The sequence below is a fragment of the Symphalangus syndactylus genome, chromosome 13, assembly GCF_028878055.3.
Source record: "Symphalangus syndactylus isolate Jambi chromosome 13, NHGRI_mSymSyn1-v2.1_pri, whole genome shotgun sequence".
Classification (NCBI taxonomy): domain Eukaryota; kingdom Metazoa; phylum Chordata; class Mammalia; order Primates; family Hylobatidae; genus Symphalangus; species Symphalangus syndactylus.
In genome coordinates, this window is record NC_072435.2 from 90978208 (window position 1) to 91222000 (window position 243793).

Sequence of the window (243793 nt, forward strand, 5' to 3'; positions counted from 1 at the left end):
CCAGTCGTTGGATGTGGGCCACCCTGGAAAGGGTGTGACTTTGGGCAAGGTTGCTCTCTGCTTCTGAGGCAAGCTGGGAAGTGAATTTGTGACAGCTGAAGGCTAATAGGGTTGCTAACACAGGGTAAGGCTATCTGCCAACAGAACTAGCAGCTGTCCTTCATTGAAGACGCCTCTGAGTGGTTATCACAATGCCTACCTCACGCACCGTTCTTATTTTTGGGATCAGCTTCTCAGAGTTTAAAACCATTATGTGTCTTTTATTTCTCTTCAGAATTGATGTAGTGTGTATCAGTATGATAATTCGATGAGAAAATGTGAAATATGGTTTATTAAATGTTAGCTATCATTATAATTATTGATATTGTTATTCTCACTTAGCAAATGTCTTGAAAAGACCTGGTATTGTTTCCCAAGCTTTGTTTTTATTAAGCATGGGCAAGATGCTTAATAAAAACAAAGCTTGGGAGACAGATCTGATACTAGCTGAAAAGAATATTGTTACATTTCTGTTGTACATACATTATGTAGAGTTGGCCCTGAAAAAGTTTCAAATTTGGGGTTGTTTTCCTGTAGTATGAGTGCTAATCCCTTTACACATGGTAATGAAAATTTTAATCTTCCCTTTTGCTTTTATGAGATCGAATTCAGTGTCATTCAATGATTCCTAAGGAACTCTCTTTCCCAGCTTATTAAGGGAAAAGCCAGGCCGAGGCTTTTAATTCATCCGCCTGACAAATGTAACACCATCAAAAGTCCTAATATTAAATAAAAACTTGGCTCCTGCTCTAGGAAGAATAAGCATGTGAGACTATTTTGTTATTGCTGTTGACATTTGGTTTTGTATTTGACTGCTATGCTGATGAAAAATATCTGTTAACTAGGAAAAATGATACTAATATGAATAATAGAGGTTAGCACTTATTGAGCTCTGTACTAAGTATTTTACCTTTATTATGTCATTTAAGTATCTTCTCAGTCTTAAGAGGCTGATAAATTTTTTTTTCTTTTTTTTTTTTTTGAGATAAGAGTCTCACTCTGTCACCCAGGCTGGAGTGCAGTGGCACAATCTGGGCTCACTGCAACCTCCGTCTCCCGAGTTCAAGCAATTCTCATGCCTCAGCCTCCTGAGTAGCTGGGATTACAGGCTCCTGTTACCATGCCCGGGTAATTTTTGTATTTCTAGTAGAGACGGGGTTTCACCATGTTGGCCAGGCTGGTCTTGAACTCCTGACCTCAGGTGATCTGCCCTCCTCGGCCTCCCAAAGTGCTGGGATTATAGGCGCGAGCCACTGTGCCTGGCTGAGGCTAATAATATTATTGACCCTCTTTTACAGATGATAAAACTGTGGCTCAGAGGGGGATGTTGCTTAAGGTCAAACATCTAGTAAGTGCAGAGCAGGAATGAGAACCCAGGTTAATTGGACTGCCAGATTCATGCCTCTCTCCGTTCCATTTTATTGACATTAAGGACTGATTTGAATACATTCCTTTCAAATGGTCAATCAAGTCTTTATTTAAAACATACTGTGGCCGGGCGCGGTGGCTCACGCTTGTAATCCCAGCACTTTGGGAGGCCGAGGCGGGCGGATCACGAGGTCAGGAGATCGAGACCACGGTGAAACCCTGTCGCTACTAAAAATACAAAAAAATTAGCCGGGCGTAGTGCGTAGTGGCGGGCGCCTGTAGTCCCAGCTACTCGGAGAGGCTGAGGCAGGAGAATGGCATGAACCCGGGAGGCGGAGCTTGCATTGAGCCGAGAGCGCGCCACTGCACTCCAGCCTGGGCGACAGGGTGAGACTCCGTCTCAAAAAAAAAAAAAAAAAAAAAAAAAAAAAATACTGTGAGCCCAGCACAGCCAGGATTGGGGGAATAAAAAAATTATAAGCGTTTTCTGTGCATTTAATCTAGCTGAGGGATCACAAGATTATCAAGAAGAATGTTTCCTAAACCTTAGTTAGTTATTCATCATTTTTCTGTCGTTGTTATATTTGTGTACCACATGAAGTGTTACTTCCCCCTTTCTGAATTCTCTCATCTCCTAAACTTCACTTGTACACTCAGATCTCTCAACTGTGTTTAACAAAAGCTGAAAGAAAATGCAGATAGTTTTTCATTTATCTTTTATACCTCCTTGAAAGATGATTTAATACTTTGGGTAATACAATTATAAATTAATATATTAGTGGTAACTTATTTCACTATTGTATTATCCTTCTAAGCAATTCTACAATTCTTCCACTTTCTTATTATTTTAGTTTTAAAAAAAAATCATAGTTGAGAAAAACTGATCAGAAATGGTGAACGAATTCCTAGGATAATGAAACAGCAAAATATTTCAAAATGTGAGAAAAACAAGATCACTAACATCTCGTAATTTATCCTAGCTTTTACAAGGGTCCAGTTTGCATATGGCAATTGCAAAATAGAATACGTTTTAGCCTATTAAAAACAATTTAATTGCACATTTAAAAATAACAAACAGAGTATCATTGGATCGTTTGTACCACAAAGGATAAATGCTTGGTGATGGATACTCCATTTACCCTGATGTGATTGTTATGCTTTGCATGTCTGTATCAAAATAGCTCACATACCCCATAAGTATTTACATCTGCTGTGTACCCACAAATATTAAAAATAAAATAGAGAAAATTAAATTCAAAAACAAAGAGCAAAATTTCTCTTTGTTTTTTGAAGAACTCTAAAACCAAAGTCAATCTTCCTAGACGAAGGTCTTTATGAAAAAGTCAATCCTTACAAATAGAATAGCTCAAAAAATAAATTTATTTTATGTTTCTTGTTTTTTGAGATGGAGTATCGCCATATCACCCAAGCTGGAGTGCAGTGGTGCCATCTTGGCTCATGGCAACCTCCACCTCCCGGGTTTGAGCGATTCTCCTGCCTCAACCTCCTAAATAGCTGGGACTACAGGCACATGCCACCATGCCCGGCTAATTTTTGTATTTTTAGTGGAAACAGGGTTTCACCGTGTTGGCCAGGCTGGTCTTGAATTTCTATTTCTGACCTCAAGTGATCTGCCCTCCTCGGCTTTCCAAAGTGCTGGGATTACAGGCGTGAGCCACCATGCCCAGCCTCAAAAAAAAAAAAAAAAAAAAAAAAAAAAAAATCAAAAAATGAGTTTAAAAGACACTGACGTACCAAGGGCTTAATTTTGTAACAATTTTACAAGATAGATATTATTTTTATCCCCATTTTACAGATTAAAAAAACCTCAGTGTTCAGGGTTAAGAAACTTGCAGCCTGTCTGGATGCAATGGCTCACTCCCGTAATCCCAGTACTCTGGGAGGCCAAGGCAGGCGGATCACAAGGTCAGGAGTTCGAGACTAGCCTGACCAACATGGTGAAAGCCCGTCTCTACTAAAACTACAAAAATTACCCAGGTGTGGTGGCACGCACCTGCAATCCCAGCTACTCAGGAGGCTGAGGCAGGAGAAATGCTTGAACCTGGGAGGTGGAGGTTGCGGTGAGCCAAGATCGTGCCACTGCACTCCAGCCTGGGTGACAGAGCGAGACTCCATCTCAAAAAAAAAAAAAAAAAAAAAAGCAAACAAACAAAAACCCCCTTGCAGCCAGTCTAACCCCAGAGCCCATGCTCGTAATTACTTACTATTCAATCTCCCCAGATAAATTAGTCCTCCTATTTTTTTGATACGGATTCTCCCTGTTGTTGGCTGGGCTGGAGTGCAATGGCACAATCTTGGCTCACTACACTTCCGCCTCCTGGGTTCCAGGAATTCTCTTGCCTCAGTCTCCCGAGTAGCTGGGATTATAGGCGCCCACCACCACGCCTGGCTAATTTTTGTATTTTTGGTAGAGATGGAGTTTCACCATGTTGGCCAGGTTGGTCTCAAGCTCCTGACCTCAGGTCATCCACCTGCGTCAGCCTCCCAAAGTGCTGGGATTACAAGTGTGAGCCACCGTACCCAGCCAGTCCTCCTATTTTCATCATTTATGTTATCCTACAATTTTCCTTAAAAAACTATATAGTGATATATATATATATATATATACACACACACGCACACATATATACATGTGTATATATACACACACATATATATACATGTATGTTATATATATATATGTATATATATGTAGCTGGGATTACAGGCTCCTGCCACCATGCCTGGGTAATTTTTATATTTTTAGTAGAGACGGGGTTTCACCATGTTGGCCAGGCTGGTCTTGAACTCCTGACCTCAGGTGATCTGCCCTCCTTGGCCTCCCGAAGTGCTGAGATTATAGGCGCGAGCCACTGTGCCCAAGTAGCTGGGAATACAAGCTTTTTTTTTTTGTAATTATACCTTAAGTTCTAGGGTACATGTGCCCAACGTGCAGGTTTGTTACATATGTATACATGCGCCATGTTGGTGTGCTGCACCCATTAACTCGTCATTTACATTAGGTATATCTCCTAATGCTATCCCTCCCCCTCCCCCAACCCCATGACAGGCCCCGGTGTGTGATGTTTCCCTTCCTGTGTCCAAGTGTTCTCATGGTTCAATTCCCACCTATGAGTGAGAACATGTGGTGTTTGGTTTTCTGTCCTTGCGATAGTTTGCTGAAAATGATGGTTTCTAGCTTCATCCATGTCCCTACAAAGGACTGCATAGTATTCCATGGTGTATATGTGCCACATTTTCTTAATCCAGTCTATCATTGATGGACATTTGGGTTGGTTCCAAGTCTTTGCTATTGTTAATGGTGCCACAATAAACATACGTGTGCATGTGTCTTTATAGCAGCATGATTTATAATCCTTTGGGTATATACCCAGTAATGGGATGGCTGGGTTAAATGGTATTTCTAGTTCTAGATCCTTGAGGAATCACCACACTGTCTTCCACAATGGTTTAGGAACACTTTTACACTCTTGGTGGGGCTTTTTTTTTTTTTTTAAACTATACATAAGGACACTATGTTTGTTTTGCTGGCCACAGTATCTCATTGTATATAGCGCAGTACCTGGCACAGAGTCAATGCAGGGTAAATATCAATTAGGCTAAATACTTGGACAATTATTTAATCATTATGCTTAGCATCTAATCAGCATGGGCAAAGGTATCAAAATGCTTTATTTGTTGAGTACATACTCTGTCTATAGCAAGTTGTAGGCTCTGAGATAAGAAGATCAAGACATGATCTTTGCCTTCAAGGAACCTCCAATCCTTAGTGGGGTTTAGGGCAGGGACAAGGACAAGGGCATAAAAGGATTAATAATAATGCAGGTGGGCAGGTGTAGACAACTGACTATAGATAGTGTCACCACTTTCTAGGAACTTCACAGCTTCATAAAAGAGTCATCATGGAGGCTTCCATTCTTTGAAAGGCAGAGAATGCTTTCATATATATATATATATATATATATATATATATATATGTATTTATTTTTTTTTTTTGAGAGAGAGTCTTGCTCTGTTGCCAGGCTGGAGTGCAGTGGCACGATCTTGGCTCACTGCAACCTCCGCCTCCTGAGTTCAAGCGATTCTCCTGCCTCTGCCTCCCGAGTAGCTAGGACTACAGGTGCCCGCTACCATGCCCAGCTAATTTTTGTATTTTTAGTAGAGATGGGATTTCACAATGTTGGCCAGGATGTTCTCAAACTCTTGACCTCGTGATCCGCCCGCCTCGACCTCCCAAAGTGCTGGGATTACAGGTGTGAGCCACCGCGCCCAGCCTCTTTCCTGTATATTTAACTGTAACTTCTCTTAAGCATTTTTATTTTTAAATTTTTATTTACTTATTTATTTTTTGAGACAGGGTCTCACTCTGCCTGCCCAGGCTGGAGTGCAGGGGTGTGATCTTGGCTCACTGCAACCTGCACCTCCCAGATTCAAGCGATTCTCCCGCCTCAACCACCCAAGAAGCTGGGATTAGAGGCGTGCGCCACCAAACCAGGCTAATTTTTGTATTTTTAGTAGAGACAGAATTTCACCATGTTGGCCAGGCTGATCTCAAACTCCTGGCCTCAAGTGATCCACCCGCCTTGGCCTCCCAAAGTGCTGGGATTACAGGTGTGAGTCACTGCGCCTAGCCTCTTAAAGATTTTTAGAAAGAAAGTTTTATATTCTCCTCTTTCTGATCTATCATTTTTTCCAGGAAATTCTTTCAACCTAAATCTTATATAATCAATTTCAGTAGACACCCTCCTTTTCTGTTGTTAGAGAATAGGAATTGATAGTGAATATTCATCTACAGGCTTTGAGGATCATTATTAAGTTACTTTCCAGTGACTTAATTTTTAATTTGCTTAATTATTAAGTCACTCTCCAGGCTATACAACTTTATTTCATTATTTTTTCTTTTTTTTTTTTTTTGAAGACGGTTACAGGATTTTGCTCTGTTGCCCAGGCTGGAATGCAGTGGTGTGATCTCAGCTCACTGCATCCTCCAACTCCCAGGCTCAAGTGATCCTCCCCCCTCAGCCTCCTACATAGCTGGGACTGTAGGCATGCATTACCATGCCAGGCTATACAATTTTACTTTTTAAAAAATTTTCAGCCAGGTGCAGTGGCTCATGCCTGAAATCCTAGCACTTTGGGAGGCTGAGGTGGGCAGATTGCATGAGCTCAGGAGTTTGAGACCAGCCTGGGCAACATAGTGAGACCCCATCTCTACTAAAATACAAAAAATTAGCTGGGCGAGGTAGTGCAGGCCTGTAGTTCCAGCTACTTGGGAAGCTGAGGTGGGAGGATCACTAGAACCAGGGGATAAAATTTTCAGTGAGCCGGGATTGTGCCACTGCACTCCAGCCTGGACAACAGAGTCTTGCTCTGTCATCAAAATAATAATAATAATAATAATAATAATAATTCATTCTGTTTTCTTTTCCTATCTTTCAGTCATAATCATTGCTCTCTTCTACCTTATCTCCAAGATTTCCAGGTTTCTTTTACATTGTGAAGCTGAGATTTGATCATGTTCCTTGTAATAGGATTATTTTTACTATTTCTGCCGACTTTCCTTTTTCTTTTTTTAAAGAAAAAATTTTTATTATAAAATTTTCCTGTAATTGACAATAGCATATAATTAACTTTGCACAAGTCATATCCCCTCTGCAGCAGATTGAACCACATCTCCTGATATTCATACCCTCCGTAGTCTTCTCTTGAATCTGGGCTGGCCGTGAGGCCTGCTTTAGCCAACAGAACACAGAGGAAGGCTTAATCCTTAAGAAGACCTAGCAGCTTTCTCGGGGAAGCCAGCTGCCATGTAATATGTCCATCCTAAGACCGCCATGCTGTGAGCAGTTGTCCTCCACATGGCCTCTCCACGAGCCCAACCTAGCCACATGGAGAAGCCATGTGGTGGAGAACAAAGTCCCTGGCCAACAGCCTCAGCTGATCTTCCAACCGACAGCTAGCACCCACTGGCCTGGCTATGAATGAGGCCATCTTGGAAGTAGATTGTCTAGTCATAGTTGCGCCATCCCAGCTGCCGCCATGTGGAGCTTGACAAGCTCTCCTTGGCAAGCCCTGCACAATTGAAGAATTGTGAACAAATCATTTATTTAAGACAGTATTTTTTGGAGTAATTTGTGAAATACCGAGAAATAATTGAAACATTCTCTCTGGGCAAGGCTTTCTTTTTTCCACCTGTAAAGTGAATTAGTTGGACAAGGTAATCTCTACCTCTTATAACCTATTATTTGGAGTGTAGTCTGTGTTGTTCCATTGCTGCTCAACTTCTGCCTACAACCCAATATTGGTCCCGTATATTCTTATTTGATACTAACTTGTGACTAGGCTTGTTGAAATTTATTCTCTTTTTCTCCCCCCTTAGATTCAAGTCTCTAACTTGCCAGAATCATTTTAAATCGGTATTTTAGGTGCTGATTTCCATCCTGCAGTGTGTTAATACTGCTCCCAGCTTGGTGATATGTCCACTTTATGAGCTTGCCTTCTCCTTCATCATTTCCTTCAGAAATCTCACAGCTGTGTTCTCACAGCTGGGCTGGCAGATTCGCTGTCCTTTTTGGCCCTCAGAAAATCTTATTGGCATAGTTTCTAGGATTCAAAACTCTGAAACTTGCCTTTCCCACCCATTTTGCTGTTTCTGGCTCAAGCATATTCCCAAATTGGTCTATTTTCCAAGATATAGCATGCCCATTCCTGTGAATTTCTTGTGAATAACATGTGCTATTAGGAAGTTAATGAGAAAAATTCTTTTCTTTTTTGGTGGAGTCTTGGCTCAGAATATTCCTGAAGTAATCATCATCAATTAACTATGCGTCAAGACTTCTGTGATAGGGATGTAAAGCCAGTAATTCTTTTTCACATCACGTTGAATTCATGTCTCAGAATATTACAGCACATCTGTTCTCCTTGAGCTGAATTTATTCCAGAAGGAGCATGTTTCCTAATAAATATTGTCCAGTCATTTTTGAAGGACCTTTAAGCTCGGAGAGCATTAAAGTAATTGATTCTCAGCATTTTTCAAACTACTTTCAGGTTTAGCCACTGCTGGCCATCTGTTTATTCAGTTTAGAAGGAGTTCCAAACATAGCCTAGAGTCATCATGAGTAATCTTAACAGGCTCACTGGAGCATATGCCATAACTCCCATCTTCCCAGGATTTCAAAAAGTGCTGTTGAAAAGAACTGCATGCCTTTTAGGGCCCACCTCTCCTTTCTTACAGATGGTAGACTATCTAGGCGCTAAACACGTTACCTGAGGCAACAACAGAATAGAAGCGTTGATCTATGGGGCAGGCAGACTGTAAGGTTCACACAACACAAATTCCCATGGTTACTAGTTCTAGGGCAGAAGGCCACTGTTTCTCCAACTTACCCCTCAACCCGCTCCAATTGGAAAAGCACTCATTGTCACAGGCCCCTTACACATTTGCCTAAACACTTTCTGGGGTAATATGATTTACCCCAGAGATCATGACTATGTTCTTTCCTACGTAATGGGTCTTTTTTTGTTTTTTTGTTTTTTGTTCAGCATCCTTTCTCTTCAGGAAGTGTCTTTCCTCTACATCCTGTGATTCTGATGGGCTACAATTCCCAGGCATCACTTATTTCACTATAGTAACAGCACATGATCCAGGCTTGACCAGTCATGGTAACTTCTTCGTCTGGACATGGGATTGGTTCAGGTGTTGGCAATTGATCCAAGTAGGGCCAATCAGAGACTTGGCTGAACTGATAGATGGATGATGGTGGAAGATTCCCCTGCAGAAGATGCTACATTAGAATGCAGCATACAACCACACATAGTAATCGTTCTAAGCCACACGGAGTCTGCCTTATATTAAGAGAAAACTAGGCCAGGTGCAGTGGCTCATGCCTGTAATCCCAGCACTTTAGGAGGCTGAGGTGGGTGGATCACGAGGTCAGGAGATCGAGACCATCCTGGGTAATACGGTGAAACCCTGTATCTACTAAAAATACAAAAAATTAGCCGGCTGTGGTGGTGGGTGCCTGTAGTCCCAGCTACATGGGAGGCTGAGACAGGAGAATAGTGTGAACCCAGGAGGCAGAGCTTGCAATGAGCTGAGATCGCGCCACTGCGATTCTAGCCTGGGCGACACAGCGAGACTCCGTCTCAAAAAAAAAAAATTAAAATTAAAAAATAAATAAATAAATAAATAGAAAACTAACACATGGGAGCAGAGTGGAAACAGAGAAGATGAGAAGTGCCAATATTGGTCTGGCCCCTGGATACAGCTATAATTGAACTTCTAAGACCTTCATTTACTTTTTTACTTTAGTGCATTTAAGTTGTGTTTGTCTCATTTGCAATCCAAGACTCATAATTAACAGCAACATAGTCTTTAAGAAAAATGTATGCAACCTTAAAAATAGCTTCCTCCTTAGAAATGTAAATCACAGGTGTTGAAACTTTAGAACAGGTTTTCATATAATTTGGTAATTTTTTGAATAGTGAGAATTTTTTAGAGGTAAGCGTGGTTTCCTTAATCCGGGCAGGTGGTGCCTTGTCTGACAAGATTCTCCATTCAAATATTTCAAAAAAATATATTATGACTGAATGGGAAGTTTTAGTTCAGGGAATAGAGTTGTTGCTTCACTCTTTCCCAAAATATTAGGAATATAGGACCCAAGGAAATAAATGAAAGAACTGTGGCCCATGTATCTTTTTAGGAATGCAGGTTGATTTCAAGATGTACTGACGATATGATGGATAAATCCACTGAGCGTAAGCTATTTTCTGTTGGGTGTGTTGGGAGCAGTGAAAAGGACGCTTTAAGCACAGATGATCAGTAGTTTTGTTTTTAGTTTGTTTCTCACTCCAAGCTTTGTAATTAAGCATTTTTATCTTTACGAAGCCAACTGGCATCATCCGCTTTAAGGTTTTCTAAGACGTTTTGGAATGTCTCCTTCTTCCTACTTCTTCTCTTTTCTCCTTTTTACTTTAATTTTGTCTTTTCACTTGGATTAGTGATTTTCAGTTTAAATTTTATCTGTATTTTATATTTTAAGGTATGTTAAACATATTTTGGGGTACACCAGATACACACGTACATACTAGATAGGGCTGGAGACTTCTGGCAAACTAGGTGGAAATATTAATGAAATTATGCATTGCATTTGGACTCAACTTTATCCTCTAAAAATCAACAAGCACATTAGAGAACTTAGTAAAATTGATCCTTTTGATAAGTATACTATAATATTATTGAACAGCTGTGTGTAAGGAATTATGCCAAATATTGAGAATGAGAAGAAGAAAATGATTTGATTCTCTGCCCTTGAGGAATCTACTACAGGAAACAGATTCAATGTCCTAGACAGGCAGAAGGAATGCTTCTTCTATTAGGCTCACATTACACCTGTCTTGATTATAGCATATATCATAATTATTTAGGTATTCATGTCTTCCTTTAGAATAAAAACTCTATGTTGAGCCAATTGGCTGTCTTCTTCATTTTTATATTCTCTGTGCCTAATATTGCCCCTGACACAGTAGTTATGTTTTTATTTTTTTGAGACAGGATCTCATTCTGTTGCCCAGGCTGAAGTGCAGTGGTGTGATCTTGGCTCACTATAACCTCGACCTCCTTGGCACAAGAAATCCTCCCACTTCAGCCTCCCGAATAGCTGGGACCACGGGCTTGTGCCACCACACCTGGCTAGTTTTTATATTTTTTATAGAGACAGTGTTTTGTCATATTGCCCAGGCTAGTCTCAAATGCCTGACCTCAAGCAATCTGCTCGCCTCAGCTTCCAAAGGGCTGGGATTACAGGTGTGAGCCACTGTGCCCAGCGGTAGTTACTTAATAAAAGCTTGATGTTGATGCAATTTTTGGAAAGTGCAACTCAAACTGACTTTAAAAATGAGGAAGTCTGCCAGGCTCAGTGGCTCACGCCTATAATCCCAGCACTTTGGGAGGCCAAGGCGGGCGGATCACGAGTTCAGGAGTTTGAGACCAGCCTGACCAACATGGTGAAACTCTGTCTCTACTAAAAATGAAAAAATTAGCTGGGCGTGGTAGCAGGTGCTTGTAATCCCAGCTACTCAGGAGGCTGAGGCAGGAGAAGTGCTTGAACCCAGGAGGCAGATGTTACAGTGAGCCGAGATGGCACCACTGCACTCCAGCCTGGATGACAGAACAAGACTCTGTCTCAAAAAAATAAAAAATAAAAATAAATAAAATAAGAAGGATGTAGTTTCCAATGCTGACCCAGATGCTGCTATAGAGAATAATGGACACAAAAGATCCTCCCAGACAACAGAATTCGGGGTGATCAGGTGGGTCAACCAAGGAACTTACTCTCTGCCAGGGCAGGGAATCTTTGCAGCTTCTGCTCATTAGGATTTCACAATTGCTGAGGACGAGTGACAACTGTGTATTTCCCATTCTTCCCTTGTCTGACTTGGAGTTTTACTTGTGGTTATCCTGTCTTTGTCACAGAAGTGGAGAATGGATATTTAGTAGATGAGTCACTTCTCCTAAAGGAGCCACATCCAAACTCGATGGAGAGGTCTTGGACTCTGAGGGGTAACTGGGTAGGACTTTGGATTGGTTTCCTTGGGAAAGAGATGAATGTGTTCTTATGTTTCAGAAGGGTATGCACTGATTCTTGGGTGGCCAGAAAGGTGGTCTATAGAACCTGCTAATTGGCCTCTGATATCCATTCTCTCAATCTTTTTTTTTTTGAGACAGTCTTGCTGTGTTTCCTAGGCTGGAGTGCAGTGGTGCAATCGTGGCTCAGTGCAACCTCTGCCTCCCGGGTTCAAGGGATTCTTATGTCTCAGCCTCCCAACTAGCTGGGACTACAGGCATGTGCCGCCATGCCCACCTAATTTTTGTATTTTTAGTAGAGGGGTTTCACCATGTTGGCCAGGCTGATCTTGAACTCCTGGCCTCAAGTGATCTGCTGGCCTCGGTCTCCCAAGTCCTGGGATTACAGGTGTGAGCCACTGCACCTGGCCCCAGCTAATTTTTTAATTTTTGTAGAGGTGGGGTTTTGCCATGTTACCCAGGCTGATCTGGAACTCCTCAAGCAATCCACCCACCTCGGTCTCCTAAAGTGCTGGGATTACAGTGTGAGCCATCATGCCCAGCCAAGCAAACATATTCTTATAGCCAGATAGGAAATATTTTGCCATGCAAGTCATAGGGTCTCTGTCCCAGTGACTCAATTCTGACTTTGTAGCTCCAAAGCAGCCATTGACAAGACTTCTATAATGGATGTGGCCGTATTCCAGTAAAATTTTATTTACCAAAACTGGTGCCTGCTAACTATAGTTTGTTTATCTCTGCATCTCTGCTCTGGTAGAACAATAACATTCATGAACTCTGGTTCCCTGGATGCCCTGGAAAGAGAGCTGCCCTACAGTCCAGATCACCTACTAACTCTGATGTCTATGTGAAGGAAAAATAAGGTGTTTTGTTTTTGTTTTTGTTTTTTTGTTTGTTTTGTTTTTTGTTTTTGACAGAATCTCACACTGTTGCCCAGGCTAGAGTGCAGTGGCAGGATCACAGCCCACTGTAGCCTCAACCTCCCTTGGCTCAGGTGATCTCCCACCTCAGCCTCCCATGTAGCTGGGACTACAGGCATATGCCACCATGCCTGGCTGATTTTTTATTTTAAAAATTTTTTGTAGAGAGAATGTATCACCATGTTGTCCAGGCTGGTCTTGAACTCCTGGGCTCAAGCAGTCTTCCTTCCTTGGCCTCCTCAAGTGCTGGGATTACAGGCATGAGCCACTGTGCCCAGCCTGATAAATAAGTTTTGAACTCTTATTTAAGTCACTGTTATTTTGGATTCTGTTAAGGTGTTCAAACCGATATCGTAATGCAACTATATCTTCCGGTGAGAAGTATCTAAATATGGATGGTTACAGTCCCCTGGGAGTATTATTACTTTATTTTAGTCACTAATCTAGTTCTAGAAAAAAGTGATGATTGGGAAACTCATCTTTTCAAAATCCTGTAGCAAGTCTGACATGGTACTGATGTGGCACTATATCCCTTGATTCTGAAGATGCCAGTTGGAAGCAACAACTAAAGATAATGTTTCTTTGCTTTTGTTGTTAACCTGAAGTCATTGTAAAGAGGTTGAATGACCTCTTGACATTTAGGAGATGTTAAATGACCTCAGAGCCAGTTTTTTACTAGTAAGGATATAGTAAATAACTTGCATTAATAACTTGCATTTCACTAAATGCAAGTTAGTTGCAGGTTCCAACTTGCAATTCTGGTTAAACATAAATATCCTAAAGGCAGTATACTTGTAAAGAAAATTTCCATATATTGCATAACATATTCACACTTTGCCCATCATTCAAGGCATTGCATGTGCTATTGTCAACTTCCCTAACCACCTTTTAAATTTATCATCAATATAAAATTAAGAAGAATAGTGAAATTCTTTTCATATTGATGACAGTCCACTATTTTCTAAACAGCAAGATAATCAAAACAAAATAATTGGTCATTTTGAAGAAGAAATTTACTAAATGAAGCAGTTGGAAAGAATGGATTACAGTTGTTTTTGAGATAGTTTACATCAATTGTTCATATTAAAAATATATCTTCCAAGTATCTTCTCTGCTTTCCTTCGTCCTTTTAGCAAAGGCATCTGTGTTTATTTATTTACCTAATAAGTAGTTATTCTCTAAATTCTTACCTCTAAGTTCTCTAACTTATTCTTTAAGTTCTTATCTCTAAGAACATTTATTCACCCAATTATTTATTCATTTACCTAATGTCATCTTTTGGTCCCATAATTTTAAATATGTGCAAAGTGAGGTTTATACTGCCAGTTTGGAGTTTTGCAGTAGCAGGTGTGATTGTCTTATAAAAGCGCTTTTGATATAGCCAATGTCATGTTCCTTATTCGTGTGTTATTTCCGAAATGTATTCAAGGCAGCACCACCGAGACAGCTGTGACAATAATGCCCCCCCTCCGCCCCCCACCCCATGACAACAGAGGAACCGTGCCAAAACTCAGCAAAACAAAATTTACTTGGCAGGGGAGAGAGAATAGAGGCTTTTCACAGCTCTTTGGAAATGCTAATAAGGTCTCAACCTTGAACCCTGTTTGCTTTTTATCTGGGAAACCCTTTCCAGTTACGATAGCATTGATATACTAAGAGATTCCAAGTTAGGAGTTTATGCAGTAGGTTTATGAGACAGGTAATCCAAAATTCAGGTGCTCCCTCTTCGCTTGGAAGAACAGTGCATTTTGGGACATTTTAAAGCACATCGTCAACTTCTTTGGCTTTTTTTTTTTTTTTTTTTTGAGTTGGAGTCTTCACTCTGTCGCCCAGGCTGGAGCGCAATGGCGCAATCTCGGCTCAATACAACCTCTGCTTCCTGGGTTCAAGCGATTCTCCTGCCTCAACTTCCTGAGAAGCTGGGATTACAGGCACATGCCACCATGCCCATCTAATTTTTATATTTTTAGTAGAGATGGGGGTTCTACCCTGTTGGTCAGGCTGGCCTCGAACTCCTGACCTTGTGATCCACCTGCCTAGGCCTCTCAAAGTGCTGGGATTACAAACGTGAGCCACCGCATCTGGCCAGCTCCTTTAACCACTACTTATAGCAGGCTTACAGGCTCAAGGTTGGCAGGCTTTACCGCCAAGCGTAATGTTGTGTTAATGTGGGTGAAGCACATTTGCAATGTGTAAATAGTTGACTCATGGCTCTAATTTTGTCCTTCTGAGTAGCTCTTTTAAGCTTCCCTGCCCTTTTTGTCCTATGTTGCTTAGATGACTGGAGAAAAATATTATTATTATCTGATGGCTCAATTTAAAGACCCATGCTAAACCAACTGAGCTCAGCCTTCACATTCACACCCACCTTTAAATATCTGGCACTAATCTTTTAAATACCTTGTCAGAGGAATACTGTTTCCTGGGTGTGTTCAAACTAGTCATGTTGTTATGTCCCAACAACAGTGGGATCCTTTTCAGACGAAAAACACATGAAGGCTCAAAGCCAAGCTGCTGTGTAAAAGCTTTCCTTTTCCTTCCTCTGACCCATCCCCTTTGGAATAATTAGATGAATGGTGCTATTCTTCTGTGATTTATCTGTGTTTTTAAAGGCAAAACTCCCATGAAGAGATGGGCTATTAAGAATTCTCACAGTTGGCTGGGCATAGTGGCTCACGCCTGTAATCCCAGCTCCTCTGGAGGCTGAGGAGGGTGGATTGCTTGAGATCAGGAGTTCGAGACCAACTTGGCCAACTTGGTGAAACCCCCATCTCTACTAAAAATACAAAAAATAGCCAGGCTTGGTGGCAGGCGTCTGTAATCCCAGCTACTCAGGAGGCTGAGGCAGGAGGATGGCTTGAACCTGGGAGGCGGAGGTTGCAGTGAGCCAAGATTTTGCCACTGCACTCCAGCCTGGGCAATGGAGCAAGACTGTCTCAAATAGACAAACCAAAAAAGGATTCCCACAGTCAACACTTTCAACTATTTGTTTGAAAATTTTATTCCTCTTTTGCTGTTTCTAAAAGACTAAGAATCTTGAGGAGTTATGTATAAAAAGCTCTAACTCTCCTTTTGATAATTTTTAGTTAGTAATTTATAGCCTAAAGAATTATATAAGGCTGGGCACAGTGGCTCACACCTATAATCCCAGCACTTTGGGAGGCTGAGGCGGGTAGATCACTTGAGGTCAGCAGTTTGAGAACAGCCTGACCAACATGGTGAAACCCCATTTCTACAAAAAAAAAAAAAAAAAAAAAAAAAAAAAAAAAAATTAGCGGGATATGGTGGCACATGCCTGTAATTCCAGCTACTTGGGAGGCTGAGACAGGAGGGTGGCAGAGGTTGCAGTGAGCAATGATTGCACTATTGCACTCCAGTCTGATCAATAAGAGTGAAACTCTGTCTCAAAAAAAAAGAATATATAAGGTGACATCATTTAATATAAACACAGGTAATATAGGATCTTGGAAAATATTGAGTCATATCAGTACTTAGCAGCAATCAGGTCATTTACTAGTTATGAGTAATTGACTCAAAATATATCTTTTTCTACAAAAGAAACAATATTATGAGTAGCCTGCTTAGCATGCATATTATCATTTATTTAGTACTGAATGTCATAGTGTCTGTCTTTTTATTATTCTCATGTTTCTAAAGCAATAAGAAAAGCAGATGGGATAGGCCAGGCACAGTGGCTCATGCCTGTAATCCCAGCACTTTGGGAGGCCGAGGTGGGCGGATCATGAGGTCAGGAGATTGAGACCATCCTGGCTAACATGGTGAAACCCCATCTCTACTAAAAATACAAAAAAAATTAGCTGGGCGTGGTGACAGGCACCTGTAGTCCCAGCTACTCGGGAGGCTGAGGCAGGAGAATGGCGTGAACTCAGGAGGCAGAGCTTGCAGTGAGCTGAGATCGCGCCACCGCACTCCAGCCTGGGCAACAGAGCGAGACTCCATCTTGAGAAAAAAAAAAAAAAAAGGAAAAGCAGATGGGATAAAAACAAGAGAATAATATTATCCGTGTGTTTATGCAAATAACATGGCTTAAACATTTTGTGATAGCTAAGTTAGTGCTCTGAATAATAATTTGTATGCACTGAGTAGTCAAAATTTAAAAATGTGGAAACTTACATTTATACTGATTTCAAATTAAGTTGATTTAGGAACCAAAGTATACTTTCATGATGAAATTATTTTTTAGTGTTTCAACAACTATACCTACTGTTTTTTTCACCCTTTTCTTTTAAAATAAAAATACATGTGTGCATATGTATTTAAATAAAATAATGCTTATTATAGAAAATTTGGAAAAAAAAAACCCTGAAATTGCATCAGATAATTACTTCTGATAATTAGAACATTTTGATATCAAAATCAGCATAAACTCACGTGTTTTACTATCTGCTTTTCCTCCCACCGTATGTTGATATTTTATACATTTTATTATTTCTTTAAATATTTGCTTACATGATTTTGAAGCTTAATCAAATGAACATACCACAGTTTATTAAACAAAATTTCTATTGTTGGACATTCAGATTGGGTTCAACTTTTTCTTTTTATAGTAACATTCAGCAGAACACAATTGAACATAAATCTTTGAATGTGTCTTGATTATTTCCTTAGGATAAACCCCTAAATCTAAGATTACGAGGCCCAGAGTTACTTCAATTTTAACTGGTGAAATAATTTAAAAATTGTTATTTTCTCCTTCTTTCTTCCTTTCTTTTTTTTTTTTTTTTTCTTGTTTGAGATGGGATTTTGCCCAGGTGCTATCTTGGATCACTGCAACCTCTGCCTCCTGGGCTCAAGGGATTCTCTCGCTTCAGTCCCCCAAGTGGCTGGGACTACCGGCATGTGCCACCATGCCCCAGCTAATTTTTGCTTCTTATGTAGAGACAGGGTTTCACCATATTGGTCAGGCTGGTCTCCAACTCCTCAGCTGAAGTGATCTGCCCATCTCGGCCTCCCAAAGTGCTGGGATTATAGGCATGAACCACCATGCCTGGCCCCCAAAATTGTTATTTTCAAGTCTAAAATGTCTTTCAGCTTCTACATGACAGATAATTTTCCTGACAAAATAGTCTTCTTTTTTAAAAAATGTGAAAGATAGTTTTGACTTGTCCAGTAAATGAAGCTGTATCAGTGGTTGTGTGTATGTGATTTTGTGATTTTTTTTTTTGTTTTTTTGAGACAGAGTTTCACTCTTGTTGCCCAGGCTGGAGTGCAATGGTTCACTGCAAACTCTGCATCCCGGGTTCAAGCGATTCTCCTGCCTCAGCCTCTGAGTAGCTGGGATTAGAGGCATGCACCAGCATGCCCAGCTAATTTTGTATTTTTAGTAGAGACGGGGTTTCACCGTGTTGGTCAGGCTGGTGTTGAACTCCTGACCTCAAGCGATACACCCGCCTCAGCGTCCTAAAGTGCTGGGATTACAGGTGTGAGCCACTGCACCAAGCTGATTTTGTGAATATTGCAAATGTATTTGTGGAACGAAATGGCTTGGAGTCCCTCTTAAATGAATGCCCCGTTGTTCTCATCATAGCAATCCACCTACTGCTGTAGGCTTGATGTTATCACTTCTGCCTCGGGTGTCTGGAGGGTGAAAGTAGGGACAAAGACCTTAGAAAAGTGGCAGGGTGATGAGCGATAGATTGGGAATTAATACCAAATCAGGAAAGAAGCAATTAAGTAAATGACGAGAATTGAGGCTGATTAGAGTAGGTCTGAGAAGCAGAGCAGATACTTTTCTCATTTTAATGAATGCTAATCAGCTGGCCTAGTGAAAACCTCCTCCTGATATGCCAAAACACAATGGCTTATACAAACATTTGATAAAGCATTCTCAGGTGTGTTAGTCATTAAGCCATGACCTTGGGAACAGATTGCATGGCTATATTCCTCCTTAGTCATTTACAGTACACACACAGGTCCATAAATGCAGCTGTGTGAATATAATTAATTACTAACAATTCTTATTTTAGAAGTGGTAGTATCTTGAGAGTAATCCATAGGGAGTGGACAAGAAATAATTAAAAGCTGTTCTGCATTGAACCTAGCCAGAAGCTCTAAAAGCTATTTTGTGCTTGTGCTATACTGTGGGAAAAAGGGGGGTTTTAATTAATTAATTTATTCATCTTTCTTTTTTTTTGAGATGGAGTTTTGCTCTTGTTGCCCAGACTGGAGTGCAATGGCGTGATCTCGGCTCACCGCAACCTCCACCTCCTGGGTTCAAGCGATTCTCCTGCCTCAGCCTCCTGAGTAGCTGGGATTACAGGCATGCACCACCACATGCAGCTAATTTTATATTTGTAGTAGAGACGGGGTTTCTCCATGTTGGTCAGGCTGGTCTTGAACTCCTGACCTCAGGTGATCCGCCCACCTCGGCCTCCCAAAGTGCTGGGATTGGGAGTTTTCTTTAAAAGGGATAAAGGACAAGCCCACTGAGAAAGTTATCTGTTGTTACCTAGGATAGTCTTCCTGGTGGTAAAAATCCTTTGGAAACTTTTTTTTTCTTTTTCTTTTTTGAGACGGAGTTTCACTCTTGTTGCCCAGGCTGGAGTGTAATGGCTCGATCTTGGCTCACCACAACCTCTGCCTCCCGGGTTCAAGTGATTCTCCTGCCTCAGCCTCCCGAGTAGCTGGGATTACAGGCACTCACCACCACACTTGGCTAATTTTTGTATTTTTAGTAGAGACAGGGTTTCACCATGTTGGCCAGGCTGGTCTCGAATACCTGACCTTAGGTGATCCGCCCTCCTCGGCCTCCCAAAGTGCTAGGATTACAGGTGTGAGCCACCGTGCCTAACCTGGAAACTATTTTCTTCCATCTAAAAATCAAACAGCTGAAATAAATCCGTTTTCCCAAGTTAAAGCATACATCAGGAGGATAATGGGAATCTTGTGAGTCAGAGTTTATCGGAAAGATGAGATGGCCAGGGATGAGGCCAGGCAGGGAGAGGCAATGCTATTAAGACCAACAGATGTAGTCGCTGTTGTCACTGACTCTGGTCTTCTGGCCAGGATTGGATCTTTTAGAGCAGCAGTTTCCACATCCAAGCGTCAGACACACTGAGGTGTTAATATCGATTAAGTCAAATTCTTTGGGAACAGGGCTTGAGAATCTTTAAAAAAAAAAAACAAAAAAAACTTTTCACTGGGTGCAGTGGTTCACACCTGTAATCCCAGCACTTTGGGAGGCTGAGCAGGGAGGATCAGAATTTTTGGGAGGGCTTTAGCCCAGGAGTTCAAGACCAGCCCTTTTTTTTTTTTTTTTTTTTTTGTAGAAATGAGGCCTCCCTATGGGCAACATTAGCTGGGCGTGGTGGTGCATACCCTAGTCCTAGCTATTTGGGAGGATTTCTTGAGCTCAGGAGGTTGAGGCAGCAGTGAGCCATGACTGCGTCACTGCACTCCAGCCTGGGTGACAGAGTGAGACCCTGTCTCAAAAAACAAAACAGCAACAGCTTTCAACTCAGCCAGGTTAGAAGCTACTATCTTGGAGCTTTCCCATTTTCAAGTTGTTCGATCAGTGACTGTGGCTATTTGGCGTAGTGGGGGTTTCTTAAAACAACAGCCTCCAAAGGGAGGATGTTGGAAGAAAACATTAGAAATATTTATATATTTAAAAATCTCATCCTTAGCCAGGAGTGGTGGCTCACGCCTGTAATCCCAGCACTTTGAGAGACCGAGGCGGGCGGATCACTTGGGGCCAGGAATTCGAGACCAGCCTGGCCAACATGGCGAAATTCTGCCTCTACTAAAAATACAAAAATTAGCCGGGTGTGGTGGTGGGCACCTATAATGCCAGCTACTTGAGAGGTTGCGGCAGGAGCATTGCTTGAACCTGGGAGGCAGAGATTGCAGTGAGCCGAGATGGCACCACTGCACTCCAGCCTGGGTGACGGTGTGAGACTCCATCTCAAAAACAAAAACAAAAACAAAACCTCATCCTTTAAAATGTTTTGTATTTTTATGTTTTATCAAATGCATAATATATGAGGTCATATTATATAATTTAGAAATAAATGTACATATAGTGGGATTTGTGCTCAAAATGTTTTATTGGTAGAGTTGAGCAGTCAAAAAAAAAAAAAAAATCTTGGAACCACTACCTTGGAGGGTTTGAAAAATGAAAACTTATCCTTAAGAGGCAGGTATCCAAAAGCGATGTTTGGCCTTCAGAAGTAGATATAATGGACAATATACTTTTAGAGTCACATGACCAACCCAGATAGGACCAGGATAAACTTCCTGGACAGAATAGTGGCTGTAGCCACTGGTAGCTAGAGAGGCAGCTTGATGTAGCCAAAAGAGAACAGGCTTAGGAGTCAGCACATCTGACCTCAACTTGGAGTTCCACACTTCGTAGCTGGGTTTCCCTGATCTCAGTCCAAGTTTTCCAATCCGTAAAATAGGAACAGAAATACTTAAGTTGCAGGAACGCCTTGAGAATTAAGTGAGATAATGTATGTATTTAACAGAGGTCAGCATGTAGCTGGTACACTATAAGATGGTAGCTCTTGTTACCAACAGCTATTATTGATGGTACTATATGTATAGAGGCAGTATAAGGTAGTGGTCGATAGTACGGGTTCCGAATGTCTGAGTTGGAATTTTGGCATGGTCACTCGTTAACTGTATTAAATTAGGCCAGCTGATGGTAATAATAGTATAATATAATAGTATGATGTCTGGCTCATAATATATGCTTGTTTTTTGTTTGTTTGTTTGTTTGAGACAGAGTCTCACTCTGTTGCTCAGGCTGGAGTGCGGTGGCACAATCCTGGCTCACTGCAACCTCCGCCTCCCGGGTTCAAGTGATTCTCGTGCTTCAGCCTCCCAAGTAGCTGGGATTACAGGCCTGTGCCACCATCCTGGCTAATATTTTGTAATTTTAGTAGAGATGGGGTTTTGCCATGTTGGCCAGGCTGGTCTTGAATTCCTGAGCTCGGGTGATCCACCTGCCTTGACCTCCCAAAGTGCTAGGATTCACTGCACCCACCCAATATATGCTTAATAAATATTAGCTGCTATCAACATCATCATCATTGTTATCACCATTATCATCATCATTACATCAATTTTTGGTTTTTCTTTTTCTTTTGTTTTTTTTGGTGATATGGTCTTACTCCTGTCTCCCAGGCTGGAGTGCAGTGGTGCAATCATGGCTTACCATAGCCTTGACCTCCATCCCTGACTCAAGTAACCCTTTCACCTCAGCCCCCCGAGTAGCTGGGACCACAGGCACATACCACCACACCTGGCTAATTTTTTTTTTTTTTTTGTAGAGATGAGGTCTTCCTGTGTTGCCCAGTCTGGTCTCAAACTCCTGGGCTCAATGTTTTAATTGTAATGTGAGGCAGTATCAGACTGAATAATCCTGGACCTGCTGAAAAAAGAAAAAAGATAATATGAGGCGGTCAATGATAAATAACTGTAGACATGTGATTACAATTCTGTTATTAATCACCAAGTAAAATGACAGGGAAATCTGCTGGTATGGTTCCCTGATGGCATCAGTTCCTATACTTTTGTGTACACTAAAATCATCTGCAGGGCTTCTGAAGAAGGCAGCCAAGTCTATTTCCTGAATCAGAATTTTTAGGGTGGTGCTCAGGCAGCTGTGTTTTCCATGAGACACATGAGTGATTCTTATATATAACAAACATGAGAACCACTGATTATAGTGTCCTCCTTTCAACAGCTTGAGTTCTCCTCAATTACTTCCAACACTTCCCAAGCCCCAAGAAGCTCATTAAGATAGTGTTATATTACAAGTACCTCCAGGATCCAAATGACCATCTGGCTATTACTTGGTGCTTCAGTAGGTCGTATTCTTAATTCAGATGATTAGGCCACTGCATGTAAGTTTTAAAATGCTTTTCTTTCATTTGGGGGTTACATTTTGCTTTTTGACTTTGCTTACCACCATCTCATCTACCTTACTGTTCAAGACAAATGAACATATTCATAGTCAGAACTGGAAGGGAATTTAGAGTAACTGGTCCAATATCCATATTTTACTGATTTTAAGAATGAGGCTGGGGCCGGGTATGGTGGCTCATGCCTGGAATCCCAGCACTTTGAGAGGCTGAGGCAGGAGGATCGCTTGAACCCAGGATTTCGAGACCAGCCTGGGCAACATAGTGAGAGCCTGTCTCTATTAAAAATATCTAATAATTTATTTATTAAAAAAAGAGAAAGAGACTATACTTTTCCCTCTGTTAGCACCAAAACCAAGATTAAAATTCAGTTTCTTTCTTTTTTGAGACAGACTCTCACTCTGTCGCCCAGGCTGGAGTCCAGTGGTGCTATCTCAGCTCACTGCAACCTTCGCCTCCTGGGCTCAAGCGATCCTCCTACTTCAGCCTCCCGAGTAGTTGGGTCGACAGGCGTAAGCCACCAACGCCCGGTTAATTTTTGTATTTTTTGTAGAGACTGGGTCTTGCCATGTTGCCCAGGCTGGTCTTGAACTCCTGAGCTCAAGTGATCCACCCACGTTGGCCTCTCGAAGTACTGGGATTACCGGCATGAGCCACCATACCCGGCCAGAATTCAGTTTCTTGATTTCTGGGTTTGTGTTCTGCCTCCACCATGTTAATAACCATCTGGCACTGAAAAAAGACAGCATGTTCACCTGTTGGAACTCTGTTTCTTTCAAGTCACTAAAATATCACTTAGAAAATGATCTCTCCCAAAACCTCAGAGGTATGAAAGAACTAGTGTTTTCAAAATGAGAGGACCATTTCTAAAGAAAAACTAAAATGAGGTTTTCTTATATTAGTTGTCCTCAATTTTAAGCTTTATCATTAAATGGAAATGATGGAAATTTACTTCTCATTAACACAACTCAGTTGAAATGTTTATATGTTTAAAATATCTACTGAATTCTACTAATTCTTAAAAGCACTGTCCCACAGAAAACTTTGGACATTAGCATTTATCTACTTGGAATAACTCTTATCTATAGTGGAAGACAAAGCTAACACGGTATCAGTTATACTGTGTTAGTCACTGTTGTACTATTCTGTTGTTAGTACACCATAATATAGTATAACCTTCCTTTTAAAAAAAAAAAGCCTGGGCCGGGTGTGGTGGCTCAGGCCTATAATCCCAGCACTTTGGGAGGCCAAGGTGGGTGGATCACGAGGTCAAGAGATCGAGATCATCCTGGCCAACATGGTGAAACCCCGTCTCTATTAAAAATACAAAAATTAGCTGGAAGTGGTGGCATGCACCTGTAGTCCCAGCTACTCAGGAGGCTGAGGCAGGAGAATTGCTTGAACCTGGGAGGTGGAGGTTGCAGTGAGTGGAAATTGCGTCACCGCACTCCAGCCTGGTGAAAGAGCGAGACTCACGTCAAAAAAAAAAAAAAAAAAAAAAAAAACTGGTCCAAAGGTACTGTACTATTTCAACCAATTGTTCACAGTCAGTTACAGATTGTCTTTTCCTCCTTCTCACTACTGCACTTGACTAGTCTTTTTGTTTGTTTGTTTGTTTGTTTGAGACGGAGGCTCGCTCTGTCATGCCCAGGCTGGAGTGCAGTGGCGTGATCTTGGCTTACTGCAACCTCTGCCTCCCAGATTCAAGTGATTCTCCTGCCTCAGCCTCTCTAGTAGCTGGGATTACAGGTGCCTGCCACCATGTCCAGCTAATTTTTTGTATTTTTAGTAGAGACAGGGTTTCACCATATTGGCCAGGCTGGTCTCGAATTCCCGCCCGCCTCGGCCTTCCAAAGCACTGGGATTACAGGCATGAGCCACCACATCTCGCCTTGACTAGTCTTAAAAAAATTATAATAATAAAATATTTTAGGCATATAGAAAATAATATGACATCCATAGTGTAATGGTTAGCATTCTGGACTCTGGAAATAATATGACAAATAATATATACCCATTACCCAGTTTTAACAAATCTTAGCATCTCGCCATAACATGTTTCTTTCAGATCTGTTTGTTTCCTTCGAAGGAATAGCAGCACCAAAAAGTAAGATAGAGTTGAAATACCTGGTATATCTCTCCTCAATCCTTCTCTTGTTAACCACTATCCTTAATTTGTTATTTCTCATTCCCATGCCTGGGGTATTTTATTTTGTTTGGGGTATTTGTATGACTTTTTTATACTCTTTTTGTTGTTTTTGTTTTTGAGACAGGGTCTCACTCTGTTGCCCAGGCTGGAATGCAATGGCATGATCATAGCTCACTGTAGCCTCTGCCTCTTGGGCTCAAACGATCCTGTCTCAGCCTCCCAAGTGCTGGGACTACAGGTGCACACCACCACATCCAGCTAATTTTTATAGGAAGAGACAGAGTTTTGCCGTGTTGCCCAGGCTGGTCTCAAATTCCTGAGCTGAAGCAATCTGCCTGCCTCAGCCTCCCAAAGTACTGAGATTACAGGTGTGAAACACCACACCTGGCCTCTGACATCTTCTCTTTAGATGTTTATTGATAATTCTTCCAAATTATTTATTTTTTTCTAAGAGCTTTAAAGCTTTGCTTTTCATATTTAAATCTTTATACTTTCTGGATTTTGTGTGTGTGTGTGTGTGGTATGAGTTGTTTTTTTCTAGATGTATAATTATTTATCCTAACACCTTTTATTGAATAGTACATTCTTTATAAACTAATTTATAATGCTATCTCTGACAGCTATCAAATTTTCAGAAATGAACCTAACTGCCTTTTAAACTTGAGGTAATAGGAAACAGTTTGAAGGAATTTGCACAGTGAAAATATTTCAAAGCTATATCATAAAAATTCAGTAAAGGAACAAACCAACCAAACTGGCAAAATACAATTTTGCATCATTAAATAAATTTTTGTCCTTTTTTATTTTTGGCAAATGTATATCAATGTGCGTCTTCACCAGACAATTTTGGCAGTCTTCTATATTCTCCTTATTGCTTAGAAACCATAGAATGCAAACAAGTGCCTTACACAATTCTGTACCCCACAAAAGACCCGTGGCAGAACCAAATACTGCTTATTAGGTGGTATAGGGAAGGAGTAAGATGACGTTCCTTTTCTTTTTTTTTTGAAACAGGGTCTCACTCTGTCGCCCAGGCTGGAGTGCAGTGGCGCAGTCTTGGTTCACTGCAACTTTTGCCTCCTGGGTTCAAGTGATTCTCGTGCCTTAGCCTCCTGAGTAGCTGGGACTACAGGTGCCTGCCACCACGCCCAGCTCATTTTTTGTATTTTTAATAGAAACAGGGTTTCACCATGCTGGCCAGGCTGGTCTCAAACTCCTGACCTCAGGTGAACTGCCTGCCTCCACCTTGCAATGTGCTGGGACTACAGGCATGAGCCACCATGCCCAGCCTCTGTCGTTTAAAATCAATTTCGGGCTGGACATGGTGGCTCATGTCTGTAATCCCAGACTTTGGGAGGCCAAGATGAGAGGATTGTTTGAGGCCAGGAGTTCAAGACCAACCTGGTCAACATAGTGAGACCCTATCTCATATTAATTTAAAAACAACAGCAACAAAAATCAGTTTCAAAAGGTTACACTTTATTGTGGCATTGAAAACAAAAGTTACTGTGTATTTGGAAGGGCATGGACATACAGCTATGAGATATAAATTTCTTATAAGGGAACAAAAGTTATCACTGGAAGACTGGCTTCCTGTTCATATTTCTTGATTAGCAAAAATCATATGCTTTATTGCAGTGGTCCCCAACCTTTTTGACATCAGGGTCTGGTTTCATGGAAGACAAGTTTTCTATGCACTGGTGGGGAAGGGGAATGGTTTTGGGATGAAACTGTTCCACCTCAGATCATCAGGCATTAGTTAGAATCTCATAAGAAGCGCGCAACCTAGATCCCTCTCATGCATAGTTCATGATAGGGTTGGAGCTCCTATGAGAATCTAATGCTACTGCTGATCTGACAGGAGGCAGAGTTCAGGCAGTGATGCTCACTCACTGTTCACTTCCTGCTGTGCAGCCGGTTCCTAACAGACCACAGACCAGTACCAGTCCATGGCCCGGGGGGCTGGGGATCCCTGCTTTACAGGTTCCAAGAAGGGGAGCCACTCACAAATACATTGTTTGATTTTGTCACTGTGATGCACAAAGCGATTATGTCGAGGGCCTGGCAATGCAATGAAAGGAAATGGAAGTTGCCAAGTATAGGAGACATTGGTATGACTGATCATATATCATGAAAGACTTAGGCACTAGAATATGTCAACATTTTCTAGCTAATATTTTAAGAAAGCTGCCTAACTTCCAGTCACATGTAATTTTACTGAGAAATAAAAACAAATACAGAAAGCAGAAACAACGTGGTTTTTTTTTTTTTTTGAGATGGAGTCTTGCTCTGTCGCCCAGGCTGGAGTGCAGTGGCATGATCTTGGCTCACTGCAGCCTCCGCCTCCTGGGTTCAAGCCATTCTCCTGTCTCAGTCTCCCAAGTAGCTGGGACTACCGGCATGCACCACCACTCCCAGCTAATTTTTGTAATTTTAGTAGAGATGGGGTTTCACCATATTGGCCAGGTTGGTCTCGAACTCCTGAACTCAGGTGATCTGCCTTCCTCAGCCTCCCAAAGTGCTGGGATTACAGGCGTGAACCACCGCTCCTGGCCACAACCTGGAATTCTTTAATATGCCTTGACATTATCCTGTTAGTCCCCAAAGTGGTAAAGATGAGCAAGTTTTATGGTACATGGAGTGTCGCCACTCGATGCCAGGCACCATGCTGTCCATAAGAAGTGATTCGGAAGTTCATGAGGAAGAGGAGCCTCAAACTTTGATTGTAACAGAGCACAACAAAGTGGAATATAATTGCATGAATAAATATATACTGTGGTTGATTGGTAAAACATTTTTGTGTGCATTTAACATACTGGTCATTTTTGGAAAAAATAACAACCCTGCATCATATTGATGGTCTGTCTAAAAATCGATCACATTTTAGGATCAAAGAATTCAAAATGTCTCTTTTCTAGGTATGGGGCTTTCTCTTCTGTTACCGCCTGCTTTTTCTTAAGGAATTCTGCTATATTTCTAGTTCAAGGAAGGGATATAGGCTTTATCTTTTTTTTTTTTTTTTTTGAGATGGGGTCTTGCTCTGTTGCCCAGGCAGTGCAGTGGTGTGATCATGGCTCACTGCAGCCTTGACCTCCTGAGCTCAAGTGATCCTCCAACTTCAGCCTCCTAAGAGGCTAAGTAAGGAGCACACCACCATTCCTGGGTGATTTTTATTTTTTAAAATTTTTTGTAGGGACAGGGTGTCACTACATTGCCCACATGGGTCTCGAACTCCTGGACTCAAGTGATTCTCCTGCCCTGGCCTTCCAAAGTCCTGGGATTACAGGTGTGAGCCACCACACCTGGCCTTACGCATCATCTTTATATTATAATTGAGGAGAAACTATAAAAAAAACTGGGTTAGACTTGAGCAAGCTCAGCTGGGACTGTCAAGGCCTGACCTGAGGTGTTATTTAGGAAAAGAATAATCCCGACTTTTGGAAGCATATTAAAGTGATTGTCCTGAGTCTCTTGGAGCAAGATCATACCTTTGTGGATTTCGGAGGTGGTCTCCATCACGGCAGTGGTAATTCCCAGGTCAGTCATCTGGGAAGAAACAATTCCTGGGACTGGAAATAAGGACTTGGGCAAGCCTTAGCCTAAGGACAAAAGAACTCTTTCTCTGGGTCTTTTGGCATTTTGCCTGGGAGGGCTTTACTGAGCAGACATACCAGTATACTTCCAGTGGTGGGGGTGGGACAATGTTTGACAGAATAACGCAGGTTGAAATCTATGCATGGAAGGTTCCCCCGTGTTGGGACCTGGTTTTCTAGGCGCTAAGAAGAGCCACATCTTGTAACAGTTAAAAATTACTCTTCATGTCAGTGGTTCAAATATTAATGTGCATGGGCCAGGCGCTGTGGCTCATGCCTGTAATCCCAGCACTTTGGGAGGCCGAGGCAGGCGGATCACGAGGTCAGGAGATGGAGACCATCCTGGCTAACATGGTGAAACCCCGTCTCTACTAAAAATACAAAAAATTAGCTGGGCGTGGTGGCGCATGCCTGTAATCCCAGCTACTCGGGAGGCTGAGGCAAGAGAATGGTGTGAACCCGGGAGGCGGAGCTTGCAGTGAGCCGAGATGGTGCCACTGCACTCCAGTTTGGATGACAGAGCGAGACTCTGTCTCAAAAAAAAAAAAAAAACACAAAAGCAAATATTAATGTGCATAAATACCACCTGGGAAGTTTGCCATCTATGCAGATACCTGACCCACTTCCAGAAATTCTAATTAAAATGTGAAGTATTTAATGGGCATGGTGGCTCACACCTGTAATCCCAGCACTTTGGGAGGCCGAGGTGGGAGGATTGCTTTGAGGCCAGGAGTTTCAGACCAGCCTGGGCAACATGGTGAAGCCCTGTCTCTATAATACACAAATTAGCTAGGCGTGGTGGTGTGCACCTGTAAGTCTCAGCTACTCAGGAGGCTAGGGTAGAAGGATAGATTGAGTCTGAGAGGTTGAGTTGCAGTGAGCCAAAATTGTGCCACTGCGCTCCAGCCTAGGCAACAGAGTGAGACCCTGCCTCAATAACAGTAATAATAATAATAAATAAAATTCTGAATGCGGTCCTTAATCTTATCTATAACAAACACCCTAGATAATTCTAATTCATTTAGTTCACATTTTAGAAGATAGGTTATCTTATATTGTCTCCAGTTGGTTGCTTTTGAACCTTTGTGGAAGCCTTAAGGCAGTGTTCTGCTGTGATGAGTCTGTCGCTAGAGGGGCCTGTTGTGGGGTTACAAAGGTGTGGCGAAAGTGAGGACAATGCCTCATCCCATGGTCAGAGCAGTGGGAGCGGTGGTGAGCAAGCTATGTTCTGTAGAGTGGCTGTCTCACTAGGGACATTGTGAGAGGCAGTGGCCTGAGTCAAGTTCCCGGGGAGGTGGGAAAGTTGAAGTCTGCAAAGGTTTTTCAGAGGAAGAAATAAGAAGAATTAATTTTGGAGTAAAGGATCCAGGCAGTGTAGCATAAAAGGGCTCAAGAGCACAAAGTGGTCTCCAAAAGATGGAAAAACTGCCAGTTAGCCAGGCGTGGCGGTGCGCACCTGTAGTCCCAGCTGCTTGGGAGGCTGAGGTGAGAGGATAGCTTGAGCCTGGGAGGTTGAGGCTGCAGTGAGCTGTCATCACGCCACTGGACTCCAGCCTGGGCGACAGAGCGAGACCCTGTCTCAAAAAACAAAGCAAGACTGCCCTTCCTTCCCACTCTATCCCCAGATGTTAAGTAGTCAGCAAAGACTAATTTCAGTTTCCCTTAAGGGTGACAATCAGGAAGAGAAGATACTGCTGCTTTTGGGAACTGCTCTTATTAACTAGGGCTGCCTTGGCAGCAACCAGTGGTGCTGTGTCTTGACAACCTTCTCCTGTTTTTGTGTTTGGTAACTACCCCACCCCAACCCCAACCCTCCACCGCCTACGCCTCCTCAAACCTCCTCAAGCAGCCCAATGACCAGACACTGCAGCGTCGCCTCTAGAGGGCACTTGAGTCTCTACCAAATCCCTGAGTGGCCTCACTAGTGTGGGATTCCATTTACATTCCAAGAAATTCCTTTTTAAAGGTTACACAAGAGAGGCAGGCCTGTGGAGCCCTAATTGGTGTTCTTCAGTTGCCAAGCCCAGGGCTAGGTTTTCTCTCTCCTTGAGGTCAGGAAATCTTTTTTTTTTTTTTTTTTTTTTTGAGTCAGAGTCTCGCTCTTTCGCTCAGGCTGGAGTGCAATGGCCCGATCTCGGCTCACTGCAACCTCTGCCTCAGCCTCCTGAGTACCTGGGATTACAGGCGTCTGCCACCACGCCTGGCTAATTTTTGTAGCTTTAGTAGAGACGGGGTTTCACCACATTGGTCAGGTTGGTCTCGACCTCCTGAGCTGAAGTGATCCACCCACCTCGGCCTTCCAAAGTGCTGGGGTTACAGACCTGAGCCACCATACCCGACCTAGGAACTATTCTTGAATTTTCCAAAGGTACTCCCTTTCCAGTGCTCCCACCTCCTCCCTGCACCTACAGGGTGTTGGCGATGGAGACTCCCACCGTCTTCCGGCAGGACATATTCTCAGGAGTCTAGTGGTCTTGGTAACAGCCCTAATCTCCTCTTTCTGTCTTTTCCCTAGAAGGGTGCAGGACCCTAGAGGTTGCCTGGGCTCAGGGATTGCTATAAGGGTGGATCTCAGAGCATCCTAAGGTAGGTCTGCAAACTAAACCCTGAAAATCACCCCCCGGAAGTCCCAGTAATGTCCATTTCTAGGCAAGAATAATTAAAAAGTTCTTTTATGTCAACCCAAAGAAAGGCAGTTTTGACCTTTTTGTCCTCAACACATTGTTTGCTTGAAGTAAGAAATGTTCACATGGAATAGCTGCCATTAATATGGGTGACCTCAAGGTTAGTATCGCTCAGGGAATGCCTTTCATTGTTCTGTATTGTTTGTTTCCCTTTTGTGAAATTCTGTGGCCAAGGGAACTGCATAGTTCCAGTATGCGGTCCAGTAGCACATTACTAATTGCATACTTTAAAATACAGATTTATGCTGCTTCGTTGGGCCATACCAGGAGAGAAACCAGTGCAGGGGGCTATAAAGCGTCAAGGTTATAAACTTCATGGGGCTTTCAGGCAAATGAGGAATTTTTATTAATTCTTTAAATGCAAATGTCCAGTAATGTCTCCACTTGCCCCACCCCCTGCAGCGCTCCAGGTAGGAAAGAATTGCAACCTGCTAGTTGGTGGCCGAATGGAAAAAAGAGTGATTTTTCGTGGGGTCTCTGATGTCAAATAGTACATAGAGCTGAATATAAAAGACCCTCCTCCCCCACACCCCACTCCTTTGCTAAGAGCACAGGTATGAAACACAAATGCAAAGTGGAGGAATCCCTCTCATTTGTCCCCCTGGCAGGCACCCAGCATATCAGGTAAATTGTTAACTACCCTACTATTCTTTTACAAGAGCAAAATTGAGTGTGATATTAGAGCAAAGCCTCTTTATTTTAAATTACTAGTTCATAGTCTTGCTTTAGAGATCTCTAAAAATTCCATGCTAAGAACTTTGAAAAGCAGGCTTTTCTTTTTTCTTTTTGAACAATAGACATAAAAGTACAGACCTAGAGTGACAAATCAACATGTATCAGTTACTTTCATTGTCAAGGGCATTTTGGGTGTTCACACTTTATCACATTACTGGTAACCAAGTATTATTCCTGACCTGTGTTTTTGTTTATAGTGTATACAGCAGAAGTTTGCTGGCTAAAGAAGGAAGCGATTGCTAATTCTGAGGAGTCAGAGACAGGGTGCTCCCATCCACCTGTGAGCCTTGTCTGTGGACTCAATAAATAGCACATCTTGCATACATCTGTGCTCGATGAGGTCAGGCGCTATATTGGTTTTACCTTTGTGTCTTCAGTGCCTACCTCAGTGCCTCCTACATATTAGGCATTCCGTAAGTCAGTAAATTCATAAAAGGAATAATAGACACGAGTTTCCTATCTGCAAATGCTGTTGTAATAAAATACAAATTTATTTTATTTTATTATTATTTTTTGAGACGGAGTTTCGCTCTTGTTGCCCAGGCTGGAGTGCAATGGCATGATCTCGTCTCACTGCAACCTCCGCCTCCTGGGTTCAAGTGATTCTCCTGTCTCAACCTCCTGTCTCAGCCTCCCGGGTAGCTGGGATTACAGGTGCATGTCACCACGCCCGGCTAATTTTTGTATTTTTAGTAGAGATGGAGTTTCATCATATTGGTCAGGCTGCTCTCAAACTCCTGAGCTCAGGTGATCCGCCCGCGTTGGCCTCCTAAAGTGCTGGGATTACAGGTGTGAGCCACTGTGCCTGGACTTCTTATTTATTTATTTATTTCTTTATTTATTTATTTGAGACAGGGTCTCCCTCTGTCACCCAGGCTGGAGTGCAGTGGTGCCATCTCGGCTCACTGCAACCTCAGCCTCCCAGGTTCAAGTGATTCTTCCTCCTCAGCCTCCTGAGTAGCTGGGATTACAGGCATGCCACTGCAGCCCAGCTAATTTTTTCTTTTTTTTTTTGAGATGAAGTCTCGCTTTTGTCCCCCAGGCTGGAGTGCAATGGTGCTATCTCCATACAAAGATAACTTTTGTATTTTTAGTAGAGATGGGGTTTTACCACGTTGGCCAGGTTGGTCTCGAACTCCTGACCTCAGGTGATCCGCCCGCCTTGGCCTCCCAAAGTGCTGGGATTACAGGCATAAGCCACTGCGCCCAGCTGTCATATTTTTTATTGTAATAACATATAACATAAAACTTACTATTTTAATCATTTTTAAGTGTACAGTTATTGTGGCATACTGGTTCTAAATAGATTCTAAGAGTGCAAATACTACCCTGGGGGGTGGGGGTCTGAAAATTCTTTATGCTAAGGATCTTCAGACCTACTATGGTTGGAAATCATTGGTAGTCTATTTCCTAATAAGAAGTCATCTAATCTTGCCAGAGTTTGAGACCAGCCTGGACCACATGGTGAAACCTTGTCTCTACAGAAATTACACAAATTAGCTGGCATGGTGGTGCGTGCTTGTGGCCCCAGCTACTTGGGAGGCTGAGGTGGGATGATCCTCTGAGCCCAGGGAGGTCAAGGCTGCAACAAACCCTGATCGTGCCGCTGCACTCCAGCCTGAGTGGCTGAGTTTGTTTGTCTCAAACAAACAAAAGCAAAAAGAAGTCATCCAAGCGTGACTATTTGCATTGTCGTGTGTCTTCAGGGAGTGATATGTTTTATGCAGATAAAAGTGTTACAATGTTCTTCCTTGTATTGAATTGAAACCTGTCTCCCTGTATTTTCCCGTTGGTCTTATTGATTTTAGTTTGAGGAAATGGGATTAGTACATTATGTCTTTTTCCAAAGAACAGCCTTTATCAGTGGCTGGCTTTTCTTTTTTTTTTCTTTAAAAGCAACTTATTATAAACTAGAGTCTTGGTCAAATCTAACCAAAATTCCTCCTATTGTAATTTAAAATGGAAGAAAGTAAAAATTTTGCTCTTTCTATCAATTCTGGACCTTAAAAAATATGGCTATTAAAAATATATATAGGGTAATTCAGGGCACTGAACCCAACGTGGCAACCCTCGCACAGCATGCGCTACCTCTAGCGCATGCTTTATTGTCAGAAACTTAATTCCCAGAAGTAGGACAAACACAGGAGATGAAGAGATGTATTTTCGAGTGGAGAGCTGTGGTCCACTCCCATTCCCTTTATCTGCAGACACTTCTTGCTTCCTTCCCACCTAGTGAGATTTGTGCCTTCTTTTTGAGGCGGGGGGTGGGACTCAACTCCGGAGGCAAGGCTTGGACACTGGACCAAACTGAGGACCAGCTAGTTCCAACCCATCTGGTCTGCTGATCTGGAGAGTGAACACGTCCTGCCTTTGGGCCCCTTAGACCAGGTATCCAGAGATTTTTACTCCTCCAGTGCTAGGTGGGGCCGACTGCCCATAAACTCAGTAGGAAGCAGTTACAGAAGATGGACCTCCGCCCTTCTGCAGCCCCCCTGAGATTAAGAAGGAGTATCTAGGCCGGGCGCGGTGGCTCATGCCTGTAATCCCAGCTCTTTGGGAGGCCGAGGCGGGCGGATCACGAGGTCAGTAGATCGAGACCATCCTGGCTCACACAATGAAACCCCGTCTCTACTAAAAATGCAAAAAAAAAAAAAAAAAAAAAAGCCGGGCGTGGTGGCCGGTGCCTGTGGTCCCAGCTACTTGGGAGGCTGAGGCAGGAGAATGGCGTGAACCTGGGAGGCGGAGCTTGCAGTGAGCTGAGATCACACCACTGCACACTGCACTCCAGCCTGGGCAACAGAGCGAGACTCTGTCTCCAAAAAAAAAAAAAAAGGAGTATCTAATCTCTGAGCAGGGAGTGAGGCAGGAGGAGGACTCAACTCTGGAGGTGGGGCTTGGACACTGGACCAAACCAAGGACTAGCTAAAACAGGTCCTGCCAGGCACAGTGACTCAGGCCTGTAATCCCAGCACTTTGAGAGACCGAGACGGGCGGATCATCTGAGGTTGGGAGTTCGAGACCAGCCTGACCAATGTGGAGAAACCCCATCTCTACTAAAAATACAAAATTAGCGGGCGTGGTGGCCCATGCCTATAATCCCAGCTACTAGGGAGGCTGAGGCAGGAGAATTGCTTGAACCCAGGAGGTGGAGGTTGCAGTGAGCTGAAATCTCGCCATTGTACTTCAGCCTGGGCAACAAGAGGGAAACTCCTTCTCAGAAAACAAAAAACAAAAAACAGGTCCTGGTGGAAGCAGCTTTCCATAAGACACACCCACTAGTGTGCCATGTCAGATTACCATTGCCATGGCAACACTCATGTTGAAGCTACTGCCCCTTTCTATGGCAACAACTCTGACAACCCGGAAGTTACCACCCTCATCCTAGAAAGGTCTGCATAAACTACACTTTAATTTGCATATAATTAAAAGTAGGTATAGATACGAGTACAGAACTGCCTCTGAGCTGCTCATCTGGGCACACAGCCCATGGAGCAACCTTGCTTTCTAACGCCTCCACTCACCCTTGAATTCTGTGAACCCCATATATCTGAGACAGGTCTTAGTTAATTTGGAAAGTTAATTTTGCCAATAAATAGGTGACACAGCCTCAGGAGGGCCTGATGACATGTGCCCAAGGTGGTCAGAGCACAGTTTGGTTTTATACATTTTAGGGTGATATGAGACATCAATCAACATATGTAAGATGAACATTGGTTTGGTCCAGAAAGGCGGGACAACTCTAAGTGGGGAGGGGGCTTCCAGCTCATAGGTAGATAAGAGACAAATGGTTACATTATTTTGAGTTTCTGGTTAGCCTCTCCAAAGGAGGCAATCAGATATGCATTTATCTCAGTGAACAGAGGGGTGACTTTGAATAGAATGGGAGGCAGGTTTGCCCTAAGCAGTTCCCAGCTTGACTTTTCCCTTTAGCTTAATGGTTTTGGGACTCCAAGATTTTCCTTTCACAATTCTTTCCTGGGTGAAGCCAAGAACCCTCCCGGGCTAAACCCCAATTTTGGGGCTTGCCTGTCCTGCATCATTTTCAGCCATGTGATAGCCCTCCCATTCAACTAGACTCCTGGCTTTACATTTTGATGAGGAATTATTATACTCAGAACACAGTGGGCCTGGTGCTAGGTCCCACTCCAATGCATGCCAAAGGAAGGTTGACTACTGAGTCAAAGACAAAGTGACAAAACAAGCTGGTTGGAGCTGCCAGTCCTCACTTGGCTGCCTCTTGTGTTTCTCTGATTACCAGAGCCAGGATTAGCTATGAGTGGGAGACTACACTCTTTTTCTCCACCTCCCACTGCTTGTTGATTCACGTGGGCATTTCAAAAGGATCCCAAGTCCAAAATAATTTGCAATGAATACAAATAGTTCATTTCTAATTTTGGTCTTTTTTTTCAGTTCAGTATATGAAAATTCATTTATTTAGTGAAACCCTACATGAAAGCATCCCAACACAAAGCAGATTCGACTATAACATTGGCTCATCTCATCAGCTTGCATGATCAGTATGTTAACATACAACAGGACTGTACCCTTTTACAGGATTGACTGTTTTGGATCTCACTCACACATGAAAACCCTGCCATAATGCTGTATCAATTACAGCTGTTCAAATGTGAAGCCGCACTGGAAAATGGGAAACTTTATCACCATACATACGTATATTTTTTGAGGTGGAGTTTCGCTTTTTTGCCCAGGCTGGAGTGAAGTGGTGCGATCCCAGGTTTTATTAAAGTCTGCAAAGGGATTTTGTACTTGATAGTTAAATAAAGTAATTAAATAAATACACTTTATTTAACTGTATGGGAACCAATATCTAAATGTGACTTTTAGACTTGCTTTCAGAAGTCACTTCTTGGACAAGATCTTGAAAGTTTAGCACCTTGGTAGTTATTTCCACAAGTGATCCTTTGGCACAACTTACCTATACCGTGGTATGGAATCAAAAGGAGCTATCTTCACCTGGTTTTCTTTTCTCTCATCTCGAAAAACCACTTCTGCTCATTCAGAATTTATCAGTATCCCTGTAATTCTTTTTAGTCTTGTTCTAAGAATTACCTGACAGAATTAATAAAGGCTGACTAGCTTTAGCTATGACTCCAGAGTTGGATTTGGCTAAACCAACCCAATTAGGCCATCAGTGCTAAGGGCAGCATCGGCCTTCCATAGTGACAACCGGCCTATCCCCTTCCTTTCCACCAGGCAGGAAGGAAACACTCTTGTCATTTCTAACCAACAAGGAAACATTTTCTGGTTGCTCCTTAACAGAAAACAGGAAATTCTGTTGGTCATTTTCCCATGGCAGTCATCTAAATACCTATCTCTTGATAGATCCCAGATAATTCTAGGACTGGAAGAGAAGCCTCAGATCATATGGTCCATTTCCATGACAGCCCTTTGTACCCATATTGAAAAGTCTAAGTCGGCTCTCAGCCATCTCCTCACCATATTATGTGGTATTTTCTCTATGGGAGATAGTATTCATCTCCTCTTTTGGAAACAAAAAAGCATTCCTCTTACTCCTCTCTGAAGCACTGGAGAGTGTCCCCAGTATAGTATTTGAAGTCTTTGCATATAGAGGGACAGTTTTTTCAAAGCAAAAGATAGGGGAGAGGTGATGGGGAAGGAGGAGAGAAGAGAGAGTGGGAGTGGGGGAGGAGCAGGGGAAGGGGCAGAAGAAGAAGAAGAGACTGTTGCAGATAAAAAGAGACTTGAGGCCAAGCGAGGTGGCTCACGCCTGTAATCCTAGCACTTTGGGAGGCCAAGGCAGGTGAATCACCTGAGGTCAGGAGTTCGAGACCAACCTGGCCAATATGGTGTAACTCTGTCTCTACTAAAAATACAAAATTAGCCAAGAGTGGTGGCATGTGCCTGTAATCCCAGCTACTCAGGAGGCTGAGGCAGGAGAATCGCTTGAACCCAGGAGGTGGAGGTTGCAGTGAGCTGAGATCATACCACTGCGCTCCATCCTGGGTGACAAGAACAAGAAAACTCCGTCTCAAAATAATAAATAATAATAAATAAATAAATAGAGGCTTGAGAGCCTTATCAGCTAACTGCAATTGATGGGCCTAGTTTAGATCTCGATTTGAGCAAAATAATTGTAAAAGGATACTTTCGAGACAGTTGAGAAATTTGCACATGGACTAGGTACTAACTAGATGATACTAAGAAATGATTGCTAGTTTTGTTTGACACAATCATTGTATTAGAGTTATGTTAACAAAAACTTCTTTTCTGTTAGGGATACAAACTGAAAGATTTATAGTTGAAATGATAATATATCTGGTATTTGCTTTAATATATTCCAGAAAAACAAGATAAAATAAGATTGGATAAATGCTAGTTACTGAAACTATGTACAATTAACTGAGATTTATTACTTGCTTTACAATTATTTGTATATACTTAAAAATTTCCCAGGATACACTTTTCCGGGTTGTTTTTTAAAAGCAAGAAAGAGCACATCTTTCTTTCATTTTTTCCCCACTGTTAATTTTTTATTGTGATTTTTCTAGTGGCAGAGAAGAAATATTATTCAATCCAGGTCTTGCCTGTATTATTTATTCATTTATTTATTTATTTAGACAGTCTTCCCTCCGTCACCCAAGCTGGAGTATGGTGGTGCGATCTCGGCTCACTGCAACCTTCACCTCCCAGGTTCAAGCAATTCTGTGTCTCAGCCTCCTGAGTAGCTGAGACTACAGGTGTGTACCATCATGCCTGGCTAATTTTTGCCTGCATTATTTATAATAATGATAAAGTAACTCAGTAGTTGATCACTAAATCAAATAACTACAATGGCTTTTTTTTTATTTTTTTAGTGCTAACTACTATATTTCATGTGCTTTATATTTAATTAATAAGCATAGAGGTTATTTTATTTTCCTTTTGCAGTTGAGGAAACTGAGGCTCAGAGAGGCTACAGTAACAAGTGCAAGGTTAATAGAGCCAGCAGATGATGAAGCCTGAGATTTGGAAACAGATCTCGTTCCCAAACCTGTGCTTTTTGCACTAACATTCTTACTTCTCATTCTGTTTGTGGTTTGGGGCCTTGCTAACTAGTGACAGCCAAGTCAGCTGGCAACTAAGAGTGAGTCTCTTAAAATGTAAATCAGACTATGTCACTTCGCTACAGAAAACCTTCCAAAGACTTCCAGACTGAGTAAAATCCCAATTATTTTCAGAAGCCATAGGGCCCTTCCTCATCCCCTCCATCCCTGCCACCCCACGTGCCTCGTCTCTTTCAACTACCACTTAGCTCGCTCTGCTGCAGCCTGGCGCAGTATTCTAAGAATTTTTCCTTAACTGTCTAAGCTTCCTGCTCAGGCCCTTCCCTTGATTTTCCCTCTGCCTGAAATGCTCTTTCCCAGATATCACATGGGTCACTTTCTTCCCTCTCCCCTCATTTCCTTCAGTCTTTGCTCAAATGTATTCTTCTTCTTTTCAAATACATATAAATTTAAATTTTATTCATTTATTTATTTTTGAGACAGGGTCTCACTCTGTAGCCCAGGCTGGAGTGCAGTGGCACAATCTTGACTCACTGCAGCCTCCGCCTCCCAGGCCCAAATGATCCTCCTGCTGCTCTGTCTTCAGCCTTCCGAGTAACTAGGACCATGGACGTACACCATCCCACCCAGTTATTTTTTATTTCTATTTTTTGTAGAGACAGAGTCTTGCTATGTTGCCCAGGCTGGTCTCAAACTTCTGACCTCAAACGATCCTCCCACCTTGGCCTCCCAAAGTGCTGGAATTACAGGCATGAGCCACTGCCCTCTGCCCTTCCTTATCTGGGTTCACAGCACTCATCACTACCTGACATTATTATGTACTTATTTATTTATCTATTACCCCTAAGTAGAATGTAAACTTGGTGAGGACAGCAGTTTTTTCCATTCACTGCTGTATCCCTAGCACCTAGACCAGTGCCTGGCACATAGTAGCTGCTCAGTAATACTTGCTGAATCACTGAATGACTCTCAACCTCATGAGTGCAGTGCTGTGAGTCACCGGGTTACTACATCATGCCCAGACTGGGCAACCTGGGGGCGCTGAAATGGAATCACCGGTAAAGATCTGCAGCTTCCTCTGTGATGTGGGTGTGGTGGGAAGATTTGCATTCTGAATCCATCATTTCCTTGCTGCTGGACTGTGAGCAAGTTTCTCAACTCTCTATAGTCTTCGTTGTGTCATATGTAAAATGGAGATAATAATTATTAGATAATTACATAATTATCAGATAATTATGTAGAATACTGAAGAAGTTATCCAGTTCAAACCTCCTTTTTATGGTAAATCAGAAGTCCCCCCCTCAGCTCCATAAACTTTCTTTGCTTTCACAATCCCAGACATCTGATTAGGCAGCCAAGAGCTCTGAGAGGCCTTTGGCCGGAAACTAAGGATTTATGAGAGCCAGTGTTCTCTGTCTCTCTTGTTTGAGCATGTAGATGACATGGAATAACCTCTCTGATGTATTGAATTTGTTTCTCCAGTGTCGTTTATGCTGCCAGATGATCACTTCCCAGTTTGATAAAAATCACTTCATAATGGGGATTAGATGGTACCAAAATGACAGTGGTCTCTGCTGGATCTGACAAATTCTCTCTCTCTCGTTTTTTTTTAACCCCAAATCTCTAGTATGCCAAAAGTTTGCACAAAGACTTATTGTTGTTATAATTGTCTAGGACTTAATAAATTAGCTATTGTCCTGTGATAACCTCAAAACTCCTGGCTAGGAGGTTAAAAACAATTTTTAAGGGAGCACAAATATGGACACACTGGTAAAAAATTTTTTCATCCCATGTAGTATTTTTTTCAGGTTTGAGTGGAAAGTGGTGTGTGACCACAGGAATGTACATGAACAAACGCAGTAAGCTAATTAAATAACACACAAATGTTGTATTGTCTGGGTATTAATTCTTTAAGGTCATGTCTTAGTTTATAATGGCAAAGAGACTTTATTAAGGGAGAATTATTTGACAGGAATCTTTTTGTTATTATAAGTTACATGCAGGTTAAGATAATCAACAATATTTTTTCTATGAGAACCATAAACAAGAGAAATCCTGCAACATATGCTTCTTGCTTATTACATTATGGTGTTTAGCTTATAGGAACTTGGGAGGAGATAAGAAAAAGAAGAGGAGAGGAGGCAAACACTCATTGGGCGTCGTATTCGTCTCTTTTCATGCTGCTGATAAAGACATACCCAAGACTGGGTAATTTATAAACGAGGTGTAATGGACTCACAGTTCCATGTGGCTGGGGAGGCCTCAAATCATGGCAGAACGTGAAAGGCACGTTTTACATGGTAGCAGGCAAGAAGAGAATAAGAACCAAGCAAAAGGGGTGTCCCCTTACAAAACCATCAGATCTTGTGAGACTTAATCACTACCATGAGAACAGTATGGGAGAAACCGCCCCCATGATTCAATTATCTCCCACCAGGTCCCTCTCACAACATGTGGGAATTATGGGAGCTACAATTCAGGATGAGATTTGGGTTGGGACACAGCCAAACCATATCAGATGTTAAACTGGAGGTTAATGTTCTAGTCAGTTGGCTACAGCGAGGGAGACTGAGAGGTGCCCTAGTTTCTGAGGTTTAATACCTAACCGAGCAGGAAGCAAATGAGCACTGAGCCATGTGTGCACCTTTTTCCTGCCATCCTTAAACAAACATAGCTGCAGTCCAAGGGCGCAAAGGTGGGTTTCGCACTGGAGCTGGGTTTCCTGGTGACTTTACTCTGTCTTGGCATTTGGTCTGTGTTTATAGTCAAAGCAACAGACATGAGGTAATGAAGCAGAGAAGGGAATCACAGAATAATGACCATAACATAAAGGCACTGTTTACTCTGAACCTTTTGAAGGATGGAGGAGGATGGGAGAGTCAGCTGCATTGCGTCTGCCTTGGGGTCATCTGTGGCCTAGACTTGCTCTATTCTGTGTCGGTGATTACCCAGTATTACACCACAGCTATTGGAGGTCAAGGGGGCTGTGAAAAGCATGTGATGTAATCACCCTTCCAGGGATTCCTGTTGAGACTAGTAGTGATAGCTTAGTGCCAGGAACTCCTTGGTAGTGGGCATAAAAAGGTGCTTAATAAATAGTTGAGTAACTTGACTCTTACACAGTCTATAGTCATGGACTCCATTGCTTTAAAAATATAACCCAGGGTATGGTAGGGCTACACCCGGGGAACTGAGAGACTGGGGGCTAGTGTTACTAATGCATCCTTGTTTCATCTGGAGGTGACAGTAGGGATAGGATTGATTTAGGAAAGGCCAATAACATACTCAAGGACATGAGGCTACAAGAGAGTCAGTGGGGCCATATCCCACCTCAGGGACCCAAAGGACACAGTCTAAGTGGCAGCTTCAAGCACGACAATTTGAGATGGAGTTTTGCTCTTGTTGCCCAGGCTGGAGTGCAATGGCACGATCTTGGTTTACTGCAACCTCCGCCTCCTGGGTTCTAGCAATTCTCCTGCCTCAGCCTCCCAAGTAGTTGGGATTACAGGTGCCTGCCACCACGCCCGGCTAATTTTGTATTTTTAGTAGAGACGGGGTTTCTCCATGTTGGTCAGGCTGGTCTCGAACTCCCAACCTCAGGTGATCCGCCCACCTCAGCCTCCCAAAGTGCTGGGATTACATGAGCCACCGTGCCTAGACCCCCCTACTAATGTTTTAGGGACTTACACGTGTTTAGTTCAAAAAGACTTTTTGGAAAGAGCTGAAATATAATCTATTGCAGCAGTATGGAGACTCAGTGGAGAAACAGCTATGAGCTACCCTTTGACAAAGGTACTGCAGAGCACCTCTAAGAAGTAACTCTTTTTTTTTTTTTTTAGAAAAAAACTTCTGTTTTAGGTTCAGGGGTACCTGTGCAAGTTTGTTATATAGGTAAACTTGTGTCACGGGGTTTGTTGTACAGGTTATTTCATCACCCAGGTACTAAGCCTAGTACCCAGCAGTTATTTTCTGCTCCTCTCCCTCCTCTCATCCTCCACCCTCAAAGGAGACCCCAGTGTCTGCTGTTCCCTTCTTTGTGTTTATGCTTTCTCATCGTTTAGCTCCCACTTATAAGTGAGAACATGTGAGTATTTGGTTTTCTGTTCCTGTGTTAGTTTGCTAAGGATAATGGCTTCCAGCTCCATCCATGTTCCTGCAAAAGACATGATCTGGTTCTTTTTTATGGCTGTATAGTATTCCATGGTGTATATATACCATAGTTCCTTTATCCAATCTGTCATTGATGGGCATTTAGGATGATTCCATGTCTTTGCTATTACGAATAGTGCTGCAATGGAAAGCAGTGTGGCAATTCCTCAGAAAGCTAAAAGCAGAACTACCATTCAACCTAGCAATCTCATTATGGGCATATACCCAGAGTACTATAAATCATTCTGTCATAAAGACACGTGCAAACGTGAATATTCACGCAGCACTATTCACAATGGCAAAGAAGTGACTATGAGATGTTAGTGACTAACTGCCAAGGCAACAAGGGACATCAGAGCACATGAAGCTTTGCCAGTAGGGGAGGCCATGGCGGAAGGGAACAGCATGGAGCCTGAGACTAAAGAGCCTGGTCCCTGTTGGGCACAGTAATCCAGTCTGGTTATCACAAACTGAAATAAATCCAATAATGGAATCGTCAGAGAGCAGAGTCTGGAGTTCAAGTGGTTTCTGGACCTGCCTAATGTAATGTAATGTAATGTAATGTAATGTAATGTAATGTGAGAACAAGCAGCTCAGAGTGGCTCTGTCACCAGGCAAGTAGCATGGCTGCTCTCAGAGGCAGAGATCACTAAAGGATTCAGTAGCAAGGAGTGCAACTAGAACCCAGTGGTGGAATCTGAGAGCGTGCACGTGTCCCTTTACACGGGAAAAGACTTCCCAGGGAGCCCTTTTGGCAAAAGAGGCACCAAATTGAGGAAAACAAATTGTTACTTAATGGAAGTGACACAGAAGAGTTAGCAGTTTCTGATTTTGCCAAATCCAATCCTTCGTTAACAGCACAAACCAGGTTAAAGTGGAATATTTGTTTTCACGTTGTTTTTTGTGATTTGAACACTGACGTCATTACTTCCTCATTTCTAGTTTTATATTTTTCTCTATTTCCCACTGGAACCAGTCAGCTAAAGAATATTTGGCTGGTGGGCAATAGGAAAATACCATGCATAGCAACTGAAGATGTATGTGCTATGGAAAAATCTCCTGGCCCTATAAAATCAACAAGGAAAATTCCTAGCACAGATGCAATAATGACTTCTCACGTTAACTATAGTTCATTTCACGTAATCCTTATGTTCTAGAAACAACATCTGTTCATCCTGCTGTAGATCTGTTGGAAGCCCAGGCGTGAGAATGCAGGAAAAATTTTCCAAGCCAAATTACTATGTAATACTAATAGTGATACTTCATTATGTGAGACGCTTGTTGGCGTATTTTTCTTTTAGGCTTCTTGCAAAATGGTGCAGATGGTGTCACATAGTGGAGGTAGTGACTGCTTCTCGGGATCAGGGCTTGCTTACATGCTCTCCCCACCTCAACTTTCTGCTAAGAGTCACTAGAGGGGCCAAGTGAGACTTTAGATAGGACCAGCATTTGCACAAGGTGGAAGATCTCTCCAATACCACACCTGAGGTGAGACAGGAAGAAGAATAGAGCCTACGCCAGCAAGTCAGGTGTGCTGTTACCATGCTTTGAACTCCATGGATGTTTAGCAGGCTGTGAAGGGTCTGGGAGGGTGGACAGGAATGGGACCTGGGGAAGGAGGGCAGCAGGAACTTGGGGGGACAGAGATGAGCAGCAGCCTGGAATTGTGAGCCTGGTCCAACAGGCCAGGCTGTGGTTCCCCTCGAACACAAGAGGGAAGGAGATACCTCTGCTTTTCCTAAATGAGTGAGTGCTGGGATGGAAAGTGGAGCAGAGGGTCAGGACCCAGATTGCGATTAGAAAGTTATCATAAAGCAACTAAGGTCAATCAGGCAAGGAGGAAGCAAGCAAGAAAGATGCCAACAACTAGTCGGGCATGGTGGCTCACGCCTGTAATCCCAACACTTTGGGAGGCTGAGAGGGGTGGATCTCTTGTGGTCAGGAGATCGCGACCAGCCTGGTCAACATGGCGAAGCACCATCTCTACTACAAATACAAAAATTAACCGGATGTGGTGGTGCACGCCTCCAATCCCAGCTACTTGGAAGGCAGAGGCAGGAGAATCGCTTGAACCTGGGAAGCAGAGGTTGCAGTGAGCCAAGATCACACCACTGCACTCCAGCCTAGGAGACAGAGTGAGACTCTGTCAAATCAATCAATCAATCAATCAATCAATCAATCAATCAACAACTGCAAACACCAGCAGCTTAGTGTAAAAGGACCCCAGGCCCTCTAGAGAAGTTAAGGTCTGGCCAAGAGGCCAGACCAACAGAACAGGGATAACTGGCTTTTTTGCCACCACTTTCTTCTCTCTCTAAGCCATCTTGTATTGCATTTGGATTTTTCTTCCTAAAACAAAACTCAAGGTACATTACTCTGTGCTCAGAGAGGTTTGGATGACTCCCTTTTGCCCAATGGACCAAGTCCAACTCCTTAGCCAGGTATTCAAGAGCTTTGACAATCTGGCCTTCAAAAACCTTTCCAAACTTATCATCCACTGCTCACCTTCCTAATCCTCCTATTCTGGACAGAGTGGTCTTTTCTCATTGTCCACACAGAATTTGCTTTCTTGCTCTCTGAGAACCCAGGATGAGATGAAAACCGTCTCAACTGTCTTCTCGTCTTGCCATAGGAAATCTGGATTTGTCGACCAGGCTGCCAGTTATGGTAGCCACTTCTTTACTCACATGTGATTTCACTTCTCGGCAACATTTGACAGTCTCCTTCCTGAAATCTCACTCTCATTTCTCTCTCCTTCTCTTAATTATTCTCCAACGGCACTTGCTGCTCTTTCTAAATCCTTGTTTGTTTTTCTTCTTGTGGTTGAGCAGCAAATGCAGAGGTACCTTAGGGATTTGTCCAAGGCCCTGTTCTTTGCCTACATTCTCTCTTTTTTTTTTTTTTGAGACAGACTCTCACTCTGTCATCCAGGCTGGAGTGCAGTGGTGTGATCTTGGCTCACTGCAACCTCCGCTTCCTGGGTTCAAGCAATTGTCCTGCCTCAGCCTCCCGAGTAGCTGGGACTACAGGCATGTGCCACCAGACTTGGCTAATTTTTTATATTTTTAGTAGAGATGGGGTTTCACCATGTTGGCCAGGCTGGTCTCGAACTCCTGACCGTGTGATCTGCCCTCCTCAGCCTCCCAAAGTGCTGGGATTACAGGCATGAGCCACCGTGCCCAGACCTGCCTACATTTTTATCCTGGTCATTTCATCTGTGGTGGACTACATTATGGATCCCAGTTTTATCCTCTCTCCCACTTCCTGCATCCAGGGTGTCATCTCAGGCAGAATATACTTCTCCTGCCCTTGATGTGGGACTTGGACGTGTGACTTGCTTTGGGTAATAATATATTGACAGGAGTACAGGTGTATCATGAGCCCCCACCTTTTATTTATCATAAATTTTTATTTTTATTTTTTTTGAGACAGGGTCTTACTCTATCACCCAGACTGGAGTGGCACAATCACAGCTCCCTACAGCCTCAACCTCTCCGGCTCAGTCAATCCTCCCACCTCAGGCTCCCGAGTAGCTGGGACTACAGGCATGTGTCATCAGGCCCAGCTAATTTTTGTATTTTTGGGTAGAGACAGGGTTTTGCCATGTTGCCCAGGCTGGTCTCTAATTCATGGGCTCAAATGATCCTCCTCCTCCTCCTCTTGGCCTCCCAAAGTGTTTGGATTGCAGGTGTGAGCCACTGCGCCCGGTCCCCAGGTCTTTCTCAAGGCCTCCAGTGCTTCCTCTTGAGCCATTGCCATTGCCTGGCTGGTCTGTTGGTCCCAGCAGGATGAGAGACAGAGTAGAGCTGCCCACCTGACCCCCAGACCTGCAGACAGAAGCAGAGATGCTTAACTTGAACCCCAGGCAATCTGCAGATGGCAGCAAAAATCAATGGTTTTACAACACTGAGTGTTGGGAATGGTCATGTAGCGATAGCAAATCAACATATTATTGGTTTACTTATGGCTTCCAAGTACAGATGTTTAGCCTTTGATGTTGCTTCTTTTGTGCTCTAGACTTGTGTATCTGGCTACTTGGCATCTCCACTCACTGGCTAACATGCATCTCAAACCAAAAGAATCCATGATGGAACTCTTTATTTTCATGCCTAAATCTGCTCTTATACCATCATCCAGTTATCAAGCCAAAAAACTAGGAGTCAGTCTTGATTCCCTTTTCCTTCATTTCCCACGTTTAATCCATTAGCAAGCCCTGTGGGTTTTCCTACAGAGCACTGCATATAAACACAGCCACTTTTTTCTATCTTCATCCACATGCCACCTCGTGTTTGGAAAACTTTGATAACCTTTTAATTGTTCTTTCTGCTTTCATTTTGGTTCTTTCTTCAATCCATTCAGCTAGCGGGACCTTTTAAAAAAAATAAATCCTTCCCATTGCTACTCATCATTTTCTAGAATAAATCTAAACTCCTGCAAGGTTCTCATGTTCTGGCCCTTGCTGGCGTCCTCAGACCTCATTTTATGCCATGCTCTGGCCTCGTGGGTCTTCTTGCTGTCTGCACTTCAAGTGCTGCCAGCTTGTTCTGACCTGGGGATATCACACTTGTTATTCCCTTTAATAAGAGTGTTTTCTCCCATCTATTTATTTCTTCTATCCATCTATCTATCTATCATCTATCTATCTATCTATCTATCTATCTATCTATCTATCTATCTATCTATTATCTATCTATCTATCTATCTATCATCTATCTCTGGAAGTCTACCACCTTCTCATCATATGGTTATCAGCTTAAATATTACCTCCTCAAAGAGGTAATATTTAAGGTATGATTATTTTATTTTAGGTAGCTCCCACTCACACTATCTGCAAACTGAGTGTGTGGCTGATACTCCTGCAATGGAGGCCTGGCTGCTCCAGCTGCTGGGAGGGCCGGTGGCAGTCTCCAACTGTCAGCCCCTATAGGAATTGCTTCAGCCACAGAGAGATTTCCCCAATGCCATGCCCCATCCTAGGGTGGTCAGCATCCAGTGGGATATCTGAAGGCCTGTCTGCCTCGGGTCAACTTGGGATGATCCTGAAGGATCATTCCACTTCTGCATTCCTCCTGGGGTTGGCTGGGGCTATGACTAGGCATGCTTTGCAGCTCACCTTCTCTCTCTGCTCACTTCCAGTTTCTCCTCCCCCTCTCCACTGACATTCACACTCCTTAATAAACACTCTGCATGCTAAACTCCGTTTTAGTGTGGGTTTCTCCACAGCAGTGAAGCATCGTTTCCTTCTCAGTGTTTACAAATCTTTGAAATTTTGTTTATAGGTTGGTTGTTTTTTTCTCTTACTAGAATCTAAGTTATATGCATGTAGGGACTTATCTGACTTCTTTACTCCTGTGTCCCTAGTGCCCTGACCAGCCTGGTATGTCATTATCATCACTGTAGCAAACATCTAGTATTGATTATATGCCAGATACTGTTCTAAATATATTCATCCACTTTATCTTCACAACAACCTTGTGAGGTAGGTGCTAGTATCTTCTCCACTTAGAGACTGGGATGCTAAAATACAGAAAGCTTAGTTGGCTAGCCCAGGGTCACACAACTGGTAAGTGACAGGGCCAGTGTTTGAACCCAAGCAATCTGGCTCTAGATTATATGTACATAACTGCTCCATTATGCTGGTTTTTTTTTTTTTTTTTTGCAGCTGTTCAATAGATGTTTGTTAAATGATTGCATAAATAAAAAAATAGCTGGGTGTGCTTTTGTAATCTGAAGACATCATCTAATTATTCATTTAACAAATATTGTTTGAGCACCTACAATATGCCAGACACTGTCGTCTGCCTGGGGATGCAATGTGAACAAAGTAAATGGGACCTCTCCCTCAAAGAGCTTGCACAGCATGAAGGAAGAGAATAGACTATATATGACAATGATCATATTATTGCACATTGTTAACTACTGGCCGTCATCCTAATGCACGGTTTCCTTTTCGGGCAATTGGAGTACCACTCATCCACCCAGACCTCTTCTATAGGGTATACTATCAGGTAACAGGACCATAGTGACAGCATTTCCTACAGTCAGTGATTAAAAAAAAAAAATTGAAGGGCACTCACCTTTCTCAGCCTTAGCAGGAAGAAGAGAATGGGGATGATGAAGCTTCTATTGCTGATGGTGACTAGCTGTAGGGCAGAGGTCCCCAAACCCCATTAGGAACCAGACCACACAGCAAGAAGTGAGTGGCAGCAAGCAAGCTAAGCTTCGTCTGTATTTACAACCACTCCCCATTACTTGCATTAACCCCCGAGCTCCGCCTCCTGTTAGATTAGTGGTGGCATTAGATTCTTATAGGAGCGTGAACCCTACTGTGAACTGCTCATGCAAGGGATCCAGGTTGCGCATTCCTTATGATAATCTAATGCCTGATGATCTGTTGCTGTCTTCCATCACCTCCAGATGGGACTATCTAGTTGCAGGAAAACAAGCTCAGGGCTCCCACTGATTCTACATTATGGTGAGTTGTATAATTATTCCATTGTATATTACAATGCAATAATAATAGAAATAAAGTACACAAGAAATGTAATGCACTCGAATTATCCCAAACCATCACCAACCCACTGCCCCCCAACACACCCCTGCCCTGTGTCTGTGGATAAACTGTCTTCCATGAAACCAGTTCCTGGTGCCAAAAAGGTTGGGAACTGCTGCTGTAGGGAGTCACCTACAGCTCCTAACTCAATTCGTTGTCTCAGGCCTCAATTCCTGAATCATTCCAGCAAATGATCCTGAGGGAAGAGAGAGATCCAGGGGGAGCCAGGGTCATTAGCTACCTCTGCAGACCGAGGAAGCGTGTGCTGGGGAGGAGGTGTTGCAGTGTGATGACTGAGAGCACAGACTCTGGGGTGCAGACCTGGGCTTGGACTTTGGATGTGTCACTTACTAACAGTGATACAATAGCCCACTTACCTGAACTTCCCTTCCTTATGTGTAGAATGGGAATAATAATAACAGCACCTGCCTCAGAGGTTACCATCAAATTGTGGAGATAACTCATATAAAGCAGCCCTCAGCGACAGCAATATTTGGATTGCAGGGGAGTCTGGGTGTCTGTATCACAGTTGTCATAAACCACAACAGGGAGCTCTGTCCCCCTTGCCTAGTGAGATTCAAAAGCTGGGAAGCTGATGCTAGACCTAGTTCAGATCGTCTTCTCTAGAATGTCTTCCACAGTCTCATTTGGGGCTTCCTCAGCACTGACTTGTAACTTACTGATAGCATTTCTCCCAGGGCACCATATTATTGCTTGTTTGCGTTGTTTCCCCAGTCAGGCCTCTCTTGGCTAGTGTTTGAATTGTGTTAGTCTTTTCTCCTTTTCCACCCCTTAATTTTTCATTCCCAACTGTTGGCATGAGGACGTTTGCATTCTATATGGAAGGAATTAAGTGCTAATCTGTGGTGCCATAAAGAAATGTCTTCTCTTTGTAGGGTGTAATAATGATCTCTGCCGTGTTAGCAAGGTCAGTGCTTTGGACTCCTAGGACTAGTCGCCTAAATTTGCACCAGTTCTAGATGCTCAGGAACACTACTTCTTATTCTTTCTTCTCCCGTCTTCTCTTCTGTTCTTCCCCCTCTTCTTCTCCTCCTCCCCCTCCTTCTCCTCCTCCCCCTTCTTCTCTTCCTCCCCCTCCTCCTCCTCCCCCTCCTTCTCCTCCTCTTCCTCTTCCTCCCCCTCCTCCTTTCTTCCTCCTTTCCTCCCCCTCCTCCTCCTCTTCTTCCTCCTTCTCCTCCTTCCTCTCCTTCCTTCCTCCTTCTTCTCCTTCCTTCCCCCTTCTTCTTCTCCTTCCTTCCCCCTTCTTCTTCTCCCTTCCTTCCCCCTTCTTCTTCTCCCTTCCCCTTCTTTTCTCCCTTCCCTTCTTCCTCCTGCTCCTCCTCCTCCTCCTTCTGGAGTCTCACTCTGTTGCCCAGGCTGGACTGGAGTGCAGTGATGCTATCACTGCTTACTGCAGCTTTGAGCTCCAGGGTTCAAGCCATCCTCCCACTTCAGCCTCCCCTGTAGGAGGGACTACAGGTGCACACCACCATGCCCAGCTAATTTAAGTTTTTTTGTTTTTTTTTTAAGACAGAGTCTTGGCCGGGCATGGTGGCTTACGCCTATAATCCCAGCACTTTGGGAGGCCAAGGTGGGCAGATCACTTGAGGTCAGGAGTTCAAGGCCAGCCTGGCCAACATGGTGAAACCCTGTCTCTACTAAAAATGCAAAAATATTAGCTGGGTGTGTTGGTGCATGCCTGTAATCCCAGCTACTTGGGAGGCTGATGCAGGAGAATCACTTGAACCTGGAAGGTGGAGGTCACAGTGAGCTGAGATGGTGCCACTGCACTCCAACCTGGGCAACAGAGCAAGACTCTGTCTCAAAAAAATAAAATAAAATAATAAAAATAAAATAAAATAAAGACAGTCTCACTGTATTGCCCAGGCTGGTCTCAAACTCCTGGCTTTAAGTGATCCTCCCACCTCAGCCTCCCAAGTTACTGGGATTACAGGTGTGAGCCACCATGCCTGGCCTCAGGGACAATTTTTTTCTTTTGTTTTTTTTGAGACGGAGTCTCACTCTGTCAGCCAGGCTGGAGTGCAGTGGCGCGATCTCGGCTCACTGCAAGCTCTGCCTCCTGGGTTCATGCCATTCTCCTGCCTCAGCCTCCTGAGTATCTGGGACTACAGCTGCCCGCCACCACACCTGGCTAATTTTTTTGTATTTTTAGTAGAGACGGGGTTTCACTGTGTTAGCCAGGATGGTCTCGATCTCCTGACCTCATGATCCGCCTGCCTTGGCGCCCAGAGTGCTGGGATTATAGGCATGAGCCACCGTGCCCGGCCTTTTTTTTTTTTGACAGAGTCTTGCTCTGTCGCCCAGGCTGGAGTGCAGTGGCATGATCTTGGCTCACTGCAACCTCCACCTCCCAGGTTCAAGTGATTCCCCTGCCTCAGCCTTCTGAGTAGCTGGAATTACAGGTGCCTGCCACCATGACCCGCTAATCTTTGTATTTTTAGTACAGATGGGGTTTCACCATGTTGGCCAGGCTGGTCTTGAACTTCTGACCTCAAGTGATCCGCCCGCCTCGGCTTCCCAAAGTGTTGGGATTACAGGCGTAAGCCACTATGCCTGGCCTCAGTAACACTTCTTAATGATTTTTTTTTCTTGCCTTAAGAAAACTTGAAGCAAGTTCTTTTGTTAGTCTTTTTATTCTTCTCCCTTCCTTCACTATCGTTGTTATTATTTTAGAGTCAGGGTCTCACTCTGTCATCCAGACTGGAGTGCAGTGGCATGATCATAGCTCACTGCAACCTCAAAGACTCCTGGGCGCAAGGGATCCTCCTACCTCAGCCTCCAGAGTAGCTGGGACTGTAGACATGCACCACCGCATCTGGCTAATTTTAATTTTTTTTTTTTTTTTTTGAGACAGCGTCTTGCTCTGTTGCCCAGGCTGGAGTGCAATGGCACGATCTCGGCTCAGTACAAACTCTGCCTCCTGGGTTCAAGCAATTCTCCTGTCTCAGCCTCTTGAGTAGCTGGGATTGTAGATGCCCACCAACATGCCTGGCTAATTTTTATATTTTTAGTAAAGACAGGGTTTCACCATGTTGGCCAGGCTGGTCTCGAACTCCTGATCTCGGGCAATCTGCCCACCTCGGCCTCCCAAAGTGCTGGTATTACAGATGTGAGCCACCACACCTGGCCTTAAATTTTTTTTTTAGAGATTGGATCTCACTTTGTTGCCTAGGCTGGTCTCAAACTTGTGGGCTCAAGCAAGCCTCCTGCCTCAGCCTCCCAAAGTGCTGGGATTATAGGTGTGAGCCACTGTGTCTGGCCCTCCCTTCCTTTATAGAGGAAGAAATAGGCACAGAAAAGTTAGGAGGTAAGCAGGAAGTGAGTCTTCTTAAATGGAATCATAGGTGAGTTTGAGATTTACAGGAGAGGCTCAAACAGGGGTGATTTGGAGGATGCACTTGGGCCTAGAAAAAGACACAAGAACATCTGGCTGTCTGGACTGTATAAAGGAGTGAAGACTTCTCTTTACAACAACCGTAAATAGTTATGGATGTGAATTTCTGAAGCTTAAGGAATAAAATATTCAGCAAAATCTCTGGGTCACAGATGATTGGCTCCTTGCTCCGGAATAACAATGCTTAATGTTGGGAAGCTTCAAACCTTTGAAATCTGTCATTGCCCAAAGCCTGAGAATAACTCACTAAATCCCAGGTTGACCTCCCTATAGAATCAGCTTGCAGTTCATGACAAATAAGGCAGGGAGAGAATTTATAGAGTTAATTACTAGGCTTGGGTCTATTAAATGTGCAAAGCACACATGCAAGGGGCTGGAGCTTTGACATGAGTGGAGAGACTTGAATTCTTTCGCAGCTGGAATGTGCCGGAACTTCCCAAAGGCTTGAAAGAATGCCTAGAATTTATTTTTTCTTTTATGGTCACTGTTATTTCTCACAGAGGCAAGTGAATCTTCCCAAGCTACCATAACGGGAGTCGAGGAGCTCCCGGCAGGCTTGTGGTGAACAAAGCCAGCCAGCTTTCCATGGCTTGGGTGGGCAGGGATCCCTGACTTTCTCTCACATGGGGGGCAGACAGGAGCTGTTGTACATCTTTAAAGCCAAAAGGAAAATTAATGAGCGCAGCACAGAGCAGGACCTTGTCAGCTCGGTAATGGGTGGTGGGAGGAAGAATTCCGCTGCTTCCTCCTGGGCATTAAGCGTAACTCAAAAACTCCTGTTTTGTGGCCATTGTCCAATTATAACAGCTTTCTACTCTGGAGAATTTAGTCATTGACTGCTTTCAAGTCACCTGGGGGAAAACAGTATTCAATATGATCAAGAGGAGGAGGTCTCTTGTTTTGAATTTTTCCTTTAGTGATGGAAACAAAATACTTCTCTGAATCCATTTAGGGCATCGAGCATCCCAAAAGAAGCCCTACGATGGAGAGAAAGAGCAGGGATTATTAGAGCGATGTTCTGAAGAACCACCCCCACTAGAATGGAGAGTGTAGAATGCAGAGAAGGTATTTTGTGTCATGCACTACTATAGCTCCAGAACCTAGAACTGGACTTATCTCACATGAGGCTGACAAGGAATAGGTGCTAAAGTAACAAATGAAGATCTACAATCCAACAGAGGACACCATTTGGGAAGCTCAGAGCTTTAAAGCAGTATGATGTAGTTATAGGGTGTAGAATCAGGCAGATACAGCATTGTTGAATTGTAGATCTTCATTCATTCATTCATTCACTCAGCACCTATAGACTTATTTGTTAACACAGCACCTATAGATTTTGGGTCTGCTAGTTTGCTGGCCGTCTGGCCTAGGGCAAGTTACTTTACTCCCCTTAATCTCGTGGTCTTCATCTGTAAAATGAAGTAATAATCCCAACTTCAAAGTTGTTCTGAGGATTCCTTGAGGTGATGATTGTGATGGTGTTTGACACTCTGAAAATGCTGATCCCAACCCTATCTCTCCTTAAATCATGTCAGTTCAGTAAGGAATTTACATAATAAATTACCTATTCAGTGGGAGAGTTAGAAAGTGGAAACATCTATTTATTGCCACAAAAATTTATAGATTAAGTTTAGGCAACATAGGGAGAACCTGTATCTTCTTAAAAAAAAAATTATCCGGGCATGGTGGCAAATGCCTGTAGTCCCAACTACTCGGCGGGAGGATCACTTGAGCCACTGGGGGTCAAGGCTGCAGTGAGCTGTGATCTTACCATGGCATTCCAATCAGGATGAGAGCGACACCCTGTCTCAAAAAAAGTTGATAGTTTATAAATTTATTTATTCATTTACAGATTTGTAGATTACAAATTACTCTTGATGTTTTAAGGTATTTATTGTTTTGTTTTTACATGTGTGTTATTTTGTGTTTACAAAAGGCAAAGACATTTCATAAAGCTATTGAGTCCCGAAAAGTCAACTTTTATTTTATTTTTGTTTTTTGAGGCAGGGGCTCAATCTGTTGCCCAGGTTAGAGTTAGGTGGCATAATAATCGTTCACCGCAGCCACGACCTTCCGGCCTCAAGCAATCCTCTTACCTCAACCTCCCAAGTAGCTGGGACCATAGGTGCGTGGCACCATGCCCGGCTAATTTTTAAATTTTTTGGATTAATTAAGCGGGATCTCTCTAAGTTACCCAGGCCAGTTTTGAACTCCTAGGGTCAAGGGATCCTCCTGCCTCAGCCTCCCAAAGTGCTGGGATTATAGATGTGAGCCTGACCAATATGAGGCTTTAAACACTACTTCTCAAAGAGCCTTAGCCAGTTCTGGTAGGATAATATCCCGGGGCAAGTGAAAACTTGGAGAGGCAGGTTGTTCCTAAACTTAATCTTCTCTCCTGAAGCAGTTGGTGAAACCTATAAAATTTGGGGGCATGCAAATTAAGTGTACTTGTAAATATGGTTTGAAAAAATGCATTCACTGTATTTTTGCTTCACACTGTTTAGTATAACATTTATCAGAGAGGCAGAGAACATGCGGATAAAAATATCCAGTTGTGTATTCTCAGTTGGTATCAAAAGCTAGGTCACTCAAGGTCACTGTCTAGCAAGTCCCCATGTGTAAGAGAGTGTTGGTATGTAAGAGTGTTTCTGATGGTAAGGAATTCTGTTTGCTGTGATGCGAGTTGTGTATATCTCCTTGATTTTTCTCCCCATATGTAACCAAAAAAATGCTATCCTGGATTTTATTTCTCTTTCACAGGAATGGGAAGGAAAAGTGTGGAGTCCATGTGGATTTCTCTTATTTTATTTGTGGCTTGAATGTACATTTCTGAGAGAGGGTAAGTGAAGCCACCCTCCATGTTTTCCTTTCTCAATGTCACTTCCTGTTCACCTTTCTCCTTACTTCTTAAGCCTCTGAGGGTTACAATGGGGTGTGTGTGTAGGACTGCCACTGCCTAAGGGAAAATTAGGAAGCTGCCTAGGCAGCCTGATTTATGAGGCATTGAAAGGCACATCTGACCAAAAATATCTCCCCCACTGGCCTGCCACCAGTGCCTGAAATACCTGTGATTAGAATCACCCATTAAAATGTTTTCTGCAGGCCGGGCATGGTGGCTCACGCCTGTAATCCCAGCACTATGGGAAGCCGAGGCGGGCGGATCGCCTGAGGTCAGGAGTTGGAGACCAGCCTGGTCAACATGGTGAACCTCCATCTCTATTAAAAATACAAAAATGAGCCAGGCATGGTGGCAGGCGCCTGTAATACCAGCTACTTGATAGGCTGAGGTATGAGAATTGCTTGAACCTGGGGGGTGGAGGTTGCAGTGAGCTGAGGTTGGTCCACTGCACTCCAGCCTGGGTGACAGAGTGAGACTGTCTCAAAAAAAAAAAAAAAGAAAGAAAGAAAAAAGAAAAAGTTTGCAGACATGCCTGGCTTCTTTGGGTCATGAAGGCATTGTATTAGGAGAAAATTTGGAAGTGGGAAAATGGGAAACTATTGCATTATAATGATTTATCTTATGAACCTATCAATCTCTTGGTCAAGAGTAACATCTTGATAAGTAAGTAGACTGTTTAGGCTGGAGGGAAAGTTGGGAGTTGAGTTTTGTCCAGCATCTTGGTGTACACCCTGTGCAGGATGAAGTCGACAGGCAGCTGGGGAGAGATTGTACAAAGTGGATTGAGGGGTAGAGATAGCAAAGACAAATTTAGGTATTTCACAGGTCTGTTTAAGGCCAGGTTAGGAAGTAAGGGTACATAATTGCTGGAGGAATCTCCTTTCTGACTGACTTTAAGGAATCTCTCTTACCGACTCTACAGGGCTGTTATGTGAGGTTCTTTCAATTTTCCTTTTCCACCATCTTAGTTTTGGGGTAACCATAACAGGACTAATGATTCTGTTATTCATAAAATAATATTTGTGACAAAGGCCAAGTAGATTTTTATCCGACAAATCCAAGTGGATTTGTCGAGACTATTCTGTAAAAGTGTCCAGAGCAGTGCTTCTCAAAGTCTTGTCTATAGACCACTTCTATCTGAGTTACCACTGGTGCTTATGAAAATCTCCCTCCCCGGGCCCCATCTAGACCTTTGGAAACAGACTCTCTGAGGTAGAGGCCTGGGTCTCTGCATTAAAAACAGCTGTGTGGCCGGGCGCAGTGGCTCACACCTGTAATCCCAGCACTTTGGGAGGGCAAGGTGGGCGAATCATGAGGTCAGGAGATTGAGACCATCCTGGCTAACACGGTGAAACCCCGTCTCTACTAAACATACAAAAAATTAGCCGGGCGTGGTGGCGGATGCCTGTAGTCCCAGCTACTCGGGAGGCTGAGGCAGAAGAATGGCGTGAACCCAGGAGGCGGAGGTTGCAGTGGGCCGAGATTGTGCCACTGTACTCCAGCCTGGGCAACAGAGCAAGACTCGGTCTGAAAAAAAAAAAAAAATCAATTTTTGTGTATGATAAAAGTAATGGGTTTCCCTAATTTCCTGGTTACCATTGTTTATGGTTTCCGTATTATTTCACCTTCTGTATTGTAGCTTTTCTGGCTCTTCAAACACAACTAACAGCAAGAAAGTTAGACGGAAAATTTTTGTAATAAATATTCAGAAATACCTTACATAAATCATGGTGTCTAGCAATGGAAGGATTAACTGAATATATTCTACCTTGGAATATTCTGCATAGTTTTACTCGAACAAACTGCCTTTTTTTATTTTTATTTTTCGATTTGAGACAGAGTTTTGCTCTGTTGCCCAGGCTGGAGGGCAGTGGTGTCATCTCGGCTCACTGCAGCCTCCACCACCTGCAAACTGCCTTTTTCTAGCTGTTGCTTTCCTTGATTCTCTTATATCATTATCTTTTGTTTCCTGCCCCTATCTCCCTCCCCTTGGTTGACAAAGTGCCTACATTCTCTATTTTTTCCTATTTCCTTGTCTCTCTCTGGTGTAATTCCTTCTCATTCATCTTGCAAGCAGAATTTCTCTATACAGCAAAGGTCAGAGCTAATAGGACTGATTCGAAATGCTGTTGAATTTCATAGTTGCTCATTCAAGATCATTACTGATACATGCAAAAGTGGACCTTCTGCCAAAATCGACCTCAGAAAATCAGACCAAGAGGAAAAGGGCAAAGGTAAAGAGACTCTTGTTGGGCAGTGGTTGATGCCTGTAATCCTAGCACTTTGGGAGGCTGAGGAGGGAGGATTGCTTAAGCCCAGGAGTTCGAGACCAGCCTGGGCAACATAGCCAGAACCCAGTCTCTACAAATAATTAAAAAACAATCAGCTGGGTGTGGTGGTGTGCATCCAGCTGGGACCACAGGCTACTCAAGAGGCTGAGACAAGGGGATTGCTTGAGCCCAGGAGGTTGAGGCTGCAGTGAGCTGTGATCACGCTACCACACTCCAGCCTGTGTCACAGAGGGAGACCTTGTCTCGAAAAAATTAAAAAAAAAAAAAAAGAAGGCACTCTTACCATTTCCATTTCCTCTTAATGTAAATGACATTAGGCAGCATTACTCTGATGGCGCTGTAACCATAGGAAAGAGAAAATGACACAGCTGCATAGTGGCGTGATAGAATACATTACAATTTGGAGTGTGAAGAAAAAAAAAAAACAGAAGAAAATGCTGATTTTCAATTCTCTTCCCTCAACTAAAGAAATAGGCGTGAAGGAAAATGGTGCAGTTGGCATTATCCCTCACATGGACTCCTTTCTAAATGCAAGAATGCCCTTTTAGGGGCTGAAATATGAACACTGTGAGTTAGAATGCATGGGTTCAAATTCAGACTTCACAATTATTATCTGACTGTCCTTGAACAATTTAATCAGTCTCTCTGCTCCTCTGTTTCTTCATCTGAGAAATGGGAATAATAATAGCATGCACCGCAGGGGTGGTTAGGAGCATAAAATGGGAATAACACCTGTAAAGCACTAAGAAAAGTGCCTTGCATGTAGTAAACTCTTAATTGCTGCTTGCTATCATTGATATATTTTTTCTTTTTTGAGACAGTGTCTTGCTCTGTTGCCCAGGCTGGAGTATGGCGGCAAGATCATGGCTCACTGCAGCCTCGACCTCCTGGGCTCAAGTGATCCTCACCTCAGCCTCCTGAATAGCTAGGATTATAGGCACACACCACCATGCCCTGCTAATTGTTTTATTTTTTTGGAGAGACGTGGTCTCACTATGTTACCCAGGCTGGTCCCGAATTCCTGAGCTCAAGCAATCCTCCCACCTTGGCCTTCCAAAGTGCTGGGATTATTTTGTATTCACCAAGTTTGAAATCTTTGGTAGTGTCCTAGCTGAGGAGGCATCCAGGGAGTTTCTGGGCAGAATATTTAACCGATACTGTGAAAATCTGCTAACAGTGGTTGTTTTTCTTTCTGGGAAGCAGGGTTCCTTGTCTGGCTGCTGTTTCCCCCTGGTCACAGGGGCACACTATGATTAAATAATTCCTAGTAAATCTTGGATATTCTTGGATTTAATAATAAATTCATTACTAATGATCACACTTTGGAACATGGTCCCCTACCTGTGACATACTAAGAAACTAGAAATGTATTCAGCATTTACCAGAAACACTTTTTTTTTCTTTTAGACAGGGTCTCACTCTGTGGCCCAGGCTGGAGTGCAATGTTGCAATCATGGCCTTGATCTCCCAGGCTCAAGCAATCCTCCCACCTCAGCCTCCCAGGTAGCTGGGATTACAGGCACGCACCACCACACCCAGCTAATTTTCTGTGGTTTTTGTAGAGATGAGGTCCTCCTATGTTGCCGAGGCTGGTCTTAAACTGTTGGGCTCAAGTGATCCGCCCACCTTGGCCTCACCAAGTACTGGCATTACAGGCGTGAGTCACCGCACCTGGCCAAAACCCTCTCTTAATGGAACATACATCTCACATTCTGGAAATATCTATTAGCCCAGTGCATATTTCTTTCTTTCTCATGACTAACACTCTGTTTTTTTGGTTATTCACATACATAAACTGACTGATAATAAATCTAGGAATTTGTCACTTAAAAAATGCACATTTCAAACACAATCAGTAATCCTCAAAAAGTAGAAACATGTTTACATTTCTTTGGTGAAAGTGTAGGAACACAGGGACTAGGGAATCATTTTTTAAAAAGTATTTTCAGACAAATCATTTTCTGAGAGACTTAAAAAAAGAAACTGTCATTCATTTGAGGCACACCCTTTTGCTTCTATTCCATTTTTATCATACCAATCTCCCTTGCAAAATTGAGGTTATTCATAAATATTTTCCTTCCAAACTGTGAGAAATAAGATGTGAATTTGGCCCTTTGATAAAGTTAGGTTCAGGGACTGCTTATCATTGAAACAATGAGCACAAAAGCGATTCAGTCCGGGGACTTCTCACAAAACTCAGCAGGCCAGGCGGTGCTCACTCTTGTTCTCAGGCATTCCAGGGGAGTGGCAGAGGGACGGCCAGCACGAGACATTTTCAAGGTTCTTTTTCCCACCCTTTAGAATTGGTAAGTCTCCGATCATTTAGAAAAGGATTTGTTTTGCAAGAAACTAAAGTGTCCCCAAGAACTATGTTTACCCATAATAGGACTTGCTCTCTGTTTAACATAGCCAGATGGACACTGCTATTTGGCTCATGGTCATATCCCCACAGATTTGACCTCATTTAGAGGACACTATTAAAAGATTATCCTATTATTGAGAATTTCCATTGCATCAAATAGTAAATATTAGTAACATTCCTCTACAGGGAAAATGATGTAAGAAGAGGGCAAGACTGTGTTGACCTCAGGCAAATCACATGGATAGGTATGTGACAATTATGAAACTCAGTGCTGACTAATAAAGCCCAGCGGCACACAGAGTAAAGGTCCAGGAGCAGAGACTTTCCCAGTAGCTCTCAAAGGAAGTGTTCAGGTTCCACTGAAGCCATAGATGGAAGTCTTATTTGACTCTGTTGTCTTAGTACCGAGGTGGTTATTTTGAAAGAGGCTAAGGAGGAGAAAGTGCATGTAGCAGGATGGCAGGATGGGATGTGGGGATGATGGGATGATGGGATGTTGGGATGTTGGGATGATGAGATGTTGGGATGTTGGGATGATGGGATGTTGGGATGATGGGATGTTGGGATGTTGGGATGTTGGGATGATGGGATGTTGGGATGATGGGATGTTGGGATGATGGGATGTTGGGATGATGGGATGATGGGATGTTGGGATGTTGGGATGATGGGATGATGGGATGTTGGGATGTTGTGATGATGGGATGTTGGGATGATGGGATGTTGCGATGATGGGATGTTGGGATGTTGGGATGATGGCATGTTGGGATGATGGGATGTGGGGATGTTGGGACAATGGGATGTTGGGATGTTGGGACGATGGGATGTTGGGACGATGGGATGTTGGGATGATGGGATGATGGGATGATGGGATGATGGGATGTTGGGATGATGGGATGTTGGGATGATGGCATGTTGGGATGATGGGATGATGGGAATGGGAATGGGGTCATGAGGGGGCCAGCTCCATTTTCTTCTTTACATTTACAGAATGGGGAACATAAGGTTTCTTTCTTTTCCTTTTCCTTTTTTTTTCCACTTTGGAAGCCAAATGATGTTCATAGGAAATTTAAAACTGCACCGGAAGGCTGCAAGTGATTTGAGAATCAAGACCTTAAGAAACGATTTAATAATAACCTATCTTTTTGAATGTTGCTGGAAAAGGTACTTGAAAGAGCAATGAAGGAAGCAGATTCTAGTCAAAGAGGACTGGGAAGACACTGGGACCCAACAATTTGGTAAACTAGACAAAATTAAACTTTCAGTTCTGATTTTACTTGAACACACTTTAAAAACAATTGGTTAAATTTTGTTTTATAAAATAAATTACAGGCTGGGTGCAGTGGCTCACGCCTGTAATCCCAGCATTTTGGGAGGCTGAGGCAGGTGGATCACCTGAGGTCAGGAGTTCGAGACCAACCTGGCCAACATGGTGAAACTCCGTCCCCACTAAAAATACAAAAATTAGTCGGGTGTGGTGGTGAGTGCCTGTAGTCCCAGCTACTCGGGAGGCTGAGGCAGGAGAATTGCTTGAACCCAGGAGGCGAAGGTTGCAGTGAGCCAAGATCAGGCCACTGCACTCCAGCCTGGGTAACAGAGTGAGACTCTGTCTCAAAAAAAAAAAAAAAAAAAAAATTACAAAAGTAGTACATTATTAGTGAAAGAAAGTCGAGCAATACAAATGTATGTAAAATAAGAAAGGAAAAATCTCCTTCCTTCTTTGCCAGACAGGGACCAATACTGTTATAATCTATCTCTCTTTCAGGACTTTTATTTATGTATTTGAGACAGGGTCTTATTCAGTCACCCAGGCTGGAATACAGTGGCATGATCATAGCTCACTGTAACCTTGAACTCCTATGCTCAAGACATCCTGCTGCCTCACCCTCCTGAGTAGCTGAAACTACAGGTGTGCACCGTCATGCCTAGCTATTTTTTTTTTTTTTTTAAGAGATGGGGGTCTCACTCATTGCCCAGGCTGGTCGCAAACTCCTGGCCTTACGAATCCTCCCATCTCAGCAAAGTGCTATGATTGCAGTTGTGAGCCACTGTGCCTGGCCCTCTTTCAGAACTTTAAAAACACTATATATGCTATAAATGTGTTTTTGGGGTGGGGCTAATTATGTATGTTCTGCAATTTTTTTAACTTAATGTTTTTTGGACTTTTTTCTACTCTTTTTAAAAAATGTCTACTCTGGCTGGGCATGGTGGCTCATGCCTGTAATCACAGCACTTTGGGAGGCCCAGACGGGTGGATCACGAGGTCAGGAGATTGAGACCATCCTGGCTAACACGGTGAAACCACGTCACTACTAAAAATACAAAAAATAGCCGGGCGTGGTGGCGGGCGCCTGTAGTCCCAGCTACTCGGGAGGCTGAGGCAGGAGAATGGTGTGAACCCGGCAGGCGGGGCTTGCAGTGAGCCGAGATCGCGCCACCGCACTCCAGCCTGGGGGACAGAGCGAAACTCCAGCCTGGGGGACAAAGCGAGACTCCCTCTCAAAAAACAAACAAAAAAAAAAAAAGAAAAAATTTCCACTCTTTTTAAAGTGGGTATTTGTTATTTTAAACAAAGTGAAATGGAAAATTCTGTATCTGATGTATTTAAAATATTTTTTTTTGGCATGCTATACTTACCAACATGTTTTTTAAGTTGCTTCTAAATGATAACCATACTAGATAGTGGTCCACCTACCAGGATAAGATAGGATAGGTAAGAAGCTAAGAGACATGCTCCAGGTGAAAAAGCAGATTTCATCAGACTATGTTTAGTATAATTCCAATTATATAAAACGTATATATGTATGCACATTAAACAGTCTACGTTACAGACACCAGAGTGCTAATGGCTCTTATCCCAGGATGGCTGGAGTATAAATATTTTTTCCCGTTATGCTTTTTCTGTATTTTCAACAATGAACATTTATTACTTTTAAAATTAGTTTAAATTAATGTAATCTAAAAATCACAATGTATCTGATGAAAAAAGTTTGTGTCTAAAGGCTACAGAAAATAAATCCATCTGAGTTAGCTTCCACTCCATTCCAAAACCCCGGAGTAACAGAGAGGGAGTCAGGTCTTCTTTTATTTTCTTAAATTAATGAATTAGATTTAAGTTCCCTCATTATGAGAAGATAATCTTTAGCATCACTGAAAGAGTTAAGAAATGAGACAAAAATCAGGAGATCGTATTCCTTTATTACATATATGAAATATAAAAACAAATTAACAAAGCAATATATATATATATTTTTGCAAGTCCACAGGACTTCAGGGAAAAAAAGGTTCTGTATGTGAAATTATTCATATGGCACTGTGTTCCTGTTTTGTATATTCAAGTACTAAAAGAAACTATGTATAGTGGTCATGCATGGGTACAGAAGATGAATAATAATGAAAAACTGTGATTTGTTGACTATCACATACATTGTGTTAAAAAAACAGGTAAATATAATGACTATTACTGTTAAGAAAGACAAGGAGGAAAACTGTTTCAATGTTCAGGTTTAAATACTAAGCACAAAAATATAACAAATTCTGTGTCTACAATAATTTTTGAAGTGTACACAAGTGCATTGCAAATGAGCTCTTTAAAATTTAAAGTCCATTTCCCCTTTAGCCAAGCATATGTCTACATTTATGATTCCTTTCTCTTATTTTAAAGTCTCTTCCGGTTTAGTGTTTTTAAAAGTTTCATCATGGCTGTCATCTTGGAATCTAGCCTCCAGCTCGAAGCTGAGACTTCATGCATACATATTCTCCTTTCTGGTTGCATCTTCACCTAGTTTCTCCAAGTATTCAGAGTTAAATAGCACAACTTCTTTCATATGGTCACTTTTGTCCACATGTAGTGGCAACGCTGCTGCTTCAGTAGGCTGTCTCACACACCCTTTTCCTTCTTTCAACAGCAGTCTCCAAACGTTCACAACACAAGTGGTAGGTAGTAAAGTGCTTTATACAAGGAAATACTATATACACATGGAGAGGTTCCATTTAACACCTACAGACCAAAGTTCATGCATAACACAGAAAAGAAGGCTCTTTTTTTAAGAAACACCTTTTCTGATAGTAGGGTTGGGGATTCCTTAAAACCTCATTCATTACTTTAAGTATCATCAAACGTAAGTAACATAGCTGAAGCTGGAAGGCGTCCTTGTTAGAGGCACTGCCCTTAATGGATTACTGCTAAATATCATGCTCCTATTAAAATATTCTTAATAGTTAAGAATTTCAGAATCAGTCCCATAGAAAACAGATTATCAGTGTAGGGGTTTTCATTTCTCTTCATGAAAGAAAACTATATTTAAACATGGGTCCAGAAGAGATAAGTTAGATGAGACCCATGCATTCAAACATTTCTATATGTTTTGGCACTTTAAAAAATTCCAGTTTCCTGTCTGAGGTCTTCTTGCTCTAAAGTTTGTGTTTTGTACATAGACAAGTGCCATTATGTGCTATCCATCTTAATGCTACTTGCATTCTCTTTTTAAAATATCCATGACTTTTCTTCCAAGAGACGGTTTCCAGCGCTGGACAAAGCTTTTCATATTCACAATTAGTTTGCCTGTTCTTACATCCTCATGTCCTGCTACAAGGTATTCCAAACCTAAAAGAGAACAAAATTAGGGGCTATATAGTATCATACTCTGTTGAAGGGAGAGATGTGACTCCAGCAGGTTTTCTTTTGCATTTATTTTGAGACAAGTTCTTGCTCTGTTGCCCAGGCTGGAGTGTAGAGGCATAATCCTGGCTCACTGCAGCCTCAATCTCCTGGGTTTAGGTAATCCTCCTTCCTCAGCCTCCCAAGTAGTTGGTACTACAGGTGTGCGCCACCACTCCCAGCTAATTTTTTCATATTTTTTGTCGAGATGGAGTTTCATCATGTTGCCCAGGCTGGTCTCGAGCTCCTGAACTCAAGCCATCTGCCCACCTCGGCCTCCCAAAGTGCTGGGATTACAGGTATGAGCCACCACGCCTGCCTGGCTCCAGCAGTTTTGTATATTCAGGGTTGGAATAAGGGGTAAGAAACATTAATAGCTGCCGTTTAGTAAGCATTTACTATGCTTAGCGCATGTATGCTTTACATGTATGATCTCATTTAGCTTTGAAAATAACCCTGTGAGGTAGATATTTTTTTCTGTCTTGTTTTGCAAATGAGGAAACTGAGGCTCAGCAAGGCTAGGAAACTTGTTTGATACCTTTTTGTAAGTATAGCAGCACCTGGACTCAAACTCAGGTCATGCTGAGTCTAGAACCTTTCCTTTGTACTATACCTTGCTCTATGGCAAAGAACTGAGGGTTCTAAGGACACTTACCATACTGCCCTAGATCAGTATATCTTGGAGACTCACTGTGTATGGTAGTGTATATTAAGGAGGTTTTTTTGTTTTTGTTTTGTTTTGTTTTTGGATGGAGTCTTGCTGTGTTGCCCAGGCTGGAGTGCAGTGGTGCCGTCTTGGCTCATTGCAACCTCTGCCTCCTGGGTTTAAGCAATTCTTGTGCCTCGGCCTCCCAAGTAGCTGGGATTGCAGGCATGCACCACCATGCCCGGCTAATTTTTGTATTTTTAGTAGAGACAGGGTTTTACCATGTTGGCCGGGCTGGTCTCGAACTCCTGACCTCAGGTGATCTGCCTGCCTCGACCTCCCAAAGTGCTGGAATTATAGGCGTGAGGCACGGTGCCTAGCCTAAGGAGGATTTTTAGAAAAGTGAAACAAGCATTTGGGAAAACATATAGGAAAGAAGCTATGAATTATAGAAAATAACACATATTCCCTATATAAAGCCTATGTGTTTTTGGAATAGGATGTTTTTTGTCATACATTAAAAAAAAAAAAACTAAATAAATGATGAAACTTGCCTAGATCATGTGATGACCTTGTATTCAAAATTCCTTTCAAGCTTTAGATAACAAATGTTAGCTAATATATCCAAGAAATGAAAGGACAGTCTCATTACCTATAGATTATTAAAAAGAAATACAATAATTGCCCTCAGTTAATGTTTGTAATAATGTAGATTTTGGTATTTAGAAACAATTTTTAAAAATTATAGGATAGATAAAATAATTATGTTTATAAAATAAAAACTTTCCAATATGAAATAGAGACATACTTTTAAAAACTAAATGAAGTGAATGCTAGATGCTAAAATTCAACTGAAAATATCATTCATTGTTCATTTTTCACTGAAATGACTGAGAAAAAAACGTCATCCAAGTAGTAATGAACACCTGTAACAACCATACAGGCTTCTTGGAAAATGGCTTATTCCAGATTCAGGGTAGGAAGTTGAGCATGGGACATCTTATTGTGTTAAAAAACAAGAAAGCTTTCAAAGATTAATGTGTGTCTTTTTAAAAGGACACAGCAGCTAGCAGGAAGGGGTTATAACTTGTCAAAGTTGTGATAAGTTGAGCACCAAGAAACATAATAATTGTGTTTATGAAAACACATTAAATCCATAGAAATCCATAATTCCAAAATGACACTAAAAAATGAGAAAGCCAGAGAAAAATTAACTTGTCATCTTTAGAGGTAGCTGTTAAAACCATTTCTTACTCTGAAAATTAGAAATTAAAGGGAAAGAATGTAGCATTTATCCCGTCTTTACAATAAGAACTGTATTTCATGATAATCTAGTTACCCAGCTTGGGAGAGAAAGCCCTCTTACAGCAGAACGCCAGCTAACAAGAGAAGAGAATTCAAAAGAATTAGAAAAACATCATTTCTCAGACTCTAATGAAATTATTGATTCAGGAAAGGATTATCAATTGGCGATAAAGTCATTAAATGAATGGTTAATGGAAAGCTGGATGCTTGTAGAATGCTACATAATATCACACTCATTCTTTCCTATCTCTAAAGGTAAAACAAAACTTTGGCAATGGAGAGATCAGACTGCCTTCATTGGAATCCAAAGGTCAAGCTTAGAGACACTGATGGGAGGTTATCCAGGTACCATGTGCATTTGACATGATTCAACATGAAGCACACAATGATCTCTATAATGGATTGTAGCCAAAATGTTTGTCTTGAATCAATCAAGCCTTTCTTTAGAGATTACAGGAGATAGAAGAGATAGAGGAACAAGCTAAACACCACCATCAATGAACCATGTTGATGGTCAGATAATGGATAGGGCATCTGACCTGGTTTCCTCAACAAGTCATAAAAAAGAAACTGTGCTAGACTAAAAGAGACTTGAGGGACTGAAAAACTAGATATAATGTGTGATCCTGGATTGAATACTGGCAAGGACAAATCGGCTCTAGAGGACATTTTGGGATCAGTTGGGAAATAGAAACATGACCTGAGTATTAGATAATATGAAAATCAACTGAAATTGAAGGTAAAGCTTATTAACAGAATAATGCAGGCTACAGAATGGAGCATATACTATGATACCATTTTGGTTAAAAAATACAATACATACACACAGAGGAAGACTGGAAAGGATTTGCCTAAGCTCTTAACAGAGATGATCTCTGGGTTCCGTTCTTCCTTTTCCTTTCTTTTTTTTTTTTTTGACAGGGTCTCACTCTGTCACCCAGGCTGACGTGCAGTGGCACCATCTCAACTCTGTAGCCTCCATCTCCCTAGGCTCAGGTAATCCTCCCACCTATGCCTTCTGAGTAGCTGGGACAACAGGCTCATGCCACCATACCTGGCTAATTTTTGTATTTTCTGTTAGAGATGGGGTTTCACCATGTTGCCCAGGCTGCCCTCGAACTCCTAGGCTCAGGCGATCCACCCACCTCAACCTCCCAAAGTGCTGGGCTTATAGATGTGAGCCACAGCACCCTGCTAAAAGATTATTAAAAGAAACTCATCCTAAACCTTAAAAAAAAAAGCTATTATGGTGTTTTCAGAAAAAGAGAAAAAGGAAAATAATGACAGAGAGGTTTCAAACACTGGAGAGTACAATGTAAAATGAATGAAAAGGCATTTAAATTATAAAAGACAACCTTAACTTCTGCATGAAAAAGAATCTCAATATTTAAGTAACAGACTGGTTAAAAATATAATAGCCTTAAAATTGTTTGTATAATGTCTAAAATAATAAACTCCTCATTTAAAAATACAATAATCGATTTTTAAGAAACTTCAAAGTTAGGGCTGGATGCAGTGACTCTCGCCTGTAATCCCAGTGCTTTGGGAGGCCGAGGTGGGAGGACTGCTTGAGGCCAGGAGTTTGAGACCAGTTTGAGACCATAGCAAGACCCTGTCTACAAAAACACAAACAAAAATTAGCTGGGTTTGGTGGCACGTCTGTAGTCCTAGCTACTCAAGAGGCTGAGGCGGGAGGATTGCTTGAGCCTGGGAGGTCGAGGCTGCAGTGAGCAGTGATAGTACCACCACTCTAGCCTGGGCAACAGAGCAGAGAACCCTGTCTTTAAAAAAAGAAAAAAAAGAAATCAATCTCAGGGTTAAGTCTAGTATTTTTACGTGAATTTACTTTGAAACTACAAATAGAATAAACAGGAATTTACCATTAAAGTATAAAGATAAGTTAAATTGATAAAAACAATATTGAATAAAACCACAAATTATGAAGCAGCATCACACCAAAAACAAACATGCAAAACAATGTTCTTTTACACCTCTTATTAGCATTTATATTTTATTTTCCTAGCTCTAGGGTTTTGACATCTACTTTGCTACACATTTGAGAACACGAAGTTTATTTTGTATCCATAGAAAAAGAAAATACAATACTTTAGTGCTAGCTTTGGTGTTCTAAAATATATGACTGATGAATGAGTAAATGTATGCATGAATTAAGAATGAATGAATATGCAGGAATACCCAATAGGATTGTTTCTTTTCCAAAGTAGCCAAGGAAGCAGGTTGGCGTGTAAGGTTTCAATTTTCTTATCAGCTTTCTTTGGCCTTAGCTGTTGAACTTGTGGAAATGGAAAAACAAAGTAAAATGAAAGAGTGTCTGGTTTTGCTTTGGCAAGTTCCAGTCTTTTCTTCAAAGCAAGTAAACATGTTTTCAAGAATTCTTTGAATAATTGCGCTTATGTTTTCAATTGTGATGAACTCAGTTGATTCTTTGACTTGGCTTGGCAGAAACCTGATTAGGAAGTATAGTTCACTTCCTGGAGGGTGGCTCACATGGTCAAAGCTTTTGTTTTTAATGTCTCACTAAACTGGGCAGACTTTTTTTTTTCTTTTGCCAAGACAGTAGGAAAGCTCTTATAAGAGATGCCTCTGAGCACAAATCACTGGGAAATAGAACTTACATGAATTAGTTTTAGTTCCTGTATTCAAAGCCCAGGATTCTTATTACTTCAATTTGTTCTTTGGAATTTTATTTATGTATTTTTAATTTCTTTTGAGATAGGGTCTTGCTCTGTTTGCCCATGCTGGAGTACAGTGGCTCAATCATGGCTCACTGCAGCTTTGACCTCCCGGGCTCAAGTGATCCTCCTACCTCAGCCTTCCAAGTAGTTGGGACTACAGGAATGTGCCACCACACCCAGCTAATTTTTTAAAAATTTTTTTGTAGATACTGGGTCTCACTACGTTGCCCACACTGGTCTTGAACTCCTGGGCTCAAGCTATCCTCCCACCTTGGCCTCCTAAAGTGCTGAAATTACAGGCGTGAACCACCAGACCCAGTCTATTTATTTATTTATATAATTTAAAACATTATTTTTCACAGTTTCCTTATTAAAATCTAAATTAATTTAAATATATTATTGAAAGGGTAGAAAAGGATGTGAGAGATTGGTCAACACTTGGCCAAAATCAAAAGTTCTGTATCAGTGTTGAGTTTGTTTAGACTGAGGGGATATTTTATTGTTAGTTTATGCTCTCTTTCTCTTTCTCAGTTATCTGTTTCTCTCAAATTTATTAATCAAAGACCGAAAAAGACTTTTCTTTTTTTTTTTTTTTTTTTTTTTTTTTTGAGATGGAGTCTTGCTCTGTCACCCAGGCTAGGGTGCAGTGGCGCGATCTCAGCTCACTGCAACCTCTGCCTCCTGGGTTCAAGTGATTCTCCTGCCTCAGCCTCCTGGGTAGCTGGGACTATAGGCGCGTACCACCACAGTGGGCTAATTTTTGTATTTTTAGTAGAGATGGGGTTTCACTATGTTGGCCAGACTGGGCGCAAAAGACTTCTTATTAACATAACAATGGGTTTATATGGGGAAGGAATTAGACCAAGAACATAAATAATGCACCTGTTTCATCAGTGCCACTAAGACACAGATGACAATCACACAAGCAGGGAGAGGCAGAGGATTTTTTGAATTATGATTTGTTTTATTAGAACCTGCTAAGTATTATGTTACCATTATCTGGGTACTAATGGTAGGTATTGAAGATACTATGATCCAAAGCCTAAATCCCATCTTCAAATTTGATGAGGGAGACAGAGAAATAAGCAGCTTATAACTCAGGATAACCATGTGCTTGGGGCAAGAACCCCTGTGCTTATTTATTTGTCTTCACTTCTGCTATAACATTTAAAGGTGCAAATCAAATTTCTCTCCATTTCAAGTTGCTCTAGAATCCTACAGTTTTTGTTTTGTTTATTTCTGCTGTTTCTAATTTGAAACCAGAAATATCATTTCATGAAAAACAAGATGATGAGAACTTGAGAGCTGTTTTCTCTCCAGGAGAAACAGATGCTTTTCAAGCAATAGTCGAAATGAATTCAATATTATTTCCACAGATGGAATTTTGCATTTGAACTTCCTTGGGGAACAGGTTCTACTGTAATAGGACCTAGCTTTCAGATAAAGAGTAAGTGGCAGATAAATTCATGAAAGTGCTTTCTATGCAACTGGCACCTGGAACCAATCTGAGCCTCTTCTTTTAGGATAGAGAGTATTACATTTCTGGATTTTAAAATATTAAACTTTTATAGAGCACATGGAAGAGAAATAATTTTTCGATTTTGGATTTTCCGCAGGAGTCAGATGGGGAAAAGGAGAGATGTTCTTGCTGAGTTTGTTTATGTTGTGCTTCAGAGGATGTAAGACAAGTAGCAAATCAGCAAAGACAAGGTAGGTACTAAGGAAAGTCTAATACTCACCAGGATTGAGGATTGGACAAGTGCATCCTCTGTCTGTCCATGATTCTGGATATAATGTTCGCTTTCCTCGGAAAATCTTCAGTTTGGTAGATTTTAAGACCTTTTTAATCTTCACGTTGACCTCAACATGAGTACCTTTATCATGAGCTGATAAAATCTTTATTTTTAGCACTGTTAACAACACAGAAGTCAAAACACACAGAATTTCCTATTATCATTTGAAGTTTGAACAACACTGAAATATGCATTTCAGAATATAATGGAAAGGTGAATTGATGATGAGGATGTGAAAATTTGCTTTAAAAATCATTAGGCATTAACTTGGATAGAGTTAGAAGCCATTATTCTAAGGAAAGTAACTCAGGAATGGAAAACCAAACCTTATTATGTTCTCACTTGTAAGTGGGAGCTAAGACCTAAGAATGATATAACACTTAGTTTGGGGACTCGGGGAAGGGTGAGAGGGGGTGAGGGATAAAAGACTACACATTATACTGCTTGGATAAATCTCAGAAATCACCATTAAAGAACTTATCCATGCAACCAAAAACCACCTGTTCCCCCAAATCTATTGAAATAAAATAAAAATACTAAATTAAAAAAAATCACAGGCTCATTCAGTTTTGCACTGGCTTTATCTCATTTATCTGTATTAACTATATTCTTATTTGTTAGGCAATTTCAAATGTGACTCCCTCCAATATCATTATCCTAAGAGAATATCAACCATTTGCCTGTTGCAATTATAATCTTAAATACATTCAGCTACCACATCTAAATAGAGAGAGGAAACATAGGAAGTAGAATTATCCTGGCTTTTATTTAGGTTCTGACTATATTATGCTTTTGTGGCTGATTGTGTTTAATGTTATGATAGAGAGCAAAATGCTACTGCTAGAATACATTTTGCATATTCTAAAGAGATTAAATAATATGATTGACTACTTAATATTCTTCTCCTGGCATAAAATGCAAGCTGACTGGAGTTAGGGAAGCTGTCCCTTAATGGGTGTCCAACCTCTTGACTTCCCTGGGCCACACTGGACCACATATAAAGTACACTAACACTAATGATAGCTGATGAACTGAAAAAAAAAAGTCTGTGCATAATTTTTGTGATATCCGCCACCACAGATAAACCAAAAAGTCTTCACGTTCAAAGGGCTGGACACCCATGCATGACGATGGAGCTCCAGTATTCTGTATGACTCATGATTCTATTACGCCCTCCCATTGATGAAATTGATATGGCTGGGGATTAAGTAATGGAATAATTTGGGGTCAGAAAGAAAGTAAAGCTAAGAATCACTGAGCTACTCAGGAACACTAGGGAACATAGAGAAGTTCTTTTTATTTTTTTTGAGATGGAGTCTTGCTCTGTCATCCAGGCTGGAGTACAATGGTGCGATCTTGGCTCACTGCAACCTCCGCCTCCGAGGTTCAAGCAATTCTTCCTGCCTCAGCCTCCCGAGTAGCTGGGATTACAGGCCACCATGCCCGGCTAATTTTCATATATATATATTTTTTCACAGGGAAGTTCTTATCAGCTTATCCACATCTCCACGGAAGAGTGTGTGTAATGAGAGCACTCTATCTTGGCTGGTCTCATACTCTGCGAATACAGCGTCAGACAGCTATCTTTATGGAGTCATCACATTTTAGACTTCTAAGGGGTCTTAAAAGCTCACGTATTGTATACATGAGGAAGCAAGTTTTAAGAAATTAAGGCCAGGTGCAGTGGCTCACGCCTGTAATCCCAGCACTTTGGGAGGCTGAGGTGGGTAGATCACCTGAGGTCAGGAGTTTGAGACCAGCCTGGCCAACATACAGTGAAATCCTGTCTCTACTAAAAAATACAAAAAAAATTTAGCTGGGCGTGGTGGTGCATGCTTGTAGTCCCAGCGACTTGGGAAGCTGAGCCAGGAGAAATGCTTGAAACCGGGAGGCAGAGGTTGCAGTGAGTTCAGATCACGCCACTGTACTCCAGCCTGGGTGACAGAGCAAAACTCCATCTCTCAAAAATAAATAAATAAATAAATAAATAAAACAAATAAAGTGAACCGTTCAAGTTCACATAACTGGTTGGCTAGAGGTAGAGTTTGGGCTGGAACCCTGATGAGATAAATGCATGAAGGACAGGGAGCATAATGCCTGGCGTGTGGCTAACGCTCAGTAAATGTTCGCTATTATTATTCCACTAGACTTGTAAGCTCAAAGAGAGCAGGGACCTTGTCTGTCACTTCTATTGCTCAATAGATATTTGCTAAAGGAGTAAGCCAGTAAGTGCTTTTTTTTTTTTTTTTTCCTCTATTAAGCCAGGGAATGGGGAGGAGGAAACCAATTTTTTCCAGGTCTGTAGCAGTTTTGCACTTAATAAGACCAAGATGTTTCATTACATTAAGAGCGTTCAAATTCTTCTTAAGTAGAAAATTAATGCAGTTGTATTAAAAGATTGGTTATTTGTAAATTCAGAGAGCTACCAAGTTGATGTGATAAGGAAAACCAGTTGATATTTTCACTGAATGAACTTTGAACTAAATTATCATATTCTTTGCTCTTAATAGTCAATGCCATTCCCTCTAAACTGCCTTTCCTTTATTGAGAGCTGTACATTTCAAAAGTTTTCTTCTATTATTTAGCCAAGTTAGAAAGTAGAGAGGGAAGTGTGCATGTAATTTTAGATAAGATTCATGAGGTTTTTACCACTTATTTACTTTTTAAAATCTTACATGAGATTAGAGACAATGTTATCCAGAACCTAAATACTTGGTTTCATAAATCATGACTTAAAATTTTCTCCTCATTGTAGTGTATATTTCAGGCCATATATATTATAGACCAATAAAAAGTCTCAGGCTGGGTGTGGTGGCTCATGCCTGTCATCCCAGCACTTTGGGAGGCTGAGGCAGGCAGATCATTTGAGGTCAGAAGTCCAAAACCAGCCTGGCCAACATGGTGAAACCCCATCTCTGCTAAAAATACAAAAATTAGGCTAGGCACAGTGGCTCACGCCTGTAATCCCAGCACTTTGGGAGGCTGAGGCAGGCGGATCACGAGGTCAGGAGTTCGAGACCAGCCTGATCAAGATAGTAAAACCCTGGCTCTACTAAAAATACAAAAATTAGCCAGGTATGGTGGTACATGCCTGTAGTTCCAGCTACTTGGGAGGCTGAGGCAGGAGAATTGCTTGAACACGGGAGATGGAGGTTGCAATGAGGCAAGATTGCATCATTGCACTCCAGCCTAGGTGACACAGTGAGACTCCATCTCAAAAAAAAGAAAAAAAGAAAAAAAAATTAGCTGGGCGTGGTGGCATATGCTTGTAATCCCAGCTATTCAGGTGATTGAGGTATGAGAATCACTTGAACCCAGAAGGTGGAGGTTGTAGTGAGTCGATCGTGCCACTGCACTCTAGCCTGGGCAACAAAGTGAGACTCTGTCTTAAAAAAAAAAAAAAAAGTCTCAGACACTAGGCAAGAATGTGTTGGCAAGATATGATATCTTAATATATTTAATAGTAAATATAAAGCCATTTGAAGATAGTAACAGTCTTTACTTAGGCAGTGCCATTTTCCTTTTTGTACAGGATGTATTTTCCTGTTATTTGAAAGATAGGGGTGTCTAGAGTATACAGAGAGGGTGGGGAAGAGACCCAGGTGGACAGCTGGTCTCAGTGCCTCACAAATAAAACATCGTCTCCCTCCCCCTACCATTTACCGAGCATCGAATATGTGCTAGGTAATGTGCTGCATGCTTTTCAAACATCTCATTCCACGAGGAAGGTGGCACGATCCCTATTTTACAGATGAGGAAACAAGTTTGGAGAGGTTAAGTCTCCCACCCAATAAGCCAGAAATCAGACTCACATAGGTCTGAGTCCAAAGCCTGTGCTCTCAACCATAGTGAAACGCTGCCTTAAACTGATTTCTACTCAGTATTACTGCATGACAAACGAGCTCAAGAGTCACTGAAGTGGCTAGAAATGTCCCTTTTGGATGAATAAGGCAAGAAGTATCCACGAGAAAGGATTTCATATCATGATTTCTTCTTTCTGCTCTCTGCCTCTTTTTCTTATGGTCTAATGACTCTACCTTTGCTCTACAAGCATCCTGTCCTCCCTGGGACATCCAGCACCATCTACATCGGGAAAATCTAGCTCAAGACCAGAACACTGTGTTTAGTGTTATTATGTAAGACTAATGCTTTGTGCTTTCATTTATACACAATGTCATCAGTCAGGCCTCCCATTTTCTTAAAAATTCTCTGAACTTAGTGTGAATAGGTTCTCAGAAGCATTTAAGGATTTCAGACTCACCATATGAATATTTCATTCCACAGAATGCCTTGGCATTTCCTAATATCTGTTCCTTACATTCGCATTTACCTACGGAAAGTAAATTAAAAATGGTGTTGGTTATTAGAAAAACAAAGAAAGAAAAAATAAGAGATCAGCAAGTGCATCCAGATAACACATCCCTTAAGCCTTGAGTGATACATACAACGTAATCTGTAAGTACCGAGGAACCACGAAAGTCATTCAAAAGAAATAGAGTCTCTTTCTAAATTAGTTATCTTCCATTAAAGTATTCATCCAAGAGAAATACAGAAGGTAGAAACAGTGATATATTTCAATGCTTGTAATTGATGTTGTGATACATACAGTCTAGTATTAATATTCCATGCTAATAGAAAGGAAAAACTGAATGGAAAACAATTGTCTTTCTGCAGTTAATGTTCACCACAACAAAAGTGAAATTAAATAAACTGATTGGGCAGTCCCTTGAAGGTAATGTCGCCCAATTTTTTTGTTGTTATCCATTTTAAAAGTATTTATTGAGCACCTTTGGTATGCAAGGCATGGTGCTTCACACTGCAGCACCATAAAGATAAGCAAGATACAATTCTTGCCTTAAGGCTTGCAATTCAGTAAGGTGAAGAAACCAAGTGTATAAAAAGTGATAAAGTGAGAAGTTGTCTGGGAGAAGTACAATATACTTGGGTGGAAGAGTCAAATATGTCTGGGAAGATGGGAAAAACTTCTTGGATCAAGAAGGATTTAAAAGGGACTTTGAAGAATAAGTAGAATATTTTCTCCCAATAGTTTAGTTTAAATTATATATTGCCACTATTACATGTGAGAGATTTGCCAGGCCTTGTGGAAGACTTTCAAAATGCCTTTGTGCATAGTTTATTTTACGTATGTATGTATGTATATATTTATTTATTTATCCATCGAGATGGAGTCTCGTTCTGTCACCCAAGCTGGAGTGCAGTGGCACAATCTCAGCTCATTGCAACCTCTGTCTCCCAGGTTCAAGCAATTCTCCTGTCTCAGCTTCTGGAGTAGCTGGGACTACAGGTGCACACCACCATACCTGGCTAATTTTTATATTTTTAGTAGAGATGGGGTTTCACCATATTGGTCAGGCTGGTCTCGAACTCCTGACCTCAGATGATCCACTTGCCTCAGCCTCCGAAAGTGCTGGGATTATAGGTGTGAGCCATCGCACCTGGCCTGTACATAGTTTATATGTAGCAGGGGACCTCAAACCCCTGGCCGTGGACTGGTACTGGTTTGTGGCCTGTTAGGAACCAGGTGACACAGTAGGAGGTGAGCAGCTGGAGCGTGAGCTGATTTTCATTTGTATTTACAGCCACTTCCCATCACTCAAATTACCGCCTGAGCTCCGCCTCCTGTTAGATCAGCAGCGGCATTAGATGCTCATAAAAGTGGCCACCCTACTGTGAACTGTGCATATGAGGGCTCTAGGTTGTGCTCTCCTTATGAGAATCTAATGCCTGATGGTCTGAGGTGGAACAGCTTCATCCTGAAACCATTCCCCTGCCCCTGCCATCCATGGAAAAATTGTCTTCCATGAAACCGCTCCCTGGTGCCCAAAAGGTTGGGGACCACAGATATATAGCATTCTCATACTCATTTATACATTCATTTCTTCTCTAGACTGTGTCCCTTCAAGACAATGGCTATATCTTATCAACTTTACATTTCTGGAGCCTAGCACGGATAGGATTTTCACTCACTGATTTAACAATTAGATATACTTTTTCCCCTTTCCTCTCTCCTCCTGCCCTCATGCACTGCATTTCAAAGGCATTGAGTGGTCATAACAGCAGCTAGTGCTTACTGAGGAGCACTTACTGTATATCAGGCGGTTTTAAGCATTTTACATTAATTTACTCATTTAATATTCTCATAGGTAGAAATCTGGTAGGATTATAGAGATAAAAGGGTGAGCAGCCAGGTGTGGTGACTCATGCTTGTAATCCCAGCACTCTGGGAGGTCGATATGGGTGGACTGCTTGAGCCCAGGAGTCTAAGACCAGACTAGGTAACGTAGTAAGACATTGTCTCTATAATAAAGATTAAAAATTGTCGAGCACGCAGGCGCAGTGGTCGGGTTGCGGGGGCGGGGGGAGGGAGCGAAGGGAAGGGGGGCAGGGGGCGGGCTGTGACTCTGGAATCTGTGAACCCCAGCCGGCACCTCCTCCCAAGCCCGCCGCCATGGCCGCCTACAAACTGGTGCTGATCCAGCATGGCGAGAGCGCATGGAACCTGGAGATCCACTTCAGCAGCTGGTACGACTCCGACCTGAACCCGGCGGGCCACCAGGAGGTGAAGCGCAGGCGGGCAGGCGCTGCTAGATGTTGGCTATGAGTTTGACATCTGCTTCACCTCAGTGCAGAAGAATGCGACCCGGACCCTCTGGACAGTGCTAGATGCCATTGATCAGATGTGGCCCACCTGTAATGAGGACTTGGCGCCTCAGTGAGAGGCACTATGGGGGTCTGACCGATCTCAGTAAAGCAGAAACTGCTGCAAAGCATGGTGAGGCCCAGGTGAAGATCTGGAGGTGCTCCTATGATGTCCCACCACCTCTGTTGGAGCCTGACCATCCTTTCTACAGCAACATCAGTAAGGATCGCAGGTATGCAGACCTCACAGATGATCAGCCATCCTCCTGTGAGAGTCTGAAGGACACTATTGCCAGAGCTCTGTCCTTTTGGAATAAAGAAATAGTTCCCAGATGAAGGAAGGGAAACGGGTACTGATTGCAGCCCATGGCAACAGCCTCCGGGGCATTGTCAAGCATCTGGAAGGTCTCTCTGAAGAGGCTATCATGGAGCTGAACCTGCTGACTGGTATTCCCATTGTCTGTGAATTAGACAAGAGCTCGAAGCCCATCAGGTGCATGCAGTTCCTGGGGGATGAAGGGACCCTGCATAAAGCCATGGAAGCTGTGGCTGCCGAGGGCAAGGCCAAGAAGTGAAGGCTGGCGGGCAGTCTACTGTCCCCAGGAGTACCGTCCTTGCCCGGCATGTCCCTCTGCCCCTCCTTTCTGCACACGCCACACTGACCACATCTGTAGGCATCTTGAGCTGTAGCTGCAGATGGGGACCAGTGGCTCCCATTTTCGTTTTAGCCATTTTTGTCTTCTGCACCCACTCCCTTCATACATTCTAGTCAGAATAGCACTTCTAGGGCACAGGTTCTCTGTCCAAGCTGTGGAAAAGCTCCCCGTGTCCAAGAGAGTTTAAAGGTAGTGACTTTGGTTTTTGCGACTGCTTTGTTTACTAAGAACTTGTGGGTCAGGAACCATGCTAAGCCATGACCAGTGAGGAGAAGCAAGAGAGCCTGTCTGTCCCCAAGAGCCAGTCCTCTGCTCTTCTGTAGTCAGGCCACTCCCTGGGGGCTCTAGTCATTCCAGTGGAAGATGAATGTAACCTGCATGGTGATGTGACAGCTGTTTCCTCCCTGACCCCAGAGGATCTGGCTCTAGAAGGTTGGGATCAATCCTGAATTTAGTTTAGGTGTTGCATTTACTTTTATAAAAAAAGTATAGTATATGTAAATAATACAAAACCATAACCCTTCTGGGATCTCTCGTGGCAGTTGAAATAGTCCCACATGTGGTCATCAGAAAATAAGCCATTCCTCATACTAATATGGGATAAGCTCCTTGACCTCGGAGGAGTAGGAGTGCTTCCTGCTGTGTGTTTTAGAATCCCTCTGCTGCCTTGTTTCATGGCAGTGAAATCCTCTTGGTCCTGTCCAAGTGTGTCTTTCACTGACTGATTTCTGAATCATGTTCTAGTTGCTCGGCCACATGGGTCCAGTGTTCATTTGAGCATAACTGTACTAAATCCTTTCTCCAGGAATGAGTATAATAAAGGAGTTATGTGCAATTAAAAAAATTATTAGCCTGGTGTGGTAGTATGTGCCTGTAGTCCCAGCTACTCGTGGAGGGGAGCATTGGTGGCACTGAGGTCGGAGGATTGCTTGAGCCCAGGAGGTCAAGGCTGCAGTAAGCCATGATGGCGCCACTGCACTCCAGCCTGGGCAACAAAGTGAGACTCTGCCAAAAAAAAAGAAAAAAGAAAAGAAATTGTAGTAACCTAAGTGAACAGCCTATGGCCTTTGATAATTCCACAAAGCAGAAGAGTACAGTAACTACTGTGCTATAAAACCTAATGGAACTCCAAATGGCATATACTGTTCCTCAACGTAATGCTCTTCTCTTTAACCCTTCAGCCTAGAAGAGCAGACATAGGTCTATTGTTTGATGACCTTTCTTTGGCTGCTTTCCAATACTTCTTTTTCATATGCTTAGAGCTCAAACAATATTTGTTGATCAGGCTTCAGCCCAGATGTTTTCTTAAAAGAAATCTGGAAGGGAAGAAAAGCTTGTTTAGTTATACTAGGTTATTAGGACATTAAAGAAAAAAAGAGAGCATTGTTTACAGTTCTGTGGTACTAGTTAAGGCCAGTTTTGTTATTCAGGAAGTGAAATTTTACATCTGGTGTAAGAAGTGGTAGAAATTAAGGGTGTTTTGTTGTTAAAGTATATTATACACCTAGTTGAAAGCTGTTTTTATGGAAACTTATGGGAGGTATATAGGTAGGTAGATTTTTTTTTTTCAGTGCTTAGAACACTTTTGTTGAAAAAGGTGCTCAGAAGCACCATTCTATACCCAATGCAGGGAACTGAATAAAGTCTTCCTCAATCTGGCGTTCATCCAGATGAATTTCAGAGACTCTCTGGGGACATCACAGACCTAACAGCTGCTGTGGACATGAGAGTCTGGAGTCACTCTGGTGCCAGCACTTTATGTGCTAGGCTGGAATGCTGCCAACTCTCTAATAACACGCGTGATGGGCTTAGTGAATGTCCTATAGTCCTAAAAACTGGATTATTACAGATTTGGTTTAGCAAACTTGGAGAATTATAAAAAGTCATTGTGTGCTTAGAAAAATAGAAGAACACTTTTAAAAGAAGTGGCTATTAAAGTTAAAATAATAAAATTCCGACTACGTAGCATTAAGGCCAAAAAATTCAGAGTAAAGACTTGTTTTCTTTTTCAAATGCTGAAAAGATAAATATGATAACTTCATATTGCCTTTTCTTTCACATCTTCTTTCCTGTTGTGATTGAACATGAAGCCGTTAGGAAAATTATCATAAGATTATGTTAAGTGAAAAAACCATGATACAGATGGACAAATAACCTTGTTTCTCAGATTTAGGTTCTTGATTCTTGAAGGGTCCATATGTTCTCTATGAGAAGGTTTTAAAACTGTGATTTCTTTCTGATCTAAAATGTGGATTGATGGGTGGATAGAATTTAGGTGGCAGTTATGTGAGTGCGCAACTTCTAAAACTTTTCTGGATGTCTGAAAATTTTCATAATAAAATGTTGGGAAAATTATCACAGACATTCTCAATCAACACAACTTTGTGAATTCATACTTTAGCACATCCCAGCTCCAAGCACAAAGCAATATTAGATAAAGGATGGAAAAAAAGACATAGCCTGCATCAAAAACTAGATATGTATCTCTGTGGACTAGAAATGAATGTTTTCAGTTTGTTGATACTTCTTCAATTAAAAAAATGTAAAAAAAAAGAAATGAATGAATATGCATTCAGGGTATGGGGCCTGAAATAATAGGTCTTTGGGGTCTGCTTTCAGAATCAGGCAGCAGTGTTCAGGAGTTCAGATACAAAGGAGTTAATAGGACAAAAAAGAGATCACAGTCAGACTCACTTTTTAAAGACAGAGACTGGGTAAGGCTCTCCTTGCTAATGAAAGGAGGCTGGGAAAAAACAATAAACCAACCACATACAGAAAACTCCAAACTATTATTCATGGCCACTTGATGAAATTCTTAAAAAGGGCTCTGCATTTCATCCAGCATCTAGTCCTGCAAATTATGTAGATAGTCCTTAAATGACCTAGAAATGAATCCAAGTTGCCCTCCTGGTTTTCAAAGAATAGATATAGTACAATGAAATTAGATTACAGATCATCAGTAAACAAATATTCTTTTTTGTTTTTTTGTTTTTGAGATGGAGTCTACCCAGGCCGGAGTGCAATAGCCTGATCTCAGTTCACTGCAACCTCTGCCTTCCAGGTTCAAGTGATTCTCCTGCCTTAGCCTCCCAAGTAGCTGGGATTACAGGCGTGTGCCACCACACCCAGCTAATTTTTTTGTACTTTTTAGTAGAGACAGGGTTTTTTCATGTTGGCCAGGCTGGTCTTGAACTCCTGACCTCAGGTGATCCACCCACTTCGGCCTCCCAAAGTGCTGGGATTGCAGGCGTGAGCCACCGTGCCCAGCCCTGGGTAAAAAAAATATTCTAAAAACCCTAATGTTTGAACAATTAAATATCTTAGACAACCCAATGGATTAAAGAGAAATTCTTAATGGAAATTAGAAAAACATTAGAACTTGAATGATAATGAAGATACTACATATAAAGGCCAATAGGATCCAGCTAAAGAGATCTTATAAGGAAATGTATAACCTTAAGAGTGCTTGTTAAAAATAAGAAAGACTAAAAGTAAATGAGTTAATAATCACTGGACTCACAAAGGTAGAAAAGGAATAAAAAAGCAAACTTAAAGAAAACATAAAAAAATAAAGATAAGAGCAGAATTAGTGAAATAAAGAAAAATTAAATAGATTGGATCAAGTTAACCAAAAGTTAATCTTTGAGAAAAGCAAATTAAGATCAGTACAAGAGAATAAGAAAAAAGGCACAGATAAGCTTAGGGACAAAAAGAAGATTAAGGACAGATTGAGTAAAGGTTTAATAAATTATGAGTGAATACCATGTATAACTCTATGCCAATACAATTTTTTAAAATTAAAATAATTGGTGGCTGGGCAAGGTGGCTCACGCCTGCAATCCCAGCACTTTGGGAGGCAGAGGTGGGCGGATCTCGAGGTCAGGAGATAGAGATCATCTTGGCTGACACTGTGAAACCCCATCTCTACTAAAAATACAAAAAATTAGCTGGGCGTGGTGGCACGCACCTGTAGTCCCAGCCACTTGGGAGGTTGAGAATTGCTTGAACCCGGGAAGCAGAGGTTGCAGTGAGCGGAGATTGCGCCACTGCACTGCAGCCTGGGTGACAGAGCAAGACTCCATCTCAAAAAAAAAAAAAAAAAAAAAAAAAAAAAGGTAATTTTCTAGAAAACTTTGATTAAAAACACCAAATCACAAATAAAACAAATTAATAACCATGACAGATATTGAATCAGTAATACATTTGTCTACTCATAGACACTGTGTCTCAATGGTTTTATAGATAAATTCTAACAAAAATTCAAGTAACAGATGTTCAAGTAACAGATGATTCTATTTTTATATAAATAATTGCAGAGAATAGAAAGAAACATAGTGGGTAAGGGGACCTCCTAACTTACTCAAATATACAATGCAATACATTATATTATAGGCCAGTATCAATTATAAACATCAATATGAAAGTCCTAAGCAAGCAAATAAACAAATAAATAAAAGATAAAAACCCTAGCAGATCAAATTCAGCAATGTATGAATAAAAATACATCACAGCAAATAAAACTTATCCTAGGACTAATAGAATAGCTTGATAATAATTGCCATTCTGACAAACAACAGATGCTGGCAAGGCTGTGGAGAAATAGGAACACTTTTACATTGTTTGCGGGAGTATAAATTAGTTCAACCACTGTGGAAGACAGTGTGGTGATTCCTCAAGGGTCTAGAACCAGAAATACCATTTGGCCCAGCAATCCAATTACTGGGTATACACCCAAAGGATTCTAAATCATTCTACTATAAAGACACATGGACACGTATGTTTATTGCAGCACTATTTACAATAGCAAAGACCTGGAGCCAACCCAAATGCCCATCAATGATAGACTGGATAAAGAAAATGTGAAACATATACACCATGGAATACCATGCAGCCATAAAAAAGGATGAGTTCATGTCCTTTGCAGGGACATGGATGAAGCTGGAAGCCATCATTCTCAGCAAACTAACACAGGAACAGAAAACCAAACAGCGTATGTTCTCACTTATAAGTGGGAATTGAACAATGAGAACACATGGACGCAGGTAGGGGAACAACACACACCGGGGCCTATCAGATGTGTGGGGGGCGAGGGGAGGGACAGCATTAGGACAAATACCTAATGCGTGCAGGGATTAAAACCTAGATGAGGGGTTGATAGGTGCAGCAAACCACTATGGCACATGTATACCTATGTAACAAACCTGCACACTCTGCACATCATGTATCCCAGAACTTAAAGTAAAAAAAAACACACAAAAAAACTTAATGCCGGAAAAAAATTATTTTCAAATACCACGTTGATAGATTACAGGAGAAAAACCATCTGATTTTCTCAAAAGATGCAGAGAAGGCATTCAGCTAAACACAAAACTCATTAACAAAATTAGAAATAGAGGAGAATGACATTTACTTGATAAAGGCTACCTATCAAAAATCAATATCAAGTTTTATAGTGGTGAAAATTTCAAACTATTTCCATCAAATTTGGGAAAATATTGTACTGGAGTCAAAAAAAAATGAGGCATGAGAACTACACAAGTGAGACAAAACTGTCCTTATTTCTCAAGAATATGATGGCCTACATTAGAAAATCCAAGATAATCCATACATACTGGAATCAGTAAACAAGTTCAACAAAGTCACTGGATACAAGCTCAAAATACAAAAAAAAAAAAATAGTACTCCTTTATATCATTAATAATCATTTTAAAAATTCAGGTAAAGAACACTTTCCCAATAGCAATAAAATCTAAAGGTATCTAGGAGTAAATTTAATCAAAGACAGGTAAAACCATTTTGGAGAAAAGTGACAAATGCTATTGAAAGGCCTTAAAGAGGACCTTAATATATAGAAAGGTATCTTCATGTTTGGGACTACTCAATATTACAAAGCTATCACTTTTTTCAAAATGATCTATAAAGTCAATGCAATTGCAATAAAAACCCCAACAGAGCCTTTTGTGGGATTTAATAAACTTAATCTAAAATTCACACGAAAGGCAAAGAACCAATAGCTAAGATAATTTTAAGAAAGAACAATGAAATGAAGGAACTTGCCATCTCAGATATCAGGACTCATTATAAAACTGTAATAATATATTGTGGTATTGGCTCATGAAACATGATAGAGAGACAAGATACAGATCCATTCATATATAGAAACTTGATACACAATAAGGTAGCATTACAAATAATGACCTCAGCCGCTCATTCCCATGACCATATCTTAGACATCGCCGTTATCGATAACTGCTACTCTTCCAATCTCAATTTCAAGCATCCCATTCTTTGACCTCTACATGCTATCCTAGCTTGCTTCCAACTTCAACAATCCTTTGAAACCCTATAATCCTTGATCCTACCTCATTTCACCCTCACGTCCCTATTTACCCAGTTTAAATTCTAAGAACAATTATTGCCCTCTCTTGCTTCATTCTTGCTTGGAAAAACCTCAACCCAGCTTAAAGTCATTTCTTTGTGTATGCCTATATCCACAATGCTGAATGTGACTGGGGAAAACACACAACCATGCTGACCGGTGTCACTCTAAATGCCACACCTCTGCTTGAAATGCTCCAGTGGTTTCCATCTTACTCCAGGTGAAAGCCAAGGTCCTTATACTGGCCTCTGCAGCCTCCTTATATTTCCTCTTCCACTTGTCTTCCCAGCTTACTCTGCTCCAGCCACACTGGCCTTCTTGCTGTTTCCTGAATTCCTCCTCAGGGCTATAAAGACTTGCTGTATCTTCTGCCTAAACTCTCTTTCCTCTGCCACCTGTATAGCTATCCTTCTTACCCCCTTCAGATTTTTTTTTCCCCTCAAATGTCAGTTCTTTCATAGGGCTTACCCTGATCACCTTATTTAAAAGTATGTCCCTCTAAAACATATCTTATCCCCTGTCCCTGCATCATTTTTCTATTATACTAAACATTTTTTATACTAAATATTTTATTTGTTTATTAGCTGTTTTTCTTCACTAGAATGTAGGAGACACAGAGGCAGAGGTTAATCTGTTTTGTTCACTTACTCTATCTACAGTGCTGCCACATGACAGAGGTACTTAGTATTTGTTGGATGAATGAATAAATTTATAAAGAACTACTACAAATTAGTAAGAAAATTACAGATAGAAAATTCACAGAAAAGGAAACCTGAATGGCCAAGAATAAAGACAGGTACTTCTATAAACATTTAAAGTGTAAGCATTTAAAACTGTGAAAACCATTCTTAGGGCAAGTAGCCTGCAAGCTATAGAAAAACAGGTGGCCGACTTGGCCTGAGGGCTGTGGTTTGCCAGCCCCTGGCCTGGTGAAACACCTTCTCAACTGCACAAAGTCACATACAAGAGAACATTTAGGGAAGCGTTATTTATAATGGTGGAAAATTAGAAATTGGAGATAATCCTAAATGGCAAACAAATGAGAGAATAAAAATGGTATATTCATATAACCGCTTTTATATGAATTTTTTTGAGATGGATAAACCTCAAAAAACTACATAATCAGGTAAAAAATGTTTTGCTTATTTACATTTCAGAGATGGGCCCTTGCTATGTTGCCCTGGAGTTCAGTGGCTATTTACAGGTGCTTTTATGGTGCACTACAGCCTCAGACCTCTGGGCTCAAGTGATCCTCCTGCTTTAGCCTCCTGAGTAGCTGGTACTACAGGTGCACGCCACCAAGCCTGGCTACCAAAAACATTTAAAAAGAGTAGATAAGGGCCAGGCACGGTGGCTCATGCCTGTAATCCCAGCACTTAGGGAGGCCGAGGCGGGTGGATCATGAGGTCAGGCATTTGAGACTGGCCTGGCCAACATAGTGAAACCCCGTCTCTACTAAAAATACAAAAAATTAGCCAGGCGTGATGGTGGGCACCTGTAATCCCAGCTACTCGGGAGGCTGAGGCAGGAGAATCGCTTGAACCCAGAAGGTGGAGGTTGCAGTGAGCCAAGATCATGCCACTGCACTCCAGCCTGGGTGACAGCGCGAGACTCTGTCTCAAAAAAAAAAAAAAGAGTAGATAAGATATCATGTGCATGGAATTCTGAAATACTCAATATATATATAGGTAATAAAATAGTAAAGACATGAAAGTGGATGATCAATACCAAGTTCACCATTGTGGTTATTCTGTGGACAAAGGGAGGCAACTGAGCTTGTGGCTGGTACATTAGGGACTTCAAAAGCATCTGTAACATTTTATAACCTAAATGAGAATATGAAACAATTATGGCAAAGTGTGAGATTTGCTAACCCTTTGAAGGTGTGTATGGGTGCTCATTGCATAACATTTTTACTACTTGTAATGTTTCATAATAAAATATATTTAACTTGCTGTGAGTTTAATTTGGAGCATTCGGTGAGCACTTTACAGCCAAGTGTTGACGCAAGGTTTCATGCCACATTTGAGTTTGTGTTAAGGAGTAAGTTAGTGTTAAATATAATCACTTGCTTTTCTACAAGAAAAGAATAGAGGCAAGATGAACACAGAAACTGAGAATTCATACCACTAGCACGGCATGCCCTTCAAAAGAAGAAACAGAACAATGTCATAGGGAAACTGAGTCAGAGGAAATAGGAGCCCATATTGAGTAAACTCAAAGAGCTATATTTATGTCGTGAGCAGTGTTTTGGCTTTGGTACAAATCATTTTTCATATTCGGTTAATGTCATTAATTTGATTTTTTTGGCTTCATTATTTGGCTTATATTTAGTTTGTAGAATTAATTTTGCTTTCTAGTTGTAAAAAAGCTATAAACTTAAGGAGTTCACATCTGGCTTTTGCTTTGTACCTATTAAGTTAAGCTAGGTTTATAAGAATATTTTTCCTTTCAACGGATCTGTAAGTTTCCAAACCTAATATATTCAGTAGACATTTTTTTTTTTTTTTTTTTTTTTTTTTTGAGACAAGGTCTTGCTCTGTTACCCAGGCGGAATGCAGTGGCACGATCAGAGCTCACTGCAGCCTTGACCGCTCAAGCGATCCTCCCACCTTAGCCTCTCAAGTAGCTGGGACTTGACAGGCGTGCGCCACCACACTGGGCTAACTTTTTATTTTTGTAGAGATAACTCTTGCTATGTTTCCCAGGCTGGTCTGGAACCCTTAGCCTTAAGCAATCCTTCTGCCTTGGTCTCCCAAAATGCTGGGATTATACTCACCCCACTCAGTAGGCTCTTAACTGTGTTTTAGAGTGAGAAAAACATACCAAAGTATTAACAGTGGAATAATGAGATTTTGGGTGACCTTTTTTTTTTTTTTTTACTATGATGTTTTGCATTTTCCAAATTTTCTATACCAACTACATATATTACTCTAATCATCAGAAAACAAACAAAAATGTGTTAAAATACCCCTTAGCTATATTTTACAGTTTCATACTTATGGGATCCACTACTTTATTATACCATGAAACCCCAGAACTAAAGAGTTCCCCTCATAGGATCCAAAAGCTGGACCCTGGTTTGTCATGTATCACTGTTACATAAGACCAGACCTGAAAATATGATGCCTGGTTACATCCATCTCACCTGAGTGTAGAAGTGCAGAAAACCCCTGCGCATCCTCCCACTCCCAGGCTGGTTCACTCTTATTGTGCACGGGACGGAAGTCAGGAACTTCATGATACCAGTCTATGTCTGTGTGGCTAACAAAAGAGAAGATGATAAAGAACGTATTCAGGAATTTTTTAGAACTTGTATAGAAATGAACCTATAGAGATTTAAACCTTATCTTCTACCTTCCCATTCTTCCTTTTTCCAGAAATAGTGTTTTAAGGAACTATTGTGAAGACAAATAATTATTCTGCAAAATGAACTAGATGATCTCTAGAATCTTGCAAGAACAAATTACTTGAGTTTGTAATTAGACAAAAATTATTGGTTATGTTTTGTTTTGTTTTGTTTTAAAACGGAGTTTTACTCTTGTTGCCCAGGCTGGAGTGCAATGGTGCAATCTTGGCTCATTGCAAACTCCACCTTCCAGGTTCAAGTGATTCTCCTGCCTCAGCCTCCTGAGTAGCTGGGATTACTGGCACCTACCACCGTGCCCAGCTAATTTTTTTTTGTATTTTTAGTAGAGATGGGGTTTCATCATGTTGGCCAGGCTGGTCTCGAACTCCTGACCTCAGGTGATCCACCCGCCTCAGCCTCCCAAAGTGTTGGAATTACAGGTGTGAGCCACCACGCCCAGCCTGACAACAATTATTTGAAAGAGATGTGCAAATACATCTTTGCTCCATTAACAGAATGCAAGATTTTCCAAATCACTATAGGTTTTCAAAAGAGCCTGAAATACATGCAGCTGAGAGCAAGAGCCTTGCACATTCACCTGCTGATGCAGTCTCCGGTGATAGGGTCACAGCTCCCCGCACAGTCACATGGTCGACAGCCATAGTCTCCGAAGCCCCAGTATCCCACCATGCACCTGTCACAATGTCGCCCTGCCACCCCAGGCTTGCAAGGGCAGTCACCATTGCTGGGGTCGCAGAAGGTCACTGAGTTGGCAGGAAGGACAGCTGATCCTACTGGATGGCAGGAACACGCTACAACAGAGAGGACAGAGAGGACACGCAAGGATCAAAGACTGACCGTAGATCACCCGTGTGAACATTAGGCTTGACCATCCCCAAGTGGCTTCCCTTTACCACACAGCATATTTCTGAGACTCCTCCTTTAGCCAGTGAGTGTATGCTCAGAGAATGAAAGCTAATTAAATGAAAAGCATGTCTGCTGCAAAAATAAACACATAATTTATCCTAATATGGAAGGCATGAAATATGAATGCCCTTTGGTTGGGGTGATGAGGACGAACCAGCAAAGAAGACAGAGTGGAAGGATTCAGTGAGAAAGGAAAAGACGTCATGAGAGTATAGTGTTCTGGAAGCCAAAGAAGGTTTCAAGGAGGAGGGCAGCATCAGCTGTGGCAGATGTTGAAAGGTCAAAGAAGATGGGGTATGTGATGGAGTATTGCATTGAACAGCACGAAGGCTGTTGGTGTTCTTCACAGGAAGAGTTTGAGTGTAATACATAGTGAGAGGGGAACCCAGTGGAAGAGGATTCAGGGGAGAATGGGAGTAGAGGAATTCGAGCATGTGAACAGATAGCTCTTTTGAGGAGCTTTTCTTTTTTTTTTTTTGAGAGAGGGTCTCACTCTATCACCAAGACCAGACAGAGTGCAGTGGTACCCCCATGGCTCACTGCAGCTTCAACCTCCTGAGCTCAAGCAATCCTCCTGCCTTAGTCTCCCGAGTAGCTGGGACTACAAGCTGGCACCATCATACCTGGCTAATTAAAAAAAAAATTTTTTTTGTGGAGGCAAGTTCTTGCTATGTTGCCCAGGCTGGTCTCGAACTCCTGGCCTCAAGCAATCCTCTCACCTTGGCCTCCTAAGTGCTGGGGATACAGGTGTGAGACACTGTGCCTGGCCATAAGTCTTTAATACTAGTCAAAAGTCCTTCTCCTCAGCCCTTTCCCTACTCCCGGAATTGCTTATTGCTCACAGTCTGACAACCTGTAGCAGTTTCTTTGTTCTTGGGATGGCAAAAATAGTTGAACAAAGTGTATATATAGGTGTTTGTATACATACATATATACACACTTTTTTCATATATATATGTATGTGTGAAATGTGCTTTTTGGGCTTATCACAAATTAATGAGCCCTAACTTCAGTTGGTTCTCCAAACCAATGCTCATCAACTCTATTTTTGCTTTTTTGAGACAGGGTCTTTTCTTGTTCCAGGCTGGAATGCAGTGGTGCTATCTCCACTCACTGTAGCCTCAACTTCTTGGGCTCAAACAATCCTCCTGCTTCAGCCTCCCAGGTAGCTGGGACTACAGGCACACGCCACCACGCCCAGCTAATTTTTGTATTTTTTGTAGAGATGGGGTTTCACCATGTCCAGGCTGGTCTCAAACTCCTGGACTCAAGCGATCTGCCCATCTCGACCTCCCAAAGTGCTGGGATTGATTACAGGCGCGAGCCACTCTGCCTGGCCCATCAACTCTATTTATTCAATTTTACCTGGATTTAAAAATATATGTATTTCTCACAGTGGCTGTCTCAGAAATTCCCTAGGCTTCTCAATCAACCTACCCACTTAGTCTGATTCTAATTCACTGGTAGGGTCCTCTGGATAATCTTTTCTCCATTTCAAAATCTTTTTCATCTTCCCACTGCTTTCTCTGAGAATCAAGTGAGAAATGCTGGGAGAAACCTTGGTTGACGGCTCTGCCTCCCAGAGCCTCTGTGACCTCAGGCGAGAAATAATAACTTTCCTGAATCTTGGTTTCCTTATTGTGGTATCTACATCTCATGGAGAGTTCATGCAGTTGACATGATTTTAAATGAAACTACTTCAGCAAGGTGCATCGCACAGTGTCACATACTGAAGAAGCCAGTTCTTCATTCTGCACCTTCTCAACTAATATTCTCAACCCTGTTCTCTACTTTTTCCCCTTGGAAACTTCTTTTATTGATTATTTTTCCTTTAAAATATCAGTTTGGCTTCAAATATCCACTACTGACTAACTGTGTGACTTTGAGCAAGATACCTAGGCTCTCATCTCAGTTCCCTTATCTGTAATGAAAATAAAAATAGGACCTATCCTCATGCAGTGGTAAGGATAAAAAGAGATTATGTATGCAAAGCAGCTAGTGTGATGTCTGGTACATGATTAATAGTAAATTAATTAACTAATTAATCCAATAGATAATTTTTTTTTTCTTTAGAGAAAGTTTCACTCTGTCACCCAGGCTGAAGTGCAATGGTACATCACTGCTCACTGCAGCCTTGACCTCCCAGGCTCAAGAGATCCTCCCACCTCAGCCTCCCAAGTAGCTGGGACTATGGGCACATGCTAGCACACCTGGCTAATTTTTTATTTTTTTTATTTTTATTTTTTGTAGAGACAGGGTGTCACTACGTTGCTCAGGCGGTCTTGAACTCCTGGGCTCAAGCGATCCTCTTGCCTTGGCCTCCCAAGTGCTGGGATTACAGGTGCAAGCCACTGTGCCTGTCAGATAATTCTTATAGAGATATAGGACCTATGTTTATCTGAGAAATGGTGCCAGCCCTCAGGGAACTTATAGTCTTGTGGGGGAAACAGAGAATTAAATAAAAGATTTCCATACATGTGATGTGCTGTAACAGAGGTATACATAAAACACTGTGGGAACACAGAGGAAAGGTGAAGGCAATACAGGCTGAGGGAATCAGGTGGGATCCACAAAGGAGGGGTCATTTAGTGATCTGAGCCAGTTCGTAAAAGATGAATAGGAGTTTGCAAGTTGAAAAGGAGGGCAAGGGGCTGGGCGTGGTGGCTCACACCTGTAATCCCTGCACGTTGGGGGGCCAAGGCAGGTGGATCACTTGAGGTCAGGAGATCGAGGCCAGCCTGGCCAACATGGTGAAACCTCATCTCTACTAAAATACAAACACTAGCCGGGCGTGATGGCACACGCCTGTAGTCCCAGCTACTCGGGAGGCTGAGGCAGGAGAATCGTTTGAACCTGGGAGGCCCAGGTTGCAATGAGCTGAGATTGCACCACTGCCCTCCAGCCTGGGTGACAGAGCGAGACTCTGTCTCAAAAAAAAAAAAAAAAAAAAAAAAAAAGAAAGAAAAGAAAAGTAAAGGAGGGCAAGGAAGGCAATTGCTGATTCCAGCTCAGTCTTTAGACACTTTCCCCAGTGCATCTTTTTAAAATAAATTTTTCATAAATACATTGTGGTAAGAAACACACACCATACAGTTGACCGTCTTAGCTATTTTGGGGCGTACCATTCATCCCTACTGCATTTTACGTTTCTGCATTGTGTGGCAGCTCTTACTGCTTCCTGGAAATGCTACACTCTCTGATGCCTCAGTGCCCCTGGCCGTTGGCCATGCCTGTGTGGCCTTTCCCCGCCTTGTCGATCTAGATTCTGACAGGATTTCTTGTCCCACTCCCTCCAGACAGCCACTCTCTCCTCTATGCTGCCTCTTTGCATATATTTCTATTTTGTGCCTATCACAGTGCATCATCGTTTTTTTTTTTTTCATTGGAAAAAGATTTTATTTCACCATAAAAATGCAAACTGGAATAAACATCATCTTTCCTAATGCGAATGTTACAGCTATTTTTAAGTATTTTTGAGTTTCACTTTGAAAAGCAAATGATTATAAAATTTAACAAGTTTGCAGCCTTAAATCTGTTTGAGACATTCCATGTAAAAATAATTTAGGGAAAAAGCCTTTTTTTTGTTGTTTTTTTGTGATGGAGTCTTGCTTTACTGCCCAGGGTGTAGTGCAGTGTTGTGATCTTGGCTCACTGCAACCTCTGTCACCCGGGTTCAATCTATTCTCCTGCCTCAGCCTCCCAAGTAGCTGGGATTATAGGTGCCCACCACCATACCTGGCTATATTTTGTATTTTTAATAGAGATGGAGTTTCACCATGTTGGCCAGGCTGGTCTTGAACTCCTGACGTCAAGTTATCTGTCTGAGTCAGCCTCCCAAAGTGCTGGAATTACAGACGTGAGCCACCACGCCCAGCCACAAAACAGCTTCTTAAAAAAATTATTTGTTGATATGCCTGTCTCCCTTACTAGTAGAGTCTGAATTCATTGACAGAAGGATCTTTATCTTCTTATTTTTGTTTCTGGGGCCCCAGAACAGTGTCTGGTACATCATAGATGCCCTAATTAGCATTTGTGGAATTGACCTGGAGGACATTCCAGGCTGTGGGAATCCTATGTGAAAGGGCCCATGTGGGGAATGTGAGAAGTTTAGTGTGCCTGAGTGTACACTGAGTAGAAAGCAGTTGAAGGAGATGAGGCAGAATAAAAGCTGTAGAGTCAGGTTGGATGGTGATAGGATTCCAGGTTGTGGAATTGCCTGGCTTCGGAGGTTGAATTTTGTCCTGTGGGCATAATGAATCATAAGAAGTTATAAAGCAGAATTATGGCACGGTTACAATTGAATTTTGACAGACACTTTGGAGGCATTGTATAGACTAGAGTGGGGAGAGGCTGGTGGCAGGATAATCAAAGAAAAGAGAGACAGCAAGGAAATGACTAAGCCAGTAGGTGTGGGAATAGGAGGTAAGTTTGGATATGAAAAATTATTTTTTAAAGTTAGAATAAATAGGGTTTGGAGATCATCTGGAAGAGGAAGAAAGAGTTTTTGAGGGACAAATAGAAGTTGGGGAAGACTTTCAGGTGTCTAGTTCATGAAACTGAATGATTAGTGACATTATTCACAAAGATCTAGAAGAGAGGACTAGAGAAAGTTGGGGCAGATAGATCTATGTTGAGGGTGGAAATAGGGAAGGAAGGGAAAAAGAATGAGTTTAGGATCAAACACATTAAGCTTGAGATGCTTCAAGGCTATCTTAAATATATCCTGGAAATATTCTGACAGGAGAAAAGTTGGGGTCACAAATAAAGTTTTGAGAGTTGTCACCCAATGGCAGTTGAAATTAGGAGGGCTAGATGAAACTTTCCAGGGACGGTGTGTAGAGTGAGAAGATGATCAAGGATAGAACACGGTGGAAACATCCATAGGTACTGGCAGTTGGAGGAGCAATAACTTGCAAAAAGATTATTAAGGAGAAGGTAGAGAAGGAGGAGAAAAAAAAAAAAAGAAGCCAAAGGATGAGAAAGTTTCAAGCAGTTAACAGTGTCAAACAATGCAGAATGCTCAAGTCACATACGTTGGACAATAGGCCAGCAACACCATCAATCAGGAGGTCATTGGCGACTTTTGTGAGAACAGAAGCTGGAGAAATACAGGCCCTGATGGTGTACTGTGCTACTGTTTAGATCTCTCTTTCATCTCTTTAACCAATAATCATTAGAGCCATGGTTCTCAAACCAGTATGAATGTGTGAGGTTTGTAAAAAATTTCTAACATCTGTGCAACCTTCCCCCACCCACCCCTCCCCATAAGCTCTCTTTCATTGAGAACCACCATAATAGAGCATGAAATGTTGCTTCTTCTGCAAAATGAATTATCTTCTTGGATAACCTCATATTCATTCATTTATTAGAATCTCATTGATTCACTCATTCAACCAACAAATGTTAATAATAATAATTCTAATGTTTATGAAGCATTTGTAGTTTCCAAAATGTGGTCACTCCTTAGCCAAACATGTAAGGTCCTTCATAGCAGAGCCCTAGCCTACTTTTCCAGTCCTTCCTCTCATTATTCTCTTGCATATAGCCCTTGTTCTAATTAATTGGGACAATTTCTAGACACACCCTCCATCTTTCTTGTTTCTTTGCCTTTATTAATTTCAATAGTAAAATCTTTCTTCCCGTAACAATCTTTCAAAATTCTATATGTCCTTCAAAACCTGTATCTAATGTCATCCCTAAGGGTTGCTGCAATTCAACCATCTGGGGGGGTTAGCGTGCTCAAGGTAGGAGCTCTGTTGGTATCTTCCATGTTAAAGACAGAACTTTTGACATACAATGATATTCAGAAAAGAAAAGTTGGGTTCAGCACCCTTTCCTCTGCCACCCCCTCCCACCTCACTAAATGTGAAGCCAGGGCAGTAGCTCCACTTGCCCACAAGGGAAAGGTCCACATTCTTTTAGAAATCATTCCTTATTCCAATGCAGTTGAGTATGATTTACCCTTTCTTCGTAACCCTCCAGTGCTTTAAAGAAACATTTCTTCTTATAGCTCTGATCACATTCTACTTTGCATTAGGCAATTGGGGGTTTTCTTTGTCTATCACACCAGTCTGTAAGCTCTTTGAAGTGGAGCATGGGCCTCACTCACCTATCCCCTGCGGTGCTTAGTGGAGGCAGACTTGAGTTTAACTCCTAGCTGAAATTTATTTTACCTTTCTGAGCCCCACATTTCTATTTTACCAGGTTTTGTTGAGGACTAAACCAGAGATAATGTATGTCACTAGCACTTAGTAAGACATTAGCAAATGGTAGATTACAGCTGCTCAGAAATGACCCTTGAACTGAATTAAAAGGCCATGATATAAGCACTATTTACAAAGGACAATGGAGGAAAACGGCATAGGAGACATTGTTTGAAAGGCTAATAATGTGTGTATTTAAGGCAGCGTTTATTTACCCATTCACTTACTCAACAAACATTTAATGAGCACCTGCTATGTGCTAAGTACTGTGCAAATTGCTAGGGATCTAACTTGAATAAAATAGTCTTGGTCCTTGAAGAGATCCCAAGTTTAAAAGAATTATTCCAAGATTTTAAAAAATCTTAATATCAGAGGAAAGTAAAGATTTTGCCTCTAAAACATTGAGGTTCTAAGGAGAACATCTTTATAATCATACAGTTATGGTAATCACTGTCTCTACATTAAATTTCCTAATTTTTTTTCTTCACTTGGTTTTTATTATGAGAACATTTAGGCATTTTTCTCTTAAAGTATCAAAGCACTATTGATTTATGGTTTGTTTCTAATTAAGAAATAATTCATTTGGATTATATAATATGCAATATGAATATATCAAAATGCTATATTCAAAACAGCATAGACATTACTTAAAATGAAATGACATAATCTAGTATGAAAATAATATAATTTTGAGATGACAAAACCTATAGTTACTATATCACTCAGTCAAGTCAATTTGGTTCTTAAAGCAGATAGGAGAGATTTAGCCAGAAGAAAGATATTATAAGAACCCCTTCTATGGTAATATATGGTAGTCCACCACTCCTATCTTTTCCTCTAATAGAAAATTCAAGCGTTTCCAGGAGTTGACCTCTCCCTTCTACCATATATTTTAAAAGCTACACTCATTTCAGGAACGGCCAGAGAAGAATGTGTTTCTGTCATATGTGCTAGTAGATTTCTGTCAGTGTGACTTCTCACATAATTACACGATAAAGATACCATTTGGAAACTATGCAGAACTAGCTCCAGGCCGAAGGCCCTGACATCTTTCATGGCATACGTTTTCAAGACTCACACCGAGGTCTGCCTTGCATACTTATTTCCTGAAGCTTGATAGGAGTCAATATGACACATACAATCTACATTTCTTATTTTCTTCTAAAATGGAAACATATTTTCTTCTTGTTTGGAAGGAAAAAGGATCTCCTCAGGTTCTGGTTCAGTTCTGATTCCCCAACATATATTTCTTACTAATTATTGATTCTAAAACGCAACCCAATAACTTATTTTTTTCACAATAAATGTCAAAGTTATGACCAAGAATGACATAAGTTCTTAACTTCAGCTTTGTCTTTGTTGTTGTTTGTTTGTTTTTTGAGACAGAGACTTGCTCTGTTGCTCAGGCTAGAGTGTGTGGCGTAATCTTGGCTGACTACAACCTCCGCCTCCCAGGTTCAAGCTATTCTCATGCCTCAGCCTCCTGAGTAGCTGGGATTACAGGCATGTGCCACCACGCCTGGCTAATTGTGGTATTTTTAGTAGAGACGGGCTTTTGCCAGTTGGTCAGGCTGGTCTTGACCTCCTGATCTCAAGTTATCCACCTGCCTCAGCCTCCCAAAGTGTTGGAATTACAGGCATGAGCCACCATGCCTGGCCTGTCTTCTTGTTAGACCCAACAGTTGAACCATCATCATATACTATTATGCTGACATTAATTATTCTTTTCATTATAATTTTTAGTGTTCACAGCTGTGGTGAACTGTCCTTAAGAGCCAAAATATTACATTGAGTGGTAACCAGGTATATTTAGAAGCTGTATGGCTTGTCTAGGTGGCGAACCATTCATCACTGGAGTCATCATTTTCCCCCCAAAACATCTGCCCTAACCTGCTCTCACCCACAACCATGGTAGCAAAACAAAATTATTTAAAATGTCAATTAAATATCCGGATATTTTCACAAGAGTTCATCAATAATGCATGAGGCTTACTTTGAACAGTACCTTTTTTTTTGGGGGGGACAGAGTTTTGCTCTTGTCGCCCAGGTTGGAGTGCAATGGTGTGATCTTGGCTCACTGCAACCTCTGCCTCCCAGGTCCAAGTGATTCTCCTGCCTCAGCCTCCCGAGTAGCTGGGATTACAGGTACCCACCACCACGCCCAGCTAATTTTTGTATTTTTAGTAGAGATGGGGTTTTACCATGCTGGCCAGACTGGTCTCAAACTCCTGACCTCAGGTGATCCACTCACCTCAGCCGCCCAAACTGCTGGGATTACAGGCGTGAGCTACTGTGCCCAGCTGGTACCTTCTTTACTCAAGTGTTCTACTGGAAGAAAATCGATGGTAACAGTGCAAAAGTTTTGAAACAGATGAGGTAGAGGAAATGAGTACTTTACAAAAGATTTCACAACAGATTCCTTTCAAGTAATGAATTTAGATAATTGCTGAATACAATAGAAATTTTATCTATAGTTATATGTTTGCAGCAATATATCTGAAAGTGAAGCAGGGCCCCTGCAGCATTTACAGAAAAGGAGGCAATGCTGCTGTGTAGGACTTTCTAGCAGGAAACACATCTGTTAATGAAACGATGGATGGACACATTTTCAAATATCTTGTGTGTGCATAAGGCTCTAAAACTAATATTTGTATCAATCACAAAGGCTGACAATAAATACAGTTGTTTGGAAATTTGCTGTAAGATTTCTTAGAAGACAGAAAATAAAATAGAGGCAATATAATAAAGTTGGTAAGAATATAAGCTTGGGAATCAGACTAGATGACTAGATTCTAACCAGAACTAGATTCTGGTGATGAGGCTTATTATTTACAAGACTTCGTGAAATTAACTTCTTCAGCTGTCAGTTTTCTCATTAATGGAGGAAGCCACAGGGATGTTTTGTGAGGTTTGAGATCATGTATGTAAATATTTAGCAATGTATCAGGCATCTAGTGGCACCAAATGCTAAAAAAAAAAAGGATATTATTATCTACATGAAACGTATTTGTATAAAAATGCTCACCACTCATTCATTCATTCACTCGCAACTTTACCAAAGGGTTATTGAAATTTAAGGTTAACATGAACTATGCTAGGGGCCGAAGATACAAAGATGACTACAAAAAGTCATATCTCGTGAGTGAGGGAAGAGAGAAGTGTAGATAATGACAGGGCAGTAAGCATTATACCCGAGGTAGTTCAGGGTGCATGAGAATACAGGAGCAACGAACTGCCTCATTGTAGATATGGGTTTTTTTAAAAGGAAACTAATGATCTAACTGGCTTTCAAAACAGCCTCCTTGCCTTTGTATCAGAGAGGAATACTGCTTTCTTGACTACTCTAAGTTCTATGGAATTAAGTTACTCTCCTGTTATACATTCCTTTCCTTGGACAAAAAAAATTAACCTATTGGCCAGGTGTGGAAGCTCATGCCTGGAATCACAGCACTTTGAGAGGACGAGACAGGCAGATTGCTTAAGGTCAGGATTTCGAGACCAGCCTGAGAAACATGGCAAAAGTCCGTCTCTACTAAAAACACAAAAACAGCTGGGTATGGTGGTGCGTCCCTGTAATCCCAAATACTCAGGAGGCTGAGGCAGGAGAATTGCTTGAACCTGGGAAGCGGAGGCTGCAGTGAGCCGAGATCATGCCACTGCACTCCAGCCTGGATGATAAGAGTGAGACCCTGTCTCAAAAAAAAGAAAAAAAATTAACCTATTACTCTCATTTTGTGGATCAGAGTATGTTGAAAAAAAGGAGGGTGTGATCTATGGTCCTGCTGCCCTGAAATGTCATATAGGACAAGAGTCACAGCGACCAACCTGCATGAATATAAAAAGTATACAAACATAAGCACAAAACAGGAACATAATGGAACCATTATGGCTCCCTTTATTCTGAAGGGATTGCTATAGCCTTTGATGGTGGAATCAAAGGAGGTAATTGCTGCCGGTTCATCTTTATTCCCACCTTCCACTAGAACTCTAGGAGTCGGCCTGTCTTCCACTGAGGGAGTGATCTGTGATCTCAGGCTCACTGTTGAAACCACCAATGGAATTCAGCATCTTACCGCTCTGACACTGGCCTCCCTTAATATTACCTGATGGCTCTAACTTTTGTTATTTTGTTATAAAAGCCACACTGGGAGAAAAATACCCTAAAAGTATTTGCTCCTGATTTAGCTTTTCTAAAACTAGAACTCAAAGTTCAAGGCCCTTAGCTGGGAAAGAAGCTGCTTGTCAAGATCTTTCACCACGACTCCGGCAGCCACTCCCTCGGTGCGGCCACTCCCTCGGCAGCACCTCCAGGCTCCCAACAATTGTTTTCTCCTGAAAAGGCCAAGGCCCTACGGAATTTCTGAGGGGGATTTTTAATAGCGAAGTCATTCCAAAAGCTGCCCAGCTGCCTGCTGAATTCTTAGAGCAAAGGGGACTTACGGGAGATGATTTCGAGACACAGCTTTAAGAAGAAAGGACACAATTTGAACTGTTATATATAAATAAAGTGTGAAGTTAAATAGTAGAAAAAATGAGATCTTTTATCTTTTTTTCTTTTTGGCACTGTTTTATTCTTTCCTTCTGCTATCAACTATTTTTGCTAGTGGATGAAAAGCTATAAAAAAAAATAAGAAAAAGTTGTAAATGTGCTTTACTCTGTGAAAGGCCATATGGTACCCCTTTACTACCCTAGGGAACATTTTTCTATTGATCCTTGCAATGTTATATACATTATGTTCAATGGTAGCTAGTTCCACAATATTCAAGGGGCATTTAATTTCAAATCAAATTATGGCCAGGCGTGATGGCTCACGCCTGTAATCCCAGCACTTTGGGAGGCCAAGGCAGGTAAATCACTTGAGGCCAGGAGTTCAAGACCAGTCTGGTCATCATGGTGAAACCCCGTCTCTACTCAAAATACAAAAATTAGCTGGGCGTGGTGGTGCAAACCTGTAATCCCAGCTACTTGGGAAGATGAGGCACAAGAATTGTTTGAACCCGGGAGGTGGAGGTTGCAGTGAGCTGAGATCACGCCGCTGCACACTAACCTGGGTGACAGAGCGAGATCTCAAAAAAAAAAAAAATATGCTTGAATCAGTCTAATAAGAAAACAATCTGAATTATGATTTGCCTTTCATTTACTGAAGTTCAGTGTCTCCTGAGTTTTTGTACATTCTACCTAAAAGAGGGGTAGGATGCATGAGATCTGCCTCTAAAGCTTTAAAAAATAAATGTACAGTATTTAAGTATGTTTCCTGTCTTCTATACACATTTAAATGCATAATGCAAATAAATACAAAAGTCATAGCCTTTATTTTATTTTATTTTGAGACAAGTCTTGCTCTGTCGCCCAGGCTGGAGTGCAATGGCGTGATCTTGGTTTACTGCAACCTCCACCTCCTGGGTTCAAGTGATTCTCATGCCTCAGCCTCCTGAGTAGCTGGGGTTACAGGTGTATGCCACCACACCTGGCTAATTTTTGTATTTTTAGTAGAGACAAGGTTTCACCATGTTGGCCAGGCTGGTCTTGAACTCCTGACCTCAAGTGATCTGCCGCCTCAGCCTCCCAAAATGCTGGGATTACAGGCGCCCAGCCATATCCTTTATTTTTAATGCTTTGCTATGTGACTACTGCTCAGATTCCCTATTTAATTTCTGTATCATTCCTTTCCTGTTTACTAGTTATAGCTGGGCCAGTTACTATTTATTCCTGGGTATATCTAAGAGATCTTAGGCAGCTAAAAAGCCAATTTTATATTCCTGATTTGCTACTTCAATTATAACTGAAGAAAGCACTTTTGCATATACAGACATATTTTTTCACAGGAAAGTTTGGGTGCACCATTCTCTCCCTCCCTCCTTCCCTCCCTCTCTTCTTTTCTCTTTTCTTTCTTTCCCTCCCTCCCTCTTTCCTTTTCTTCCCCTTCCCCTTTTCCTTCCTCCCTTCCTTCCTTCCTTCCTTCCTTCCTTCCTTCCTTCCTTCCTTCCTTCCTTCCTTCCTCCCTCCCTCCCTCCCTCCCTTCCTCCCTTCCCTTCCCTTCCCTTCCCTTCCCTTCCCTTCCCTTCCCTTCCCTTCCCTTCCCTTCCCTTCCCTTCATTTTTCCACCTGTTCAGCCTCCTGTATTTCCAATCCATGCAGGCACCTAGCCAGGAACTGGAGTTATCCCTAGCTCCTTTTTCCTTTGGAGAAACAAACCCTATTGACTATGTCTATCTTCAGTCTTGCCTTTGAACTGACGCGATTCATCCTGCCATGATCTGTCATGCTCTCCTTTTTTTTTTTTTTTTTTTACAACACTTATTATAGCTTTTAATTACATATTAACTTGGGTAAATTTATTTAGAGTCTATTTCCATGAGGATAGAGACTATTTTGTTGTGTAGATAGTGACTAGAATAGGCCTGCCACATGAGAGGCACTGAATAAATCTAGGTTGAGTTTTTTAAATTGAATGATTTGTGTCATTTAAAAAATATTTCTTAGTAATTGATGATCTTTTGGCCTCCAATAATCTTGTTCTGATTTTTCACCTCACTGTTGTCACTGTAGTACATTGTGAAGGGCTAGAGGATAGGAACCACATCTTTTTATCACTGTATCCCCCAAACCTAGGACAATGCCTGACCCATTTTAGCAACTCACTGATCTTTGTTGCATTAATAAATGAATGTGCCTCTTAATAAGCAACAACCATGAAATGATTTTATATTTTGATGAACCTCCTAGAAGGTCCATACTACTCTTTATAGGTTTCTATTAATAGTATCTTAATATCACAGGATTGCAATACTGGATACTGGATACTAGAAACAGAAAACCACCCCAAAAAAATCTATGATAAACTCAAATGGTCAAAACAAAGCAGATTGTTCTGCACCTTCCCAGAGCAAGACTATATCCTATATTTAATGCTTCAGTCAGTCCAGCTTTATTATTTATTTTTTGTAAGAAAAGTTCTTTCCAGGCGTGGTGGCTCACACCTGTAACCTCAGTACTTTAGGAGGTTGAGGCCAGAGGTTCACTTGAGCCCAGGAGTTCAAGACCAGCCTGGGCAACATTGCAAGAGCCCCTCTCTACAAAAAATAAAAAAAAGAAACTAGCTGAGTGTGGTGGCATGTGCGTGTAGTCCTAACTACTCGAGAGGCTGAGATGGGAAGATTATTTAAACCCAAGAGGTCAAGGCTGCAGTGAGCTGTGATCATGCCATTGCACTCCATTCAGCCTGGGTGACAGAGCAAAAACCCTGTCTCAAAAAAAAAAAAAAAGTTATTTATTCTAACTTGATAGGGGACATTCTCCACCCTAAGTACCTTTCACTGGCAGCAAAATTTCTTTCACATTAATCAATCTGAAATTCCTTTCACCCAATTATATTAATTAGAACTCTTTGTTCAAGGAAAGTATTTTTTGCCACACCTCTACTTCCCCCTTACACCTTTTGAGTATTTATAGAAAGTTGCTGTAGTATCCTTGAGAAATTTCCTGGTTAATCTGACAATATTTATCATCTTTCACACTTATTCATTAGTATCTCTCTTTTCTCGATGGTTTTTGTTGGCCTATCTGGAATATTCTCCAGTCATTTCCATCTTTCCTGTACTAAGATTCCTTAGGATGAATTCAGTTCTTTAGATTCAAATACTACATGGCTATTTATCAGTAAGCAGGGCCTTACAAAACTAAAGGCTTTTACTTTTTTTTTCTAGATTCTTTAAAAATTATTTTTGCCTTTAAAATATATATCTTATTATTTCTTCCTTTGGGTTTTGATTCTGTTGTCATTAACTGGGTCACAGTGTGTAATACAGTTCTTTGGATCTTTGTAGGTCATTGGATCTTTGTAGTCAGACTAACCTGGGTTCAAATCCCGGCCTTGGCACTGACCAGCTATGTGAACATGGGCAAATTATATACAGTCATCCCTCAACATCTGTGGATTCAGCATCCATAGAATCAACCCACTGCGGATCAAAAATATTTGAGAAGAAACCCAATAAAAAATAGCAATACAACAATACAACTAAACACTACAGTATAACAACTATTTACATAGCATTTACATTGTATTAGGTATTATAAGTAACCTAGAGATGATTTACAGTACACATGGGGGTGTGCATAGGTTATATGAAAATACTAAGCCATTTCGTATAAGGGACTTGAGCATCCATGAATTTTGGTATCCTCGGGGATCCTGGAACCAATCCCTCAGGGATACTGCAGATGGAGGAACAGGGATAACTGTAATCAATTTAAGTCTCAGTGTCTTCATTTGTAAAATAGAAAATATAGCACATAAAGCTATAACTTAGCACATAAACATTGCTAAATTACCTAGCATGAGGCCTGGTCCATGACAGCCATTCACCAAATGCTCATTCTCTTCTTTATGTTCCTTCTAATTTTGTCCAGACTTTCTGAAGATTTTGATATTTTCTAATTGTTTGCTTGATTATTACATGTCCTCATCAAAAGTAGAATGGTATACTATTTATTTATTCAGTGAATTGCTGAATTCCACTTTCTGCTTGGAAGACATTTTAGAGAATTTCATGACCTCGTCCACTTCTCTTCCCAAATGTGACTGATTTTGTCACATTGGTAAAGTTTTGCCTGGGTGTAGTGGCTCCAGCCTGTAATCCCAGCACTTTAGGAGGCCAAGGTGGGATGATCACTTGAGCTCAGGAGTTCAAGACCAGCCTGGGCAACATAGTGAGACCTTGTCTATACTAAAAATAAAAAATAAAAAAATTAGTTGGGCATGATGGCACATGCCTGTAGTCCCAGCTACTCAGAAGGCTGAGGCGGGAGAATTGCTTGAGCCCAGGAGTTTGAGGCTGCAATGAGCCATGTTCATGCCACTGCACTCCAGCCTGGGCGATAGAGTGAGACTCTGCCTCAAAAACAAAAATAAAAAATTAAAAAAAATCGTAGCTTCTCCTTTTTTGGTGAATTTCAATATGTGTTATTTAATCTTTTTAAAGGATTGCCTTAGTATGATGATTATGTTATGACATATCTATTTTCTCTATTTCTCTCACTTCTTAAACTCTGGTTTTACTTCTTGGATTTAAAAAAAAAAATGCTGAGATTAAAGTTTCCCAACTATTACTGCCAAGTTACTGTTCTATTTAAAGTGTGGTTTCCACAAACAGTTACTTCATATTGATTCTATGCTGGAATCACTCACAGTTGCTTTCAATATAAAACAAGGATGTCTATGTTGTTTATATGGTGTAAAATGAACTCATGTGACTTTGCCAAACCTACAATTTGAAAGAAAAAGCCCACAAGTTACTATTTGAAGAGACCTCAATAACCTTTGGGAAGGAACGGACTGGTTCACAGGCATGAGAATAAACAAATGAAAGGTGCTTATGTGTTCTTACATGTGTAATTGTGGTAAGGTATTCTGGACTTAATTAGTGTAAAAATTGTACTTGAAAGATAGACTGAAATGAAAGCATCACTATACAAGAGGTAAAATGAAATAACTGTTCAACAGAGATCAGTGCAAACAGAAATGCAGAGACTCTTCCTGAGAGCATCATGAGAAGGGGCTATTTGAGTAGAGTGTGAAGAATGGCAATAGAGACTGAGGCAAGAGAGTCATCCACCCAAAGCACCTGCATCTCCATCAGTTGAGTAGTTTTCACCTAAGCCAGAAAGAAGGAAAAAAAAAAGATCTGGATCATATAACCCTTTCTTTGCAAAGATAGTTGGTTCATTTGGGTAGGTAGCCATGAAACCAGATGCTATCTTGGTAAATGCTTGGTTTGGGTTTTAGGGCAGAGAGACCAAGTTTATTTTTATTCACTCTGTGCTAAAAGGCAATTGACTACATTTATTTTGGCCCATCAGGGAGGAAGGAAGGGCATGCCAATCTTTCAAGAGGTTGTTTACATTGACAGAGAATGAATTCTGCTTTCTTTTCCATTTTCTGATTTTTCTTTTAATATGGAGAAAGACTATGTAATAGTTTAAAATATGTGTCTTGGCATAAAAGTCAATAAATTTATTGCAAAGGAATTAACTGGTTGTTTCCTAAAAAGAGTTAATTCTGTTATACGGCATTTCCTTAAACACCTGTTTCAAACAGTGTATTCTTCTAAAGTGAGGATTTTTTTTTTTTTTTTTTACTTAGGGTCTCACTCTGCCACCCTGGTTGTGCAGTGCAGTGGCGTGATCATGGCTCACTGCAGCCTCAAACTCCTGGGCACAAGTGATCCTCCTGCCTCAGCCTCCTGAGTTACTGGGACTACAAGTGCACACCATCATGCTCAGCTAATTAATTTTTTTTTTTAAGAGAGCTTATGCTAGAGACAAGACTGCTATAAGCAGTGGTTTTCAAATGCTGGCCAGGAGACCAAAAGGCTGAATCAGAATCACCAACGATGCTTTTTAAAGGAATGCAGATTTCTGTCCGGACGCCCTGTTGGAGATTCTGATTCAGTGTATTCTGGGCAGGACTCTAAAACTGCATATTTTGAGTAAGTGCTCCCTGGTGATTCTGACCCACAGCCAGGTTTGGGAACCAATGACTTCAGGTGAGAAAAGTGGGGCTGTGGAAGTGGAGGCAAGACCTTGTCCAAACCATTCTACTTTTGACTCAGAGTCTGAGTCTGACTTCCTGATGAAAAATGACCTGAGAGTTTGAAACTGGCCATGGTGAGAATGTTTCAACCACAGAAATTGCTAAATGGTGTGAATCGGGTTAGGGTTCCCTCCCACCACGAACACTGGCGCAAAAGCCAGTACACAATTGTCTAGGAAGGTTATTCTCTTTTTTTTTTTTTTTTTTCTGAGACAGAGTCTCCCTCTGTTGCCCAGGTTGGAGTGTAGTGGTGCAATCTTGGCTCATTGCAACCTCCGCCTCCTGGGTTCAAGTGATTCTCCTGCCTCAGCCTCCCAAGTAGCTGGGACTACAGGCACCCCCCACCATTCCTGACTAATTTTTGTATTTTTAGTAGAGACGGGGTTTCACCATGTTGGCCAGGCTGGTCTTGAACTCCTGACCTCAGGTGATCTGCCCACCTTGGCCTCCCAAAGTGCTGAGATTACAGGCGTCAGCCATCACCCCTGCTGTCACATTTTTAAAATATGCCTGCTATAGAAAAATCTACCCGTGTTACAGGTTACCAAAGTCACATAGGTGACTTTAGAGTTTCAAGTGAGTTACTCTAAAAGAGACTATCCTCTTTTAGAACAGAGAGATGAGATTCCTCACAGTGCCTCAGTACACAGTGAGAATTACATTCCCCTTTTTCTTTCTGTGCCTTAGCAACGAGTCACTTTGAGCTTCCATTTCTGTTCTCAGCCCTAGGTTCAGCTGGAGAGATTCATGTTTTCCCTTGTGTTTACAGACCTTAAATGCACTGTCCTTTAAAAAATTTTTTTTCCTAAGCTGTAGAAATAAATTCAGTTTCAGCGATCTCCCTAGTCTTAAAAAAACAAACAACATCCCTGGAATCCTCAGAAGTGATTTCTTGGCATGGTAATATGTAGTTGATTGTGCTGGGCCCAACAGTAGACTCTGATTAAGGTTGAAATACAGAGGAAGTGAGAACAGGGATGATTTAATTGCTCACAAGAAATAAATCTATTGGCTAGAAGATTTGGTTCAGGGCCTCATTTCTTCAGGTTTGATGAATTTATAACCATTAAGTAAAAATGTACACATAAGAACCATAGCATTTAGCATGGTGTTTCTCAGGAGACTGGGAGGAAAAAAAATCTCCTAGAACATTCATGGAACCAGTAAGTCCTTGGCTTACCTGGCAGGAAACTAGCTACCTAACTGCAAACAAAACCCCAAGATTAATGCCATCAATATTTGTTGAATGAATCAACACGCCCAGGTAAGTATTTTATTACATGTATCATAGATGCTGTGAGGAAGAACATCATCAATTTGTTTCCTTTTCTAGATCAACTGATTAAAAACGACTGAGATTAGAAAGCTAGACAGACTGGTTGGGCGCCGTGGCTCATGCATGAAATCTCAGCACTTTGGGAGGCCGAGGAAGGTGAATCACTTGAGGTCAGGAGTTCGAGACCAGCCTGGCCAACATAGGGAAACCCTGTCTCTACTAAAAATACAAAAATTAGCTGGGCATGGTGACGAGCGCCTGTAATCCCAACTGCTCGGGTGGCTGAGGCAGGAGAATCATTTGAACCTGGGAGGCAGAGGTTGTAGTGAGCCAAGATTACACCATTGCACTCCAGCCTGGGTGACAGGGAGAGACTCCGTCTCAAAAGAACCAAAGAAAAAAAAAAAAAAGGAAAGCAGGACAAACTGTGTTTCAGCAATTTTACAGGAAAAAACAGAAACAGCCATCTAAGAAGTAGGGAGGGATCTTTTCAAAGAAGTCTTCCCTAAATTGTCCTCACTCACCCCCACACTCTCCCTAAGGCACTTGCTGTATCTTTTTCATTGCACTTTCCTCTTGTAAAATGAGTGGTAATAATGTTACCTACATCAAAGTGCTTTAGTGAAAGTTAAAAAAGTGAAAACATACACAGCCCTTTGTATAGTGACCAGAAAATAGTATGCACTCAACATACGTCAGCAATTGCTATGATATTGTCATCATCATCACCACCACAGAGTACTGAAATGATCTATTATTATACATTTCTCCCCATCTAGAATGTAACATCTCTTAGGGAAGATCTTCTCATTTTCACAGACTTAGTGTTGACACAGGGGAAGCACTCAATAAATGTTTTCTGAACTAAACTGAGCTACAACTTATGTGCTTCTAGTAAATTTATCTCAGCTGTTGCTTCAGGTTTTCAATGGTTTTTTTTTTTTTTTTTTTTTTTTTTTTTTTGAGACATAGTCTTGCTCTGGAGGCTCCCAGTCTGGAGTGCAATGGTGCAGTCTTGGCTCACTGCAACCTCCACCTCCCAGGTGCAAGTGATTCTCCTGCCTCAGCCTCCTAAGCAGGTGGGATTACATGTGCCCGCCACCATGCTCGGCTAATTTTGTATTTTTAGTAGAGACGGGGTTTCACCATGTTAGCCAGGCTGGTCTCGAACTCCTGACCTCAGGTGATCCACCGGCCTTGGCCTCCCAAAGTGCTGGGATTACAGGTGTGAGCCACCACTCCTGGACCAGTTCTAACTTTTGAGAAGATAGATAAAAACTGGAAAAGAAGAGAGAGAAGAAGAAAAGGGCTGTCATATGTTCACTGCTGGCAGTCCAATAGACTAGATTGCCCAAGCCTAGTTAATATTATGTTTATGATTATTTCACTGATAGAAATGTAAGCTTCATTATTTCCTTGATATGCATTTGTAGGCTCTAGCACTTGGAAATGGGGAACAAATACATAGAAAAAAAATTTTCTAGGATGTGTCTTCCCAAGTAAAGTCTTCATATAGATATGGCCAGTATAACAACATTTTCCAGTGTGTGCCATAGAACACGGGTCCCAAAAGATGCTTTGAAAGAAAAGCATTCTCTGGTTAAATTGGAGAGATGTCAAAACTCCGAAACAGGTTTATAACAAACATTAGCATATTAGGCTCTGAGACATCCTGAAGTGAAGAAACCTTTGATTAATTTATTTCCTAAATTTGAAGGCCATAGCAAAATTTCCCCTCACATAATTTCTGTTAACATTTCATGGAATTAGAGCTCTGCAGATCAAACTCTGGAAAATGCTGTACCACAGAAACATATTTATTCAGATTTCCATTTTTTCTCAGTAAACCTCTATATAATTTATTCTAAAATATTCTAAGTCTATATGCACACAAATAGAGATGTACACCTTCGTTAATTTGGATGTTTTCTTAACTAGGCTGTTCTGGCTAACTCCGAAAAGTTTAACTGTAGATTAAGTGCATAGAACCCTTGTTGAAAAGCATTCAATAGCACTCTCAACCTTAAAAAAAATTTTTAAGAGATGGGAAATTTCTCTGCTGCCCAGGCTGGAGTGCAGTGGCATGATCCTAACTCACTGCAGCCTCGAATTTTCGAGGCTCAAGTGATCCTCCCTCCTCAGCCTCCTGAGGAGCTGGGATGTCAGCTGTGCGCCATCATGCCTGGCTACTCTGAACCTTTAATACGATTCAGTAGCTCTGGGGTGGGATCAGAGGTTCTGCATTGCTAATCAGCAACCAGATGATGCCATTGCGGCTGGTCTGCAGACCACACACAGAGTAGCAGTTTGCTTTTCTGCCTTGGTAAGCTCAGTAAAATAAATATAATAAAATTGTTATTTTGAATAACATTGTACATGTTGTTGATGGAACCACATACTGAAATAGCTTAAATTTTTAAAATATCAACTTGTTTTCTTAATACTACCTTCCTCATAAAAGTAAAGTGGGAAATAATGGGGGGAAAACATCTAGCTATAAGAATATCGCTGTTAGTACCTCACATGAAATCTGGTAATTATAGGTACTTAATAAATGTTAAGTATGTTAACTTATTTGTCATAAGCTTTATTATCAGTTATAACTGAAGCAGTGACAAAAAGGTGACATAGGTATACATCTACTAAGGAGGGAATTAATGATATGAAAATACTACTAAGGAGTAATGAAAATGCTCTCAAACATACTGCCAATCAAACAACGTAGGAAGAGAGTACGTAGGTAGAGAGAACTGGATGTGCTGATAAATGTTGGGATCTACTGCAGGCTCAGAAAAAGAGAAGAGAAGAACCAGAATAATATTCTGGAAGCAGATGCCAGTAAGGAAACGTAAGCTAGGGAAGCAGACACAGGCATCTCTGCCCCGAATGTATCCTAGAATAGTCATCAAGTGAATGGAGATAGGCTTTCCTAGGGAAGCCTACCCAGGGATCAGGGAGCTGTCTGGAGAGAGAAAGAAAGAAATACAGATCTTCCCTATGAACCCATCTACCTCCTATATGTTATGCTAAAAGAACTAAATTGGTGTTGGTTATTTTCATAATTTTCCTACTTGGTGCATTAAGTACCATCCAAGTATTTGTTAACTAGGAATGATTACTAATATGACTTAGTAGTAGTAGTTTTTAGCTTCAAGTTTTTCAGTAGCCAGATGTAGGTGAATCCATAACAACATAAGGGGATCAGAAATTTGTTAACAATCATGTTAGAATTACAGACAAATATGTTACAATTACCTTATTACGTTTCAGGGCATTTTTTTTAAGAGTACCTTAATGTGGTCTTGATGGAGTTTTCCTTGAAATGACTTTGGAGCCTTTGGTCTTCTGGTACTTGGGTATTTATAAATATACTTGGCTATATCTATAAATATCAACCAGGCAATTATAGTAGATGACGCACATGGACTGATTATCAGCTACTTGTTGGTAGTTCAACTCGAGAGTTACTCTTGCTCCCTGACTGAGATGTCCAAGATGCAGGCACTTTCAGCCAACCACTTACCTGCTCTACTTCCCCCATCCTCACACTGCTTTAACCACCTCCTTGCTCTTTCCTGTCTCTATGGCCATTCTGAACCTTTTTCAGTTGTCGGAATATGCTATATTCTTTCTTCCTTCTGTTCCTTTTTGGCAAATCCTGTTGATTTTTCTCTCTGCTGGGAATATCTCTACTCATGCTTTGATAATTTCCATTAAACTTCAGGTCTCAGGTTTCAAAACTCAGAACACTCCACTCCTGCTAACTGCCCCTCTGATGTGCTCCCCTCCACACTCTGTAACACAATACTTACCATACTTCTGTGTATGAGTGTGTGTGTGTATACCACTAGTTGCCTATATACACATGTGTATGTATACATTACAGATAACTCACTAGACTTTGTTAGCTTTGTCAAAAGACTGTGTCTCTTTTGCTTACAGTTGCAATTCCTAGGAACTAGCACACCTAGCACATAGTAGCACTGAATAAGAATGAGTTGAGTGAAAGAATAAGCTTTAAAAAATATTCTAATTGCTCAAGTTCGTTGATGAATGTTCAGACATTTTTGTGGATTGAAAAAATAATAAAAAGTTATGGGTGTTGTTTAATTTTAGCTGCATTCTCACAATTTACTTATGTTTTTCACAGACCTGGTAGTTTGGGAACCAAAACCTATAAAACTTGTTATGCACAAGTCTCTAGATGAGCTGTATAAGTAACAGTAACTACTAACAAGAGGTCACTTTTTTTCCTAACTCCTCTTTCATATTCTTTTTATAAAACTCTGAAGCTATGAGTGTTCTAGGATTTAAAAAGCTAGGGCTGGTGACCTTTTTACATTTACTAAGAATATGAGCCATAGCTTGAACATAGAACAGTAACAAAAAACAAAACTAAAACAAAATAAACAAAAAGGTATTTATTTTGGCTCCAACTTTACCAGTAAATGTTTTCTTTTTTCTGTTTTTAATTGGTTGGACTTAGGCACTATAAAAGGACCTTATCTGTTTTAGTTCTTTGTACATTTACCTACCTTATGAATTTACAAAGCCAAACAATTTAAAAATCAGTAAAGTAAAATGCAATGAATAATACGTAATGCTTTGAAATTAATCTGAGCTACACATCATTAAAATACATTGCAAATATATCACACTATACTAACTGAATTATTGTGATGGCTCCTAGTACCCTAGAAAATAAATACCAACATTTTTAGGTTGGCAGTTAAGGCCCTCTAAAATCTAGCCCCAATCAATCCTCCAACATTTTCTTGCACTATTCCCCTTGGTATTCTACTCTTTATTCTAATGGAAGTGACTAGCTGTTTGCTACACCAGCACATAGAAGAGGCTCAAATGTTAGCAAAATGTTAGAAACTGGCTTTGTTAACCAATGTAAAATTTGGGGGGGAGGGGTGCATGCTTTATTGAGATCAGTGTTTCTCAAACTTTACTGTGCATCAGAATCACCTGGAGGGCTTGTGAAAACTCAGATTGCTGGGCCCCATCTGCAGAATTTCTGATTCAGTTGATCTGTCTCAGGGCCCGAGAATTTGCAGGTCTAACACATTTCCCAGGTGATGCCGATGGTGCTGGTCCAAGAACCACGCTTTGAGAATCACTAGTTTGGTTGCTAACTTCAACTAAAGCTGAATGCTGAAAGTGCAAGTTCAATATGAATTGAGCTGCCTTTGTGTACCACGAGAACGGTCTTTTGAAAACTAAGTCAGATCATGCCACTTCTCTGCTGAAAACCCTTGCTGTGGCTCATCATTTTACTCCAAGTAAAAGCTGGTGAACTTACAGTGGCCCATCAGTACATATTAGATTTTCTCCCCTCCCCAGTCACCTCTCTAGTCTCATCTCCTGACACCCCCAACTCTCATTCTGATGCAGCCACGCTGACCCCCATGTTATTTCCTTTGTCACATCAGGCACCTTCCTGTCTTAAGATGTTCACTTTAGGTATTCCCTCTCCTTAGAATGTTCTTTCCCCAGTTAACTCTTTGGCGAACTTCTTCACTGTCTTCAAATCTTTGCTGAAATCTCACCTTCCCAGTGCTAGGGCCTCCCTCATCATCCTGTCCCGTACTGTACCCTGCCACTCCTCTTCCCACCCCAAGCCCTTGGCTCCCTGGATCCCTTCCCTCTTATTTTTTTCTTCTTTGATGATACTAGCCCTTATGAACTTCTCACATACTGTATATTTCACTTATTAGTTATATTTCTTGTCTGTCTCCTCTATCAGAATATAAGCTCCTTGAGGGCAAGGATCTTTGTCTTATTTTCTGATGCATCTTAAGCACCTGGCACATAGTAGGCCCTCAATAAAAGTAACTGGATGAATGAATACATGAACATATTAGGTGTACTGTACAGCATACTGTTTCAAGGAAATGCTATATAACAGTATCTTTTTGAAAATGTTACCTGTTGCCCTACAAGACAACTTATCCAAGTTAATGACAAATTATTTTTCTTCTTTTATCTGCATAGTAGTTCAGACATTCTCATTTTTAGACATTTCTACTAGTGGTCTGAGGCTATGGGATACACACGTATATATATCTATTCATTTAAACATATTATGTACAAAATGGTGTCAGGACTAACTATGTTCTAGGTTGAAGCAATATTATAAGCAGAGACCATTTTGTTAGCACATGGAGATTAGGATCTATATCTGAGACCCTAAGGAGCTGCAGATTTTAAGGAAGTAACTATCTTTAGCATAAGGTATTTTTGATCAATAAAGGGTAGAAACCCTATAGTATTATTTTCCACCTTCTGGCTTATAGGACATGACAGTTATTATAATACTAGTTTTCATTTTTATTTCTTTATTGTTATTTTATTTATTTATTTATTTTTGAGATGGAGTCTTGCTCTGTTGCCCTGGCTGGAGTGCAGTAGCACAATCTCGGCTCACTGCAAGCTCCGCATCCCGGGTTCATGCCATTATTCTGCCTCAGCCTCCCGAGTAGCTGGAACTACAGGCGCCCGCCACCACGCTCGGCTAATTTTTTGTGTTTTTAGTAGAGACGGGGTTTCACCGTGTTAGCCAGGATGGTCTCGATCTCCTGATCTCGTGATCCGCCCGTCTCGGCCTCCTAAAGTGCTGGAATTACAGGCGTGAGCCACTGCGCCCGGCCTCTTTATTGTTATTTTTAAATATAATATTAAAAATAGAGACAGGGTCTTCTTCTGTTGCCCAGGCTAGTCTCAAACTCCTCGGCTCAAGTGATCCTCCCACCTCAGCCTCCCGGAGTGCTGTGATTACAGATGCGAGCCACCCCACCTGGCCTAGTTTTCGTTTCTTGAGGGCTTACTCTACAATAGGCAATGTGCTAACCCTTTTATCTTATATACATACTTTGTCTTATATAGTTCTCATTACACTACAGGCAGAAATTTTACATATGAAGAAAGGGAAGTCCGAAGAGCTTCAATAGCTGGCATAAGGTCACACAGCTGGCAATTGGCAGTGAAGGCATTGAATCTACATCTGTTTGAAACCTATTAAATATTACAAAGTCTGAGTACAAACAAGGAGAAGGAGTAAAACAGGATGCTGGGAGAAATATTATGACACAGATCCAGATTTGGAGCTTGGTGTGGAAAGTGAGCAGTACTATATTTTATCTGCCATTATTTAAGAGAAAAAGCTTTTAACAAGCAAGCCCGTTCGAATTGCACATTGATATCTTCTCCCTGATGTTAAAAAATACTTTTAAAGAGCAATATAGTTTTTCTTTTAAAAAACTCGCAAATAACCCCAAGGTTTTAAATGCTTATTTCCCATTGTAGTGCTTTCTTCCTGTCACTGTTTTTGAGCTAGAACATGGAGTCCTTGGTAGGGAAAGGAAGGGCATGATCATCAATCTCCATTAATAGTCTTGAGTGGCTTCTGTTATCTAATGATTTCTGAGCTGATAGACGGTAAATACTGATGTGATTAGATGAGCTATTCATCCACATTTGGCATTTACGTAAGCTCTGCATGCACCCTTTATATTCACATATTTCAGATAATGTCCTATGAATTGGGTAGATCTTTTCAAATTCTATTCTTTTTTCAAATAAACCCCTTTTTATTTTCTTTCCTTTCCTTTCTCTCTCTCTCTCTCTCTCTTTTTTTTTTTTTTAGAAAGGTTTGGCTCTATTGCTCAGGCTGGAGGGCAGTGGCACCATCTCAGCTCATTGCAACCTCCGCCTCCTGGATTCAAGCCATCCTCCTACCTCAGCCTCCCAAATAGCTAAAACTACAGGCATACAGCACCATGCCCAGCTATTTTTGTAGTTTTTGTAGAGACGGGGTTTTGCCATGTTGCCCAGGCTGGTCTCAAAGTTGTAAGCTCAAGTGATCTGCCTGCCTTAGCCTCCCAAAGTGCTGGTGTTACAGGCATAAGGCACCATGCCTGGCCTCCAAATAAACCTCTTCTCAGAGTTATGTCAATAAAAAAGCAGAACCCATGCTATAAGAGTTTAGTATTTTTGGGGAGAGCATAAAATTATGATTTCCTAAATCAGTTATGATAGAGAGGATACATTAGAGCAGTGTCAATCAAAATGGATTTATAAGGAAACCAAAACTAGTCTTTTTTCATGTTTAAGTTCACTGTTAAGGTAAAAGAATAACCCAAGTGCAGTAACTACCCTTTATTTCATCAGCTTAGTCCATTTATTGCCTACTTCTACTCACAAGTAAAGTCTTAAGATCTTAAAAAGCTCTCCCTCTTCATCACTCTTTTTTCTCTTTTATTAGTCATCCTGTTTTCCAAAATGCGGTGCTACAGGAAATAATTTTACTTTATGGAGAGTGAGAAAGGAAATTATTTTGATGAATATTATACTGTTTTCACCCAACAGGTTGAAAATTCTTGTCTCTTATCGATGAAGAAATTAAGTGATATCTGTGAGTGTATTATCTGAGAACCTCAATGACCTCCTTCTCTTGGGTTAGCAGAATGAGGGATAAAGAGATTCATCTCTTGTACAAATCAGCCTATTTTCTGGAAACCACAGGTTACTTACGTTTGCAGGCATCTGGAGCTGAGAAGGGTCTCCGCAGGTCACGATAGAAGCCTGGCTTGCACCTCTGGCAATGCTGTCCTTCTGTGTTGTGCTGACAGTCATCACAGACACCACCGCTACGATTCCCTGATGCCTCCCACACATTAACGTCGAAGTGACAGGTATCAGCATGCCCATTACACTTGCAGGCTGGAAATAAGAAGCATGGAGAGAAACGTAAGTAAAAATAAAGTGATAGGTTATCTCATATTCAGGTAGTTAAAAATAGGATGAGTTTGGTCAGGCGTGGTGGCTCACGCCTGTAATCCCAGCACTTGTGGGAGGCCAAGACGGGTGGATCACCTGAGGCCAGGAGTTTGAGACCAGCCTGGCCAACACGGTGAAACTCCATCTCTACTAAAAGCAAATAAATTAGCCAGGTATGGTGACACATGCCTGTAGTCCCAGCTACTTGGGAGGCTGAGGCAGGAAAATCGCTTGAACCCAGGAGGCAGAGGTTGCAGTGAGCCGAGATTGCGCTACTGCACTCCAGCCTGGGTGAGACAGGGTGACTCTGTCTCAAAATAAATAAATAAAAATAAATAAAAATAGGATAAACTGATTGTTAATGTTTAGTTTTAGTTTCTGAGTAGTTAACAATACAAAAATCAAAGCAATATAGAAAGGTATCCATTGAGAAATCTAGCCTCGGCATTCCCATTTACCCTGTTTTCTCTGATTTCAATAGGTTACTACTTTTTTTTTTTTTAAAGAGTTCTTGTGTAGCCTTCCAGTTTTTCATTATAGGCTGTTAATGAAAAAAAAATAAGTTTCAGGAGATGCGTGAAAATCAACAAAGTATAGATTTGTCTAGTTGGGCAGAGATATGATGATGAACTTACCAATGGGGGTTGACATTTATTATGGAAAGATTACTGGAGTGACCACCAGTTTTTTACCCTCTCTTTTGGTAACACTTCAGAATTCCCATTCCTGTTACTTCTCAAGGGTCATCCTTGTGGGTCTCCTGTCCTTGCTAAGAAAAGCTGAGATTGTCAGGCCTTATGTGGAAATGAGCATTCATATTGCAGATGCAGGCATGAATTCATGCTTACTAATGAGCCTGGAAGGAAGCTTCTGGTGGACAGAGCTTAGTAAGTTGGCAAGTAGATTGATTTATTTTTCATGAAGTACTGTTCTTCAGCTGTTGAACTGGTAGTGGAAGGTGGACTCCTATTGAAGCCTCAATTTTCTTACAGAAGAGGCCTGCAGTATTTATTATATAACAATTCTTCAAAGGCATTTCTAAGATTATAAGTCAACAGCATCAAGTGACACGTCTCTGTGTTCTATATGTATTTAGATAGGCAGCTGATTTCTGTGGAAAGACCTAGAAAGGCACCCTAGGAATTCAGGAGAAATTCTTTAGATTCTCTTCATGAGTGATTTAGAATAAGAATCCAGATTTTTGTGGAGGTCAAATGTATTTGCAAATGTTTGTGCTATTGTTTTTCATTGTTTCCTTGATGTGTTATGAAATTCTGACCAGATTCATATCTTTTAAAAGTATATTACAAGATAATTTAAGATTTATTCTTACAGGAAATCCTTTACATTTCCTAGAAACAAAAACAAATCAATTATGACTCCAAATTACGTATGGGAAGAGACTTCTCACAATTTTACCCACAGAACTGCTTTTAAATCTTGTAAAAGAGAGGTTTGTGCGTGTTAACATTGTGATGGGCACGCGCGTTTCTCTGAACATTTTAAATTGCAAAGAAAAAAATGGCTCATGTTCCTATATTTTTACCTTCCTATTTAATCTCCAGCCTCAAACCTCAAGTTAGTTAGTCCTCGTAGGGAAATCTCATTCTTAACTTACTGGCTTAATTTCAAATCTAATCTTTCATTTCAAGCATCATAAAGTGAAAAAAAAGGCAATGTGGTATTATGGGAAAAAGTACCTAATTTGGAGTCTTGAGACTTGGGATCAAGTCCCAACTATCATTTACTAACTTTGGCAAATCACTTAATCTTACTGAGCCTCAGTTTCCTGATCTTTATAATGGGATTAACACCACCTGCTTTATCGGGTAGTTTTGAGAACTGAATTCAAAATAGCTATTTTCATGTTTATAATTCACCATCTCAGCAATGAGAGTAATTGTACAACAGAATCAGATGTTCTTGTGTCTACTCGTGTTTTTATTTATTTATTTATTTATTTATTTATTTATTTAGAGACAGAGTCTCCCTCTGTCACCCAGGATGGAGTTCAGTGGTGTGATCTCAGCTCACTGCAACCTCCACCTCCCAGTTTCAAGTGATTCTCGTGCCTCACCCTCCCAAGTAGCTGGGATTACAGGTGCATGCCACCATGCCTGGCTAATTTTCTCTTTTTTTTGTTTGTTTTTTGTATTTTTAGTAGAGATGGGATTTCACCATGTTGGCCAGGCTGGTCTTGAACTCCTGGCCTCAAGTGATCCACCCTCCTCGGCCTCCCAAAGTGCTGAAATTATAGGTGTGAGCCACCCTCCTGTTTTTATTATGTCAAATTATAAAAGGGTTCTTAGCTCCCACAAAGTGTCCAAGCAAATAGGCAACATATTCTTGGCAAAACAGTCACATTGGCAATGTAATGAACAGTAACTCTTTTCAGTGGCTGAAGCCTCAGTGGGCAGTGATATGGCTATGTTTGTGTAGGTTCTGTTGTTGTCACCTACCACTTTGTGTTGTGTTTCTAGAGACAACAAGGAGTCCACAGATAAGCTGACTTTATAAAGAAAGCTTTTGAGTATCGTGGGCTTGTTACTTACTTCTGCACTCGTTGGGAGCCCCCGTTTTGCCATCAGCTGCCTCCCATGGCCGGTCGTTGTATAACGGGGCACAGTGCTGGCAGTGGCTGCCTGCTGTGTTGTGCTTACACATACACTTCCCATGGACCTACAAGCAACATCAAGTGAGAGCTATGAGCACAAATGTCGCCAAAGAAGAACTTGCTTCCCACAATCTGATCTCATGGATTGGCTTTAGTCATAAGATGTTCATTCACTTTTCTGAAGAAGTTAGCCATCAAGAGGAGAGATGCTTTCTTTAGTTTGTCTTATAATCTTTTGAAAAATTCAAAAGATTAAGTAATACAGTTTCTTGGCCAAAAGGTATATGACCCTACAGAGCAATTCTAAGGTACTGGCTGAGCAAGCACTTGAATTCTAAAGTACTGGCTAAGTTTTTAATATCTTTAATTTTTAAAAATTCTTTATGCAAAAGTAACATACCTTCATTCTAGAAAGTTTAGAAATCCATAATCTCATTGCAAAATGACATTAATATCAACATTTGGAGCACATATTTCCAGTACTTAAAAAAATTATATTTACAACCTTTTTCACATAATATATTGTGAATATCTTTCCATTTTGTTAAATATTCTCATATAATACACCCTCTAATGGCGCCCCTGTATGATGTACAATTAATTTATCTGGCCACCTATTTTATTGTAATTTAGGTTTTTAAATATATGTATATATTATATTCAATGCTATAATGAATATCATTGTAGCTAAGTATTTGAGTGCATCTTTAATTATTTCCTTTGAATGTATTTTCCAGAAATAATATTGAAAGGTCAAAATATGTATATTGTTAGGGCTTTGAATACAGTTTGTCCTAATGACTGGGCATTTTTTTTTCCCTCCCCATAGTTCAGAGTAGTATAGGGTTTATTTAAATAGTATTTCTCCCAGAGAGAAATACTTCAGTAGAATTCTTAGAAACATGGGAATTTTAATATTTTTTGTATTGTTTGACTGATAACTTCTAAAAATTAATATTTGGAATCATCTGAACTATCTCCTAATAACTGAGACTTGCAATGAATTTCAACCAAGATGCATTCCAGTACCAAGATTATTTATTTACATGATGTCATGACTGTACAAAGGAAAGGTTTGCAAAGTAGCTCAGAATGGGGTCCATAAGTGTGGATCTATGAGGTTTTATATTTTTTCCTTGAGAAACAGTGTTAAAGGTAACATAAAGGTAACAAATTATATCAACTAGTCAACAAATATTTAATGGGTACCTACAAGGGAGAGTCACTATGCTAGGCCATGTTTGGTACACAAAGCATTAGAAAACTTTTCTGTCTTTAAGAAAGATAAAATGTATAATAGCTGGAGAAAAAAGAGTTACATAGAAGAAAATAACAGACAAACAAGACAATAAACAAATACCTAAGAAGCAAAATAATGCCGGTGTTCAAAAGATGCAGAAATCACCACAGGTTGACAGCTGTAGAGGGCTTTATGAGAAAGGTGGGGATTGGAGCTGGCCCTTGACACATGGGTGGCATTTTTAACAGACAGAAGGGAAGAAACTTTTCAGGAAAAGGAAACAAAATGAGCCAAGGTGTAAGGAGAATCTGTGAGCTAGGTTTATTTCAATGCATCTGAAATATTTTGATTGTGACAAAAAATGAATTACTAAAAATGACATGTGCTCAGAGTCGCCAAACCAAAATGAGTCCCTAAGGTAAAGTTCAACAAACCTGAAAACAGCCACACCGATACACTGATGTACTTGACCTAAGATAACACTCAAGTAACTTGTGTCATCTCATCCAGGACCTTCTTTCTTTTAATACTTTCCTACCACTGGTGGAGGCACTCTGCAAATGGCCTGTACAATTATCCGAGTGTGCTATATGACTGCTATGGGCCTTATGCTCACATAATGTCCAAGTTCAGGAGTTACACACAGGGCTGAGAGGACTTCGGGCTGCGTGTGAGTGAACATGACGCCTAAGAGTTAGCTGGAAAATTTCATAAGCAATATGTTGGTGGCCATCTTGCTAAATTTCATTTCAGTGTATTGTCATGTAAGGTTTTCATGCTTCATGAAAATTATAGAAGTTCTTCTAATTCTCAGGGATTAGTGAGTATATAGATTTTTTAAAAATAGGGTAAATTGGCTTCTTGAAAAAAGATGATGTTGCAAACATTTTTGTTAGTTTTCTTTATAGAAATGCAACTAATACTATAGATTCAATTCACTGGTTTCGGTCTTGGAATGCCCAAGTATGAATTGAGTTATAATAATCTACCTTCTTGGCCTTCTCTTCATGGCTCTCTGATATGAAATGTTTATGTATCGAAATTCCATGGAATTATAAGGATTCACTACAAATCTCCATTCACACATCCAGGTAAGCTCTAAAGACAAATCTGCACTTAAATTTTGAGAGCTGCAGGAATTCAACTTCTACTGCTCTATAAAAATGAGATTTTTTTCATCCTAGCTCCTGGGTATCTGATTTTTCCTATCCATTTTTTATTATAAAATATATGAAGTAGAGGTGCCTCAGTCATATTACTTTTATTGAACCTTTTTAAATTCAGTGTTCTCTCTCATCATGAAAAAATATAAACTCTTGTCAATCAAATAACTTCTATGTGGCAGATTTCTGTAAAAGCTCTCAGGAAAGTTGATGATTCTTTGTTTTACTTGTAGTACTAAATGCTGATTTCAAAGAAAAGGGAGTCTTTGAAAAAATGACTGTGTAGGAAAAATCTTCCAAGGCTGAAGAATTTAGTAAGATGAAGGCATCCTTATGTAGTTGGCAGACTACATAGTAGCACAATGGAGACTAGTAGGAAAAACAGTTTTGTAATTGTCTAAATCCTACATGTCAAAAAAAAAAAAAAACAAACCCACACACAAAAAAGCAAAACATACATAAAAAACACATAAATAATTGATAGAATTGGAGTCAGAGTTCCTGCTGTTAAGGGAGTTCTATCTAAGGAGGGCATTAGGGAAAATGTTAAGGGGTGTAAAGTAAACATGATAGAAAACAAGGTTAATTAGTGCTGTCTGTATAAAACTTCTAAGTGTAGTCCCTGAGTCTGTGTCCTGAAGGGTACATGGGATTTTCCTTGGGGAGCAAAGACAAGAATATAAAAACCCTAAAGGAATAGTCAGGGACAGTCAATAAATAAACCAGAGGTATGTGTTCGAGAGGTAGGTTCAATCCAGATCACGGAACACACTAAACATGAGCTTAAAGAGGCTGAAATTTATCCTGTAAATAATGCAGACCCATTGAAGATTTTTGAGTAAGGAAATGATGTGAAAGGTATATTAAATACACTTTCTTTTCTTCTCTTTTAAAAAAAATTATTTCTACCTCTCTCTTGTCTTGCCTGTTATGTTCTTTCTTCCCTTTCTCCTTTTATGGTTTCTTCTCCAGCTTTCCCCCCAGCTCATGCCTTACAATAACTAGTGGCACCCACATGTATTTTCTGAAAATATTCAGAAGTTGAAAAGGTTGTTAATTTCTTTTTCCTGATTTTCCAGTTACATCATGTTAATTCTTATGTACTGGTTTTTTGCATCCTCTCCATTTTTTAACTTTACTTATTTATTTTTAATTTTTTTTAGAGACAAGGTCTTGCTTTGTTGCCCAGGCTGAAGTGTAATGGTGTGATCACAGATCACTGACACCTTGAATTCCTGGGTGGAAGTGATCCTCCCATCTGAGTCTTCCGAGTAGCTTGGACAACAGGCACATGTCACCATGCCCAGCTAATTTTTGTATTTTTTGTAAAGATAGGGTTTCACTACATTGCCCAGGCTGGTCTCCGATTCCTGGGCTCAAGTGATCCTCCCACCTCAGCCTCCTAAAGGGTTGGGATCACAGGCATGAGCCCCTATGCCTGGCCCTCTTTTCCACTTTTTAACAACCATTTATTGAATACTGTATGAAGATAGATGCTGCAAAGTACTGTGAGTACTCTTCAAAGGTGCTCAACCATCATCCTAGGTTCAATTTATCAGGTTTGGTCTTGGAAAGCCTAAGGCCTATACGTAATATCACCCAACACATGGGTTCATCCTGCCACAAATCCCAGGCCTCAGGAGTCCTCAGACATTTAGAGTTACCTCATCAAACATTCACATGTATCACAAGATAATGTTGGACAGGTCAATTCCCTCTACAGCTAGGATTTCAGAGCGTTCCCTTGATCCCACATGCCAAGAATTAGGATGAACCTCCCAGGGTCTGAAAGATGCTAGCCCAGCAAATTTTTCTGCTACAGAAAAATTCAAGGAGCTGTCATTTTGAGAATTACCCAAAATAGCTGTAAATCATTACCTAGACAATTTGAAACAAGAAATCCTTCCTCAGCAATACAACTGTTGCTGTTCAAGCTTGAAAGATCATCCACTATTTGATGCTCGTGAAAAATGTGCAAGTAAAACTAGGTCTTCATTGAAAAAAAAAAAACAAACCCAGAAAAAGGAAACTTTAGTAATAGCTTAAACATAGCTCTTGTTTGGTATACAAACATGAACTAGATAAGGAGCAGGAAAATGGGATTATGTATTTAAGGTTTAGTTGAAGAAAAGCGGTGTCTAGTTATCTAATTAAAAAATGAGTAATTTACCTTAACGGCAAAACTACAACTTCTAATGACCCAAGAGGTGAATAGAATTTCGGATATTCTATGATTTCCATAAACTTCCCTGTTATGCTAAGAATACTCTTCTCTGCCAATGTCAAAAGTTTTCACACTCGTATTTAGTTGAGTTTATTTGCTACTAATATTAACGCACTTGCCAGTCATTTTTAGCACATTTATCTTACAGGAAGGGACTCATACACACATTGAACCAGTCAGTCAAGGAATTACTGGAACAGCATGCTCGTTAAGAGCTGTTTACTTTGGTGATAATATCATATATTAAAGCCAAATAGGCATGGAAGAGAAAATATTATTTCCTCATATTTGAGGCAAGAGACGTAAGAATTTAGGTCAGGGGGAGGTGAAATGGGGAAATTATTATCTTTTAGATTCATAACTGGAAGATACATGGGACTTGCCTAGAAAAGCTGCTTTTTCATTGTCCTTCCTTTTGGGGCAGAAGGCTTTCAGTAGTCAGCAATCGTGTGGTTGAGTTTGAAACTGACCAGCCAGGAGGTTGTGGGAAGCTGGTCATTGACAGCATCAAGCATATGGGATGGACGCTTACCAAGATTGTTGGAGAATATTTAAACGTTGGGTGGAAGATTGGCTTAAACAACTTTTAGGTTGCTTCTAGTCTTAAGGTTCTATGATTTCAAGGCCTGTTTCTCTGTATTGTAAATACTATTTGGTTGCAGGAACTACCCAAAATCCTTTTTGAGCCCCCAGATTAGGCTTAAATGACATATAGCTGGGTCCTATTGCCACTTCACCAATGCAGAACATTCCTGGAATCATCTGAAAATCAAACAAGGAAGAGCTAAGAGAGTATTTCCTCTTTCCTGCAGAAACTACCCAATGTGACACAAATGGAAAAGTAAATAAATACTAATAGTCTCTGAAGACAGACTTTCATTCATCTATATTGACTATACTTAAATGAAAATAAATATAATCCTTTTTTATTTCTCTCCTTCAGCTTTCTTCTCTCTCTATTGCATGTTTCCCATTGCTTGTGATTACAGTACTCTTGGACTAAATGTTATTCTAGTTCCTCCTCCCAAATAAAGATGTACTTTATCTCCAGTGATGTTTACCACAGACGTTGACCATAATGGACTTACAAAAGCAGAAAATCCACCTGGTTAATGCTTTGAAGGACTTACATTAACTAAATTATTCTAGGAATGTCTGATAAAATTTGCTTCCCAATTGCTTTCCAAGAAAGAAAGGAACAACTATTGTTTGAGTCTCTTGTTGATCATGTCCTACTAAAAATTATAATGAAAGTTAATGAAAAAAAAGATTTGTTTTAGAGCAAAGTACACAGAAATCTTTGAATTTCATCAGTTGAGTAATTTCCTTGTGCTACTGTGCCATTATTATTTATATATATGATTTTATTTCAATTCGTTACCATGCAACTTTTAATTCCAATTGAAAATAAATATTCTCTTAGACCATCATGGGAACTTTAAAAAAATGTTTGTGAAAAGAGGATACAACAGTGCTTATTCTATGGACCATAGAAAAATGCCCCCTTAACGGCAGCTGCAGCAATTCATGGACATCTATAGCTATGACACATAATTTAGAGAGTGAAACAACGCTATACAGCAATTGAAGACCAAATGTGAAGGCAAAAACTGATTAATTTCTAAAGAGATAGTATGCCCCTTTTAGAGAAAAGGATTAAACTTCTAAAATAATGAACTTGTTATTCATGAAAAGAAATAAATTCTAATAATGGGCTAGCCTGTTAGAACCTGCTGCTCTTATTCAGGACAAAAACATGCACAACAAATGCTACAACACAACCTTTGAATAGAAAGCATTGTGATAAAAACATGTTTCTTCATTAATGAATAAAATATGCCCTTTCCCATTAAAGGTTTGCATGTTTTAATTTAACAGAAGAAGTAGAAGTTCTATGGTGAATATCAAGCATAATAATTGAGTTTGGTGAAAAGGAGGCCTGAAACCTACCGTCAGAATGGGGCAAAATAGGTTGAAGGCTGAGTGTTTCAAACCCTTGCCCAATAATATAAGTAGTAAAAATGCAAGCAGAAATGAAAAGCTTTACTGCTTATTCTTTGGTCTATACTTGAACACTAGAGGAAACCCACTTATAAAAAAGCATGGGCAATAAAATAAAGATAGGCATAGGGTGAAAACAATTATGATTAAAGAATAAAAATTAGCCAGTACTTAAGGCTTCATTTCCCCCAGCTAAGCTGTAACCTGAAATTCTTTCTGTAGAAATTCATTCCTTTAGCTCTAGAATGATGTTTTAGGTTCAAGACCTCCTTACAAAAATGCATTTACCCTCAGGAGGGGCAAATCCTCATATTATTAGCAAAAACATGTCAGCAGAGATTATAATCATGTTTTCAATCCTAGAACTGGGACTTCCCGGAGGAGGGAAAGGGAATGTCTTAAGGGGAGAGAGGAGCCAAAAACAAACTGTGCCTACTTCACTAATTTGCCAAGACCTTGCTCTGATGGACAGACCTGAAAAAACCATGAATGGAGCCAATGCAAATTCCCTAAGAAAACGGCATTTAGTGTACAGCATGGGAATCATACATTATCCGCCTCTCTCTACTAGATTGTAAGACCTTGCAGGGAACAAATAGTGGCTTAAATGTCTTTGAATCCCCGGTAACTGACATACAATGGGTTTCCAATAAATGTGTATTTTTTTTCATTCAGGGAATATATATATTATGAAGCCTTGAGAACTCAAGTTACTGAGCTTAGTCTCATTTTTAAAACTGCCAGGAAGGCAGGGTGATAATTATGCATTTGAAGTGGGAATGAGATAATTTCACTTGTCACATTTAGCTTTGTCCAGTTTGCTTCCTATAAGGGGTATACAGGCTTATACCTGGGCAAGGCATGTTGATAAATATGTCCTCATGCACAGTGGTCATCTCCGGGAGATCTACTGTAAGCTCAAGGAATGGGGGTCAGTTATGGACCTGATGATGAATAACAACAACAATAGTAATAGTACCTAACACTGAGTAGCTCTTACTATATACCCAGGCACCGTTCTAGGCATTGTATAAAGATTAACTCAATTTCTTCACACGAAAACCCCATACAGTAGGTATAACTATTATTGCCCAGTTTCACAAAGGAGAAAATGAAGGCCCAAAGAGTTTAAGTAATCGGCCCAAGGCCACAAAGCCAATAAGTGGTAAAGGTACCTGAACTCTAGCAGTCTCACTCTAGCATCCTCATCTTAACCCCTAAACTATGCTATTGTAAGACCCTCGGCAGAAGGATTTTGAGGGGTCCACTTTGGCCGAGTCTCTTCAGTATAACACTTTTATAAATAAAATTGGTGTGTCCTCCCAAAACTTGTCCTTTAAGTAAGAGCTGTCCAGGACAGAGTCTGGTTTGGACTTATGGTGAGCCACTTCATGAGTGTTCTGTGCTTGAATGGATTATCGGTTCTGTTCCTCTGGAAGAAGCCAAGCAGCTTTGAAGATAGGTGAATACAGGGAGACTGGCCCCAATTTCCCACACCTGGCATAAAGTTCAGGCAAGTAAGGGTAGAGAATACTTTTTGATCTTCACTGGTTCTATTTAAAACCTTTCTATCTGTGCACTGGAGATTCTGATGCCTTCTAGGGGAATTTCCAGGCCACTGCAAGCCTCAACAAGTCCTTATTAGGAACTCCTTTGAATACATTTACAAACAGAGATGACAGCAGGAATATAAATAAACTCTAATTAAAGATTTGCTCTTTGCGGATAGCACCTCCTTTAGGTTATTTACCATCCCTATTCGATACGATCTGGTAAGAATGGTAAGAGGTAGTGTGATGACTTCTAGTCAGTTTAAATTTAGTTATGAAGAATAAGAAGTACACTGTGCATAACCGAATGATTTAGGTAAATTTTTAAATTGAGGTTGCTGGCTTATTTCCATTTTTTCATGTACAAAATTTTATATGTCCCAAAGCTTTGAATTGTTTATCTAAGTCCAAGTTCATCTGTGCCATGGCACATGCTACTTACCATAAGAAATCAGGAGTTGAAGAGTATTCAGAAGCGCAAGTGTGCATGTGCATGCACACGCACACACACACACACACTCAAACACAAATTTCCAAATGCGACCCATCTGTGTATATTGATTGGCCACATCTGTATACATCTATATATATATATATATATATTCCGAGACTGTTTAAAGTTGTGATTCAGTAGATCTTTTTTTTTGTTTTTTTGTAGTATTACAGCTAGAACTAAGATCTAAAGTCAAGTTTTGTGGTTTATCTTTCTTTATATAGCATGGCCACTTCTGTAAAAATTAGATGATTAGCCAAAAATGAAATAAAGCAAAAATAAACCCCCAAACCCACCCATCTGCAGGAAGGAAGGCAGAAACTGCTCAAGGGCAGAGAAAACCGCAACTTGGCCTTTTCAAATAAATCACAAAACATGTTTGAGTTTAAAAATAGTGTTGATAACATAGCCTCACTTAGGCTGGGCGTGGTGGCTCACACCTGTAATCTCAGCACTTTGGGAGGCCATGGAGGGTGGATGGCTTCCACTCATAAATTGGAGACCAGCCTCGGCAACATGGCAATACCTCATCTCTACAAAAAATACAAAAATTACCCAGGTGTGCTGGTGAACACCTATAGTCCTAGCTACTCGGGAGGCTGAGGTGGGGGATCCCTTGAGCCTGGGAGGCAGAGGTTGTAGTGAGCCGAGATTGTGCCACTGCAATCCAGCCTGGGCCACAGAGCCAGACCTTGTCTCGAAAAACAAAACAAAAACCTCACTTAAAAAGTCAAGTGAAAGAAGGTTTTAAAATATTTCCATTATTTTAGGCCAGGTGCTGTGGCTCATGCCTGTAATCCCAGCACTTTGGGAGGCCAAGGCGGGCAGATCACTTGAGGTCAGGATTTCGAGTCCAGCCTGGCCAGCATAGTGAAACCCTGTCTCTACCAAAAATAATAAAATTAGCTGGGCATGGTGGTGTGTGCTGTAATCCCAGTTACTTGGGAGGCTGAGGCAGGAGAATCGCTTGAACTCGGAAGGCAGAGGTTGCAGTGAGCCAAGATCGTGCCACTGCACTCCAGCCTGGGTGACAGAGTGAGACTCTGTCTCAAAAAAAAAAAAAAAAAAAAAAAAAAAAAAAAAAAAAATCCATTGTTTTAAAACTATATAATTGGCTCAAGAGTATTTTTTGCAAGTGAGCAGTACAGTTTAAATTTGGGCTGAGTAATTTTAGGTATGAGTCTCTCTTACTCTTCAGAATAATGACTTCCTAGAACAAAACAAATCTCTCTTTTGTGAGGCCAGCGATAGAGACTACTTTTATTTATAACTGTGGACTTTAGGTTCAAATATAGAATCTTTTGGGAAACCTCACTACCAAAATTACCTTTCCCGCTGTCGGGGAAAAATAGTGAAAGACTCCGAGATCCACTCCCCATGCCCCCCACCAAGAGATTATCAAGTGTGTTACGCAGCACACCCTTACTAGGTTTTCTTGGCCTTTGATCATCATTCAGCAATTTTACAACTCTGTTAAGTTGTAGGAAATGATTAATAATGCAAATAATTTTTGTCCCTAGAAATGCAAATCAGTTGTATCTGGTAGAATGCAATTGATCGTTGCCCTTCATATTGACTTGTTTTCCATCTATTTGTAAATACATTTCAGCATTTTTTTGGGGGGGGACACAGTCTTACTCTGTTGCCCAAGCTGGAGTACAGTGGCGCTATCTTGGTTCACTGCAACCTCCGCCTCCCGGGTTCAAGCGATTCTCCTGCCCCAGCCTCCTGAGTAACTGGGATTACAGGCGCCACCAAATCTGGTTAATTTTTGTATTTTTAATAGAGATGGGGTTTCGCCATGCTGGCCAGGCTGGTCTTGAACTCCTGACCTCAGGTGATCCACACTCGGCCTCTCAAAGTGCTAGGATTATAGGCATGAGCCACTGTGCCTGGCCTATTTCAGCATTCTTTATTTGCCTATATATGTGTGATTCTTTGAATTTTCCTTTGAACTGTTTGTAATGTCTTACTGGCCTGTCATTCATTAATGAGTTAAATACATCTTTGACTCATGTTCGTTTTATATGTATATGAGAGTCATGACCCTTCTTTTTACAAAGTTATTTTTTAACACTACCATTTCTTACCCTTCACATGTTACCTAAATTTTTTTTTTTTTTTTAATCAAGAATACTTGAGGATTTACTTCTAAAAATGGAATTTTAACATGTTTTGTATAGTGGGGTTGGAATGCCTTATATTTTCACAAGATTAATTCTACTAGCTTCCTCTTTTCAGTATCATCACACACTTCATCTTCCCTCTGGGGACTGTAATAAATATTTCTGCCATAAAAATGCAAATAGCATTAGACTAAGATTGTAATGCCCAGGAGGCTTAAGAAGATTACATTTAGATAAGATCATACTATTACCAACTTATGAGATTTTTTCCATCATTACTCCACTCTATAGAACTATTTCTTATTCTTTGTTTCCAATAGGTTTTAAAAATTATTTCGGACTACTGGCCTTTTAAAAATGATTTCTGTCCAACAGGGATACTTACTTGACTAGATCCTACAAGTGAACTGAGCTGGTATATGGGCTTAACTTGGCTGCAGATTTGCATGTATGCAATGGCAATAAAGTAAGGCACTCTGATTTTAAGACATTTATTTCAATATATCTAAGACTTCATTGCATTAGAATATCAAATTGGCTCCTTTTCTCCTCTATAACAGCTATAGTTTGTTCAGCTGCAAATATAGAGCAAAAGATGATCAACAAGTATTACAACAAAAATACTAGATTTTTGCTGTAATTCCTGTCTATAGACAGACTTTTCTATAATACTATATGTGAAACTATCTCAATACACAGCCAAGTAATTTGAAATTTCTTTCAAGCCAAATTGCTACTAGGTCACTATGCTCAGTTACTAAGACAGTAGCTACATAGTCATTCTACCTACTCCATCTTTGTTCTTCATTTGATCTCAGTCTTGTTTTCATAACTTTCCTTTGCACTTGTCTTTTTATACTTAAACTTTCCCAAGGTCAGAAAGCAAACCAATGACAGAATAGGGAACAGAACTCCCAAGAGAGTCCTAAAATATTAGAAGTTCCATCTTAGAACAGTGATGTCATCAGGAGGATTTTTTTTTTTTTTTGCTTTCCACAAACACCTAAAATAACTTCTTATAATAGAATCTCTTGGAGGGAAAAGGGGATTACATCGATTTCAATCTCTTAGTACCTATTTAATTTTAATAATTTTAGAAAGAGGCAGCAAAAACGGAATTAACAATATATAACTTCTTTTTTTTTTTGAGACGGAGTCTCGCTCTGTCGCCCAGGCTGGAGTGCAGTGGCGCGATCTCGGCTCACTGCAAGCTCCGCCTCCCGGGTTCACGCCATTCTCCTGCCTCAGCCTCTCCGAGTAGCTGAGACTACAGGCGCCCGCCACCACGCCCGGCTAATTTTTTGTATTTTTAGTAGAGACGGGGTTTCACCATGGTCTCGATCTCCTGACCTCGTGATCCGCCCGCCTCGGCCTCCCAAAGTGCTGGGATTACAAGCGTGAGCCACAGCACCCGGCCAACAATATATAACTTCTAGTAAGCTGTTTAAACTCTTAACACAACTATTAGGCAAGAACCTGGGAAACTGCGTGAAAGCAAAAAACGAGTAGAGCTCACTTTGTAGGTAACCTGTCTGTCAAGTAGTGTTTGAGAATGAAGGAAGGTGTTGTAGGGTTTTATTCACTGTCTTCTAGGATTTAGAAGAGTTGTTATAATTAGTTGGGGGCCAGGTAAATTCTATTAGAAATGCTGTGAGGATTATTAAGTACTTTTCACCCATTGAGATTCATTTGCTCAAAGTGTTTGCATAGTTTCTTGCTGTTTTAAAGGAAAAAAATTTCTTGTCACAGGCTACTATGTATTCTCTTACAAAGATTTTTTTAAAGATCCAGTCTAGTTCACGTTTCCTGCTGTTTCCCTTCTTTTTTGACAGCACTGTCTGACTGTCATCAGTATTCTATACAGGGCACAGGGTATTACAAAAATTGACATGTTTAAGATAAATGAGCCCCTGATTGTAGTACAAGAAGCCAGTTACTAGCGCATGTTGTTTTCCGTTGTTTTTTTGTTGTTAATTCATTCAGATGCTTCTTTTCATATCGGGAAACTGCTTGTTTCTAGGCGAATCTTGTAAAACACAGTCTTCATTATTGAGTATGCGCACATGAAAAATGAAGGTGGAATACTGGTTTATTAAAAAGTTATGCTTGTTTAGAAACTCTATCAGAATACAGAGCCATTCAGAAATATGTGATTATCTGTATATGGCCAGAAACAACAGCCACAGCTGTTGAAAGAATTGGTTTTCTTCAATGCTCAACCATCCAAAAGCTATTGCTTTTGAAATCAGTCACTTTAATGACTGGTCTTGAAAAGAAATATATTTATTCTATAAAATTCCTATGTAACCCACCATGTTTGTTTTTCTGTTTTTGTTTGGGTTTTTTTTTAAGCTATTGATTTTTTTCTTACTGAGATAACATTCACATAACATAAAATTCACTATTTTTAACCATTCTAGTGTACATTTCAGTGGTTTCAGTATATTCAAAATGTTGGACAATCATTACCACCACCTAATTCCACAGCATTTTCACCACTCCAAAAAGAAATCTCATGCTCACTAGGCAGTCACTTCTCATTCCCCCTTAATTGCCAGTACCAGCCAATTGCCAACCTATTTCATCTTTATGGATTTGTCTATTCTGGGGATTTCATATAAAAGGAATAATACAATATGTGGGCTTTTGTGTCTGGGTTTCACTTAGCACAGCATTTTCAAGGTTTATCCAAATTATAATGTTTATCAGTATTTCATTCCTTTTTATGGCTGGATAATAGTCCATTGTATAGATATATCATAGTTTGTTTATCCATTCATCAAGTGATGGACATTTGAGTTGTTTCCACATTTTGGCTACTATGAATAATGCTTCTATGAACATTCATGTACAAGATTTTGTGTAGACATGTTTTCAATTCACTTGGGTATATACTGAGGGGTAGAATTGCTGGGTCATATGGCAACTCCATATTAAAATTTTTGACAGGGCCGGGTACGGTGGCTCACGCCTGTAATCCCAGCACTTTGGGAGGCCAAGATGGGCGGATCATCTGAGGTCAGGAGTTCAAGACCAGCCTTCAACATGGTGAAACCCTGTCTCTACTAAAAATGCAAAAATTAGCCAGGCATGGTGGCAGGCGCCTATAATCCCAGCTACTCAGGAGGCTGAGGCAGGAGAATGGCATGAACCTGGGAGGCAGGGCTTGCAGTGAGCCAAGATTGCACCACTGCACTCCAGCCTGGGAGACAGAGCAAGACTCTGTCTCAAAAAAATGCCAGACTGATTTCCCACAGCAGCAGTAGCATTTTACATTTCTACCAGCAATGTATGAAGGTTCCAACTTTTCCATATCATCCCCAACACTTGTTATTGTTTGTCTTTCTGATCATAGCCATGGATGTAAAGTGGTATCACAATGTTGTTTTGATTTGCATCTCCCTAATGACTAATGATGTTGAACGTCTTTTTATGTGCTTATTGGCCATTTGCATACCTTCTCTGGGTGGCTCAAGACCAGTCATTCAAATCTTTTACTGATTATTAAACTGAGTTATTTGTCTGTTATTGAGTTGTAAGAGTTCTTTATACATTCTGGATACTAGAACTTTTTCAAATATATGATTTGAAAGTATTTACTCCTATTCTGTGCATTGTCTTTTCAGTTTCTTGATAGTATCCTTTGATGCACAAAAGTTTTTCATTTTGATGATGTCCAATTTATTTGTTTTCTTTATTTGTTGCTTGTGCTTTTGGTGTCATATCTAAGAAACCATTGCTTAATCCAAAGTCATGAAGATCTACACCTATGTTTCTTTATAAGAGTTTTATAATTTTAGCTCTATATTTAGGTTTTTGATCCATTTTGAGTGAATTTTTGTTAATTTTGGCCACAAATGTATGAGTTTATTTCTGAACTCTCTCTCCTATTGATTTATATGCCTATCCTTTTGCCAGTACCACACTGTTTTAATTACTATAGATTTGAGGTAAGCTTTGAAATTGGAGAGTGTGAGTTCTCCAACTTTGCTGTTCTTCAAGATTGTTTTGGCTATTTGAGGTCCTTTGCTTTTCCACATGAATTTTAGGTTCAGCTGGTCCATTTCTGCAAAAAGGGCAGCTAGAATTTTGATAGATATCACAGTGAATCTATAGGTCAGTTTGGAGAGTATTGTCATTTTAATAATATTAAGCCTTCTAATTAATGCATGAAGTCAAAATGTCTTTCCCTTTACTTAGGTATTCTTTAATTTTTTTTAACAATGTTTCAGGGTTTTCAGTGTATAGGCCCTGCATTTAGTTAAGTTTATTTCTCTCCATTTTATTCTTTTTTGATGCTATTGTAAATGAGATTGTTTTCTTAATTTCATTTTTGGATTGTTCATTGCCAGTGTATAAAAATATAATTGATTTTTAAAATGTTGATCTTGTATCTTACAACTTGTTTATCAGCTGTAATAGTTTTTTGGTGAATTCTTAAGAGTTTTCTATAATCTAAGATTATGTCATCTGTGAATAAATATAGAGTTACTTCTTCCTTTCTAATCTGAATGCTCTTTACTTATTTTTTTAGCCTAATTGCCCTGGCTAGAACTTCCAGCACCATATTGAATAGAAGGGGTGAAAGCAGACATCCTTGTCTGATTCCTGATCATGGGAGGAAGTATTTGGTTTTTCACCATTAAGTATGATGTTAACAGGGGACTTTTCATGGATGACCTTTATTACATTGAGAAGTTCCTTTCTAACCTTTATTACATTGAGGAAGTTCCTTTCTATTCCTGGTGTGTTAAGTTGAATTGAATTAAGTTATAAATTTGAACTAAAAGACAAATAGGCTACAGGATTTTTTGCCTCTGTTCAGCCTATGGAAATACTATGATCCTGTGTTCTCTTTAATTTTAATGGCTACTAGGTTCTTATCTGGGAAACAATAAAATCACTGCCTTTCAGAAATTCTGAGAGCTCACTGAGCCAGCTAAGTTACATGCCTGGTAGTGTTGCCCTCATATGGTTTGGATCTGTGTCCTCATCCAAATCTCATGTCAAACTGTAATCCCCAATGCTGGAGGTGGGGCCTGGTGGGAGGCGATTGGATCATGGGGGCTGTTTCTCATGAATGGTTTAGCACCATTCCCCTTGGCACTGTCTTCAGGATTGTGAGTTCTCAAGTGATCTGGTTGTTTAAAAGTCTGTGGAACCTCCCCTACCCTTGCTCCTGCTCTTGCCATGCCAGAGGTCTTGCTCCCGCTTTGCCTTCCATGATTGGAAGCTTCCTGAGGCCTCCCCAGAAGCAGATGCTGCCACGCTTCCTGTACATCCTGCAGAACCGTGAGCCAATTAAACCTCTTTTCTTATAAATTACCCAGTCTCAGGTATTTCTTTACAGTAGTGCAAGAATGGACAAATACATGCCCTTAGAGATGCAAAATTGAAAGTCAAGACACTTGATTCGTGTTTACTTGTACGAATTGCATAATGTTTATGTTATATATAAAATATTTAATAGTAGAACAAATATAATAATTTTTTCCATTATAATATGTGAGCTATCTTAAAGCTAAAATATATTTTGTCTTGGTTTTTAAAACCATAATTTTCTCTATTTTTGTTCTACCTAAAGACAAGCAAAAGAGCTAAAAAGACGCCAAATTAGAATCCCATATTAAAAAAAAACTTTTACGAGTTAACAAATATTATAGCCCTTCTATATTCCTATATGTGTACTAATTTACTATTTTATTCCATTAAAATATTTACATTGCTGAGATGTAATGCAATCGTAGTCCCAATTATATTATTAAGGTTTTGAATGTCAACATTAATAGATCTTGTTTTCCTTACTATTGGAAATGGCTGTGGGTTTTTTTTCCATCTTCTGGAATTATTATAAAGAGTGTGTGTGTGTGTGTGTGTGTGCATTTTAACCTTACGTGTCTTGTCACTAAAAATTTCCCTTGCAAGGGAGAATAAGGACTTAAATCACAGTTTATCTTCTACTGAATATAACTGTTTCAGGACAGATTGAAGTATGCTTCCAGCTATTACAAAATTGGCAAGACACAAACAAAATACCGCGGAGACACGATTTGTGCACCGAAGTCGGATATCTATCAGTAACCTCAGCTTTTCTCTCCCCATGTAGCTTCCTCCTCCCCATGAACCCATTATATTAGCAGTGAAATTGGAAGGCCAGGTCTTCCAGACACAGAGATCTGACTCCAGGCTCCCAGCTATTCACAGATGGACCCAAAAGTGTTATACTGAAAAGGAACTATTCATGAGAAAATTTGCAAAGTGAGATATGCCCTGAATATTTGGGGAGTACTTTATAGTAAGAAAAAGGTCAAATATGAGTTGTTCCTTCCCAAATTTATAGAACGAGTATTTCAAACCTGTTAGATTCATTTTTGCACTTTTACAATGCCCCAATTTTGACCTAAATATATATGTTTTCTGGAAAAACATTCACTTTCTGGAAAGCATGTTCATGAAAAGTTAAATGAACAAATATTATATTTTGGAGAATCAACCTTACTTTCCCATTGGCTTCTATTTCACTTTTAGAGATGTCAGCTCTGATACCAACATTTTACCTTTCAGGTATTTTTATCCTTTCACCTCTCTGTGAAATAAAGGCCTATAAATAAATATCTAATTGTTCTGGGGGAACTCTTGAAAGGAACCCCACAGGAAATCCTTCCATGGGTGCCAAGATTATTTTAGAATGCCTCTGGTCCCAAAGTCTTCTTGTTTCCTGATCATCAAATACAGTAATCCAGGGCAATTTTTGCCATTAAAAGAAAGTATATCTTACTGTGTGGAGAGAAAACACAGTCAAAACACTAACAATTTCCCGCCATGAACATGAATTTGGCTTGCCCTTCTATTAGGAAATATGAGGTAGTAAATAAAGTAAAATCAACATTCTGTACACCTTCTATAGCACCTGTGGTTACTCAGTGCTAAGGGACTACCAGTAGAACTATGCCATGCTAACACAGGAGCACTGAAATAAGGATTGAAGATAGGCTGACACTAATTGCATCAAATTGGCAGGCTTTACATTTTGTTAGTATTAGGAATATGTTGCACCTCCTTTGGTGACAGGATTACCTATTCCTCCAGATCCGAATGTGACAAATTAAATGATAGAGGTTGCTGGTGCTTTTCATCAGCAGCAAAAATGATTTAGGGCTAGAGAGGGAAGTAAAGGATGGTAGATCCAGAAATCCCTCTTCCTAATAAAACCATAGATATCCATACCCCTCCAAAGACAGTCACTTCTAAATTATTTGCTTTGTAGAATATCCAAAGTTTTTGCTTTTATTCTTTCTCTTTTTCTTCTCTTTGGAGCCATTTCACTAGTTGTTAATGGAAGAGAATCAATGCTAATTTCTGGTTACATTAAAACGTAGAGGACTTGGATAGTTTACCTATCCCTGTAAGAGCAGTCATACCTTCTAGGGTTATAGTAAAGATGGAGTGAAATAAGGCAGAGGAAAGGACTTTATAAAATATAAAACAGCTAGGCCGGGCATGGTGGCTCACACCTGTAATCCTAGCACTTTGGGAGGGCGAGGTGGGCAGATCACCTGAGGTCAGGAGTTCAAGACCAGCCTGGCCAACATGGTGAAACCCCATCTCTACTGAAAATAAAAATTAGCCAGGCGTGGTAGTGGGCGCCTGTAATCCCAGCTACTTGGGAGGCTGAGGCAGGAAAATCGCTTGAATCTGGGAGGCAGAGGTTGCAGTGAGCCAAGATTGCGCCACTGCGCAACAGAGCGAGACTCTATCTCAAAAACTAATAATAAAAATAAATAAATAAATCAGCTGATCTTTGGGGATGAGAATTGTCTTTACTCTCTCACTTCCCTCCTTAGTTTAGATTCTGTGGTTATCATGATGATCAATCCCTTGAATCCAGCCTCATCGCCCCTGCCCTCTCCAATCCTTTTTCCCTCTCCCTCTCTTTTCTCTGTTCTAGGCACGATGTCAACCCTGGTTAGATCCAAGTCTTTCACAGCACAACACCAACAAAAAGAGAATGGGCTTTAGTGTCTGACAGGTGAATGTAAATTGTGGCTCTACCCTTCATTCGTTTTGGAAAAGTCAACATTTTCAAGTCTCGGTTTCGCATCTGTGAAAGAAAATAATGATGATACTCCATGTAGTTGTTATGGAGATTAAATTCAATAATACTTGTAGCATGACAGCACAAGACCTGGCACATAGTAGGCATTCAGTAAGGGTAACTGTTGTCATCAGTATTTATAATCCATGATAGCTTTTTTCTGTGCTAAAGCCGAAAACTAATTTACAGATGTACATTTCCAAACATACATGCATGTTTTACCATTTAAAGTATTTTAAAATCCTGATTTTATAGTCTAATTTAATAACTTTATTGTTTTTTAAATCTCCTGTTCGTTTCCTTAACACCCTAAAGATTGAAGAGCTTTCTTTTCTCTCCCTTTCTTTTTCTTGTCTTTCTTTTTCTTTCTCTCTCTCTCTTTCCTTTCTCTCTTAAAATCTTGATTTTATAGTCAAATTTAATAACTTTATCGTTTTTAAAATCTCTTGTTCATTTCCTTAACACCTTAAAGATTGAAGAGCTTTCTTTTCTCTCTCTCTCTCTTCCTTTCTTCTTTCTTTCTTTCTTTTTTTTTTTTCATATGGAGTTTCGCTCTTGTTACCTAGGCTGGAGTGCAATGGCGCAATCTTGGCGCACTGCAACCTCTGCCTCCTGGGTCCCAGCGATTCTTCCGCCCCAGTCTCCGGAGTATCTGGGACTACAGGCATGCACCACCATGCCCAGCTAATTTTTGTATTTTAGTAGAGACGGGGTTTTACCGTGTTGGCCAGGCAGATCACTCCTGACTTCAGGTGATCTGCCTGCCTCGGCCTCCAAAAGTAATGGGATTACAAGCGTGAGCCACCATACCCGGCCTGAAGAGCTTTCTAATGATACTTTTGGCTTATTCATAGAACGTGAATAAAATTTAAAATAAATTTTAAAAAGAAGACGAAAACTGTAGTTTTAAATCTGTCCTAATTTATAAAACATGACATATGATATATGAAAACATAAATACATGAATGAATGTATCCGGATTCCTCGGGAAACACTTTTATAATGAGACTATATGAATGATTCTAAAACCTGCCTTACACAGCTAGGTAGCTAAGAAACATTTTCCTCAAACCCCATTATATGGTTCCACAGGTCTCAGTGCTTACCCTCAGACTTAGACCCATCAGTCAAAATATTGACCATCTTTTAAAATAAGTTCCAAATTACAGGAGAAAAATCCGCCTTAACAAGTGCAGCTCAGGGCATTTAATATTTCTCACAGTATTCTAAGGCCTCCATGTTATCCAGTGGATGATAATTGAATAAAATAATGAAACATTCCATATTCCCTCTTATTACCATTCATCACCCAACAGCTGTAAAATCACCAGCTGCTAGGAAAATGAGAACTAAATCAGTCCTCTACAGCTGCAAAGAGAAAAAAGCTTAAGATCTCTTCACACAATTTCTGGGATTCCAGCAGGCTGGAGTCAAAGTACAGTTTTCCTTGCCACAAAACCCTCAGCCTTGTAAACACGCCAAATAGCACATAAGCTGTGATTTATTTTTGTCATTATTGGCAAAGAAGTGTATGAAGGAGAAGAGTAGAGGTGGCTGAGGTAATACAATAGAATCATGACAGCAGTGTAAGTAGTGTCTACCATATCCCGGGCACAGAGCATCAGACTTTTAAATCCTTACCATAACTACAAAAGGTAGATATTATCCTCATTTTATTAGAGAACTGAGGCTCAGTGAGACCAAGTAACTTAGTAAATGCTGTGGTAAGTCAGATTTAGCTGTGTTTGGCTCCAGTACCAGGGTCTTAATCATCATACTGTTCTGCCTTCCAGTAAAATAGATGAAGGAAAACTGAACTGGTGAGACTAAGTGGAATGGATCTGGAGAGAAGGGGAAACATGGGGGGAAGGTGATGCTGTGTTAAAAGACACAGGAGGGGGCTGGGCGTGGTGGCTCATGCCTGTAATCCCAGCACTTTGGAAGGCCGAGGCAAGCAGATCACTTGAGGTCAGGAGTTGGAGACCAGCCTGGCCTAGAGGACGAAACCCCATCTCTACTAAAATTACAAAAATTAGCCGGGCATGGTGGTGCGTGCCTGTCATCCTAGCTACTTGGGAGGCTGAGGCATGAGAATTGCTTGAACCTGGGAGGGGGAGGTTGCAGTGAGCCAAGATCACGCCACTGCACTCCAGCGTGGGTGACAGAGCGAGAGCGAGAGCGAGACTCCTTTTCAAAAAAAAAAAAAAAAAAGGAATGTATTAAGGTAAATGAGGCTCCTAGTTTGAATGTCTTTTCCTATTCTTTTTTTTTTTGAGACGGAGTCTTGCTCTGTCGCCCAGGCTGGAGTGCAGTGGCGTGATCTCGGCTCACTGCAAGCTCCGCCTCCCGGGTTCACGCCATTCTCCCGCCTCAGCCTCTCCGAGTAGCTGGGACTACAGGCGCCCGCCATGGCGCCCAGCTAATTTTTTGTATTTTTAGTAGAGACGGGGTTTCACCGTGGTCTCGATCTCCTGACCTCGTGATCCGCCCGCCTCGGCCTCCCAAAGTGCTGGGATTACAAGCGTGAGCCACCGCGCCTGGCCGTCTTTTCCTATTCTTTTCGATAGTTTAAGAAATAGGGTGCCATTTCCATTAACTTCCCTAATTTGCCATTATCAGCCATAAAAAATCCTAGCCCACAAAATCAGGTTTCATTAATTACTCATTTTAGCAACAATATTAGCCACAGATGAATTGGCATAGTCTGTAAAGCAACGGTTTTCAAACTTTAGCAAGCATTAGAACACCCGGAGGGGTTGTTAAACATAGATTCTTATGCCTCATCTCTAGAATTTCTGATTCAGTAGGTCTGGGGTAAGGTTAGAGAATGTGTATTTCTCACAAGTTGCCAGGTGAGGCTGATGGTGCTGGTTCAGGGACCACACTCCACTGCTGCAAATAAAAACTGTGCTACTATTCACAATAGCAAAGACTTGGAACCGAGCCAAATGTCCAACAATAATAGACTGGATTAAGAAATTGTGGCACATATACACAATAGAATACTATGCAGCCATAAAAAATGATGAGTTCACGTCCTTTGTAGGGACATGGATGAAGCTGGAAACCATCATTCTCAGCAAACTATCGCAAGGACAAAAAACCAAACACCACATGTTCTCACTCATAGGTGGGAATTGAGCGATGAGAACACTTGGACACAGGAAGGGGAACATCACACACCGGCGCCTGTTATGGGGTGGGGGGAGGGGGGAGGGATAGCATTAGGAGATATACCTAATGTTAAAAGACGAGTTAATGAGTGTAGCACACCAACATGGCACATGTATACATATGTAACTAACCTGTACGTTGTGCACATGTACCCTAAAACTTAAAGTATAATAAAAAAAATACAATCTATTTTATAATTGAAAAACCAAAACAAAACAAAAAAAACTGTGCTAAAAATTTAGATTTGTGTGCACATACCTATGTAAGCTGACCTGCAAAAGAACAGCATTTCTTAAGAAGCTACCTTCCATTCTGCAGGCACAATCAGATTTCAGTTCTTCTACAGCCGTGTACATAAAATGAATGGTGTCCAGAGACACACAAATGTGGGACAATTAATCTATGCCTATGTTCCTAATAAGGCAAAGGGCTATACTTTCAATGTGCGATACGCTCAGTGAAGCAATCATAGGAATTAAAACATCACATTCAGGCTGGGTGTGGTGGCTCTCACCTGTAATCCCAGCACTTTGGGAGGGTGAGGCGGGCAGATCACCTGAGGTCAGGAGTTCAAGACCAGCCTGATCAACATGGACAAACCCCGTCTCTACTAAAAATACAAAATTGGCCAGGCATAGTGGCACATGCCTATAGTCCCAGCTACTCCGGAGGCTGAGGCAGGAGAATCACTTGAACCAGGGAGGCGGAGGTTGTGGTGAGCCGAGATCCTGCCATTGCACTCCAGCCTGGGCAATAAGAGCGAAACTCCATCTCAAAAAACAAAACAAAACAAAAACCACATTCAAAAGAGGCAACCATTTCCAAATTTAATACAAGCTCTTTTATAATTCAGAAAAAAGTATAGATAAAAGTCAAATGCACCCAAGCTTAAGGGTGGAAAAATCAAAAACCAGAATAATTCACATTTCCAACCATGGCCGCTATTGGTCCAATTGCTTATGGGTTCTTTTTCCTTCTTTTTTCTTTCTTCTAAAGAGAGTAGGGATAGCAAGAATTGTCATGGAACTGGATCCCTGGAAGCTAACACAGTCTTGGCCACTTAGGCTGTTTTTTACCCCCTACCTGGCCTTATCCACAGTTTTGGCTTGGCTTAGCTCCATTCAAACACATGCTTAGTAATGGCACTAGGGGCTGCTACCACTGCTGCACAAATTGAAATCAGTATGAAAATGGAATAGAAAGATGTCAGCAAACTAATATTATTTTAAAAGGAAATTGCTTCCAATTTCAAAGCAGCAGGAGATTAGTAAGAAAATGAGGTTTCCATTCCATAGGGTCTTCTAGGATGAGATGTCTCATTCTCACATCCTTTTGAAATGGAAAAACACTTACTGTATAGTCTCCTTTACTTGGTTATCCCGAACCTCTTTACAGGCTGATAATTTTCTTGCTGGCAGTATATTAGATAGAATAGTTGTATTTTAAGACTTCTTCAAAAGTGTCTGTTAGCTTTGAGTAATTATCCGTTGTTGAATTTGGCAGAACAAAGAGAAACTTCTAGAATTTTTATCTTCAGCCTTAGAAAGTGTTGTTAACTCTGAAAGTTTAGAGGACTTACTTTAAAAAAAGAAAGTAATACTTTTAAATGCATGCTCATGATTTTCTTTTAATTTTTATTTATTTATTTTTTTGAGACAGAGTCTTGCTTTGTCACTCAGGCTAGAGTGCAGTGGCACGATCTTGGCTCACTGCAACCTCCGCCTCCCAGGTTCAAGTGATTGTTGTGCCTCAGCCTCTCGAGTAGCAGGGATTACAGGTGCCCACCACTATGCCCAGCTAATTTTTGCATTTTTAGTAGAGACGGGGTTTTGCTGTGTTGGCCAGGCTGGTCTGGAGCTCCTGACCTCAGGTGATCCACCCGCCTTGGCCTCCCAAAGTGCTGGGATTACAGGTGTGAGCCACTGCGCCCGGCCACCTGAAGTTTTTATAAGGCCCTTGAGAACTCTGGCACTTTGTTGTGGTTGATCAGAGCCATTCAGGTAGTCTCATAGGTCCTTCAGTCCACAAATATTGAGGGTCCACCCTGTGCCATGTTATGGGGGCCTCTGTCATTTTGCTCAGGACTCTACTCTGAGATGGTCCTGTATGGCTTGGATTATAAGAGACAGTTGAGGAAACAAAAGATCTGCATGCTCTCCTTTCGCGAATTCACTAAAATATCATGGCAAAATATTTTGAGCACTCTACCTCACATAAGCTTTCTAGTTCACAGTCTGGTAGGTTGACGTGTCTCTAAATATTTGTTATTTTCTGATTGAATCCTACCTGAACCCAGTTAACTGAGATACACTAAATCATAGCCCCCTTTATGTGAAACAATACTGTAGGATTTAAAAGATCCATCAGTGTCTAGAAACTAGCAGGTATCTGTTGAATGAATGCTGCATTTTCTTCAACTCTGGGAGCCCAGATTAACTTCTACAAGTAATAGCACTGTTTCTGTTTTGGTTACTTTCCGGCTACTGTCCTGGTCATTTTAGTTACCCTGATGCTGCCCCAGCGACTCAGCCCAGCCAGCTGCTGGTGGCCTATCCTATACTAGGGCTGAGAGAAAGAAGAAAGAATAGGGACGTCTACCCTTTAGCAAATGCAGTAGAATATTCTACAGCCTTTTCCATTTTATTCATATTGCTTTGGTTTGCTCAGAAGTATCAGAGCAAAATATAAAATTGAATAACTGGAGCGCTCATCCTTATTTTCTCCTTGCCCAATCCCCATTCATAGTCTCTGGATGTGTCCCAACAAGGTGCTTACTGCTGAGCCACTTTGTATCTTTTCTGGAAGTCGGGGAGGTAAGGACAGATAAACAATGACACTAATTTTTCATCATCTCCCTATTCCTATGTTGCTATCATTCAACCAAACACCTACTGAGCACCTACTTCTGGCCCAGGTAATACACTTGGTCCTGAGGATACAAAGATCATACAGTTCCTCAGAGAGTTCGCGGTCTCCTGGGGGATGCAGAGAAGTAAAAACTCAGAGGAAAGCCCAGGAGATGTGTGAACCTAGAGGAAAGAGAGTTTAACTCTGCCTTAGGTGAGGAGGGGGTCAGTCTTTTTCACAGAGGAGAAGTTTATTCATTCTGCTAGCTGGACAGCAAAGATACCAGGCATAAAATAGAGGTTCTTGTTTTTCCCACTTTAAAATCTACTCCACAATGGTCCTCATTTACTGTCAAAGCTGGTTTCTGTGTGAGAATACCACTAACACGATCATGCCATCCTCTTGCTTCTGCTCACTTTACACTTTATATCTGAAGGTCACCATACTAAAAACTGGCATGAGTGTTTTCCAAGGAATCTGGTTATCATGCTTGACTACAACTCTAAAACTGAAGATTAAAAGACAAGTTAATAGGCACTTTATAGGATGGGTATGGAGTCGGAGCTGTGATGGGCAGAGGAAAAAATTAGCAGCACTATGTTAAGCATATACCAACCAATGCCCAAAGCTGAAGGTAACTTACGATTTGTTTTTCTTAGGGGAGGACTTGTTTCACCTACCATGTGGAATGTTCCTGGGGCCTTGACGGGCCTGAAGCCATGAACAGGTATGCATTGATCAGCGTGGCCATTGCAGAAGCAGCTTCCCTTGACAATGAAATCATAGACTGCATAGTGTGTAAAATGTTGAGGCTCTTCGTTCAGGTCATTTCTCTGACAGGGACAAGACTGTCGTTTTAGCAGCTGCACGCGAAGGTTGGTGATCTTCAGCTGCTCCTGAACTTTGGCGCTGTAAGGGTTCTCTGTATCGTATGGTGGTGACAAAGCTTTGAAAATAACCTGTAAGGAGAAAGAAAATACCACGCGTTTATAGGACTGTGTGCAAACCCTGAATTGTTTGCCTAATGTAGTCCCTGTTTGATTTATGCCTTATGTCATCTGTGAACGATAAGATAACAAGAAGTTTTTAGACCTTGAGCACACCTGGGAAAGAGCTGTGCTGTTATTCTAAGGAGCAGATGTGCTGCCTGTTTGTACACAGAAGTATACATTGAGTGACCAGCAGAGACCTGACTCTTGAGATAAAGGCAGCCATACAAAGATCTTGCTGGGAAGAGCATTCTGGGCAGAGGGAAGAGCAAGCTTAAAGGCTTTGAGGCAGAGTGAAGCTTGGCTTGTTCAAGGAAGAACAACAAAGTCAGTGTGACTGGAGACCAGTGAACAAAGAGAGTGGCTGGAGAGGCGGACAGAGAGCAGGTGTGAGATAGACATGAATGAAGCCCTGTGGAAGTCACAGTAGAGTTATGCTGACTGTAGTGGAAGCCACTGGGACACTGTAGGCAGAGAGGTGATATCTGATTTACCTTGCCTAAAAATATAACTCTGTCTTTTTGGATATAAAAGTATCACCTTAGAGATCAATTTCATACCAAAAGTATGAAAAGGAAAGAATCGACTGCGTAGGATCACATCTCCAAGGTCTACTGGTACAGACCTGTCCAAATATAACTTTGGGGGAAAGGGTAATAATTCAGCCGACATTTGCCCTCTGCAGCCCATTGTCCAGCCAGTAGCCAGAGTGGTTCTCTATAAACAAAGATTGGATCGTGTCACTCCCTTGTTTAAACCACCCCCACCCGGAGACCTCCCATTTTCCTCAGAACAAGATACAAAGTCCTTATAATGGCTCTGCCTGGTTTTTATTCTTAGTACTTATCACCATCTGACATTATATTTGTAGTGGTTTAGTGATTTACTGTCTTCCCAGTCCAGACCAAAAACTTCATGTAGGCGGTCACGGATGTATCCTAGGACAGTGGCTGGCACATAGTAAGTATTCAATAAATTTTTGGTAAACAAATTAATTAATTTAACATTGTTCTTGGCATTTGTGTAGTAGGTGAGAATTCCAAATAACTTCCTTATGTCGGGTCTACATTCATTCACATACTGAATTTCACGTTAAGCACCAGTATTATGACAATAATAAGAAATAACAGAATAATTAACCGGTGTTTGTATTTCTAGCTATTTTTGAACTTGTAAAGCTTAAAAAACATTGTATCTTAAACTCAAACCACATTCTGTCCCATTTATCCACATGCAAAGTGGTGGAAGGAAGCTTATCGGAAAATAAAATTTTCCAACAAACAATATGTCATATATTCAAAAGTCAGTACAGAAGTAACATCTTTTTCTTTTAACAACAGCTAGAACATGATTTTCTGTTTCGAAGCATTTTTTAAAATCCATTATGGGCTTTATATGGAACTTATTCTCAATATGACTTCTAAACACTGGCATTTCTGTTAGACACTCAGGAAGAACCCTTGCTCTAAATGATATCAATAATGTGCTACCTCCTATTTTATCGACCACAGTAATGCAAGGACATGGAAAAGGACACACCAGTGCTAACCAAATAAGGGCTCCACTGAAAAGTCTGTGGTGTCCTTCTCCTCGTTTTCTGCCCACCCTTCCTTTTCCTGAGCCTCGGTGGCAACTGTTCGGTCTCTCTCTGTCTCTGCCACATATTTACCCTTGACATTTACCCTAGTTCCCTCTCTCACCCCATTCCATCTCCCCCTCACCCTGAGAATTGTTCCGCACAGGCAAAGCTAGAGGAAGCTCTGTCAAGGTCTGTAGGAACTTTGAAGCTCTTCTGCTTCCTGAGCCCAGACAGTGGGAGCTGAATGGCGGCTCTGTGCTTGGTGTGCATGACACCACAGTTGGCACGCGGATATCAGTAGGGAAGGGACGTCATGACCCCTGAGGCTGTGTGCTGGAAAGGAGACAGCAGAGTGCCACAGACACAAAAGTGAACGGGAATTTAAACCATGAAATCTTTTTTCCAGAAAGGAGACGCCTTAATCTGATACCCTGGGAATGGATCTACCCTGCGTCAGGAAACAAAGAGTGCGCCAATCCAGATGCTTCCAACTTCTGGCAGGTCGCCCTTTGGGTCCCACCCAGTTTTTCTTCAAACTTCCCCAGAAGAAGCCTGTATGGCATGAGTGAAATGAAGTAAGAAAACACGTAGAAGCCCTCAGGATAGTATCAGCCTCTTCTGTTTTTTGTTCCCATAAGGAAGGGAATGTATCTACAGGCCCATCACTGATCCTCTGTCTGCAGCTGCCTCTTAATACACACTCCCAACAAGATATATTAATATTTAGAAAGCCAGGGATTGAGCTTTTTGACCAGGTTCAAGCATACTTCAGTATTTCTGGCTTGTTAGTGCTATTGGCCAGGACTTCATGATCTCATTTTTTAATTAAGAAATTTTATTATGTTTTGGTGGTTAATATTATGCTCATTACAGAAAAATCTATCATGCAAAATATTAAAGATAATAAGTACCTACAACGTGATCTATCTCCAGAGATAACCAGGGATGCCAACTTGATAATATCTTTCTACCTAAACTTCTGTATGTATGCATACATATAAAATACAACATAAACATCTTTATATACCTTGTGAGTATTCTTCCAAGTCAATAAATGTATCTCTACATCAGAGGTTCTCAAAGAGTGGTTCCCCAGACCAATAGCACCCCTAGGGAACTTGTTAGAGATGCAAATTCTTGGACCCTATCCAAGATCAACTGAATCAGAAACTCTGCAGGTGGGGCCCAGCAATCTGTGTTTCAACAAGCCTTCCAGGTGATTCTGATACATAACAAAATTTGAGAAACACCGTTACATAATTTTAAAACCTGCTTAGAATTACAGTGTGTGGATATGACATAATTTATTTAGCCAGGCTGCTATTGTTAGGCAACTAGGTTGCTTCCAATTTTTCAGTGTAACCCACTGCAGGGAACAATCTTGTAGCTAAAATGTGGATTTACAGACAGTAGTCCGCCCTTATCCTCGGGGAATGACTTCCAAGACCCCCAGGGGATGCCTGAAACTGCAGACAGTACCGAACCCATAGAGACTATGTTTCTCATATATATATATATATATATATATACCTATGATAAAGTTTAATTTATAAATTATATATAATATAATAAATTATAAACAGGGATCCTGTTTGTCTGGTTCACAGCTGTGCTCCCCAGCATGTCCCACAGTCTCTGGCACATTGTAGCATTTCATAATGACTGTTGAATGAATAAATGAATGAACTATTTCTCTAAGTATCATTCTAAGAGGAGAAGCCAAACAGGGTCTAGAGTTTAGAAGAACACAGATGGCAAAATGCTCTTACCACAAGTTCTGCACTCTTGATGAGAACGATGTGAACACACACATCTATGTATAAACATTATGTAAAAATTATATATATATAATTATATATATAATATATAATTAATTTATAAATTAAACTTTATCATAGGTATGTATGTATAGGAGAAACCTATAATGTAAATTAATTATATATAAATTATATATATATATATATATATATCCTCCATGCCAACATGGAGGATTATTATATCCTCTTGATGAAGTGACTGTTTTATCTGTGTATGTCCCTTTTTATCCTTGGCAATATTCTTTGATCTAAAATCTACTTTGATAGTAATATAGCCACTCAAGCTTTCTTTTAAAGTATTTTATATATATAAATTATATATAATTAATTTATAAATTAAACTTTATAATAGCACAGTAAGAGATTAACAACAAATAATAAAATAGAACAACAAAAAATAAAATAGAACAATTGTAACTATACTGTAATAAAAGTTATGTAAATGTGGTCTCTCTCGCTCTCAAAATATTTATTGTACTCGCCTATTTTTGGACCATTGTTGATGGTTACTGAAACCGCGGTAAGTGAAACTGCACATAAGGGAGGACTACTGTAATAATTTCCAAAGCTGAAATCAATGGGTAAAGGAAATGCATAATTTAAAAAATATCTGACCCTCTGAATGAATCATGGACCCCTTCCTACCTAACCTTTGGAATCTTCACATTTTCCTGGTCTTGCCTTATTTCTCTAAGCCTCGAATCCCTTGAACTTCGCCTGAGGATGAGGATTCTTGGCTCAGGTTCTGCCATGTTTTTGTGCCCCAGTGTAACAGAGAAATCCATACAAAGTCCTGAACAGGTGAAAATGACCTATATGATCTTTCTATTCTAGAATACTCATAAAAAATTCTCAATAAGAAGATGGAAAATTAGGCCAGGTGCGGTGGCTCATGCCTGTCATCCCAGCACTTTGGGAGGCTGAGGTAGGTGGATCACAACGTCAGGAGTTTGAGACCAGCCTGGTTAACATGGGGAAACCCCATCTCTACTAAAAATACAAAAATTAGCCAGGTGTGGTGGCGTAAAAAAAAAAAAAAAGCATTCTATATGTCTTATTTATGCTTTGAGATGAAAATTCAAACAGAGCATCAATACAGTGTGAACAGAATAAGGAGTAAATATTAGGTACATAATAGTCAAGGAATTCTTTGAGAATCAAACTCATACCTTAACATATTGCTCCATGCCTAACATTGTATTGCCCACGTTGAATTATAAAAATTTGTAATAATAAATGTGATCATATTTTTAAAAATTCTTTTTAGCTGCTAGCTTGAGGAATATTCAAGGTCGTCCTGTGGACTCCCTTGGAACTCGTTCCTTCCATGATGGCACGCTTACACTGGTCTATTGTTGTTGCCTATTTACTTGTCTGTATCTCACATCAGACTCAGTGCTCAGAGGGCAGGGATCCTGTTTGTCTGGTTCACAGCTGTGCTCCCCAGCATGTCCCACAGTCTCTGGCACATTGTAGCATTTCATAATGACTGTTGAATGAATAAATGAATGAACTATTTCTCTAAGTATCATTCTAAGAGGAGAAGCCAAACAGGGTCTAGAGTTTAGAAGAACACAGATGGCAAAATGCTCTTACCACAAGTTCTGCACTCTTGATGAGAACGATGTGAACACACACATCTATGTATAAACATTATGTAAAAATTATATATATATAATTATATATATAATATATAATTAATTTATAAATTAAACTTTATCATAGGTATGTATGTATAGGAGAAACCTATAATGTAAATTAATTATATATAAATTATATATATATATATATATATATCCTCCATGCCAACATGGAGGATTATTATATCCTCTTGATGAAGTGACTGTTTTATCTGTGTATGTCCCTTTTTATCCTTGGCAATATTCTTTGATCTAAAATCTACTTTGATAGTAATATAGCCACTCAAGCTTTCTTTTAAAGTATTTTATATATATAAATTATATATAATTAATTTATAAATTAAACTTTATAATAGCACAGTAAGAGATTAACAACAAATAATAAAATAGAACAACAAAAAATAAAATAGAACAATTGTAACTATACTGTAATAAAAGTTATGTAAATGTGGTCTCTCTCGCTCTCAAAATATTTATTGTACTCGCCTATTTTTGGACCATTGTTGATGGTTACTGAAACCGCGGTAAGTGAAACTGCACATAAGGGAGGACTACTGTAATAATTTCCAAAGCTGAAATCAATGGGTAAAGGAAATGCATAATTTAAAAAATATCTGACCCTCTGAATGAATCATGGACCCCTTCCTACCTAACCTTTGGAATCTTCACATTTTCCTGGTCTTGCCTTATTTCTCTAAGCCTCGAATCCCTTGAACTTCGCCTGAGGATGAGGATTCTTGGCTCAGGTTCTGCCATGTTTTTGTGCCCCAGTGTAACAGAGAAATCCATACAAAGTCCTGAACAGGTGAAAATGACCTATATGATCTTTCTATTCTAGAATACTCATAAAAAATTCTCAATAAGAAGATGGAAAATTAGGCCAGGTGCGGTGGCTCATGCCTGTCATCCCAGCACTTTGGGAGGCTGAGGTAGGTGGATCACAACGTCAGGAGTTTGAGACCAGCCTGGTTAACATGGGGAAACCCCATCTCTACTAAAAATACAAAAATTAGCCAGGTGTGGTGGCGTAAAAAAAAAAAAAAAGCATTCTATATGTCTTATTTATGCTTTGAGATGAAAATTCAAACAGAGCATCAATACAGTGTGAACAGAATAAGGAGTAAATATTAGGTACATAATAGTCAAGGAATTCTTTGAGAATCAAACTCATACCTTAACATATTGCTCCATGCCTAACATTGTATTGCCCACGTTGAATTATAAAAATTTGTAATAATAAATGTGATCATATTTTTAAAAATTCTTTTTAGCTGCTAGCTTGAGGAATATTCAAGGTCGTCCTGTGGACTCCCTTGGAACTCGTTCCTTCCATGATGGCACGCTTACACTGGTCTATTGTTGTTGCCTATTTACTTGTCTGTATCTCACATCAGACTCAGTGCTCAGAGGGCAGGGATCCTGTTTGTCTGGTTCACAGCTGTGCTCCCCAGCATGTCCCACAGTCTCTGGCACATTGTAGCATTTCATAATGACTGTTGAATGAATAAATGAATGAACTATTTCTCCAAGTATCATTCTAAGAGGAGAAGCCAAACAGGGTCTAGAGTTTAGAAGAACACAGATGGCAAGATGCTCTTACCACAAGTTCCGCACTCTTGATGAGAACAATGTGAACACACACATCTATGTATAAACGCTATGTAAAAATATGTAATACATTTCAAAATGCTTTATGGATTTCTCTTCAGTAGCATACAAGATCTTTCATATTCTTAAGAAAATGGATCAGGCAGGTATAGCAAACACTCCAAGAAATACAAATCTTTTCCATAGTTTCTGATCTAGTTTTCTTATTTACTAAAAATAGCAACTTCAGGAACATAACTGCATTTGTTCTTTAATAGTTCTTGAAATACTAGACGTCTTCACGTTCTTAAAGAAGCAGCTTTTTGTTTTAATGATTTTTCTCCATTGTTTTTCCGTTTTTCTTTTTCATTGGTTTCTGCTTTTATCTTTATTATTTACTTTCTTCTGCTTAATTTTTGTTTAATGTGCTCTTACTAGTTTCTTAAAGGGAAAACTTAGATCACTGATTTGACTTTTTAAAAATAATTCACTAAGCAGTGAATTTTACTTTTAAGCTCTATTGGACTTGAAGATCATTGATTTGAGATGTTTCTTTTTCCCTAAGTGCTTCTATAGTTGCATCCCCCCCAAAGTTTGATACACTGTGTTTTCATTTTCATTCAGTTTCAAAATACTCCTGATTTCCTTTTGATTTCTTCTTTGAATAACTGGAATAAAAAGTTTGTTTATTTGGGGATTTCCCAGATACCTTCCTGTTATTGATTTCTAACTTAATTTCATTGTGGTCAAAGAATATATTTTGTATGATATGAATCCTTTTACATTTATCAATACTTGTTTTATGACTCACTGTATGGTCTGTCTTGATAATGCACCTTGTATCCTTGAAAAAGTATTGAAATATCCAGCTATAATTATCAACTTATTTTATTTCTCCCTGCGGGTTTTGCTTCATGTATTTTGAAGCCCTGTTGTTGGGTGCATAAACATGGAGGATTGTTTGTTTTTGTTTGTTTTTTGAGACGAAGTCTCACTCTTGTCCCCCAGGCTGGAGGGCAGTGGTGTGATCTTGGCTCACTGCAACCTCCGCCTCCTGGGTTCAAGTGATTCTCATGCCTCAGCCTCCTAGGTAGTTGGGATTACAGGCGCCTGCCACCACGCCCAGCTAATTTTTGTATTTTTAGTAGAGATGGGGTTTCACTATCTTGGCCAGGCTGGTCTTGAACTCCTGATCTCAGGTGATCTACCCGCCTTGGCTTCCCAAAGTGCTGGGATTACAGGCATGAGCCACCGTGCCCCGCCAACATGGAGGATTGTTATATCCTCTTGATGAAGTGACTGTTTTATCAGTGTATGTCCCTTTTTATCCTTGGCAATATTCTTTGATCTAAAATCTGCTTTGATAGTAATATAGCCACTCGAGCTTTCTTTTAAAGTATTAGTAGGGTATATCTTTTTTTATCCTTTTACTTTTAACTTAGCTATGTCTTTATATTTAAAGTGGGCTTCTTATAGGCAGCATACCTAATCTTTTTAAAAAATTTCGCCCAATATTATAATCTATGCCTTTAATGGGGATGTTTGCACCTTTTACATTTAATGCGATTGATGATATTTACCACTTCACATATAGTATAAGAAACTAAGAATAGTATACTCGCGTTTCCTCCCCTCAACCTGTGCACTGTTGTCATGCATATTACCTCTATGTATATGTTATAAGCTCCACAACACACTGTTAATACCTTGGCTTTAAAAAGCCAACTAATTATCTTTAAAGAGATTTTAGAAATAAAAAAAGGCATTTCACATGTATTCACCTACTTTTCCTTTTTCATGATCTTCATTCCTTTTTGTAGGTCCAGATATCCACCTGGTATCATTTTTCTTCTGTCTGAAGGATTTCCTTCAATGCAAATCTGCTGGTGAAAAACTTTTTTTTTTTTTTTTTGGCTTCTTTATGTCTGAAAATGTCTTGACTTCAATTTTGTAAACTATTTCTTGCTGGGTATAGAATTCTTTTTTTTTTATTATTATACTTTAGGTTTTAGGGTACATGTGCACAATGTGCAGGTTTGTTACATATGTATCCATGTGCCATGTTGGTTTGCTGCACCCATTAACTCGTCATTTAGCATTAGGTATATCTCCTAATGCTGTCCCTCCCCCCTCCCCCCACCCCACAACAGTCCCCGGAGTGTGATGTTCCCCGTCCTGTGTCCATGAGTTCTCATTGTTCAATTCCCACCTATGAGTGAGAACATGCGCTGTTTGGTTTTTTTGTCCTTGCAATAGTTTACTGAGAATGATGGTTTCCAGTTTCATCCATGTCCCTACAAAGGACATGAACTCATCATTTTTGATGGCTGCATAGTATTCCATGGTGTATATGTGCCACATTTTCTTCATCCAGTCTATCGTTGTTGGACATTTGGGTTGGTTCCAAGTCTTTACTATTGTGAATAGTGCCGCAATAAGCATACATGTGCATGTGTCTTTATAGCAGCATGATTTATAGTCCTTTGGGTATATACCCAGTAATGGGATGGCTGGGTCAAATGGTATTTCTAGTTCTAGATCCCTGAGGAATCGCCACACTGACTTCCACAATGGTTGAACTAGTTTACAGTCCCACCAACAGTGTAAAAGTGTTCCTATTTATCCACATCCTCTCCAGCACCTGTTGTTTCCTGACTTTTTAATGATGGCCATTCTAACTGGTGTGAGATGGTATCTCACTGTGGTTTTGATTTGCATTTCTCTGATGGCCAGTGATGATGAGCATTTTTTCATGTGTTTTTTTGGCTGCATAAATGTCTTCTTTTGAGAAGTGTCTGTTCATGTCCTTCGCCCACTTGTTGATGGGGTTGTTTTTTTCCTGTAAATTTGTTTGAATTCATTGTAGATTCTGGATATTAGCCCTTTGTCAGATGAGTAGGTTGCAAAAATTTTCTCCCATTCTACAGGTTGCCTGTTCACTCTGATGGTAGTTTCTTTTGCTGTGCAGAAGCTCTTTAGTTTAATTAGACCCCATTTGTCAATTTTGGCTTTTGCTGCCATTGCTTTTGGTGTTTTAGACATGAAGTCCTTGCCCACGCCTATGTCCTGAACAGTATTGCCTAGGTTTTCTTGTAGGATTTTAATGGTTTTAGGTCTAACATTTGAGTCTTTAATCCATCTTGAATTAATTTTTGTATAAGGTGTAAGGAAGGGATCCAGTTTCAGCTTTCTACATATGGCTAGCCAGTTTTCCCAGCACCATTTATTAAATAGGGAATCCTTTCCCCATTTCTTGTTTTTGTCAGGTTTGTCAAAGATCAGATAGTTGTAGATCTGTGGCATCATTTCTGATGGCTCTGTTCTGTTCCATTGATCTATATCTCTGTTTAGGTACCAGTACCATGCTGTTTTGGTTACTGTAGCATTGTAGTATAGTTTGAAGTCAGGTAGCATGATGCCTCCAGCTTTGTTCTTTTGGCTTAGGATTGACTTGGCGATGCGGGCTCTTTTTTGGTTCCATATGAACTTTAAGGTAGGTAGTTTTTTCCAATTCTGTGAAGAAAGTCATTGGTAGCTTGATGGGGATGGCACTGAATCTATAAATTACCTTGGGTAGTATGGCCATTTTCACGATATTGATTCTTCCTATCCATGAGCATGGAATGTTCTTCCATTTGTTTGTATCCTCTTTTATTTCATTGAGTAGTGGTTTGTAGTTCTCCTTGAAGAGGTCCTTCACATCCCTTGTAAGTTGGATTCCTAGGTATTTTATTCTCTTTGAAGCAATTGTGAATGGGAGTTCACTCATGATTTGGCTCTCTGTCTTTGATTGGTGCACAAGAATGCATGTGATTTTTGTACATTGATTTTGTATCCTGAGACTTTGCTGAAGTTGCTAATCAGCTTAAGGAGATTTTGGGCTGAGACAATGGGGTTTTCTAGATATACAATCATGTCATCTGCAAACAGGGACAATTTGACTTCCTCTTTTCCTAATTGAATACCCTTTATTTCCTTCTCCTGCCTGATTGCTCTGGCCAGAACTTCCAGCACTATGTTGAATAGGAGTGGTGAGAGAGGGCATCCCTGTCTTGTGCCAGTTTTCAAAGGGAATGCTTCCAGTTTTTGCTCATTCAGTATGATATTGGCTGTGGGTTTGTCATAGATAGCTCTTATTATTTTGAGATACGTCCCATCAATACCTAATTTATTGAGAGTTTTTAGCATGAAGCGTTGTTGAATTTTGTCAAAGGCCTTTTCTGCATCTATTGAGATAATTATGTGGTTTGCTGGGTATAGAATTCTAAGTTGACTTCTTTTTTTCTTTCAGCACTTTAAAGTTTCTGCCCCCACTGTCTTCAGGCTTACATTGTTTATGACAAAAAGCTTTTGTCATTCTTAGATTTGTTCCTCTGTGCGTAATGTGCCATTTTTTCCTCTGGCTGCTTTTGAGGTTTTCTTTTTACCATTGCTTTTTAAACAATTTGATTGTTATGTGTTTTGGAGTAGATTTCTTCTTGTTTCTTGTGTTTAAGGTTTGTTGCACTTCTTGGATCCATGGATTTATAGTTATTACAAAATTTAGAAATTTTCAACCATTATTTCTTAAAAATTTTTGTTCCCCTCCTCTCCCTTCTTTCCTTTGTTGGTTCCAACTACATGTACCAAATTGCCTGAAGCTGTCCCAGAGCTCACTAATGCTATATTTATTTGGCGTTTTTTTCTCCCTGTGTTTCATATTGGGTCATTTCTATTGCTATGTATTAAACATCACTAATCTTTTCTTCTACAATGTCTAGTCTACTAATCCTGTTTGGTGTGTATTTTTCATCTCAGGCATCAGAATCTTCAAAAATGGTCATTCAATTTTTTTTTTTTTTGCTATCTTTTCCATGCCTCTGCTTAATGTGCTCCACCCTTCTTCCACCTTTTGAACATAAGAAATGCAGTGATAGTAACTGTCTTAAAGTCCTCAGCTACTAACTCTATCATTTGTGTCATTTCTGTGTCTGTTTCTATTGATTTGTTTTTCTTTTTATTATGAGTTGTATTCTCTGTTCCTTTGCAGGTATTGATTAGCTGCTAGGTATTGTGAATTTTACCTTGTTGGGTGCTGAATATTTTTGTATTCTTGAGCTTTTTCTTGGGATGCAGTTCAGTTTCTTGGAAATAGCTGGATCCTTTTGAGTCTTGCTTTTACATTTTGTTATGTGGGGCCAATGCATTTTCTAACATAGGGCTAATTCTGCCCCTCTACTGAGGTGATACCCTTCTAATTACTCTAACAATGAATTACAAGGTTTTCCACACCGTCTATCTGTTCCTGGCTCCATGTTACCTCTGGGGATTGTTCCCTCCCTCCTTCAGGGTGTAATGCCCAACTTTGTTTTTACTAACCCTGTTCTTAGACTCTCCCTTTCCTTTAATCATGTAGACTTGTTTCCACCTGAATTGACTCTCCTTTCGCTAAGAGAGCCAGACAGACTCCATCTTGGCTCTTTCACTGGCAGCCCCTTCCTCAAGGGCTTAACTTGCGCAAGCTGACTCCCAGCACATCCAAGAATGCAATTAACTGATAAGACACTGTGGCGAGCAATCTCCGCAGTTCCCAGGAATTCATCCGATTGATAACGCCCAAAGCCCCGCGTCTATCACCTTGTAATAGTCTTAAAGCCCCTGCACCTGGAACTGTTTACTTTCCTGTAACCATTTATCCTTTTAACTTTTTTGCCTACTTTACTTCCGTAAAGTTGTTTTAACTAGAACCCCCCCCTCCCCTTTCTAAACCAAAGTATAAAAGAAAATCTAGCCCCTTCTTCGGGGCCGAGAGAACTTTGAGCATTAGCTGTCTCTTGGCTGCCGGCTAAATAAATGGACTCTTAATTCATCTCAAAGTGTGGCGTTTTCTCTAACTCGCTCAGATACAACAAGGGTGTTTTCTCTCTGGCCTCAGGTAGTTTTCTTGAACATGTGTTGAACAGTTCTCAGCTGGAGACTTGAGAAGGACCATCTGCAAATCTCTGAAAGTCTCTTCCAATATAGTGCTCTCCTCTCTGGAACTCTACCTTGCAAACTCTAGCTCTTTTGGTCTTTCCCAGATTCTCGAGTCCTTAAGTCAGGAAATCCATCAAGCTCTATCTAGGTTCCTCTTCCCTGCACTGCAGACTGGACACCCGCTCTAGGCAGTAAGCTGGGGTAATTGTAGGGCTCACCTCATTTGTTTCCCTTCTTTCAGGGATCATTGTCCTCTTCTGCTTGATGTTCAATATTTTAAAACAATTGTTTCACATATTTTGTCCAGTTTTTTAGTTGTTTCAGGTGGGAGGGTAAATCTGGTCCTTATTACCCATCCTGGATGAGAAGTGACATGTAAAAACCCAAGGCGGCTTAACTTTTATAAAACACAGTTTACGAAACTGTGCATAAACTAAGCCTTTATTTTTGTACTCAAATATATAGAAATGGCATATTGGATGTTTTATAATAAAGTTAGAAGTATTAGTTATATTTAGTAGATACAAAGGCATGAAAAATCAATGTTTTCCTGAAAAATTTGAAAAAGAAAATATAAGCATCTAAACTTTGTACATTTATTCAATAATTCTGTTTTAGTAATTTGTGTCTGAATATACCAGTAAACTCCCATTATAACTTTTCAAATAATTTATGAAACCTATATTAAACCTATTATATAATAATAAACCTATTATTATGATGGCCTATATATGTATGTATTGTTTTCTTTTTTTTTTCAGAGACAATGTCTTGCTTGAGTCTAGTGGCGTGATCATAGCTCACCACAGCCTTGAACTACTGGGCTCAAGTAATCCTCCTGCGTAGCTGGGATTACAGGTGCATGCCACCATGCCCAGTTAACTTTTTTATTTTTTGTAGATACTAAGTCTCACTATGTTGCCCAGGTTGGTCTCAAACTCCTGGCCTCAAGAGATCTTCCTGCCTTGGTCTCTCGAAGTTTTGGGATTACAGGCATGAGCCACTGTGCTTGGACTATTTATATTTTGTGTGTGTGTTTATGCTATGTTTTGATGCATCCTTACATATCCCCAACATCTAATACAATGTCTTATGAATTCTCAATAATGTTACTGAATGAGTCAATCTGAATCATGTCAATACAGGTTTATTTTGATTTTCCAATATAAAAATAATGGAATAACTATAATAAAAATTTATTTTTATAATGTACATTTCATTAATAAGCAAAAATTCTAGGTACATATTGCCTCACAATAAACTTTATCACTTTAAAAATATCTTAGTTTTTATGGTAATCTTACACCCCCTTCAACATAACTAGCACAATTTTACTTTATAGAAAAAATATATTTAATATGCCAGGCATGGTGGCTCACACCTGTAATCACAGCACTTTGGGAGGCTGAGGTGGGCGGATCACAAGGTCAGGAATTCGAGACCAGCCTGGCCAATATGGTGAAACCCCATCTCTACTAAAAATACGAAAAATTAGCTAGGCGTGGTAGTACGCGCCTGTAGTCCCAGCCACTCAGGAGGCTGAGGCAGGAGAATCACTTGAACCCGGGAGGCGGAGGTTGCAGTGAGCCGAGATTGTGCCACTGCAATCTGGCCTGGGTGACAGAGCAAGACTCTGTCTCAAAAAAAAAAAAAGAAAAAAAAAGAAAAAATAGATTTAATATTATTTATTCATTACACTATTCAAATATGGCATTCAAAAAGTATTGAATATTTGAATATTTTCAGTAATAAATTTATACCAACTGCAGGAATGACTACATTTAGGGAGAAATCCCTGGAACTTTTGCCTAATATCATCTAATAAAAAGACAAATCACCTCCATAGTAAAACCTATTTCTTTTCTTTTTTTTTTTTTTTGAGATGGAGTCTCACTCTGTTGTCCAGGTTGGAATGCAGTGGCATGATCTTGGCTCACTGCAACCTCTGGGTTCAAGTGATTTTCCTGCCTCAGCCTCCAGAGTAGCTGGGATTACAGGCACACGCCACCATGCCCGGCTAAGTTTTGTATTTTTAGTGGAGCTGGGGTTTCACCATGTTGGCCAAGCTGGTCTCGAACTCCTGACCTCAGGCGATCCGCCCAGCTTGGCCTCCCGAAGTGCTGGGATTACAGGTGTGAGCCACCATGCCTGGCCCTATTTATATATATATATATATATATCACATTTCTTCCCTACTGTGTCCAAGCCCGGTTAGAACAGGATCTATAGTGAGAAACATTTCCACTTGTATTATAAAGCCATCATTTGTTTTATGTGGTTGTTTACTAGTTATTTACAAACAGCATCTGGTTAATTCAGTTAAATCTTGTCACTACACATTCACAACTGTTCTGATTATTCTTAGGTTGATAATACACCTAAAACCCAAACACAGAAACAGACACATTTGCCTCCATTTCTATTGTTTATCAAGTTATGTAAAAACTTAAATCTGTCATGCTTCTTAGGTTCCTAAAATATATGTAATTCTCAGACTAGTTTTTGTATTGTCACCTCACTTGAAGAGGAAGGTTATACTTCAATTGACTTGTGAAACCAATTTCTGGCATCGCCTAAGTTGACGTTTTGGTACCAGAGTTGAAAAACCCAAAGAGCATACATTCTGTCAGATGAGTACATGTATCCTAGTATGTTCTGAAACGGGCTTTCTGCTTCCATGGATAGGTGGCCACTTGGAAAGTATGTGAAGTTTCCAGGGTTGCAGTGAGTGGGAGTTCTGGTTTCATGGAAAGAGAAGGCTGGACTAGAAGATAGCATAATTGACATGTGGGCATCTGCAGCTGGTTGGTTTAATTTTAGAACATTTGTCCTTGACTGTGCCCCTTTAAGTGAAGTACCTACTTGTCTTAGAGAAGTGTGTCTGTCTTTTGGGCAGCACCAAAATCCTTTTGCTTATACTCTGGAGCATTCGGCACCCTGTTTCATCAGATAGCCCACCCTTTAAAGTGGGAAAGTCTTATCTTCTGAGATAGGACAATATAACCTAATAAAGCTCTCAATGGAGCAAGCTGAGGAATGCAGTGCACTCAAGTGACTTACTTGTACGATAATAACCTCAATTTGTAAGTACACAAAAGCCTCTTTGCATGTTTCAAGGGCATATTTACAGTTTTAAAGTGATGCAAAGGCAGCTTCGTAAATATCTTCAGGGAAAAGGGAAATGACAGAACTGTAACTGAGGAATGAGAAACAAGATAGAAAACCAAATTAAAAATAAAGACTGGGGCTAAAAATACATTTTAAAAATTCTTCAATACATGTGGAATCCTAGCCTTTTTTCTTTTTGCCCTCAGAACTTGAAGTCAAAGGATCTGAGTGTCAGAAACATCCTTAGCAATCAATGGGCTAGTCCAGTTAGAGGAAACTGAGGCTCTGAGAACTTGAAGTGATTTGCCAAGTGTCAATCAATAGGTTGGTGACAGAGTTAAGACTGGAATCCAAATCCTAACCTCCAATCTAATGATTTTTTCACTATATCCCATTTTATACTTGTTTTGCAGCTAGCCATTCCTGGATTAAAATTAAATTTAAAACATAGGATTAAAGAAAATATTATATATGATTGATACCATCAGCACTTGTCAACCAAATAATGGATAGGATGAACTGTGCCACCTTTATTCTGTTAATGGATGTGATTAACTGTACACTGGTTAAAAGTAGTAATACCTGCTTCTGCCTGGCTCGCAAAGATGTAGTGAATGTTTTCTTCAAAGGTCTGAGATGTGGAAATGCCTTGAAAAATCACTGCCCTTTATAAATAAAATTGATTGGTGTGTCGCTTTTTGCTGGGAACCTGCCTTGTTTTTGTCAATCTCCCTTCTTTGGGACTGAGTCCTCCTGGGGAGTACAGCTCGGTGACTAGGATTCATGGACACGTCTCTTGGATGCTGTCGGCCTACATTGGTAACTTCCCAATACTGATCACCTCAATTTCCTATCACCATACTTGGCCCACACTTAGGAATACCCCACTACTTCATCTTGGATGATCAATCTCTTGCTTGCTTGACCTATGCTGGAAATTGCATGTATGATCTTTTTTTTCCCTGCCCATCCTTCCGCACTCTTTCTCCCTCTCTTTGTACCCAACTTTATACTCCAGCCATACCGAGAACCCCTTTCTGTTCCTGGAAAGCTTCATGAATTTGCTGCCTGCCCAGCTGTTGCCCATGCTATTCCCCAGCTGGATCACTTGCCATACCTCTCTGTCATTGCCACCCATTCCGCTCCCATCCTCTACTTGGCCAGCTCATGCCAATCTTTTAGATGTCATCTTCGACGTAACTTTATTCAGGAAGCTCTCTTAATCATCCCTGTTCCTTCTATGTGCTACTTTAAGCACCTGTTATTTCTTCCAGACTTAGAATATACCATGTCTATTTTTAAATTTGCTTAATTGCTTGTATTTCTCTCTAGACTGGGAGTGAGACATGAGTGCAGGGGACCTTGTCTGCTTGCCCATCAGTGTGTAGGCAATGCTTGGTATATATGAGTTAACACGTATTTGTTGAAAACTCATATTCATGCTTAATAATGGCTTACATTTTATAAACTGTCTTTATTTTTATCTCATTTCATCCTTATAGTAAATCTATGATGTGGTATTATCCATTCCCATCTTTCAGATACAGAAACTATCCAAGATCACCTAGCTAGTAAGTGGCAGAGCCAGTACTTGAACCCAGGTTGTTGGAGTCCGAGTTCAGTGCTATTACCATTACATCACAGCTGACTTTGTTTGGTTATAGAATACATAGCAAGTGATCAGGGAAGTGAAATGACCAGATCTTCCCTTCAGGAGAATTCATATGGCAAAGAGAAGACTCTGAACCATGGTAAAGGCAGTTTGGGGAATAAGAGATGTAGTAGGGAGAAGGGGACAAACAGCCACGTGTGAGAGGCAAAGAAATGAATGTTGGCACAAAAACAGAACTAAAGGCTGAGCTTTGGGGGCCATCTATGGTTAGAGGTCAGAAAGGAGAAGAGCCAAAAATAATACAAAAAAAAAAAAAAAAGGATCCGTGAGCAATATGGGAAAATAGTGAAAATTCATTATCATAGAAGCCCAAGGAAGTGAGAATGCAAAGTAAAAAAAATGTCATTAACAATGGCAAATGCAATTTATTAGAAAAAAGGAGATTACAAAAACCTTTCTGGGTTTGGCTGGATAACAGAAGACTATTGAGAGCTTAGATGGAATAAGGGACAGCTATAAAGGATTCAGGAAAGAGCATGAGACAAGTAAATGGAAGCAAGAAAGAACTGATTGAAGAATTTTGGCAGTTTATTCATTCATCAGTTGATGGATATTTGGGTTGTTTACAGATTCTGGCTATTATGAATGAAAGTGCTATGAACATTCACACAGAAGTCATTATAAGCATGTAAGTTATTTTTCATGGGTACTTAGGAGAGGAATTGCTAGGTGGTATGGTAAGTGGATATTTATAAGGAACTGCCAAAGTGTTTTCTAAAGTTGTTGTACTATTTTGCATTTCTAGCAGCAATGCATGATGAAAATTTTAGTTGCTATACCTCCTCTCCAACATTTAGTGTTATCAGTCTTCTGAATTTTAGGCTTTATAGTGAATGTGAGCAGTGTCTCCCTGTGGTTTTAGTTTGACTAATGATGCTGAGCATCATTTCATGTGTTTGACATGCACCCTCTTCTCTGGTGAAGTGTCTGTTCAAATCTTTTGCTCAGTTTCAATTCTTGTTTTCTTCTTACTGAGTTATGAGTTCCCTATGAATTATGATATGTAAATATATATTCAGTTTGTAATGATTTGCAAATATTTTCTATCTGTGGCTTCCTTTTAACACTTTCCTTAACAGTGTCTTAATAGCAATAGTTTTTTATTTTATTTTATTTTTTGAGACATGGTTTTGCCCTGTCACTTGGGCTGGCTGGAGAACAGTGGCACGATCACGGCTCACTGCAGCCTCAACCTCCTGGGCCCAGGTGTACCTCCCACCTCAGGCTCCCGAATAACTGGGACTACAGGCAGGCACCACCACACCTGGCTAACTTTTTAATTTTTTGTAAAGATGAGATCTCCCTATGTTGCCCAGGCTGGTCTCAAACTCCTGGGCTCAAGTGATCTGCCCACCTTGGTCTCCCAAAGTGCTGAGATTACAGTCGTGAGCCATTGTGCCTGTCCAGTTTTTAATTTCTATGATGTTCAGTTTACCAGTATTTCTCTTTTACGGTTTGTGCTGTTTGTGTCCCATTCTAAGAAATTTTTGCCTAAACTCAAGGTCATAAATATTTTCTCCTAGAAGTTGTATAGATTTCAGCTCTTACATTTAGGTCTATAGTCCATTTTGAGTTAATTTTTCTCCACAGTTGAACTAAGTGTTGAGGTTCTTTTTTCTGTCCCTTCACATATGAATGTCTAATTATTCCAGCACTGTTTATTAGAAAGATTAACCTTTCTTCACTGAATCAGCGTGGTAACTTTGTTTGATGTGCTTTTATTTACAGTTTGTTTTATTTTTTACTTGGGGTTTACTGAGCTTCTTAGATCTGTGGATTTATAACTTTCATCACGTTTGGAAATTTTTTTTTCCTGTTACTCCTACAAAGACGTTTTTTGTCCTCAGCTTCTTCTTTTAGACTCCAATTACTTGAATATTAGACCACTTAACATTGTCCCACATTTCACTGATGCTCTTTTTACTTAATCATCTTTTCTTTCTGTGATTCATTAATTAATAATTTCTATTGTTATACCTTCAAGTTCACCAAACTTTTCCTCTGCACTATCTAATCTACTGTCAGTCCCTAGTAGTATTTTTTTTTTCTTTTTTTGAGATGGGGTCTTGCTCTAACTCGGCTCACTGCAACCTCTGTCTCCTGGGTTCAAGCGATTCTCCTGCCTCAGCCTCCTGAGTAGCTGGGATTACAGACACCTGCCACCACACCTGGCTAATTTTTGTGTATTTTAGTAGAGATGGGGTTTCACTGTGTTGGCCAGGCTGGTCTGGAACTCCTGACCTCAAGTGATCCATCTGCCTCAGTCTCCCAAAGTTCTGGGATTACAGGTGTGAGCCACCACACCTGGCTCCTTGTAGTATATTTTTTATATTTCAGATATTGCATTTTTCATCTTTAGAAGTTTCACTTACATCTTTTAAAAATATCTTCCATTTCTCTCTTCCACATGTTCATGTTCTTGAACATATGGAGTATATTTATAGTAGATGACCTAATGTCCTGGCTTGCTAATTCTACCAGCTGTGTCATTTCTGGATGTTTTTATTCATCAATTTTTCTTTTGGTTAGGAGTCATATTTTCATGCCTTGTAATTTATTAAACATTAGACATTGTGAATTTTATATTGTTGCTTGGATTTTGATATATTTCTCTAAAAAGAGTTAGACTTTGTTTTGATATGCAGTTAATTTATTTGAGATCATGTTCAGCTTTTTGAAGATTGCTGTAAATTTTTATTAGGGTGAACCCAGTTTTGCCTTTATTTTAGGGGTTAATTTAACCCTATTATCTGAGAGCTCTACCAGATGCCTGTGAATTATGAGGTCTTTCCAGTCCAGAGAGTGAGAAGGTGAACTATTCCCAGACTCATAGGAATACCAAGAATGATTCAGCTACTACTTTCTGACAGTTCTTTCTTCACTCTTTTAGAGTTTACCTCACACATATGCAGCTCAGTATTTAGCCAAAAACTTAAGGATACCTTTGTGTACAGATCTCTGGACTTCTCTTATGTAGCTTGCTCCTCCCCAGTATTCTACCCAACAAATTCTAGCTGCCCTGGCCTCCTTGAGCACTCATCTCTGTCTCCTCAGCTTAGTGGGCCCACTGGACTCTGGGTTCTCCTTCCTATGTGGTGGCTTGGAAATGTCCAATCAGCAAATTGGGGCAATTGTAGGGATTGTTATGTTTGTTTCTTCCTTCTCAGAGCACGGTCTTGTGCTGCCTGTTGCCAATGTCTGAAAACAATTGTATTATCTTTTTTTTTTTTTTTTTGGTTTTCTCGCTTAAGCTGTGTGTTTGCAGTGGGGAAAGAAGAGGGGGGCAGTCATTCCTGTAGCAGTTAATCCCTCATGAGCAGAAGCAGAAATCTCATTTCAAACTGATGTTTTAAGAGGTTGGGACTTTTGGAGTGTCAGAAGTGAGACAAAAGGAAAAATCAATCTGATTTTAAGGAGATTAGTTTGAATACTAAAATGTAATTATTCTTTCTTTCTTATTCCTTTTTTACTCCATCTCCCTTTCTTCCTTAAAGGGGAGAGGATTCTACTTGAGATTTATTTTCCTTTCAGCAAATGAAAGTTGCAAGAATTGCTTCCTATATAATTTGTTGTATCAGGAGGTATGCACAGCATATAAATAGCAGAAACTATAGTGTTGCAGATATCCTTTTTCTCCCCCTGAAGTAAATGAAAATTACAACAGCTCTGGGTAGATATTTCACTTCTTGGGTTAAAAGTTCCTAGACTTTCATTTTGGTCCTGCTGTCATTCAACAGGATCAGAACAAAGCTATGTATACTCTTCCATGCTTCAGTCAATTACCTGTAATATCAAGGTATTTTAATGCAGAATGTAAAATTCTGTGCATAATAAAAGTGAATTTTCCTGAGGCAGGACAAAAGAGATATTCTTTTTTTTTTCGAGACAGAGTCTCGTTCTGTCTCCCAGGCTGGATAGAGTGCAGTGGCACGATCTCGGCTCATTGCAACCTCCACCTCCCGGGTTCCAGCAATTCTCCCACTTCAGCCTCCAGAGTAGCTGGGATTACAGGCACTCATCACCACGCCCAGCTAATTTTTTTGTATTTTTAATAGAGATGGGGTTTCACCATGTTGGCCAGGGTGGTCTCAAACTGCTGACCTGAAGTGATCTGCCCACCTTGGCCTCCCAAAGTGCTGGGATTACAGGCGTGAGCCACTGCGCCCAGCCCAAAAGAGATAGTCTTATAAGTGCATCAAAAGACATTAGAAGAGTCACCTAGGTTGTCTAATTTACCTACAAAACCTGGTCACACTAGGAAAACGATAAACCATGAACACATAGTTATGAGCACCCAGAATAATTCTTTAAGTCTACCTAATTATATCTACATTTCTATTAACACATAGCTTTTTTCTTTTATCCCTCTCTTTAAGAGTAAGACAACTCTTCAGCTGTAATGAGACCAAATGCTAGTGAACTTATCCATGGTGGCAAAAGCTTTTAGCCATTTTGTCATGTTTAAGTCATTAAAATTATTTTATTACCTCCTGTTTATCTCCTCAATTAATCTTCCTTATAAAAATGCATATATATACATATACATTATTCATATTATATATGTTAAACACGTTCCCTGACTGGGTGCCACAGAAAACCACCACAGTTGGCAATTAACTTGATGTTAAAACTAATTGAGTTTCTTGCTGAACATGTGTGTGCCTACTGGGGATTTCCAAAATGAAAACTTAGACTAGAATGTACTTTCCATTTTTTTCATTCAAGAGCCTTTATCAGGAGCAACCCCAATGTGCTGATTAAGGTTTAAAAAAATTTCAAGCTTTAAACCCTGTTACCCTGGTGGAGAGATCCTGGCTACCAAACAGACTTCAAAGGGACCTCCAACTTGCCCTAAGCTACAGACAAATATTTGCTGTTACTCTAGTACTAGGCAGCATAGGGCCACTTTGTCCTTCACTTGTAGGAGACCTTGAGGATAAGTATTAATCACATCATGAAAGGTTTTCTCAGTAGAGATGAATCTCACATATCTTTTCCCATTAAGTTTCAGTCTGAAGTATGAGGATTAGTTGCAAGTGTTGAATTAAGAAAGAGAACTGAAAGCTGAGTTAGAAGAGAAGACTTGCAGAAATAAAGACCAGCAATTGGCTTTAAAAGTAAAAAGCAGATATTTTTCTCTCTACTTTGTCCTACATGTACTGAAATACGATCAGTGCAACTGAAAGACAGGTGAGTCTAATTCACATGATTCGTATAGAGACAGAAAATAGTAAATGCTATGAGATTAGTCTCTTTCCTTCTGCTCATGGAGTAGAGATTTATATAGGAGAGCTGAAAGTACAGAATTTTTCAGGATGTTTAAGCTTTGGGCTTGCAGAGCAAGAAAGCTCACAATAGAAATTCTGGGCTCGAAAGAGAAATTGGCAAACAAACTAACTCTCATTTCGGCTTCTAAAACTGTTTCTTTCCTATACATTTAGATAAGAAAAGGCATTTCTAACATGAATCAATTGCAAATGTGGCTCATACAAATTCCGACTGTGCCTCTCATCATCAGTGTCATTTTTATTTTTAAATAATGACAAAGCCATAATTAAATAAGATAAAAATCCTAAGTTTTTGTGACCTTAAGCCTTTTCATAAAGAAATACTTACTAGTTCAAACTTTACTTATTGAGGAAATGCTTTGTATGAGGCACTGAGACTCTGGATACAAAAATGGATAAATTAATAATGCATAAGATTCCAATTGTCCCCTAATTCTTGAAAATTGATCTCTATCAAAAGTGGTATTAGAAACAGCTCAAAGAATTTTTAATAATCAAAAGAGAACATGAGGCCATTTAACTCAAATTTCTCAATGCAAGAAGTTCCTCTACATTGGCTGATACCCATTCATTCTCTGCTAGCTCCTACAGCCTCATCAGGCAGTGTGTTTCAGTTTTAGAAAGGTCTAATTATCAAAAAGTTCTGTGTTAAGCTAGAGTCTGTTCCCTGTAACTCCTAATACCGGCCTTAGAGCTATACAAAACAAGTCTACTGTATCTTCAACATGGAAATCCTTCAAATATTTAAGGGCAGCCATCAACTTAACTTCTATTCTCCAGGTAAATTACCTATAATTTCTCATATCACATAGTTTCTACACCATTTACCACTCTTGCTAAGTAGCAAATGACCTCTCTGTAACTTGTAAGCACATGTTACTAATGATGGTATTTTCTAGACATTTTCCTCTCCGCGATGTCAAGCGAATTCTAGCCTCTATTTCTAAACCTCTCTTTTTCCAATTTTATTCTTTTAATCCAAATACATTTCAAAGATTTTTCCATAATGTAATATTCAGATTTTAAACGACCTAGAGTACTTTCAACACAGCTGTTGGGGAAGAAATGAAGCTGACTGAGTGGAGACAGTAGCATGAGACAGAAAAATATATTTTTATGAGACCTATTACTTACATAGCCTCTTGAGCACCCACTTCTAATCATGGTAAAACCGGAATGCAAGACTGAAGTTCCAACATTGTTATTTTGGAAGGTGAGAAAGGGGAGGAAAGAGTCACTTCCACATCTGAATTAGAGGGTTTTGATATGACCTGCATATTTCTACAACATCTGTCATTGCATCATTTAGTTCATAAGAAAATAATATTTCTGGTTACATGCCAATGAAACTGACAGGCAGACTAGTAGTCAAGGCTGAGTCACAGAGGGGTGGGTTTGTGGAGAGCTGCAGCAGTAAAACATGTAACTGTCCCTTAAGCAGCTGAAGTGATGCAGGAGGCTGGCTGGAAACTGAGCAGGAGATTAAAATGGCCTTTGTGGATGACAGCAATTGGAGTCAGCTCTATAGGTAACAGACCCTCTTGGCTATACTCACAGCACCTGCCAGAGCATCTAGAAGTAGCTAACTGCTTTATTAAGTGGGCTTCTAAAGTAGGAGAGCTGGCCGGGCATGGTGGCTCACGCCTGTAATCCCAGGACTTTGGGAGGCCGAGGCCAGCAGATCACCTGAAGTCAGGAGTTTGAGACCAGCCTGGCCAACATGGTGAAACCCCGTCTCTACTAAAAATACAAAAGTTAGCTGTGCGTGGCATCAGGCACCTGTAATCCCAGCTATTCAGGAGGCTGAGGCAGGAGAATCTCCTGAACCCAGGAGGCGGAGGTTGCAGTGAGCTGAGATTGCACCACTGCACTCCAGCCTGGGTGACAAAGCGAGACTCCATCCCCCCGCCCCAACCAAAAAAAAAAAAAAAAAAAGAGCTAAAAAAGCATGAGAAATAATACATCACTGAACTCCTGGCTGTCACTTTCTACCTGTGCCTGGTGCATGTTTTATAAAGTTCTTTGAAAACGAGTGTGTGTGAGAGTTCTGATTACAGTACTTCAAATTGAGAATCTTTTACACATGTTATAACTCCCTAACTTGAACAGGACCTTAAGAGAGATTTTTTAAAGCATATTAACCTGTCATATAAATCATGAGGAGTGTCTATCCCTAATAAAAGAATAAAGGCAAGTCCTGAAAGAGAAGCCAGAGGAGGGCTAGAAATCTAACTCGTTCACTCACTCACTGTAGAGCAACCTCTTAACAGAATCACTTGGAAATTCCTTCATGAGTCTGAAATACCAACCAGATGTAGGTGGATACATTTCTTTCAATTTTGATAAGACATTTTACTTTAAGCTCATACTTGTATCTTACCATAACATTGCTGTCTAAAAATATCTTCAAAAACATAGTTCCTTATCTTGTACTTGACATTCATAACACAGTTTAAAAAGAATTTGTAAAGTCTCAATAAATATGTCAAACTAAATATGGAATGAAGAGACATGAATTGTTCTTTGTACCTCTGATTTGTTCACGTTTATCTAAATCTAACTCCCACTCTATTATTGCCTATGTAGATGACCGGGCTACTGCTTTAATGAAAAGATACAATTCTTGTGTTCACATTATCTACTATTAAATGCCAAGGCTGATGTTGTCCTCTAACTCAATGTCTGTCCAAAAGCACTAAGCAAAAATGTAGACCCTCAACGTTCTTGGAGACATTGACAATTGACCAAAGTTAGTACAGGAAGTCCCTAACTTACAACTGGGTTGTGGTCTAAAGATGTATTTGTATGTCAGTTGTCTGGGCTTTAGAAGGCATTTTGTGTCTATTTTGTTTACTACCATATCCTCGGAGCCTGGGAAGGTGCTAGACACATAGAGGCACCCACATATTTGCGGAGTGACAGGATGAACTGGCCCCAAAAGTCTACTTCACTAATAATGTAATAATTATATGATTATTAATAAAAGCACTTCTCTAGTACTTAGCCATTTATAAAACACGTTTATATATGCCTTATCTTATTCTTTCTCACATTGATCCAACTTACAAAGGAAGAATCCAAGGCCCCTAAAATACAGAGACAGCCTTTTAGAGTACTTTCGAGATTTGAGTGTGCAATGAGAGAGATGGAACTAGACAGATAATAGTGGAAGTGGAGAACCAACTTAACAGCTGGCACCACCAGAGCCCGGTGACAGACTAGAGCCCAATTCCTACACGCAGACTGCCATATTGTGTCTAGTATCATTATAAATATAGATAAAATGTCACCCATTAATACAAAGCGGAGACTCAGAAAGACTCAGGGACACCTTTCCTTTTTCCTCTGCCTTCTTTTTCTTTGGCAGTTAAGTGACATCCTTATGTTCAGTGGCTAAAAACGGTGCTCCTCTTACCGTAGCAAGAAATAAGATTTCCCTAAAAGAGTTTCACCAAAATTATGGGCTCCTGCAGCTAGCTGAAGACTCAGTGATCTTGCTAAGCAGTGTCCAACACAAGCCCTCTTCTATTGGAGTCGTTGGATGTAAAATATTTTCTTAAGTCATAATCTATATTCAGAGTTAAATGGGACATTCAAAGGTCTTGACCTAAGCCTCTGAATCTGGACGTAAATCCTCTCTGTACCTTTTCTCAGTGTAGATCATTCAGCCTTTGCGGAAACATTTCATGGGATGAGAAACTGAAAGGAATTCATTTGGTCTTTGGATACAACAAGTTTTTTAGAAAGTTATTTGGTCATACTCTTGCCTTTTGAAAGCATCAGAGCCCATTTAATCCCTCTTCAAACATCTAAAGAATGCTAGCAATTCCTGAACATCCATAAATCCTCTCTCATAGGTGAAATATCCCAAGTTAATTGTTCATTATATAACGAGGTTTCTCATTGATCTCACCAGTTCTGCTCAGCTTTCTCTAAATAGGAATATCTTGACCTGCGCATAATATTCTAGCTGTGCTTGCCTAGACAGGAAGACAGAAGGGCTCTTCTCTTCTTTTATTTGGAGCATTATTCTTCCACGAATGTAGCCTAAGATTGCATTCGCTTTTTTGGCAGTCATGGTATACTGTTGACTCACACTGATCTCAGTCAACTAAAACCTTCAGGTCTTTTTCACATGAATGGCAGATAAGTCACACCTCTCTGGTGTCGTACAGTTGATTTTTGTAAAAAGGAATTTATATTTATCACTGTTATGCTTAATCTCATATATTTTACTCAAGAATCTTTCACACTGTCCCCTGAGTTTTCTTTCTTAAACAGTTCTGATTATGTTATCTCTACTCAGAAGAACTGTTGATGGATCTCCACTACCCACAGGATTGAGCCCAAACTGCTCCCCGTGGAGCACCCAGGGCTAGCTTCATCTTCCTCCGTCTCCCTTTCTTCCCCACCCCCCACCACACCACCCTCTCCAACCACTCTCAGGATTGGCTTTCCTTACACAGGTGCACTTTTCCATGGAACTCTCTGCTCTACCTTTCAATTATTACCCATCCTTTAAGAGACAGCAATTTAAAAGTCCCAATCAGACTGTTAACTCCTTAAAGACAGGAATATACTATAATGAGGTGCAGGTAATAGGGAAGAGGCACAGCTCAGAAATTTCTCACAAAAATAGTTTATTTTGTTTGTTTTGGCAAGGAAAATAATATTCAAACCTGTCTCACCGAAGAAAGTTTTCGCCCTTAACTAGTTTCTTCTCCCAGCTCCAAAAACGCAGGTGAATTGAATGTAGCTTAGCAGTGCTTACGGAGAGAAAGTAACAAGCTTGGCCATTTATCCCAGTAAGCCAAATAGCTGCACAAGCTTGTCCACAGTGTCACAAGGCAGTTGTTTTTCAGAATCACAAAACAACTCCCCTTGCAACCAACTCAGCATTGTGACAAAGAGCCCCGCTGGGAGCATGAGGCACCCTTCCCAATCATTTCCCATATTGATGAAAAACTAAACAACCCCCCAAGTGAGACTTCAGATGCGCCTTGCACTTTTCCAGGAGGTGGTGATAGATCTGTACCTTTCCATCTAAATGTGAACTCTTTGTGCTAGGCCTTCTCAGACTGGGAATAGAGCCTGTGGTTTGGATTTGCAGGGGGATGGAACCCATGACATCGTCCTTGTTGAGAAATCACAACGACCAACTGCCTGCCCGAGGATCTGTCATCCTAAATGGCTAACTTATGAGACACTTAGCAAGTCATCTCTCCAACACACTGTTTAGTGTGTCTGCACATCCCTTATTCTGCCATAAAAGTGCTTTAAACCATATGAAGCAATACAAAGTTGTCAGTAACAATAACAACAATAGTGCAAGAGTTGGTGTACTTGACCAATAGCTATTGAATACTTCAGGCAGCACGTGAGATGCTAAGGCAGTGTTTCTCCAAGTGTGGTCTGGGCTACCTTAGGGAGCTCGCTAAATAATGTGATAAGTGCTATGACAGAGGTGAATGTAGGATACTGTAGGTGCACACATGTGATGCACGTGTACACCCAGAATCTTGGTGCAAGGTGAAGTTTAAGCAAATTCCTTACGGATGAATGGGAATTATCTAGTCATTTCTCCATCTACCCCCAAAATATCTGAGCGACTTAATTAACTTAAATGAATGAGAGGCAGGATTAGGGGGAGGGGATCAGAAAAGGAGAGCCCTCCCCCACCAAGCCAAGGAGGGTCAGAAAGTGAGAAAGAACATGGCATCTGAGAGTGATCCAAGCAGCTCAACAGATCCAGCTAGAGGCTACAGCTCAGGAGGCAGGGATGAGACAGGAGGCCAGGGGGCCATTCAGACAGGGCCTAGCAAGCCACATTGAAGAATGTGGACTTCATGATAATGCACCTGGGGAATCACTGAAGAGTTTTAAGCAAGGAAGTAGCATTTTGTATTTTTTAAATATCCTTGAGAATGCAGTATAGAGAATAAATTGGGGAGCAAGCGAGACAGAACAGAACATTCAGGAGAATGCCACAGTTACGCAGAAGAAAAATAAGGGTGGTTTGCACTAAGATAGTAGCTACAGGGATGGAGAGAGGCATACCCGCTAAAGAGAGACCCAAGTAACACAATGGGATAGGACCTGGTGGATGATCGAAGCTGGCTGAAGGAGAGAAAGGAATTGAGAGAAACTCTCAGCTTTTCGCTTTGACGGGCTTCTCTGGGTTAGACAGCAATGCCATGTATACATCTATTTTCTCTGTGAAGCAGGAGGCAAGCTCTTTAGCTGAGAGTGAGCAGGGGGTTTGCGGAGGGGTCAGGGAGAAGAGAGAAGCTTTGAAAGAGTCTCTACAGGGAAGAAAGAGAGTGGAAGGGAAGAAGGACTTCCAGGGAAGTTTTAGGGCAAACTTGAGACCGGAAAACATAAAGACATCTCTCAGTATGATTGTGTTGTTATTTTCTCCAGTAGAGTTCACCTGTCTAGCCGAAGGAGCAAGCAGATGAACAGTGAGATTGAGCTGGGATTGGGATGCGACGGAAGGATGAGGGGGCAGTGGAATTGTGAGAACTGATAGAAGATTCCAGAGAAAGTTGTAGGGACAAGCTAAGTATCATGTCCAGTTTTACAAATAGGAGCCAGAACAGAGATAAAATAAGTGGTCTACTGGGACATAAGTTGGAGTCTTAAAAGAAAAACTTCAGCCGAATTAAATTTAAAGGAGTTTAATTGAGCAATGAGCGACTCGTGAATTGGGCAGCCCCCGGAATCACAGTAGATTCAGAGATGCCACCACAGCCAGTGGTGGAAGAAGATTTATAGACCAAAAAAAAAAAAAAAGGAAATGATGTTCAGAAATTGGAAGTGAGGTACAGTAGAGCTGGATTGGTACAGGTTAGCGTTTGCCTTATTTGAACACAGTTTGAACATTTGGCAGTGTTTGAATGGTTGAAGTATGGACGTTGGGATTGGTCAAGACTCAGCTGTTATTACAGGTGCACACTCCTAAATTAGGTTTTCAATCTTTTTTTTTTTTTCTTTTTTGAGACAGAGTTTCACTCTTGTCACCCAGGCTGGAGTGCAATGGTGTGATCTCTGCTCACTGCAACCTCCATCTCCTGGGTTCAAGCGACTTTCCTACCTCAGCCTCCCGAGTAGCTGGGATTATAAGCATGCGCCACCACACCCGGCTAATTTTTGTCTTTTTAGTAGAGGTGGGGTTTCACCACGTTGGCCAGGCTGGTCTTGAACTCCTGACCTCAGGTGATCCACCAGCCTTGGCCTCCCAAAGTGCTGGGATTACAGGCGTGAGTCACCACTCCCGGCCGGTTTTCAATCTTGTCTACTTATTAAATTAGGTTACAGATTGTCCACAATGACTCAGATATAGAAGTACAGAGTCCTTCTTAGGCCATATTTAGTTTCCTTTAACAGAAGTGGAAATTAGAAAGAAAAATGGCCAGAAGCGACAAACAGGAATGAGTAAGAAAGGTGGGATGTAGGGGCTACCAATCACCTGGTTTTGGTTTCTGCAAACTACACTTTCTCACTACACTCCCCTCCTTCAAGAGGGTGTTCCAGTGGGCTTACATTCTTCTGAGCTTTCATGATCATCAGAGAGGGAGCTATGGTTACAAAAGGAAGAGTTTTGCACCCATTTGGATGTGTTAGGATGGAGGGCAAGGATGAGGGTTCCTGGAGAGTGAGGTGCCCGGCTCTCCTGATGCAGCACCAGTTTGACATGACCTCCATTTACCTTTACTTTTTATTTGGAGATGGTGGTGGGATCAGGGGCTATTTACTGGGACACAGAATATGAGAGAAGTGTAGGCATCTGTTACAAAAGAAACTGGTGGAAAACCTCAAGGGCCTCAGAAGGGCCAGACAGGTGAAATAAAAAGAAACAGAAGTTCTTGATATAGATTAAACAGTGTAAGAGGGTGATCACATCTTCTCTCTTCAATTCAACTTTAAAACAGAGAAGCCTTTTTCAGTAGCAGCCAGAAGACAGTGTCAGCACAAATGAACATGATGTCATGTAGAAAGCATGTGAATATTTTTCATAATTATTTTTTGTTTTCGGAACTGGGATTATGAAGTGTAAAGTAACATCAGCAAACATAGCGGAGGCCTGGGAAGACTTCTGCTCCTCTGCCAGTGGCAAGAAGGGGAAGAAGAGAAGAGAAATATGACACAGAAAGAAGGGTGTTGTTTTGTTTTTGTTTGCTCATTAGCAAGATGAACCATCCAGGAAAAGACTGTGTTTCTTAGAGATAAACTGAGTGTATGCAAACTGCCTGGCACAGAAACTGTTGTATTCTACGATGATCTCTCAATGTTGGTTTTCTCTTGTCCTCCTTAACAGAACAATTAAATATTAATATATTCAATACTAATCAGAAGATTACTAAATTTTTTTTAAAATTCTGCACACGAACTGAAATTGTGAAAGTATAAACCCTTTTACTTAAATGGGATTGTCAAGGTAGATGCTCTCCATCAAATTCTGTAAATCAACTTTCATAACATTAAGCGGGAAAGCGTGTACAATGCTCTATTTTAACTTTGTTTACAATATGGTGATAGTCCAGGGGCATTCCAAAAAATTGCCCCTATCGCTGAAATTTTGAGAGTCAAAAAAGGATGAAAATTAGATAATTGCAACATGAATATTGATAATAAAATAGATAATTTCAACATGAATGGAATATGAGGCCCTCCAAATCTGAAGTTCTCTAAAATCAACATTTCTCTTTCAGCACAGTATTTTCAAAGTTTTCTTCCTCCTTCAATATAGCATGCCAACTATTGCTCCCTCTCCCTTTTCCATCATTTGTTATCCAGTTAGTACTTTGCCTTCTCCCTGCTTGTTTTAGGTCATGTTTTGAAAATGTGAAATTGCCGTTCCCAACTTCTCTCTCACCTGTGATTTTAGAGTTTGCACCCACCATTCTGACTATGGTAACCCAACATAAATCAATTCATGTTGTTGCTTAACTGAACACAAGTTGGACCCATAAATTAGTGAGATTGGTTTTCTTTCTTTTTTTTTTTGAGACAGGGTCTCACTCCATTGCCCAGACTGGAGTGCAATGGTGCGATCATAGTTCACTGCAGCTTCAGCCTCTCTAGGCTCAGGTGATCCTCCCACCTCAGCCTCCCAAGTAGCTGGGACTACAGGTGTGTGCCACCACATCCAGGTAATTTTTGTATTTTTTGTAGAGACAGGGTTTCGCCATGTTACCCAGGCTGGTCTCGAACTCCTGGGTTCAAGCAATCCACCCACTTCAGCCTCCCAAAGTGGTGGGATTACAGGCATGAGCCACCACGTCCACCCAAGATTAGTTGCAAAAGTGTTTTCAATAACGGCAGCATCAATGGACTAACTTTAATCCTGCCCTTGGCTCAGTTTTTAGAACTTTCTCTTTTTTTAATCCACACTCACTCCCTTGGCAATCTCATCCAGCTTCATAGCTTAAAATCTCACACATCTATTTGGTCCAGCCAGCTTTTCTGAACTCTAAACTCCAGTGGGCTCCTAAGTATCTCCATTTGGATATCTAAAAGGCAACTCATACTGAACGTGTCTGAAAATGAGTTCCTGGTCTTCCTCTCCAAATCTGTTCCCCGGCATGTCTTCTCTATCTCAGTAAATGACCATTGCATTCTTCCAGGTGCTCAAACTAAAAACATACTTACTTCTTTCTCTTACACTCTACATTCAATCTGTCAGCAAATGCTGTTGGCTCTATCAACAAAATAGATCCAGAATAGATCCAGAATTCAACCACTTTTCACCATTTCTACCTCTGCCCTCTGTCCCATGCACCATCAAGTCTAGTCTGAATTATTGCAACAGGATTCTAAATGGTCCCCCTGCCTCTTCCCTCACCCTCCTTCCCTCTTTGGGCTTTTCTTAACACACAAGCCAGACTAATCCTACTAAAAATAGATAATATCACCCCACCACTTAAAATCTCAAAATCTCCAATGGCTTTTTTTTTCTTTCTTTCTTTCTTTCTTTTTTTTTTTTTTTTTTTTTTTTTGAGATGGAGTTTCACTCTTTTGCCCAGGCTGGAGTGAAGTGGCACGATCTCAGCTCACTGCAACCTCTGCCCTCTGGGGTTCATGTCATTCTCATGCCTCCGCCTCCCAAGTAGCTGGAATTTCAGGCACCTGCCACCACGCCCGGCTAATTTTTGTATTTGTAGTAGAGACAGGGTTTCACCATGTTGGCCAGGCTGGTCTCAACCTCCTGACCTCAGGTGATTCACCAGCCTTGGCCTCCCAAGGTGCTAGGATTATAGGCATCAGCCACCGTGCCCGGCCTCCAGTGGCTTCTAATATCACCCAGACTAAAAACAAATGACTTTATAAGTAAGCCCAAAATAACATATGGTTCAAACTGGGGCTCCTTTGAGGGAATGCTAAAAATAATGAACAGGATTGAATTGATCTAGGCATAAGTTTGGGTCATCCTGGGCACCTCTTTTTGAGGGCCCACATGCCCACACCTCCCCATCACTCTGATCTCACTTACTATGCTGCACCTGGACCCCTTAGCTTTGGTACCAACCTCCTCGCAGACTGGAAGGTGCCAGGTGGACTTCCTCAAGGCCTTTGTTCTTCTCTATGTATGTCCACAACTCACCTCTACTTTCCTTTGGGTCCTTATTCGAACATCTCAATGAGGCTTTCTCTGGGAGCCCCATCTCAACATAAGCCTCTTCCCATAGCACCCATCTCTGCTTTATTATTTTTTTCTTTGCACTTATCACTACGTAACATTCTACATATTTTACTTATTTACTTTATTTAGCACCTTACGTTTAAAATATGATGCAAGGTGAAACATTAATACATTAGATGACTTCATTAGAAATACTACTTGAAGTAGGTACTAACTAGATAAAAAGTACTTCCCCTCCCCGCAAAAACCAAACCAATCAAATAACAAAGTATGCTAAGTGGTACTGAAGAACTGTGATGTTCATTCCTATACGGCTTATTTTAAATGCTCTTGGATAACACTAAGTGCAAAGAGTCTTCACTTGTTATAGATACTTCTTCTATCTAATGTAAAAGCAATAACTTTATTATGCAAAGTGCATACCACCATATTACAAATTATCAGTTAAACTACATGTTGTATACAATACCTACTAATTACCAGGGAAATTTACTTTTAGTTTTTCTTTTTTTTTTTTTTTTTAAATGGAGTTATAATAAAGCCTAATCATTTAAATAACTTCAAGGCAAACTAATCATCCCAACTCTGGAATAGGTTAGCTCAGTAATTTTAGCTATTATTTGACTCTGCATTATTTCAGCTCACTAGGTTTCAGTCTCTTTGTCTGTAAAAGAGAGTTAATATTGGTGCTTAACTAAGGAGCTTCTTGTGAGAATAAGGGACACAGTGCACTGGGAGCACCTGGCAGGTGGGAAGGCTTCAATAGCTATTAGCAGCCATCATGACTTGTGACTACTGCTACCGTGGAAATAGGCATGAACAGATTTCGCCAGTTGAAGACTACAAGTAGTTAACTGAACAGTCATGCTTAGAAAGCATGACTTCTACTCATATACGACTTTGTTTTATCTTTTGAGAAATTCTAAATATTGTTTAACATATCATAAATGTAAATGCCCAAAACCCCAATTAAGTAATTTATCATTTTCTGCACACTTGTGCCATACTGACTTTATCACAAGGTATTGAAACACAGCCCTTTCCATGGCCTAGAGACAAATGAATACTTGGATCTTGAAAGGCATATTATCTACACCACATATTTGGGGGATTAAGCATGCACTATCTCATATAATTTAATGAATCAGTCCATAAATTATCATGTTTACTCTCTCACCCAGTAGGTTATAAGGAGTGTGAAGGAAAGGAATGTATATAGTTTTTGTATCTTTCATGCTACTTGACTTGGCACAAAGGCATTTCAACTTAGTATAGTGGAAACAGCACTGGGCTAGAAGTCAGGAAACACAGATTTCAGCTGAGTAATTGAAGACAAGTCACTTCAACTATCTTTAGACTGCAGATTACTCATGAGTAATATTCTTTTCCATTAATAACATTTAGATTCCTTTTCAAATGCTCTCATTCTAAGGAACACTAGCAAAAGGGGTTTTTATCAATGAATGTTGGGTTAATTAATATCCAACATCATTTTCCCATACCTTAAAACATACCATTACCGAGGCTTGGTTCCAAGATGGCCGAATAGGAACAGCTCCAGTCTACAGCTCCCAGCGTGAGCAACGCAGAAGATGGGTGATTTCTGCATTTCCAACTGAGGTACCAGGTTCATCTCACTGGGACTTGTCGGACAGTGGGTGTAGGACAGTGGGTGCAGTGCACTGAGCATGAGCCAAAGCAGGGCGAGGCATCGCCTCACCCCGGTAGTGCAAAGGGTCAGGGAATTCCCTTTCCTAGCCAAGCAAAGCTGTGACAGATGGCACCTGGAAAATCGGGTCACTCCCACCCTAATACTGCACTTTTCCAATGGTCTTAGCAAACGGCACACCAGGAGATTATATCCCGTGCCTGGCTCGGAGGGTCCCACGCCCACGGAGCCTTGCTCACTGCTAGCACAGCAGTCTGAGATTGAACTGCAAGGCGGCAGCCAGGCTGGGGGAGGGGTGCCTGCTATTGCTGAGGCTTGAGTAGGTAAACAAAGCAGCTGGGAAGCTTGAACTGGGTGAAGCCCACTGCAGCTCAAGGAGGCCTGCCTGTCTCTGCAGACTCCACCTCTGGGGGCAGGGCATAGCCGAATAAAAGGCAGCAGAAACCTCTGCAGACTTAAATGTCCCTGTCTGACAGCTTTGAAGAGAGTAGTGGTTCTCCCAGCACCGAGTTTGAGATCTGAGGACAGACAGACTGCCTCCTTAAGTGGGTCCCTGACCCCTGAGTAGCCTAACTGGGAGACACCGCCCAGTAGGGGCAGACTGACAACTCACACGGCCGGGTACTCCTCTGAGACAAAACTTCCAGAGGAACAATCAGGCAGCAACATTTGCTGTTCAGCAATATTCACTGTTCTGCAGCCTCCGCTGCTGATACCCAGGCAAACAGCGTCTGGAGTGGACCTCCAGCAAACTCCAACAGACCTGCAGCTGAGAGTCCTGACTGTTAGAAGGAAAACTAACAAACAGAAAGGACATCCACACCAAAACCCCATCTGTATGTCACCATCATCAAAGACCAAAGGTAGATAAAACCACAAAGATGGGGAAAAAACAGAGCAGAAAAACTGGAAATTCTAACTATCAGAGCACCTCTCCTCCTCCAAAGGAATGCAGCTCCTCACCAGCAACGGAACAAAGCTGGATGGAGAATGACTTTGATGAGTTGAGAGAAGGCTTCAGATGACCAAACTTCTCTGAGCTAAAGGAAGAAGTTCGAACCCATTGCAAAGAAGTTAAAAACCTTGGAAAAAGATTAGATGAATGGCTAACTAGAATAACCAATGTAGAGAAGTCCTTAAATGACCTGATGGAGCTGAAAACCATGGCATGAGAACTACGTGATGAATGCACAAGCTTCAGTAGCCGGTTTGATCAAGTGGAAGAAAGGATATCAGTGATTGAAGATCAAATGAGTGAAATGAAGCGAGAAGAGAAGTTTAGAGAAAAAAGGATTAAAAGAAACGAACAAAGCCTCCAAGTGGGACTATGTGAAAAGACCAAATCTACGTCTGATTGGTGTACCTGAAAGTGATGGGGAGAATGGAACCAGGTTGGAAAACATTCTGCAGGATTATCATCCAGGAGAACTTCCCCAACCTAGCAAGGCAGCCCAACATTCAAATTCAGGAAATACACAGAACACCACAAAGATACTCCTCAAGAAGAGCAACTCCAAGACACGTAATTGTCAGATTCACCAAAGTTGAAATGAAGGAAAAAATGTTAAGGGCAGCCAGAGAGAGGTCAGGTTACCCACAAAAGGAAGCCCATCAGACTAAAGCTGATCTCTTGGTGGAAACTCTGCAAGCCAGAAGAGAGTGGGGGCCAATATTCAACATTCTTAAAGAAAAGAAGTTTCAACCTAGAATTTCACATCCAGCCAAACTAAGCTTCATAAATGAAGGAGAAATAAAATCCTTTACAGACAAGCAAATGCTGAGAGATTCTGTCACCACCAGGCCTGCCCTACAAGAGCTCCTGAAGGAAGCACTAAACACGGAAAGGAACAACTGGTACCAGCCACTGCAAAAACATGCCAAATTGTAAAGACCATCGAGGCTAGGAAGAAACTGCATCAACTAATGAGCAAAATAACCAGCTAACATCATAATGACAGGATCAAATTCACACATAACAATATTAACCTTAAATGTAAATGGGCTAAATGCTCCAATTAAAAGGCACAGACTAGCAAATTGGATAAAGAGTCAAGACCCATCAGTGTGCTGTATTCAGGAAACCCATCTCACGTGCAGAGACACACATACGCTCAAAATAAAGGGATGGAGGAAGATCTACCAAGCAAATGGAAAACAAAAAAAGGCAGGGGTTGCAATCCTAGTCTCTGATAAAACAGATTTTAAACCAACAAAGATCAAAAGAGACAAAGAAGGCCATTACATAATGGTAAAGGGATCAATTCAACAAGAAGAGCTAACTATCCTAAATATATATGCACCCAATACAGGAGCACCCAGATTCATAAAGCAAGTCCTTAGAGACCTACAAAGACACTTAGACTCCCACACAATAATAATGGGAGACTTTAACACCCCACTGTCAACATTAGACAGATCAACGAGACAGAAAGTTAACAAGGATATCCAGGAATTAAACTCAGCTCTGCACCAAATGGACCTGATAGACATCTACAGAAGTCTCCACCCCAATTTAACAGAATATACATTCTTCTCAGCACCACATCACACTTATTCCAAAATTGACCACATAGTTGGAAGTAAAGCATTCCTCAGCAAATGTAAAAGAACAGAAATTATAACAAACTGTCTCTCAGACCACAGTGCAATCAAACTAGAACTCAGGATTAAGAAACTCACTCAAAACCACTCAACTACATGGAAACTGAACAACCTGCTCCTGAATGACTACTGGGTACATAACGAACTGAAGCCAGAAATAAAGATCTTCTTTGAAACCAACGAGAACAAAGACACAACATACTAGAATCTCTGGGACACATTTAAAGCAGTGTGTAGAGGGAAATTTATAGCACTAAATGCCCACGAAAGAAAGCAGGAAAGATCTAAAATTGACACCCTAACATCACAATTAAAAGAACTAGAGAAGCAAGAGCAAACACATTCAAAAGCTAGCAGAAGGCAAGAAATAACTAAGATCATAGCAGAACTGAAGGAGATAGAGACACAAAAAAACCTTCAAAAAAACAGTGAATCCAGGAGCTGGTTTTCTGAAAAGATCAACAAGATTGATAGACCACTAGCAAGACTAATAAAGAAGAAAAGAGAGAAGAATCAAATAGACACAATAAAAAATGATAAAGGGGATATCACCACCGATCCCACAGAAATACAAACTACCATCAGAGAATACTATAAACACCTCTATGGAAATAAACTAGAAAATCTAGAAGAAATGGATAAATTCTTGCACACATACACCCTCCCAAGACTAAACCACGAAGAAGTTGAATCTCTGATAGACCAATAACAGGCTCTGGAATTGAGGCAATAATTAATAGCTTACCAACCAAAAAAAGCCCAGGACCAGGTGGATTCACAGCCAAATTCTACCAGAGGTACAAGGAGGAGCTGGTACCATTCCTTCTGAAACTATTTCAATCAATAGAAAAAGAGGGATTCCTCCCTAACTCATTTTATGAGGCCAGCATCATCCTGATACCAAAGCCTGGCAGAGACACAACAAAAAAGGAGAATTTTAGACCAATATCCCTGATGAACATTGATGCAAAAATCCTAAATAAAATACTGGCAAACTGAATCCAGCAGCACATCAAAAAGCTTATCCACCATGATCAAGTGGGCTTCATCCCTAGGATGTAAGGCTGGTTCAACATACGCAAATCAATAAATGTAATCCAGCATATAAACAGAAGCAACGACAAAACCACATGATTATCTCAATAGATGCAGAAAAGGCCTTTGACAAAATTCAACAGCACTTCATGCTAAAAACTCTCAATAAATTAGGTATTCATGGGACATATCTCAAAATAAAAAGAGTTATTTATGACAAACCCACAGCCAATATCATACTGAATGGGCAAAAACTGGAAGCATTCCCTTTGAAAACTGGCACAAGACAGGGATGCCCTGTCTCACCACTCCTATTCAACATAGTGTTGGAAGTTCTGGCCAGGGCAATCAGGCAGGAGAAAGAAATAAAGGTATTCAATTAGGAAAAGAAGAAGTCAAATTGTCCCTGTTTGCAGATGACATGATTGTATATTTAGAAAACTCCATTGTCTCAGCCCAAAATCTCCTTAAGCTGATAAGCAACTTCAGCAAAGTCTCAGGATACAAAATCAATGTGCAAAAATCACAAGCATTCTTATACACCAATAGCAGACAAACAGAGAGCCAAATCATGAGTGAACTCCCATTCACAATTGCTTCAAAGAGAATAAAATACCTAGGAATCCAACTTACAAGGGATGTGAAGGACCTCTTCAAGGAGAACTACAAACCACTACTCAATGAAATAAAAGAGGATACAAACAAATGGAAGAACATTCCATGCTCATGGATAGGAAGAATCAATATCATGAAAATGGCCATACTACCCAAGGTAATTTATAGATTCAATGCCATCCCCATCAAGCTACCAATGACTTTCTTCACAGAATTGGAAAAAACTACTTTAAAGTTCATATGGAACCAAGAAAGAGCCCACATTGCCAAGTCAATCCCAAGCCAAAAGAACAAAGCTGGAGGCATCACTCTACCTGACTTCAAACTATACCACAAGGCTACAGTAACCAAAACAGCATGGTACTGGTACCAAAACAGAGATATAGACCAATGGAACAGAACAGAGCCCTCAGAAATAATGCCACGTATCTACAACTATCTGATCTTTGACAAACCTTACAAAAACAGGAAATGGGGAAAGGATTCCCTATTTAACAAATGGTGCTGGGAAAACTGGCTAGCCATATGTAGAAAGCTGAAACTGGATCCCTTCCTTACACCTTATACAAAAATTAATTCAAGATGGATTAACGACTTAAATGTTAGACCTAAAACCATAAAAACCCTAGAAGAAAACCTAGGCAATACCATTCAGGACATAGGCATGGGCAAGGACTTCATGTCTAAAACACCAAAAGCAATGGCAACAAAAGCCAAAATTGACAAATGGGATCTCATTAAACTAAACAGCTTCTGCACAGCAAAAGAAACTACCATCAGAGTGAACAGGCAACCTGTAGAATGGGAGAAAATTTTTGCAATCTACTCATCTGACAAAGGGCTAATATCCAGAATCTACAAAGAACTCAAACAAATTTACAAGAAAAAAACAAACAATCCCATCAACAAGTGGGCGAAGGATATGAACAGACACTTCTCAAAAGAAGACATTTATGCAGCCAAAAAACACATGAAAAAATGCTCATCATCGCTGGCCATCAGAGAAATGCAAATCAAAACCACAGTGAGATACCATCTCACACCAGTTAGAATGGCCATCATTAAAAAGTCAGGAAACAACAGGTGCTGGAGAGGATGTGGAGAAATAGGAACACTTTTACACTGTTGGTAGGACTGTAAACTGGTTCAACCATTGTGGAAGACAGTGTGGCGATTCCTCAGGGATCTAGAACTAGAAATACCATTTGACCCAGCCATCCCATTACTGGGTATATACCCAAAGGATTATAAGTCATGCTGCTATAAAGACACATGCACATGTATGTTTATTGCGGCACTATTCACAATAGCAAAGACTTGGAACCAACCCAAATGTTCATCAGTGATAGACTGGATTAAGAAAATGTGGCACATATACACCGTGGAATACTATGCAGCCATCAAAATTGATGAGTTCATGTCCTTTGTAGGGACATGGATGAAGCTGGAAACCATTATTCTCATCAAACTATCGCAAGGACAAAAAACCAAACACCACATGTTCTCACTCATAGGTGGGAATTGAACAATGAGAACACCTGGACACAGGAAGGGGAACATCACACACTGGGGCCTGTCATGGGGTGGTGGGAGGGGGGAGGGATAGCATTAAGAGATGTACCTTATGTAAATGACGAGTTAATGGGTGCAGCACACCAACATGGCACATGTATACATATGTAACAAACCTGCACGTTGTACACATGTACCCTAGAATTTAAAGTATAATAAAAAAATTTAAAAACCCCATACCATTACCATAAAACAAATGTGACCCTTAATTATAGGTTTTGTTCACTCATGAAAACTTGCCAGGAACGCATAGTCCTTGTCACTGTCCTTTCTATCACACACAAATCCTTCAATCTGTTTTAAAAATAGCAAACCTGGGTGGGAGGAGGGCAAGCATCAGGAAGAATAGCTAATGGATGCTGGGCTTAATACCTGGGCAATAGGATGATCTGTGCAGCAAACCACTATGGCACACATTTACCTGTGTAACAAACCTGCACATCCTGCACATGTACCCCTGCACTTAAAAGTTGGAAGAAAAAAATTGTTAAGTTTGACTCTCTCATCTTACCATGTCATTTCTGTTTCTCCATTTGTTTATGTACCCCATTTCTCTTTTTTCTGCTTTAATTGAATAAAAGTAATAATTAAAAAAATAGAAAAATAAAAATAGCAAACCTTCCCCTGCCAGCATTCCCCATCCCCTGCCCCATTTTGTTTTCTCTCCTTAGTATTTACCACACTATGACATAACATAGATTTTACTTATTTGTTCTCTATCTCCCCATTCCCACATTAGAATCTGAGTTTCATGGGTACGGGGATTTTTGTGTGTTTGGTTCACTGCCATGTCTATGCCACCTGGAATGGGATCTGACACATAGTAGCTTGAAAATTATTTGAATAAATGGGTGAATAAACATCATTTAAGATCCTCTATTGGTTGCCCTTCCTATGCCATAACTAATCTCATATGACTACCAACTCAGCTTCTCCATGTTAACCAAGGTTTCTGATACTCATCCCCTGCCCAAGGCTTATTCATTTCTCCCCCTGTCATTTCTTCCTGCTTGTTATATCACTCATTTATTTATTCAGTTACAGATTTATTGACTGCCTACTGTGATCCAAGCAATGTGCTAAATGCTAGGGACATACAGATAAATAAAACTGACACAAGCCTTACCCTCTTTAATAATCCTTTACTTTTTATTTTCTTTTTTTTGAGACAGAGTCTCACTCTGTCGCCCAGGCTGGGGTGCAGGGGCGTGATCTCGGCTCACTGCAACCTCCGCCTCCCAGGTTCAAGCAATTCTCGTGCCTCAGCTTCCCAAGTAGCTGGGATTACAGGTGTGTGCCACCACACCTGGCTAACTTTTTAGTATTTTTAGTGGAGACAGGGTTTCACGTTGGCCAGGCTGGTCTGGAACTCCTGACCTTAGGTGATCTGCCTGCCTCCCAAAGTGCTGGGATTACAGGCGTGAGCCACTGTGCCCAGCCTAATAATCCTTTTCTATTCAAAGATTACTTTGAGACCCAGCTACTCCTTCTGTTCTTGGCTGCTCTGTACTGCTGTCTCTGACTTTACAGTCCTGCCTTTGAATGGTACATTTTCATAATGCCCTGGAGAAAAATGTTAAAAATCTGTGTGCTTCGGTTGGTTGCTATCCAATTTTGAATGGAGTTCTTTTAATAGAGAGTTAATAGAGCAGGGAGCAAGTCATGCTCACTTCTAAGGAGACAATAACTACATCCCTTTAGAGTTGATTTTGGGCCACACTGGAACAGATGCTGTTTCCTAACAGTGATCATTGCAATTCCAGTCTCATGAGGCCTGAGGTGTGTGGCATCTAAGATGGTTTGCTACATCTCCCCACTTCCTTGTGTTTGCTGTAGCCAGAGGTAATCTGAGAGTGCTTCTTTCACATCCTGAAAAAGCCTAATTAACCCATCATTTTTAGCCTCAAGGTTATTATTATTGACTGCTCCAACTACATAGGAGGCTAAGCTCCCAATGGATAGGGTCTTGATATCCAAGGATGCCTAGCCCCAGGCCTGTCTGTGCCTTTCACCAGGGTTTTGGGAGCACTTAAACCTCCACCCCAGCATTTCCTATGCTGTGCTCTGTGGATCATTAGGGTCCTGAAAGATAGTAACGAATTCTGCAAAAAGAGGGTTTCATAGCCAAGTAAGTCCAGGAATGTCACATCCTAAATCTCCCATTTGGGGATACAGGGTACATAATGAGAATATTAATGTATTTATAAATGTTTCAATTTGTTAAACCCAGTCAGTATTTCCCAGCCTAAGTTAACAATGGGATCTTTTATTCTCAGTATACCACTGCCATCTCAGAGGACATCACTGCTCAGGAGAAAACAGTTTGGCAAATTCCATTTTACCTTCATGTCATCTCCAAATGAATAGCAGCAAATGGCTTTAAGAGAGTGAAGGAGGAGGGAGATATAAGATATTCCCTGCCATTAGTTCTTGGGGGTCACTAATAGAGGGAGAGAACTTGATTTTATGGAACAAATACTAGATTTAAGGTCAGAAGACGTGTGACTTAGTCCTAGCTCTGTCACGTAACTAACGGTATGTTGTTGGGCAAATCATTTTAACTCAAGCCTCAATCTCATCTCCCAGGAAGGAGACACGTTTTAGGATAGCCATACTCCATTCTTTGAAAGAGCTGGGCAGTTTAGGAAGTTTCTATACATCAGGTTTAATGTCTATTTAAAAAGTGTTCTTCTGGGTGAATTTTTGGGCCCATGTTTTTGAAGTCCCCTTTCAGATGACTGGTGACTTCCACTCTGTTGATGGAGGTATCTGACTCTTTAGACATGAAGCTCCAGGCTCTCAAAACCCAAAGCAGTATTTCTGAATGAACATTGGAAACAAATTGAGTCTGGCATATATTTATGTTAGCCTAATTAATAGGATAATACCTAGAGAAGTCTTAAGCCTTATATAGAATGGAGGAAAATATAGGTCTATAATATTACAAATAAGCCATAAATGAAATTTGAGACTTCTTATTTTTAAACTAGGTTGACTAGCTTCTTTTTCTGAGCACACAATTTTCAAAGATGTAAATTGGTGACATGGAGTTGAAACTGCAAAATAAATTTGTAGCACTGTACTGATTTATATTCTAACATGACAGAGGAGAGGAAGGCAATAATCACTTCTGGGGATGCTTCCTGTGGTCCTTGAGTTAGAGAAAGACTCTTCTATTCTTTAACTCAGGAGAGAAAGATTAGTTCCCAAACCTGTCCTCTGTAAAGAAGAAATTCTATAATGACTTCTTTATACTTTACACTTGCAAATAATGCTCTAGAGGGAACTAGGTCACACTTGATGCTTCTCTTGCCATTAAAATATGTCTGCTGAGGCCGGGCACAGTGACTCACACCTGTAATCCCAGCACTTTGGCAGGCTGAGGTGGGCGGATCACTAGGTCAGGAGTTCAAGACCAGCCTGGCCAATATGGTGAAACCCCATGTCTACTAAAAATACAAAAAAAAAGCTGGGCGTGGTGGTATGCACCTGTAATCCCAGCTATTCAGGAGGCTGAGGCAGGAGAATTGCTTGGAGGCAGGAGAATTGCTTGATCCCAGGAGGCGGAGGCTTCAGTGAGCCAAGATTGTGCCACTGCACTCCAGCCTGGGCGACAGAGCGAGACTCAGTCTCAAAAAAAAAAAAGTCTGCTAAAATAACAACTACAATTAAAAACACTTACGAACTAGGTTTAGAAGGTAACTGCACATTGAAATAACTTACATAAATGTTAGTCTCTATCTGCTTGGAATTTGATATAAACATTGATGACAACAAATAGTCGGTTTTAAAAAAGACAAGATTGTATTTCCATATAGGTTAGTTCAAAGTTACTGTAGTCATCTCTAAATAATTGCTGGACTGTTGCAATAAATTTGCAATAAATTCAATGTGATATTTGCTAAATGAGCATGCCTGCCATCTGGTTACTCAGACTGTATTTTTGCAATTTCATAGATAAACAAGGCCCAGCAGAGATTACTATAGTCATTTTTAAATAATTGCTGGACTGTGGCAATAAATTTGCAATAAATTCAACGTGATATTTGCTAAATGAGCATGCCTGCCATCTGGTTACTAAAACTGCATTTTTGCAACTTCATAGATACACAAGGCCCAGTAGCACTGAGATGTAAGGAGCCGATATGAGTCTGAGGATCAATTCCAAAGCAATTTGAGAGTTCAAGCTCTTCATTTGTTTTCAGCACAAAGTGTTCTCCACATAACAAAACAATGAGTCTAACTTATCTGTCTCTTTCCTGTCCTGGTATCTTTAAAAATGTCCATCCATCATGACAGGTTGCAAATGGGCTTACAATATTCAGCCAACTTTGGCGACCATGAAGAAGAATGGAAAACAGTCGGTGTGCTGCTTGCACCACGTCCTACTTGGTTCTGGTGCCAGCAGCACTATTCTTGCTGGTCTCTTCAAGGTGCACACAGAAGAAGCAGCTGAATGATATGGCAAAAGTCTCCATGTATCTATGAAAGTGGGGAAAGGAGGTCCCAAACCAGCCTTTTCATCAGGCCCCTGGCAAGTACCTCCCCACACCACACTAAAAGCAGAATTAGTAGCATTGAATACAGTGCCTGAGGGGGTCGATACATGCTGATTATACACAACTACCTGGGAAGTCTGAGAATAGTTATATAAAGGATGCTAGAAGAGTGCTTATCCTAGTTTCTGTAGCCATTGTGATCCATGTATTGGGTGTATGCCTAATAGTCCAGGCTGTCTCAACCTCGGTACACTGACATTTTGAGCTAGATAATTTTTGGTTGGGGATGGGGTGGGGAATGCTATTTTGTGCACTGTCTGAGGTTTAGCATCATCCCTGGCCTCCACCCCCTAGATGCCAGTGGTGTTCCTCCTGCTAGCAAAAATGTCGCCAGATCTTGCCAAGTGTCCCAATGCCCCCAGGGAAAAGGGGCCAAAAATCACCCCTAGTTGAAAGCCACTTATCTAGTCTGTATATTCATGACACGAACCAGAATTAGAATGATTATACTCTCTTCTCTTTTCCTGAATCAGTATTTCTTCATCTACTTATTGAAGTATTATATTCTCTTAATCTGATCTTATTCAGTTTTCTCTATACTCATACACCTGAGGGTTGGGGGGAGCCTTTCAAGGTATCGCCACGTAAGTTAAGAAGAGCTAAAAAAGACCTGTTTCTCCCTTAGGAGAAAGGAATATTGAAGAGAAAACACTCCACATAGAAATTGGATCAGTAGCTAAGGAGGCTGTTTTGCAGAATGACTTTCAGATGGCCTAAGCTGAAATTCATGTGTCTGTGAGCCCAGAAGAACCTTTGTATGTTAAAAGAAACTACTTTCATTTGTTTGCTACTGTCATGCAAAAGTGTCCTTCTGTCAAACAGATTTTTTTTCTCTTTCTTGGCTTTGTTTTTATTTACTTCCTATTTATATTAACAGTATCAGGAAGATACCCCTGTGGGCTCCAGGAACAGACTGTCTCAGTAACTCTTCCCCCTTTGAAAGCACAGTAAGTAGTCCTGAGAACTGAGGCAATGAGGAGCCTCTAGAGTGATGATTTGTATCTGCTCTTTTTATATAATGTGAAAAATGTGAATCTTAGAATACTGACTTAAACCCAGCCAGTGGGCGATCTTCTTGAAAATGACTACACATTCATATGTAAGGGTAAGAAATAATTTACGACAAATAAAGCTCATGAAAAATTCTAATTTCATTCATGTTGCTACAAGTATAGCTTCATGCTTTAAAAAAAATGCGGGCTGGTAACATTTTTCTATCTTACTTACAGGGTAGAGTTAAACAGGTGCCCTTACCTCTCCTCCAGTGCATGGAAAAGGACTGGAGTATTTCGAAGTACAAATAGCTCCCTTCTTGACAACATCATCTTCCAGGCCAAATGTAGCAGAGCAGTTAGTCGCAAAGTACTTATAAGGCTTCCATGTTTTCCCAAAGTCCTGGGAGCGGTCCAGCACCATGGCAGCTGGCCTGGGGGACTTGAACATCATAATTAGGTGAGTAAAGTAGAATTCAGCTTCCAGGTCTAACTGGATCTTTTCTCCGTGCACGTCCTCCGCAGACTGCCACCACGTGCGAGGAAACCGGAAGGACGAGTCTGCCATGGCAGATGGCAGGTGAGCCAGGTGAGGATGGGCAGCATTGCACTTGTCACATTTGGGCTGCCGACAAGTCAGATCCGTGTTCTCACTGTAGAAGCAGTACAGTTCGGTAGCATTCTGACCGCAGGTGGTGTCCGCCCAGAGTTTTCGCCCCAAAGCCAAATTTCCCATCCGAGGGTTGCAGGCTTTTTCACAGCGGGAACTCACTCCAGCTACTCCACTCAGTCCTAAGAGAGGGAAAGCATGCGTGATGCAAGACAAACCCATCTGGAAAGTTCTTTTGGCCACCTAGTCCATCGACAACAGTCAAGGATCTCCCCAAAAGCGCTTGAGACTTTCAATAAATGGAAAATTCTACCATGCTCCACCATGTTCATGTTTGAGCATGAACACTCTTCTGCATTCACAATGCATTCGTGTATGTGTGTGTGTGGGCATGTGTGTGTATTTGCTTTTTATGTTCAGATGTAAAATTCACATCAGAGAAACAAACACTTTAGGCAGAGGGCAAGAGGAGGGAAAATAGAACCACTAGGGTGAAGATTATTGGCCTAAAACTTTTCAAATACTTTGCCTTATAAATGTTTTCTGTATTTCAAATACAATGATGTGTTTTTGATGTCATGACTATCGAAAAACCATAATGTTTTTAAGATCACCTAAGTTCGTCTTTCAAATTTAATGTGAGTCCTTCACATGATTTAACATGTTTATTATGAGAATGTATTTAGAAGGAAATGTGGAATTCTATTTTCTTTATATTTTTAAGCCAGTGAAGGGATAAATTCCCTAAGGAAAAGCAATATGAGATATTTAATAAATATACAATGGGTCCTCATTTAGAGGGAGGTAAAGCTAGAGACCTTTGGAGTTCAGATGTGCACTATCAATTTCTAACATTACGTAAACATAACTAAGAAAAAATACTCTCTGAACTGCCAAATGGCAGAAAAGCTTATTTTACATGCTGTCTCTTCAGGGTTTCTACCTGTGACAGGTTATATAGTAGTTAACTGTTTGCTTAACAGGAGAGTGTCTACAGTCTGGCAGCCACTAACAGCACCTTTAAATATTATCTGTGAACTACAACACCTTCTTTAAAAAACACACTCTTCCTCCCAAAGGTCCAACAGACTTTCATGTTTTAAAATGACTTAAAATGATAAACATTGTCCACTTATTAACATTCTGAGGACATACTATAATCCTTTGATTTGGGTTTGTCATTTTAATTATGAATACCTTAAGCAAAAATCATCTATTTTAAAGGTTAAAACAGAGGGGGAAAGAGGGAAAAGGAAATCAACCCTTAAATTCTGGCTAATTGAATGTTTCTGCTGCGTAAGAAGCAGTACCTCTGAACTGTTATCACAGTAAGGATTGGAGGAGGACAAATGACAGCTTAGGCTGCAACAGAGACATTTCACACACTGACAATGGCCAACCACACGAAGCCTTGCAGCTAAAGGGCTTCCTTAGGCATTATTTTTTAAATGTCAAATTAAAGTGTGCATTATGCCTGGGTTCTGTTTGCCACTTTTCTCATTAGCTGGGGCAACAGTTGCTTGTGGCCAGAAGCACACAAACACACAGTGTGCTATGACTCACCTGTAAAAAATTTCAGGGAAAATCATATACTGCCTGTACAAGTATTTTTGACTTGAAACACTTGCCTTGTGATGTTTATTTACAACCTTTCAATGGCTTGCATGTTTTTGCCATAATATGGTTTGAGAAGGAAAAGGTTTTTTTTAAGCTCATCTTTTAAGAGTGCAAGAATTAAAGTAAAATCTTAGGCCTTTAATAGGTCCCTGGGAAAAATATCCAATAATTTTAAATGCCCCTAAACTCCTAAGTCCAGAAAAGATTTGAGCCAGATAAAGAATCCGTGGGGCAAAATACTTGGAGTCACTCAAGTGACTATTCAATGATACTAAGGATGCTCCTGTGACTCGGACTGGTTTGGGATGCAGACTGGAAAGCCTGGATTTTGCTGGGTGCCAGCGGCCCTCAGGGAAGAGTGGAAGCCCAAGGGAGGAGATGCGTGCGACAATGTTCTGTAGCCACCAGGGCGTCCCTCTAGCCCAGGCGCCCCTTTCTAAAGCAGGCGAGATCCGCACGAGAGACTGGATGTCTGCAGACTCCCTCACATCTCTCCCCCTCACCTACAGGGCTGCGCTTACGCCTAACTGGAAACTAGGTGACCCGCACGAGGGAGGGAGAGGAGCAGAAGGGGCTCCCGAATACAGAAACCACGAGCCAGGAGCTGGTGGCCTAGGGCAGCCCAAGAAAGCCAGGATGGGAGTGGGAGGGAGAGGGCATCTGCCTACGCCTCCGCCGGTTGTCCAGTTACCGAGCCAGGGAGCAGACCCGCCTCCGACCTCCCGCAGAGTCTCTGCCAGGGTACCAATTCCCCAGGGGCGGCCAGCCAGCTCAGTGCAAGCCCAGGGTGATCACCACCTATCGTCCAAGCCAGGAGTCCCACTGCGTTCCAGCCACTGCTCCGGGGAGAGGGCGCTCAGCCCTGCCCCAGGTGTCCTTACCTGGTTCTCTAGTACCCAGCACTAGGTCAGGGACGCCAGCGATCGGCCTCCGCCAGAGGCCGGCCCCGGCCCACGCGCGCCCAGGGTCGCTGGGCCACCCCTCCTCATCATTCCTTAGGCCATGAAGTGCCGGGGGATGGCGAGCTGGGTCCTTTGTTCCCTCACCAAGTGGAAAAGCAGTTTTTTAACAAGCCAAACCAAGAAAGAAACCCCGGTCGCAGTATCCCCGGCAGGGCGCACCCAGGATAGCTGGTTATCCAAGAGCATGTGTATCCCAGTTGTAAAAATAAATCAATAGTATTTGAAACTGCGGAGCCCCGGGGAAAGGAGGCGGAACATGGCCACTCATTTCACCCTCGGGAGCAGCGCTCTGCGCTCGCAGCCCTGGCTCCCCTGCACCCCCGAGTCCCGAGATGGGTTAGAGAAGCAGCGAGGGAAGGGGTGGGGGCCCCGCCGCGTCACCACCCACCTGCGGCCACCACCGTGCAGCCCCAGAGCAGCAGCAGCCGCGCGCAGCTCCCCATGGCCGGGAGGAGCCGGGAGCAGCCGGGCCGGGCGGGTGCCGGAGAGAGCCGAGACCTCTGGGCTGCGGGATGAAGCGCCGCCGTCCTCGGGAGGGACCGGGGCCCTGGTTTCTTCCTCCTCCTGGGGCGCCGGGCTTGGTCAGCGGGCGCCGGCAGCTGGGAGCCAGGGGCTGGGACCGCGCGGGGAGGTGGGGTGACCCTCGCGCACCGGCCTGGCGGGTCCCGGGCACCTGGGGGGCGGCGGGAGCCCCGGGACCATAGCCGGCCTGGCTGCGCTGCCCCGCGGAGCGGCCCTGCGGGCTCGTCTGCCGCTAGCCCGTGGCTCGGCGTCCGCAGCGGCAGCTGAACTTTGCGAGACCTTTCACTTCCCGGCCGCCGCCGCCGCCGCCTCCTCCTGGGCGTCCTCCTCCGCTTTTCCCACCTCTTCTGGCTGCCCCGGCTCCGTCCCGTCCTTCTCCACGGGCAGTTCCATGCGATGCATTTTTATTGCACCGACGCCGCGGCGCTCCGGTGCCAGCCCTCCTCCCCTCGCACCTCCACCCCTTCCTCCCGTCCGCCCCCCGCGCTTGACAGCCCGGGCGGCGCAGCCCGCAGGGCCAGATCGCCGCCGCCGCCGCCGCTGCCGCCCGGGAAGGGGTCCCCCGCGCCCCGACCGGCGCCCCCGCCGCCCCGCTGCCCGCTGGTCCCGGTCGCCTCAGCCTGGCCCCCGGCTGCCCTGGCGCCCCTCCTGGCGCGCGCCCTGCATCTCCCTGGTGACCCCCCTGGTGCCCTGCAGCACCCACAGGCCTCTCCTGGGAAGCAATCTCCCACCTTCTCCCGGAACATTCCTAAGAGCAGTAGACTCCCTCTAGATCAGGTCAGGGCATGCCAAGGGGCTTAAAAAACCGCGAAACAGGCTAGCGCCTACTTCCCATATCCCCCAGCGAAACAAGCCCTCCCTCCTCCTCCAGCCACCCCCTGTCGGGGAGTCCCACGACCCGGGGACGGAACACCCCAACCCAGCCCCGGGTCACCCGCACTGAGAGCGCGCCAACTGCTAAGCGGCGTTAGCCGCTTCTCTGCTGCCTTTTGCGGGGATAGGGGGATGTCTCGGCTAAACAATCGCTGCCTACATGATCCGAAGGTGTTTCCACTTTGGTGTAAGAGGTATTGCCTAACTCAAACTCAAGGTGCTGAAAGAAAAGGGTCACAGGATTAGCTAGTGGGCGGTGTAAGAACATCCTTGTCCAGAGGCACGGCAGGGGCATGACAAAGGGAACTCTTCGGTCCTTCCAAGGGTTCTCCCTTTATAGAGTATGCTGTGCTGTGAAACAGTGTTAGGAACTAACTTATGGGGAGCAATTTAGTAGCAACCACATGCAGCTAATTGCAGATAGGATTGCTCAGGGCTGGTGCTTCTGGAAAGAGATTAAATAGCAGCCGAGTCTGAGATTTTTGCAAGTTCTGTGAAAATATAATTCTACTTACACATCCAGGGAAATTGGCAAAAGTTAAGTCGACAGCAATTTTGTATTGCAGTGTTCATTTTGTTCCTTTGAATATTTTCCAGAAAATTAACTACGTTCCAGATACCATTTAGTCGCTGTGTTTGTTACAGATGAGGATAATTCAGAGCTTTGGGATACATGTAGATATTATTTACAATGACCCAGCCAGGAACATATAAGAATTTTATATCTCCCAGGGGGATCTGGGTTGAGGTCAGCATAATCCATTTGGGAGACATTAAAATTATTCTTCTGGCCAACAGAGGAAAGTAGCAGAAGGTGTGGACAGCAATTCATGTAGCATCACCTGCTTTAGAAAATAAACCCTTTGAGTTCTCAAATACTGGCAATAGTGGGGCTTTCTTCATATCTCCTAATGGTGCCATTGAAACACCTCTCCAATTAATCTTTTTACCAGATAAATGATAGGAAACTATAACAGCCAAAGGTTTTTAGCATAAATGTTAACTTAATAGCCAAGGCATATTAAACAAAGGAGTGGATGCACATTTATTATTAACTTCTGAGTCTAGTATATTTAGGCAGAACTAATCCATTTCTGTTTTTTCATTAACAAATAAAATTGTATGTATTTATCATGTACAACATGATGTTTTGAAATATGTATACAGTGTGGAATGACTAAATCTAGCCAATGAACATATGCATTTTTGCATATTAACATGCATTTAAGAACACTTTACACCCACTGTCTTAGCATTTTTCAAGAATACAATATATTGCTAAAATATAGAATGCTTCACAAATTTGTATGCCATTCTCATGCAGAGGCCATGCTAATCTTCTCTGTATTGTTCCAATTTTAGCATATGTGCTGCCAAAGCAATCACAGAACTACTCCATATCTCATTACAAATTTCAAAGCCATTTACTGTCTGCACGAATCCTGCATTGATAATATATTTCTTTGATTGCTGAATAACTGACTCTTATTTCCTTTAACAAGACAGAAAGCTCTCTAATGGTAGAACAGTCTTTAATATTCAGTTTATACAAAACATTACTATGTTTTTCTGATATTCTTCCTTATTCTTAGCCAAGAACACCTACAATAAGTGTTCATTACATGTTTTTGACTGAGTTATGTTAAAACTATTATTACATGCTAAGGGGCTAAGGAGACTAAGGACTAAGGGGAAAACCAGTTATATCAGAATGACTTCCCATATCAAAAGGAATCTGCACATTCAACACCAGTACTATCTATACGAGAAGCTCAGGAGAGAAAAGTAGTCAGCATTCTAATAAACATCATTTGCTTATATAGTCCAGTTTAGTTACAAAGGATATTTTCATTTTGAAGAAGCTATCCAAGAAAAGGTTACCTACATAAGAAAAATCTTGGATAAGTATATTATTGCCTATGATTTTATTTTTGAAAATATCAGTAATGGATTCAGAATATTTTGTAATTTTATGAATTAGTAGGAAGCTTAGCAAACTTACAGAATTTCAATAACAAGTTCCCAGAAACCACAAAATTGATAAGTTAAATCTAAAATATTCCTGAGAACTTGAAAGGAAGTTAAAAGGGTCTTTAAAAAGTAAAATAAATGGCATAGCCAGGCGTGGTGGCATATGCCTCTGGTCCCAGCTACTTGGGAGGCTGAGGTGGGAGGATAGCTTGAGCCTGGGAGGTCAAGGCTGCAGTGAGCTGTGTTGGCACCACTGTACTCCAGCCTGGGCAACAGGGTGAGACCTTGTCTCAAAATAAATAAGATAAAATAAATGGCAAAACTCTGTGCACCAAAAACTTTACTCACAGGAGAGCCCTTCAGGACCTCACTTAAATCATTCATGTATTTTTATTGAGTTTGGTTATGACATCTTTCTAGATCACAGCCTATTAGAAGTAACAGATTAGAATGGAGCAGGATGTTATTAAAGACGGGATAAGCTGAGGCAATCTAGTAATGAGAAGGATGGGAAAACTCTAAAAAGCAGCCATAAGTACAAAAACAAAACCAAAACATCCACAGCAGTCTGAGGCCTTCCAGTGCAGAAACAAAGCACCAAAAAGCTATAAAGGCATCACTCTCCTGTAACTTAGTAGAGTAAGTGAGGTTCCTAGTGGAGCGTAAGACATTCAGAATCAGGAGGGACCCTTGAGCCTAACTTCTCACTCCATCAAAACCCCTTTCCACAAAGCCTCTGTCCAAAGGTCATCCAGTTTCTGTTCTAAAAATCTCCATAAACAAAAGCCTCACAGGCAATTCTGCTCATTTTTGGCACTGTTCTATTTAAGTGGGATGTCTCTCTTCTTAAAATTCTGTGTTTATAGTTTAGTCATCTGCAACCATACAGAATAAGTCCAATTTCCCTTCTGGTAGGTATTCAATGATTTAAAGTCAAGTTTTAATAGTTTTCATCTTAACTATCCTTTTAGTTTAAACACCCATATGACAGGATTCCCGCACTTTTCACCATCTTAATCACTTCTTTTCAGATATACTCCAGCTTGTCTTACACTGTGCACCTAGAACTCAACTCCAGGTTTGTCTGATCAACATAGAATAGAACTAACATTTTCCTTAACTTAGATCTATGGCTTATATTTCTGTAACCTAATGTGATGTTGGCTGGTATATTTGAAGTCAACTAGAGTCCTTTTTTCATATATTGGTATCTTACAGAGTCATCAATAAAAGGTAAAATATATTTTGTTTTACCAGAGGGAAATATTTCCATTAAAATACATTGCATGTAGTAAGCATTCAATAAACATGAATTTGAAGAATAAATCAACAAATTTAAGCTGCTAAATTTGAAAAATGGTTACAAATTTTAAAAGAAACTTTCAGTTTTCAAAGGATTAATTACCTATTTTCTGAAAAGGTGATCACTTTTACGGAAAATTTGACTCTTCATCAATACTATTTACAACTGGCATTATTATACATTTCCAAGAAAAAGAAAGACTCTGAAAATAGTGATATTTTTAGTATACCTAGTGTTTTTTCTCCATGGAAGTATAAACATGATCTTATTTATCCTCACAGCATCAATGTGTGGGAGAGAACAGGAATAGTTGTGCCCATTTATACAAAGAGAAAGTGAGATGAAAGATGTAAGTGCCAAACTTAGATCACACAATAAATACACACTGAAGATAGGACCTGGGTTTTCAGATAAAAAAAAAATCATTGCTTATCCATCAATCTTCCATGAATACAATATTCTCTCTCTTTGAACTAGAAGACTACTGGGAGAAGATAAAATGGAGAATGTTTTCATTAAAATAATCCTAGATTTTGTTTTCTACCTGGACTGTGCCCTTTGAATGCCCTTTAAAAACATCATCTTGGGAATTTCCTTAAGCTTTAACTTAAGCCTCCTGCCATGGGCACTCTTTCTTATTTCATGTGCTTCCTGGCTTCAGCTGCTCATTCCTAGGAAGGGAGTGAGAGCCTTTGACAATACACGTGCTCTTCCAGGAAGGTAACCATACTCTTCTAAAAAAAAAAAAGCACGCATGCTATCTCATGTTGAAATTAATTATATGAGGCCAAGAAATTAAAAAAAAAAAACAAAAAAAAAACCAAGAACAGTTCTGTTGTTATTACAGATACAGCTACCATTGACAGCATTATATTGACACACATTTTAAATATTTTTCCCTCTAAATGGCTCTTAGCTAAAACTTTCTGTACCTATTGCTATTTCTGAAACTGATGAAAATCCAACTCAGTAGGTTAACCAAATTGAGATTGATTTTTCTTACAGGACAGGAAGTCAGGAGGTAGACAGTCTAATATAAATGCAGCTACTCAAGGAAGTCAACCAGATTTGTTTGGTGTTCTCCCTCATGGGCACAAGATGGTTTTTCTGCCGCTAGGACGCGTGTTTTTATTCTAGAAAACAGAAAAGGGTAAGAGATACATGCCAGCTGGCCTTAAAACACTTTCCCAGTAACCTCACCCATCTGCTTATATCTAATTGTCTAGAACTGGGTTACATGGCCTCTTCAGACCATGAGGAAGTCTGGAGAGCTAAGCATTTTAACTGGGCACATTGACACCCTTAACAAAATCAGGAATTCTACTGGAAAGAAGGGGAGGTTGGATATCAAGTAGACAACTACAGGAGCAGTATATGTCATCCAAAGTTAGCAATTTCACTGATGTGTTTGTCCCAAGCACCTATTAACATGTTCAGTGGCTTCTCATCATTGGCACATAGAATGCATGTTGCTTGGCTTGGCACCCAAACCTATAATGTCCCAGTTCCTTGCCACTCACAGTGAACAACCTGCAGTCTTCAAGATGGACAACACTGCTTCATGCCTCTCGCTTCTGCACACCCTCTCTTCCTTCTGGCTACCTCTGGCAGGTCCTTGGAAATTCAGTTCTGACAATAACTGCTGTGACACCTTTCCTTCTTAGGCTCCTCTTCCAACAGGGTTAGTTTCCCCTCTGTCCTCTCATGGCACCCCCTGTATCACTTTATTATTCTCAGTTATACTTTTTTTCTCATATATTGGGTGAAAGAAAACTAAGAAGCAAAATTGTATATATGCTTTCATTATTGTTTTTGGTTTTTGTTTTGTTTTCAAACAGGTCTCACTCTATTGCCCAGGCTGGAATGCAGTGGTGCAATCTCAGCTCACCGCGACCTTGACCTCTGGGCTTAGATGATCCTCCTGCTTCAGCCTTCCAAGTGGCAGGGTCTATAAGTGCACACCACCATGCCCAGCTAATTTTTTTTTTTTTTTTTAGAGATGGGGTTTTGCCATGTTGCACAGGCTGGTCTTGAACTCCTGGGCTCAAGCAATCCACCCGCCTTGGCCTCCTAAAGTGCTGAGATTACAGGCACGAGTCACAGTGCCCGGCCACTTTCATTATAACAACAGAAAACATACATATGAAAAAGGTCTGGAAAGAAATACACCAAAATATTAGAGATGACTGTTCCTCTGGCCTCTAAACTCACAGCAATACCATAGGATTGTTATAATCCCATTTTTTATTCTACAAAATACAACAACTTAAGGCAGGACATGATAAAGCAGTGCCTGGCAGTGCCTCAAGAGTGGCACATAAAGTAGGCTATTGGCACAGGTGAAACTTTTGGGCTGAGGAAGTTAAAAAAAAAACACGTGGAGGATGTGGACTGAACCTGGGCACTAACAATTGTGTAGGTGGGGATGAATATGGTGGTGCGTGTGGGCCAGCCATGCCAGTGGTGGTCCTCTAAGTGCTCCAGTGTGAATAAACAGAGTGCCTGTGAGAGAATGAGTGGAGTCTATTAGGAGATGGAGATTCACAGGGATCCGTGGAAGGGGGAAGAAAAAGTAAAGGAGAGACAAACAAATAAAGGCTTTGGCAAGTCAAGCTGCTTTGTGTTGGGAGGTTCTCCGAGTCATAATTTAGAAATGACATATAATAGATTAGAAAAAGAAGATGCGGAAGGTGAGCTAAGGGCTACTTCATGAGAATACCTGGGTCTACACCAAGATGAGATAGGGATAATGGACAGGGGTTGGGGGGAATTGAAGAAGAACCAAAAAGAAATTGATAGAACTTTGTAACTGACCATGGGATTGGCCGAAGACTGGGAAGAAATTAAAAATGACTTGGGCCAGTGCAGTGGCTCACGCTTGTAATTCCTGCACTTTGGGAGGCTGAGGCAGGCAGATCACTTGAGGTCAGGAATTCGAAACCAGCTTGTCAACATGGCGAAACCCCATTTCTACTAAAAATACAAAAATTAGGCAGATATGGTGGTGCATGCCTGTAATTCCAGCTACTCAGGAGGCTAAGGCAGGAGAATCATTTGAACCCCGTGGTGAGGAGGGGGTGCGGGGCGGATGAGCGGTGACAAAAAAGTGACTTGGATTGGGGGATGTGAATCTGGTTAGTTGAAAAAATAATAATCTCTTTTGCAGAAATAGGAAAATCAGGAAATGTAGTTGGTTTGGGAGGTGACTGCTTCCATTTGGAACGGGTCAACTTAGTGAGGATGGCAGACCAGTCATGTCCAGTAGATGGTTAAACTGGCTTTGAAGCTTAGCGGAACAGTCAGACAATAAAATTTATAATTTTACCTAATTCATAATTAACCTGATAAAACCTTAGCATAGGAAAAGACCTTGGAAGTTATTAGTCCAACCTTTTCTGACACGAGAAAACTGAGGTCCATTTAAAACTTTTTATTTCACAGGCCCCAGCCTAGTCAAGGTTATACAGCTAGTTAGATTTGGTGACCAAGCTGGGTTTGCAAATTTAGCCTTTTCTTTGCCTAGTACTCTTATGTAAGCAATTGAGAGTACAAAGATTCTACTTAATTTGTCTAGCTCAAAGAAAGTACTATTGTCCAAGTATTAGAAAATCAAGCTTAAAAAAGCTTACAATCTACTGAAGCAGCAATTTGATTAAAAACATCCTTTGTCCATAGGTGGGATTTCAAGATATATAATATAGTAGAATATGTTCAAGCTGTTAATTAAGCTAGATATGCTTCTGGTTTGGTTTTACCTATAGGTCCTAATCACCCTGGACACTTTCCGATCCTAAACCTGTGCTGCAATTTCAAACACAAGTGCCTTTCTGAATTTTTTTTTTTTTTTTTTTTTTTTTGAGACGGAGTCTCGCTCTGTCGCCCAGGCTGGAGTGCAGTGGCGCGATCTCGGCTCACTGCAAGCTCCACCTCCCGGGTTCACGCCATTCTCCTGCCTCAGCCTCTCCAACTAGCTGGGACTACAGGCGCCCGCCACCACGCCCGGCTAATTTTTTTGTATTTTTAGTAGAGACGGGGTTTCACTGTGGTCTCGATCTCCTGACCTCGTGATCCGCCCGCCTCGGCCTCCCAAAGTGCTGGGATTACAAGCGTGAGCCACAGCGCCCGGCCCTTTCTGAATATTTTTATTACAATTGTGCCTTACAAGATTACAATGCAATTTAGAGGGTAAATCTATGACACAATCTGCTTCAACCCTAAATTCAGTATAATCGACCTCATCACAGAAGAGGCGTTCAGTTATCAGAAACATTAGAAAAATTTCATTAAGCAGTATTAAAACTGTACCATCTCAGAGCTCAAATTAATGGTTTCAGAGTGTTAATACATTTTGAAAATCTGTAAATGAATTTTAAGCAAATTGTCTGGGAGGCTGAGGTGGGTGGATTACATGACGTCAGGAGTTTGAGACCTGCCTGGCCAACATGGTGAAATTCCATCTCTACTAAAAATACAAAAAATTAGCTGGGCATGGTGGTGGGCACCTGTAGCCCCAGCTACTCTGGAGGCTGAGGCAGGAGAATTGCTTGAACCCAGGAGGTGGAGATTGCAGTGAGCCAAGATCACTCATTGCACTCCAGCCTGGGCAACAAGAGTGAAACTCCATCTCAAAAAAAAAAAAAAGAAGAAGAATTTTAAGCCAATTAGCCATAGCCACTCAAGGTTACAATAAATATAAGTCCATTTAGGTTTCTGCACTCTACAAAATAACACCTCAAATGTTCTACCTCAGACCTTCTCTACTTATAAATGCTATTTACTCACAGAAATATTCTTTACTAAATTTAAGTAATTAAAACTTTAAAGCCAAATTAATACAAAAATATTAATTGCTCTGAAGCCCAAGCACTTTTTTATGCATGTAGTAAGTCTCTCTAACATAACTATTGAAGATTCCTTCATCGTAAAGAAAAAGTACATCATTTCCCCGCTATCTGTCCTCCTTCAGAAATGTTTGAATGAATACAGTATTTATTGCAAACAGAGAAAAAGGAATCTTTTTTTTTTTAAAATGATGAATTCTTCTTAAAATGCATGATATTTCTATCATGAACAGAATTACTTCTTTGGTAATGAAATCCTTTAAAGCTATAGTAACACTTTCAAAATAATATTAAATTTTACATTGAAAAGAATCCTGAAGTGGCAGGGGAGTTCCCAGTCTACTAATGACCCTATAGGAAGGGTGAAGGAGGTACAGATTATTATCTCTTACTCTGAAATTTAAAAAATCACAGCCTGCAGACTTGAGGTAATAAGTAGCTAAAGTCAGTAGCTTTGAATTCCTTTGTCAGTCTCACTGGTACGGTCTTGGATATAGCACCTTGGAATACACAAAGAGAATCAAATATACTTACTGTTTCTCAGTGTGTCCTGTTTTTTGGTATATAAAAGGACATTTAAGTGCCCCATTTGTAAACTCCAGATATCCTGCAATCAGTAAATAAATATCTTGAAAATGCATCTCATTCAAAGAAATACATCAATAGAGTCCAACAGAGAAAGGAAAACTTCCCTGTGCAAATCTGGGTGAGCCTGTCCTAAGGTGCTTATTTATCTTTTTTTTTTTTTATTTTGAGATGAAGTCTTGCTCTGTCACCCAGGCTGGAGTGTGGTGGTGTCACCTTGACTCACTGCAGCCTCTGCCTTCCAGGTTCAAGTGATTCTCCTGCCTCAGCCTCCCGAGTAGCTGGGATTACAGGCATGCACCACCATACCCGGCTAATTTTTTTTGTATTTTTAGTAGACACAGGGTTTCACCATGTTGGCCAGGCTGGTCTGGAACTCCTGACCTCAGGTGATCTGCCCGTCTCGGCCTCCCACAGTGCATATGCTACTGCACTTGGCCCTAATGTGCTTACTTTTGATAGAAATTTTTTCCTCATTATAACCAATAACAAACAGCTAGCATTTATTGGGGACTTAATGTACAGCAGGCCCTGTGCTAAACACTCTACATACAAGATCACCTTCAGACCTCTTAGTCACCCTAGGGAGAGACTGTCAATTGTCATCCTTGTTTTACAAATGAGAACTGAGACTCACACAACTAGTAAATAATAGAGCTGAGACTGTAACCCAACCACTGGATTCCAAAGCCCATGAGTGAAACCACTGTGTTCATCACGGGTCTTTGGGAAATAATAGAAAAGCAGTTAGTAGGGCAAACCCATCTTCCAAAGAAACTGAGGCAGGAAAATAGGGTCTGGAGGCAGGGAACATAAGGCTGATTCACACTTCAGCTATAACAGGAAATACTGTCTCCATAGGGCATAGACTGTAAATGACTTTGTAACTTTATTTCATCCTTTCCATTTATATAGGGTGTACCTGAGGTAACCAATGGAATCCTCTAGGTATTTAAACTCCCCAAAATTCTGTAACTGGGCCTTTGAGCCTCTATGCTCAGGGCCGCTCCCACACTGTGGAGTGTACTTTCATTTTCAATAAAACCCTTCATTCCTTCCTTGCTTTGTTTGTGTGTTTTGTCCAATTCTTTGTTCAAGACACCAAGAACCTGGACACCCTCCACCATTAACAAAACCAGCTTTCATTTTGGTATGTCTCCTTCTAATCTTATATCTAGCCTATCAAGCCATACAATTTTTGTTCCATGTTTTCTTTACTTTTTAAATTTTTTTAGATGGAGTTTTGCTTTTGCTGCCCAGGCTGGAGTGCAGTGACATGATCTCGGATCACTGCAACCTCCGCCTCCCAGGCTCAAGTGATTCTCCTGCCTCAGGCTCATGAGTAGCTACGATTACAGGTGTCTGCCACCATGCCCGGCTAATTTTTTTTATTTTTAGTAGAGATGGGGTTTCATCATGTTGGTCAGGTTGGTCTCAAACTCCTGACCTCGTGTGATCCACCTGCCTCGACCTCCCAAAGTGCTAGGATTACAGACATAAGCCACCGCCCCCTGGCCTTTCTTCACTTATTATTAAATTATTAGAAATTCTACACAAACATCAGTTTTCATGGCCATATACTGTTCCAGTGAGTGGATCTACCTCATTATACTTTTGTGTTATTTTCAGATTTTTGCTATTATTCATAATGGTTTTATAGCTATCTCTGTTAATTAAGCATTTCGTTGAGTTTTTTTAAATTTTTATTTTCTTATCATCATTAAAATGAAAATATCAGGTCAAAGAAAAGTTACATTTAGGCCACATTGTCAAATTTCTCTCCAAAAAGGCTGCATCCATCTGTACAACTATCACTAATGTATGGTGCCTATTTCGCCTCACCCATACCAGCATTGAATATTATACTTTAAAAGTATAAATTTTCCAATTTAGTATGTGAAAAGTGATATTTGTATTAGTATTTCTTTTATTAGATTATATGTAAAATTGAATTTTTTTCTTTGCTTGCTAATCAGTTTTATTTCACCCTTTTTACTAGTTTTCTAAGATGGGATTTCCAATTTCCTAAGGAAGTTAGACGTTTCTCCATTTCTAATATATGCATTTAATGCTACAAATTTCCCTCTAAGCACTGCTTTTGCTGTGTCCTGTGAATTTTGATAAGCTGTACTTTTATTTACATTTAATTCAAAATATTTAAAATTTCCTCCTGAGATTTCTTCTTTGGCTCGTGAGTTATTTAGAAACATGTTGTTTAATTTGCAGATATTTGGGGATTCTCCAGCTAACTTTTCTGAGATCATATTTTGTATAATTTCTATTCTTTTAAATTTGCTAAAGTATGTTTAATGGCCCAGCACATGGCCTATCGTGGTGTATATTTCATGTGAATTTGAAAAGAATGTGTAATTCAGCTGTTATTGAAGTATTTGATAGATGTCTACTAGGTCAAATTGACTGATCTGTTCAGATCATCTATAGCTTTACTATTTTCACCCTTTTCAAATGATAGTCACTGCTAGCAACTAGTAAACAACAGAAAAGTAAATAGGAAACTAATTACACTTTTAGTGTATATTGTAGGAAACAGACTGCCATGCATGCTTTCCATGAAGTTTTTGGTTTGTATCTATTACCTCTTTCCACAATGAAGAGGATGTAAGAGAGGAAAAGCAGGGTAAGAGGGTGAGCCAGAAACACAGAAGAAATTGTTGAAGGGACACACCAAACACATCACTAGTCTGAGATTTTTTCCATATTTTATATAATGCTTTCACGCCTATTGAGAAAATAAATGCTTGTTGATGAAGATTTTAATCTTTATCAGCGTTCTTTGGAATTCTTGTTTTTTAACACAAAAGTGATAGTATAACTCTTTTAAAAGACATCTATATAATCTTATGTTTTGAACGGGCTCTCTTTTCACTGAAAAATACCAAAAACTCATGGTTATAGAGTTGGAAGGGTAACTGTAGTACAGAAAGTTTGGCCAATTACATAGTGTTACAGTTTTAAGAGCTGCTTCCAAAGCAATCAGACTATTCGGAAAAACTTTTTCATAACAAATGTGTTCTTCCTTTAAAATGTAAACAATGAGCCAATCTTAGAAGCAAACATTGACTGCAGGGTCATATCAAGTCCGTTGTTATAAGTACTTTAGTTTTAACAATGCAGAAACGTGAAGGATAGGTTTACTTTTTAACTCCAACCCTGTTCAAAGATCACTTATTGGCCTCTGAAGGAACAGGTGGCATGCCTGTTACAGTTTAACAGGTAGCCTCTGGGTGAGGTATAGTAGTTCAGATAACTTTGGATGCTTTGGATGCTCTCATGTGTGGCAGTATGCACTTGCTAAAACATTCTCCTCTGTGGGTCTGGAAGCCTAGAGTCTATATCCATATTAGGCACTGGGCAGGTATTCCAGACTTCTTTTCTGAGTCATGGATGAAAAATGCCATCTTGCAACTGACACAGCAATTCCTTTGCCAAGAATTCATCATATCCTTAGTTTCTTATGTTGAGGTAAATATTCAAGTTCTTGGTAAATAAGATAGATTTCCTATTTGCAACATATATGTGAGTATTCATCTTTTTGATAACAAAATTTACAAGGAATATTTTTTCTATCAGAGGCAACGTTAATTATACTAGGCTCTCAGAAGAATTCCAGATTCACCTCAAATACCAGCAACTCAATTCTATTCCACTACTCAGATCTGTTGGGTTAGGTTGAATTGGAATTGTATTACATTTATTGTTAATTTAAGGAGTATTTACATCTTTAGGGAATTTAGTTTACATTTTTATGAACATGGTATATTCTCCACGTATTTAGGTCCTCTTAAAGACATTTCAACAAAGTTGCCTAATTTTCTTCATAAAAATCTTGCCAATCATTTATTAGATTTATTCCTATACATATTTTTGATTATTTTTATATGTGATATATTTTTAAAAGTAATATTTCTTAATCTTTGCTGTATGGGGATGTCATTGATTTTTGTATATTGATCTTATATCCAGCAACCTTACTAAATTCCTAATTCTAATAATTTGTAGTCTCTTATGCCTAACTCCATGTTTCCATATAAACAACCATATCGTGTACATTTAGGGACCATTTATTTCTTCTTTCCAATCTTTACAATTTTTATTTGTTTTTCTTTTCTAATTACACTGGCTAGAATATGTAGTACATTTTGAATAGTCACAATATTGGAGGCTGGTGATTTCCTTTATTATCTTTGTGAGGCAAACAATATGCTTTAAAATATTTGTTTTTTAGCTGGCACTAGATGTTTTGTACCGAGAGAATTCAAGCTATGTAATCTGCAGTATTGCTAGAGTCATTTCTTTTCTTAAATCTTTTCTCCTATGTTTACCTTCTCTACTAGTTGATTTGCCCTTTACACACTCTAAGTCCAAGTTTTACATTTGCTTTTCTCATTTCTAATGGTGTACTTTGGTGAAATTGAATATTGATTGTAGAATCTCCTACCAAGAACTTTTTTCTCTTTTCATTCAAATTATTATACTTCTTAATATTCATGGCTTCTAGAAAGAATTAAATTTAAAAATAAAATTTACCTTCAAAGACAATGAGATGACCATGGATCTACCAAATGCTTTCATGAAATGTTCTTCATTTTTTCCTACAATATTCTCAGTACTTCCAAATGTGCAGGTTGCTCTGCTGCACAATGTTGGGAATGCCATTCACATCACTGTGTGAGTAGCATGCCCTGGGATTCTGCAGCACGCAATCTTCAAGGCTGACTGTGGTAGCCCTGCCTCTGCATTTCACTTTTCTGTCTAATTAGGACTGTGGGGTCTCTCAAGCAATTAGTGATGATCTACTAATGCCTAACTCCACAAACAACTCTAAATGTGTTTCAAAAAAATTTCTACTTTTGGCTGCAAGCAGAAAAAATATCATGTCTGAGAGATATGTTATGATAATACAGCTTTAATAGGCAACCTCATTCCATGCCAAATCAGTGTTGATACAATATTCTTTTGTTTAGTATTATGTAATTAAGTAAATTGTCACTTCTGTTTCTATAAACACAGTTAGGACGAGGTAAAAAAAAATGGGAAGAGAGGGGAGGAATTCATTTTGGAGAAAGAATCAACATAAAAGTAACATAATTACAACTCTCATTAGTAGTAATAATAATACTTGTGATGAGATGATAATGGTAAGGTAGTAATGATCATCATGCTCATCACCATCATAATGATGCTGATATGCCCATGAATCCTAGTTGTTTGGCTTAGTTCCAAGTTTAAGCTGCATTATAGTTTAGTTTCTGTCATAAAAATTTCTTCAAAGCAGAGAGGGAGAGGATTTCATAGCATAGCTTCTGCTTTCTCACTAAGAAATGATATATGCCAAACTTACAGTGACACAAGATTACCAATTATATTATAACTTTTTAAACTCTCATCCCATGTACAAGAAAGGTCAAAAATTAATTTTATCCAATTGAAACCAGAAGCTTTCCTTAGAAAGGCAAATCTTTAGTTAAATATTAAAAAGGGCAAAGACTATAGCCAGTTCATTTTTTAGCTGCATATCTGGAGTTTTAAGTTACATATATATAATATACATTATAGGTAATATGGAGAGACTTTAGATAGATAGATAGATAGATAGATAGATAGATAGATAGATAGATAGATAGATAGATAGACAGACACCTATATATAGTATATGTATTTGTGGAATATCTTATTCATTCAGTATTGAATAGCACAGGTCTAGACCTCACAGGGGGTAATACCACGAGGGGAATAATGTGTGCAAAGTGCAGAGTAAGTGCATGTAAATAGCTTGCACTAGCAGAAAAAAGCACTGCATGGAGCCAAAAGAGGAATATAAATCAATCGTGATCCTGGTAGAATAAAGTTTATATGCTCTGGCATATTTGCAAGTAATGATGCTAGTGAAAGAGCTAAACAGAAGGCAAAAATAGAGACTACAGGTTATAGAAAAAGTTATGCACAGTCAAGAGTTGGAAAGCAACTTAACTTAAAAAAAGTAAAAACCATCTACCCTGGCAGTGTATCAGGCATACTTAGGCTTGCTGCTAATATGAAGTAGCCAGGGTCATTTGTCTTTCTATCACTGGTGCCAGGCACAGGGTAAGTTCTCAATACATATTTGTCCACAATGGAGGAAGAGTGATCAGTTAGATAGCTATGTGGCCTACTTAAAAATACCACACTTTGCCAGCGTCACATGTGGTTCAAGAAAATCTGTTTCTGAGTTGTTTTTGTGGGTGTGGTTCACAGACAACATTGGTGACACATCAGGAAAGATGGCAAGCAGAACGAGAACCAGTGCTACAAAAAGTGATCTCATTGTAACAGCATGGGTGGGCCTGGGAGTCAGTTCTCATGCAACCCCATTAGTTCTAGAAAGTTCTCATATGACTAAGAAAAATCTGACAGGAATCGAACAGATTTCATCATTAAGCAAACAGAAAACATCAAGTAAGGGAAAGTGTCGAATGAGGTTGGGAGGAAACAATTTTAGATATTTTATAGCCTCCTGCCTCTTTCATTCCCTTTCTCAATCAGCTCTCCTCCTATCCCACCAATGACCCTCTCCTACCCTTACCCCAGGAACACTAACAAAGCAGGGATGTTTCTGTATAATCCATTCAAGAAATTGCACAAGATCACCTAAGAAGAGGCTGCTATAGTCTGAATGTTTGTGTTCCTCCAAAATTCATGTGTTGAAACCTAACCCCCAAGGTGATGGTATTAGGAGGTGGAAGGTGATTGAGTCACCTCATGAATGGGATTAGTGCCCTTAGTGCTGGAGAAAGCCTGTTTGCCCTGTTCACACCCTTCTGCCATGGGAGGATTCCTTGAGAAGGTGTGATTTTTGAAGCAGGGAGGGGACCCTCACCAGACGTCTCATCTGCTGCTGCCTTGATGGTGGACTTTTCAGCCTCCAGAACCATGAGGAATAAATTTCTGTTGTTTATAAATTACCTACTCTAAGGTATTTTGTTATAGCAGCAGGAACAGGAACCTCTGCTTCTAAGACAGAGGCAGAGCCAGGATTTGAAAAATGAGATGCCAGAGCTCCTGGTCATTATTATTATTATACTAAACCAGATCATGCAGTAGTAACACTGCAGGCAGAAAGCAAAATGCCTTCAAAGCCATTTTCTTAAAATTCTGTCATGAAGCAGCAATTATCCTTCAACTCAGTTTTTTTTGTTTGTTTGTTTGTTTTTTTTGAGACGGAGTCTCACTCTGTCACCCAGGCTGGAGTGCAGTGGCACGATCTCGGCTCACTGCAACCTCTGCCTCCCGGGTTCAAGCAATTCTTCTGCCTCAGCCTCTGAGTAGCTGAGACTACAGGCACACGCCACCACGCCCGGCTAATTTTTGTAGTAGAGATGGGGTTTCAATGCATTGACCAGGCTGGTCTCAAACTCTGGACCTTGTGATCCGCCCACCTCGGCCTCCCAAAGGGCTGGGATTACAGGCGTGAGCCACTGCGCTCAGCCTCAACTCAGTCTTAAAGCAAAGGTTGCGACTTTCCTTACCAGCAAAAGCCACCTAAAAGTTTTAAAATCACCCATCAATAAAAAAACAAGAAAACAACCAAGATTCCAAAATCTCCAGCAATGAAGAATAGAGGAGGGAGAAGGCAGGGTGAACATGTTACTCCCACTTAGCCTCATTCATAAAATGGGAGTAATAATAACACATATCTTAGAAGGTTGTGGTGGGATTAAATACATTAATTAAAGCACTCAGAATAATGCTTGACACATCATACACATTTAATAAAAATTAATTATTATTTATCTTTTTCCTACCAGATGCAGTGGAGCTTTTTTCTTTTTTGCTAATTAGCCTAGAGTAAATTGCAATGTGTCTTCAGTTCCTGAAGCCTAAGGATGTGATGTCCAGCAATGTGCTCATATTTTTAAAAATTCTGTACAACTTATTTGGGTAATTCCATGTTGTGATAGTAATAATGTAATAATACTAACTCACCATAACTTGTTATTTTAACCAGACATTTTTAATTGCTGTAACCAAAGTGAATTAAAAGATTACTGATCATGCTGCAAAAGCAGAATGGTGAAATGATTAGGAGCCTAGACCCTCATGTTCTAACTCTAGGTTAGAATGCCACTCACTAGCCGAGTGACTTTGGGCAAATTATCTGTCTTCTTTATGCCTCAGTTTCCTTATCTGTAAATTGGGATACTACGAGTATTTCTCTCAGAGATTTCTTATGAGGACTATATTAGTCTGTTCTCACACTGCTATAAAGAACTACCTAAGACTGGGTAATTTATGAAGAAAAGAGGTTTAATTGACTCAGAGTTCCACAGACGTAACAGGAAGCATGAATGGGAGGCCTCAGAAATCTCACAATCATGGTGGAAGGCAAAGGGGAACACGGACATTCTTCTCAGGGCAGCAGGAGAGAGAGAGAGAGCGGGGAGAACCATCACACACTTTTAAACCATCAGATCTCTTGAGAACTCACTCACTATCATGAGAACAGCATGGGAGAATCCACCCCCATGATCCAATCACCTCTCACACCAGGTCCCTCCCTACACACGTGGGGATCACAATTCGAGATGAGATTTGGGTGGGGACACAGAGTCAAACCATATCAAGGACTAAATGAGTCATCATTGCACATAAAGTTCTAGGAATAGTGTCTTGCACATAGTATGTACTTATATATATGAGTTGTTTCTTTTATACTTTTTCCATATAGTTAAGAAAATATATTTTGCCAGTTGATTTTTACAAGTTTATTAGTAAAATGTTCATAGAGAAACATTTACATTTCCTTATTCTAAATGTCCAAAATATATTTAATATTTATTTAACATATTTATTTTACATGGTTGAATATTATTTAACATATAATATTTAACATGGTTGAAATTAAAGGCTTTATGTCAGCCTAATTTTAATATATTGTAGTTATTGCTTTAATTGTGATATATTATAGTATATTGTAATTGTAATATATTGTAGTTATTGCTAATTGTAATATATTGTACTTATTGCTTTAATTCTATTTTAATCTTTAGATGTTTAGTTAAGGTCACTGCCTTTCATTATCTCAGCTTATTTCTTTTCTCAAAATCCATGCATAGGCTTCAATTATAATGTTTATATAATTTACTAGTAAATTATCTCACTAACAAAGTAAACTATTAGGCTATAACAAATATGATACATACTTAGACTATTTTTTATCTTTATATACAGACACTGCTAAACGTCATAAATCGTAGAGCTTAAAGATTTTTAAAATACATGTATATATTTTTAATTTTTATGCTTAGCTACCACTATGAAGTATTGAAATTAACAACAACCTCAAATCAAGCAGTGAAAAATGCTAGTGAATCATCACATTTTAATGCTGCTTAATTTGTAGGCTTCTGGTGTGAATTAGCTATGAGATACAACAATTTAAAGGATAATAACTAAACTCTTTCCTATTTCCTGCTTAATTTCCTTTTAAAGAAAAGTATTGGACTTTAAAAAATATTACTCATTCTTTAAATAAAGAAAACCAGGGAATTAGAATTCTCTTAACAAGTGCATCTTCTAGAGCAGCAGTCCCCAGTCTTTTTAGCACCAGGGACTGGTTTCACAGAAGACAATTTTTCCATGGATGGGGTCGGTGGGGGGATGGTTTTGGGATAAAACTGTTCCACCACAGATCATCAGGCATTAGATTCTCATAGAGAGCCTGCAGCCTAGCTCCCTTGCATGTGCAGTTCACAATAGGGTTCGAATTCCTGTGAGAATCTATTGCTGCCACTAATCTGACAGGAGGCAGAGCTCTTGTGGTAATGCTGGCCAGCCACTCACCTTCTGCTGTGCAGACTGGTTCCTAACAGGCCATAGACCAGGAGTTGGGGACCTCTGTTCTAGAGCAAAGCATTTCAGATGAAGAAAGAAGTGACTAAAACAAAAGCACTTTTATAAGTTTAGAAAGGATGGCTCTATATAGATCTATATAAGAAGAAAAAAAATCAGTCAAATAGTATCTGCGCCACGTTGATGTATCTTGTTGAATCTTCTAGTCCCATCCCAATGTTTAGCACTGTAAACACACATGCAGGCCAGGTGTAGGTGGCATTGGGGCAGCACTACAGTGACAACAGCACCTTGGGAAGTACCATAAGCAGAGAACGTTTGCGTTTGGGTCACTCCCAGGAAAGTTGCAGAGACATAATAGAAAAAAGCCAAAACTACAAAGGCATTTTTTTAAAAAAGGTTAACTTATTATTATTATTTTTAAATTTTACTTTAAGTTCTGCGATACGTGTGCGGAACGTGCAGGTTTGTTACATAGGTTCGTATGTGCCATGGTGGTTTGCTGCACCTATCAACCTGTCATCTAGGTTTTAAGCCCCACATGCATTAGGTTATTTGTCCTAATGCTCTCCCTCCCCTTGCCCCCAATCCCCCAACAGGCCCTGGTGTGTGATGTTTAAAATGATTAACTTATAAAGAAACCAAAGTGATCATCTTTCATATTTATAATTATAGAAAACATTAAACTCACATTGCTAAGGGTGTAGTTAAGACTTTCTTCATCTTCAGCTATGTCCTTTTAGGGAACTGAACATTTTCTAATTTTTTATACAAAATTTAAAAACTCTCCTTATTTAAAATTGATTGACCACCCAAAAATGTGTCTTTCTTTGCTTCCATTCCATGATTTATAAAGAATTAGCTTTAGTACTCTTTTTAGAGTGTAGGTTGAAAAGGCATTTTATTTTCCACCTCGGAGTAATTTCTAAACCACATCAATTATTTTTCATGTGCAGCTGCTTTTATCCACAAATTATTGCCTTAGGCATTTTTACTTTACCACACATTTCAGAAGAGAAGGAATGAAGGGGAACCAGCTAATCTACAAATGTTCACCTACAGTAGATCAGGCCAAAAAAAGGAGAGAAGAATATGACCCAAAACTTCTTTAGAAATAAGAACTGCTTATTAATAATCTAAACCAGGGGTGTCCAATCTTTTGGCTTTCCTGGGCCACACTGGAAGAAGAAGAATTGTCTTGCACCACACATAAAATACACTAACACTAAAGAAAGCTGATGAGCTAAAAAAAAAAAAAAAGAAAAAGAAAAAAGCAAAAAAAAAATCTCATAATGTTTTAAGAAAGTTTGTGAATTTGTATCAGATTGTAAGCCTCTTGAGAACAATCCTGGGCTTTATTTATGTTTCCCAGCACATAAGTAAACATTTCCCAACAAAATGCATAAATGGTAGGGGAAAAAGTAAATTGGGAATCAACTCTTTAGTGATAATTAAATGCAAGGAAAGTAGATTATATATTCAGCGTTTACCAAGCTTGGTAAATAAAGCACAAGATTGTTGTCAAGAGGCATACAATCTGATTTGGCATGTAATAATTTGCACATAAAGCAATGAGAGACTACTATAAGGCAATAAAACATGCTAGAGACTGTGAGACCCAGAAAAAGAAAAAAAAGCTGGATGGCGACTATGATAAGGTTTGGATATGCTAAAAAGGGGCAAGAAAGACATTCTCCAAAGGCATACATGAAGGTTTAAAATGAATAAGGGGCTAGGCGTGATGGCTCACACCTGTAATCCCAGCACTTTGGGAGACAGAAGAGGGAGGATCGCTTAAGTTCAGGAATTGGAGACCAGCCTGGGTGACATACTGAGACCTCGTCTCTACTAAAGATAAAAATTAGTCAGGCATGGTGGCACAAACCCATAGTTCCATCTACTCAGGAGGCTGAGGTGGGAGAATCACTCCAGCCCTGAGGCTACAGTGAACTATGATCATGTCACTACACTCTAGAAGGAGTGTAATATCTTTTCTGCTTGCTAAAATTATACTGCTTTGGATTCACCTATTTATTTCTATCATGTTTTCTAAGAAGGAGAAAAGGCTACAAGATTTTTAGATGTTCACCTGTCAATGAAAAGGAGATACAATTTGGCCCAGAAAGAAAGTCTATTGATCCAAGGAGCAGCTTAGACACAGAGCTGTTTTTAGTATTACCCTGGTCTCATGCTATCCACCACCAGCAGTCCTCACTGAACTTCCCCCCAAGCTGAATAATTCTAAACTTTAGAAAATGCTAACAATTTTTAAAGTGTCAAGAAATTATGGTAAAATGAACACTTACATTTAGTACATGATATGAACATATACAAACAAAATATTTTACTACAGAACCATAAATTGATGGAATGATCAAATAAGATTATAGAATCATGGCTATAGAAATAGAAATACAAGGTCACGAGCAGTGGCTCATGTCTGTAGTCCCAGCACTTTGGGAGGCCGAGGTGGGCAAATCACGAGTTCAAGAGATCGAGACCATCCTGGCCAATATGGTGAAACACCATCTCTACTAAAAATACAAAAATTAGCTGGGCGTGGTGGCGCGCGCCTGTAGTCCCAGCTACTTGGGAGGCTGCGGCAGGAGAATCGCTTGAACCTAGGAGGCGGAGGTGGCAGTGAGGCGAGATCGCACCACTGCACTCCAGCCTGGTGACAGAGTGAGACTCTGTCTCAAAAAAAAAAAAGAAATGCAAGTCTACTGACTAAGCCTACCACGACTCATGTAGGATGATATTGTCTAGAGAAAAAGATGGTCTTTAAATCAAGTACTTGTGATAACAGTCAAATGATATCAAGTTCTAAAGTCAGAGAAAAATAGTTAAATCAATAACTGAAAATTTACAGATTTTATTGGATAAATGGTAAACTATTTAGTTGTGAAAAAGATAAACTTTTCTCCAGAGTTAAAATGCCTGAGTACTGACCCTCCTTTGTTTGTGAATGACAATATCCCTAGGATATTTTCTTAAAGAAAATTATCAGTATCAACATTTTAACTCTGGAGAAAAAATATATATATAATGATAATTTTCTTTAAGAAAACATCCTACGGTTTTTGTCAGTTACAAACAAAGAAGGGTCAGCATTCAGGCTCTTTGCCTTAAGGAAACAGAACTCTGAATGTAGAGCTCTTATGACTCCGATAAAGGGCATATGTTTTTCTGTATCTCCTAGAAAGAGGTGCGGAAGTTTTTGGTGGTTGAAGAATTAGAATCCAAGTTAGATTCTGTTCTCTTAAAGCAGGATCCATTTTCCGCATGTAACTTCACAATGGGTGCTATGACCAGCTAAGCCTATAAATGATCACTGCACCAAATCAGGACTCTAATATACTACTGTTTTACTTTATCTTGGCCTAGTAGATATAGCAAAGTTGCATAACAGAAGAAAAACAACCCTGGTTTTACCATTCTCATGGCGTTAACATAATCTCCAGTGAGTAAAATGATACTTCTTAAAAATTGGCCCAATTTATGTATTGTAACTATAGCCTATAATATACTTTCAGTAACAGGGTGATCATGATAAAGGAGAATTCTGGCCAGGTGTGGTAGCTCACACCTGTAATCCCAGCACTTTGGGGGACTGAGGCAGAAGGATTGCTTAAACCCAGGAGTTTGAGAACAGTCTTGGCAACATAGCAAGACACCATCAACACAAAAAATTTTAAAAATTGGCTGAGCAGCTGGGCGCAGTGGCTCATGCCTGTAATCCAGCACTTTTGGAGGCCAAGGCGGGTGGATCACCTGAGGTCAGCAGTTCAAGACTAGCCTGGCCAACATGGTGAAACCTCGTCTCTACTAAAAATACAAAAATTAGCTGGGTGTGGTGGCGGCATCTGTAGTCCCAGCTATTCGGGAGGCTGAGGCAGGAGAATTGCTTGAACCCAGGATGAAGAAGTTGCAGTGAGCTGAGATCATGCCACTGTACTCCAGCTTGGGCAACAGAGTGAGACTCTGTCTCAAAAAAAAAAAAAAAAAAAATTAGCTGAGCATGGTGACGTATTCCTATAGTCCTTCCTACTTCAAAGCCTGAAGTAACAGGATCACTTGAGCCCAGGAGGTCAAGGCTGCAGTGAGCCACGATCACACCACTACCCTCTATTCTGGGCAACAGAATGAAACTCGGTTTCATTAAAAAAAAAAAAAAGAAGCACCCTCTTTGTCATTCAACATCCGTTTTTGAAAACTTGATATGTGGCTAACAGAACTGAGTGTCCCTGGAAAGAGGTCTTTTTTTTCTTTTGAGACAGTCTGACTCTGTTGCCCAGGCTGGAGTACAGTGGTGCAATCATGGCTCTCTGCAGCCTCAACCTCCCAGGCTCAAGCAATCCTCCCACCTCAGCCTCCGAAGTAGATGGGACCATAGGCAGTGCCACCATGCCTGGCTAATTTTCTAAGACTTTTTTGTAGAGGCAGGGTCTCACTATGTTGCCCAGGCTGGTCTCAAACTCCTGGGCTCAACAGATCCTCCCGCCTTGGCCTCCAAAAGTGCTGGGATTACAGGTGTGAGCCATCATGTCCAGCCTGAAGTCTTTTTAATAAGGAAAGACTCTGGAACAAAGAAGATAAAGGAGTTTCAAGCTTATTTGATTTAGAGGGAAAGATTCTGGAGTTCAAGCTTATTTGATTTAGAGTATCTTTACACAATGTAGTGAAATTTCATTAACTTGTATTCTTACAGTGAACTAATTTCACCTAGTTTGGGCTATTCTGTAATATTTATGATACAAGAAAATCAGTAACAAAATTATAAACTAGTTCTTTCCGGTTAGAAGGTGTAAAATGAAAACAGTTGGACAATTATTCAGGCACTAGAAAATATTATGTGGAGCAACTCCTAGGATTTGGTTTGCTCCCCAAGGAAAAACAAGCTTCCAAATAAATATTTTAGCAAACAAATCTATTACTTTTTTCTTTTCTTAATTATTCTTAGAAAAATTGTATATATAAACACTTTGATTGTTATCCATAAGCCAAATATTTCCAAAGTAGACATTGCCCACGTTTGGTTAATTACCTGAATTTATAGGGTTAGTTTCCATTCCATTCATTTGCGTGGTCACGTTGTTTAGTTCACATCATATGTCCCAGCCTCAGCTGAAATTCTAGTTATTGGCAGAGTTTAAGAAGGCTTGGGAAAGGAACCTGGGCAAGTGCTTTTATCCATTCTGGTCAAGGGGTCCTGATCTGGAGTTCATGCATGAGCTTTTAGGAGGTCTGCAAGTCTGCAAAAATTGCATGTAACAATTGTATATGTTTTCATATGTTTTCTTAAAAAAAATTTTTTTGAGGCAGGGTCTCACTCTGTCACCCAGGCTGGGGTACAGTGGTGTGATCTCGGCTCACTGCAACCTCCACCTCCCAGGTTCAAGCGATTCTCCTACTTTAGCCTCCCGAGTAGATGGGACTACAAGCACATGTCACCAAGCCCAGCTAATTTTTGTATTTTTTTGGTAGCGACAAGGTTTCACTGTGTTGGCCTGTCTGGTCTCAAATTCCTGTCCTCAAGTGATCCACCAACTGTGGCCCCCAAAGTGCTGGGATTACAGGTGTGAGGCACAGCGCCCGGCTGAATTTTATATGTTTAGATGAAAATTTCCAGAGAGTTCACGATTTTCATGATGATCAAAGGTCCCTCTCCTTCTAAAAAGGTTCAATTATTGATTTAAGGAGTTCTTATTTGTCAGTCCTTATTGGAGATCCAATGCTCCAATGAACTGAGATACAATTCTGGGTTGAAAGATCTGAAATGGTGTCTTCTCTCCACTGACCACAAGCTGGGCTTTGAAATGAGAGTCGTAACCTTTCCCTTGCAAATCCCTGTAAGGTCTGCTTTCAACAGTTCGCTGCCGTTTGAAGGAAAAACTGTTCCAAATGTAATTACATACATATTGGGGATATTAAACATTTCTTCTGTGAAAGTCTCTTGTATCCTTTGTTTATTTGGTTAACAATACTTTTGCAAGCCTATTATATGTAGTAGGTGCCAAGGATACAAGGATAAACCCAAATACACGTGTCCTTTGTCTTCCTGGATGGATGTATAGCAGAGAACATTTTCATTTTTCATAATTCTCTGTATCTACCGGAGAAAGAAAATGATAAAACATACCCAAGTTTATCTAATTTCAACCAGAAACTCTCAAATTAAATGCATGAAGTGACATCTAGTGTTGGTTAAGTGGCAGTGAAATATGTGTCAGGACAAGGCATACTTTAACTTTCTTTGAACAGACTGTTAAACTTGGCTGTGTTAAGTTGCCAACTCCGGAAAGCATAGTTTTGCTTTTAAAAAATATTTCAGAGTAATTCTGAAATAATCTGAATTTAAATGTTAATAACGTTTTTATTTTTTCAAAATAAAATGCTTAATGCCTACAGAAAAGTCTAGAGAATGAAATAACAGTTACGTATCTACCACCCAACTTTGTCAAATCTTAACGTTTTGCTTTACTTATATCAGATATTTTAAACATAAAATGTAATAGACACATTTGATGCCTTATTAACTATTTCTGATTTCATGTCCATCTTGTTCTCTTTTGAAGTAATCAATATTTGGTTTATTATCTCTGTGACTGTTTTTGTATTTTTATTACATATTTGTGTACACGTAAAATTTATAATATTGCACATATTTTATAGCTGATATATACAAATACTTCTGCAACTTACTTTTTCTAGTTTAATATTATGCTTTGGAGATTTTGTGATATTGCTCATCTAACTTCAGTCATTTACTGTAACTGCTGTATGTTAGCATTCCATTGAATGAATTATACAACAATTTATTTAATTTACAGCTGATGGACATTCTGAGTGTTTTCAGTCTCTTGCTCTTATAAACCATGCTACAGTGAACACTTATACATGACCCATTGTGTACACATTTGCGAGTTTCTCTAGGCTGCCCAACAAGGAGGGATTGCACAAGTGTATACTTTCAAAACATCTATAGCTATTAAGCATTTGCTCTCCAAGATGGTTGTACCAATTTACACCCTCAGCAGAAGTGTAAGAAAACTTCTGTGGCTTCACATTCTCCCCAGCACTTGGTATTGCCAGGCTTTTTAATGTCTGACAATCTGCTTGATGTAAAATGTTATCTCATTGTGGTTTCAATTTGCATTTCTCTGACGAATAGTAAAACTGAGCTTTTTATTTTTATTTATTTATTTATTTATTTATTTATTTATTTATTTATTTATTTATTTTGAGACAGAGTCTCGCTCTGTCTCCCAGGCTGGAATGCAGTGGTGCAATCTCGGCTCACTGCAAGCTCTGCCTCCCAGGCTCACGCCATTCTCCTGCCTCAGCCTCCTGAGTAGCTGGGATTACAGATGCCTGCTACCACGCCCAGCTAATTTTTTGTATTTTTAGTAGAGACGGGGTTTCACTGTGGTCTGGATCTCCTGACCTCGTGATCCGCCCGCCTCGGCCTCCCAAAGTGCTGGGATTACAGGAGTGAGCCACTGCGCCCGGCCGAGCTTTTTAAAAAATATGTTTTTACTATTGAAGTTTCTTCCGTGAATTGCCTATTCCTATTCTATGCCTAGTAGATTGCTGGCATTTTCCTTAAAGTACTTGCTGATATAAGTACTTTATAGGCTTGAAATATTGCAAATATTGTTTCCCAGTTTATGGCTTGGCTGTTCACTGTGTTCATGGAATCTTTTCATTTTAAAGCAGTCGACTTTGGCTGGGCGCGGTGGTGCACGCCTGTAATCCCAGCAATTTGGGAGGCCAAGGCGGGTGGATCACCCAAGGTCAGGAGTTCAAGACCAGCCTGGCCAACGTGGAGAAACCTGTCTCTACTAAAAATTCAAAAATTAGCCGGGCGTGGTGGTGTGTGCCTGTAATCCCAACTACCCAGGAGGCTGAGGCAGGAGGATCACTGGAACCCGGGAGGCAGAGGCTGCAGTGAGCCGAGATCGTGCCACTGCAGTCCAGCCTGGGTGACAGAGCAAGACTTCGTCTCAAAAAATAAATAAATAAAAATAAAAAATAAATAACTTTATGAATCTTTCCCTTTTTTTGCTTATTTTAAAATCCTTTTTTTTTTTTTTTTGGAGGCAGCATCTCACTCTGTTGCCCAGGCTGGAGTGCAGTGGCACAATCTTGGCTCACTGCAACCTCTGCCTTTGGGGTTCAAGCAATTCTCCTACCTCAGCCTCCTGAGTAGCTGGGATTACAGACGTCTATCACCACGCCCAGCTAATTTTTGTATTTTTAGTAGAGATGGTGTTTCACAATGTTGGCCAGGTTGGTCTCAAACTCCTGACCTCAAGTGATCTGCCTGCTTCGGCCTCCCAAAGTGCTAGGATTACAGGAGTGAAACACTGTGCCTGGCCTTAAAATCTTTATTAAGCTTTTCTCCTTTATTTTCTCTTAAAATGTTTAAAGTTTTTTTTTCCTTATTTAGGTTTCTAAATCATAAACTTTTCTATATTGTGTGAGGTAGAAAATTCGATTCCTTTTGTATCATGGATAATTATTGTCCTAGCATTATTTATTGAAGAAACCATCCTTTCCTCACTGTTCATTTTAGCTCATCACCAAAGCCACTTATGAAATTAATTTTGGGCCAGGCACAGTGCTCACACCTGTAATTCCAATACTTTTGGAGGTCAAGGCAGGAGGATTGCTTGAGGCCAGGAGTTCGAGACTAGCCTCGAAAACAAAGTGAGACCCCATCTCTACAAAAAATTTTCTAAAATTAGCCCAGCACAGTGATGTGTCTGCCATTGCGTTATTTGGGAGGCTGAGGCAGGAGGATCGCTTGAGCCCAGGAGTTTTAGGCCTCAGTGAGCTTTGATGGCACCACTGCACTCAAGCCTGAGTGACAGATCTTTAAAAAAGAAAAAAAATAGTAATTTTGTAAGATTTGTCTTGCATAGCACTGCCTGGCTCCTGAGGTTCCCTCAGTTAAGTCAGGTGTGTATACTGACTTCCACCTGTGGGTTTATCCCTACTCACATGCTGAGCCTGTTTTGCTATCTGGTGTCTGAGAAACATTGGTCAGTATCAGGACCATTCTTCCTAGTGTTTCCAGACTCCATTCCTGCGTTCTGCCCATTTGTTTTTTCTTGGGGTCCAATCCTTGTTGTTTGCGCTCCTATTCTAGGTTCTGAGCTAGGATGGCCAACCATCCTGGTTTTCCCAGGACCGAACTACCTGGTTTCCCCAAATGCAGGACTTGTGCTAAAACTGTGACCGTCCCTGGCAAACTTGGCCTGGGTGGTCGGTCACTTTAGACGTATCCTGTGGTTTTCGCTTCCTCCTGTGTTGACCTCTTGACTGTCTAGTTTGGTGCTATCTCTGTGCTCACAAATCATATTTACCTTGAACTTGTACTCATTGAGTGCCTATGATGTCAGAGGCTGTATGAAGCATTTTCATATGTCGTATCTCATTCAACCGTTAGACAGCTCTGCATGATTTCCTTTTACAGATGAGGAGGTTTTAATGTAGTTGGCCAGGATCACAAAGTTAGTGACACAAAAGAATGAAACCCGGCTGGGCGCGGTGGCTCATGCCTGTAATCCCAGCACTTTGGGAGGCCGAGGTGGGCAGATCATGAGGTCAGGAGATCGAGACCACCCTGGCTAACACGGTGAAACCCCGTGTCTGCTAAAAATACAAAAAATTAGCCGGGCGTGGTGGCGGGCGCCTGTAGTCCCAGCTACTCGGGAGGCTGAGGCAGGAGAATGTTGTGAACCCGGGAGCTTGCAGTGAGCCGAGATCACACCACTGCATTCCAGCCTGGGCGACAGAGCAAGACTCCGTCTTAAAAAAAAAAAAATGAAACCCAAGCCTCCTGACTACACATTTTTTTATTTCCACCAAACTTGTCATCTTCCTGGCCCAAGTTGCATACTTGGGGCCTCCACTCTGCACTAACTGAACTTCTGAGTGAACTCCATTATGCCTTGCCTAGTCTCTTGCTGTCCTTCATACATCTTTTTTTTTTTTTTTTTTTTTGAGACAAGGTCTGGTTCTATCTATCACCTAGGCTGGAGTGCAATGGCACAATCTCAGCACACTGCAACCTCTGTCCCCCTCTATCCACCAGGCTCAAGGTATCCTCCCACTTCAACCTCCCAAGTTGCTGGAACTACAGGCACAAGACACAATGTCCAGCAAATTTTTGTATTTTTTGTAGAGATGGGGTTTTGCCATAGCCCAGGCTGGTCTCAAACTCCTATGCTCCAGTGATCCACCCCTCAGCCTCCCAAAGCGCTGAGATTATAGGCTTGAGCCACCACACCCAGCCTATCCTTCACACATCTTTAACCTAATATGATAGTACTTGAAGTCAACATCTTCTATTGTAAAGCACAAATGACAAGCCCATTTGTTATGCAATGGTATAAATATCTCAAATGTTTCATTAGGATAAGCACTAAGAAGAAAGATAAGCATGAATATAACAGCATGGCACATCACACTGCCACATCAGATTGCATCCCACCAGTTAATGTCATGGCATGGGATGTGGAATTTTTGCATTTTAATGTATTCATTTCATCAGTATTTCCTTTTTGGTAGCTTATTTAAGAAATCCTTCATTAAGTTATTCTCCTTCAATTTCTCCAAATACCTAATTTAATTAATTTGTAGATTATGAATATAAAACATTATTTGTAGAATATTAGTTTCCAAAATATTAACAGAAATTAGGTGTGTATGTGGGATGGGAGGTGGGCCAATTAGTTTGGGAAACAAATATCTTTATTATAGAACTTCTCAGTCTCTATTTTGCTAATTTGCAGTGTGACTTCCCTACAGAGAGATAGAGTGTGTGGCATTTTTCAAATGCTATGAATTTTCCAAATGACCATGACACCTTTTTCTTTTGTTGCATTGGTTTTGTTTCATAATTTCCCATGTGCCTTGGAACATCCGCTGGGAAATGGTGTTTTCATCTCTAACAGCACAATACCCTCCAGAGGGCAGCAGATTCCCTTGGCATATGGCCAATCATCTATTCCTTGAACAGATTGATGAGGGACCTGGAGCATGTTATATTATTATTCCAGTCAGGGATGTAAAATTTCTAGTTTCTGTAACAGAGATAGGCATTAAAATTTAGCTCAAGGCTAATAATAAAATAAATTATTGGCACTGAGATACAACACAAAAAAAAATCCTATCATGTCTCTGATGGATTACAATGGCATGCATTGTATTGTAAAGTCCAGATCATGTCTTCTATTTTTCCTCTTAGTCTCAATCAAACAACAAATATTAGTTGAGTGTTCCATAAGGAATAAAATGAAATATTACCATTAGTTCATTTCTCAAGGAACTTACTAAGAGATCAGAGATAATTAGATAAGGCAACACATTAGTTCATTGGATTTCATTGGCTGCAAATCAGAATCATTGGGGGGCACTTTTAAACAATAATAATGCTCAAATCTCACCTAAGAACATTAAATTTGAATCTTTGTGTTTGGTTCCAGGCATGAGATTTTTTTTTTAATTATACTTTAAGTTCTAGGGTACATGTATACATGTGCAATGTTGGTGTGCTGCACCCATTAACTCGTCATTTACATTAGGTATTTCTCCTAATGCTATCCCTCTCCGCTCCCCCACCCCATGACAGGCCCTGGTGTGTCATGTTCCCCACTCTGTGTCCAAGTGTTCTCATTGTTCAATTCCCACCTATGAGTGAGAACATGCAGTGTTTGGTTTTTTGTCCTTGTGACAGTTTGCTGAGAATGATGGTTTCCAGCTTCATCCATGTCCCTACAAAGGACAAGAACTCATCCTTTTTTATGGCTGCATAGTATTCCATGGTGTATATGTCCCACATTTTCTTAATCCAGTCTATCATTGATGGACATTTGGGTTGGTTCCAACTCTTTGCTATTGTGAATAGTGCTGCAATGAACATACATGTGCATGTGTCTTTATAGTAGCATGATTTATAATCCTTTGGATATATACCCAGTAATGGGATGGCTGGGTCAAATGGTATTTCTAGTTCTAGATCCTTGAGGAATCACCACACTGTCTTCCACAATGGTTGAACTAGTTTACACTCCCACCAACAGTGTAAAAGTGTTCCTATTTCTCCACATCCTCTCCAGCACCTGTTGTTTCCTGAATTTTTAATGATCGCCATTCTAACTGGTATCTCATTGTGGTTTTGATTTGCATTTCTTTGATGGCCAGTGATGATGAGCATTTTTCCATGTTGGCTGCATAAATGTCTTCTTTTGAGAAGTGTCTGTTCATATCCTTCCAGGCACGAGATTTTAAAAACATGTTTTCAGGTGATTCTAACGAGTGGCCAGGGTTGAAACTATTGCATTAAGAGGATAAAAAAGTAATTTTGGAAAGAGGTTTCTGACCTTTTCAAGCAGGTGGAGGAATTTAGAATTCTTTTCCCAGGGAGAATGTTTCAAATGAAGAAGAGTACAAAACGACAATGGTCATTCTTACATCCTCTGTCCAAAGTTAACCTTTGTTAACATCTTATTCTTTCTTAGCCATCAGAATTGCAAACAATAAAATTGTACAAAACCCACATCTTATAGTTCCTAAACTTAACTTTAGAAAACATTTTCTAGGAGAGCAAAAGACATCATTTTTTTCATCTCCAAAAATGCATTATAACTCACCCTAGTTAACAAATAGTCTGGCATATTCCAAATAGATCCACTGGGCCATAGACCTCATCTAACAAAGATGAATTCTGTTCATTTGCTCTGTGAATAGAGCTAAGAGGCTTATTTGTGCAAAGACTAACTGATGAGGTGGAAGAAGAGAGAGCAAGACAGCAAGAAAATATTAGTGAATATATATCTTCCAATTGCAAAGAGATATGGAGCAAGAACCTGCCTAGATGGAAGGAATGAGAACTATAGGCTATAGTTATGGATGGGAGGTTTTCTTTATGCAAAATTAACTAGCTTTTAGTGGGAAGTGAGTGGATGGAAACGTGTCTCATTAACATCATGTTCGAACTTACCATAAGCTCAGTGAGGGTCAATAACCTGATAGGATGGCTGTTTTTAGGGCATCATAGGACTGAAGAGGACTTCCTGACAACAGTTTAAAAATTTTGAAATAGAAGACAATCTTGAAAACAAAATACAAGCAGAAATATGTCCTCTGACAGCTGAGAGGTATTTTAAGCAATGGATCTGATCCATATTTTGCAAAAGCCTCTAGAAATTAAACTAAAAATGCTTCACTAGGTCTAATGAAGTATATCTTGAATGATCCAGAGGAAGATATTATTGTCATCCCCATTTAATAGATGAAGTATCTAAAATCAGAGATACTGACTGATTTTTTCTAGACTGCAAGCTAATAAATAGCCAGCTGGGACTTGAAACCAGGCACACTGATTATCTCCATAGTCTGTGTGCTTAACCACTGCATGGTACTGCCTCATAACTTACAGAAAAAAATTCACATTGCATTACAGAAAACCTATATATTCACACATTACATTTATTACCCATTCTAAGGGACACACTATAATGTCTCTAAATTTGGGATATTACTAGTAATCAATGGTGTCTATAATTTTAGTTGATATATTAATACATACATGATATCTATAATTATAATCAACACACAATTGGTATATAAAACAATGGTGCATCTTTGAAATAGAGTAAAATAAATCTCATAGGCACTTGTACTTGTTCTTTCTTTAAGGGAAATGTTTGTGAATTCAGAAATCCTTTTCTTTTCTAGGAAAAGTGATGAATTAATTACAAATTTCTGCAAATGGAAGTTCATTCATTTATTTGGTCACCAAATATGTTTTGAGTTTGGAGATCAAAGTAGTAGAGTCTCAACTCTGAAGTCAGACAGACGTGGGTGGAATCCTGGCCACACCATTTTCAAGCTACGTAACCTCGAAGAAATTCTGTAATCTCTCTAAACCTCAATAAAATGAAAATGTTCACAGTGTCTTATAGGTTTATTGTGAGGATTTAATGCAATAACTCATTTAAGGGATAATACCTGTTTGGCATTTTAAAAACGTCATCTATTAGTATCATTATTTAAAAACCTGTTAAATATCCCCATTTTGTTACAGTGTTCTAAGGTTTGTTAACAACCTTAGAACAATGAAATAAGGATAAAATTTTGCCCTCATAAAGCTTATATCCTCATTGGAAAACACACAATTATTATTGTGTTCATGTGGTGATCACCGGGCAAGTCACTTAAGAGTTTGAAGATAAATAAGATGCCTTATCTAATGGTTAAAATCTTATCAAAGAAAATTTCTTTGAAAGTAGCTTATATTTTTACACGATAAAGCATTTCTATATGTGGTCTAGTAAAAGATTTAAAGTAGGCAATCCAAAAAGAGTTGTTGAATCAAATTGTACTGCATGTCTTTCCTTTCTAATTTGCTATGAGTTAGGAACCACAAGGAGCCTTTTCCTAACAGTTTTTTTAAAAAGTTTTGTGCTGGGTGCAGTGGCTCACGGCTGTAATCCCAGCACTTTGGGAGGCTGAGGTAGGTGGATCACTTGAACTCAGGAGTTTGAGACCAGCCTGGACAAGATAGTGAGACTCATCTCTAAAAAAAATACAAAAATTAGCTGGGTGTGGTGGTGTACGTCTGTAGTCTCAGCTACTCATACTCAGGAGGCTGAGGCAGGAGGATCGCTTGCACCCAGGAGTTGGAGGTTGCAGTGAGCTGAGACTGTACCACTGCACTGCAGCCTGGGGAACAGAGACAAACTCTGCCTCAAAAAAAAAAAGTAAAGTAAGATAAAAATAAAAAATAGTTTTCCTTTAACAATCCTACTACAGAATCACAGGAAATTTTAAAATATCAAATATATAGCATCTACCTTCCAATTACACATTCAGATGTTTTCACTCATTGCCATGTGTTATCATCACATATTAACTGTTATCTTTTATCACTATAATAATTGTCTTTTATTACCAACTATATGCTGAGATGCCAAAAAATAAAACTTACCACATAAGGTGGATTAAACCCCAACGATCAATTCACAGTGATCGTTTACCTTATGCTAACAACCCTTTATGTAAGATGAGAACAAGAGACGGTGAAGTGGTTTAATGGCTCAGTTTCTGCAAATCAGTGAGAACTGGAAGAGTCATGGTGGTTGACTCTCACCCTATTGGCTAAAGAGTGGCTGGGCCAGGGCAGGTTTTCTGGTCCTAATATAAGGCCATGATCCACCTATGAAATGCTCCTGGCTTCAGTTTCCTTATTTGAAAATTAAGCATAAAGTATCATTTCATGAACACATAAGTAATATATACTGATTTCTGAATATTTGGAAAATACAGACAAACATAAAAGTAATTTATAATCTTATCACCAACAGAAAACTATTATTAACATTTTGACATATTTCTCTTTAGAAAGAAGAAAAGAGAAAGGCAGGAAAATACACATATATACAAATTATGAATGGGCTATTACCAGACATACAGATGAAATCAACAAGTAGAAGAATGCTTATTATTACTTTAAAAAATAAATTACAACAAGATATGAATGATTTTGAGGAAAATATAAATTACCATAACTAGATCAAGAATAAACAGCAGGAAACCTGAATATATCTATAATTATGAAAAAAAAAAAACCCTGAAATCATTTGCAGAAATTTTCTTCCATGAGTTAGGTATCATTGCAATTCCCCTTTTACAGAATGGGGAAACTTGAAAGGCTACATATTAAGTCACTGGCAGAGGTAGGACTTGTCAGTCATTTCATGATCATAATCACCATTCTCTAAGTAGATCTGGCCTCCAACAAGAATAAGCTCATACGACAATAGGGAAGTCATTTAACAATCAGTAACCCAGGACCTACTCTGTGCTAGGTGCTCTTCTGGGTACAAAAAATGCAATGGTGGGCTGGGTATGGTGGCTCATGCCTGTAATCCTAGCGCTTTGGGAGGCCGAGGTGGGCGGATCATGAAGTCAGGAGTTCGAGACCAGCCTGACCAACATGGTGAAATCTCGTCTCTACTAAAAATACAAAAATTAGCCACGCATAATGGCACTCGCCTATAATGCCAGCTACTCAGGAGGCTGAGGCAGGAGAATTGCTTGAACCCGGGAGGCGGAGATTGCAGTGAGCCGAGATCACACCACTGCACCCCAGCTTGGGTGACAGAGTGAGACCCTGTCTCAAAAAAAATTTTTTTTAACATATAAAAACATATAAAATTGTTACATGCAGTTTTTGCAGATTTACAGACCTCCTAAAAGCTCATGCCACCTGCCGGGTGCGGTGGCTCACGCCTGTAATCCCATCACTTTGGGAGGCCAAGGCAGGTGGATCACGAGGTCAGGAATTCAAGGCCAGCCTGGCCAAGATGGTGAAACCCGTCTCTACTAAAAATACAAAAATTAACCAGGTGTAGTGGTGGGCATCTGTAATCTCAGCTACTCGGGAGGCTGAGGCAGAGAATTGCTTGAACCCGGGAGGTGGAGGTTGCAGTGAGCCGAGATCATGCCACTGCACTCCAGCCTGGGCGACAGTGTGAGACTGTCTCAACAAAAAAAAAAAAAGAAAAGAAAAGAAATGCAGTGGTGAATAAGGTACAGTTCCTGTGTTCAAGGAGCTTCTAGTTGAGTCAAGACAAGACAAATAATTCTACAAACTATACGGCAACATGTGAATGGTTATAACAGGTAGAAACAAGTGTTGTCAGAACTCAGAGGAAGAAGTGATGCCATGGGTGACAGAGAAGAGTTCATACTGAAGCTACTATTTGGGCCAGCTCTCGAAGGGCAGGTGGGAAAGGAGAGAAAGGCATTCCATGCAGAGGAAGCAGCATGTGTGAATGCCACATGCCATAGATAATCTATACATTCGTTGACTTCTTCACTACTTCTCTCTTTAAAAACAGTGCAAAGGGACATTATGATGCATTTGACCAAAGGCAGTCATTCTTGGCAGCATTCTTTCCTTCTTCCATCATGACAAAACTGCTGTTAGGTCACATTAAAATAGTATCAATCTTTGGCAGAAAACTACTGTATGCTTCCTTAATGGGTTGTCAGAGCTTCTGCAGTGCCATTTGTCTTCTAAGCTAGTTTTTTATGAAGGCTGTCAGTAAAGGGTAAAGATGGGGATACGCAATATATTCACCAGTCAGTAGGGGGCTGAGAATCTGTTCATTCAGAATCAGCAGGGGACTGTGGGAAAATGTCTATTCTTTAAGCATGCCTCTGAAGGACTACAATTCAAAAGAGAGGATGAGGTTTGTAAGAAGCTAAGAAAGTCTTCCTCTAATTTAAACTTCCAGGAGTCTCTGCAGGCCCTCTCCTTAAAGACAGGGAATGAAATAAAGCCTAGCAGACCTTCTACCATCAGAATGATCTTAATTTTGACCACTCATCAAAACTTAATTCAGAGATCGACAGATGAATCTGATACTATCCAGAAGGTCATGTGTATGGTTAATTAAGTTGACAGTCACAGATATCAAAATAATTCCCACTCAGGCTGCAACATAGGAATTTCACTGTCTTACTGAGGCTATGAACTATATGTAGCATTAAGAATTGAGGTGTTTGTTTTGTTTTGTTGTTTGTTTCTTCCTGAAGTTCTCGCAGTTTGGGTTAGAAGAGCTAAGGAGTAAAGTTTGGAAGCAGACAGATCCTGGTTCTGTGACTTATTCTTTGTGAAACCTTGAGCAAGTTACTTAGGAATTCTAGCTAATAATACCTGTTTTACAGAGTGGCTGTAAGGATTAAATGAGATAATGAATGTAAAGCATTGGCACAGAAGTGCTCAATAAATGGCAATCATCATGATGAATATTATTTTTCTGTATATCCAAGAGCAGTCTAGACTTTCTCCAGAACAGAATATGTACCTATAGGGAGATGAAAATTTTATTAAATATAAATAATAATGGATAAATGAAAAATAAGTAAAACATTTTATGCCAGCATATTTTATCTTCTGTATTATCCATAATAATCTAGCCTGCTTTCTATAGTCACGTCATCAGGCAGAAAGCTGAACCAGCTTTCGTTCACCTTCTTAATCTATCACATTTCTACTTGCTCTACTCTACTTTGAAATCAAGGTATAAGTATTAGCATGCTTGCAAAACTTCATTTTACAGTGTATAGTTTTAAAATAATTATATTGCACCATCTCCCGTCCTCAACATATGTGGGAAACTGCTGAAAGCTTTACCTACAAAAAGACTTCATTGTTACTTAAACTGAAAAGCTAGCCTGCCCTTTATTTTGACTATTTATATAAACTATTTGTATAATTGAAAGCATAGTCACAAATCAAAGGATATTCTTTATTTTAATCTTCATTCTTTCCAGTTAATAATTTAAACTATAAGAAAATAATACCATCTTGGCCAGGAGCAGTGGCTCGCGCCTATAATCCCAGTACTTTGGGAGGCCAAGATGGGTGGATCACTTGAGGTCAGGAGTTCAAGACCAACCTGGCCAACATGGTGAAACCCCGTCTCTACTAAAAATACAAAAATTAGCCAGGCATGGTAGTGGGTGCCTGTTATCCAGCTACTAGAGAGGCTGAGGCACAAGAATCACTGGAACCCAGGAGGCGGAGTTTGCAGTGAGCTGAGATCATGCCACTGCACTCCAGCCTGGGTGACAGAGCAAGATTCTGTCAAAAAGAGAAAGAGAGGAAGGAAGGAAGGAAGGAAGGAGGAAGGAAGGAAGGAAGGAGGAAGGAAGAAGGAAGGAAGGAAGGAGGAAGGAAGGAAGAAGGAAGGAAGGAAGGAAGAAGGAAGGAAGAAGGAAGGAAGGAAGACAGAAGGAAGGAAGAAGGAAGAAGGAAGGAAGAAGGAAGGAAGGAAGAAGGAAGGAACGAAGGACGGAAGGAGGAAGGAGGAAGGAAGGAAGGAAGGAAGAAGGAAGGAACGAAGGAAGGAAGGAAGGAAGGAAGGAAGGAAGGAAGGAGGAAGGAGGGAAGGAAGGAGGAAGGAAGGAAGGAAGGAAGAAGGAAGGACGGAAGAAGGAAAGAAGAAGGAAGGAAGGAAGGAAGAAGGAAGGAAGGAAGAAGGAAGGAAGAAGGAAGGAAGCAAGGAAGGAAGAAGGAAGGAAGGCAGGAAGAAAGAAGGAAGAAGGAAGGAAGAAGGAAGGAAGGAAGGAAGAAGGAAGGGAAGAAGGAAGGAAGGAAGGAAGGAAGGAAGGAAGGAAGGAAGGAAGGAAATAATACTATCTTAACGTTGGAAAGATCCCTAAGATTATCTCTCAATCCCTGAATTTAACTAATGCAAAACTAAGGCCTGGATAGGTCAAGGGACTTATGCAAATATCAATGGAACCAAGTTTAATATTTTAAAATTTTTGTCTTCTGTATTGCAGCAGCTATACCTAATATATCCTGATAATTGCTAGAAATAAATAATGGAAGTAATTTTGCATGGAATAAACCTGACTTTTTCTATCTTAATTGGTTCTCACATCTAAGGACAAACATAAGCTATTTGAAACATGGTGAATAACGTTATGAATAACATTAAGTTCCTCATTTCTTAAGATAACAATGGATCACATTATTTTTATAATGCATGGAAAAAATGTTCTCTAGTGCCTTAAAAGCTAAAGTACTACTCAGCATTCTTCATTTTAGGCATCGGATAGAATTGGATGCAGAATCATATCTGGCTTTGGGAAATTTCATGTTATCTTGCATGCGATTAATATATCCCTCAAATATTTGCCTATATTGTCTTGTTCACTGTAACTACAGCATATATTGGTACAACAAGATGAAAGAAAATAATAATTCTTAACAGAAGATACTCTTTCTGTATGAGAATAACACAGAATTGTTATTCTTCTGCAAGTCAGTTGATGTCACTCTATAAAACATGCAGTAATTATGATACACACTAAAATAAACTTCTTAACCTTATACTTCAGCAATTTTTTAGCCATACACATTCAGTCATGCATGTAAAGCTGTCATTTCCAATCTAGACTATTTCTGATTAGTCTCAGCTCTTCTGCAGCAATGCCAATCAAAGTAATTATGTTATCACTGTTCTGGCAATTAAATGCTCTATTTGTTTACTACTGAAAGCACAATTGATCTGGTACATAGTTAAGTTACAAATAGTTCTGTGTCTGATATTAATGAATGCCCATAATGCATTTTTCCCAAGTTATTTCTTCAAAGTTAAAATGGCACAACTTACAATAGAAATTCTTCTCCTTGAAATCAATGGTTCTCAACTATGGATGACTTCGCCTCCCAGGGGACATTTGGCAATGTCCAGAGACATTTTTGATTTTCAAGATGGGGTGGGGGTGGGAGAGGGTGGAGATGTTATTGGCATCTAATGAGTAGAGGCTAAGGATGCTGCTAAACACCCTACAGTGTACAGGACAGACCTTACCACCACTCCAACAAGAAGAATTATTCAGTCCAAAATGTCAATAGTTAAAAAGTTCTGGAGGCAGATGGTGGTGATGGTTGCACAATAATGTCACTACTTAATGTTACTGAACTGTATACTTAAAATGATTAAAATGGTAAGTTTTATATTATGTAGATTTTTACCACAATAAAAAAATCAATAGTGCTGAGATTGTGAGCTCTAAACCATTGAGAGTCCTTGTGTAATGAAAGCATTCAGTACTGCTAGGGAAACCAAAAGGTACTCTGTATCTGGTAAAATGCCATTCATAAAGCAAACAACTTTACTTTTTTCTTGTAAATCACATTTTGTTTTCCTTGACTGGCTTCCAAATTTCTTTCAGGCACTAGTCAATGATCCTAAACAATAGTTTCCTTCCCTGAATGCATACATAAATGAAAACAAAAACTATAATTAGGGTCTTTTTATTTTTTTTTGGCTGAAGCTAGTTTGACTTAGGTTTCTGTTATATACAACCAAAACTCTTGACAAGTAGAAGAAGCAGCAAAGAAATGTGGATAAACAAATTTTGTTTCACAGAAAATAAGAAAACTTAAAACTCACATGGGTTGCATGGAAAGGAAAGAAGAACAAAACAGTAAGAAGCAACGTGCTCCCATTAACACTGAAGAGAGCAGGAAAGACATTGTATTAGTCAGGGTTCTCTAGAAGGACAGAACTAATAGGATAGATGTATATTTAAAGGGGAGTTTATTACGGAGTATGAACTCACACAATCACAAGGTAAGGTCCCACAATAGACCGTCTGCAAGCTGAGGAGCAAGGAAGCCAGTCCGAGTCCCAAAGCTGAAGACAATGTTTGAGGACAGGAAGCATCCAGCATGGGAAAAAGATGCAGGCTGGAGGACTAAGCTAGTTCTAGTCTTTCCATGTTTTTCTGGCTGCACTGGCAGCTGACAGATGGAGCCCACCCAGATTGAGGGTGGGTCTGCCTTTCCCAGTCCAATAACTCAAAAGTTAATCTCCTTCGGTAACACCCTCGAAGACACACCCAGAACAATACTTTGCATCCTTCAATCCAATCAAGTTGACACTCAATATTAACCATCACAGATGTATTTACTTTTCCTGGTTTTAGTCACAAAGAAAGGTGCAAGTGCACACTCAACAATGCTTCACGAATAAGATCTATCTAGTGCTACCTCATCCTAGGCTTCTTCAGATCCACCATCTCCCTACTTTATAATAATCCTACTTGTGTCCACAGTTAGAGCCAGCAATAATTAGTCACTTCACTGAAGTAGTTTAACTTCCTGTTTTTATCAGTAGCTTTTCTTCCTCAGTTTAGTCAATGGTAATTAAAATACTTCTACTGGAACCACACATATGATTAATAACTCTTACTGAAGCTGAATTAGAGCATATCATCCAACCATCACCCTTCAAAAGTTTGGATATTAATACAAATGAAAACGAAGCTCTAAAATTGGAATGCAATGATTAAAATCAATGGTTCCTTCTCACTTATAGCCACATCATAAAAATAGGTATTTTGCACAACTTTTACTAAAATTACCTTTTCTTAGTTCTGTAATGACAAATTGAAAAAAAAGGAGGTTGTCAATCTGTCAAAACAAGAGTTTTTAGTCACCTGTGTAGAAAAATCCTTGTCACAACACTGTAAGAATTTTAATACACAAAAGAGATAGGGAGAAGAATATATAGTAAAATATTTTAATGACATCAGGTATAGAAAAATTTAAAGAAAACAAAAAGTAGAAACTATAAAAGAAAATTAAGGCATCAGAAATATTAAAATTAAAACTTTCTGTATGGCAGAGACCCTACTGCTTTAGTCTGGGACAGTGTTTCTCAGAAGCACATAGATAGCACCTGGGGAGCTTTGAAAAGTATTGATCCTAGGTTATACCTCCCCAAATTCTGGTTTTAATTGGTTGAAGGTACAGCCAAGGTACCTAGAGTTTTAAAAGCTCCCCAAGTGAGTCTAATGTACAGCCAATGTTGAGAACCATTAGTCTACGAAAAGAAAGTTATAATAATCTACAAGATATTTTTATCCGGAATTACGAAGTCTTATAGGTCAATGAGAAAAATTCAAAGAACACAATATGAAAACGAGCAAGATTTGAATAGGCAATCAACTGAAGAGAAAACTCAGACCAATAAACAAACACAACAATACTCAATTTTCTAGTAGTCAGGAAAATCAAAAAATCCAAATTAAAACAAGATACCAATTCACACTAAGCAGATTGGCAAAATTAAAACATTTGTAAGTACCAAGGACTGGTAAGGGTATCAAGCAACAAGAACTCTCAAAGGTGCTGGTGGGAGTATAAACTGGTACAACCCTATGACAGTTAATTTTTTTTTTTTTGAGATAGAGTCTCACTCTGTCACCCAGGCTGGAGTGCAGTGGCACGATCTCGGCTCACTGCAACCCCCGCCTCCCAGGTTCAAGTGATTCTCCTGCCTCAGCCTACTGAGAAGCTGGGATTATAGGTGCCCACCACTATTCCTGGCTAATTTTTGGAATTTTGGTAGAGATGAGTTTTTGCCATGTCAGCCAGGCTGGTCTCAAACTCCTGACCTCAACAGATCCACTCGCCTCAGCCTCCCAAAATGCTGGGATTACAGCATGAGCCATTGTGCCTAGCAATTATAGGTAATTTTATGTGTTGGCTTGGTTAGGCTGAGGTGCCCAGTTGTTTGGTCAAATATGAGTCTAAATGTTGTTGCAAATGTATTTTTTTAGATGTGATTAACATTTAAATCAATAGATATTGAGTAAAGTCGATTACCCTCCATAATGTAGATGGGCCTCTTCCAATCAGTCGAAGGGCTTAGGAGAAAAGACTCAAGAAAAAATAATTTTGCCTCAAGACTCCAACATCGAAGCTCTGCCTGAGTTTCCCATTTGCTGGACCGCCCTGCAGGTTTCAAACTCAAGACTACGACAGCAACTCTTACCTGAATCTCCAGCCTGCTGGCCCACCCCAACATGCCCACAATCATGTCAGCCAATTCTATAAAATAAATCTATATCTATATCCATATTTACATCTATATACATATCCATACCCATATCTATATACCTCTATCCTCTTGATTCTGTTTCTCTGGAGAACCCCCATTAATATAAACTAACTTTAAATAACAATTCAGCAATATCTAGAAAAGTTGAAGATGGGTATAGTCAATTTCAACTCCAGGTTTATAGCCTGTAGTCCTTCTCAAAGGGACAGGTGGGAAATGGGATGTGGATGTGGGACTTCTATATCTTTTTTAAAAGTTGGAGGTAAGGGGGCAAAACAAATATGGCAAAATGTTACAGCGTTTTAAATCAGGGATGGAGTATGTTTTACATTTTTGTGCAGTTTGAAATAATCCATAATTTAAATGAAAGCAATTTAAAAGCAACTTGTGTTAAACATGGTGGTGATGGAAGTGGCCGCAACCAGTAAGCCAAAGCCTCAATAAGGTCAAAGTGACAGAGAGCAGACCCAGCAGAGGGCAGGGATGGGAGAGAAACGGATTTCAGGGGAAAGCGAGTAACACTCAAGAGAGCCCCAAAACTTCATGAACAAAAATTTCCTTTGACTTCTAAGATGGTTAGCTCATCATTAACTGTCCAGGGAAACAATAGAAATCTGGCAGATGACATGATACCTTCAGGACATCACTGATGACACTAACCTTCATGACTCGGTTAAGGCAATGGCTTCCAGGTTTCTCCACTGTCAAGTTACTGTCTTCCTCTTTTCCTAGGGAAAATGATCATATTTAAAAATAATTTATTGAAAATAATTAAATAAATGAACTTGCTATCCAATCAGAAGAAAACTTGGATGATTATGGCACTGCAGTGGGTTTTATCAGAAGTTGAAAGAAGATGGCACTCAACAAGAAAAACTATACAAGGAATGGAGTGGGATGAAGGTAGAAAAAAATAAGCAAACGATGTCGCCCATTTTCCTTCTGTTAATTGCTTTTCTACTCCCCCTTCCTTTCTTGGTCTTGAAAGTCTTTTTTTCTTCCTCTTGTTAACTGGCTCCTGCTAGGTCCAAGTAGGAAGGAACCATGTCTCTATTTGTTAATCATTGTATTCCCAGAGCTTATAGTAGTCAGTGATAAATGGATACTTACTGAAGAATGGGAAAGAAAGAGGAGAGAAGTGATAGAAAGGGAAAGAAGAAACAGTAAGATAAAAGATGGGAGAAAGGAAGGAACTTACTGATCATACCAGATTATTAATATATTCCTTAACATTTATTTTATTTATGTTCCATGACCTCAATAATATTAAGCTATATTGATTTAGGATAGTTTCTCTAAGTTTTTTTTTCTAAAATTAGATTGTTTTCTTACTTGATGTTACCCTATATTTACATTTTTTTTCTATTGAGCATTGCCCTGAATAAATAGAAGATTTACTGTCAATTTCAACCTAAAGCAATTAATTTTGAGTGGTGAATTTTCTAGTTTTCTAGGAAATGAATGGAAGATACCATTTCTGGTAAGCAAGACTTTTGGCTACCCTCAGAATATGTATTATTTTATATTAGATCACAATATTCTTCTTTGCCCCTATGTTGGCCCCTTCTCTGGTGATGAACCAGTAAGAAAATTATCAAAATAAAAACCATAAAAACCATATTATATATTTACTGAATCATAAGGCCTCCAGATTGAAAGAAACCTTCAGAATCTTTTTACCCATCAGACACTTGTATCACCTCTACATCCCAATAAATGTTTTCTCCTTAAAATGATCAAGGGAATATATATATATTCCTCTATATGTATACTGTTCATATTTATCAAGGATATATTCGTCTCTAAGTAGGACCTGGCCTGACCAAAATACTTCAAAGACAATCTGATTGGTATATAATCTAGTAGGATTACCAATCCCTTTTTTTACTTATTCATTAAAAATAGAATTATTGCATATGATGTACATGGCATTTGTTTAGGCACTGGATATCCAGCAGTGAATTAAAAAGGCAATTCTTTCATATATACGAAGGAAGAGAAACAGAGGAATATATATATACATACAAACACACACACATATATATACATATGTATGTGTATATATATGTGTATATATGTATGTGTGTATATATATACACATACATATGTATGTGTGTGTGTGTGTATATATATATATATATATATATATAGACAGAGAGGAAGCCTATTCAATTCTTATGCAGCTCTAAATGTGAACAAGCTCTTTCTTAGGCTGAGCAAAAGTCAACAATTTCCATCCTTTAGCACAGGTTATAAGCCCAAATGTTTTTCACATGAAAGGCTTTTTAATGTTTTAAGAGAGTTGAATATTTTAAGATAGACAAGCTTTCCTATCCCTAACTCCCTTCTCTTTTCCAAACCAAACAATTAGAGTTTCTTCAATCATTCTGCCCAGGACACACTTAAAGACCACTTGTCAGTGTGTCAATATTCCTCTCCAGGTAGGGCCTGGCCTGCCCGGAATACTTCAAAGGTGATCTGACTGGTACATAATCTAGCAGGACTACCAATCCCTTTGTTTTACTTACTCATTAAAAATAGAATTATTGCTTATGATGTACATGGCATTTGCTTAGGCACTGGATATCCAGCAATGAATTAAAAAGCCAATTCCTGACCTCGTAGACCTTATATTTTAGTGAAGGCAAAGAGATAATAATTAAAATAAATAATAAATTGGCCAGGTGCAGTGGCTCATGCCTGTAAACCCAGCACTTTGGAAGTCCAAGGTGGGTGGATCACCTGAGGTCAGGAGTTTGAGAATGGCCTGGCCAACGTGGTGAAACCTCATCTGTACTAAAAATACAAAAAATATTAGCCAGGCCTGGTGGCACACGCCTGTAATCCCAGCTACTCCAGAGGCTGAGGCAGGAGAATCGCTTGAATCCCGTAGGCGGAGGTTGCAGTGAGGCGAGATGGTGCCACTGCACTCCAGCCTGGGTGACAGAGAGAGACTCTGTCTCAAAAAATAATAATTATTATAATATATAAATATATTACAGGATACATGAATAGGAAATAAGCTTTACAGGAAAAAATTCAGCAAGGAGGCTCTAGTTTGGAGAAGGAGGATGCTGAATGACTTGTGTTAGCCTCTCGAGATGCATTCTTTGTCCTCTGCCTTGCTCTGTCCCAGGAGGTTAATCTATGGACTCTATCAGTGGAATCCCTTGCCCTCTGACTTCCAGCCCTTTAATTTGGGAATACCTTAAAAGCCTTAATTAAACATATCCTATGATCAAATGATCTTATTTTTAAGACTTTAGCCTAAGAACATAATCAAAGAGGTACATACAAATAAATACGGATAAGGATGTTCATGGCGCCATTACAATTACAAAAAAGGCATAGCCAGGTTGAACATCCAACAATAGGTTAAATAAATTATGGTAGAACATGAGATGCAATATCATGCAGCTATTAAAAATCTTGTTGTAAAATAATATATATTGACACGTGAAAATGTTCATGATATATTGCTAAGTGAGAAGAGGAGGAAAGAGTGGCGATGATGAGTATCAGGTGATCTAACTAGAACTCGCAGTCTTTTGTTTCTATTGCAACTATACATTTTGATGATATCAAGGACGCCTTTTAAAAGTTAGAAAATATTCTTTGCAAATTCCTAATGATTTCTTCTGCATTCTTTTTTTCTGGGATTTTAAAAAATTTTACCTTAAGTTCCGGGATACATGTGCAGTGCATTCTTGTTTACACAAGTAACTTTCTTAGCAAGATTTTCTTTCCAGAGAACAATGATAAATTCAGCTCTAATGGAATTCCCATAAATTCCAAATTAGTCAAGTTTATATGAATGCAGATCTATTATAATCCAGAATGAAATGATTAAGAACAGAATATTCTCTTTTCCCCACAAATAGACCACAAATATATAAAATTATCCATGAAAACACGATCTTCTTTGATCTCATATGAATTCCTATCATTTGCCATGGAGTAAGGCCTTTCTCAGTATTTGCTCATGTATTATTTAATTAAAATGACTCATGAAACAAATGTGTCACTATGCTGACTTCCCTATTGTCCATATTCACATACTTGCGTGTATCCTTATTCCTGCCTGGAAAAGGCATATGCTGCCTTGGGCATTGTTTCAGTTAATCTCTTCAAACGGTTTATTAAGGAACATTCGTGAATGTAATTAAGTAGCAAACAGACTTCGAACAGCAGTAGGGAAACAATCTTGAATTCTTCCCTCTGAAACTACTTCAAACGTTATATCCAAATAAAAAGAGGATCTTCACTACCTACTTCATCCCATCTGCTCAGGGAAGGCTAAATATCTATCCTGTTCCTATCTGGATAGGTGAAGATATTTAGTTTAAAATCCACATTCTATACATTTCCTCTCCCCATCTCATCTCACTTTCATCTTCTCGCCCAGCAGGAGAGAGTTAACTCAGCCAGAAACGTGGGTAAATACTGGAAACTTACTCAGATGCAGAAGGGACTGTGGCTCAAGATGTTATAATGTTCAGAAAGCAGGGAATGTGTTGGCTTGAGTTAATGCCAGCTTCCTTGTTTACTGTTGAAGTGTGCTTAAAAGATAAGTCTTTGGAGTGTACGTGTGTGCAACCTGAGAAAGAGAGAGAGAGAGCAGAGAGGGAGAGAAGAGGGAGGAGAGAGGGAAAGAGGGAGGGGGGAGGAGAGAGGGAAAGAGGGAGAGGGCGGGGAGAGAGGGAGGAGAGAGGGAAAGAGGGAGAGAGGGAAACGGAGAGAGGGAGGAGACAGAGGGGGAGAGAGGGAGGAGAGGGAGGGGGAGGGTGGAGAGAAGGAGGAAAGAGGGAGAGAAGGGTGAGAGAGGGAGAGAGGGAGGAGAGAGGGAGGGAGAGAGGGAGGAGAGAGGGAAAGAGGGATAGATGGAGGAGAGAGAGAGGGAGAGAGGGAGGAGAGGGGGAGAGAGAGAGAGGGAGACAGGGAGGAAAGAGAGAGGGAGACAGGGAGGAGAGAGAGAGGGAGACAGGGAGGGGAGAGAGAGGGAGACAGGGAGGAGAGAGGGAAAGAGGAAGAAACGGAGGAGAAAGAGAGGGAGAGAGGGAGGAAAGAGAGAGGGAGGAGAGGGAGGAGAGAAGGTGAGAGAGGGAGGAGAGAGGGTGGAGAGAGGGAGGAGAGAGAGAGGGAGAGAGGGATGAGAGCAGGAGAGAGAAACGAGAGAGAGAGGGATGAGAGAGAGAGAGGGATGAGAGAGAGAGAGGGATGAGAGAGGGAGGGGGGAGGGAGAGAGGGAGGAGAGAGGGAAAGATGGAGAGAGGGAGGGGAGAGAGAGGAGAGGGAGAGGGAGGAGAGAGACGGATGAGAGAGGGAGAGAGGGATGAGAGAGGGAGGGGGGAGGGAGAGAGGGAGGAGAGAGGGAAAGATGGAGAGAGGGAGGGGAGAGAGAGGAGAGGGAGAGGGAGGAGAGAGACGGATGAGAGAGGGAGAGAGGGATGAGAGACGGAGGGAGGGAGGGAGGAGAGAGGGGGAGAAGAAAAGGAGAGGGAGAGAGGAAAAGAGAGATGAGGGAGGAGAGAGGGAGAGGTTCAGTGGCTCAGGCTTGTAATCCCAGCACTTTCGAAGGTTGAGGCAAGAGGATTGCTTAAGCCAAGGAGTTCAAGACCAGCCTAGGCAATGTAATGAGACCCCTGTCTTTATAAAACATTTTAAAATGTGTGTGATGGGTGTAGTTCCAGCTACTTGGGAGACTGAGACGGGAGGGTCGCTTGGGCCTGGGAGCTTGAGGCTGCAGCGAGCTGTGATCACACCACTGC

At 40.4% G+C, this 243793-nt stretch overlaps 1 protein-coding gene, 1 long non-coding RNA gene, 1 other non-coding gene and 1 pseudogene across 7 annotated transcripts; 2 read left to right on the forward strand and 2 right to left on the reverse strand.

Moving 5' to 3' along the window:
* Positions 1–63850: 63850 nt before the first annotated feature.
* On the reverse strand, positions 63851–195970 carry NTN4 (netrin 4). Of its 5 annotated transcripts, none has more exons than XM_055238752.2 (10): positions 195891–195970; positions 191711–192240; positions 144809–145087; positions 119154–119280; positions 116356–116544; positions 89415–89628; positions 88616–88731; positions 76034–76102; positions 71719–71889; positions 63851–65278 (listed from the first exon to the last, which is right to left on the reverse strand). In XM_055238752.2, the coding sequence occupies exons 2-10, from the start codon at positions 192182–192184 to the stop codon at positions 65142–65144; spliced, it is 1776 nt and encodes a 591-aa protein (XP_055094727.1). In that variant the 5' UTR covers positions 192185–192240; positions 195891–195970; the 3' UTR covers positions 63851–65141. The 5 variants fall into 5 exon arrangements, with proteins under 5 accessions (XP_055094727.1, XP_055094724.1, XP_055094726.1 ...); XM_055238749.2 differs by lacking the exon at positions 195891–195970 and adding an exon at positions 195026–195665; XM_055238751.2 differs by lacking the exon at positions 195891–195970 and adding an exon at positions 194557–194976.
* LOC129460637 (phosphoglycerate mutase 1-like) lies at positions 78203–79344 on the forward strand (annotated as a pseudogene).
* A 1341-nt stretch (positions 195971–197311) lies between the features above and the next one.
* On the reverse strand, positions 197312–197418 carry LOC129461413 (U6 spliceosomal RNA). The gene has a single exon (XR_008650546.1). It is a non-coding gene; the product is annotated as a U6 spliceosomal RNA (small nuclear RNA).
* Positions 197419–208036: 10618 nt separating this feature from the next.
* On the forward strand, positions 208037–228553 carry LOC129460642 (uncharacterized). Its single transcript, XR_010115038.1, has 2 exons — positions 208037–208215; positions 228328–228553. It is a non-coding gene; the product is annotated as an uncharacterized lncRNA (long non-coding RNA).
* Positions 228554–243793: the final 15240 nt, after the last annotated feature.

Excerpts from the sequence above, each read along its gene's own strand:
- NTN4 (XM_055238749.2), bottom strand. The coding sequence starts at position 195,080 with ATGGGGAGCTGCGCGCGGCTGCTGCTGCTCTGGGGCTGCACGGTGGTG. Across the intron at positions 192,241-195,025 it reads CTGCACGGTGGTGGCCGCAG|GACTGAGTGGAGTAGCTGGA; the intron begins GTGGGTGGTGAC and ends TCCCTCTCTTAG. Across the intron at positions 76,103-88,615 it reads TTCTGCACTTCTACACTCAG|GTAAATGCGAATGTAAGGAA; the intron begins GTGAGATGGATG and ends TACTTTCCGTAG.